Source organism: Podarcis erhardii, assembly GCF_964252035.2.
Source record: "Podarcis erhardii genome assembly, chromosome: 5".
Classification (NCBI taxonomy): domain Eukaryota; kingdom Metazoa; phylum Chordata; class Lepidosauria; order Squamata; family Lacertidae; genus Podarcis; species Podarcis erhardii.
Genome location: NC_138509.1, coordinates 100,991,304 through 101,273,861, shown reverse-complemented (window position 1 = coordinate 101,273,861; position 282,558 = coordinate 100,991,304). Strand labels below are relative to the sequence as shown.

Genomic DNA, 282,558 nt, shown 5'->3' with positions numbered 1-282,558 from the left:
TCCTCCCCTCCAGCTATATAGATCTGCCACTCACAATTAGGGATGTGCATGAAGTTTGCATTTTTGCAAAATCACTCGTGAAATATCAGAGCCCGGCTTCGGCTGGGGAGGGCGGGATATAAATAAAATTTATTATTAAAATTTATTATAATTCGCTCTGCCGCGTCCTCATAGAAGCAAGTGAGATTTTGTGGGTGTTTGAGGAATCACAATGCCCTGGAATGTCCCAAAATTCATGAAAGATGTTTTCAGATTTTTATTTTTATTTTGAAAATCTTTGCCCATGATAATAAATCCTGCCCTGTTTGCTTCCCTTTATGCAACTCATTTCCCTTCCAAAGTTGGTTTACAAATGGACTGAGGCGCTTGCACCCCCTTCCTCATCGGTTCAGTGCTCAAGGTCTCCTTCCCTCTGTCAAATGGGGTGCCCTGGATTTTCTGGAGGGGGGAGCTGGGTGGGGAAACTATGCAAACCCAAACATGGTATTGGTTATGCAGTCAGGATTCCTGCTCCAAAGCACACATTGAAGCTTTTGAAAGCCATTGGGACACCTTCAGCAGGCGAGGGGCAGAGGGAGGAAAGAGCTTCGCACAAAGAAGCCATGAAGGAAGCAAGACGAACGCTCTCAGAAAGCTCTTCCTCTTAGGATATAGTTCTGTTCCACCTTAAAAGGAGCAGCCATGACTGGTGTGTCACATGCCTGTTTACTTCCAGCACTTGCTGGGAACTTCCGTTTGTATGTAGCTTTTGTACTGCTGCTTTTTTTGCTGGACACGAAGGGAAGCAGACATGTTTTTTCCTTTGTTCCTGAACTATGCTGAATAAATGCTGTGAGAAGATATATTTACTCTGCTGACAGAGCGTGCACAAGTCTCTAAACGTATCTGAGGCTCGTTTCGCTGTTTGATGCTGCTCCAAGGGAGACCGGCTGCCGGCCGGTGGCTGGAGCCAGCTGGGGGCCTGCCTGATGCCTGCCTAATGCCCCCGCCTTCCCGGCAGTATCCCAACACTTCCTGATCTTAAGCTAGAACCTCCTTTCTTGTGACTTGTAACTGTGACCGGTATTGACAAGATGGAAGGTGTGCAGAGGAGGGGGGCGCAGATGGTAAAGGGGCTGGAAGCCAAGCCTTATGAGGAACGGTTGAAGAAACTGGGTACGTTTAGCCTGGAAAAGAAGAGACATGAGAGTCATCTTCAGGTATCTGAAGGGCTTATTACATGAAAGATGTTGGGAAACTGTGTACGTGCAGCTACTCACACAGAGTCAATTAAGGTTTGGCAGCCAGCCAGAAGGCAATCTGAAGGAGTAAGTCTGCCTGGTGATAATGAAGGCATGGAGACAGCTCCCTGATTGGTCAAGCTTTCTCAAGGGAGTGATAATTAATGGCCTACTAACTGGAATGTGTTAGTTTGAAGTTCAGTAGTTCAGTGTGGGAGTTGAGAGTTGTGTGAGAGAGAGCTAGCTAAAGATCCGTGTTCTGTTCCTGTAAATAGTCCACTGTAAATAATAAACACCTAACTACAAGTTCCTGGTTCCTGCTTCGTCTATCCTGCCTGCAGCCAAGTTGCCAATTGCTTCCGTGGATTCTGCATGTACTCTGCTAGGTCTGGCTAAGGTCTTGCAACTAGTCAGAAAGTTGTGAAACACCAAATAGGTTTTACCAATAAAAGATAGGATAGTCAACTATCTGAAGGGTAGACCCATGGAAGATGACGCAAGCTTGCTCTCTGCTATTCTGGAGGGTAGGACTCGAACCCATGTCTTCAAGTTACAGGAAATGAGTTTCCGACTAAAAATTAGGAAGAACTTTCTGATGGTAAGAGCTGTTTCATGGTGGAACAGACGCCCTCTGAAGGCTTTCGAATCCTAACAATAGCATATTGGGGGGGGGGTGCAGACCTCCAGTTTGTGCCAAAGAGCCTCTTCTCCAGGCCTGATTTTGGTGCCCCAAAAAGGGTAACTGTGTCTTGGGCAGCTCAGTGATAAGTGAAACCTTTATCACCAGAAGTATTCAATCCACTCTGTGGAGCGGGAAGGGGGTTCACTGGCTTCCAGGAATGAGAGAGGTCCCTTTCCACAGCCTGTTTTGACCTTTCCCATTGTTATGCCCGGACACTGAGGTCCAGCTCAGAAGTGAGGTTACAGGGAACCAGGCAGAGGGCCTTCTTGGTGGCAGCACCCCCCCTGTGGAACACCCTCCCATCAGAGGTCAAGGAGATGAGTAATTATATAACATTTAGGAAACATCTGAAGGCAGCCCTGTATTGGGAGGTTTTTAATGTTTGATGTTTTTATTATGTTTTTAGATGTGCTGTAAGTTGGGGGTGGTTGGGGAAACCCAGCCAGGTGGGCAGGGTATAAATAAATGTATTATTATTATTATTATTATTATTATTATTATTATTATTATCATGGCAGGAGATGCATGCCTGGCCCCCCACAGCCCACTCTGTGGGCTCTCCCCACCTGCCTCCCTGTGGCTGGTTATCATGCAACAGGATTAGCACCCTCTTCCAATATCTGGAGAGGGATGCGGCTGGAGCTGTGGGTTAAACCACAGAGCCTAGGACATGCCGATCAGAAGGTCGGCGGTTCAAATCCCCGCGACGGGGTGAGCTCCCGTTGCTCGGTCCCTGCTCCTGCCAACCTAGCAGTTCGAAAGCATGTCAAAGTGCTTCTCAGATTCATATGCTGCCCAGAGACGTTGTGTGCCAGGAGGACTGAAACTGACCCACCTTCTCACCAAGTCAGTTCTCAAATGCAGAGAGATGCTTTTCAAAGTGACTTCTCTCCCAGCCTCTTTCTCTTGAGCCAGCCTGGGGTTAGCTCTGCCTCGTCCTGCTTCTCTTTGAGGTTTCCTAAGAAATGTTCTAGGGACGCGGGTGGCGCTGTGGTCTAAACCACAGGGCCTAGGGCTTGCCGATCAGAACATCGGCGGTTCGAATCCCTGCGATGGGGTGAGCTCCTGTTGCTCGGTCCCTGCTCCTGCCCACCTAGCAGGTCAAAAGCACACCAACGCAAGTAGATAAATAGGTACCACTTTGGCTGGAAGGTAAATGGCGTTTCCGTGCGCTGCTCTGGTTCGCCAGAAGCGGCTTAGTCCTGCTGGCCACATGACCCGGAAGCTGCACGCCGGCTCCCTTAGGCAATAAAGCGAGATGAGCACTGAAACCCCAGAGTCAGCCATGACTGGACCTATTGGTCAGGGGTCCCTTTACCTTTTGTTGTTGTTCAGTCGTTTAGTCGTGTCCGCCTCTTCGTGACCCCCTGGACCAGAGCACGCCAGGCCCTCCTGTCTTCCACTGCCTCCCACAGTTTGGTCAAACTCATGCTGGTAGCTTCGAGAACACTGTCCCACCATCTCGTCCTCTGTCATCCCCTTCTCCTTGTGCCTCCATCTTTCCCAACATCAGGGTCTTTTCCAGGGAGTCTTCTCTTCTCCTGAGGTGGCCAAAGTCTTGGAGCCTCAGCTTCAGGATCTGTCCTTCCAGGGAGCCCCTTTACCTTTACCTTACCAATATCTGGAAGGAGGAGCGAGCCTTCTTTCTGCTGCTCCAGAGAATAGAAGCTGAACCAAAGGATTTAGGCTGCAAGAAAGGGGGTCCCGGCTCAACCACAGAAAGAACTTTTGGAGGGTGAGAGCTGTTCCACAGTGGAAGGGTCTCCCTCGGAAGGTGGGGGACTCTCCTTCCTTGGAGGGTTTGAAGCAGAGGTTGGGCGGCCGTCTCTCAGGGAAGCTTTAGCCAAGGTTCCTGCATTGCAGGGGGGCTGGACTGGATGACCCTCATGGTCCCTCCCCACTCTATGATTCTAAGCCTTCCTTGGACTCTCAGCACGACCTGTTCTTGGCTAGATGGACCTGTGGCTTGACTCCACACGGCAACAGAATGCAGCTCTTCCTGTCAGGAGTGCGTGCAGAGCCAGGCCCTGTGACCAGTAGAGCTTCGCAGGACTGGGGCCTTCTTAAGTTTGTTCTGGAGTGGTAACTCACAGCACCTGGTGGCTAGAGCTGGAAGGGATATAAGGTCAGCATTTCCCTTCGGCTCTTTGCCACAGCAACACGTTTCCTGCCTTGCTGTGTTTGGCTCCTTGCTTCCTGATCCTCGGACCTCGACTCCTTGCTTCTCTTTTTTTTTATATAATATTTTATTGCATTTTAACAGTAAAAAAGTTATAAGACATAAAAGAAAAAACACAAGAAAGATACAAAAACACAAAAATACAAAAATACAAAAATACAAAAATGCAAACATTTAACAAAGAACAAAAAGAAAAAACAAAAAAACAAAAATCCCTCTTTTTTAATTTCTCGTCTTTGATTAACTTATTTTCCTGACTTCCTCACGCCTCCCTTTTTTGTATTCCATTTAAAGATTGGTTCAGCAAATTCATATCCTGTTAGTTTATCCTTAATTATTTTTCCTCGCATATTATAGCTTCAAATTTTCATCTAATGTCAATCCATTCTTACATATTCTTATACCTTATTACTAGAACCCCTTCATTTCATTTCAATGTCATTAACATTCAAAAACTTTACAGTATTTCTGTAAATAAATTTTAAATTTCTTCCAATCTTCTTCCACCAACTCTTCTCCCTGGTCTCGGATTCTGCCAGTCATTTCCGCCATTTCCATGTAGTCCATTACTTGCATCTGCCATTCTTCCAAGATGGGTAGATCTTGTGTCCTTGACTCCTTGCTTCTCGACCCTCGGACCCTTGACTTTGTGACCCCCTTCTTCCTGACCCTCGGACCCCTGGCTTCTGGACTCTCGTTCTTGCTCCCACCCCACCATCTTGCCCCCTGACTTCCCGACGTCCTCAGCCAGGATTTCGATCTCCCGTAGACCAGACCGTGACACTTCCTGTCCTTGGGGGAAAGAATCCCATCCCCTTGGCTCCCTCCCTGCCGACAACCAAATAAGAGCCCTCCTGAATTTCTCTCATTCTCTCCCTTTAACCCAGATATTTTGTTGGTCTCTTCCACGGCTGTTCCAGGAAAGCTGCTCCAGAGCTTGAAGAATGAAGCTCCCTGACCACAGGAAATGCTGAACCTTCCTTACAGCCTAACCAGAAACCAGCCAGATGTTCCCAGCACTTGTAGGGATGCTGAGAACATCTGGTGGGACAGCTGAGGAAGGACGAACCAAGATCAACTTCTCTCCCTCTGGTTCCGAATCCAGGAAAGTTTATGCCGTCATAAATCTGAGCTTCTGGCCAGGCATTTAGGAGTGCAGAATTGGTGCAAATGTCTGTGTCGGTTCACAAGAAAAATCCAGAAATCCCCATTAGAGCAACACCTTCATTTGGCTTGGCTGAAATGTCACATAGCCTTGTGCAAGCTTTTGAGCTCTCCGGAACATTTCATCAAGCCTTTCACAGAAGCACAGAATTGTGAGGTTGGAAGAAGGGTTCCCATGGGTCATCTAGCCCAACCCCCTTCCCATCACCATAAAACTGTCGGCACAGTTTATGCCTTAAAGCTCCCTCCTCCTCCTCCTCCTCCTCCTCCTCCTCCTCCTCCTCCTTCAAAAGAGGAAGGTTCATGGAGGAGAGGGGTGCCGATGGCTGTGCTCTGCCCTCACAGTCAAAGGCAACGGTGCGTCTGAGTCCCTGTTTCTGGAATCTGCAGAAGGGGGGAGGGCTCTGGGGTTCGGATCCTGCTCCCTAGTCTCCCCCAGGCATCTGCTTGGCCACAGTGAGAATAGGAGGCTGGACCAGATGATGCTCTTCTGATGTTCTTGTGCATGTTATGCTCCAAAGAGAGGAAAGATGGAGTTTGCAGTCTCTTTCAGAGCAGGGGGACCTTCATCTCTTTCCAGCACAGATCCCCCTCCCTCCCGCCTTGGGCTCCCGCTTGCCCCTGATAAAACACAAGGTGCTTAAAGCCCCCCCCCACCTTTCTTTTCCCAGGGCAGGTGCAGGCTGTGTGTGCAAGGAACATAAATCATTCTCATTCAGGACCCTCGCAGACTTTATCTGGTTTTTATTAGCCTCAAAGAAACACCCAGGAGACCAAAAAGAGCAATTTTCTAGTTAAGCAGTAACTTATTCATTTTCTCCCTGGAAATACGGCTCCTCGTTCCCAAGTTTGGCCTACTTGGGAAGAACACTTTGTAAAGGTGTTGGGGGGCGAGGGGTTCCTCATCCGCAGGTTTTGGGGTCCAGAGATGGCCATGCCAGGGTCCCCAGGGCAAGCAGAGCAAAATCCCAGGCCTCACTGCTTTTCCTGGGCCAGTGCCCTACATCCTGGACGTGGCAGGCAAGATAGGGGGCAGGGAGGGGGCAGAGCATCCTCCTGGCCCGGCTCTTTAGAGAAGAAGACATTGCACTCTGCATTGCGGGATCCTTTCCCTCTGCGAATCCAAGAGCGTCTGCCCTGGCAGGACCAATGGCTCTGAGCACCGCCCGACAGGCTGTGGGATTTTTCCAGGGGTCGCTCTGCTGTCTCAAGCAGGGACATAGGTGCACATGGCAAGCTTTGTGGAGCCAGAGCCTGGCCAGTGTGACTAGCAGAGCTGAGTCCTGGTCGAGAGGACATTTTAAAGTATATTTTCTTATTTGTGAATTCAACAAGGGGGGAGGGGAGGAAACAGCTGCAAAGAAAATGCAGTGGGAGCTTGGTTGTCGAATACCTTGGTACTCATACATTTTGGCTCCGAAACACAGGGGACCTGGAAGTACCATATTTTTTGCTCTATAAGACTCCCCTTTTCCCTCCTAAAAAGTAAGGGGATATGTGTGTGCGTCTTATGGAGCGAATGCAGGCTGTGCAGTTATCCCAGAAGCCAGAACAGCAAGAGGGATTGCTGCTTTCACTGCTGTTCTGGCTTCTGAGATTCAGAATATTTTTTTTCTTGTTTTCCTCCTCCCAAAACTAGGTGTGTCTTGTGGTCTGGTGTGTCTTATAGAGCGAAAAATAGGGTAAGTGTGCCGGCTTGTGAATGTTTTTCGGTAGCCGAATGTCCAACAGGAAGCTCCTGCAGCCAATTGGAAGCCGCGCCTTGGTTTTCAAATGGTTCTGGGAGTCGAATGGCCACCCGGAATGGGTTAAATTTGACAACCAAGGTACCACTGGAATGGCGATGAATGAACTCCGATTCCTGCATGGCAGGCAGTTGGACTAGAGGAGCTTTTGGGATTCTGTCCTTGTTCCCAGCCAAGGTCAGCTCCTGCTTCCTGGCCACCCTTAGATGCTCAGCTGGGCCCAAGACCAGGTGGTCTTTGGGAGCTCCTTCCTTGCGGGGGGAATTAAGAATAGCCAACCGAAGCAGAATTGCTCATGTCAGCAGTATGTTCAGTTGGGGGGGGGGGGCTTGCCTATATGACCTCCTGGGTCTCTCTCCCCCCAGAGGATCTGTCTGACAAGGAGCAGGAATTCCTTGATATTGTAGGAAGTCAGAGGAAATGAAAACGGCACTGTTTCTTTTCACCCGCATGGCCCTTGTTTTCACTTCTCTGCCTCTCCAAATGCAGAGACGGGTGGGGTGGGTGGAAATCAAATAATTTTCAAAACCCTGCAGATGTCCGGCCTGTTTGATCTCGGGCCCTGAATAGAAACAAAAGAGTTTGAAGTCCCTGATTATGGAAAGGCTGTTGCAGAAGCAAAAGAGAAAGGAAGAAAGGAAGGGAGGCTGAGAATATTTGGGAAGGGAAGTCGGGAAGGAAGGCTTCCGCCTTTGATCTCCCCATTGAGAGCGCAGAGTGGGGGCTGCTCCCCCTTTATCCCTCCCCAACCCCTGCTCTCGCCCCCTTCGCAAGGTCTTGGGAGCAACAGTCTACATTGTCCGCTCAAAAGGAAGTCACTTGAGATGAGAGCTCCATCCTTTTGACGGAAGAAAATATGATCCCGGCCTGCCTTTGATGGAGGCCCTTGGCAAGTCAAGGAGCCCTCCCCCCACTGCAACCTGTTCCCCCTCTTCTGCCCCTTTGCACCCCTTCTAAATCCTCCTTTGCACACCTCTGGACCGGCCCAGACCAGCTGACAGGTGGCATTTGCCAGAGCAGCCAAGGACCAGGCCACCCTGAAACCTCTCGTCTTCTCATCAGCTTGCCAGCCAAATTCTATCAAATGCTCAGAATGGCATTGCCAAGTCAGGCCAACTCTCCATCTATACCAGTTTGCCATATTCCATTGGTGGACCAGCCAGCCTAATGCCCAGAAGTTCTGGGCGGCAGCAGCCCCAAAGATGACCTTTTCTGTGGCTGCAGTTGTCTCTGGGTGGTGGTCCTCCTTCTCCACCCAGTTGCATCTGGCACCTTAAGAACATACAAAGAGGCTGCCGGATGAGGCCAGGGGCCCATCTGGTCCAGCATCTTGTGCTCACTGTGGCCAACCTGATGCCCCAATGGGAAACTGGCAAGCAGGATCCGAGCCCAAGAGCCCTCTCTCCTCCTGGGGTTTCCAGCCACTGGGACTCAAAAGCATCGCTGCCTCTGACTGTGGAGGCAGAGCAGAGCCAGGCTGGCTGGGAGCCCATCAATAGTCCTCTCCTCCTCTATGGATTTGTCCAATCCTCTTTCAAAGCTACCCAAGTTAGTGGCTGTCAATGGCTCCTGTGGGAGGGAGTTCCATAGTTCAGCTATATGCTGCATGAAGGACGACTTTGTTTATTCACTATTTAGTGACCAGCAAATGCTGAAGATGCACCTCCTTGCCTGGGCCTTGGACACCCGAGGGGTATATTTGAGGACCATCCCTACCATCTGAAGAAGTGTGCATGCACACGAAAGCTCATACCAAGAACTGACTTAGTTGGTCTTTAAGGTGCTACTGGAAGGAATTTGTTTTGTTTTGACTATGGCAGACCAACACGGCTACCTATCTGTAACATCCCTACCATTGTGACTGTAAAGGTAAAGGAACCCCTGACCATGAGGTCCAGTCGTGGCCGACTCTGGGGTTGCGGCGCTCATCTCGCTTTATTGGCCGAGGGAGCCAGCGTACAGTTTCCAGGTCATGTGGCCAGCAGGACTAAGCAGCTTATAACCAGCTGGCTGACCTGCCAAGGAAAGTGAAAAACATATTCATGTACACGACAACGGCGGCAAGAGTCTTAATAGCACAAGGATGGAAGAACGAGGAAATCCCGACCAAAGAACTGTGGCAAGAGAAACTGACGGACTATATGGAATTGTCGAAACTGACACACAAACTACGTGATAAGGACAACTGTGATTTTAAAGAAGAATGGGAACCTTTTACAAATTACTTAAAGAAACAACAAAATGAACTGGACTCCTTGGCAGGTTTTGAATAAACATACATGTCAGGGAACTGCCATCAGTGCCGGAGGGAGAGAGCAAGCTCCAGAGGGATTCCAGAGAGCGTCCCGGGATGGGGAGAGGCAGCCCAGCTGCTGGGGAAGAGAATCAGCGTAGCACCAGTGGAGAAGGGGGGCAGATGAGGGAAGCGGCGAGGCAGTCCCATGACTCCTTGCCGGGGACCAGCGGGGAGAGTAAGGGTCCTCCGCTGCCTACGCCCTCCTTGCGCAGAAGGCTTCCACGCAGGGAGAGTAGGAGGAGACTAGGCGTCAAAGAGCTTCTTTGCTGGAAGAAGTTCAAGAAACGCCCACTGACGGATTCTGCCAGCGACTGAGACAGCCGCGAAGTGAAGGGCTGTCCGGACAGAAAAGCTTCACTCAGGCAACCCAGCCAGGTCTTGCACCGGTTTACGCACGAGCAACCCCTAGAACCATTACAATACACAAACTTTTTATTGGTAATATATAGATAGATAAATTAAGGATCTTTACAATTTTATAATCTGCAGAGAATAACAAGTGCTGAAAAACCAGAGAGAGGAGATGAGGGAAGTCGGGAGGGGGGTTTTCATAGAATCATAGAATCATAGAATCATAGAGTTGGAAGAGACCACAAGGGCCATCGAGTCCAACCCCCTGCCAAGCAGGAAATACCATCAGAGCACTCCTGACATATGGTTGTCAAGCCTCTGCTTAAAGACCTCCAAAGAAGGAGACTCCACCACACTCCTTGGCAGCAAATTCCACTGTCAAACAGCTCTTACTGTCAGGAAGTTCTTCCTAATGTTTAGGTGGAATCTTCTTTCTTGTAGTTTGGAACCATTGCTCTGTGTCCGCTTCTCTGGAGCAGCAGAAAACAACCTTTCTCCCTCCTCTATGTGACATCCTTTTATATATTTGAACATGGCTATCATATCACCCCTTAACCTCCTCTTCTCCAGGCTAAACATGCCCAGCTCCTTTAGCCGTTCCTCATAAGGCATCATTTCCAGGCCTTTGACCATTTTGGTTGCCCTCCTCTGGACCCGTTCCAGTTTGTCCGTGTCCTTCTTGAACTGTGGTGCCCAGAACTGGACACAGCACTCCAGGTGAGGTCTGACCAGAGCAGAATACAGTGGCACTATTACTTCCCTTGATCTAGATGCAATACTCCTATTGATGCAGCCCAGAATTGCATTGGCTTTTTTAGCTGCCGCGTCACACTGTTGGCTCATGTCAAGTTTGTGGTCAACCAAGACTCCTAGATCCTTTTCACATGTACTGCTCTCAAGCCAGGTGTCACCCATCTTGTATTTGTGCCTCTCATTTTTTTTGCCCAAGTGCAATACTTTACATTTCTCCCTGTTGAAATTCATCTTGTTTGTTTTAGCCCAGTTCTCTAATCTGTCAAGGTCGTTTTGAAGTGTGATCCTGTCCTCTGGGGTGTTAGCCACCCCTCCCAGTTTGGTGTCATCTGCAAATTTGATCAGGATGCCCTTGAGTCCATCATCCAAGTCGTTGATAAAGATGTTGAATAAGACCGGGCCCAAGACAGAACCCTGTGGCACCCCACTAGTCACTCTTCTCCAGGATGAAGAGGAACCATTGATGAGCACCCTTTGGGTTCGGTCAGTCAGCCAGTTACAAATCCACTGAGTGGTAGCATAGTCAAGTCCGCATTTTACCAGCTTCTTTACAAGAATATCATGGGGCACCTTGTCAAATGCCTTGCTGAAATCAAGGTAGGCTACATCCACTGCGTTCCCTTCATCTACCAGGCTTGTAATTCTGTCAAAAAACGAGATCAGGTTCGTCTGACATGACTTATTTTTCAGAAATCCATGCTAACTATTGGTGATCACAGCATTCCTTTCTAGGTGCTCACAGACTGTTTGCTTAATGATCTGCTCCAGAATCTTTCCTGGTATTGATGTCAGACTGACTGGGCGGTAATTATTTGGGTCCTCTCTTTTCCCCTTTTTGAAAATAGGGACAACATTTGCCCTCCTCCAGTCTGCTGGGACTTCGCCTGTTCTCCAGGAATTCTCAAAGATGACTGCCAGTGGTTCTGAGATCACATCTTTTAATACTCTTGGATGCAGTTCATCTGGCCCTGGAGACTTGAATACATCTAAACTAGCCAAGTATTCTTGTACTATCTCCTTAGTTATTCTGGGCTGTGTTTCCTCTGCTGAATCATTTGCTCCAAATTCTTCAGGTCGGGCATTGTTTTCTTTATCGGAGAAGACTTTTTTGGAGAGGGGGGAGGGGGAAATGGGGGGGGATGAGGATGATGTATCTTTGATAAATCATTATGTGGAAATCTCTAATAATAATAATAATAATTTTTAAAGACTCCTGCAACCCCCTCCACACCCAAACCAGTGCAAACACACACGGACACTGTTCCGGGGAGGGGGGTTCTCAAGAAATGGGTGGCTAAAGCAAGCCTGGCAGCCAGGAAAGGGTGTTGCCTGGTAAACACTGTGCGCCCCCCCCTGCGCTTAAAGAGAGAGAGAAAAGAGCCTGTGATTAATGGATCTCATTATCTCCCTCCCTCCGCAGACTCCATTCCGGCTGGATATTTAATGGCTTCAAAGGGTCCTTGTGCCAACAGACCAACCCAAACTAGGATACAAGATAATCCCCTCCCCTCCCCTGCAAAATCTCCTCAGTGGGGCCTTCCGGAGAGTCAATATTGACAAGACCTCCCCCCCCCCATGCCCAAATCCAGGGGGCTGCACTGGGCCTCTCCAGTGAATGGGGAAGAGATTCTCCAGGAACTGCTCCAGGTGGGTGGGGGGCGGAGAGCAAACAGGAGGGGTCTCCAGGCATGTTACACTTCAACTAGCAACCCACAAAACACCCCCTTCTCACCCCCCCTTGATGCTTCTCAAAAACTAAACCAGGTTTCCTCTCAAGAGACGGTGGCTTCAGGACAGCCAAAGGGAGGTGAGAGATGGTAGGAAAATAAGAATATTGGGAGAAATGGCAGGATCAGGCCAGTGGCCCCTCTGCTCTCAGAGAGAAACCTGCAAGCAGGATTCAACCACAAGAGCAACTCTCCCCTCCTGTGTTTTGCAGTGAGTCATAGAATCATAGAATCATAGAATCATAGGGTTGGAAGAGACCACAAGGGCCATCGAGTCCAACCCCCTGCCAAGCAGGAAACACCATCAGAGCACTCCTGACATATGGTTGTCAAGCCTCTGCTTAAAGACCTCCAAAGAAGGAGACTCCACCACACTCCTTGGCAGCAAATTCCACTGTCAAACAGCTCTTACTGTCAGGAAGTTCTTCCTAATGTTTAGGTGGAATCTTCTTTCTTGTAGTTTGGAACCATTGCTCCGTGTCCGCTTCTCTGGAGCAGCAGAAAACAACCTTCCTCCCTCCTCTATGTGACATCCTTTTATATATTTGAACATGGCTATCATATCACCCCTTAACCTCCTCTTCTCCAGGCTAAACATGCCCAGCTCCCTTAGCCGTTCCTCATAAGGCATCGTTTCCAGGCCTTTGACCATTTTGGTTGCCCTCCTCTGGACCCGTTCCAGTTTGTCCGTGTCCTTCTTGAACTGTGGTGCCCAGAACTGGACACAGCACTCCAGGTGAGGTCTGACCAGAGCAGAATACAGTGGCACTATTACTTCCCTTGATCTAGATGCAATACTCCTATTGATGCAGCCCAGAATTGCATTGGCTTTTTTAGCTGCCGCGTCACACTGTTGGCTCATGTCAAGTTTGTGGTCAACCAAGACTCCTAGATCCTTTTCACATGTACTGCTCTCAAGCCAGGTGTCACCCATCTTGTATTTGTGCCTCTCATTTTTTTTGCCCAAGTGCAATACTTTACATTTCTCCCTGTTAAAATTCATCTTGTTTAAGTGTTTTGTAAAATGTTCCCATTCTTCTTTAAAGTCACTGTTGTCCTTATCACGTAGTTTGTGTGTCAGTTTTGCCGGTTCTGCGTTGTCCATCCGTTTCTCTTGCCACAGTTCTTTGGTCGGGATTTCCTCGTTCTTCCATCCTTGTGCTAGTAAGACTCTTGCCACCGTTGTCGCATACATGAATATATTCTTCAGTTTCCTTGGCAGGTCTTTTCCTGGAAAAATGGCTCCTGCACTCTTGCTCATGCTGACGGAGCCAGTTTATGCCCATGTTACCGTCTCCAACTGCGGAAGCAGAGCAGAGCTCCAGGTGAGGGTCCAACTCCCTGCAGGAGGGAGTTCCAGAGCTGAACTGCATGCTGCCTAGCACCATAGAAGTGTGGAGTTGGAAGGGTTCCCAAGGGTCATCCAGTCTGACCCTGCGCAATGCAGGAATCTCAGCTCAAGCCATTCAAACTCTGCTTGGGAAAGAGAGTCCGCAACCTCTCGTGGGAGACTGTTCCACTGCCGAATGGCTGTTACTGTCAGAAGGTTTTTGCAAATGTCAGAGTCCCCCCACCTCCCAAGGGAGCCCTTTCTTAAAGAAACAACAAACTCAATTGGACTCCTGGGCAGGTTTTGAATACACAAATTTTTTATTGGTAAAATATAGATAGATAAATTAAGGATCTTTACAATTTTATAACATGCAGAGAATAACAAGTGCTGAAAAACCAGAGAGAGGAGCTGAGGGAAGTTGGGGGGGGGTCTTTTTTGGGGGGAGGGAAAAATGGGGGGGGGGTGAGGATGATGCATTTTTGATAAATTGTTATTTTGAAATTCCTAATAAAAAAAATAATTAAAAATAATTTTATAAAGAGTGCAGGAGCCAGAGGGTTGAGCTCTGGAGAAGGGAGGCTGGAGAGCCATTTTTGTGTTAACTGTGCACCAGAAAACCGGGGGGGGGGGGGGAGGCGTTGCTGCTTCCAGGCCTGACTTTGAACTGCTGGAGCCTCCGGAGCAGAGAAGCCGGCGCATTAACTGCCCACATGAAAAGCAGGGCCCTCTTCCACGGCTCTGCTGGGCGAGCTCACCGCCAGCCAAATATTATTTTTGGATCCTGACGGCTCCTGCCCCTTCCGCTCCCAGAGCAAGGACACGGACAGACTCTGGAGGCTCCATTCTCTCTGCCTTAAGAAGCCAAGAGGAGCCTGGCTGCAGGATCAGGCCCCAGGGGGCCCATCTAGTCCAGCCTCCTGTTCCCACAGGGGTATATCTGATTTCTAGGAAGAGTCCCGGAATTACGAAAGCCACCCTGGCTTCCGATTTGAACCCAGAATGCCCCTGTTTTCCTCACCAGAGCTGCCTGCTAACTCTGGGATTCTAGGACAGGCGTAGGCAAGCTCGGCCCTCCAGCTGTTTTGGGACTACAACTCCCATCATCCCTGGCTAACAGGACCAGTGGTCAGGGATGATGGGAATTGTAGTCTCCCAACATCTGGAGGGCCAAGTTTGCCTGTGCCTGTTCTAGGACTTTAACTTCCCGGCCTCTTTCATGCCCTTTCCCATAAGGGAACATTTCCCACTGTCAGAGAAGTAAGCATCTTGATTTCTCCTTCCTTCCTTCCTTCCTTCCTTCCTTCCTTCCTTCCTTCCTTCCAACTGATCTGTCTTGAGTGGAGACTTGGCTGCCTCCTCTTCAGCAAGACCCAGCTGCTCACAGCACCCCAAAGCCCTGGGCTGGAGCCACGTCCGTTTCCAGATCTGTCACGACCAGATTTGTCTCCTCCTCTTGGTCATGTCGAAAAGAAATGTGTGACTTTGGGCTTCCTTCAAGTCTCCTCCCATTTCATGTCATGTATTTAGGGATTTAGCTGCGATTCCTGCACTGCAGGGGCTTAGCGGAGCCACGTGGATCTAGTCCAGCCTCCTCTTCTCACTGTGGCCAAACAAGTGGCCCCAAGGGAAACCCGCAAGCAGGATTCAAACACAGGACCGACTCTCTCCTTCTGTGGCTCCCAGCAGCTGGGATTCAGAAGCATCGCTGCCTCCAGCTGTGGAGGCAGAAGAGAGCCGTCCTGGCTAGGAGCCACTGATATTCCTCTCTTTCTCCTCCATGAATTTGTCTCTTTCAGAGCCATCCAGGTTGGTGGCCATCACTGCCTCCTGTGGGAGAGAGTTCCACAGATTAACAATGTGCCACGCGAACAAGTCCTTTCTTGTATCTGTCCTGATAGTCTAACATTCTAGCGTCATGAGAAATGGAGGCATTTGGGGAGTTGAATTCTCCTCCTTCTCCACCCCATTGATGCTTCTGGAGGCCATACAGGGAGGGACTGAATGGGCAGATTTCATTCTTGACTGCCTGGTTAATATATATATATATATATATATATATATATATATATATGCAGGTTTTGGTGTCCTCGGGTGTCTTCCCGTGTAAAAGTTGGGGTGTCTAGGCGACGTTTCGACGAGGTCTCACTCGTCATCTTCAGGCTGGTGCTTTCGGCTTCTTGTTACTGGAACAGAGCAGGATCTCAGTGTTTGAGTTCCTATAAATACTGTAGAGGGGGTGTGGTGTATAGCCTCCAATGTTCTGGGCAGAGAGGAAGTTCCCAGGCTAGTGTGCCTTTTCTTCACACACTAGCCTGGGAACTTCCTCTCTGCCCAGAACATTGGAGGCTATACACCACACCCCCTCTACAGTATTTATAGGAACTCAAACACTGAGATCCTGCTCTGTTCCAGTAACAAGAAGCCGAAAGCACCAGCCTGAAGATGACGAGTGAGACCTCGTCGAAACGTCGCCTAGACACCCCAACTTTTACACGGGAAGACACCTGAGGACACCAAAACCTGCATTCCTGTACCCGTGAAAATCTACGAAAGCAAATATATATATATATATATATATATATATATATATATATATACTCTTGAAATCTCATGGCATCCCTAGATGGGGCTGGGCGTGGTGACAGTTGAGGGAAGGGAAGCAAAGTGCAGCAGTCCAATTTATGGGAGGAGAATTCCTTCCCCCGATCCTTCTTCCCTCCCCATCCCATAATTCCAGCAGAGGGAGGGGAGGGAGGGATGGCAGACCCCCTTCCACTGGACTGGAAGAGCAGTAACCATATTGCAGCCCCCTCCCCCCTCCTGCTCCTCCTCAGGTGAATGGCCAGCTGCCCAGTGTGGGAATGTTCAGGGTGGCAGGAGAGGAGATATTCTTTATTAATATCCTTCCTAACTTGCGCTAGAAAGCTCCTTTACTTAGCAGAGTTTACATTCCCCTTCATACACACAGCAGATAGCTGGTTGCAGGCTTGTGTAAGTCTCTTACTATTATACAATTCAGTCCATCTCAGATTGAATTGTACATTCCTGGTAAGTTCCCTTGAATCCCTCTTAAAAGAATAAAGATGCCACAATCTTATTCAAAGATGATGAAAGAAGTTTACTCACATCAGTTCACAGTTGGATTCCTGACGGCAGACTTAGTTACAAATATGTACATGTGGATCTACCCCATATGGGGGAATAATCCCAGTGCTTCTGCCAGCTGAGAGCTAGCATAGCAGTCCTAGCTAGAAGCTGGTCAAACGAAGATGGGAGTCAAAGGGAGAGAGGTGTGCTGCGTGACTCGTCCTTTTGTTACCTGGACAGGTTTGGTCAAGCCCACCTTTAGTCACATGCAAAGCAAGGATGCTCCAGCCAGGAGGAACAGGAAGTTTCAACTGGCTGGACCAAACATTCCCTCGCATGTCTTCTCCAGCATTATAAGGAATGTTGTACTTGACTGCCTCTCACACCAGGGACATTTTAGGAGCAATTCCTGCCTGCCAGGGGGTTGGGCTAGATGTTCTTCAGGGTCCCTTCCACCTCTACAATTCTGGTTCCTCCTCTCCCTGCTCCTACAGGGTGGCTGCATTTCCCCAACCCTTCCCCACCAACCCCCACCCCGGACGGATCCAGTGACAGCCTACAACCTGCTGCAAAGCCAGCGGTAATGGAGACACAAGCTGAGAGGGAGCGAAGAAACCAGAAGCCTCTCCTGGCACCCGGGAAAATAATCCTCTCTTCTCTCCCCCCCCCCCCGGCCTCCTCCAGCACTCGACAGACCAGCAGGTGCAGAGGACATTTGTGCCACTTCATGGACATCTTCGGGGGGGGGGGCGTTGAAAAGGGAGAGGCTTTTGCATCTTGCCTCCTTGGCCAGCACCGAAGAAGTGCTGAATGTTAGAGATTCAGGACAGTTAGAAGAAAGGACTTTCTCAAGGAGCACAGAGTTGAACTGTGGAACTCCTTGCTACAGGATAGTCACCAACTTGCAGGCCTTTAAAAGAAGACAGGGAAAAGTCATGGAGGAGGAGAGGGCTGCCGATGGCCGTGTTTTCTCTCTGCAGTTGAAGGCAGCCGTGCTTCTGAATCCCAGTCGCTGGAAACCACAGAAGGCGAGAGTGGCTCTCACACTCAGATCCTGCTGGTGGGCTTCTTCCCATGGGGCATCTGGTCGGTCCTTTTGAGAACAGGATGCTGGACTAGATGGGCCACGGACCTGATCCTGCAAGCACTTCTGGCGCTCTTCACAGGTCCCTCTGTGGACCACAGGGCAATGGCGAGGGCAAGAACCTTTCCTCTGGAATTATTCCTCTTAGCTTCATTTCGACAGCACTTTAAACTTTGAAGAAAACAGCGACCAGAGATTTACAAAAGATTGGAAGAAGTATATGAATTATTTGAAGAGCAACTGTAATCAGCAAATTACGCTAGTAGGACTACAAGAAGTTTTGTAAGGAGAAATATACAAAGTGTTACAAAGTAGAAAAAGATGGAGATGTTGGTTATGAGTTTAAAATGTAATAGGGAAAATAAGAAATGCTTACTAAGAGATTAGATTGGAAAATTTTCAGACAGGACTGATGGAAGTTAAAAAAATTGAATAAGATGTAAAAGTATGTTTAATTACTGTTGAAAATGATATGTTAAAAAACTAATAAGAAATATATATATATATATATATATGTGCTTTCGTAGATTTTCACGGGTACAGGAATGCAGGTTTTGGTGTCCTCGGGTGTCTTCCCGTGTAAAAGTTGGGGTGTCTAGGCGACGTTTCGACGAGGTCTCAAACAACAAGCCTCAAAGTGGTTTATAATGAAACATTCCAAAATAACACTTAGCGGAAGAAGATCAAATACAAAACAGAGCAACATAGCCAACAGAAAACCGAAATATTGTCTTAAAAGATTTCAGGAGGAGACCTGGAAGGAGCCACAGCACAGCAGGAGGAGCTGCAAAAACTCTCCCTTCCTCCCTGGTTGGATTTGTGTGTCAGGGACCTGCTTCTCCCAGGATCCTGGCCTGCCCAGGTGTGTGTCTTCTGTGCCCTTTGGCTCCTCAGCAGCTGCGAGGGCATCTCTGCTGCCGCCCCCCCCGGAAAGCCCCTTCTTGGCCAGTCCAGGCGTCTGATGGCAGGAGTCAAAGGCCAGTCCGTGCCCAGGTGGACAGAGGATGGTGAGGGGTCAGAGCAGATGGGCAGCCCCCATGTTGAGGGGTGGGCAGAGGGGGCGGCACACAAGACCATCCTACATTTGAGAAGGACTGATCGCCAAATGACCAGCGGGTCCAAGGGGGGGGGGTTCCTTTTATGGTGCAAATAAGGAGAGGGGGCAGCCTCCCCCCCCCCAGTTTGCTCTGGTCTGCTTCCTTCCGCATTCCGAGGCAGCGATGCTTCTGAATCCCAGGGGCTGGGAGGGGAGAGGAATCTTGCGGTCGCATCCTGCTTGAGGTTTTCCTACTGTGAGAACAGAATGCAGGACCAGACGGGCCCCTTGGGCCTCATCCAGCAGGCCCTTCTTATGCCCTCCAGTTAAGCACACCCCCTGTGAAGAACATGGTGCTCAATGGTGCCCCCTCCTGCCTCCTATGGAATTTGCACAGAACCCTTTCACCATTAAAAAAAGAGAGAAATGTTCCAATAGACATGGAGAAATGAGGAATTTCGCAGGCAGGAGACTTGGATGGGGGGGGGGAACTTTCCCCCTTTCCAAAGTAAATACATAGAGGGAAGTGAAAACAGAGAGAACAGGGTCACGTCTATGTGAGAGCTTGACAGGATCCCTCCTCCCTCCAGAGATCCAGAGGAGGAGAGGAAAACTCCGAGCATCATCCACTTCACTCTGGCAGCTCAGCTCAGCTCAGCAGAGGAGATTCAGGTGATTCCTCGGCTGCCCCCAATAAAAGCAAGTCCTCTGCCAGAGGAGGAGGCTGCAGAAGCCCAGGGGCTCTGGGGGGCCTTTGCCCTGGGCAGGTGGGAGACTGAGTATCCGCTTTCGGGAAGCGACTCGGCCCATGAGCTTTGGTGGGCTCCGCTGCCCTCTAGTGGGTCTCTCTGCCCCTGCTGCTGCCTGCCTGGGAAGGGTTGCGGAGAGGCAGGCTGACCTTCCTGGAGAGCAGGGTGGAAGGAAGCAGCAAAGGCACACAGGGGGGGGGGGCAAAGGAGAGCTCCTCAGGCCCCCCTCCCTCCTGCGGCCCATCAGGGAACTGGGGGACCATACGGGAGCAGCTGAGGCAGAGCCAGGGGGCTGCCATCCCGCCTGCTCTGGGGACAGAAATGCTCTAAGAGTCATAGGGCTGAAATGCTTGTTTACAAAGCCATTGTACTGCCAACCTTACCGTATGCTTGTGAAACATGGACCACTTATCCAACCCCTCAAACTCCTCCAAACATGGACCATCTCCAACTCCATGAAAGATTCCATCAATGGGGTCTCCAAAATTTTTTACACATCACTTGGGAAGACAGGCGAACTAATATCAGTGTAGTGGAAGAAGCAAAGATCTTGAAGCAATGATTCTTCAACATCAACTTTGTTGGACTGGTCATGTTGTGCGGATGCCTGATGATCGTCTTCCAAAGCAACTACTCTATTCCCAACTCAAGAATGGAAAGCGTAATGCTGGTGGTCAACAAAAGAGGTTTAAAGACTCTCTCCAGTCAAATCTTTAAAAATGTAGTATAAACACCAACAATTGGGAAACAGTGGCCTGTGAGCGCTCCAGTTGGAGAACAGCCTTGACCAAAGGTGTCCTGGGCTTTGAAGACACTCGAACTCAGGATGCAAGGGGTAAACATGCTAAGAGGAAGGCATGTTTGGCAAATCCACACCATGATCAACTCCCGCCCGGAAACCAATGTCCCCACTGTGGAAGGACGTGTGGATCCAGAATTGGCCTCCGCAGACACTTACAGACTCTTAAAAACTGTGTTCATGGAAGGCAATCTTACTCGGCTACGAGGGATCACCAAAGAAGAAGAAGGGTTGGAAGGAACACCAAGGGTCATCTAGTCCAACCCCCTGCAATGCAGGAGGAGGAGGAGGAGGAGGAGGAGGAGGAGGAGGAGAAGAAGAAGAAGAAGAAGAAGAAGAAGAAGAAGAAGAAGAAGAAGAAGAAGAAGAAAGCCATCATCATCCACATCCCCACCCTGTGGGAGACTTCCAAGGGCGCCCCTGGGAAAGCCCCCTTTGTGCACCTCCTCCATGGCAGGAGCAGCAGCCCCCTCCTTTCCAGCCCCCAAGCTTCTGCCTCTGGTGTGTCCCCCCCCCCCCCACAGCCAGCTGGGCTCAGCCCTGACTCAGCCACAGAATCCCCCAGTCTGCATCCCATGGTTCAAGAGCGCCCTCTGTAGGCTACAAGGAAAACTGCATGCATAAGGGCCTGCAAAGAGGCGGCTGGTTCAGGATGATGGCAGATCTAGTCTCATCCTGCAGGGAACCCGCAAGCAGGATTCCAACACAAGACGAAATCTCCCCTCCTGGGGTCTCCAGCCTCTGGGATTCAGAAGCAGCGCTGCTTCTGGAAGCAGAGCAGAGCCTTCCGGGCTAGTTGGACCAGATGACACTTGGAGTCTCAAGACTGCAATCATGGAATCATAGAATTGTAGAGTTGGAAGGGATCCCCAAGGGTCATCTAGTCCAACCCCCTGCAATGCAGGAATCGCAGCTGAAGAATCCAGGAGAGATGGCCACCCAACCTCGGCTTAGAAGCCTCCAAGGAAGGACAACCCACCGCCTCTCGTGGGAGACTGTTCCACTGCCAAATGGCTCTTACTGTCAGAAGATTTTTCTGAATGTCTAGCTGGAACCTTTCTTGTAACTTCAAGTCCTGCACTCCAGAGCGGGAGAAAACAAGCTTGTTCCCTCTTCCATGTGACAGCCCTTGAGATATTTGAAGATGGTTCTCCTATCTCCTCTCAGTCTCCTCTTTTCCAGGCTTTACATGCCCAGATCCTTCAACCGTTCCTCATATGGCTTGCTTTCCAGAGCCTTGATCATCTTGGTCGCCCTCCTCTGCACACCTTCCAGCTTGTCAACATCCTTTCTACACTGTTTTGCCCAGAATTGGACACAGGACTCCAGGTGTTTACCTGACCAAGGCAGAAGAGAGGAGTACTCTCTTGATCTGGACACTTCTGTGGATGCAGCCTAGAATAGCATCACTTTTTTTTGCTACTGCATCAAACTGTTAACTCATGTGAGGCTTGGGGTCCACCAAGACCCCTAGATCCTTTTCACATGTCCTGCTAGTAAGCCAGGTCTCCCCCATCCTATATTTGTGCGTCTGGTTCTTCCTGCCTAAGTGCAGAACTGCATATTTGTCCCTTTTGAAATTCATTTATCAATCCTACAATTCTGTTATCTTTTCATTGCATATGAATGCTCAAGGGGTCCAACATCACATGTAATTTATTGATTTTGTAAATCAAACCATGAAACAAATATTAAACACAAACAGAAAACAGCAAGAAAGTAGACCAGGGAGAATTTGCTGGTGGTAAAAGTTGTTTGACAGTGGGAAGGTCTCCTTTGGGAGGTGGTGGACCACAAAAATGCAGTTTCTTTTCCAAAGCAGATTTGTTGCCCTTTCATCGGCTTTAATTGCGCAAACCAAAATTTTCAGGATGTCCCTGAATTCCTCCCATGAAACAATGTCAGTCTGGAGGCACCCCATTACGGATCTTTCCCCCACATGTCCTCTCCACAGCAACCTTGCAAGGTAGGTCAGGCTGAGAGGCAACGCCTGGCCCCAAGGCCACGCCCAGTGTGCTTCATAGCTGAGCTGGATCAGGCCGGTGGCCCATCCACTCCAGGATTGTGGCCTCACAGTGGCCTCTTCCTGGAAATACAAAAGCAGGGTTCGTGCACAAGAGCAGCGCTCTCCCTTCCTGCGATTTCTAGCAACTGATATTCAGAAGCAGTGCTGCCCCTCCTAGTGGAAACACAGTCTAGTCATCCTGGCTAGGAGCCCTCAAAAGCCCTCACTGCCTCCTGTGGCAGGGAGTTCCACAGTTTAAATGTGCCGTGCATGAAGAAGGACTTCATTTTCTCTGTCCTGAATCTTCCAACATTTGGTTGGAATAGGATGCTGGGCTGTGAGAACTGTGAGAACAGGATGCTGTTCTTATGTTCTTTGTGCCCTCAAGAGGTTCTTGAATTAGTTTGGGACTATTTTAAAAGAAACCTTTTGGAATTGTCTTCTCCAGCCAGGTCTATGGTGCCCGTCTTGTGGGGCTTCCTTGGGGAAGCTGAGAAGGGTTTTCTCTTCCCTCCCTCTCACAAGTCCCAACTCGGTGTGGCTTTAATTTTTTAAAAAGGAATCATGCCATTCAGAAATACAGTAAAGTGAACTGCTTTGGTGAGGGGCTGGAGGGGCGTCTGCATTTTAATTCCCCTCATTAAGATCAATGGGTGTTTTTATGCATTTCCACCCAGAGCGAGGGGGGAAATATCTTGCCTATCGATTCCCAGCACTGGAGAGATGAATAACGGGGGAATGTGCTGGGCGAGTTCTTTGTGGGTCTTGTGAGAGCCGCCACCAAGGAAATGTAGATGCATACAGAGGTTGTGATTATGCTAACGAGGCACTAAATTAGTGCATTACACGCCCCATTAAGTCCAACTGTGCCAAACCTGAAAGTACTAATAAATTTTGTTTCTAGGGTCGGGAATAATTAAATGATGGATTCTCTGCCATTACTTAGCCTGGAAATTAAAGTTTGACAGCTGCTTGTCTGTTCCAATTTGCTTAAATGGCAGACTTCCATCTCAGGAGGGCCGGGTCGGGGCTGGGAGCTGGAGATGTTTCTCAAGGGGGGCATTTTCTCCAGCAGAGATACCCCCCCCCCAAGACTCAAGGCTCACCCACACTGCCTTTTGTGTATCAGGTCCGGCCTTTCCAAGCGCAGGTCCCAGCAAGTTCCTTTCTTGTCCCGGTTATTCTGCAGATTTTCCTCCACCGGTTCTAAGGAGCAGGTTTTCCTGGGGACAAAAAACCCAGGCTGCTGGGACCTGGACCTGGAAAGTGCAGGTGAGCCCTTCCATGCTGAGATGGTGGATCCATTCGAGGGGCCGCCAGTGTTGTTGCCTCCCAACATTGACCGGCTGCTGGTCCAGCTGCACCCCCATCTGGCTCTGGTAAGCTCTAGGCTGGATTACTGCAAGGCGTTAGACGTAGGGCTGCCCCTGAAGACAGTTCAGCTGGTGCAGAATCCAGTGGCCAGGTTGCTCACAACTGCACTGGCTCCCCATTAGTTTCTGGGCCCAATTCAAAGTGCAATGCCACAACACCCCAAGGACCTATGGCTTCCCTTCTTCTCTTTCCATCCCCGCATATTTTACAAAAGCTATACCATTCAGTATTCCACTATTGCATCCATCAAAACCTATTTACACTGTTGAATTTATCTTGATGCTGCCAGTGTTTTCAGCTGTACACAGTTATTTCCCATATTCGGCTACGAGTGATCGCCAAAGAATAAGAATAAGATACATTTTCCAATCTTCTTTAAACATATGTTCTTCTTGTTCTCCTATTCTATATGTTAAGTCTGCAAGCTGAGCATATTCTGTCAACTTAAGTTGATATTCTTCTTTGGTTGGGACCTCCTCATTTCCATTTTGGGGCTAACAAAACACGGGCCACAGTAGTAACACACATAAATAACCTTTTTTGACAGCTGGGAATGTCAGTCTGAATGATCCCCAACAGAAAGGACTCTGGGGTTTTTTTTTGGGGGGGGAGTACTTTTAAACATTTTTTTCAATTCATTATGGATAATTTTTCAATGCTCTTTTACCCTTTTACAAGTCCACCACATATGAAAGAACGTTCCCTCAACCTCTTTGCATCTCCAGCACTTTCCTGATTCGGTCTTCTACATCTTAGCAAGCCCACTCGGAGTTGAATACCACCTGTGAATAATTTTCAAGGACCACTTTCCTATACCTTCTGGATAGCCCAGCTGGCGCAGATAAAGCCAAGGTTGCAAGAGTTGGGTCCCTGTACGGGACAGCTGCATATTCCTGCATTGCAGCTGGTTGGACCCGATGATCCCAAGGTCCCTGAATCTAAAGCCTCTATATGAACTGCCCCAGATCCTGAGACCATCCTCTGAGACCCTTCTTGGTGTGCTTCCTCCATGAGAGGTCCGAGGGTGGCATCCCAAGAAGGGGCCTTTTTTTGCACGGGACCCCCATGTGTGGAAGTCTCTCCCCAGGGAGGCTTGCCTGGTTCCTGCACTCAGGGCCAGCCAAAGATAGATGAGCATCCAAGGTGTGCATCGCCGCTAGGGAAGAACAAGGGAGTTTGTGGGAAGGTTCAGGGAGGCAGAAGAGGATATATCCCCTTTTAAATGCACAGAGGGTAGCTGGTTGCAGGCTTGTGTAAGCCTGTTACTATTATGTTCCTGGTAAAGGTAAAGGGACCCCTGACCATTAGGTCCAGTCGTGGCTGACTCTGGGGTTGCGGCGCTCATCTCGCTTTACTGGCCGAGGGAACCGGCGTACAGTTTCCGGGTCATGTGGCCAGCATGACTAAGCCACTTCTGGCAAACCAGAGCAGCGCACGGAAACACAGTTTACCTTCCCACTGGAGCGGTACCTATTTATCTACTTGCACTTTGACATGCTTTTGAACTGCTTGGTTGGCAGGAGCAGGGACCGAGCAATGGGAGCTCACCCCGTCATGGGGATTCGAACCACCGACCTTCTGATCGGCAAGCCCAAGAGGCTCAGTGGTTTAACCCACAGCACCACCCGCATCCCAGCATGTTCCTGGTAAGTTCCCTTTATATCCCTCTTAAAAGAATAAACACACCACAATCTTGTTTAAAGTCAATAAAAGAACTTTACTCACATCATCAGTTCACAGTTGGATTCCCGAAGGCAGATTTAGTTACAAAGTATATATATGTGGATCTATCCCATATGGGAATAATCCTAGTGTCCTCTGTTAGCTAGAATTGCTCTGTTGCCTCTCAGCCAAGACAAGCTGCTCCAACGACGGAGGAAGTCAAAAAGAGAGGGTGTGCTGCATGACTCGTCCTTTTGTTACCTGGGCAGGTAAGGTCACGCCCACCTCTAGCTACATGCAAAGGAAGTTTGTCCCAGCCAGGAGGAAACAGGAAGCTTTTGACTGGCTGGACCAAACATTCCCCCGCATGTCCACTCTAGGAAAACAAGGAATGTTGTACTTGACTGCTACTTCTGTAGCACATCCCACAGAATTAAGATCTTGGGACCAGGGGGTGGGGGTGAAGCTCTGCATGCGCCTTGTCAAAAGATTTTCGGAAGTCCAAAGTTCATTTTGGAAGTGCAATAGGTCACTGCCCGCTCAAAAACTTATGCGTGCCAAATGAATTGTAATCAACCGGCATAAAACTAAAACAGATTAGACTATGCATGTAAATATAAGCATCTTAATCTGTAGTATGTTTATATGCATATGCATGTAGGTATATGAAGAATTTGTAAATGAAGTAGTACATCTGACTCTGGTTGTTTCCTAAACTTTTAAAAAGGACGAACTACCACACAATACATTTATGAACTGAATAAATGGGATACAGCCGCCAGAATCCCCGATGGATTATGCTTGAACCCACTGCTTCCTCCATTTATAATAGGCACAGGAAATAATTGTGGGTTTAAATGAAATAAAATGTTGTTGTCAAACCCATAGGTCAGGGCGAAAGACAAGAGGGAGGCACAACAAATATGATCAATTCGGAACAATTGCTAGAAGTTCAGATAAATTGCTGAACAGCACTGGCATCAATTAATAACACAACTTGTCTCAGTTTTAGTCATGCAAAGAATCAATCATTTCGGCATCTAAAAATGTCTGGCAGAGTTCAGCTGCCAAGCTGCAAAAACAGGCAGGTGAAGACTTTCCCTTGCATTCAAGCCAGCAAACAAATCCCACTGCCGAGAACAGGAACAGAATGAACTCAAAATCTCAGCTCAGTATTTCATTTTGACATATTTCATTTGACTGCGATTCTGCATTTCAGGGGGTTGGACTAGAGAACCCCTGGGGGTCCCTGCCAAATTTACAGTCCTGTGGGTCCAAGATTTACCTGTCCGGGACATCGGAGCCAATGACTCAGGGTGGAGACACGCAGGAACTTTGGCTCTGCATAGAAATAACATAACAGCTAAACGGAAGAGAAAATATTTTCAAGCAAAATGCAATAAAGGGAAGGAGCATTGTGGCAACCGGCGCCAACCCCCCCCCCCCCCCCGGGCTCATTAGCAGATTTGCTTATTTATTTATTTATTTATTTATTATTATTATTATTATTATTATTATTATTATTATTAAAGATAATCTTTATTGATTTTATGGTTACATACTATACATATACACTTTACATTTACAGTTACTCCTAAGAGTTGACTTCCCTCCTTCCTTCTTCTGGCTTTTTTATGTCATCTCTAAGTTTTTCACATTGTCTTTATCGATTTTGTATATTGCTGTTCTTCTTTCAACTTTATCCGTACAGTGTCTATATACAAATAAATCTTTCTGTACATACACGTCTTGATGTTTGTCTATATTCATTTACAGATACAATTAGTTACCTTGATTGTATTTTACATTTTAATTCATATTGTCATTAACATCCAATAAAGTTTCTTTTAATTTCCCATTATGAGGTTTATTTCCATTCTACTTTCACTATTTCATCTTATCCTATGTGTAACATACATTTCCCCCATTCTTTTTGAAATGTTTCATCGCCCTGTTGTCGAATTTTCCCCATTAATTTGGCTACTTCTGCATATTCCATGACCTTGTACAGCCCATATTTGCTCATTATTTCATGGAAATGTGGAATCATAGAATGGTAGCGTTGGAAAGGATCCCAAGGGTCATCTAGACCAACCCCTTGCAATGAAGGAATCTCAGCTGAAGCATCCAGGACAGATGTTTCCTTAGCAAACAAGCCGACTGTCACAAGAAAAAAGCCTTTAGCTGCCCCCCACAAATATAATTTTATTGATTTATTTATTAAATGTATACGCCACCTTTCATCTAAGGATCACACTGCAGGCATAGGCCAACTCGGCCCTCCAGATGTTTTTGGGCTACAATTCCCATGATCCCCAGCTAGCAGGACCAGTGGTCAGGGATGATGGGAATTGTAGTCCCAAAACATCTGGAGGGCCGAGTTGGCCTATGCCTGGATCACAGAGTAGTTTAACAATATGAAAACACGTTATTTTAACGTTTGTTTAAAAAAAAGAAGAAGCCTTTTTATTAGGAATTATAGGTACCGAGATTCCAAAATAACAGAAAAAACTTTTCATGTATGCGACAACAGCTGCACAGATGTGATTAGCCCAGAGATGGAAAGAAAAACCAATCCCAACTAGGGGAGAATGGCAAACCAAGTTGATGGACTATGCTGAAATGGCAAAATGAACTGGAAAGCCCGGGAACCAAGAAGACAAGAACTTTAAAAAAGAGTGGGGAAAGTTTATGATTTATTTAGGAGACCTTTGTAAGCAGAAGAAAACATTAGCAGGAGTTTAATCTCACTTGTAAGGTAACAAAGACTATGGACAATTTAGATGGATAAAAAGGTGGCTAACAGACTGATAGGCAGATGTAAATATTGACATACATGGAGGGGGTGGGAGGGAGTCATGAGATTCAGAGTAATCTCATTATATGGATTTTTAATTGAATTTGTTATTAAAATTGAATTGAATTTGTTTTTTAAAAAATTATTTTAAAAAACAATATAAAAACAGAAAAAATAACAGTTAAAAACCATACCCTCCTCCCAGTTTATAAGGCCATAGAGTGTTGAATCAGCCCAAGACCTGGGAGAAGAGGGAAGTTTTTGCCTGGTGCCTAAAGATTTGTAATGAAGGAGCCCAAGGGGAGAGATTTCCACATATAGGGAGCCACCACAGAAAAGGCCCCTTCTCCTGTTGCCACCTGCCGGACCCTTCATGCACGGGGCATGCAACAAAGAGCGGCAGAGGACAAGCGCAGGATCCAGCTCTCTCTGGGAAGGGACGATCCTTGGGAAATAGGGACGTTGGGAGAGTCTGTTCTTCAGAGGAATATAGCAGGCCACCTCCCTGCCGCCTTTTCTGAACACCACCCATCTTGTTCTTCCCCCCACCTGCATCCAGGGGGAGCCGGACCGGAGTCTGCTAGGACAGAAGAGCGAGAGAAACTCCAACGAAAGAAGAACGGCAGAATGGACTATGCAGAACTGGACAAAATGACAGGAAGGATTCGAAACCTGCAGGACCAGAGATTTACAGAAGATTGGAAGAAGTATATGAATTATTTGAAGAGCAACTGTAATCAACAAATTACGCTAGTAGGACTACAAGAAGTTTTGTAGAGAGAAATATACGAAGTGCTACAAAGCAGATAAAGAATAGAGATACTGGTTATGAGTTTTAAATGTAAGAGGGAAAATAAGAAATGCATACTAAGAGATTAGACTACCTGACATTCAGAAGACATCTTAAGGCAGCCCTGTTCAGGGAAGTTTTTAATCTGTGATATTTTAGTGTATTTCTGGTTTTTATGGAAGCCGCCCAGAGTGGCTGGGGAAACCCAGCCAGATGGGTGGGGTACAAATAATAAATTATTATTATTAATTATTATAGACTGGAAAATTTTCAGACTGGACTGATGGAAGTCAAAATATTGAAGAAGGTGTAAAAATATGTTTAATTACTTTTGAAAGTGGAATGTTATATATATAGGACAGAAGAGCAAGAAGGGGGGAGGCTCAAGACGTCCCTGGAGGTTTCCCGTCCTCCGCCTTCCCCTGCAAGAGCCCACGAGGGTCTCCAGCCTCCCCAGCCTGGCCTCGGAGGTGGCTGCAACCGGCCTTTTGTCTCCCCAAACAAAGCCGCTTTCTGCTCTGGCGGCTCCAAACAATGTCTCCATTAACTCTGGCCCTGGCTGCAGCCGCACGTGCGAGAGAGAGGCCTTTAGCAGCTCCTGCAAGATGGAGACAAGCGGCCGAGGGTGGCTCTCGCAGGCCAGACTCATCGGCTGGGTGTCACTGCTGTTAGAAGATTTTTCAGCACATTCTCTGCATATTATAAAATTGTAATGATCCTCTTGAGAGTCCCATGCACCGCAAGAAGATCCAACCTCTCCATTCTGAAGGAAATCAGCCCTGAGTGCTCACTGAAGCTGAGGCTCCAAGACTTTGGCCACCTCATGAGAAGAGAAGACTCCCTGGAAAAGACCCTGATGTTGGGAAAGATGGAGGCACAAGGAGAAGGGGGCGACAGAGGATGAGATGGTGGGACAGTGTTCTCGAAGCTACCAGCATGAGTCTGACCAAACTGGGGGAGGCAGTGGAAGACAGGAGTGCCTGGCATGCTCTGGTCCAGGGGGTCACGAAGAGGCGGACACCACTAAACGACTCAACAGCAAGAACAATGATCCTTAATTTATCTATCTATATGTTACCAATAATAAATTTGTGTACGTTTATTCAAAACCTGCCAAGGAGTCCAATTCAGTTTGTTGTTTCTTTAAGTAATTTGTAAAAGGTTCCCATTCTTCTTTAAAGTCACAGTTGTCCTTATCACGTAGTTTGTGTGTCAGTTTCGCCAATTCCATATAGTCCGTCAGTTTCTCTTGCCACAGTTCTTTGGTCGGGATTTCCTCATTCTTCCATCCTTGTGCTATTAAGACTCTTGCTGCCATTGTGGCATACATGAATATGTTATTCAGTTTCCTTCTCAGGTCTTTTCCTACAATCCCCAACAAAAATGCTTCAGGCTTTTTTACAAATGTTAATTGGAACATTTTCTTCAATTCATTGTATATCATTTCCCAAATTTTTTTTATTTCCCTGCAATCCCACCACAGAATTTAAGGTCTCAAATATATAAATGAAATGTTCATAAATTTACAAGGCAAACACATACATAAGTATGTAAACCACGTGTCTGAAATAGTACAGGAGAGCAATCCTGAAACCATTTTGACTCTCCCAAATGGACCTCAAATGTTTCTCTGCAAGGAGGAAGGAAATGGGAAGGCCTCTCCCGCTTACCTGTCTTAAGGGCATATTTATGTATGAACAGGGTGAGCCTGTGACCTGGATTCAGGAACTCAAGTATTAGCCATCACAAAAGAATGGCCAAGCTGCCCAGGTAAAGCAATCAGTGACCATTAACAGATATCCTGGCAAACAAGATTTCTGCTGTAGACCTTTTATGATGTATGAATGTTGTTTTTGGGGGGTGATCTTGGGCTACAGGGTGGGCAGTTTCAAAAGTCTATATAAGGGCTTGCGCACAGTTGTTCTGGGTGTGGGATGTAAACACAGGAGCAGTCAATGACAACATTCCTAGAGTGTACATGTTAGAACATGGGGAGGGATGTCTGTCCAGCAAGCAGGTAAACTTCCTGGGGACGGACTTCCTCCGCATGTGACCAGAGGTGGGTGTGGCCTCACCTGTGCAGGTAATGATAAAAGCACAGGGCAGGCAGCCACTCTTGCCTCTTGCCTCTTGCCTCTTGCCTCTTGCCTCTTGCCTCTTGCCTCTCTGCCATCTTCATCTTCTGAAGGAGCAACATGCCCTCTTGGCTCCCAGCCAAGAGAGGACAGTACTATCTTGCTACAAGATAGATTCTAACTGCATGTAACCTTTTTAAGCCTGCCTACCTTCTGGGATCATATTGTGAACAGAACGTGAGTAAACTCTTTTATACTTTTATAAAGACTGTGTCGTGTCTTGTATTTTAAGAGGGAACAAAGGGGAAATTACCAGAGTAATTATTATAGAGGTTCTAGCGAACCTGTGCAAGCGTTACCGTTGCGAACTTAAAGGGGAATGTCATAAACTCTGCTGATATTTTGGGAACTTGTTAGCACAAGTTGGATAAGGATATAATTAGTCAATATATCCTCTCCTGCACCCCAGAACATTCCCACAAAGGGTTATTGGCCCCAGTATTGCATATTTCTGCGTATTTTTGAAGGATTGCGTTGGATTGTGATTTTGAGTTGAGTAGTATTTTTCTGAGTTAACTTCCTGGTAAGCACATGGTCCTTTGTTCCATTGTGCAGTGGGGATTAAGCAACCCCCCCTTCCCTCAGAGTTCACAGTGACCCAAGGCAGTGAAGAATTGTTTTGAATTTTGAGATTTTTGAGATTTTGATTTTAAAATTTTGAGAAATTTTGAAATTTTGAAGAATTTTCAAATTTTTGGATTTTAAGATGGCTAGAGCAGCTTTTGATAGTGATGCAAAGCTAGGAATGCCTGTGCTGAATGAACACAATTTCATACACTGGAAGCAGCGCTTGATAGCATGTTTAGATTATAAGCACATTTTGGAAGCTTTAAACCCTCAACCTATGGGATCGTCTGAGGAAGCTTTAGCCAAGATAAGTGCTTGGAAACGCATGAACAGCGAAGCTAGACACATAATTTTGAGTGGACTTCGTGATGAGCAGCTATCATTAATAAATAGTACAGATGATGCATCTCAAATCTTAAGAGATATTGAGCGCGTGTATGGAGAATCTAGCATAAACTGCTTCAGAAACTTGGTGTGTAAATTAACCAGAGTGAGGATGAATTCAAAACAGGAATTCACAGAGCACATCAACAAGTTTACTGAGATTATTCAAAGAATTGATTTGACTCCCAAAGCTTTTGATGAAGATACAAAGATAGCATTTTTGTTATCATCACTTGGACCACGCTTTAGCGCATTTGTAAGTTTGATGGATCATAGACAAGGTCTGACTTTTAAAGACTTGATTGGTTATTTAAAAGAAGAATGCAGAGATAGAGCTGAATCTCCAGTGAGAAATGCTAGAAGCAAGGACAGCAGTTATGCATCTAGGCAATGTACAAAGTCCAAAGAGATGCCTAAGAAAGTGATTTGTTTCAATTGTAACAAAGAAGGACACATTGCAAAGAATTGCAAGGCTCCTAAAGCCAAGAAACCCCACCCCTTTCAGCCAAAAGGGGAAAAGAAGGGGAAATGTGAATGCACATGGCTACTGCAAGAAAGGAATTTAACTGTCCAGAATCGTGAGAATAGACGTAATAAATGGATAATTGATTCAGGTGCCAGCTCACATTTTTCATATAAAAAGGACTATTTTAATGAGATAAATGATGAAGAAGGATCTGAAATTGAAATTGCAGATGGCAACATTGTTAAAGCAAAAGGTGCAGGTTCCATGAGTCTGAAATGCAATATAAACAATGAATGCATTGAGAACACAATCTCTAGAGTTTTGTATGTACCAGAGCTGAGCTGCAATTTAATCAGCGTGTCCACACTGGACAAGAAAGGTTTCCAGATCACATTTGGAAATGGAGTATGCAAGGTGACTAGAAATGGCAAAGTGTTTGCTCAAGCAGAGCTAATCAATGGTGTATATGAGCTTGATTTTTCAGAGAATCAGTCTGCAAAAGTGGCACATTCCAGCCAGAAGGATGAAGCAGATCTGGACCTGTGGCACAGAAGGCTTGGACATAGAGACACCAACGTCATTCTGGATCTACAGAAAAGAGATCTTGTAAGAGGTTTGCAGGTAAAGCAGAGCAACAAAGCTCCAGCAAAGTGCATAAGCTGTATTACTGAGAAGGCTGTAAAACCTTCATTTCCACATTGTGCAGAGCAAAGAAGCAACAAAGTGCTTGACATAGTGCACACTGACATATGTGGACCCATGAATGTTCCCTCACTGGGAAAGAATAGATATATTTTAATATTTCTGGATGACTTTTCAAGATTTTGTGTTGTGTATTTCCTCAAAGAGAAGAGTGAGACAGTGGACAAGCTCCAGGAATACATTGCCATGGTCAAGAATAAATTCCAAAGAGCTCCAGCTGTGCTAATGAGCGACAATGGAGGTGAGTACTGCTCAAATGAAATGCAGGCTCTCCTGGCCAAGGAAGGAATTGCACATGTAACCACAATTCCTTACACACCACAGCAGAATGCCATAGCTGAGAGAAAGTTTAGGTCCATTATGGACATGACAAGGTGCATGCTAAAGGATGCATGTTTGCCACAGAAGCTGTGGGCCGAAGGAGTGTACACATCGGTCTATTTGCAGAATAGACTGCCAACTAAAGGTGCAGAGCGCACACCATTTGAACTTTGGCATGGGAAAGCTCCCAATCTGTCGCACATACGTGTGTTTGGAAGTCCGTGTTACTTCCACGTGCCCAAGGAACACAGACACAAGCTTGACTCCAGGGCAAAAGCAGGTATCCTTGTGGGATACGCCTCTGGAGGCAAAGGATACAGAATTATGGACTTACAAACTGGTAAGACAAATGCATACCATGCGGTTTATTTTGATGAATATGGAAAAGTAGACACTAAGAACACTGTTGTGGATTCTTCAGATGAGTCAGAAAGGACTCAAGAGTTTGTATATTTCCCTTTTGAGACCCCACAAAGTACTAATCTGCCTTCGAGTGTTACAGCGCCCCCTACAGGCGACACAGAGGACCAGAACCCTGGCAGCACCAGAGACGAAGATGAGGACTCAGATGGGGACATGCCTGCGTTGGAGGAGGATGAGGAAGCTGATGCGGTCGCAGAACCAGAGGTCAGGCGCTCGTCCAGAACCAACAAAGGTGTCCCACCATTACGGTTGTCCTACTTTGCAGGGTCGGCGTTTCCACAAGAACCTTCCACTTGGGAAGAGATACAGGAGATGCCAGCTGCAGAAGCCAGTCTCTGGAGGAAGGCCGCGCAGGAGGAGATGGATGCACTGCATCAGAACAAGACCTGGACACTCACTGAGCTGCCTCCCGGTAAGAAGGCCATTGGCAGTAAATGGGTTTTCAAGGTTAAGAAGGGGTCAGAAGGAGAAGTGCAGCGCTACAAAGCTAGACTTGTAGCACAGGGATTTTCACAGCGTTTTGGTGAAGACTATGATGAAGTTTTTGCACCAACCGTGAGGTACAGCAGCGTAAGAATGCTTTTAAGCATTGCAGCCTCCAAGAAAATGAGAGTGAAACACATAGACATTGCTACCGCTTTTCTACATGGGCAGATTTCTGAAGAAATTTACATGAAGCAGCCTAAAGGTTTTGTGAAACCACATGAGGCACATTTAGTGTGCAAACTCAAGAAAGGACTTTATGGACTTAAACAGGCTGCTAGAGCCTGGAACCAGAAGTTGCATAAAATGCTGACGCAACTTGGGTACAAGCAAGGCGACGCTGACAAGTGCTTGTACAGTAAGTCAAATAATGGACAATTCTCATATATCTTAGCTTTTGTTGATGACCTGATTATTGCCACAGCAAGTGAGAAAGACTATACACAGATAGTAAAACACCTTAGCAAAGAGGTGGAGGTCAAGGAGCTAGGAGATGTCCAGTACTACCTCGGGATCCAGGTGGAAAGAGAAGAGGACGGCTCATTTCTTCTCAGCCAAAGACAGAAGATCCACGAGCTGATTGAGCACATGCAGATGCAAGACGCACATCCAGTTGCTACACCGATGGCTACTGACTTCCTGAAGAATCAGCAGGATTCGAAGCAGTTGCCAGACAACAATGACTACAGGTCGGCGATTGGTAAACTTTTGTATTTAGTTACCACATGTAGACCTGACTTAGCAAATGCTGTGGGGATTCTTAGCAGAAAAGTGAATTCTCCCACTGAGCATGATTGGGCAGGTGTAAAGAGGGTGGTGCGATATTTGAAGGGTACCATGAATTGTAAATTAAGGTTACCAGCCGTCAGAGACCCTAAGTTGGTTGGGTATACTGATGCGGATTGGGCTGGGGATAATGCTGATTATAAATCAACAAGTGGTCATGTTTTCATGTTTGGTGATGGACCTGTTTCATGGGGCAGTTATAAACAGAGCTGTGTAGCATTATCTTCCACAGAATCAGAATACGTTGCAGCAACAGAAGCCTGCAGAGAGATCGCCTGGCTTGATCAACTCATAAAGGACTTTGGGTTGGTGAGAAAAGGGCCTGTCAGCTTGCTAGAGGACAATCAAAGTTGCCTGAAGCTGACGCAGAGTGAGAAGTTCCTGGCCAGAACAAAACACATTGGGGTTAAATACCACTACATACGCCAGATGATCCAGGATGGACTTGTGGAACTATCCTACTGCAGCACCCAAGAGATGACTGCTGACATCCTGACGAAACCCCTACCAAGAGAGAGTTTCCAGAATCTACGTGTCAAGCTGGGACTCTGGGTGGTTGAATAAAGTTGTTTATGTTTTGTATAATGTTGTATTGCCTGAGAAGGGGTATGTGGGATGTAAACACAGGAGCAGTCAATGACAACATTCCTAGAGTGTACATGTTAGAACATGGGGAGGGATGTCTGTCCAGCAAGCAGGTAAACTTCCTGGGGACGGACTTCCTCCGCATGTGACCAGAGGTGGGTGTGGCCTCACCTGTGCAGGTAATGATAAAAGCACAGGGCAGGCAGCCACTCTTGCCTCTTGCCTCTTGCCTCTTGCCTCTTGCCTCTTGCCTCTCTGCCATCTTCATCTTCTGAAGGAGCAACATGCCCTCTTGGCTCCCAGCCAAGAGAGGACAGTACTATCTTGCTACAAGATAGATTCTAACTGCATGTAACCTTTTTAAGCCTGCCTACCTTCTGGGATCATATTGTGAACAGAACGTGAGTAAACTCTTTTATACTTTTATAAAGACTGTGTCGTGTCTTGTATTTTAAGAGGGAACAAAGGGGAAATTACCAGAGTAATTATTATAGAGGTTCTAGCGAACCTGTGCAAGCGTTACCGTTGCGAACTTAAAGGGGAATGTCTATAAACTCTGCTGATATTTTGGGAACTTGTTAGCACAAGTTGGATAAGGATATAATTAGTCAATATATCCTCTCCTGCACCCCAGAACATTCCCACACTGGGTTCCTCCTCCCTCCTGTGTGTGGGGAGTGGGGACCCTGTTGCAAGAGTTCAATGAAGATCAGGCTTACTAGCTGCTTTGCTTCTCAATATTCTCTGCTTGGCCTCTTATTTTCTCCTACCAATAGGGAAGCCACTTAAAGGCCTTCTCAGTGGTGGCGCCCACCCTGTGGAATGCCCTCCCACCAGATGTCAAAGAGAAAAACAACTACCAGACTTTTAGAAGACATCTGAAGGCAGCCCTGTTTAGGGAAGCTTTTAATGTTTAACAGACCACTGGATTTTAATACTTTGTTGGAAGCTGCCCAGAGTGGTTGGGGAAACCCAGCCAGATTGGGGGGGGGGGTAATAAATAAATTATTATTATTATTATTATTATTATTATTATTATTATTATTATTATTGACTCTATATGGGTACCCCTTAAGGGAAAGGGAGCAGATTTTGTTTACATTACTGCCTACATTTACCTCCCTGGGAGCCTATTCAGGGCCCTTTGGGCAGCGGGGTGTCAACATGGAGGGCAGAGCAGGCTGCCCGCATTGCCATGGCAGTAACGTAGGAGGGGATGGCGGGAGGAGGAAGGGGTAAGAGGGGAGCCCAGTGGGAGAATCCCCACCCCCCTGAAGGGTCCACCAGGGTGTTAGAATTCCTGCTCCCTGATTGCAGTCATGGGATTGTTGTCTATCACATGACGGTGTATGTTTTGACTCCGCAGAGTGGGAAGTGACGGAGACAGGATGTTTTTGTTCCTGTGTTCCGTAAAGTGGGACTATTGTCCTTTGTTCTTTTTCTCTTTGCTGTCTGATGCTAGAGAGAGAGGGAGCCATGTTGCAATGCTCCGTGTGTGTTTAGATGTAAATAAAGTAATTAGCCAAAATGCTGAGTTGCTGTGGTCTGTTACGCGAACTGCGAAGACTCTGCAGATCCCTAAGTGTGCCAGTGTCTGTTGGCATCGGTTGCTGTGATGGACGCTGCCATGTTGCTTTCAATATGCCAGTAAGATGATAACAATGTGTTGCCATGTCTGAGTGTCACTATTTGCTTATATCGTTTTCTTGCTAATAAAATTCCATAAACTGGAAAAGAAAAGAAAAAAAGAAAGGCTCTTGCCCTGGGCTGCATCTTTGTGCCCAGCAAGAGTTGTTGCCAGCTCCCTCCTCTGCCACCTGGGCATTCACAGCTACTCCCAGGGCCCACCTGAGAGCCCCCAGTGCCAATGTGTGCCGGTGAGAGTCTTACAACTTGCCATTAAAGCCGACATTGTTCTTGCAAAGAGAGGGAGGGAGGGAGGGCGGGGGAAGACACACCAACCCTTTTCTCACATCCAGCAATTTAGGTCAGGGACTCCCCCTTGGGAGCAGGGAAGAGAGCCCTGGCTGGGAAGCTAATGAAGATCTATGTTCCTGGCAAGGCAGCGCTCAGGGCAGGGAGAGGCCTCATCGCAGCCACTCTCCTCAATTAGAACAAATTGCCAAAAGCCTCCCAGGCAAGGATGCTCTTTGCAAAGGCTGGACACCCCAGACCACCCCCTGGAGAAAGATGTCCAGGAGGCTGTCCCCAGAAATCTGAAATCCCCTTTGCAGCCTCCCCACCACACCCTGAAGAGCATCTCTGAATTGCCCCATGTCAGTTTCTGTTCCCACAGGAGGAAAGGGGCGATGTTTTGGTTTCTGGTTTCCTTGCATTCCACCCCCTTTCCCTTTTTCAGATAGCCCTATCTTGCTATGCAAAACGAACTGAAAGAAATTAGAGGAAATCAGACAGTCATGTCACTCTCAAACCTGCTCCCCCCCAAAAAAGGGCAGGAACAGAAACAAATTGGAGCAATTCATAGAGGCTGTTTAAGGACAATTAATAAGCTATTGTTCATCCAGAAGTTTGAAAAATGGGCTGAACTCTACAGGGAGGAAACTTTGGATTAATTAGGAGCAGGGGTGCCACCTCGCCCTCGGGATTGTGGGTGCCCGCCACCGCAACACAGATGTGCGAGTGCGACGTCACACGCACACCTGCATCCAACCTCTGCTCAAAGACCTCCAAGGAAGGAGAGTTCACTCCCTTCCGAAGGAATTTGTTCCACTGTCAAACAGTCTTACTGTCAGAAAGTTCTTCCTGATGTTGAGTCGGAATCTCCTTCCTTGCAACTTGAAGCCACGGGTTCGAGTCCTACACTCTGGAGCAGGCGAAAACAAGCTTGCTCCATCTTCCATATGCAAGACTTAGGTTCCTAAAGAAGCCTGATCAAAATGCGGTGGACAACCTGTGTCACACGGTAAAGTAAAGGTAAAGGGACCCCTGACCATTAGATCCAGTCGTGTCTGACTCTGGGGTTGCGGCGCTCATCTCGCTCTATAGGCCGAGGGAGCTGGCGTACAGCTTCCGGGTCATGTGTCCAGCTTCTGGCGAACCAGAGCAGTGCACGGAAACGCCGTTTACCTTCCCGCCAGAGCGGTACCTATTGATCTACTTGCACTTTGACGTCCTTTCGAACTGCTAGGTGGGCAGGAGCAGGGACTGAGCAACTGGAGCTCACCCCGTCGTGGGGATTCAAACCGCCGACCTTCTGATCGGCAAGTCCTAGACTCTGTGGTTTAACCCACAGCGCCACCCGTCTGCCCCCTCAACACCCCCCCCCCCATTTACAGCACTAGCAACTGCAGCTCCTGGGACTCTTCACCTCGAAGAGAGCCCCCCCCCAGCTTAATATTAATTAGGGGCCCCACTTAAGGGTTTTATTCCAGTGACTTTCAAGAAAGAGCCATGAAAAGGCTTTTCATAAGTAATGGCAGCGGAGAATGGCAGCCGCTGTCACACCGAGATTGCTGCAAATGGGCTATAATTAACACCTCCAGGAAAGGGCGGCTTGGCTTTCAGACACGTGCAAGCACCTTTCTCAAAAAACGTGATTAAGAGCTTGCAGGCAGTGGGTGGGTGTGGGGTGGGGGGTGGGGGGAGAGGAAGAGGCCAGAAGGGACCCCAGTGAATTGCAGGCAGGTTGCGTCAACCTGTTTGGGCTGAGATACAACCTGGGCCAGTGGTGCAAGTCAAGGGGGGGAACTCTTGACCCCGATATATCTTGGTAATGAAGTCCGCAGAGGCGGCTTCCCCAGCCAGGAGCCGGTGACAGGCGATCCCGCAGCAGCAAGCTGGCCAGCGCTAATGGGGGGCTGTGGCTGGGCTTTTCCAGGTCACGGACTCCGAAGGGCAATTAAGTGCAATTGGAGGCCACGGGCTGGGCTGGGCTGGGGGACCCCCTCGGTGGGCCCAGGTACCTGCGTCCTTAAAGGCCTGTAGCTTCAGCATGATGAATGGTTGCGGGCAGCCAAAGACCCAGCCGCCCATTAATCTGGCCTAATCAGCTTGAAAGCTGGCTTGGTTTATTTAGCAATTAACTGTTTGGGTTGGGGGGGAGGGAGGCAGAAAATGATCCACCAGCCCTTGCAGATGTGCAGTGCTGCCCCCCCCCCCGGATAATGACAGGCAGCTGCAGGGTCCCCCTTTTCCGCCGGGGAGAGCAAGCCGTGCCTTTTCAATTACCGTCCTCGGCAAATGCTGGGAAATGGGCCCCCGGGGGTGTGGGGAGAGGCTCCCGGGCCCAGATGGACTCTTGAAGGGTGGTAATTGCCTCCAAAATGCTCCTCCAAGCAGCCGTGGAGAGGCGTGCGGGAAATCAGGGTCTGGAAGCCAAGCCTTCGAAGGAGAGCTGGGGATGTTTAGCCGCGAGAAGAATGGACTGAGAGGAGATGGGATAGATGCCTTCAATTGCCCCATGGAAGATGGGGCAAGGCTGTTTTCTCCTGCTCCAGAGGGGAGGACCAAGACAACGGACACAAATTATAAGAGAGGAGATTCCAACTACGCGCCAGGAAGAACATTCTGTTTTTTTAAAAAATAATATCTATTAAGAATTTAAAGATTACAGAAAGAAAGAAAAAGAATTAAACAAATCAATATAATACAATACAAAAACAAAAACACTACATAGAACATTGAATTAACAAAACAAAACAAAAACAATTAAAAACACTTCCAATATTTTCAATCTTAGCTTTCATTCACTTGTTTCATTGACTTCCTCACGCCTCCCTTTTTGTATTCCACTTCAATTAACTGTTTCAGCAATTCCTTTCCATCTTCCTTTGTTTTCTGTCCTGTAATTAATCTTAACATATTCTAACCTTGTTTTTTCCCTTTAATACATTAACTATCTGTACCTAGTTCCTTTTAACATTTCTGCCAAAGCCATATAACTTCATTCCACCATTTTTCTAAAGCTCATTAATTTTACAATATTTCTGTAAATAATCTTTAAATTTTTTCCAATCTTCTTCCACCGACTCTTCTCCCTGGTCTCGGATTCTGCCAGTCATTTCCGCCAATTCCATATAGTCCATCAACTTCATCTGCCATTCTTCCCGGGTGGGTAAATCTTGTGTCTTCCAATACTTCGCGATGAGTATTCTTGCTGCTGTTGTTGCATACATAAAGAAAGTTCTGTCCTTCTTTGGCACCAATTGGCCGACCATGCCCAGGAGAAAGGCCTCTGGTTTCTTCAGAAAGGTATATTTAAATATATTTAAATACCTTTTTCATTTCATTATAAATCATCTCCCAGAATGTCTTAATCCTTGGGCATGTCCACCAAAGGTGAAAGAATGTACCTTCAGTCTCATTACATTTCCAACATTTATTTTCGGGCAAATGGTAAATTTTTGCAAGCTTGACTGGTGTCATGTACCACCTGTAAATCATTTTCATAATATTCTCTCTTAAGCCATTACATGCCGTAAATTTCATACCTGTGGTCCATAACTGTTCCCAGTCAGCCATCATAATGTTATGTCCAACATCTTGTGCCCATTTAATCATAGCAGATTTCACCGTTTCGTCCTAAGTGTTCCATTTCAACAGCAAGCTATACATTCTTGGCAAATTCTTAATTTTGGAATCTAACAATTCTGTTTCCAATTTTTATTTTTCCACCTGGAAGCCAACCTTTTTATCCAAATTATATGCCTCCATTATTTGGTAATAAATAATGTCAGGAAGAACATTCTGGCTATGAGAGCTGTTTGAGGATGGAAGGGGCTCCCTTGGAAGGTATTTAAGCAGAGGTCGAATGACCATCTTTTTAGATATTACCACCCACACACTTCCGCTGCGCTTTTCTGCTTCTGAAATAAACTCGGAGTCGAGACTGGATTTCATGCTCTTTATTCAGCTCAGAGTGGTGAGGAGAGGAGGAGGAGTAGAAGAGTTTGGATTTGATATCCCGCTTTATCACTCCCCTTCAGGAGTCTCCAAGCGGCTCACATTCTCCTTTCCCTTCCTCCCCACAACAAACTCTCTGTGAGGTGAGTGGGGCTGAGAGACTTCAGAGAAGTGTGACTGGCCCAAGGTCACCCAGCAGCTGCAGGTGGAGGAGCGGGGAAGTGAACCCGGTTCACCAGATTACGAGTCTATCACTCTTAACCACTACACCACCCTGGAGGAGGAATGGAAGTTCCCCCAGAATGTCTGCCTTATATACATTATTTACACAATGGCCCCCATGTGATTGGCTAATTCCAGGTTTCTCCTGTAGGCCAATTAGGTTGCGGATTCCCTTCTACCTGGAGCTGGATTGGGTGGCTCCTGTGGACCAATCAGACTGCTGCATTCTGGATCCTATCGTTCTAGGACCAATCAGACTGCTGCCTTTTGGATCCTATCCAACTCAGTACATAACAGTGTCTGTGGTGACACCTTGGTAAAACCACTTCTTACGGTTTGTAGCAGAGTTTTCCCCGGAGGCAGAGGACAAGAACAGGAGTCATACTCAGATCCACAGTCAAGAGCTTCTTCATTGCTTGGCTGATTGCACAAGCATTTCTGCTACTTTTTATATACAAGCTATTGACATTCCTTATTTATCTCTCTGGCACACTATAATCTCAGTCCAGTAATTAACAATCCTGACACAGCAAAACTCACAGTACCAGCAGCACAAATTGTCTTACTTCCAACCTTGTTGTCAGTGTGCGTGTTCATGGGTGATCGAAGTCCCAGGTGGGTGTTAGTATCCCAACAGTGGGGACGTCGGAACCGGGGGCAAGATGGCAGGGTAGGAGCAGGAACAGGAGTCCAGAAGCCAGGAATCAGAAAGCCAAGAGTCCGAGGGTCAGAGTGCCAGGAGTCACGAAGTCAGGCGTCTGAGGATCAGGCAGCAAGGAGTCAGACGCAGCAAGGCAGGAAGTGTGTTGCTGTGGCAAAGAGCTGAAGGGAAAATGCTGACCTTATATCCCTTCCCGGCTCTTGCCACCAGGTGCTGTGAGTTACCAATCGGCCTCACCTGTGCGGCCGCGCATTGCCTCTTCAGAACAAACTTAGGAAGGCCCCAGTCCTGCGAAGCCATACTGGTCACAGGGCCCGGCTCCTGCACGCACTCCTGACAGCATCCTGCAACTTCCTCCTTTTATTTTCACCTCCAGCTGACACTAATCAAGCCTAGAGTGCCACTCCTACACACTGAAGAAAATTCTGGAACCCTCTTTTAAGTTCCAGGAATGTTTATCTGTTTCTTAAAGAAAGTTTCCCTAACTCATCTGTCTTCTTGGATGCTTTAGCTGCCATTCCTGCATTTCAGGGGATTGGACTAGATGCCTCTCGGGGTCCCTTTCATCTCTACGATTCTGTGATTCTGGAAAAGTGGAAAGTGCTTCCGGTCCCTTTTGCTCTCCTTCCCGCTGTTCCGGCTTTCTGCTGTGGGCTACCTTGGACTGCCTGGGCAGAGATGGAGGAGACCTGAATGCTGGAAGGTTCAAAACAGAGACCAGAGAGGGTTTCTTCATGCAGCGCATAGATAAAACTATGGATCACACTCTTGCAGGAGGAAACAGTGGCCCCCAGCCTGGAGGGCTTTAAAAGAAGCTGAGACAAATTCAAAGAAGAGAAGACGACAATGGACAGCGGTGAGGCAGGGTGACTCTGCTCTGCTTCCACAGCTGAGAGACAGCCATGCTTCTTGAATCCACAGGAGGGCAGGGTGCTCTTGTGATTAAATAATAATAATAATAATAATAATAATAATAATAATAATAATAACAACAACAACAACAACAACAACAACAACAATTATAATAATTATACTCCGCCCATCTGGCTGGGTTTCCCCAGCCACTCTGGGCAGCTGCCAGCAAAATATTAAAAATACAGTAAAACATCAGACATTAAAAACTTCCCTAAACAGGGCTGCCTTCAGATGTCTTCTAAATGTCAGATAGTTGTTTATTTCTTTGACATCTGGTGGGAGGGCGTTCCACAGGGCAGGCGCCACCACCAAGAAGGTTCTCTGCCTGGTTCCCTGTAACCGCACATCTCACAGGGAGGGAACTGCCAGAAGGCCCTCAGAGCTGGACCTCAGTGTCAGGGGTGAACGATGAGGGTGGAGACGCTCCTTCAGGTATACTCGGCCGAGGCCGTTTAGGGCTTTCAAGGTCAGCATCAACACTTTGAAATTTGCTTGGAAACATACTGGGAGCCAATGTAGGTCTTTCAAGACCTGTGTTATGTGGTCTCAGCGGCCGCCCCCAGTCCCCAGTCTAGCTGCCGCATTCTGGATTAGTTGTAGTTTCCAGGTCACCTTCCAAGGTAGCCCCACGTAGATCACATCCTGCTTGCATGTTTCCCAAGAGGTGGGTGCATCTGGTTGGCTGCTGTGTTGCAGCAAGATGGAGGGTCCTTTGGATCTCCTTAGTTGTTGTTGTTTAGTCGTTTAGTCGTGTCCGACTCTTCGTGACCCCCTGGACCAGAGCATGCCAGGCACTCCTGTCTTCCACTGCCTCCCGCAGTTTGGTCAGACTCATGTTTGTAGCTTCGAGAACACTGTCCAACCATCTTGGACAGTGTTCTCGAAGCTACAAACATGAGTCTGACCAAACTGCAGGATCTCCTTAGACCCATAGGCAAAGCCAGAGGGGGCAGCAGTCCCCCCCCATTAAGTAAATAAATAAAAATAATTAACTAACTGACCAGTTGTGTTGCTGATAACTGGGTACTGCCCCCCCAACAAGAAACCTGCCCCCAGCCAGTAAATCCTGGCTGCTCCCATGCTTGGATCCCCACCACCCAGTCAGCTAACATGGGCCAATGGCCAGGGACTTCATAAAATTTACACACCACTAGATTTTGTTTTATTATTTCAAAAACCCTCAAAGGAAGAGGCTTTGCAAGGTCAGGAAACAAATATGGAACCTCTTCTTTGAAAAGCTCCTCAAAGCAGGACCCCTTCTGTGTTGCTTCCCTGGCCTTGGGGAAAGATGCTCTGAGGATGCTGAGAGCCAGAGCAGGATTCTGGGTGGCCAGTGCTACCCCACAGGGCTGCTTCCCACAATGGGGCGCATAACCAGTGGCGTAGCGTGGGGGGTGCAGGGGGGGCCGGCCGCACCGGGCGCAACATCTGGGGGTTAGGGTTAGGGGGCGCAAATCCACGGGTTAGGGGGCGCAAATTACTTGCCTTGCCCCGGGTGCTGACAACCCACGCTACGCCACTGCGCATAACAACAGGGGGAGGGCGAGCTTTTCTGCCCGGAGCCCCACCTGGCGCAAGAGAAACAGGGAGAGACCTCCTTGCCATCGCTAGACTCTGGGGCCAGGATTGGCTGAGTGCTTGGCCAGAGAATAGGAGATTGACAGAAAGGCCTTAAGGACGCATACAATATGTGGGGGGCAGGAAAGTGTGTGTGTGTCTTTGAGATGTTGAGGAGGAAATCCTTTCAAAAACCGCTAGACGTTTTCCGTGGCAGGAGCTGCAGTGGAGCAGCCTCCACAGCCATCCTCCACAGTGGCACTGCTTGTTTCTCTCTGGGTAGCCCACCCTGCTGCCCAAACGCCTTCCCACCTGCCTGTTCTGTGCCACTCAGGACAATGTGCCCCCCCCAATAGCCCTGCTGGTCTTGCAGGGGCCTCTCCCCCCCCTCCCAGCCACTTCCTTTGGCTTTCTCCAGGCCATCATCTTGGACCCCAAAGACGGAGAAAGGATGACAGCATCCGCAGGGTGCTTTGGGGCAGAGAAAGGCTCTTCTGTGCCTGGCCTCCAGCACCCACTCATCCTCTCCTGCTGCCCCCAAATGCCCCCTTTCTATGAAAAAAAGAGGGTGGCTTTGTTGTGGGGAGAAGAGGACCCTTCTCCTCCCCTGGCGGTGCCCTCCTCATAGGGACACAGCCAGCCTTGTTCTCCCCTGAAAGCCAGAGACGCGCTTTGTCCTGGGGGGGGGGGCCAAGGCTCCGCAGCTGCTTTGGTGGTCGGAGGAAACGGGGAGACAATGGAGGCAACTCATCGGAAATATGGTTGCTTGTCTCTAGCTGCCAAAAGGGGGTGCCCACATGATCAATGAGGGCTGGGGGGGGGGGAGCAGTCAGGCCGGAAGAGTGAACGGGGGGGGGGGGCTGCCAGGGGAGGAAGATGGGTGCCTCCACCTCACCCAGGCTCCTGTTTCCCAAGGCCTCCTTGCCGCAAGGCGGAGAAGGTTTGATGCCCAGGAGGAGATGGAGACGGGCCATGGAAGGGGATTGGGACCAAAGAGAAGGGGGGGCAGGGAAGCAGATGCCCCAGGAGGTGTGGGGGGAGGGGGGCAGAGGCCACAGAATGGCCCCAGCCATTTCCCCATGCTTTCCCATGCAAAAATGCCCCCTGTCCCCATCCTGGTTGCTTGGAACTCGAAGTGGTCTGCCTTCCTGCCTGATCCCTTTCAGCAGCACAGACAGGCGGTAAGAGAGAAATCTGAGGGCAGCCAGTCGGCTTGCTCTTTACCTGCCACCAGGTGGAACAAGATGGAAGCCCCGAACAAAAGAGCCCCCAAACTTTTATTAGCTGCTAATCCCCATGTTACACCCTCCAAACTACATCACTCATACATCACGGTTACATCATGAAAGGGGAGGTCTGGTGGCAGGCATCTGGGTGTCCTGGACCCTGCCCCATGGTTCCCCTTGCCCTCCACCAAACACTCATCAAGTGGAACAAAAGAGACATTTACATTTCCCTGTTTCCCAGCCAAGTTCATACCACCCTTTTGTCTTCATCTGGGCTTGTTATTTCTGGAATGGCTACCTGTCTGGCCCTCAGGTATCAGGAGGCCAGGGATTATCACTCAGGCAGAGGGGCTGCTGAGGAGCTGAGCTCACATGTCTATATTAATTTCTGAATTTTCCCAGTACAGAGATATCAGTGAATACTTACATTTGGTATTGTGCAGCAGAGGCCCTTTGAATAGATAGGAAGAAACTGTGACGAAGTGTTTGGTGGGGACAAATCACAAAAGTCACAAAAGTGATTGTGCTGAATTGGTAGCGGGCTGCATGTGCGTGATATCTGCTGGAGGGGCAAACCCCTCAACCTATACGTAAATTCCTGCAACGCAGGGAATGTCCCCTGACCAAGGCAGCAGGCAGAGAGGCGCCCAGCTCCAGTTGCCCACTCCAGGAGGGACCTTGCTCTGCTTACGGGACCCCCCCCCCCCGCCATTGCTAAAGCGCAGGGAACTTCTACTGACATTCCCATGACTTGGGCCTCACTTGCCCAGTTGCACCTCTGAAAATCCTACCGCTGTTGCTATTAATCAATATTTCTCCTCCTCCTTTCGTTGGTTCTCAAACGCACAAAAAAGGCAGACTGCAGGACTCTGCAGTGCATCTTCCCGCCCATTTGCTGCCAGGAGCGGCTTGTTTCAGGGTTGCTGGGACGTAACCATGGCAGGCCGCGGGGCTGCTGGCGTTTGGCTTCGCAGGGGAGGTGGAAATGTTCTAGTGGGAGAGCAAACAGCGGGGGCTCTGCCTGGCCCTGGCGGGGTGTTGACACAGAGAGCATTATTCCAGGATCCATCGCCAAGTTGCACTTCAGGGGGACAAAAGGAGACAACCCTGTAAGCTGGGCTCTTGGGGGGGGGGCAGGACGGGGTTATCAAGCTCAAGATGTTAGTTCAATATTTGCCACTGGACGGAAGGCGTTTGGGGCTTCCAGGAGTGTTGACATCATGCTTGGCCAGCTCAAGATGAACATATTCAGGAGAGCAGAGAAGGGGTGCCTGAGCGACTCACAGCGGCCGCTCCGGGGGCAGAGAAAGGAGGCATGGGTTAATAAAAGCTGTTGCTAGAGCTCGAGGCCGGCTCAGTCTTCCTCCCCTCCCACTTTTATTTTTGCAACAGCCCTGTGAGGTAGGATAGGCGAAGTTAATATGTGCTTATAAGCAGCGATTGTTGTCACTAGATGCAAGAGGAGAGGATGGAGGGGCCCAATCGACCTACAGGGCACCAGTCCCAGGAACCCCTCTTGGCATCTCTACTCAGGGGGATGGAGCGAAAGCGTGCAGAGTTTCAGACTCTTTAGTTTAGAGACAAGGTGAATAAGAGGAGTTGATAAAATTAGGCATGGCAGGGAGAAAGGGGGCAGAGGAAAGTTTTCCTCCCTCTCCCATAACACAAAAAAACTTGTGGAAGCTGGAAGATGCAGGACAGAGGACAGTCCTTCTATGTGCAGCACAGAGTTGAACTATGGAACTCCCTCCCACATGAGGCAGTGATGGCCACCAAGTTTGATCTCAGTAAAAGAGGACTGGGCAAATTCATGGAGGAGGAGAGGGCAAGCGAGGGCTTCCAGGGCTTCCAGCGATGTTCTGCTGCAGAGTCAGAGGGAATAATGGTTCTGAACCCCCGTTTCTGGAAAGCCCGGGAGGGGATGGCATTGCTCCTGTGTTTGACTCCTCTTTGTTGCCCCCCCCCAGGCATCTCTGGTTGGCCACGGTGAGAAGAGGATGCTGGACTCCCTGGGTTGATCCTGCAAGCCCCTCTGGCTGCACAGATGTGCTCAGAGCCTCTTCACATCCCGGTCGAAAGCAGAGCTCTCCTTCAGGCACACAAAAGGCCTCATCCGGCCGCTAAGCCCCCACTTGAGAAAGCCGAGTCAGATCACCAGACCCCCAGTTGGCGCAGGCAAAGCTCTTGGGGGATGAAGAGACACGGGGAGAGTCCATGAAGCTGGCTGGGATGGGGGGGGTGGCTTCCTGCCTTTCTGGGCTGTTTGTCCAAAGGATGAGGACCCCCTCCCCTTTCTCTGTGTGTGACCTACTGATCCTCTAGACCAGAGCCATGAATATTCCCGTAATCTCTTCCAGAGGCTCAACGGCCTCAGGATCTTTTCATGGAGCAAAGCCTCTTGTGGGGCACCAGCAGCATCCCATGTCCCCACAAGTGTGGGGAGGAGAAGAGAGCCACCAATGGCTACAGGGGCAAAAAACGACTTCTTTTCACCCTGGTCAAAGACCCAGGTTGGCACATTTGCATCCACACACACACACACAGGCGGGGAGCCTCAATGGGACCCCTCTGGAGGCTTCACCCAGGGCAGAAGATCTGGCTAGCCCCTGCCCCCCCCATAACTATATGGTATAACTGTTCTGCTCTGTCTCCACAATTGGGGGACACCAATGCTTCCGAATAGCAGTAGCTGGGAACCACAGGAGGGAGAGCTGTTGCTCTGGTGCTTGGATTCTGCTGGCAGGTTCCTTGCTGGGGCATCTGGCCGGCTGCTGTGAGACCAGGCTGCTGGTTGATGTAATAAACAAAAATCTGCCCTTATTGGGACACAAGAGCTCTTTTAGAGTCCTTTGCAGGTTCTCCATCGGTCGGAGAAAAGAACAGAGGCCAAGCAGAGAATACTGAGAAGCAAAGCAGCTCGTAAGCCTGATCTTTATTGAACTGTTGCAACAGGGTGCCCCCTTCACACGCAGAAGAAGTAGGAAGACCCAGAACCCAGGTTAGAGTCCATCTTGGAGTCCAAGACCACCCCCAGACACATCATACCTACATCACAGAAAGGGTTGGTCTACAACAGAAATCTGAGTGCGTTGTTTACCTCCTGCCTGACAAGTTACCTGTTAATGCTTACTGGATCGATACCCTGGGAAGCCTGGCCAGTCTTTTGTAATGATAAATACTTAGTTCCTGAGCCAGGTCACAGGCTCACCCTATTCATACACAGACATATCCTTAAGACAGGATTTGACAATGGGGAGGCTTTTCCATTTGACTTTACAGAGAAAACACCTGGTCAGTTTGGGAGTCAAAATGGCTTCATGGCTGGTCTCCTGTGCAGCTTGAGACATGTGGTTTATATATTTATGTACGTGTTTGCTTGGTACATTTATGAACCTTTATTATATACATAAGACCTTAATTTCTTTATTTCAATGAGATGGGCCCCTTTAGGCCGGATCCAGCTGGGCTCTCCATGCATTCTTAAGTGGGCTCTTCCCCCCAGACACAGGACAGCCCCTGTGGCTCACCCGCACAGCTCCTGCTCCCTGGCAGAAGGCAGGCAACCTCCCAAGGGCAAACAATGGAATCTCTCCACGAAGGAAAAGGTTGCAGGAGGTAAGCCCAACTCTCAGGGTGCATCTCACTCGTCTGCTAGAGGTTTCTAAGGAGAGGTGCGATGGCCATCTGCCGGGGATGATTTTGCAGAGATTCCTGCACGACAAACCACAGCAACTGGGACTCTGCCAGCAGCGTGGGAGGGAAGTTGCAGAGGGCCCACCCAGTAGAAATAAAGAGGAGAGGGCGGGGAGGCCCACTGAAATGGGTGGGGCTTCGACTTCCCTGGAATGCAGCGGGGAGTAGGATCAGGACCACCTGCCAAGGGAGGGTAGAAGAACGGAAGTTCAGTCCCCCAGATGCAGAGTGGCCACTTGGCTGAACAATATAATCAAAGTAGTTGCCCGCACTCACCTAAACCGCCATTGCCGCAGCTGCTAAGAAGCGGTGTGGACAGCAGAATGAGGGCAGGCTGGATTTCTGCACCAGCTCTCAGGGATATTCAGCCCTGGGATAGCCAACCTGGTGCCCTGCAGACGTTGTGTGGATGCCGGTGACCATGGCTCAGTTGTCAGGGATGATGGGTTCAGCAGCAGCATCTAGAGGGGTCCCACACTGGTGACCCCTGGCTCTGGTAATTAGGCTACTCATGCCCAATGGCTCCCTTTTCCACCAGCAAACTGCAAGCCTGTAACTCAGTGGCCTTTGCCAACCTGACGCCCTCCAGGTGTTTCAGGCTGCAATTCCCATCAGGCCCAGTGACTAGTCCAAAACAGCTGGAGGGCACCAGGCTGGCAAAGGCTGGACTATAGGTACTGGAGTGGGAGCTGTTAATGACAGGTCAGCGAGATCTGGAGGGCAGAGAGTTGGGTTATGATTTGGCAGTTGAATCAACCATGATCAACTCTGTAATTACCCCCAAACTCAACTGATGGGGGGGGGGCTGTACCTTGCTCTGTGCAGAGAACAGCGGCTGTGATCTGGAAACCAAGCCTTACGAAGAAGGGTTGAGGGAGTTGGGTATGTTTAGCCTGGAGAGGAGAAAGCCACCTTCAGATATCTGCAGAATTGTGCCCCACAGAAGATGGAGCAGGCTTGATTTGAAGGATCGTAAATGAGATTCCAACTCAGCATTTGGAAGAACAGTGAGAAAAGTTCAAGAGTCGAATGGACTCCCTAGTGGACTCTCCTTCCTTGGGAGGTTTCATAGAAGGGACCCCAGGGGTCATCTAGTCCAACCCCCTGCAATGCAGGAATCTCAGCTAAAGAGTCCCTCACAGGAGGCCGTTCAACCTCTGCTTAACCATCTCCAAGGAAGGAGAGTACCAATTTGGAACAGCTCTTACCACCTGAAAGTTCTTCCTGAGGTTTAATTGGAATATATATTTTTTCTTGCCATTTGAACCCTGTGGTTGGGGTCCTCCCCTCCAGAGCAGCAGAAAGCAAGCTTGCTCCACCTTCAGTCTGGCAGCCATTTAGATAGTTGAGCTACGTTTTTAAGCAGAGGGTGGGTGGCCGTTTTGACGAGATCCCTGCACTGCGGTTGCTTGGACCAGACAGCCCTCGGACACCCCTTCGAATTTCTTTTCCGCCTTCTCCCCAATCCATCTAGCGCTCTCTTCTCACCCACATCATTCCAAAGGATCTGCTGCAAGGGGACAGGTTGTCCCCCAGATGCGAGTCTCCCTCCAGAGGGCTGGAGTGCAGCGGGGGGAGCAGGAGACGCCTGCAGCCCCAGCTTTTAAACAGGCCATCATTCATCGCAGAGGGAGAATGGCAGGCAGCTGCGGAACAGGTGTGCAAGCCCTTGTGCTTTGCTGAAACCTGAGCAGGGGGCTCTGGGGGCTCCTGCCTGTCCCCCACCCCTTTAACCTGACACTTCCATGCAGCCGCTCTCCCCAGCAGCGCCAAGCGCGCCCGCCTTCGACCCAGGCTGTTTTCTGCTTGGCTGGGTGCAGACATGGCTTGCATTAACTCCCCAACCTGCCAGGAAATTATGGGAAACAAAAGGGCCCGAGATGTCCCTCAGCCTCCGACAAGCCCCAAAACAAATGGTACAGGAGCAGGGTCACAAAGGAATCCGACGCCCACCGCCCGCCCTGGAATTAATTTACCTACCTCAGAGCCCATTCAGGGGAGGGGGGGGCGGCTGCGACATGACAAGATCGGACAGGCCTCTGCCCGCCTCTGGGCTCCTTTGTGTCCCCCGCATAATAGACAAGGCGAGTGCATTGCAGGAGGGGTGGGTGGGTGGGCACCATGTCGTCCCCCCAGCGATGGAGCAGGGCCTTTGCAAATGCTAATGGGCTTGGAGCAGGACGGAGGATGTTGGTTTTCACACGAAAACAGAAAAGAGGCATTGTGGGGAGAGGCTGGCAAGAAACGTGTCATATCTGTGCATCAAAGGCTCTTCCAAGCCTCTCTCTCTCTGGGCAAATGATGCTTCTCTCTTAGCGCTGTGCCAAAAATGTCTCCTTGGTGTGCGTTTTCATCTTCTTTTACTATTCTCCATTGTCAAAACAAAATAAAAAAATTCCTTCCAGTAGCACCTTAAAGACCAACTAAGTTAGTTCTTGGTATGAGCTTTCGTGTGCATGCACACTTCTTCAGATACACAGATCTGAATATATTTCAGATATTCTCCATTGGTTTGTGAGAAACAATGTTGCATCTGAGAAATCAGGAAGGAGGTGTGAACATTTTGGGGGGCATTTTCATGGGTGGAGGGGCTGCAGGCAAGGAGGTGGAAGGAAGTTGGTTCCCTTTGGACTTAGGATGATTTGCACTTTCCAAAGTGGTAACATGGCCATCCTTTGGAAGCGGCCCTCCTCCGAGTTTTGCAAGCAACATATAGAAAAATAGATGCGCCAGGATAAACTTTGCACTAAAATGCAGGCGAGTTTTCACGGGGACTTATTTGAAAAATAAGGCATCATAAACTGGATCGAGTTTCTCTCAATGGATGCATTTGCCCATAAGAAGAGCCTGCCGGATCAGGTCTGTGCCCTGCCTTGTTCAGGATCCTGTTCTCCGACTGGCCAGCCAGCAAGCAGGATTTGAGCCCAGGAGCCACCAGGATTCAGATCCGCCTGGAATGAACAGCCCCCACACCCCACTCTTCCGTTAAAAGTGCCCGTCAAGCTGGTTCTGCAAGTTCGTGGGCTGGATTGATGGACAAACTCCCGAGTAATGCACTATAATTTCTGTGTTCAAGCAAATCTTAAGATAATTAGGGTAATTTTGTTTTAATACAGTTTCAAGTAAAATGTAGTCGGCTGCCCTTTTCTTGATATGTTGGCTTGGGATAATTAAAAGGGGGGTGGAATCCATTTTCTTTGCACTCGGTGATCAGCAAGAAATATCCAGCACTTCGCTATTTTACCAAATGCAATCCATCTTGGCTAATTGAGGGGCTGAAAGATGAGTGTTTTAAGAAAAGGCCAAATGCTGTTGCGCGCTTCTGGGATTCACCTGAGAGAGAGAGAGAGAGAGAGGGGGGGGGGGAGGGAGGGAGGCCCCCCTGCCCACCGCTGAGAGGGGTCCTGTAACCACTGAGCCTTCACTTTTCTAGCACACAAACATGGAGCATCTCCCTCTTGAATTAGCGTGACTCTTCCAAGATGCAGCTTCGCTGTCGGGTCCAGGCAGCGTGGGAAGATGGCTGCTGTAGTCCACCAATATCTGAAGGGCACCGTGTTGCCTGGTCAGGGCTGACTGGCAGAAAGGGCTCTTGGGGGTTCCAGGCAGAAAGCCTTTTCCCAGCCCTGCCCGGAGGAGCCACGGGGGAACTGAACTGCCTGCAGCACAGCAGGTGCTCTGCTGCTGAGCTGGGGGTCCTGCCCCATCGCCTGAGCCCTTGGGGCAGATGGGCGGCATGCAAATAAAGAAGAGAGTAAGAAATTTAAGTGCTCAAAACCTCTCTTTATTTTGTTTTCCTTCAATGACATCTGCATTCAATAAATAACTTCCACGGGATACATCATGCTAAACGTCAGGTCGGCAACAGAGGCTTAGAACTGAAAAGTGGACCAGACAGAAGGAAGTACGAGAAGAGGATTGGGGGGGGGGCAGGGGGGAGGCGGTAAGAGATGGGTCAGCACCCCTTTTTAGGAGATCCTGAAGTTGCCTCTAGGAAGGCCTGAGCAGCTAAGAGGCTTTTGCATCATTGAGGGCACAGAATCTCTGGCGTGCGGCCGAAAGCATTTGCTACACATACAAACACACAAAATGCCATCTCATTTTATTTTTTAATAGCAGAGGAATGAGGATTGCTCTCTCCCATCTCCCATCACTCTCATTTTGGTTCTTGGCAACAGCTGCCTCTCCCCGCCCATCTTGTTTCCGGATTTCACAGAACACCATGCGGAGGAAGAAGGGGGCAGCAAAGGCAGTGTCCCCTTTGCCGAAAAACCAAACCAAACCAAACCACACCTCCCAACTGCGAAGTGCAGCAAGGCAGGATTCCCGGAGGACGAGGGGAGAGAAAGTAAAGGCAGCGCTGCATAGCCCATCGAAGGAAGCAGCCTGCCAGCAAGTCACTTGTGCAGAGGTGGAAAGGCAGAGAAATGCAGAAGTGGGGATGGGGAGGGAGAGAGCGGGCACAAGGAGATTTGGAAAGATACCTCAAAAAGCGGGAGAGGAAATGTTACTGGTAGCGTACATTTCTGCATTTAGGGCTGGCGCAAAACGACAGTCATCCCACAATGGATGCTTGGAGCTGCTCAACGGGGGTGACGAGTGTCTGCACAGAGGGGGCAGTTTCTTCCACGATGCAGAGAGGAGACGGCTGGGTTTAAAGGGGCTGTGTGTGGAGGGCCGTGACTAGCACACGGCAGGGTCCCCTCTCCCGCCCAAAAGCCACCGGAGCCCTGCAGCATAAAAAAACCAAACTGGGTGAGTCCCCGAAAGGAGCTTTCCCTCCAGAGTCTGCTCCTGCTACGCAGGCCAAGAGCAAATCTCTTTGGAGATTCTTTCCCCTCTCTAAGGCGCTTATTCCACATGTCTCAAAAGCAGCTGATGTGCAACGATTTATCTGGAGCTGGCCACAGTCCCACCCCAAGACCAAACTGCAGTGAAATGGATAGTGGAGGATGCTGTTCTTGGAGCCAGATGCCCATGAATGGGCCCCCGGGTGCCTGTTTGGGCACAGCCTGGGAGCCCCCGCCAGGCTCACTCCCCCCTGCCCAGCTTCTCTCCAGTGCCTCAGTCAAGATCTGGCTCCCCAGAAGAGCATTGAAAGGCAGCTGCTCTTGCTTGGAGGGTCCCTCAATGCGCTGCGTCACACAAACAAACAAACATTACGTAGGAGGTGTTGTCGACGTATGTACAAAGGCTAAAATTTTATTTCAAGCCCCTCGGGTTCGCCATGCAAAGGAGCCCCCGACCGGCTAAAACCACTAGAGGCGGCGGAAGGGGTCTTGCCACCCCAGAAAGAAAAACCCCCTACTTCTGGCCCCTCCCTGGAAAAAGAGAGAGAGGGAGCACTTGCAGAATCTGGACACCACCCTCAAGGCATCATCATTTCCAGGTAAGAAAGCATAGGTTTCCATTGCCAGGCTTGCTTCCCTCGTCATTATTACTGCCACCGGCCTCCAAAGGGCAGGTGGCAGCCAGGGCCTCTCGTTGCCTCCTGCCAATTGTCTCCTTTCCCTGGGAGATGTTTGGGGACACCCCTAAAAAGTGCAACAGGGAGGAGAGGAGGACCGGGAGGCGCCGCGGGGCCATTTCTAGTGCTTTGTGTGTTCCAGAAGAGGGGCTTTGTCTTCCTGTAGAAGCTCTGCTGAAACACAAACACAAATGGACTGAATTTGCAGAGAGAGACTGGACAGAGGACCCCACCCCATCCCCACCAAGTCATTTTTGCTTGCTGGGAAGAGAAAATCCGCCTCCCATCCTGGGTCGCCATTCACTCGCCAGGTATCTCAATCAAGAGACAGGTCCCTGGCGCCATTCCTCAAGCGAAGGGTAAAAGATATTTTACCCCAGAAGGGTAAAAGATCAGCCCAGATTGAATGTCTTGCCCTCGGCTGGATGTGAGGGACGATTCCAACAGATTCCACATGAAAACGCTTATGGCCCTGTGGAGATGGCAGTCCTGAATTGGTGGCACATGCCCTTCTGGCTTGCACTCTTTATAAAGACTTGAGGAATGAGATTATCACCCCTCTTTTATTGTCCATTCCTGGTCGCCCAGCCACTGCCATCGTGTCCTTTCTCTTGGCAGATCAAGACGAGCAGGCGACAGCAAAGGCTGCAAGGTTTTTAGCTGGGGCAATCAGAATAAGATCCACTATTTGACCATTGACTCAAAACCCCAAAATGTATTTTATATAATTGACTTTTTATTTCTATTCTTTGGATATTGTATTGTTGTTTTATTGCTATGGCCGACGGCTGATGCAAATAAAGATTCATTCGTTCAGATTGGCCCAGAGCATGGGGCATCACAGGGCACAATGCCTGCCCCCCCCCAGTGTGTCATGATGGAACCGGGAGGTCCAGATTCAAATCTCCAATCAGCTAGGAAGGTTGTTACGGTGGCTGAGGGGTCAAGAGGCGATTCCGACTAACATAGGAAGAACATTTGGATGGTGAGGACTGTTCAGGAGTGGAATAGGCTCCTTTGCAAGGTTTTTAAGCAGAGTTGGGTGGCCGTCTGTCAGAGATGACCCTTGGGGAGCATCTTAAAATTCTGGAAGACTTGGATGAAGCAGCAGGAGGATCAACGGAACAACCTTTTAGGGCCCTTCCAGGCCCACAGTCCCTTGGCAAGACGAAGGGGGATTCCTGCTTTCTGGCTGTGTTAACAAGAGCAAGACAGGCCTATTTTGGGCAGCGTCAGAGCGCTGCAGTTGCTCAGTCACCACCCAGAGCTCCTTACCTGTGCGGACCAGCTACTTCTCTTCTTGATGGAGGGCTTCAATGAAGACTTCAAGTTTCTCCTGGATCTCCCGAACCTTTTCTGGAAAAGTTAAGATGCTGCTGTCAGGACGGATGTCTCCAGGCACAGATGCCTCATCTGCCAAGTGGAAACAGGCCTGGCCTCCCAGAGGAAGGCTGCCGGGCTGGGCCCCCATCCCTTCCCTGCCCCACAGGTGCCTCACAGGTGCCTCGGGGGCCTCAACAAGACCTGCCTCGTCCGCAGCCGGGAGCCTCCTCCGAAGCGGAGAGGGTGCCAGCACTCAGACTAAGGCCTGCATTGCTGTATTAATAATACTGTATTAACATAACAAAACAAATTCCTTCCAGTAGCAACTGACTTAAAGACCAACTGACTTAAAGACCAACTAAGTCAGTTCTTGGTATGAGCTTTCATGTGCATGCACACTTCTTCAGATACACACTGTATTAACATGTCACATGTCACAGTTAAACTGCATTAACTAAATTTCCACCTTTTGTTGTAGACTAATCTAGTATAAAGGTGTGCCTCAGAATTAACTGGATGGCCAGCCTTGGCAAAACTTCCTAAAAATTAAAAGATGGCCTGTGTTTTTGCCGAGAAATAATTTCAGGTTTAGAAGTTGTGAAAGCTCTGAGTGCAGCCACTTACATTACCACGAGCTCTTCAGAGGACAGGGTGTAGGGACATATAAATGTAAAAGACTGAAAAACTGCAGAAGCTTCTGAATGGTTTGTTCATTTCAGGGGCTGGTTTAGGAGGCCACAGTGTGTCTCCTCCAAATAAGGCTGCTTCCTAGATCTCACACAGCTCACTCTGCTTCAGCAAAGCAGGATTAAATAGCATTTAGAAAGTTACCCCCTGGCCAGCTCATAAAATATTCCAGAAGACAAAATAAAAATCACAATTCAGAGGTCCAGCCTTTCAAAAGAGGGGGCAGTGTTCAAACTAGCCAAACCAAAACAAAGCAAGACAGGCCAAGAGAAGTGCCCTGAATTTAAAGATGCTTTTGCAAAAGTTGTAATCCAGACTTTGGCCTCTTTCGCTCACCCACCCCCAACCATTTCATTCTTTAAAAGGTCAGAGTTTATCTGGCAGTCTGCCCAGCAGTTGCAGGAGCTGCAGCTATAGCCACTTATCTGTCTATAGGTTTATCTATTTACCTGTCAGCAACAGGCGCAATTGGTGGCAAAGCTGACCCGAAAACACCCTTCCTGCCACTGGCCCAGGCTGAAGAGGCAGAAAACTCAAAGCAAGGAGCTGCCCAAAGCTTGAGGAAGGGCAGAAGGGGCAAAAGGGCAGCCCAATCTCTGCCCAAGCAGACCAGCCCCCGGGTGCCCAGCCTGCACCACCGGCTTGGACTTGGGGGTGTCTCCAGAAAAGAAAAGCCGTCCCAGAGTTACGTGGCAGGTGAGAGAGCAGCCCTCTTCATGGGAGTGTGGTGCATGGAGGGTCCGGGGAAGAGAAGAGCTCACTCTTTCAGAGGTCTGTGTGGCCACTTTATGGGGCAAAAGTGAAAATGAGGCCCAGAAGGCAGAAAGAAGACAGAGCAGACTCTAGAGGATGTTCCTGGCTGGCGTCCTGCAACCGCGGAGTCCAGTTTGCCACCTGGTCTCCAGAAAATCTTCTCCCTTTGAGGCTTTGCCTACTTTCTAGAACATTATGCCGTCCTCTGTTGCTGAACAGCTGTCTCATGGAAGATCACAGAGCCACAGAACTGTAGAGCTGGAAGGGACTCGGAAGGTTCATCTAGCTCAACCCCCTGCAAGGCAGGAATCTCGGCTTGAGCATCCCTGACAGATGGCCACCCAACCTCTGCTTGAAAACCTCCAAGGAAGGAGAGCCAAAATACAAGATGGGTGACACCTGGCTTGAGAGCAGTACATGTGAAAAGGATCTAGGAGTCTTGGTTGACCACAAACTTGACATGAGCCAACAGTGTGACGCGGCAGCTAAAAAAGCCAATGCAATTCTGGGCTGCATCAATAGGAGTATTGCATCTAGATCAAGGGAAGTAATAGTGCCACTGTATTCTGCTCTGGTCAGACCTCACCTGGAGTACTGTGTCCAGTTCTGGGCACCACAGTTCAAGAAGGACACTGACAAACTGGAACGTGTCCAGAGGAGGGCAATCAAAATGGTCAAAGGCCTGGAAACGATGCCTTATGAAGAACGGCTAAGGGAGCTGGGCATGTTTAGCCTGGAGAAGAGGAGTTTAAGGGGTGATATGATAGCCATATTCAAATATATAAAAGGATGGGAGAAAGGTTGATTTCTGCTGCTCCAGAGAAGCGGACACGGAGCAATGGTTCCAAACCACAAGAAAGAAGATTCCACCTAAACATTAGGAAGAACTTCCTGACAGTAAGGGCTGTTCCGACAGTGGAATTTGCTGCCAAGGAGTGTGGTGGAGTCTCCTTCTTCGGAGGTCTTTAAGCAGAGGCTTGACAACCATATGTCAGGAGTGCTCTGATGGTGTTTCCTGCTTGGCAGGGGGTTGGACTCGATGGCCCTTGTGGTCTCTTCCAACTCTATGGTTCTATTCTATGATTCTACCTCCAGAGGGAGACCATTCCTCTGCTGAAGAGCTCTGATTGCCAGAAAGTTCTGGTGCTAGGCACAATCTCCTTTCTTGCAACTTGAAGCCACGGGTTCGAGTCCTTCCATGTAGTGAAGCAAGTTTGGTTTCTGCAGCTCCAGAGAGGAGGACCACCTGAACCTGGGGCTTCAACTGCAGGGGCTGGGCTGGATGACCCTGGGGGTCCCTTCCAACTCTACAGATTCCATGAACTTTCCCACCCCAAACCTTCTCCTGTTTCCTCCCCGAACTCTCAGGGCTCAGCACCCTCTCGCTGCCTTGCTTCCTCCTGACCTCTGTGCCCCAAAGTTGCTCCGATGGCTCCTGCACAAACAACGTCCCCTTTGAGAGCTTTCGGCACAGAGCGAGAGATACGGAGAGCCTGGTTCTCGTGACACCTGTTAAACAGCGCCCCCCCCCGGCCACCCCGCCTGCAGCTTTGCAACAATGACGCAGGCCCCAGTGAATGGCCATTCTCCTCCCCATTTACTTCGTGTTTGCTCAAAAGATGAGCCGTTTCCCTCCACCAATTCATCCCGGGGTCCCTGATCTGGGTCATGAATATTCCCATAATCCCCTCTCCCAATCTCCCATAAACCCCCGGCTGACACAGAATGAAGAAATCCTCTATTCAGAGGCCTCAAGAGAGCCATTCATCCTTGCGGGGCTCTTTATCTGCACATGAAACGACACCCACAGCCCCTCTCATTTTCTTTGCATTAATCCTCTGATACCGGCTCCAAAGGGGCTCAAAAACAGACTAATTGATCTGTAATTACGATCTGAATACACACCGTGAACACAGAAAACAGAGTGGGGAGGGAGGGGGACGGCAAGGCTTGCCGGTAACTGTGGGCATAGGATGGAACAGGATAGAGCGAGGGCTGAAAAAATAAAGAAAAACCCACCTCCCAGCACCACCCGTTCATAGAGCCACTTCAACCCCCAACTTCTGCAGTGCTGCCCTTTGCTTTGCCTGTTTCAGATCCCCCCAGCTGGGGAAGTGGGCAAGGGACTGAGCAGAGGGCTGGCGGACAGTGCCATCCAGGATGGCATCACGCAAGAACGTATCATACAAAGAGGCTGCAGGATGAGGCCAAAGGGGGACCCCAAGCCCAGCATCCTGTTCTCATATTGGCCAACCAGGTGCCCAGCAAGCAAGATTCATGGCCAAGAGCGGATTTCCCCTGCTGTGGATTCCAGAAACTGGCACTCAGAAGCATTGCTCCCTCTGACCGTGGAGGCAGAGCCATCCTGGCGAGGAGCCATCAATAGCCCTCTCCTCCTCCACGAATTTGAAAGCCATCTGGGCAGATCACCATCATCATAAACTTCACTGAACTAGCCAAAGATCATGACATCATCCACAAACGCCATCCCACAAACACCTGCGGGAGGGAGTTCCGTAGTTTAACTCTGCGTTGAGTGAAGGAGGACTGCCCTTATCCGTCTGGAATCTTTCAATGTTCAGCTTACGTCAGGGGACTGCCATCGGAACAGGGTAGGGAAGCAGAGGGGCAGCTGGGTTACAGGGAACCTCTGAAAGTCTTGCGAAGCAGTTCCTCTTCCTGTGGTGGGAAAAGCCCACTTCCAGTGGGAAAGAGGGGAAAGGACCAGAGGATGCTGCTGGGAGCCTCAGCACCGCTCCTGGTCAGGCCAGGAGGGAAGCATGCCCCTTCCGTCACCCACCCTGCGCAGAGGTGTAAAACACAAAGAAGGAAGGAAAAGGCAGGGTGGGTGGGTGACTAAGCTCTTATGTTGGGGGAGGTCCCAGAAACGACCACTCCCGGATTCTGCTAGCGACTGAGGCAGACATGAACTTGTGGCTCTGTATTGTAAATAGTTTTGCACCAAAATAAAACCTGTAAAAGGAGGGTCTGAGTCCCGACTGATTACTCACGAGCAACCACCACTGCCGTCTGACAGCTTAGTTACAGGTGCACAAGTTCTAGTGTGAGGAAAATACTTCTCTCTTCACTTTCTCTATGCCATGTGCAAATTTGCAAACTTCCATCATGTCACCTCCTACCTGTCTTTCTCTCAACTGAAAAGTCCCAAATGCTGCAACCTTTCTTTGCAAGAGAGTCTCTCCACACCCTGGATCCTTTCGGTTGCCCTTTTCCGCACCTTTCCAACCCTACAATATCCCTTTCGGGGTGAGGCGCCCAGAACAGTTCTCGCATGCCTTTGTGCAGCCGCACAGAGAGACTGAAGGCTGCCTGAACCGGGTGATCTGAGCTCGGGTCGTGCCCCACTTCATTTCCCACCCCCTTCCTTTTTTCAAAAACCACTTTACATTAATGCCTCACATTTCTGAACCAGTTTCCTCTTGCTCACATACCGCGCAACCGGCAGGAAAAAGCAGAACTTTAAAGAGAAAGCCACCCAGGCTGCCCTTAAAGAGACAGATCTCCATCGATCACTTGCGGAGACAGATTTATAATAAGAGCCCCCCCCCTCTGTTTCTTTAAGGCTGCAAAACCAGATGGGAAGTGAATGGACAGCCAGCGGGTCAAGAAAACACAGGGGAGGTTCCGCTTGTCTGCCGCATTTGTGTTCCCCGCAGAGAAAGGGGGTCAAGACGGAAGCAGCACGGCCGGCGGATGGAAAGGGCCTCCTTTCTTCGCCCGCCTACAAAGGCCAGCGCTGTTCCCCTCGCCCCGCTGTCAAGCGGGGAGAAAGATTGGCTTGTCAAAAGGTCCCCGGCAGCCCCGGCTTCCCAAAGAGGCAGAGGCAGGCAAATGAATCCCGGGAGATTGTTAAACAATTAGCTCATTAGCGCCACGAAAGCGCCAGACAAAGGGCTGCCGAGCGGAAGGCGCTGGAGCAGGATTTATAGCAGTTCAGGGAGAGTCGCCCCATGAATCATGGCATCAGCGGAGGCTGTTGCGCAGGATTAAAAGGGAAAGCTCGCAGGAGAGGCGAGGGAAGTCCGAGGAAGCGTGCGCGGCTGGCGAGGAGCACGCTCAAAGGGCGCATTGTCAGCAGCGTGCAAGGAGGACAGTTGCTGCCTTCCTGGGAACCCCTGAATTGCAGAAGCAGGGAACAGAGCAAGGCAGCCACCAGCCAAGGCAGCACAAGGGCGGGCCCAGGTGGGCTCTCCAAACCTGCAGCTGAAAAATCAGCCCCCACTCACGGTTTCAATGCAGCTCTCTCTTCCCCCACTTGGCGCCAGCTGGGTGCTTCAGACTACAACTCCCATCCCAAAGTTGCGCAGGCTGGTGCAATTCGGAGAGCACCCAGTGGAAGAAGGCTGATTTAACCTAGGAACCTGCGTGCACTTATGTCAACACCACCCCCCAATATCCCCTTGGCATCCTGGAAGCCTCCCTAGGGACCTTGAGGAAAGACGGAAGCAAGGGAGTCACAAAGGAGAATCACAGAATTGCAGTTGGGAGGGAGCCCAAGGGCTGTGCCAAGCCCCTGCAATGAAGGAAGCGCAAAAGGAACTCTACTTTGTACCATAAATAAATTGGCAGGTTGGGAAAGGAACCTTAGAAACACCTGCACCTCTGAACCTCTCTTTGCTGCCGCCACCTTTCAGGGCAGGAACAAAGGCAGGACTCCCAAGACAGTCCAGAGCACCTGGGATTCCCTTCCGGCCCCTCTCTTCCCAATAATCCTGTGAAGGGGGGGGGTCAGCTTCATCAGTGAGATGGCTCTCTGCCACTCAATACACCAAAGCAGCCAGCCCCCGCCCCCGCTGGTTTCCTAGGAGAGACCCCTTCTTGAAACCTTCGGGAGCCACTGCTGCCATCCTGAGCTAGTCATACTGTTAGAATGTGGCTGGGAACTGAGAGCGGCCGCTGAGACCACATAACACCAGTCCTGAAAGACCTTCATTGGCTCCCAGTACTGTAACTGTGCCCCGAAAGGACCAGGTGCGCACCCTGGGAGTCATTTTGAACTCAGCTGTCCATGGAGGCGCAGGTCAATTCTGTGTCCAGGGCAGCTGTCTACCAGCTCCATCTGGTACGCAGGATGAGACCCTCCCTGCCCACAGACTGTCTCGCCAGAGTGGTGCGTGCTCTGGTTATCTCCCGCTTGGACTACTGCCATGGGCTCTACGTGGGGCTACCTTTGAAGGTGACCCAGAAAACACAACTAATCCAGAATGCGGCAGCTAGACTGGTGATTGGGAGCGGCCACCGAGGCCATATAACACCGGTTCTGAAAGACCTACGTTGGCTCCCAGTACGTTTCTGAGCACAATTCAAAGTGTTGGTGCTGACCTTTAAAGCCCTAAACGGCCTCAAAGGCCCAGTATACCTGAAGGAGAATCTCTACCCCCATCATTCTGCCCAGAAACTGAGGTCCAGCTCCGAGGGCCTTCTGGCGGTTCCCTCCCTGTGAGAAGTGAGGTTACAGGGAACCAGGCAGAGAACCTTCTCGGTGGTGGCGCCCGCCCTGTGGAATGCCCTCCCAGCAGATGTCAAGGAAATAAGCAACTATCTGACTTTTAGAAGACATCTGAAGGCAGCCCTGTTTAGGTAAGTTTTTAATGTTTGATGTTTTATTGTGTTGGGAGCTGCCCAGAGTGGCTGGGAAAACCCAGCCAGATGGGTGAGGTATAAATAATAATAATAAATTATTATTATCATTCTGAGTCTGAGTCAGTATGAGGCAGCTTCCTCTGGGGTGATGTCTGCATGGCAGGAGGCTTCCTGAGTGGCCAGCTAAGAGCAGCCTCCCAGAACCATCTCAAGGGCTGAGTCCGAGCACAAGGGAAGAGCTCCTGCTAGCAGCCCCCGCCTGCCTGCCTGCCTGTGTGTGGCCAGGCCTCTCTCTGTGGGAAGCGGCCTTTGTGCAGAACAAAGTCTCAACTCGCCTGCAACACCTGACCAGGTGCCAGCATTTCATGGACTGACAATGCGGGGGGGGGGGGGCTGGACACCCTCTCGCCGGCATGTCTCAGCTTTCCTGACAAGATTTCCCTCTCCTGCCCTCCCTTCCCATCAAGCACAGGCCGTTCTACGTAGCCAGGATTCAGAAAATCTGAAGCTAGAACAGTCCCTTGACCAAAAACAGATCTTGCATATTTAGGAATACCACTTCCTCTTCACAGATAAACACTCTCCTAAACCATCACCACTTCCAAACTATTATCAGAATCAATACAAAATTTGTGGCTATTGGGAGAAAGCAAAGTAGAGCAGAATGAGAGGAAACCAAAGGAGCTAGACTAATGAGAGACTCTGCTATCAATGCCCTCTTGAAATAGCTCAGCGAGAGGCCAATAGCTCTGATACCTTTAGGATAAAGGTTCCCAATTGGTGGTCTGTGTCCCGCCCCCCCCCCGGGGTCTGCGGCATCCTTCACATAACAAAAACTAACACAGAGACACAATTTTCTTTAGAAGTAGGGGGCCATGGGCTTGGCTTCTGAAAAAGAGGCGTTCTGCAGTACTTAGCTAATTTGGCAACACTGTGTTCGGATATCCTATGTGCTTCGAACCTAAAATATTCCCACTTGATTATCTGAAAGATGTTATTCCAGAAAATGATCAAGAAATACTGTTTAAGCTTAAAACTGCTGCTCAAATTACAACAGCTAAAAAATGGGGGGGGGGGGGGAAGCACACCTCAACCATTTGAAAGGACTGAGGAAAAAACTGGTCCAAGGGAAAGCAGCCCAAACTTTCTCAATAGTCTCCCCCAAAGGCCAGAAGATTTGGCAGCTTGGCAAGGGCTGTGAAGGCAAGGCGCTTGCTGTGTCCTCCCCCTCCGGGAGGAAAGCCTGGGCATGCGATGCAGCTGCGAGGAAGGGCTTCCTCCAGAGACAGCGGTGGCAAGCCCAGGCAGGCCCCAGAGAAAGGAACTTGGAAATGCTCAAGCTGTCTCTGGGGGCTGCGGCTGCCTGGGAGGCAAGTGACAAAGGAGGGTAAACAGAGGCAGGAGGTCAGCATGCCAGCAAACACGCCTCCCTCTTTCATGGGGATCCTCCGAAAGGCAGCCACCTGCTGCCCCCTGAAGCGGGGAAAAGGCACTGCTCCTTCTGAGGCATTTCACGAAGGGTCTCTGCCTCTCCAGGAGCAGGAATGACGACAAGAGTGAAAATGCCTCCAGTTGACTGCAGAGTCGCACCTGACCCAACGTTCTGGGCTCAAGCAAACACAAAAAGGAGCTGAAACGTTTGCCTGGCATCGCGAAATCCCCACTGAAGCTGCGCAAGATTCTGCACATTGAGGCTTTTCAACCGGTTGCCACCAGGGCTCTGAGCCACATCCTGCTCAAGTCCTGAGTGAACAGGCTCTCGGACTCATCTCTCGGGAAGGCCTTGGAGAAATTAGGCTGCTTCCCTCCCCACTGCCACTGGGAGAGAAATATGAGAGTGGCTTAGAAACCCCAGAGAACAGCCTCACTACTTCCGGGCCTTGGGAAATCTGATCCTTTCCCAGAATAATTTCCAAGAGGCAACTAATTCTGGAGGGTGAGCAGACAGACAGAAATATCAAGACTGGGACTGCAACAGGCAGGTTAACCCTCTTCAGGAAATCTTACTTATGTGGCACCACAGACACACAGGGAAGAAATAAATTCCCACCTGGCCTGGCTCTGGAGGGATGCTTCCTTCAGCCTCCCAGGGCAAACGGCAGCTTTGGAGGGCAAATTTAGCCAGCACTATGGAGTAGGGGGCGAGGCTTAACTCTTTAAAAATCAAATGCCGCCAGGTGTTTAGCACATGGTTAGTTTGGTCCTAGGGAACCAATTTCTCTCGGAGACAGCCAGCCCCTGTCTCCATCCTGCAAATATGCGGGACAAAGGCATGGCTAGAGGAGCGCGGAGCAGGACCCAACCCATTAAAAGCGAATTCCTGGACAGATGTTTATGTAACTCATTGGCTGTAAGGAGTACAGACAAGCCAGGATGTTTGGGGGAATATTATGGCATGCAAGCGTCTTTGCCCCCACCTTTCCCAGATGTTCTGTGGCCATAAAACTTCGTACTTGATCCTGACCCAACAATATTAGCACAGAAACTACTGACATTCCAGAAGGCCACGGTATATTTATTAAGTTACTAAAAATCATATTTGAAGTTTTCATCCTCCCATAAAACACCTGGATTAGCTCTGTGGTATGGAAATTATTTTTAATAGTCTGCGCTCCTTTGCTTTTCTGAGGAATTTCTTCACTAGCAAGGATTTAACAGCCATAATCGTAAGGGGGGGGGATTAGCACCCTAAGAAGAGGGGGCTCGTAAGGGGGGAGGGAATTAGCGCCCTAAGAAGAGGGGGCTCAACACGGAAGGCTCCACAGGCCGAAGAAAAGAGCAGAACAAAAGGCTCACATGAAACTGGGCACTGAGTACCTGTCTGCCTCATGGCAGCCTCTCGACAGCAGAAGATGCTGTCCAACAGCATCTCAGCCCCATGCAAACAATGGCAAAGCCCCTCGGACAACACAGTGCCATTCAGTGCTGACGTCTCCCCACAACAGAGCAAGACTTCTGTGTGAGTGCCTGGAGGCAGTTGAAGGATGGATGGCGACTAATGGGTTGAGGTTGAATCCTGACAAGACAGAAGTACAGTTTTGGGGGGACAGGGGGCGGGCTGGTGTGGAGGACTCCCTGGTCCTGAATGGGGTAACTGTGCCCCGAAAGGACCAGGTGCGCAGCCTGGGAGTCATTTTGGACTCACAGCTGTCCATGGAGGCACAGGTCAAATCTGTATCCAGGGCAGCTGTTTACCAGCTCCATCTGGTACGTAGGCTGAGACCCTATCTGCCTGCGGTCTGTCTCGCCAGAGTGGTACATGCTCTGGTTATCTCCCGCTTGGACTACTGCAATGCGCTCTACGTGGGGCTACCTTTGAAGGTGACCCGGAAACTACAACTAATCCAGAATGCAGCAGCTAGACTGGTGACTGGGACTCACAGCTGTCCATGGAGGCACAGGTCAAATCTGTATCCAGGGCAGCTGTTTACCAGCTCCATCTGGTACGCAGGATGAGACCCTTCCTGCCTGCGGGCTGTCTGGCCAGAGTGGTGCATGCTCCTGCTTTGACTACTGCCATGTGCTCTATGTGGGGCTACCTTTGAATGTGACCCGGAAACTACAACTAATCCAGAATGCGGCAGCCAGACTGGTGACTGGGAGTGGCTCCCGAGACCACATAACACCGGTTCTGAAAGGCCTACATTGGCTCCCAGTACGCTTCCGAGCACAATTCAAAGTGTTGGTGCTGACCTGGAAAGCCCTAAACAGCCTCAGCCCAGTAGACCTGAAGAAGAGTCTCCACCCCCATTGTTCAGCCCGGACACTGAGGTACAGCTCTGAGGGCCTTCTGGCAGTTCCCTCATTACGAGAAGCGAAGGCAGAGGTCCTTCTCGGTGGTGGCACCTACCCTATGGAACGCCCTCCCACCAGATGTCAAAGAAATAAACAACTATCTGACATTTACAAGATATCTGAAGGCAGCCCTGTTTAGGGAAGTTTTTAATGTCTGATGTTTTATCACTTTATTATTATTAATAATAATATTCTGTTGGGAGCCACCCAGAGCGGCTGGGGAAACCCACTCAGATGGGCGGGGTATCAATCAATCAATCAATCAGTCAGTCAGTCAATCATCATCTGGTGGCAAGCCCAAACAAGAGAGGCGCTTGCTGGCCGGCAAATGTTTCCAATTACTTCCAACCAGAGATTAAAACCCAAGCGCTGGAGGAGGCAGGTGAGGGAGAACCTCCCCAATTGCTGCCGCGTGTCACACAGGCAACGTTATCACCTGGGCCTTTACCGCCAGAGGTGCCGTGGTGGGCGGAAAAGTATTACGGCCTCCCACCTCCACCCCCTCGCTACTAAGGAAACGTCAAAAAATGCCTTCCAGATGTGATCTGCTCCTGCCGTCATGGAAAGAGGCACAGCGCTTGCTCCTAGAACCAGGGAGGCGAAACCCTGACCGATCCAGAGGGCATCTTTTCTTTGCACAAAATGCCTTTACGTGTTTTTTTTTCCTGGCTGGGCAACCAACTCTAAAGCTTGCTAGCCGAAACTGCCACAGCCGTTGGGGCCGATCAGAGGTGTTATGGGCCAGGAAGCTAGCAGGGGGTGATGGTTCTGGCTTTAAATTACAGCCAATCACTTTCTGGATTTTTAAGCATGCACCTAATAAGAACCAACCAAATCTCTAACCCTAAGCAGAATTTCCAAAACAAAGGACCCAGCTTCTGCAGCAGGAGAGGGCCTTTTCCACGCGCTGCTGCAGCCACTGCAGCTCCTGAGCCAGAGAGACACTCACTGAGGTCCTCGGCCAGCTGGACTCTCTTCCCCGTGAGCAGCTTCATCTTCTTCTCGCAGTCCTCAGCAAAATCCTCCAGCACCTCTTTCACGTTCTTCTCCAGGCGCCTCACTGTCAGGGGGGAAACGGGAATTTTAAATATATTCATTTCTATTTCTACATCTGGGGTTGGGGTGAGGATAATTGTAGAGGGAGTGCTTGTACAAATCTTACATTCACGTGAAATACCTGCTGGAAGGGACAGGCCATGCCTGAACAATGCAAAAACAGCATCACCCCCCCCCATCCCAGTGCCAATCTCTCCAGAAGGATACCCACGCTATTGAGTCCAGGAGTAATCCGAGAGATCGAGGGTTAAGGATCTCCCGGCTCCCTCAAGGCTTGCCATGGGCCATCCCTACTATCTTCCTGGATTTGATCTCGACCAAACCAGCTGAGCCACAGACAGTGGATACTCAAAAAGGAGCACTGGAGACTTCATTTTACACGTCAGTAATGAACAACTGAAACAATCTCTTCCAATGAATTTAGGAAAAATATAGTTTTTGAGTCACATGCCTTGTCAGCTCCTTACTGACTATGCTTTTGTTTTTCAATACAACTTCCAAAAAATTGTGATTCATTTAAGTAATATACACTGGTACCTTGGTTTAAGAACAGCTTAGTTTAGGAACAACTTGGATTAAGAACGCTGCAAACCCGGAAGTAGGTTTTCCAGTTTTGAACTTTGCCTTGGAAGCAGAACATGTTCTGCTTTCTGTTGAGTGTGTTCCATTTGTAAATTGAGTCCCCCGCTGCTATGGGAAAGCACGCTTTGGTTTAAGAACGCTTTGGTTTAAGAACGCCTTGGTTTAAGAATGGACTTCCGGAACAGATTAAGTTCGTAAACCAAGGTTCCACTGTATGGTGGACCTGATATAATTTCCCCCACTGCTTACTTTCCGTCTCCATCGTGATCCCATCCAGTTTGGCCGTATTGACAAACCTTATGCTTGGTATTGTTTTTAATTATGATGATGATGATGATGATAATAGTAATAATAATGACATTTCTTAAATCCCACCCATCTGACTAGGTTGCACCAGCCACTCTGGGCGGCTTCCAACAAAAAGGCACAGGAAAAGAACAACAACAACTACACCATCAAACTTTAAAAACTTCCCAAAACAAGAAACTTTGATGGGGAGGAAAAGGAGGCTTTGGAGAGGGCCAAAACTGCCTGCCCAGCCGGGGTCCCGGAGGCCAGCGGCACCGCCAGCATCCAGCCAGGCTTCCACCAAACGAAGGAAAAGCTTGCAGCATGTGGCTGGCCCAAGCAGGCTGGGGTGAGTGGCCCAGCAGGGCAGCCTCCGCAGGCCTCTCACCTTCCGTGTTGGTCAGCTGCTGCCTCAAGGTGTTGGCCGTGATGCCCAGCATCCGCTGAATCCGCCAGAACAGGACCACATCGTTGCACTCGAGCTGGAACCACACAGTGAGGAACAAGGGAGCATCAGGGAAGCAGCAAAGCACCCACTAGGCCACATGGCGTCTTCTGTGGCTTCATTCATCGTTTCTTCTCAATCCAAGCCAAAAAATGGTTTGATAGGCAAAAACCAGCACCTGCAATTTGGCCCAGAAGCAGCCAGGGTACCTGGCTGGGTACCTTTCTGTGCTTATTACATGCTCAAACCTTTCCGTGCTTATTGCAAGACCACCTAAAGCATCCGAAAACAATTCTTAGGCAGTCATCCCGGAAACAAAACACAGCAACTGATCAGTGATGATGTCAATGTAAGACATCTCACTCTTTTACGGTGCTACACTGGAATGGCTTTTCAAATGCATTTTCAGAATTTGAAACTGTATAGACAGTTTTTTAAGAAGAAAAGTGGCATATAAATGCTTTTTAAAATAAAATATGAACAAGCAAATCCAATAGAAGATAAAGGACACTGAAAGCTTGGTAACAGGGAAACAAGCACTGGTTATTCAAGGAAGAGCAGCTTAGCTGTGAAGCATTTAAAAAAGGTCAAGGACCCCTGACAGTTAAGTCCAGTCGCAGACGACTCTGGGGTTGCAGCGCTCATCTCGCTTTACAGGCCGAGGGAGCTGGCATTTGTCCGCAGACAGTTTTTCTGGGTCATGTGGCCAGCATGACTAAGCCGCTCCTGGCAAATTAGAGCAGCGCCCGGAAACTCCATTTACCTTCCCGCCGGAGTGGTACCTATTTATCTACTTGCACTTTTTTTGGCATGCTTTTGAACTGCTAGGTTGGCAGGAGCAGGGACTGAGCAATGGGAGCTCACCCCGTGGGGATTCGAACCGCCGACCTTCCGATTGGCAAGCCCAAGAGGCTCAGTGGTTTAAACCACAGCGCCACCCGCATCCCTTGAAGCATTAAAAGGGGCACCCAAAAGGCACAGAGGGGCATCATCTCCCTGCATCTCCCTGGGCAGAGGGTGTCTCATGGCCTGGGGGCTGCCCTGCAAAGGGGCTCCTCACCTACCCAAGCAGCTAAGCTTCTGCTGGTGGAGACCTCAAGCCTGGTAACATTTAGCAAGGCCCCTCTGATTTTCAGTAGGAAAAGAGGAAAGAGCTGTGGTGTCTGTAAGCAGCCTCAGCGAGTGCCTTGCTCACAGCCAGCGGAATGCAGGATCCTATCTAACACCACAAACTGGCGTCAAACGCAAAATGTCCTGCATCAGTCGGCTGGTGGCGCAGCGTTTTCTATGTCCATATGACTGAGGGGGAAACTAAGGCTGTGAAGCATCACCCTGCTAGACCATCAAGGGCGGCCATCTGTCAGGGATCCTTTCCCTGCGATTCCTGCATTGCAGGGGGTTGGGGGTCGGACGAGACGACCTTTGGGGGCACCTTCCAACTCTACAGGTTCACAAGGGAGTTGTGGAAACTGTGGGAGGGCACAAACTGAATCAGAACCAGAGATGCCGTGAAGAAGGGCAAGGGCAAGGAAGCAGCAGCAGAAAGGAAAATCCCCAGTGTCTGCAGGAACTCCAGTTCATCGGCCCTGACAAAAGCCACTTCTTCTCTGGCGTGCAAAACACTTTTAGAGTCCAACCCTTGAAGTCTTCCATCTTCTTCTTGGAAGAACTGCGTGGCCCACACAGCAAGGCTTGGCCTCGGGGGCTTCTCGGCCCTTCTACTGCTGCAGAGGACTCACACGGGACACATGTGGGGGGCAAGGGGGGCCCTCCATCCCAGCTAGAGAGCCAGCCCTCTTTGTTGTGAGTCCCAGGAACTCAAGAGGGGCAGCCCCACGGAAGAGCGAGAGGCGCAGGGACCAGATGCTCATCCCAAGACTACCACCTAGTGGCGTGTCCCAAAAATATCATTCAGAGAGAGAAAGACGGGGGGGGGGCGCTGAGTGAGAACCCCCGCCTTTCCTGGCCAGACATCAGGGGAGGGCGGCTGCCGTTCCCTAAGTGCTCGTAACCCGCAAGTTCTTCCACTTACCTCAGAGTCCACAAAATGCCTCTGGTAGTAATAAAAGCCTCTCCGGCAGAGGTTGCAGTGGCCCAGGGCCTTCTTCAAGAAATGCCGCCTGTAAACCTGGTGCCAGGTGTCTTTAATCTGGGACCAAAGGGAGAGAGGAACATCTGGTTATCATTGGCCCAAATCCGGACGGCCCCGGAGCACGTGCCGGCAGGCAGATGTTGCGCGGCGCTCAGAAGAAAGCTCAGCCTTGGAAGCAGCTGAGAGGCTGGGCTGTCAGCAGAAGGGGCCCTGCTGGCTCACATGGACACCACCTCCCAAGAAGGGGAGGAGGAAAAGCACCAGGGTCTGTTTTGGGGTGGTTGTTTTTACTGAAACCTGTCCAGCAGCTGACTATTCCCTAGGGGGGAAAGTGCTCCTGCAAACGGAGAGCACGGAAGAAACGTGCGCTCCTGAATCACGTCTGAAGCAGCATCTAGCACAGGGGTCAGCAACCTGTGGCCCATGGGCCACAAGCAGCCCCCGAACTGCGCCACCCGCTCGGCGAGTCCCTGCGTGCTGCGCTAAACTGGCACAATGCGGAGCAGGGACTCGCTTCCACAGCGCCAGAAATCGCATCTACACAGATGCAGAAAATCACATCTGCGCAGACGCATCCGGCCACAGAGTGATCTCCGCAGGAGTGAACCGGCTCAGGTGAGGTAAACCTTGCCATCCCCTGATCTAGCAGGATTCAGCTTCCCCCCCTCAAACACAGTCTTCTGCTAATTGCATCCTCACCACAAGTCTGGGAATTTAGGAAAGGGTTACAGCTCAGGGATCTAGCAGTTGCTTGGCATGCAGAAGGACTCAGGTCCAGTCCCTGGCAGCCTCTCCAGACAGGGCTAGGACAGACGCCTGTCCAAAATACTGGAGGGTCACTGACAGTCAGCACAGACAACACCGAGCTGGGTGGACCAATTGGCCTGACCTCTCTGTTCCTTGCTCAAGCTACGTACCGAAATGTGGAAGTAAGTGGGAAATCTTGGGTAGAGAATTTGAATCCCCCATGGCCAAAACCAACATGCTATGAACTGCACTCCCTAAGAGTAGCCCAAGAAAACACACAGCCAGCTTTTGACGCCAACGTCTTACTCAGAGAGAGGGAGGGAGGGGGAAAGGGAAGGAAGGAAGACATGGCACTTCTGCTAAGCCTTTCCCCTTATTACGACCACCAAACACCCCCCCATACTCTGACCCCCCCCCAAGAATGTCTGGCAGCTTAACTTCCCGAAAAGCAACCAGCCATTTTGGCAGAACAGCAAACATTCACAACGAGCCTTGCTGGGACTGTTCACAGCCGATGGTTTCCATATTCAGAGCCCAGCCTTTCCCTGTTATTGGAACTGAAAGGAGCTGGCAGAGCTTCTTACCAGGCAGGGGTCCACGGCCACCCCGCGGGCCTCCAGGTTCTTCCGGACAGTTGTGACCTCGTCATTTGCAAGGTAAGCCGGATGCTCTTCGTTGCATTTTATCATCTTCTCAAGTTCGTTTTTCGTTTCATTGCGGATGGTCTTAAAACAAAATAAATGCCATTGCTTTTTAAATTTTATTTTTAAACTCTCACTCTTGCCCTAAGAGGAGTGGGGGGAAATGAAAGCAAGATTCTGGTACACCTTGCATGTTTAAGTCTCCCAAAAGATAACACCTAGCCAAGGCACAAAAGCTGAGCAAAGTTATAGGCACAAAAGCAGGGACAGAATGTTTCCGGCTTCTCTCCTGACTCACCCCCCCCAACCTAATAAGCTGGTCCAAGACGAGGGCCTCCAAAGGCTTCTGGAAACATGGAAGCCTTAACTTTAGTCAGTCTCCGGGGGACGTGGGGGCGTTTCACAACAGCAGAGCTGCCACCAGGAGCCCTTCCCTAGGGAGGGTATAGAAATACTGCAAGTAAATAATAAAATAATTAAATAGGCTGAGACTGTATAATCAAGAGGGGGTATGATCTCAGGGTCTCTTTGTCTAAACACCCTCCCCCATTTTGGTTACTATGATGCTTCAATGGCACCAGGACTCCACATGCAGGGAATATGTATTTCTATCTTGGGGGCTGCCCTTGTGCAACGGCAACGAGAGACAAGGAGGCAGGCTGCCCCGGAGAGGTGTGGCCTTGGGGTCACTCAGGTTCTCCGGGAAAGCGCCTTGATCTGGGCATACCTCTGCAGACCCAGGAATTGCAGAGCAAGGGCTCTCTCCTCCCATGTTTTGATCAGGCTTCTTCATTTCAGCATATATAGAGATATATATTTTGCAGCTGGGCTGAGCCAGAGAATCCCAGGGCAGCACCTGCGCAGCTTTTTACCTGTTCTTTGGTGCGCCCCACCCAGTAGAGCCACCTTTTCTTCCAGTCTGGGCCCACCATGTCTTCAATGACTGATTCAGCTGGACAAGAACACAAAGAGCACAACACTGAGTACACGACACCACACTGTGCTTTTCTCTCCCTCCCTCTCATGGTGAGCAACCACGGATTTAATAAGCAGCATTCTGGACTGCCTGCAAAGGGAGGAGCAGCTGCAGGAGGAGGAGGACAGGTCAGGATGGAAGAGACAACAGCGACCAGACCAAGAGGCGACCAGGAGGATTTAATGGTAGCGTCCGGTGGCAAAAGCTCAGCTCCCGAGAAAGGCAGCCAAGGAGAGCGGGGCACTCACTGTCTTTCAGGCGACTGTGCAGGGTCTCTTCCATGAACTGAATCGCTGCGTCCCACTGCTGCTTGTCCGAGATGGAGCGGTCCTCCAGGGCGTTGTGCTGGATCACTCTCTGCCAAAGCACAGGGCAGCCGTTAGGTTCCCAAACGGGCTCTGCTTTTTCTCCCCCTTAAAGAAACCCAGCTTCCACATGCGCAGCAAAAGCGCCAGGTAATTCAGAAGCTTGTTCCTCAAGAATTCTCAAAGCAAAGCTGCTGGAAGAGCTGACATGCTCCAGGCCAGCTAAAGAGCTCACTGCAAGTGGCAGCAGAGCAGGGAAAAGGGACTGCCTGTGATCTGATTTCAGATCCCTCTCTTTCTGGGAAGGACAAGCTTGGAGTTATGACGGACTGCGAAATGGATTCAGCCTTCTTCAGGTGTTTCATTTGACCCCATAAGGGCAAAACGCATGTAAGAGGGAGAACACCTCTATACTCACAGCTTCTGCATGAAGATCAGGAGTCGAGGGGTGGCCTGCGTGCCCCCAGCCCCCATTACACATTTGTTGCCTTAGTCAGACTGAATACCGCCCAAAAGACATTCGAACATTTGGCTGAGCATCACTGTAGCATTTTGAGTATACAGTGATACCTTGTGTTGCGTTCCGCTCTCGTTACGGACTTTCAGCTTACGAACGCAGAAGTGCTTGATGGCGCCATGCACATGGGCAGAAGAGGCGCTCTAGCTGTGGACTTTTTGGGGTGCAAATGACACCCCAAAATGGATTAAGTCTGAAACTAGAGGTACCACTGTAGAAATGTGAAGGCCAGGAAATAACAACAATAAAGGAAAAAAATTTCCTCCTCTTTCCACTTTTTCTGGGTTTTCATCCAATATTTCTGTCCCCCCCCCCCCAGGCCTTCACATGTCTATCCTGGTAACGATATGGATTCAATTAATCTAGTCAATGAACAAATTTCTGAGCAGTGATGCCAACGCCACCACTGGAAGCCCCACCAACCAAAGAAAGGCTCTGGCAACTCCTTCGTCCGTGCATAAAGAGACAATATTTTAAAACCAGAAAAGCGCACACAAAGCCTTGTCGAAAGAGAGAGGGATTCGTTTCTTCCATGCCATGGAAATATATTAAGGGAAAGGATTAAGGCCCCACCAGGCTGTCTTCTGCTCTCTCGTTCCACTTGTGGCGCTTGATGCTCTCATCCTTCACGGCTTGCTTCAGTTTGTCAAAGATGTCGTCGTGCTCTTTGCCCTTCTCTTCCGTCATGAAGCGAGCAAACTCCTCCTGGAGGGTCTCCCAGGCAACCTGCAGATTGGGAAACAGAGTCCGGCCTTGAGAAGCGGCTCAATGCTGGAGGCACCAGACTGGGCTCAGACAAGCGCTGAGGCCAGCAGAGAGAGGCAGATCTAACACAAGATGCGGAAACCGACTCACATCAAACACATCAACTCACATGCCCTGTGCAATAATGGGGGGGATGGGGGACCGCCTGTGCCCTGACACTGAAGATGCCCAACACGGAATGATAACCGACAGAGCCACTTCCATGAGGGAAGTGAAAGGTTGAACTGGAGAGGGTGGGTGGGGCGCAGAGGAGACATCAGGCAGAATATGAGAAGGGGCTGTTTCCAGGGCTGTGCAGAAAGGGTTGTTATGCAGGAAGAGAGGTGAGGTGGGAAGAGATGCCACAGGCAGGTGGAAAGAAGGGAGGGGGCAGCCTGTGAGGCTGGCTGAGGAGTAGAGTGGGTGGAAGAGGCACTCTGAAGGACCACAACTGGTGATGGCACAGAACTGAGGTGTGGGTGGCAAGGACACCAGAAGACCCCTGCTAAATCAGACCAGCACCCTGCCCCCGCAACGGCCAACCCAATGCCCACACTGGGAATCCTGCAAGCAGGACATGGAGGGTGTCAAGAGGAAACCTTCAGCCATACGGGGCGCATTGAGACTGCAGGGCTCCAGGAAAGCGGCCTGGGTGCCCACACGCTTTCTCTCAAAAAGGGAGAATGGATTTCCCAACGGACTTGAGCTAACCAGCTGCGGAGCTCTGCAAAGAGGCGTGCACCTCGGAATCCGCTCCAAGGACATGGCTAGCCTTCACACACTTGCCACTGTGGCCAATCCTTTGCGTAACCCTAAAATGAACCTATGACAGGCTTCCTCAACCTCGGTCCTCCAGATGTTTTTGGGCTACACCTCCCATGATCCCTAGCTAGCAGGACCAGTGGTCAGGGATGATGGGAGTTGTAGTCGCAAAAGAGCTGGAGGGCCGAGGTTGAGGAAGCCTGATCTATGAGAATCGGGGGGGGGGGGGGGAGAGAGAGAGAGAGAGAAGGAGATTCAGCCGAGGCACCCCTCTGCTTACGCACGTCAACCCCAAACGGTCTCACCTCCACGGCCTTGTTGGGCAGCTGTTTGTCTGTCCACTGCTTCAGCTTGATGTCCACCGTGGTGTTGAAGGTGCCCGAGTTTGTGGTTTGGGCTGCTGGGAGGTAGATGTTTTCTATCACGTGCGTCGAGACCCTGTCCCACAAGGTCTTCTGAAGGATCTCTTCCCTAAGGGGGGGGGGGAGGGACAACCAGAGGTCACTTTGCATCCCCACACGTGGCCCAGAGAGAGACCCAGGGGCAAAAAGAGGTTTGTTCCCCAGGAGAGACTCCCTCCTCCCCCAAGCCCCCACAAAGGAGACCAGCAAGTAGTGGGAGAGGCTGCGACATTTCAGTTTTAAGCAGTTCTGGACTCGCTCAGTGCTGAGGACCGTGCTTTTGCTTTTCTGTGTTCATTTGCTCCTAGAACAGTGGTACCTCTGGTTGCGAACGGGATCTGTTCCAGAGGCCCATTCGCAACATGAAAAGAGCTCAACCCACAGTGGCGCGTCTGCACACATGTGGGTTGCGATTTGCCACTTCTGTGCATGCACATGACGTCATTTTGCGCCTCTGCGCATGCATGAGTGGCGAAACCTGGAAGTAACCCTTTCTGGTACTACCAGGTCGCTGTGGGATGCAACCTGAAAGAACGTAACATGAAGCAAACGTAACATGAGGCATGACTGTATATGTGTGGCTGAGAGTTTTTTCAATTGCTCCGGAAGCAAGAATTCGGTTCCAGGGGGCCTGAGTGTGGGCATTTTTGTCTATACGCACAACCAGTAGACAAAAATGTGCCGGTACATCTAGAAAAAGAGGTGTTTGCACTGCGTAGCAACCAGAAAAAAGGACTGCACACAACCCTTGGAACTGAACCCTCACATGAATTGAAGTGAATTGATTAATTTTGGTCACAGACCAGTTCCAGTTCACATATAATATCAGGGGAGTCATAAAACAGGATACGGATACAACAGGAGCAATACAGATATAACGGCAGTTAAAAATATATGTTAAATCTTAATCACTAAAATATAACCTAAAATTGTCATTTAAGGCCTTAGTCAATATGATAGCACAGCTTGTTCCCTAAGTTTTATGGCAGTCGCACAGAATTTGGCCACCCTTAGCTTGATCTCTGGATCCTTGTTCTCTACCAGAGATTTCAGACACTGAAGTTCGGACCCATTTGGAGATTTTTGTATAGCAGGGATGATAAGTACCGAATGTATATCCCTGTAGAAACGACGGCATAACAAGACATGAGAGACAGTTTCTACCTCTATCAAGCCGCAGGGGCAGACTCGTTCTGCATATGGTTTACCCTCGAATCTGCCCTGCAATAAGGCAGATGGCAGCACGTTGAATCTAGCGAGGGTGAATGACTGTCTGTATTTAGGTATTTGTAATTTTGACAGATATATTGCTGAGGTAAACCCTCTCCCATTATCTTTTACTGCTGGGTGTTTATTCATCTCACGCACGTGGCATTGCAGTTCCACATCCCAAATTCGTTGGCGGATTATTGCTCTAGCTTTCTCATAACCCACAGCACCCTCACATGAGACGCCACCGTACTATACTGCATGGAGCAAATGGATGAGCACATAGCCTGCTGAAAACCAGCTTGACTGCAGCTTGCTGCCCAAGGCAAACAGCAGCAGCAGCAGCAGATCCCTGCACTCCTCTCCTGTGATTGTGAGGATCATCCAGCAGGATCACTGGAAACCCTTTTATGCTCCTTCAGTTGCGTCTTAGTAAGGCCAGCTAAACCCCAGCCTTTGCTTGATTGCTACGGAGAGAGTCTCCCTTTTGTGCTAAGCTCAAAATTGCCAAGTGAGCCCAGATGGGTTCAGACTTGCTCTGCTCTTTAAAAGTAGAGCAGGCAGCCAGGTTTTCAAACCTTGTAAGAGTTATTTATGAGAACTTAAAAGGAACTGAAGAATTTAAAGAAAAAGCAAAACCAAAAAAAACCCCTCTCTGAAAGCATGGATTACTATTGTGTTTGGCCAAATGATGGTTTACGTCAAGTTCTGGCCCAAAGCAAATTAATCCGTTCAGCGAATGCTGTTCCCGGAACGCGACACGTTTCAGTTCCTCCATCAAAGCCTCCTGGCCTGATCTGGCAGGAGGATCTAAAAGGCACTGTGCAAAATGCTCCACAAGGAACTGACCGCCTGGGAGAAAAGAGTCTCCAGCGAGAAAATACTGCGTTGCTAAAACGGGATCCAAGAGGGTCAACTTCCTGGGGGTCCCCAGCCCTGAAGGCTGCAAAGGAGGACTGGGCCAATGCTCCAGCAGCACCTCCTTGCGAAATTGCCGGAGGGGCTGCACATGCACACATAGCCCTGCAGCCATTGGTCTTTGCCCTAAAGGCCGGCGAAGGGAGCCAAACCCCGCAAAAGATGCACACAGACACTGCTTCCCATGCTGAATAGAGGCCTTTCATAAAGTCCAACTTTTCAGGGCGCAGACTCTCCCTCTTTCCTTTTTGCTTTTCATTTCAGTAAAGAGTATTTACGGCCTTCTGCAAAGAGTTGCTTTTGCCTATATTTAGAAAAGACTCTCCCCTCTCTGCTGGCTTCTATAACTCATGGATGAAGAACCGCCAACAACAGATTTCTCTTAAGAGAGCAGCAAACTTGCCAGTCCTCCCCCAGCATGGCCTGGGGTTGCCAAAGTCAGACACGCAGAACCAATAAATGTTTTATAGGGAGAAAGGTGTGGATGGATCCCAGATGGGCTTTTCTGAGATATATGGCATCATCACAGGATCACGGAGAACGCAGGGCAGCCTATTTTAATCTTTGCAGAACCTGCTCTATAAACCAAAAAGCCAGCGCAGAACGAAGAAGCAAAATAAAAATCTCCAACTAATTACTGTACCAGTGCTTTGGTGTCACCTGGCTCAAGCTTATGACTTCATCGAGGATCTCGTTCTTTGCTTTTTCAAACAGTTCATTCTAGACAGAAAGACGAGAAGCATTTGTAGCCATTGAGAGGCTTGAGATACGTCAGACGGATGAACATACACGGAAACACTCTGCGGACTGAGACCCCGGGGATATCAAGCTCAAGGATGGGCAAACGACAGGCTGCTCCTTCAATGAAATTAACTGGGGGCCCCTGAGTGGCCCCTTCAAACACAGAGACCGCTCAGGCAGCAGTTCTGATGTTCACTGCGCTGCTCAAGATGTCCTGATTCCCCTCCCAGGTCCAGTCCTGCCCCCACCAGCCCATGTGCGTCCCAGGACAAAATCACAAAAAGCTACGCAGGAGTACTGATCGACAGGTCTCCCTGAGGAAGTTACTCCATAACTGCAGCAGCAGTGCCAGCAAGACGGGGCTCCCAGCCCAGGTAAAACACAGGCCGACCCTCTCCCATCAAAGCTCTCCCCAAAACAGGACGGAGACCAAGGCCCCCTCTGGCTCTCAACCAGGAAATGGACTTACCCGGTCAAGTTCTCGCAAGCGGGGGTAGTTATTCTTCCACTCAGTCTCCAGATTAAAGCGGGTTGCTATGGGGAGAAATTCAGGGGAAGGGAGGTCAAATCCGTGGCTAGTTTATCTGGAGCCAGAGATTCACCCTCAAAAGTGAGGGGGGAGCAGCCGACTCCTGCCCTTGCTCCTTTCGGCAGCAGCTCCTGCCCCACAAAGGCTCCCATGGGGACTCAACTGAATAAGCTGCGTCAATTGTGGAAATTGGGGGGGGGGAGGCGCCTTTCTATGCCTGGAGCCCACGCATACGGAAGGTGCCCCCATGCCATTTTCACGCCTCCCCCTCAAGGGAGCCCGGGGGGGGGCTGCCAGGGAAAGAAGGGGGCTGGAAAGTCAGTTTCCACCCATCCTCTTCTGCAGGTGAGATCCAACCCAGCTTTTCTTCTTATGTGGGGCTCTAGAACAGGGGTCAGCAAACTTTTCCAGCAGGGGGCAGGTTCACTGTGCCTCAGACCTTGTGGGGGGCTGGACTATATTTTTTTTGGGGGGGGGAATGATGCAAGAGCACCACGAGCCCTGGAGGCTGCTCTTACTTGTGTCTTGCGAGTGGGAGGGGATGGTGGCAGCAGCGGCGGGAATATGAGCGGCGCACGAAAGGGCTCCGGAGAGGGGCTGCTTAAAATGGTGCTCATCCAGCTCAGCCCAGCCCCCTTCCTCCTCTAGGCAGGGCGGGGAGAAGCCAGGAGGGAGGGAGGGAGGAGGCGCAGCCGCTGCTGCCGTGTGAGGGAAAGAACACGCGCGCTGGCGATCCACGGGGCCCGGACTGTCCACAGGCCGGATCCAGAAGGCAATTGGGCCTGATCCGGCCCTTGGGCCTTAGTTTGCCTGCCCGTGCTCTAGACAATGCATTTCCTCCCTGGATGCAGAACACTGCCCACACCTGACGTTTCATCCAACTCTAACAATGCACATGGCATATTAAAGAACCAACCCCCCAGCACACGTTTTGCCTTCGTACAGAGAGGCAAGTGCATTCCGACACGTGGATCCTGCCTGTCAACGGTGTGTCACTCGCAAACTGCTGCACACCTTAAAATGTTTGCAGAGCACAGATTTCTATTGATTGCATACAATTTATACGCAAACTTCAAAGCAGTTTACAAAATCGGTAAAACAATAAAATTGTCAGTAAGGAAAAATAACCACCATTCAAAACTTTCAAAAAGTTAAAATGACAACAGACTAACATTCCAAGTTTTTTGGATGTCCAGAAAGCTGTTTCCAGTAAGAATCCTGAGGGGGCCCCAGCAATACTCCCCAGATCCAGGGGAATCAGACACCAGGACAAGAGACGGACTCCTCAGTCCAAGGCCAGCGCAACCGTTACCTTTGAAAGCGTCCGCCTGCTGCTCCACAGACTCTCGCACCATTTTCCAAAAACAGTCCGACACGGCAAGGCTGAGGTTCCGCGTGGTCACCTGGTGGGCCTTCAGCATGCAGTTCCTGGAAGGGACACGACAGAGACACCAACACTGGGGCGGAGTTGCGAGCCAGAGAACACCTTCCCCAACAAAAAAATTAAAGAAGCAAACGCGGGGGAAAGGGGGGAAACTGGTAGTGGTCCTGGGGTGGGGGGGAATCACATTGTAGTCCACACCTCAAAATACACCAGAGTAGACAGTCCCATTTCACAAATGTTTGAAGTTTTATCGCTTATTATTATTATTCTGTTGGGAGCCGCCCAGAGTGGCTGGGGAAACCCAACCAGATAGACGGGGTATAAATAATAAACATCATTATCATCCTTATCCTTATCATTATTATTATTACTATTCTTAGTAGTAGTTGTTGTGATTCCTGCATTGAAGGGGGTTCAACTAGGTCAGGGGTCAGCAAACTTTTTCAGCAGGGGGCCGGTCCACTGTCCCTCAGACCTTGTGGGGGCCCGGACTATATATTTTTTTTGGGGGGGGGACACTGAACAATCCCTATGCCCCACAAATAACCCAGAGATGCATTTTAAATAAAAGGACACATTCCACTCATGTAAAAACACGCTGATTCCGGGACCGTCCACGGGTCGGATTGAGAAGGCGACTGGGCCAGATCTGGCCCCCGGGCCTTAGGTTGCCTACCCATGGAGTAGGTGATCCTGGGTGCCCAAGTCTGCAATTCTATGGTTTTCCTCTGGAGCCAAGAGACTGTATAATTTCATTTAGGAAGGAGGACCTTGTGAGACATCAGAAACAGGGATCCACACATTGGTGGCTCCCGGGCCCCTGCAGTTCCCCCAAGATGGAGAAGGGGCATATAGCCCCCCAGTTTCACTGTGCAAAGCTGGGGATGATGCCCACCCCATATCCCCCCATTAGCTCCAAACTGGGGCTCATCCTACGGTCCAGAGAAAGGAGGGCTGCTGACCACAGGGCGTGAATTTGAGAAGCCTGCCCAGAACTAACGGAAAGACGGGCAGAGCGTAGAAGCACATTCTGCGCTCCTGTCCTGTGGCAGGATGGAATTTCTCAGCCAGAATGAAGCTCCAGCCCTAAAGCACAAGGACTAAGGACTAAGGGAGCACACACAGAAGGACCTGGCACAGGGCTGGACCTTAAAGGCAAAGTCCATTCACCTGCGGTTGTATCCAGTGGTAGCTTTGCATTAATGGAAGTCATTTGCGCTCATGCAAAGGCCACGTGCCCCGGTTTCTGCTGATCTCTGCTACCTACTGAAGTTCTCTGCACTTTATCCCACACTGCTACCAAGAGTCCCTGAACCTCAGGGGGCAGCTTTCCGGGAAACAAAGTGTTTTCCATTAACACAAAGCCATTGCTTGGATATAACCGTGTTAGGTTTTCCTATGAATTATCTTCAGGTCCAAATCCCTCCGGGAATGTTGCACACAACCACTGCATACCTCCAGATCAGAGGCTGGGAGTTTCTGGATTATTCCCGAGGCATTTCCACTGGGCTCTCGCTCAGGATTAACCCCGCACGTGACATTTCTGAGGGCTGAAAGGCCCCCATTTTGGTGACGAAAGCTTCCACAAGCTCATCAGGGAAGTCACGTGGAGTCGGAAAGTCTTTCAGGATGGCCCGTTCAAAGCAACCCCTCAGGCGATCACACTCTGCTTCTTGACAAACCATTTCAGCCTTTGTTTCACATAACCCACCCCCTAAAGCCTGCACTGGCCACTGGCACTAAAACCAGCAAGAGGCACTTCAAAAAGAAGAACAAATATTGGCATACTTGAGTAGTTTGGAGTTTTGGAAAAATTCCTCTTCGTACTCTTTAATAGATTCAATACTTTCGCAGTTATTTCCTAGAGGGAGCCGGGTTGGGGGGCAGGGGGAGAGGGAGAGAGAGGAAAACACTCAGCATGGTCCAGCGTATGCACTGTGCCTCCACCCGCTGGCCCAATGCAAAGCTAGGATTACCTTTTCCTGTGACGACTGCAAAATACCCAAGAGCCTTCATTGGGAAGAGCTTGCCTTCAATTATCTGCTGGATCTGTGAAAATGGGAAAGCAGCAAAGCTGATCTCGTAGGAGTTCTCAGCTTTCCTTTACTCAAACAGTGAAAGAAGATACAAAATAGGAAAAAGCGGCCAGCTTTTTTTGGGGGGGGGGCGTCCTAGCCTGACAAAAGCCATGAAAGCCAGTCCTGAATCAAGTTCTGGGGCTTTAAAAACCCTCTGCAACAGCCCAGCGCTGATGCATGCTTTAACTATCTGCAGAGTGGTTTAAAAATAAGGAGCATGCTCTTTTGTAAAAGGAGCAATTATAACACTCTTACGCACACAAAAACCTGAGAACATTTAAATATTGGACTATCTCCCAGATAGCAACTTTTCTCGTAAGCTATAACTGTTTTTATCAAAGAAAAAGGAAGAAACCGTTCCACATACACACTCCTGGGGGGGCTGGGGGAGCCCATAAAAGTTTGCTGACTTCAGAAAGCAAGCTTTCCTGGTGCCGCAGTCAGAGAAAAGCCTGGACAAAACCCTCGGCCTTCTCAGTTGTGGCCCCAACCCTCTGGGACTGCCCCCCCCCCAATGCTCAGCCCATTCAGAAGCAAGTGCAGTGGATTTTAAGCACCTCCCAGAGACTCACCTGTCTACAGGGGCCCTTTCTGGCTCGTGCATCACTGCGGTGATGTATTTTATGTCTGATATAGAAGTAACTTTAAATTGTAATTTCATATAATTTTATGTAAACCACGTAGGGATTCTAAGTATTAAGAATTATAACATGACTAGAAAGAGACGCCGACTAATCATTAAGAAGAACTTTCTGATATTAAGAGCTGCTCAACAGTGGAATGGACTCCCTCAGAAGGTTGTGGACTCTTTTCAACAGAGGCTGGGTGGCCATCTCTCACGGGTTGTTTAGTTGTGATTCCTGCTTTGCATAAGTTTTGACTAGATGACCCCTGGAGTCGCTTTCTCTAAATATTTTCGATCAATCAAATCAATCCGGAAGCAAAAATCAGAGTCACGCAGTGTCTGCAGAGCAAACCTGACACCTTTGAGAACAGAAGCCATCTAATGACTCCCAACAGCTCTGGGAATCAAGTTGTGAAAATAAGAAGTCCCTTTGGGATCTTCCAGCAGAAGTCTCTCTTCTTGCCCTCCCGGAGTCCCTGTCAGAATCTGCTGGACACAATCATTCCTCCACACCCTCCTCTTCCTCACCCTGCTTGGACTGGCCACGTTTTTCTCAGCGAGGTCCACTTTTGTCAGAACAAAGATTGTCCTCTTGCCCTGAGGGTCCATTTGGCTGACCAAGTCAGTGACAATGCTGCGCTCGGCGTCCACAGACCCATCTGGAAACGAAGCAGATTGGCCATAACTTCGCAGAACATGCAAAGTGTTTTCAGCAACGAGGCAGGAGCTGAACAACTCATTTGAAGTCGAAATAAATAAAAAAAATGTCCAGTAGCACCTTAGAGACCAACTAAGTTTGTTCTGGGAATAAGTTTTCGTGTGCATGCACACTTCTTCAGATACACGGAAACAGAAGTCACCAGACCCTTATACAGTGGCACCTCTGGACGCAAACCGTTCTGGAGCCCTGTTTACATCCAGAAGTGAACACAACCTGCGTCTCCACATGCTGCGTTTTGCTGCTTCTGTGCATTACGTCATTTTGAGCATCTGCGCATGCGCGAGCGGCGAAACCTGGAAGTAATGCATTCCATTACTTCCGGGTCGCCGTGGATCGCAACCCAAAAACGCTCAACCTGAAGCAACTTTAACCCAAGGTATGACTGTATATGAGGGACGCGGGTGGTGCTGTGGGTTAAAACACTGAGTCTGGCCACCCGGGAAGAATGGCAGATGAAGGTGATGGACTATATGGAAATGGCGGAAATCACTGGCAGAATCCGAGACCAGGGAGAAGAGTTGGTGGAGGAAGATTGGAAGAAATTTAAAGACTATTTACAGAAACATTATAAAATTAATGAATGTTAGAAGGATGTTGGAATGAAGTTATGTGGTTTTAGCAGAAATGTTATAAGGGTTTAGGAAAAAATAAACTGTTAATTGGTGAAAGGAGGGAAAGTAAAGTTACATCATATTGAGATAAATCACAGAACAAAAATAGGAAAACATGGAAAGGATTTGCTGAAATAGTTAACCGAATTAGAATACAAAAAAGGGAGGTGTGAGGAGGTCAAGGAAACAAGCAAATGAAAGATAAGTTATGGGAAGATTAGTTGTGGGTTTTTTTTCTTTTCTTTTTTTTCTTATTGTGATGTGTTGTTTTGTTTTTGTTTAATATGGTGTTATTACTTTTACTTTTGCTTTTTGTAACCCTTAAAATTTTTAATAAATATTATTTTAAAAAATAATAATAAAACACTGAGTCTGGGACTTGCCGATCAGAAGGTCGGCGGTTCGAATCCCCACAATAGTGTGAGCTCCCGTTGCTCGGTCCCTGCTCCTGCCCACCTAGCAGTTTGAAAGCACATCAAAGTGCAAGTAGATAAATAGGTACCGCTCCGGCGGGAAGGTAAACGGCGTTTCCGTGCGCTGCTCTGGTTCACCAGAAGCGGCTTAGTCATGCTGGTCACATGACCCAGAAGCTGTATGCCGGCTCCCTCAGCCAGTAAAGCGAGATGAGCACCGCAACCCCAGAGTCGGTCACAACTGGACCTAATGGTCAGGGGTCCCTTTACCTTTACCTTTCATGACTGTATATAGTGGGAGGGTGGGGTGGGGTTTTTCTCAGAACGGTAGTAGGAGATGGGTGATTGGCTCAATGGGTATGGTAAACCTGTAAACAGTCTTTAACAGTCGTCAACAGGTTTACAAACTTTGTTGGTCTCTAAGATGCTATTGGACAATTTTAATTTTTTAAATTTATTTCGACTGCGTCAGATCAACATGGCTACCACCTGAATCTAAACTCATTTGAAGGTAAGAGCTAAATCCAGAACATGCCCGGTGGCTCAACTTGGGGCCCCAGAAAGCACAACTGATTAACAGAGTCCCAAAGCCAGAAAAAAGAAGAGGCGGCCAGCTAATTCCATTGCTCTGCCCTGCCCTGCCCTCCACAACCCCAACCCCAAAGAAGGCGAGGTCTGTGCTCACAAACAAGTCTCCCAAGAAGCAGAGGGAACGACGGGTGACATTGCAGGGATTCATTAACCAAGACACAAGGACATTCCAGTTGCTCTCCAACCTCCTCCTTTACCTTGAATGCAAAGGATGATGGCGTTGGGATTCTGCATGTAGGCTTTGCTGATGCTGAAGATCGTCTCCTTTGTGTCTGGGGCCATCCCTGACGTCACCGTCTGGGGAAAGAGGTCAGGACGGGCAGGAAAAGAGCAACAGGTGATGTCAAAGAACTGGGAGGAAGCAGATGGATCAGATATCCCTGGCAGGTGCATGCCCAGCTTTTTTAAAAAAGCTATCCTTGGAAGGAGATTCCACAGCATCTCTCGGCAGCTGATTTCAAGCACTATAATCTATAAATTATACTATTATCTATAAATATGAGCCAAGCATTTCCCCAGCTCCATGGTTATTAGGAGAAATTGGGGCCAACCAGGCAGCTGATGATAGTGGATGAACACATCTATAGTTATAGTTTTTCAGTGTCCAGGACAGCTGTCTCCCAGCTCCATCTGGTACGCAGGCTGAGACCCTATCTGCCTGTGGACTGCCTCGCCAGAGTGGTGCATGCTCTAGTTATCTTCTGCTTGGACTTCTGCAACTATAAGGTGATCCAGAAACTGCAACTAATCCAGAATGCAGCAGCTAGACTGGTGACTGGGAATGGCCGTCGGGACCATATAACACCAGTCTTAAAGAATATGCACTGGCTCCCAGTACATTTCCGAGCACAATTCAAAATGTTGGTGCTGACTTTTAAAGCCCTAAACGGCCTTGGTCCTGTATACTTGAAGGAGCATCTCCACCTCCATCGTTCAGCCCGGATACTGAGGTCCAGCTCCGAGGGCCTTCTGGCGGTTCCTTCACCACGAGAAGCGAAGTTACAGGGAACCAGGCAGAGCGCCTTCTCGGTGGTGGTGCCCATCCTGTGGAACACCCTCCCGTCAGATGTCAAGGAAAGAAACAACTATATGACTTTTAAAAGACATCTGAAGGCAGCCCTGTTTAGGGAAGTTTTTAATGTTTGATGCATTACAGTATTTTAATATTTTGTTGGAAGCCGCCCAGAGTGGCTGGGGAAGCTCAGCCAGATGGGCGGGTTATAAATAAAATAATAATAATAATAGTAGTAGTAGTAGTAGTAGTAGTAGTAGTAATAATATTAATAAACTTATTATTATTACAGATAGGTAGCCGTGTTGGTCTGCCATGGTCAAAACAAAATAAAAAAATTCCTTCCAGTAGCACCTTAAAGACCAACTGAGTTAGTTCTAGGTATGAGCTTTCGTGTGCATGCACACTTCTTCAGATACACACTGTGTATCTGAAGAAGTGTGCATGCACACGAAAGCTCATACCTAGAACTAACTCAGTTGGTCTTTAAGGTGCTACTGGAAGGAATTTTCTTCTTATTATTATTATTACTACTACTATTATTAAATCACAATTAGTAATAAGGCTGGGAAAGGAGTGTACAGATGATAAAACAAATCATATCAAAACTAAATGCAAAAAAAAAAGATTGCAAAAAATTCCACCTCCCACCAACCTTCCTGTAAAGACATGTTCACTCTGCACCAAAATTCAGTTAAGCACATTGTCAGGTGGGCGATTCCAAAGTGAAGGCGCCACCACTGAGAAGCCTCTGCCTAGAGTCCCAGGTGGACCCAGGAGCCTGGGAAAAGCCCACCGCAGCCCATCTCAAAGGAACGGGGAGGATCAGAGGAGGAGGAGCATTGTCTACTCACGCTAATGACACCTGGCAAATCCACCAGCACCATCCTTTGCAGGCCAGGACCCTTAACGCTGAGGGAGATGGTCTGCAAAAGGAAACAAGGAAGAGCGATTTCCACGTCAGGGAGCCTCCTTTGTAAAGAAAAGGACTACGTAGAAAACAATGCTCAGGGCGCCCCACAAGCCATTTCTGGGTGGGGAGCCAAGGGAGCTCTGGGACCAGCGGGAAGAAGTCAGCAGCCAGGCCTCACCTCAGTGCTGACGGTGCAGCCGTCACTCACGCTCTTCCTCATCCTGATCTCAATCTCATTCCTCAAGGCTGCCAGCTGTTTAAGCACAATCAGAGGTCACAACCAGAAACCAGGCACAGCGAGGAAATTTAAGGACTATTTGAATAAATATTGTAATATAAAAAATTAGAAAATACTTGAAAGAAACAAATAGGCCTAGGATTAAACTAAGTTATAATTAAATAAATGGGATTCAGAATGTTAAGAAAAGTGAATAAGATGGACTATAACTGGAAACTGTTTTAGTTTAATAATGATATTGGAAAGCTGTTTGTAGGAAAATGGTTTTTCAATCCATCCTGGCGTGAGACTGATTATTTCTGATGACGAGCAGGCCCTCGTCAGCTGTTACTTTTAACTACAAGGAAACTCAGAAGGGAGGGACTTGAGGAAGTCAACCAAGATGTTTAAAAGGCTGGATTTGTGAAGAATTAAGTTTCTTGTTATTGTTGATCTGTTTATTGTTCCTCCCCCCCTTCTTTCTTTCTGTTTTTGTGTGTCATTCTGCTTTGTGGTTTGTGTTATCATTGTGGAAAATCTAATAAAAATCTATAAAAAAAGAAAGAAACCAGGCACAGCACAATTTCAACAGGTGTCCAGTTCTATTTTCTTCATTTTAACAGGGAAAGGAATGTTCAAGACACATGTCTATCTCGCCCCCAACGAAAGTGATCAGGTGTACAATGCAAACCATTTCCACGGCTGCAAAAAGTTATTTCTTCCAACTTACATCCTCCTCCTTGGTTAGATCAAACTCTCGAGAGCTGTCCTTGAACATGGCCACGTGGTGGGGACCTTCGCTGAGGGTGACCTAGTGGACCAAGGGAGAAACAGCAGCAGGTAGCAATTAACACAAAAACCCTTGAAGCAAGTTTCACGAGAGTCACACAAGGAGGGTGACGGATGCCTTTTGTGCCTCCAACACTTGCTAAATTCAGTGTTCTCACCTTAACGGGCGAACGAGTCATCATTTCCCCAGAGCCTCGAGGGAAGATCCGGGCTTGAGCGATCATCTCCAGCACACTGGTTTTGCCAGCGCTCTGATCTCCAACCACTACAACCTTAAAGGGAAACATTTGAATCACCAGCTTTTAACCAAAACTCATGGGCCACCCACCCTCGATCCGTGACAAAGTGCACTTTTTACCAGGCTACTCCAAACTAAATATCAGGAATTGGCTTCCTTAGTTGTTTGTACCTACAGGACCGCCTCTCCTGGCATGCCCTGTGGAGGATCTTAAGGTCCACAAATAACAACACTTTGGAGGTCCAAAGCAGTCTCAGCTAGGGCCAGGGCCTTTTCAGTACTGGCCCCGACTTGGTGGAACGCTCTGTCACAAGAGATTAGGGCCCCGCAGGACTTGACATCTTTCCGCAGGGCCTGCAAGACAGAGCTGTTTTGCCTGGCCTTTGGTTTGGGACTCGGTCTGACCCTTATGTTTCCCTCCCCTTATGGTCTTGTTTTATCAGCTACTTTAAAATGAGGCTGCATTTTAAATTGCATTTTAACCTGTATTTAAAATTAGGGTCCCCCCCTCTCCTTCCCCCTATTATGTTTTTACTGTGATTTTATTGGTGTTAGCCGCCCTGAGCCTGGCTCTGGCCGGGGAGGGCGGGGTATAAATAATTTTTATTATTATTGTTGTTGTTGTTGGGGGGAAGCTTTTCAGAAGATCCCATTGTATTTATAGAAAATGTAGAAACTAGTTACTTTTTACTTAAGATGTCCCCAAATCAAGCAAAACGTTGCCCATCTACTGTTAAAAAACAACAACACATGTGGCTGAACTGGAGGGCATTAAGCTATGCCAGCCTTTATTGCAAATGTGAAATGGTTGAACACTGATCGCTAACTTACCCGAGGTAAATGATCATGGGTATTATAGCTGGCATCGTAATCCGACAGAGTATCCAGGACTTCAGAATACATGTCAATCAAAGATTTCTAAGAACCAAAGAATGAAAGAAAGAAAGCTAATTTGAACGGTGCCCAAAGCATCAGAAAGGCTTCTGGTAGCACCGAAAACCAAGTGTCTGTTTGCTCTCCTATCCCTGCAGCTTAATCTACGAGACCAATAATGGCAGGGCAGGCTGTGTCTTACACTGGAACCAGGATAGGACATCAGGATAGGATCACAGAATCCAAACTGGCATTTCCCTTAAGAAGGAGCACCAATCACTCCAGGGAATGGCTTTATTTATTTTTTATTCACAAAAATTACTGCTGAAAGGGGTAAGCACAGATGAGCAAAGATGAAATAGAAGGCCCGTAACTGGGGAAACTGGGGAGGTTTTGTGCAAGTTTTGCATGCGGGGGGGGGGGGAGGAGGGGATACCTTCAGCTTCCTCTGGTGGATGCCTTTGTCATCTTTCTGCAAGACAATCTTCCTGAGCTCTTTGTTCTCCTTCTCTAAACGCTCAAGCATCCGTTGATATTTCAACTGCAAAACAATAATGAAACTTTGAAAACTGGGGGGTAGGGAGTCAGGGTAAGAGGGGAGCATGAAGGCAAAGGAAAGGAGACTCAGTGCTAACAGGGCCCTGCTCTCTTGAACCAAATCTGCCCTGGCAGCATAGTTACATCACCACCACCATCATCAAATAAACGAACTGCTTAATGAAGAAGAGAAGAAGAAGAGTTTGGATTCGATATCCCGCTTTATCACTACCATGGGGAGTCTCAAAGCGGCTCACATTCTCCTTTCCCTTCCTCCCCCACAACAAACACTCTGTGGGGTGAGTGGGGCTGAGAGACTTCAGAGAAGTGGGACTGGTCCAAGGTCCCCCAGCAGCTGCATGTGGAGGAGCGGAGACGCGAACCCAGTTCCCCAGATTACGAGTCCACCGCTCCGAACCACTACACCACACTGGTTCTCTGACCTAATGAAATGTAATAGAACAAATTTGAATCAACTGATGAAATTCAACAGAAAGCATGGCATCCTTGGCTGAAATCATAAGCGCAGTCACTTAAGGAAGGATTCTGACTGAATTCAGCAGAAACAGACCAGCATTAAAACTGGGCTGATAGAATGGCTGATACAATGGAAAAAATGGGGGTGGGGGGATGAAAAGATTTGGGAAGGTCTTTTCAACTTGAATAATGGAATTTGCACACTCGCACAACATCATTTGGAGTCTGAAACGCCTCTTCTCTCAGGTCACATCCCCATGAATGACGCAAACGGGTGGCACACACACAGAGTTGCGCCATCCACCTTTTGTTTGTTTCACTTTTAAATAGTATACCCCCCCCCAAGTCCTTCAATATGGGGCCTGGTTGACATCAAAGCTCTGGAAATTAATGAATTTGCAGTGAGTCAGACCCAATTCCTTTGCTCCGTGTGAATTATGACTGTAACACCAGCAAGGCCACCCTACCTGAGTGCGCAGGAGTTCTTCTTGCAGCTGATCTACCTTTTCTTTGTCAGAAACCTGCAAGAGGCACAAGCATAAATGTCTTGGGATTATTTTATGTTCAGGAGACAAAAAAAGAACCTCCAATCAAGTTTTCTTTCTCAAAGCAAGAGAAAGAAACTCGGGTAGGGGAGAGAGAAGCATCTCTTTAATTCAAGTAACTTGAGATAATGGCTGGTACACTCACTCACCCCTTTATAAAGAAAAGCCAACACTTCTTCCTATCACCTTACAACCCCATAATGTTACTTGGCAAGGCAGCCTCAGGTGCAGTCTTCGTTAAATCATCATTCTAGACGCCCCAAGCACAGGGTTATTTGCTGAAGCCCCTTGGAACTTGGCGGGTCTCCTATGTGCGCTGATGCCCAGCGGTGGGAGGCATGTGCCAGGATAAGTAAAGACCCAGGAGTTTGGGAACAGCTTTCGGCTGCCAGGCTTTGCTCCATGAACTTCACAGACCACTAACGCCCAGGGTCAACTGGGTCTTGCAGTGAACTGTTCTAGTGTGGCAAAGCCTTCTGTTCAATTCTACATATGCAAAGAGATTTTTAGAGCTGGTTTTTATATATAAAAAAATGGCAGTCAAGGCCATAAACAACTTTGCTGTTGTCAAGATGGAAAAGTGCCTGCTTTGAAACATCCCAACTGCCACCCAGCACATGAGAACAGAGAAGACACTGATGTGAGTGGCTCTGGCTCCCACCAAGAGATGCTAGACATGGCTAGCGACACGCTTCCCTGCAGATGGGCTGGAGGCCCAGCCTCTCATCTCAAAGAAGGCCAGCACTTGCCAGCAGGCCTTAGGGCTGGCTGTTCTCCCAAGGGGCAGCCAGAAGCCCTCCTTGGAAACAGGAAGCAACTTATAACCACGATTTGAGCATGTAAAAGGTCCGGTCTTAATGACCAAGAAGAAACAAAAAACATGAACAGCTTCCACTGGCAACTAATAGGCTTGCCTGAGCGCACTCAAACAAACCCGGAATGGGTGGATTTCCTGCTTCAAGAACTGTGTTTCTTAGGTGCACGAGAAAACAAACTGTGGTGGCTAACACCCCAGAGGACAGGATCACACTTCAAAACGACCTTGACAGATTAGAGAACTGGGCCAAAACAAACAAGATGAATTTTAACAGGGAGAAATGTAAAGTATTGCACTTGGGCAAAAAAAAATGAGATGCACAAATACAAGATGGGAGACACCTGGCTTGAGAGCAGTACATGTGAAAAGGATCTAGGAGTCTTGGTTGACCACAAACTTGACATGAGCCAACAGTGTGACGCGGCAGCTAAAAAAGCCAATGCAATTCTGGGCTGCATCAATAGGAGTATAGCATCTAGATCAAGGGAAGTAATAGTGCCACTGTATTCTGCTCTGGTCAGACCTCACCTGGAGTACTGTGTCCAGTTCTGGGCACCACAGTTCAAGAAGGACACTGACAAACTGGAACGTGTCCAGAGGAGGGCAACCAAAATGGTCAAAGGCCTGGAAACGATGCCTTATGAGGAACGGCTAAGGGAGCTGGGCATGTTTAGCCTGGAGAAGAGGAGGTTAAGGGGTGATATGATAGCCATGTTCAAATATATAAAAGGATGTCACATAGAGGAGGGAGAAAGGTTGTTTTCTGCTGCTCCAGAGAAGCGGACACAGAGCAATGGTTCCAAACTACAAGAAAGAAGATTCCACCTAAACATTAGGAAGAACTTCCTGACAGTAAGAGCTGTTCGACAGTGGAATTTGCTGCCAAGGAGTGTGGTGGAGTCTCCTTCTTTGGAGGTCTTTAAGCAGAGGCTTGACAACCATATGTCAGGAGTGCTCTGATGGTGTTTCCTGCTTGGCAGGGGGTTGGACTCGATGGCCCTTGTGGTCTCTTCCAACTCTAGGATTCTATGATTCTAGTGAAATCTTGCACGTTTAATTTGCTCTCATATAATCTCTCTCACGCACACATGCATGGGCACACCTCTGAGCGTGAATTTTTTTGGGGGGCGGGCGCTCCTTTTCCCTTTGGAATCTGAACACAAAGCAGAGATGGGCTCACACTGCCTTTTATTGAGCTGCCTACTTGTGACCCTGGAGCTTTCACTTGTGTGTGTGTGTTACATGAAGGGACCTGACTTTTGTTTGACAACTTCTGAGAGAAGGAGCTGGAATCCTCCCATTCTAACTTATTTGCCAAACACTGCAGGTGATAAAAGAAGCAGGCACACGGGACCCAGAGAGGCTGGGGATGCACGTTTTTAGATTCTCAGTTGATTGTCCTTTACGAAAACAAGGAAAGAAGCAGCCACTGACACGCCCACCAGACGTGTCATCTATTATCTAAATAGCGAGGGCTGGGGAGGGAAGCGGAGGTGTCTGGGGGTACCAGGAGCAGAGAGCAGGAACGGCACACAGCAGAGGGGCCAACCGCAGGATCCTGCTCGTTCCATCACTGCTTGTGCAGGACACGTGCTTTGTGCCTCGTGGCTGCTATCACATTTTCAGTAGCTCCTGCCAACACCATGGGCAGGCTGGCCACAATCCACGGCTCTGCAGGGCTCTCCGCTACATGCAGACCTCTATGCAACGGAGAACGTTTCTCCGTGCTGAAGCCAGAGCCAGCTTTGTACACACAGCGGGACATGCAAAGCTGTTCCCAACAGCCGAGCGAAAAGGCCAGCACACTCTCCCTGCCCCAAAGCCAAGGAAAAGCCTGAGCAGACGCCACTCTAGGGCAGAGTGGAACAAGCAGGATTCTGAGGCACTGGTCCAAACGCAAGCAAGCCCAGGCGCTCCTGGTTTCTGAAGACATTTCTGCTTCTAGCAGTTCCCCATTTCTACAGCTGCTCCTCGACTTCACAGGATTTGGTCCCCACTTGCCAGTAGTGTGTTGTGTCTATAATGGGCTCTGTTTCACAGGGCCATTGCTCAAATTTGCAGTTGCTCTACCATGAACGGATATCTGTCAACTCGCTCACAAGCAGAGGAGTTATGTCCCACATCGGTCATATAAACCAGCAAGCCCATCGCAGCCCCTACTTAAAAGCTGCCCGAAGCATTTTCCCTACTCAAAATTATGATCAAGAAGAGTGTGAGGAGGAGAGCTGTGCTGGATCGGACCAAAAAGGGTCTCTCTTACTTCCAGCAGGGGCCAACCAGGTGCATCCAGGGAGCTCATAAAAGCATCAGCCTCCCCTTTGTTTCCAGCGCTGGGGATTCAGAGAGAGAGATAGGCAGGGACCGTCTCCCTTGATAGAGCCATTTGACAATGGGCCCTCCCCCCTCCGCCATGGGTGCTGGAGCTGTGATTCCTGCACTGCCTAAGCAGGGTGGATTTGATTTAAATCATGATTTAAATCACTAGTCAGTAAGACTTGATTTATATCATTTTTTTACAGACTCATTCTTGCTGGTATAATCTTAATATTTACAAGCAGATGAAGGTTTGGTTTTTGGAATAATAAATTTTCAGAGTAGTTTTTACAATTATATCAAAAAGTACTGATTTGGTTATACTATTAGAAATAAATAGACAGATAATTATTAAATTACTGTGAGGTTTAATAAGTTAACTGTTTATATTTGGACAACTTTTCTGCTGTACATTACTGGAAGGAGAAAATTAATCATTTCAATAACAATTTAAACAATTTATTTAACTAAAACAATAACAGATAGGTAGCCGTGTTGGTCTGCCATGGTCAAAACAAAATAAAAAAATTCCTTCCAGTAGCACCTTAAAGACCAACTGAGTTAGTTCTAGGTATGAGCTTTCGTGTGCATGCACACTTCTTCAGATACACTGAAACAGAAGTTTCCAGACCCTTCTATACAGTGAGAAGGTGGGGAGGGGTATTACTCAGAAGGGTGGTGGGAATGGGAGATTGGCAGATAGCTGTGATGAGCCTGTTGACGACTCTTAACGACTGCAATAGGTCTTTTCCTGTAAGACCTATTGCAGTCGTTAAGAGTCGTCAACAGGCTCATCACAGCTATCTGCCAATCACCCAATACCCCTCCCCACCTTCTCACTATATAGAAGGGTCCGGTGACTTCTGTTTCAGTGTATCTGAAGAAGTGTGCATGCACACGAAAGCTCATACCTAGAACTAACTCAGTTGGTCTTTAAGGTGCTACTGGAAGGAATTTTTTTATTTTGTTTTAAAACAATAACGTTATAGAATATGTATCCATGTTTGTTAACTGGTGTGGTTAAACAATTAAAAAAATACACAACTTAGACTGAGTTTTAGCACACAATTAAAACTGAAAATAAATCCTTATTTCCTGATGAATAGCCTTTGGACTATAATGTAACTTAGGTAGAAAACTATCTTTAGAAAGATTTTTCCTCCAAAAGCATTTTATTTTAAAAATCTGATTAAATTTTTAAAAATATATCGGATTTTTTTTTTTAAAAAAACAACACATTGATTTTTAGCCACCCTGCGCCCGAGGTTGGGCTAGATGACCCTCAGTGTCCCTTTCAGCTCTATGAGGCTATGAATATTCAGGTAAAAGTTAGTAGAACAAGTTAGTGGGGTTCCAGAAACAAAATTAAGTGCAGATCTTTCCCACGGCGAACATCAGTTTTGATCACAGCATTAAAACCCCAGAAATCAGCATGCTGAAAGACAGTGCTATGAGAAAACTTTCACAGACAAGGAACTGCTGCAAGATCACTGCCAGGGCCCACAACCAGAGTCGAATCAAGGATTCATTGGTTGGTATCTAATCACAGCGTCCGATCGAGATGGATTGGATTAGATTAGAACCGATTTTGGGGAGGGGGAGTGCCTTTCAGTCATCACCTTTCGCTTCTGCTGGGAGGAGCCTGGGCCCAATTGGTCAGTGGCTCTGCGCGCCTCCTCCTCTTCGTGCTGCTGGATTTGCCGCTGCAAGAGAATGAGCTCGCCCAGAAGACCCTGCCGCAAGTTTACAACGAGGAGGAGAAGGGAGAAAAATATGGAGGTGAGGGGAGCGATAATGGTCAACCAAAGGGTGCAACACAAAGGCAGGCGGGGGCACGGAAAAGGGGGGGGGCTCACACAGACACAAAAAGAGAGGAACAGAAATCGAGGCGCCACAGCTGCTGCTTCCTAGGGAGATTTAGGGCCCCCGTCAGACGTCCTTTTTATTGTGCATCCATGGCGATTCATGCTCACGATGCTATCAGGGAGGTTATACTGCTTCAGCTGCAACCGGCGCCTGTCCTGCAGTTTGCTGCGAAAAATGTCCTATTCCTGCATCCACGACGTGCAGCTGCAAACGCCCACAATGAAAGAGCAGCCTGGGGGGGGGGCTCAGAATTAAAGTTACAGATGTTTTAAACAGTGTTGTCAAGACACAGGTGCTTTGAAGGGACAACTGTCACTGGAATGGAGGAAGCTGCTGCCTTGTGCCAACTCTGAGCATTGGTCCATCTAGTTTAGTATTGTCTACACAGACTGGCAGCAGCTCTCCAGGGCTTCAGGCAGAGGAGATACCCAGCCAAAATTGGAGATGCCAGAGATTAAAGCTGGCAGATGCTCACCACTGAGCTCCAGCCTGTCCCCTTGTCCCCAGGGCTGCTTAGGGAAATAGGCAACATCCAAGCCACAAGAAAACGGGGGTTGTCTGAAGAGCTTTTTAAAACCCCAGAAGCCAAGAAGCTGTGGAATAACAAGGAAAGCGAATCTTACTTGGGAAGATCATGCCTTCAGAATGAAACTGAAGTACACACATCAGGATACCAATTCAGCTATGCCACAAATGTGTACAGTTGCAACTGAACAACTGACCCAATATTGCAAAAAAAGTAGTAATAATGTCATTTCTCTGAACTCTCTTAAACAGCCTAGAAAACTACTTTAGGGTGGGGACACAGCACACACATGCACAGACACAAGAAGGTACACATGAAATCAAAATGCACTCTCCTGGGAGATGCATTTTGCAAACACAAACACAACAGGCCTGAAACGAGAAGCCTTAAGAAACAAAGTTCCCAGATCCTTGCTATACTCCCCCAAAAAGGTCAGTCGTGTTAGCAGTCTTCTACAACTAAGTGGCTCTGTATCTTGGCGGCTGCTCTGAACGAGAACCTGCCTTCCGTTAGGACACCCTTGTTGACGAAAAATAAGCCAAATGTCACAGCACCACACTGTTTTGTGCATAGCCCTTTCGTCAAATTCCATCACTGGCAACCTGCATCGGGAGGAGATCCTGGAGCAGCCTCAAGGAAGCGGAGCAAGCAAGAGTGACTTGGGTGGGTGGGCAGAGTCAAGGCTGCGGGTTTGTTCAAAGGACGCAGGTCAGTTAAGCAGCCTTCGTAAGATGCCAAGGGAAGTGCTGGGGATCATGCGGCAGGACAGACCCAGGCAAGCGTTCACTTGAGGTGAATGTGCTATTCTTTTTTAAGCCGTATATCAACTGCCTACAGCCATATGTGGCATCTCAGAGTCCAGCTCAAATTTGTTTTGGAAAGAACGCTTTTAATCTTCATAAGCTTGCAGGAGGTCTTTGCCAGCCTATTGGCCACTCCTGAAAATTCCCACAATGCTTAAGTTTGCTGCAAGCATCACACTAGTGAGAGACTTCTATGGTTCCAGGAGGAATTGATGCTTGCTCAAGGCTTCTTCTAAATTTCTCCCTGACTTTCTCTGCTTCTGTAGTGGAAAGTATCAGGCTCTCCTGAAAACTGGGAAACTACAACAGTTGACCCCTGCAAACAGTTGTAGTGCGTAGACAAAAATGATGCAGTTTCACCTGTGAAAAACTGGTGATGCCACAGGAACAAATAAACAATTTCTAAGAAAAAAAGCAAGGGGGGGGGCTACGAAAAGGTAGAATGAAAACCGGCACAGCTTCTTGGCCACGCGACACCATCTCTCAGGCCTTTCAAAGCACTGGTGGCCTTATTTTAGCTGCAGGGCCAAAGAGAAGGCAAAGAGTGATCATTTTGGAACACAAACCCAAATGCAGTTTCCCACACAGATCAGGAGTACAATCCAGAAGGAGGTAGGTGTGCCCTTGGGACTGCGATTCCTGCATTCCAGGGGGTTTGGTGAGATGATCCTTGATGTGATGCTCTGACCCAGCCATTCCCACCCGGATGAAACACAGTTTAGTTTCCCTAGGAAGCACTCGGCATTTCCCTTCGCCTTGGAAAGAAGAAAACGTCTCCACAATCTCTCTAGCAGCAAATTTAAGGGTCTCTACTCAACTACTGAGGGACGTGGGTGGTGCTGTGGGTTAAACCATGGAGCCTAGGACTTGCCGATCAGAAGGTTGGTAGTTTGAATCCCTGCGACGGGGTGAGCTTCCGTTGCTCGGTCCCTAGCAGTTTGAAAGCACATCAAAGTGCACATCAATAGGTACGGCTCCGGCGGGAAGGTTTCCGTGCGCTGCTCTGGTTCGCCAGAAGTGGCTTAGTCATGCTGGCCACATGACTCGGAAGCTGTACGCTGGCTCCCTCGGCCAACAAAGCAAGATGAGTGCCGCAACCCCAGAGTCGGTCACGACTGGACCTAATGGTCAGGGGTCCCTTTACTTTTACCTTTTACTCAACTACTTGGATAAGGCAAGTAGTTGCGATGACTGTTTACTATCTCTAATACTGGAGGCTGCCCAGCTCTAAATGGCACTTGCTGGGAATCACAAGGGCGTTGCTGCTGCCCTCGGGTCCTGCTTGGGGGATCCTGCCCTGGACACCTGGATGGCACTATGAGAACAGGAGGGTGGACTAGATGGGCCCCCTCTGGCCTAATCCCGCAGCTGCACGGCTCTTCCTGCGCATGGATCTGTGCAGGTAGCCTTGTTTCATAAGAGACTGTAGAAACTCAAGAGGGATTTTTGCTCTCTCCTCTTGCTGGTACTGCCACTTGGACACATCACTTGAATTTATGGAAAATTTGACTCTCTGGTGGACTGCTGTGCCAGAGCAAATTCTTCTAAGCAGCCTTTCCGACTGACTAACGTTGCTTGCGTAACCCATCTCCTTGGCCATTTTAAGATCCCAATGCCAGGAAAATGTATAGATAAATTTTCATTAAAAAGGTCTTCAGAGTAGCTTACGAAAACTAAACAAAATCCAGATAAAAAGACCAATATACATATGCCCATGAATGAATAGAGAGCAACTAAAAATCCAACATCACAGCAACCAAGTCTCATCAGCAAAAGCAGGCCTGCTCTTCCTCACAGGCACACAGAATATCAGCAGAGGCAGCCTGCAAAAAGGCGTGTGCGGGTTTCGTGTGTGCTTGCTTGCCTGCCTGCCTGCAGATGGGCTGGCTTCTTTTGCCTTCCAAAAGTATTGCATAACGGCACACACACTAGAGTCACATCGCTCCTGCTTTTCCTACAGAGTACCTCTTGCCCCGACAGCTCAGTGCTAAGACACTGTGGGGAAACGGTAACCAAGGCAACCCCCAACCCCAGAACTAAGTAAAAGGTATTTGGGCTATTTGCTAATTTGACGAGAGAGGATGATGCGGAAACAAACAGGCTACTCCACATTAACAGGCCTTGATGAAGAGTGGAAACAGCCACGCTCACCCTCCCAGGGTCTAGGCCACGGGGTGCAGTGGTTAGAGTGCTGGACCAGGACATGGGAGAGCAGGGTGGTTCAAATCCCTCCTCAGCCGTGAGGTTCACTGGGTGACCTTGGGCCAGTCCCAGCCCCCCAGCCTATCCTAAACCACACAGTTACTGCCTGGGAGCCTCAATTACGAGAGGGCTACTGCACTAATGTTTTGCTTGCAGGCTTCCCATAAGCATCTGCTTGGCTGCTGCAAGAAAAGAAATCTGGACTGGATGAGCCTTTGGTCTGATCTAGCAGGCCTCACCGTATGATTGTATCAGGGCTCAAGTTGCTGCTGGAACCTGTTCATGCTGAAACTGCTTGAGTCTTGCCTCTCTCACTCCATGCCACTGGGATAATGAAGACTGGCAAGCAAGGCCATCCCTGTGACTCCACCTAGGCGGCAAGGCCAAACAGCAAAGATCGCTCCCTTTGGAAGCTTGCCTGAGCTTGAGCATTTTCTAGGAGTGCTGAAAGATCCGCACTGCATTGGCCAGCATTTAATAACACGGGTAAAGCAGGTGGGGATTAATTTTGGTGCATCCACAATGCTTAGTATTTTAGTTGGGCATTTCACCTTGCCAGTTTTATTGTTGTGTTTCTAAAAGATGGCTATCAACCTGAGAATGGAGCACGTTAGAAAATGAGACACACAAGTCAATGCACTTCTGGTTGGGCTGCACATGACTAGCTAGAAATTTAAAGCAGTAGTTCTCTTAACTCCGGGAGACTCCTTTTGACAACGTGGGAAGTCTTGGTTTAAACACTGAAGGTTGGAAATTGCTCCATACACCAAGTCTGCCCAGGCCCGAGTTTTCAAAGCAGACGCGTCCCACTGATTTCTGACTTGACTAATGCGTTGGCCTGCAGAAGCTGCTGGACTTTGACTTCCGTCAGGGTCAGCGGCCACACGGCCAATGGTGTCGGGGTGGAGATAGGAGCTGCAGTCCAGCTACATATTTCCTACCCCTGGCCTGCAATTTCCTTACGCTTGTTTGCCACAGAGGTGAGCAGTTCTCCTTCCAAGCTTACCTTCTTGTATTGTTTCTCAGCTTCACATCCCTGTTCCGTAGCTCGGAAAGCCGTGTCCCCGGGAGAACCTGAGAAGAAAGAGGAAGGACTCACATCACGTGGCACATGTCACAAGAAGAACAAAGGCTCTTAATGCAAGTCTGTTCTTTCTCTCCCTGGTACACAAGAATCTGCCCCCCCCCCCATACACACATGGAGAGATCTAAAGCAGGGGTCAGCAAACCTTTTCAGCCGTGGGTCGGTCCACTGTCCCTCAGACCTTGTGGGGGGCTGGACTATATTGGGGGGGGGGGATGAACGAATTCCTATGCCCCACAAATAACCCAGAGGTGCATTTTAAATGAAAGGACACATTCTACTCATGTAAAAACACCAGGCAGGCCCCACAAATAACCCAGAGATGCATTTTAAATTAAAGGACACATTCTACTCATGTAGAAACATGCTGATTCCCGGACCATCCGTGGGCCGGATTTAGAAGGCGACTGGGCCGGATCCGGCCCCCGGGCCTTAGTTTGCCTACACATGATCTAAAGCAAGGCTTGCTTGTTTGCTGGGGGAAGTGAAAATGCAGTACAACAGAGAGAACACAGAGGTCACTGCAGTCACCCTCAGCTATATTCACAGGAAGTATCTCTGCTGATGGAGCAGGAATTCACTGCCAGGCTAGTGTGACGTGCTCAACATTCAGGAAGGCAGGCGGGTGGGGGGGTGTCAGACATGCTCCTCACTGTGGCAGGGGAAGGGACTGCCAGTCTGTCAATGGATGCAGCAAAAGGTTTTCCTTTATGCAAACAACTGAAAGTTTTAAAAGGAAGGGTGCACATGAAGCACTGATCTTCCGCTCTCCCTCAGGAACTGTTTGCACAAGTTGAAAAACAGAACTATTATGAAAAGCAGCCATATTACCTAGCAGACCAGCTTCACGGCATTCTCAAATCATAAAACTTAAAAGTATCCCATTGTAACTGACGAAACGCCCTTCTACACTTGCCAGGTTTTCCCCCCTTTGCATTGCATTTAGCTTTTTTTTAGATGGGGAGGAATGTTAAGGGGCAGGTAAAAAAAGTGCTTTTTACACACCTAATAACAGAAGTAGATCAGAAGCTCCTATGACTTCACTAATCAAATTGTAACCTGTGGAAAACCAGCAAAAAAAGGGGAAATAAAAATTATAAATACAAACAAATGGCAAAGCAAATGTGAGACGTTTCCGTCTCAGACACTGCGAGGGCCAGACAGACAGAATGGCAAACTTACCAAACGTGGCAGGCCAACGGATACTAAATAATGATCTCAGGGCCAGTTGTAAGAAATAGCAAGCAGTGAGTAGTAAGGAATGAGATAGGTTTTAGGTTATGCTATGCTTCTAATAGGTTGTGTTATATTCTGGATTATGTATGTTTTAATAGATTATGTCTGAATAGGATGAGAGTGTTGGAGATACGTGCAAATGTGTATGTGAATCCGGTCTTGGGTGTTTGATTTTCGTTGTTGTGTATACTGTGTATATATGGACAATGGCAATAAATTTATCTACAGGCAGGTGGGTTGAGAATGATTCACAATGAAGTGAAAATTACAATAGACTTTTTTCTAAAAAAAATCTAAAAGCACATAGGAGGATCTCATCTACTTGTCATTAGTTTCCAAGTACGTCCCTGACATTCATCCCACTCTCTGGGCAAAGAGCAATCTGCTCAGGGAGGGCAAATACTGATGAAAGGAGGCAGAGAGAGGCCGCTGCCCGCTTCCTGGCAAGTTGTAGCCCCACAACGGCAGAAGCCTCCAAGTCCCTAAACCAAGAAGGTGCTGGTGACAGAGGCAGGGCCCTCTTAAGCATTAGCAAAGGCTCAGTACCATGGAAACGGCTGCTGCAGATGTGATAATCTCGGAGGAAGGAGGGAGGACTGCAGGGCCCTGAAAATGTCCAGCAGCCACCACTAAACCAGAGGAGCCCTTTGCCCATGCATGGCAATATGTTCAGATGCTCACGTTTGCATAAATGCCCAAACCGCCCGGGGGGAGGAACTGGGCACTGCAAAGCAAGCATTCAGGCCAACACTGCTTAAGTCACCAGAAAGGGCAGGCTTGTATAACTCAACCAGATGAAAAATTCCCTTACCAGGTGTGAGGAAACCCGACAGTGATCTGAGGCTCTCTCCAATCTTGTCGAAATCAGGCAGCAGCTTAGCGAGGTCTTCTGAATCAGGAAGAGCTTTTGTAAGTTTTTCTAGGAAAAGCAAAGGGAAAGTTAGCCCCCCTTGGGGTTGTTTTAGGTAAAAAGAACAGCCTGCCATTTCCCTAGCTGGGGAGTGGCTAGGGAAACCCGGCCAGATGGGCAGGGTATAAATATAAATTATTATTATTAAATTATTACTAGCTTTAACCTGGACAGTTATGTTCAGAATTTCTTAATGGCTATTTATATACTTTGGCAAGCTCTACAGCAGAAGATTTCTAAACGTGTTTCATAAATGAAACACCATACCTTCCCGAGATACAGGAAGTCCTCTGAACACATACAGAAGTCAGAATCCTATCAACCTTTAATGGGGCCCAGTCAGCTTTGAGATATAACAATTCAGACGGAAGCACCTCACTATTTTTAACGTATCCTGTGCAACTCGTTTTATGAATGAGAAACTGTAGCTGAGAGATGGTGTTGGCTTCAGAGGGGCTACACTGTTGAACCCAGACCTCCTGGGACCCAAATATAAGAACCGTGCCAACAGAGCTGGAAGAATTATCTTGTTCCTGAAGGAGTTACAGACTTAGCCTGGCCCCTGCACCAGCAAGGATGGCCTTGTTTCTAAGCAGATGGCAGTGAATCAGAAATTTCTGCTCCTTATACTTCTTGTGCAAAACAGAAAACATGCTTATCAGTGACACAGTAGGCTGAAACCCCAGAACCCTGGGAGCAAGGTGTTAACTTCTGGGGAAACTCTGGTTTCCTGGCAAACTGCTTCAGAGCAGGAGGGCGGCAAGAACCTGGGGAGACCAGCAGGAAGCTGGCTGCAAGCAACGAGCCATCAGGAAGAGGAGGAGGAAGTCTCTCAGGCTGGTAAGTATAAATTCTCCTGGGCCAGCACTGCAAACATTTTAAGGGAACCAGTTCTGTGCTACAGTTAAGGCAGGTCCAGCTCTGCTGCAAAGGCTGACTCCATGACTCTGATACCAGAGCCTAGGAAGCGTTTATAGCAATGTTGTCGTCTTCTTCTTCTTCTTCTTCTTCTTCTTCTTCTTCAATCCCTCGTAGCCGAGTCAGATTGTCTCCCATAAACATGGTTTTAACAGTGAGTCCGTAAGTGACTGTGGAGGCCAATTCTGGATCCACACATCCTTCCACAGGGGGGGACATTGGTTTCCGGGCAGGAGTTGATCACGGTGAGGGTTTGCCAAGTGTACCTTCCTCTTAGCACGTTTCTTCCTTATGTACTGAGTTTGAGTGTCTTCAAAGCCCATGACACCTTTGGTCAAGGCTGTTCTCCAACTGGAGCGCTTGCAGGCCAGTGTTTCCCAATTGTCAGTGTTTCTACTACATTTTTAAAGATTTGCCTTAATACAATGGTGCTACTCCCAGTCCAGCAAGAAGGAGCCCACCTCCCATGCCAGGCCAAGGCTCCAAACCAAACGGTCATCTGTTATCTCAATCTGCTTTTGTTATGGCCTCCCCCCACCCTCAGCTGCACTCTTGAAAAGCCATCCATGCTTTTGTACTATTTAACAATACACCACTTGATTGTTAAAAACCCCCGCAAAGTGGTACACAAAAACAATATTTTTTTTAATTGGATGGGATTTCATTGTTTTACTGCTGGAGTATATCCTTTAGTATGAGCCACACAGAGATTTGGAGAGAGTAAAATAAATAATATCAGGGAATATCATGCAATAAAAACGTTTTGATTTCTGAAATGTATTTTTTTTAAATCCCCAGAAGAAAGGAATAATGCCTGTCCCTCTGTATAAACGATTATCAAAGCTCCGCAACAACTTGGCATTAGAGGAAAAATGAAAAGCCGGCACCAACCGAAGTCAACGTATTCATCAAGTTCCCATATGAAGTCAGGAATAATCCACTTGTACTCGGTGAGATCAGGCACCATCTCCTTCCATTGGTCATATGTCTAAATGAGAAGTGAGAAAAACATCAATAAACTTTTGCATTAGCTACTACGATGACTAGAACAAAACTGCAAGTCTGCAGGGTACAAGACTATTCCTTCCTCCAGCCTTCTGACTGAATAACAGAATTGGAATGGGACCCTGGCGGTCATCTAGTCCCACCCCCTGCAATGCAGGAATCTCAACTGAAGCATCCCTGACAGATGGCCACCCAAGCTCTGCTTGAAAACCTCCAAGGAAGGTGAACCCACCACCTTCCAAGAGAGTCCATCCCAAACAGAATGTTCTCCCTAATGTTTAGTCAGAATACCCTGCCTTGTCATATGTATCCAAATCAATGGGTTGCATTTATGTTTTTAAAAAGTAATTTGTCAGCACCAGGTCCTTTTTCAAGTTGCCCTTTGAGTCTGGGAACTTCACATGCAAATTGGACAGGAGATGCCTTTGATCAGGACAAGGGCCAACGAAGAGCCCCAGGCGGGCGCTGATCTCACAGGCTCCACCTCTGTTTCGCTGACTAGCTTATCACTGAGCTCCATATGATCAGTGCTTCTCCTCCTCCTCACCTAAGGCTGAGTAAGACCACCTGGCTGGCCCTGCCTTTCTCGCGGTTGAAACTATAGCAGCAGCAGCAGCAGCTGCCTAGAGGTTGCCAGCCTTTGGGTAGACATCCATCTGCTCCTTGTGAGAAGAAAACCAGTCAAACCAAGCTGTGCCTTTTTGCCCCTGGTGAGGAATCTCCTTCCCAGAGGGGTTCTCTCTGCTCAGCAGCTCTCCCCAATAATCTACTTTGCAAATTACTGTGTGTTTGAACTGCTAATAATTGTAGATTGGAGTGTGTTTGCTTTACTGATAAGTTAATGTGCATAATACAACCATATTGTTTTGCTAACAGAAATGCTAGATTTCCAGTGCTTTGGTACTGCTGTGAGTAACTATGAGCTGTGTTGCAGAAGAAACATAATACAGGCAGCTAGAATTCATAGGTGAAAGAGCCCTGACGGCACAGTGAGGCAGACGCACAAGTAGAATAGGACAGCTCATAGCCCTCGAAAGATCTTTGCCCTCCTGTAATTTGCAAATCATCTCATCAGCCACAATAACCACCTGGGGATAAGAACCATAATCGGCTTATCCAGCTGCTTTAATCCTGAGCTTTGTCTGTTTCAGGGAGTATAATTGGGAGAGAGAATAAAAAACTTCCTCCTTTCCAACTTCAACCTCTGCACATCTTTCATGATTCCACCACCATCAAAACCAAGTTGCTCCTTGCAGCTCATCTCAAACTAGGAGATGCCACTACAGCTTGGAGCAGGAGGCAAGGGGGCTTCTCCTTCCAGAAAGTAGCAGCAACACTCCAGAGGATTTCTCCACTTCTACCGATGCTTCACATGCAGGAAAGGGAAGAAAGGGTAAACTTAGGTCTCCAGCTGTTTCTGAACTACAATTCCCAACATCCCTGACCACTGCTCCTGCTAGCTAGAGATGATGGGAGTTGTAGTCCAAAAAACAGCTGGCAACCCAAGTTTGGGAAACACTGATCTAGAGGCCTGGAGCAAGGAGAGCCCCCAGGAAAAGAAAGGGGCTGGCATAAATTTGATGAGGGTTGGAGTAAAGGCTGGGGCTTTCCCACACTGAAAAGCAACCCTATTCCACTCACGGATCTGAAGGAATATCAGCTAGGAATTTGGTAACTCTTTCATTGTCCTTTTGCACCATTTGCATAAGACTTTGTTAGCAAGATGACAACCCACTTCCTAGATCAGGGCCAATCTTGGGGTTCCAACCTGGCCAAGGGTTCCACTGTTACTCAACCACAGGCAACTTCCCTTGACAGTCCAAGGGTTCTTGCACGGCTGTCAGCAACTGAGCCGAACTGCTCAACTGCACCTGTGACAAAGGCACTCCCTGAAGGCACTTTAAAAAATCCTGCCAGAGTCTGTCACTAAGGTGGCTGATCTTACTTTCCATGAAGCAACCTCCGTGCCTTAGATCAACAACTGTGTACTGTCCATCCCCAAACCTTTAGTTCTTCAGACAATGAGTCTAGAGTCACTGTGCCAACACACCGTACGGATGGCACAGACCAGTCACTACTCCAGAGCTAAGTACCTTTTTGGCTGTGTAGCCACCGCCCACAGCAGATCCTAAGACGAGATAGCGAAGCTTTAGAAGCCTGGAAGCCACTCTGGCTAGCCAAAAGGTCCTGTGGGGTTGGGATCCATGCTTTACAAGGAGGAGTTTGCTGCTGCGCAAGGGAAGGTGATTAAGAGCAGAGAACGGCTGCACTGAGATCCGTAACGGCAGCCTTTGAAATCTGGAAAGAGGGTGGCGGGAATGATGAATACTCCGGGAAACGAGATGCAGTTTCTGCAGCGGCGACTTCCCTCTGACTCCATAGGTCCCATTTGCTAGGTGTTGACAGACAACGCTGAAGGAGAAGACAAAGAACTTATTTGCACGTGCAACGCTGTTCCAGCCTTAATCAAGATTCTAATCTCCCACCCGCAGAACTACTCAAAACAGACTCTGCACATCAGCATCCCATTCTTCTGAGCACCCCCCCCCAGCTGTCCCTGAACCACCAGCTGCTGACTCCCAAAAAGTAGCACAAGATTTTCAGTAGCAGGTTGCAAGGCGGGGGGGGGGGGGGAGGGAGTATTGGGAACGGAGCAAAGGGCAAGGCTTGCTGCACCAACACATAACTACGTGGGATTGTGGAAATTGCTCTCTCTGCTGAGGGTCTCCTCAGCATCCTTCACATGAGCACAGATCACAGGTTTCAGAGTCCTCACCCAAGTCTCTGTGAAATCCTGCGATCAGCAACTTATGTGTATGGAGAAGCACGCAAGTGATCATCCTATGTTATCGTCTACGTACATCGTGGTTAAGGTACAGTACCTAACCAATACTGAAACCTACATCATAACACAGCAGTTCAATTGTTAGGTCCTAAGCAGAAAGGAATGAGGTAAGCTACTACGTGGCCCTCATGTAGCTGGCGGACATGAGGAAAACACAGCCAAGTGCTTTTGCTGCTACAGGAACATGACAGCGAGATTAAAGTCTTTATAAAACTCCCGATTCAATGGCCACTGAAACACAGAAAGTTCCTTTCAATCGTGCATTGGCTAAATAAAGAAGATGTCACTGCAACTTGGGACCAGCTGCTTCCTTGCTGCAGAGGTGTGAGGAAAGCAGGCACGCCGATGCTGGGAATAATAAATTATTATTATTACTTATTATTATTATTATTATTATTATTATTATTATTATTATTATATAGACGGAAGGCATCCGCTGTTGTGGCTGGGAGCACCCCCAGGGGCCCCTTCCAACTCCTCAGTTCTATGGCTCTATCATGGTCATTCGTTAAATTTATATGCCGCCCTTCGTCCAAAGACCACAGGGAGGTTTCCACCGTAAAAGCACAAAATGCATAACGTAAGAACAGCAGCAAAAAACACCCTGCCTTCATATAGGACAGGCATAGGCAAACTCCAGACTACAATTCCCATCATCCCTAGCTTACAGGTCCAGTGGTCAGGGATGATGGAAACTGTAGTCCCAAACATAGCTGTCAGCCATCCCTTATTTGGCAGGAAACTCCCTTATCCCAGTGCCGTGTCCCACTGCTGTCCCTTATTGATGATGTCCTTTAAATTTCCCGGATTTCATGCTTGCCCGGCTTGGGGTCCTCCGCCATGAGAGAGAGTGTGCGCAGCAGCAGGTGGGCAGGCAGCCCCTCTCTTGCGAGACTTCTGCCGCGCTGCCAGGGGAAGCCGGAGGTGGCAGCAGCAGCAGCTAAGGAGGTGGCCTGAGGGAGGAGGGGATGGGGAGGGATGCAGAAGGGTGTTGCTTCAGCGGCCGCGGTGGCACCGCAACTGCCTCATGCCGGGCTTGTGGGTGGCGTGGGCAAGAGTCTCTCTCCCTCCCCCCCCTCTCGGGAGGGGAAGGGCTGATGGAACTCCTTGCGCCAGGATGACGGCAGCCCCGACGTGCTGCTTAGCATCCCCTCCAACCAGTGCAGCATCTTAATGTAGTGATTTCCCCCTCTGCACCCCTTTCCTAACTCTATTTTTATAAATCATTTGTCCATCCATAGTTCAAATTTTTACTACAAGTTTTCTGTCAATCCTACCAACGTATGTAACTCTTTACAATAGCTTTTCAACTAAATTATAAACTTTCCCCATTCTTTATTAAAGAGGTCCTCTTCCAGGTTTCTAATTCTGCCTGGAAGCTTTGCCATCTCGACGTCGTTCATCAGTTTTGTCGCCATTCTTCTTTGGTCGGAGTGGTAGACCCTTAGGACCATCTAGTCCAACCCCCTGCGAAACACAGTCAGTGGCAGCAAAAGCAGCCTGGCTCCACCAGTGCCGGATTTCTGTATAAGCTAAGCCCAAATCCCTTATTTTGGCTGCTGATCCCTTATTTTCAAACCTGTAAGTTGACAGCTATGATGCCAAAGATCTGGAGGGCCGGAGTTTGCCTATGCCTGATCTAGGAAGTGCACGCGGCCCGAGGTAGAAATGATAAAGTCCTTATTCTTGTCCATGATTCTGCATCATCATCATCCTAAAGAGTAATTTATTATTTCTACCCCGCCCACTCTGGGCGCGGCTTGCATAAAAATATTGTATTTTAATATGAATATTCCTCCAATATGGGATGCTTCCCTCCTCCAGAGGCTGCGGGAGGCCCGGAGGGGGGGGCGCATTCAGGCCCCTCAGGGGGAGGGAAGGGGGGGCGCATTCAGGCCCCTCAGGGGGAGGGAAGGGGGGGCGCATTCAGGCCCCTCAGGGGGAGGGAAGGGGGGGCGCATTCAGGCCCCTCAGGGGGAGGGAAGGGGGGGCGCATTCAGGCCCCTCAGGGGGAGGGAAGGGGGGGCGCACTCAGGCCCCTCAGGGGGAGGGAAGGGGGGGCGCACTCAGGCCCCTCAGGGGGAGGGAAGGGGGGGCGCATTCAGGCCCCTCAGGGGGAGGGAAGGGGGGGCGCACTCAGGCCCCTCAGGGGGAGGGAAGGGGGGGCGCACTCAGGCCCCTCAGGGGGAGGGAAGGGGGGGCGCACTCAGGCCCCTCAGGGGGAGGGAAGGGGGGGCGCACTCAGGCCCCTCAGGGGGAGGGAAGGGGGGGCGCATTCAGGCCCCTCAGGGGGAGGGAAGGGGGGGCGCACTCAGGCCCCTCAAGGGGAGGGAAGGGGGGGCGCACTCAGGCCCCTCAGGGGGAGGGAAGGGGGGGCGCACTCAGGCCCCTCAGGGGGAGGGAAGGGGGGGCGCACTCAGGCCCCTCAGGGGGAGGGAAGGGGGGGCGCACTCAGGCCCCTCAGGGGGAGGGAAGGGGGGGCGCACTCAGGCCCCTCAGGGGGAGGGAAGGGGGGGCGCACTCAGGCCCCTCAGGGGGAGGGAAGGGGGGGCGCACTCAGGCCCCTCAGGGGGAGGGAAGGGGGGGCGCATTCAGGCCCCTCAGGGGGAGGGAAGGGGGGGGCGCACTCAGGCCCCTCAGGGGGAGGGAAGGGGGGGCGCACTCAGGCCCCTCAGGGGGAGGGAAGGGGGGGCGCACTCAGGCCCCTCAGGGGGAGGGAAGGGGGGGCGCACTCAGGCCCCTCAGGGGGAGGGAAGGGGGGGCGCACTCAGGCCCCTCAGGGGGAGGGAAGGGGGGGCGCACTCAGGCCCCTCAGGGGGAGGGAAGGGGGGGCGCACTCAGGCCCCTCAGGGGGAGGGAAGGGGGGGCGCACTCAGGCCCCTCAGGGGGAGGGAAGGGGGGGCGCACTCAGGCCCCTCAGGGGGAGGGAAGGGGGGGCGCACTCAGGCCCCTCAGGGGGAGGGAAGGGGGGGCGCACTCAGGCCCCTCAGGGGGAGGGAAGGGGGGGCGCACTCAGGCCCCTCAGGGGGAGGGAAGGGGGGGCGCATTCAGGCCCCTCAGGGGGAGGGAAGGGGGGGGCGCACTCAGGCCCCTCAGGGGGAGGGAAGGGGGGCGCACTCAGGCCCCTCAGGGGGAGGGAAGGGGGGGCGCACTCAGGCCCCTCAGGGGGAGGGAAGGGGGGGCGCACTCAGGCCCCTCAGGGGGAGGGAAGGGGGGGCGCACTCAGGCCCCTCGGGGGAGGGAAGGGGGGCGCACTCAGGCCCCTCAGGGGGAGGGAAGGGGGGGCGCACTCAGGCCCCTCAGGGGGAGGGAAGGGGGGGCGCACTCAGGCCCCTCAGGGGGAGGGAAGGGGGGGCGCATTCAGGCCCCTCAGGGGGAGGGAAGGGGGGGCGCACTCAGGCCCCTCAGGGGGAGGGAAGGGGGGGCGCACTCAGGCCCCTCAGGGGGAGGGAAGGGGGGGCGCACTCAGGCCCCTCAGGGGGAGGGAAGGGGGGGCGCATTCAGGCCCCTCAGGGGGAGGGAAGGGGGGGGCGCACTCAGGCCCCTCAGGGGGAGGGAAGGGGGGGCGCACTCAGGCCCCTCAGGGGGAGGGAAGGGGGGGCGCACTCAGGCCCCTCAGGGGGAGGGAAGGGGGGGCGCACTCAGGCCCCTCAGGGGGAGGGAAGGGGGGGCGCACTCAGGCCCCTCAGGGGGAGGGAAGGGGGGGCGCACTCAGGCCCCTCAGGGGGAGGGAAGGGGGGGCGCACTCAGGCCCCTCGGGGGAGGGAAGGGGGGCGCACTCAGGCCCCTCAGGGGGAGGGAAGGGGGGGCGCACTCAGGCCCCTCAGGGGGAGGGAAGGGGGGGCGCATTCAGGCCCCTCAGGGGGAGGGAAGGGGGGGCGCACTCAGGCCCCTCAGGGGGAGGGAAGGGGGGGCGCACTCAGGCCCCTCAGGGGGAGGGAAGGGGGGGCGCACTCAGGCCCCTCAGGGGGAGGGAAGGGGGGGCGCACTCAGGCCCCTCAGGGGGAGGGAAGGGGGGGCGCACTCAGGCCCCTCAGGGGGAGGGAAGGGGGGGCGCACTCAGGCCCCTCAGGGGGAGGGAAGGGGGGGCGCACTCAGGCCCCTCAGGGGGAGGGAAGGGGGGGCGCGGGGAGCCAGGCCCCTCCCCAGGTCTCCGCCCGGAGGGGCGCTGCGTGAGGGCCCCGAGGCCTCCGGCTCCCTCTCCCCGCCCGCCCGCCTCCCTCCCTCCCCGCGTCTCACCAGGCGGCGCGGGCGCTGCTCCGCCACATCCCGGCCGCTCTCTCGGCCCGCCAAGGGGCTCCCTCGCCCAGTGCGACGCCCAAAAGACGCCGACGCCGCCGACTTCCGCGCCGGAAGCGGAAGCGGAAGGGGCGGGCGGAGCGCTTGGAGGGAGACACCGCGCCGCCAAGGAGACTCCGCCCCCTCACGCCCAGGGACAGAGACGCGCGAACGGGCAGAGGGCGGGGTAAGGGGAGGGGCTGGGAGGATCACGTGGTGCTGGCTGCTCCTCCTCCTCCTCCTCCTTGCAAGCCGCGAGTTCGAGTCCTGCCCTCCGGAGCGAGGAGGAAACGGGCAGAAGAGAGGGGGAAATAGTAATAGTAGTAGTAGTAGTAATAATAATAAATTAATAAATAATAGTAATAATATAATAGTAAGTTATTTAATAACAATATAATATAATAATATATATTATTAATATATTCACTGGTCCCATCACCTCCTGGCAAATAGAAGGGGAAGAAATGGAGGCAGTGAGAGATTTTACTTTCTTGGGCTCCATGATCACTGCAGATGGGGACAGCAGCCACGAAATTTAGAGACGCCTGCTTCTTGGGAGAAAAGCAATGACAAACCTGGACAGCATCTTAAAAAGCAGAGACATCACTTTGCCAACAAAGGTCCGTATTGTTAAAGCCATGGTTTTCCCGGTAGTGATGTATGGAAGTGAGAGCTGGACCATAAAGAAGGCTGGTCGCCGAAGAATGGATGCTTTTGAATTCTCGTGCTGGAGGAGACTTTTGAGAGTCCCATGGACTGCAAGAAGATCAAACCTCTCCATTCTGAAGGAAATCAGCCCTGAGTGCTCACTGGAAGGACAGATCCTGAAGCTGAGGCTCCAAGACTTTGGCCACCTCATGAGAAGAGAAGACTCCCTGGAAAAGACCCTGATGCTGGGAAAGATGGAGGCACAAGGAGAAGGGGACGACGGAGGACGAGATGGTGGGACAGTGTTCTCAAAGCTACCAGCATGAGTTTGACCAAACTGCGGGAGGCAGTGGAAGACAGGAGGGCCTGGCGTGCTCTGGTCCAGGGGGTCACGAAGAGTCGGACACAACTAAATGACTAAACAACAACAACAAATAATAAATTATTATTATTATTATTATTATTATTGCTGTTGTTGTCAATAAGATTGTTTTTGTTTAAATTATTATTATTATGGTGGGACACTATGACTTCTGTTGATCCGGACACTAGACTTTTGGGTTTAAAAAAAAAAATATTATTGAACAATTTTAGCAAACATATTATCAATCAATTACACACCCCCACCCCCACCAAGAACTTCCCTCAGCTCCCCTCCCTGGTTTCTTTGCACATATTATCCTCTGCATATTAGAAAATTGTACATATCGTTGCCTTAGCTATCATATATTCAACTGATAACTTTGTGGATGTTTATTCAAAACCTGCCAAGGAGTCCAAGTCATTTTGTTGTCTTTTTGGATAATTTGTAAAAAGGTCCCATTCTTCCTTGATGTCACGGTTGTCCTTATGACTCAGTTTGTATGTCAACTTAGCCAATTCCGCATAGCTCATCAGTTTTTCTTGCCACTGTTCTTTTGTTGGGATTTCCTCATTCTTCCATCCTTGTGCTAACAAGACTCTTGCCACTCTTGTTGCATACATAAATAGATTCTCTGTTTTTTTGGCACATCTTGTCCTACAATCCCTAACAAAAATGCTTCAGGTTTCTTTACAAATGTCATTTAATTTTTTTTAATCAATTCATTATATATCAATTCCCAATTTTTAAAAACTTCTCTACATTCCCACCACATATGATTAAAAAGTACCTTCTTTTTCTTTACATTTCCAGCATACGTTTGACCCTGTTTTATACATTTTTGCCAAACACTAGACTTCGGTTGATGCAGCCTAGAAGAGCATTAGCTTTCTTTGGTGCTGCATCACGCTGCTGACTCATGTGAAGCTTGGGGTCCCCCAAGACCCCTAGATCTTTTTCACATGTACTGCTAGTAAGCCAAGTGTCCCCCATCTTATACCTCGGGTTGAATGTGCTTCAGGTTGAGCGCTTTCGGGTTGTGCTCTGCAGCAACCCGGAAGTAACGCAGTGTGTTATTTCCGGGTTTCGTCGCTCGTGCATGTGCAGACGGTCAAAATGACGTCACGCGCATGCGCAGAAGCAGCGAAATGCAACACGTGCACGTGCAGACGTGCTGTCGTGTCTTACGTTCCATTCAGGATGCGAACGGGGCTCCAGAACGGATCCCATTCGCATCCCGAGGTACCACTGTATTTGTGCTTCTGGTTCTTCCCGCCTAAGTGCAGAACCTGAAATTTGTCCCTATTGATTTGTATGAATTATGAAGCACAGCACATAGAAGGGAAGTGCCTTCAGCATATAGTATGGTCTGGCTTGTATAAATCCATCATTCACACACACACATGTATACATATTTATATGATCGCCGAAGAATGGATGCTTTTGAATTCTGGTGCTGGAGGAGACTCTTGAGAGTCCCATGGACTGCAAGAAAATCCAATCTCTCCATTCTGAAGGAAATCAGCCCTGAGTGCTCACTGGAAGGACAGATCCTGAAGCTGAGGCTCCAATACTTTGGCCACCTCATGAGAAGAGAAGACTCCCTGGGAAAGACCCCTGATGTTGGGAAAGATGGAGGGCACAAGGAGAAGGGGACGACAGAGGACGAGATGGCTGGACAGTGTTCTCGAATCTACAAACTTGAGTCTGACCAAACTGCGGGAGGCAATAGAAGACAGAAGTGCCTGGCATGCTGTGGTCCAGGGGGTCACGAAGAGGCAGACACGTCTAAACGACTAAACAACAACAACAAATAATCACTATGGGGACGTGGGTGGTGCTGTAGGTTAAACCACAGAGCCTAGGACTTGCCGATCAGAAGGTCAGTGGTTCGAATCCCTGCGACAGGGTGAGCTCCCATTGCTCAGTCCCTGCTCCTGCCCACCTAGCAGTTCGAAAGCACATCAAAGTGCAAGTAGATAAATAGGTACCACTCTGGCGGGAAGGTGAACGGCATTTCCATGCGCTGCTCTGGTTTCGCCAGAAGCCTCTTAGTCATGCTGGCCACATGACCCAGAAGCTGTACGCCGGCTCCCTCGGCCAGTAAAGCGAGATGAGCACCACAACCCCAGAGTCGGTCACAACTGGACCTAATGGTCAGGGGTCACTTTACCTTTACCTTTATAATCACCATCTGATTCTTGTAATAAAGATAGTAAAGAAACCTTGACCAAAGAGCTGCAGTCGTAGGAAACCAGCGTATTATTGTGCTCAAATCCTGCTTGTGAGTTTCCCACAACTGGCATCTGGTTGGCCAGTCTGAGAACTGGATGCTAGATGGAACGCAGCTCCTTTGGCCTGATCCTGCAGGCTCTTCTTATGTTCTCAAGCAGGCTCTCCTCTCCTGTGGATTCCAGGTAATGGGATTCAGAAGCATCGCTGTCCCGACTGGAGGCAGAGCAGAGCCATCAGGGTCCAGAGCCGCAGACGTCTCTCTCCTCCATGAATTTGTCTCGTCCTCTTTTAAAGCCATCCAAGTTGGTGACCAGCCCTGCCTCCTGTGGCAAGGAGTTCCACCGTTTAACTCTGCATGTGCGAAGGAGTGAATCTTCCACTGTTCGACTTCATGGGATGCCCATGAGCTCGACCGTTAGGCGAGATGGAGAAAAACATTTCTCTGTCGCCTTTCTCCGTGCCAGGCACCATCGCATGAACTTCTCTTCCTCTCCTGCTCCCTTTTCCGTCTCCTTTCGCCCCGCTGAGGAGGTGGGTCTCTCTCTCGGTCGCTGAGCCCTGCCAAAGTTTGGCTGCATGTGGCAAAGTTCATTTGTACAGAGAGAGAGACGGCGATCAATCAAGACCTGCTTTTCTGCTTCTGACAAACACGCTGCCCGGCTCAGAGAAATCCCATAATCTTTCCTGGCGAAGCACTCCCCTTTTTTGGCCTGTCCCCAGCAGAAGAATGCAGCCGGTCTCCATCTCCCCACCTCCAGCGCTCTCTCTGAACGGGCCAAGGATCTTCCGGCAGTGGATGCCAGAGCAGGACGGGCGAGGAGGGCCAGGTGGATCCTACCTGGAGCCATGGGGCGGAGCTGTCTGTCTGGAGGAAGGTGTGTCCCTAGCAAGCTTCCTTGGCATATAAGGGGTGACCCATCCCTGGTGTCCTGGCACGGCTTGCAGCAGCGACAGTGACCCTGGAGGAAGTCCGGGGAATACTTGGAGGCAGCTTGCCATGGGGAGGAAACATGGAGGGAACCACCAGGCTTTGCTCAACGAGGGAGAAGAGGCTGAAATGGTGAGTCCCAGACCCTAAAAGTGCAGGCGGGTTGGGTGTGTTGCAGCGGGTTGGGCTAGATGACCCTCAGGGTTCCCACCCAACTCTGCCATTCTATGAGTCCCCCTGTAACAGAAGCGAGCAGGGAGCCAACGGGAGCTTGGAAACAGAAAGGGGAAAGCTGCCTTTCGCCAGCTGTTTTTGTTGATAAGTGTTTCCTTCTGCTCTGGTGGGTAGAACTTGAACCCAGGACTTCAAGTTACAGGAAAGGAGATTTCTGACAGTAAGAGCCATTTGACAGGGGAGGAAGGCGATGGACTCTCAGAGGAAGTTGCTGAATTAGTCAGGCCAATTTCTTTGTAAGGCAGTGGCCTTAGCTGACCTCCTGGATGTCCCCATCAGCATATCCAAGGAATGAGCCAGCTTGCAAGATCTAGGACTGAAGGAGGGGGCCTCCAGGCCAAGGGATGGGCCTCCACCCCCCTCACCTGTCTGCTGGGTAGGAGAATAAGATCCAGAGAGTTGTGAGTGAGCAGAGCTGGGAGCAGGAGACAGAGACTCGCTTGCTCTGCGCTGGACCCAAAGCTGGGACTACATCCTTAGCTCAGGTTGTATCTGCGTGCGGATAAAACCAGATATCCTACAGACACCGCAGGGTCTTTCGTTCCAAGGAAACTAAACCCAGGTAAAGTGCCTTGAACCCCGGATTCTCTCACGGCTCAGAAATTGGGGTGGCGCAGAACATTATGTTAAATATGTGGAACACATTCGGCTTAAACCTTTCCCCATGGAGACTCCTGAACCAAATGGAAACCCTTCTGGGAATATTAAGTTTCTAACTTAGCAGCAGTCCTGCGTTAGCTCTGCTCTGCTTCCCGTGGGCAGCTCCCAAGACAGCGCCTGCTGCCCATTCCTGGCTGTATCCTGACTTGTACAGCAGCAGCAGCAGCAGTCCCTTTGAAGGGTTAATTTCTTCAGATCTCTTTCAACACAATAATTATTGCCCAGAGGGATTATGGCTGCGGTCCTGGACAAATTTGCCTGTGGGCAGGAATCCACGCTGAAATCAGACGGGTGGCTGTCTGTCATGGATTCTCCAGTTGGATGTTTCCTGCATTGCTGGGGGTTGGACTAGATGGCCCCTGAGGGTCCCTCCCAACTCTACAATTCTCCTGTACAAACCTCTGGGTTGCATCCTCTCCTAGGAGGCTGGTCACATGAGCCTTGTGTTTCCGTGGACTATGCTAGACCTGACGCTAAGAGCGTCCTTAGAAACAAAGTCTGTTTTGAAAAATGGAAGGAGCAGGAGCAGAGGTCCCGATTCTCCTCAGGGCTGCTGTGCTTGCAAAGAGGTGCTCTAACCCTTTCGTCCCCAACTGACTCTGGAGTGAGTCACTGCAAGAGACTAAACCAGCAGGACTCACCCCGACGGCTGTTCCTCCAAAGCGGTAACATCAAGTAATGTTGTGAGTCGTACATCCTCATCTCTGGCAGCCGCAGGGACGCCCGCTGCTGCTGCTGCTCCTGTTGAGCTGGTTCCACCGATTTGGGGGGGGGGGGAGTTGCGTTTCCAACAACAGTGAAAAACAGACCGTAAAAGGAAGCGGAAAGAAGATGAACAGCAACGGAGAACGTCGGAGTCAAAGATCAAAGGCTAGACTGCAAAAGTTGAAAAGGCTTGGGAGAGCAAGAAGGTCTGCTCCTGGCCCCCCCAAAATGGAAAAGTAGGCGATTGGTGGTGGTGGGAGCTCTGTTCAAGAGACCCTCCCTGGTTTCCACCTGCCTCTGCTTTCCATCTGTCCCTGCGGGGGCTTCATGACTACAGAGAGAGGGAAGAGAGTGGGAGCCGCTAGGCTTTGCTTGCAAAATGCTGATGGACAAACGCTGCTGCTTTAAACACCAGCCCTGCAGTGAGTGTCCCTTTGGGGCAGGGAGAGGGAGCAGGGCTCGGCCGCTGACTTGGCACAGGCAGTAGAAAATGGCAGAGACCCCGTTTCCTGCCTAGTGCTGGGTTCCTGCTTTGTGCAGCGCCCCAGAAGCTCCCCAAGACCAGCTAGTTGCCCAGGGATCAGGGCCGTCTTACCCATAGGTGCTAGGGGTGTGGGGCACCCGGGTGATGGGCTCTCAGGGGACCAGGCCAAGAGTCCGGGGCCTGAGAGTTGAGTCCGGGGAAGAGCCTGTCTGTCGGTCGGAGCGATGCGGTGGGCTCTTCTGCTGCGGGCGGCTCTGCGCTGCGAGTTGGGGGGCGACCGACCCAGCAAGACGCTGAGGCGACCGGCCGGCTATGCCCTCCTGCGCGCCTGGGACAGGGCAACTTGGGAGGGGGCACCAGGCGGATCTTCTTCAGACATATGCTTCAGACAGCCCTGCCAGTGCTCTAGAAGCCGTGCCAAGCCCTGCCCTTACCTGCATGGCACCGTGTGGGGCAGGTGGGCATGGCTTGCCCCCAAACAGTCTCACAGGCCCATTGAGTAAGAGGCTGGCAGGCCAACATGGGTGAGAGGTTACACCATCATTTGCAAATGCCCTGAAAATGCCAGGACTGTCACGAAAACCCTCAAGCCACGACAGCTCCTCACTGTGCCACGCAGAGATCTCCCATGTGTTTAGGATCTCCCATGTGTTTATCTATGTGCTGTGTGGAGAAGTACTCCCAGCGCCTGTTTTCCTCTTCCCTCCTGATTCCTTTTTCCTCTTGTGTGATGTCTGTTAGATTGTGAGCAGGGACTGACATATTTTAGGGTGTGCCAAGAGCTTAGATAAACTCCAGGTGCTTTGTAATTAATGACGGTGGTAGCATAAACTGAATTTAATAATGAAAAGAGAGATTTTAAAGTGGTGCAGAAGAGCCGACGGGAAAGCCTTTTGGAAGTCTCTTGTGAGAACTGCAGCTCTTGCCATGCTGGCCCCCCAAGGATTGACCAGATGTCAATACGGCCCTCGGCCTTTAAAACCTTGGCCACCCCCCCAGTGTCTGCTGCAGTTTCAGACGTGGCTCATTTCATGGGCTGAACTCCCACTTGGTTTTCCTCGAAGACATGCCATCAGGATCTCTGCAACTACAGCAGGCAGCCATTCTGTCAACCCATCAACCGCACAGTTTCATGCAAAAACTGGATTTAAAATGTGTATGGTTTTTGGGTAGTTGTTTCTTTCTGGGTTTGGTATTACTCAGCAATGTGTGGCATGTGCTTAGCCCACAAGCTGTGAGCCAAAGGAATGACGCAGATTACGCAACTGTTTCCTTTTGGTCGTTTTAATCATCTTTGCGGCCGGACGGAGAGCAGGCCAAGTTAAGGACAGGGTGTTGCTCTGCTGCGGCTGGAGGGCGGGAGGAATTGTGGCAGTTTCTTGCTTGGCAGGGGCTTGGACTCGATGGCCCTTGCGGTCTCTTCCAACTCTATGATTCTGTGATTCTAGGTGGGGAAGGAGGGGCAGAAAGAGTATCTGCCATGCAGAGTATCGCCTTCACGCTGGCATTTTCCTCTGCCTCTCAAAAACTCCGTCACTTGCCAAGTCAAAAGCAGATACTGAGCCTGGATTTGCAGTTTTTCTGTGGTTCCTGTCTCAACTTTTTGTGGTGGTGGTGGGGGAGACAGATACAGTGCCCCTTTGTGCCACACATAGTGAAACTCCCGTCCAGAAACCTATGTCCCCATTGTAGAAGGACGTGTGGATCCAGAATTGGTTTCCACAGTCACTTACGGACTCATTGTTAAGAATGTTGTCAGAGCTGCCCGAGGTCCCAGCTCACGAAGGACCAACGCCAGTTCATTGTTATATACAAAAGTCTTTATTGAAGTTCAGTTTCGATTTCAAAGCCGCGGCGCGCAGCTCTGCGTCTCAAACTCTAGACCGCTGAAGCTCCGTCTGAATCTCCTCCCCCCAGACACCAGTTCAAGACTCTAGCCTTGCTCCACCTCTTCCTCTGCTCTTTCCTCCTCTGGGTCCGCTTGTCCGCTGGGGTCTTGCCCTTTCTGGACTCTTCTGACGCTGAGTCCCCTGATTCTTCCCCCTGCCTCTGGCGGGCTTTAGGACCTGGTTCCCAATCCGGGTTTTCTGCTGTCCCGCGCGCCTGTACATTCGAACTTGGCGCGCGTGCCCAGCTGGCAACCTTTCTCCTGACCGTTACACTGCTCCTGTCACTGCTTCCCCCTTCGGGAGTGCTAGCTGGACTTGACTTCCGCTCCGTTCCCTCACTCTGCAATAGAGGCGTGGCCAGCCCTGCCTCATCTTCTCTCCCTACTGGAGGAGACGCTGGCCCTGATACATGGGACTCTTCCCCCCCACTCCGCTCTGGTGGGGGAACTGGTCCTGATCTCCCGCTGCTGCTTTGGGAGTCCCCGCTGGCCCCTTGCTTCTGGTGTGTCCCCCCTGGGACCCCCCTTGCCCTGGCCATCGACGCCCCCCTCTGGGAATCTTCTGAATCGCTGGAGAAGCTCATGGAATCTCTCGGGCCACTGTCATACTCCCCTACGCTGCCCTCAGATTCCTCCCCTTCGCTCTCCGTTTCCTCTCTCCCCTGTGTCTCTGCTCCTGAGCCCCTGACAAACGTGTTTCTGGAAGACAATCTGACTCGGCTACGAAGGATCGCCAAAGAGAAGAGAGAAGAGGATTAGGCAAATTCGTGGCTGTTGAAGGCTACTAGTCACGAGGGCTTTGCTGGGCCTCCACAGAGAGAGGCCACCAGCTGGGATAACTTTAAAAGAGGATCAGACCAAATCGTGGAGGAGGAGGAGGAAAGGGCTAGGGATGCTTCTGAATGCCAGTGGCTGGAAACTGCTCAAAGAGAGGGCTGCTCTTGTGCCCGGATCCTGCTTGGTTGCTTCTTCCATTGGGCCACCAGGTCGGCCACTGTGAGAACAGGATGCTGGCCAGGATGGGCCGCTGGCCTGATCCTGCCGGCTTCTCTTATGCTCTTCTGTTCCATGTCCCAAGCTGCTTCTGGGGCAGGGTGGTCTCTCAACCTCCTCCATGTCAAGAGGTCTGAAAGACACCTGCTCAAAGAAGCAGATTCATGCAGATTCCGTGCATTTTTCATTTGACCCGGGGAACGCAGAAAGGGTGCCTTCCTCCGATTGTGATTGACATATGCAAATGGTTACAACGCAGTTAGGAAAATAGGGGTGCAGCTCTACGTGGAGAAGCCATCAGGAACTGAACCTGGATCCTTCTGCATGCCAGACAGACACCCTTCCTCTTATCTGCCTGCTCTTTCCCGTTAATTTCCAAAACTCCCTTCTTAGTATTGTCAGGTGTCAGGTGCTGGTAGTGCTTGCTCGTGAGTAACCAGGCAGGACTCCAACCTGTCTTTTACAAGTTTTATTGTGCAAACTATTTACAGTGCAGATCCACAAAGCTCATGTCCATCTCAGTCACTTGCAGAATCCGGGAGTGGCCCCTTCTGGTTTCTCCCCCCCAACATAAGAACTTCATCACCCCAAGCCTCCTCCTCCCCTCCTTGCGTTTCACCCCTCTGTGCAAGCTGGGCGACGGAAGGGGCGTGCATCCCTCCTGGCCAGCCCGGCGAGGTGAGGGGCTGGGACTCTCGGCAGCATCCTTGAGCCGTTTTGTGATGGCCTGGGATTCAGACTTGGAGGCTGAATCTGAGGGATCCCAGCCTGCACAGGATTCCCTGCCTCCAGAACCAGCTGAGCAGGGGCTGGGGCATGAGCCTGAAGGGTCCTCACCTGTGCTGAGTCCTCAGGTGCAGGCATCAGCTGAGCCTGCTCTGGCTCCTGAGGGGGTGGAGGACCCATTGCCTGCAGGTGCTCCACTCTCAGCCCCGTCAGGGGAAGCTGAGGTTGCCTCTGGGTCCGGTAACCCTCCAGCCTCTCCTGAGCTGCAGAGGCTCAGGGCAGAGAGGCAGAGGGAACTAAGTTCCCGCGGGAGGAGTGCTCACCTCCAGGCCAGGAGAGGCGAGTCACCTGAGGATTGGGTCCACCCTATGCCTCGGGCAGATAAAAGCCAGCCAGCTCCAGTCCCAAGTTGCGGGAGCAACGTTGTTGGTAGCCAGTTCCTGCCTGCACCCTTGTGCTGGTCCGGGGGGGGGGGAGGTTACCGTGGGGCGAGGTCCAGGACCTGAGTTGAGGGTCGGCAGACAGTCCTCCTCGGGCGAAGCGGGGTCCACAGCGAGAAGCCGGGCAAGGACAGGAACTCTGGGGGAAACAGGACTGGATGCTGGCCGAAACAGCTCATCAACGACGTTGCTCCCGCAACCTGGGACCGGGCTGACTGGCCTTTATCTTCTCTGAGGCCAGGGGCAGTCCCGGCCCCCAGGAGGTGGAGCCAGAGTGGATTCACCTGCACAGGTGCAGGCGCTTCAGAATCCAGGCCCTGCCCCAGTTCAGCCGGCCCTGGAGGCGGGGACTCCTGTGCAGGCTGGGATTCCCAGGCCATCACAACCCTGTCCTGCCGGATCTCCTGACCTCACCCGCCTTGGACCTAGCTTCAGCCTTGACGGACGGTCTCAATACTGCACCCTCGACCTCGGACTGGACTCGGACCTCGCCACACGGAAACCCAGGGGACCAGCACACCTTCCCTCGCTTGGCTTGCCCCTTCCCTCTCTTCTCCACGGGAGGTGTGGCTTTCCCCACCGCTGGAAGAAGAACTGCTCCTCAGGAGTTTCAGAGGCTCTCTGTATCCCAACGGCCCCCTGCCTCCCTCCCCTGTTCCGATGGCAGTCCCCTGACATAAGGGCTACCCAGGAAAACATGGTGGGGTTGTGTATAAAATCACTCACATGCACACATGGTCAATGAACAGAAATCAGAGAGGAGCTTGTGTGATTTTTCTGGAGGTGTAGCCTACAGAATCCCTATGGCTTGGGGTTGGTTACAATGTCAAATTGCATATGAACCTGGGAGGGGAGGGGAAGCAGCTACCCAGGGCCAAAATGTCGAGGTTGGTAGATCAAATGTGAAATCATGGAATCATGGGATGGCAGAGTTGGAAAGGGGCCCAAGGGGGACATCTAGTTCAGCCCCCAGGAATCACAAACGCTGAGGCTCCCTGCAATCTCTCCTTAGGCCAGAGGTCAGCAAACTTTTTCAGCAGGGGGCCGGTCCGCTGTTCCTCGGACCTTGTGGGGGGCCGGACTATATTTTGTAAGAAAACAACAACAAACAAATTCCTGTGCCCCACAAATAACCCAGAGATGCATTTTAAATAGAAGGGCACATTCTACTCATGTAAAAACACGCTGATTCCCGGACTGTCTGTGGGCCAGATTGAGAAGGCAATTGGGCCGGATCCAGCCCTCAGGCCTTAGTTTGCCTGCGCATGCCATAGGCTTTTCACTCAAGGAGCTTGGAGGTGGAGGTGTGGGGCGGAGGTGCTTTGAACGCCCAAAACAAAGATAGCAGCCGCTATTAGAATCCCAAATCGGACTGGGAATTCCATCCCCAAAGCTCCTCATCTTTCCGCAGAACGTCCCAGCCTCTGGCATCTACGCACACCTTGTGCCTTTAATCCCTTTGGCCCGTACATCTCAATATTCTTGAAGATGGCCTCTCCAGACCTGGGGAATGCAAGCTCCAGCCTCGGAGGGTGTGGGCTGTTCTTAGATTAGCATCTCGGAGGCAGAGAGCGCAGTGCAGCCAGGTGAGTTTTGGGTGGGCAGAGATTCAGGAAAGGGGCTGATTCACGAAAGTTGGTGAAATAGACTCGGAGTCGAGATTGGATTTCATGCTGTTTATTCAGCTCATAGTAGTGAGGAATGGAAGTTCCCCCACAATATCTGTTTTATATACATTATTTACACAATGGGCCCCATGTGATTGGCTAATTCCGGGATTCCCCTGTAGGCCAATCAGGTTGCGCATTCCCTTCCACCTGGAGCTGGATTGGGTGGCTCCTGTGGACCAATCAGACTGCTGCATTCTGGATCCTATTGTTCTAGGACCAATCAGATTGCTGCATTCTGGATCCTATTGTAGGATCAATCAGACTGTTGCATTCTGGATCCCATTGTTCTAGGACCAATCAGACTGCTGCATTCTGGATCTTATTGTTCTAGGACCAATCAGACTGCTGCATTCTGAATCCTATTGTTCTAGGACCAATCAGACTGCTGCATTCTGGATCCTATTGTTCTAGGACTAATCAGACTGCTGCCTTTTGGATCCTATTGTTCTAGGACTAATCAGACTGCTGCATTCTGGATCCCATTGTTCTAGGACCAATCAGACTGCTGCATTCTGGATCCTATTGTTCTAGGACTAATCAGACTGCTGCCTTTTGGATCCTATTCAGCTCAGTACATAGCAGAGGGTGTGGGCTGTTCTTAGATTAGCATCTCAGAGGCAGAGAGCGCAATGCAGCCAGGTGAGTTTTGGGTGGGCAGAGATTCAGGAAAGGGGCTGATTCACGAAAGGTGGGGAGAGGATGTTTCTTGACCTACGATGCTTCTCATGCCCTTTCATCTGCAGGAGATGTTTGGCTACAAGACCGAAGTCTGCCGGAGGGCCCTGTGCCTCGCTGGGTACGTCCTGTCCTGCGGGGGCCTCCTCCTCCTCTTCTACTGGAAGCCCGAGTGGGACGTGTGGGCCAACTGCGTGCCCTGCGACTTGGAAGAGGCCGACGTTGTCCTGCTCTGCACCACAGTAGGAGGAGATTTTGTTCTGGAAATGTTGGTAGTGGGAAGTTGGGAATGCCAAGGATCTTGGCCAGGGGTTCTTAAACTATTTGAATCCAAACCTCATTTTTAATGGCTAAATCAGACCTCAGAGGCTGCATAGGCACCATAAATTCCAAGCACACGGGTCCCCTCAAATAATCCTGGGAACTGCAGTTTCCCTCTAGTGGAGCTACAGTTCCCAGCACCCTTAGAATCATAGAATTGTAGAGCTGGATGGCACCACAAGGGCCACCTAGTCCGGTCTTTCTCCACCTGTGGGTCCCCAGATGTTGTTGGACTACAACTCCCATCACCCCTAGCTAGCAAGGCCAGAGCTCAGGGATGATGGGAGTTGTAGTCCAACAACATCTGGGGACCCACAGGTTGAGAACCGCTGATAGTCCAACCCATGGCAATGCAAGGATGTCAGCTATAGCATCCCTGACCGATGGCCACCCAACCTCCAAGGAAGCAGAGTCCACCGCCTTCCAAGGAAGACTGTTCCACAGCCAAGCAGCTCTTACTGTCAGAAAGGTTTTTCTGAATGTTGAGTTGGCATCTCCTATCTCGTAACTCGAAGCCATGGGTTTGAGTCCTACCCTCAAGAGCAGGAGAACACAAACTTGTTCCCTCCTCCATGGGACAGCCCTTGAGGTGTCTGATGATGGCTCTTGTACGTCCTCTCAGTCTCCTCTTCTCCAGCTCCTTCAACCGTTCCTCATCAGGCTCAGCTTCCAGACCCTTGATGGTCCTGGTCCTCCTTCTCTGCAGACCTTCCAGCTTGTCCATATCTTTCTTAAATTGTGGTGTCCAGAACCGGACACAGGACTCCAGGTGGGGTCTGGCCAAGGGAGGAGAGGGTTCTTAAATGCAGGATTCTTTACCTGTCTTGTGCGTAAGAGGCCCTGTAAGCATCTAGGCCCAGGGAGTTTGCTCAAAAGGGGTAGAGAGTAAAGTAAGGCAGAAATCTGACTTGCCTGACCAGTGGAATAACCTCACGGGGATTTGCCACAAGAAGCGCCAGTCTCACCCCAGTAAGTGGTTAGATGCGAGCCTGTGGCAAGGCAGGGCAGCATCCTGCCTCTTTGATCCACCCAGGTCCTCCTCATTACCTGTGCTGTGGTTCCAGGACTCATCATCATTTGGGCTTCTGCTCACGTTTCTCCAGGACGAATTTCACGTCTACACCCGGAAGAAGGTGGTTTGGCTCTCTGTGTCCGCCCTCGGCCGCCTTGACCCCACGCACTCCCTCCTTGCTGATGAAGGCTCTCTCCTGAACAAAGTCATCGCGAGGCCGGAGTTGAAAGTAAGGGGGAACCCGGAACTAAGGAGCGGGATGGTGGCGTCACATGGGGCCCCAATGATGACTCCTTGATTTCATTTATGAATCGCCTCCTGGGAAGCATTTCAAAGCAATTTCACAATACAATAAAAGAGCAGATACAACAATAACACCCCCCCTCAGTGGTTTAGTTTAATTACCCGTATTTTTCACTCTATAAGACGTACCAGACCACAAGACGCACCTAGTTTTTGGAGGAGGAAAACAAGAAAAAAATATTCTGAATCTCAGAAGCCAGAACAGCAAGAGGGATTGCAATCCCTCTTGCTGTTCTGGCTTCTGGGATAGCTGCGCAGCCTGCATTCGCTCCATAAGATGCACACACATTTCCCCTTACTTTTTAGGATGGAAAAGGTGAGTCTTATAGAGCAAAAAATACGGTAATTCAACAAGCTGATGAGCTTGATCTGGCGATAGCTGCTTCTCAAAGTCTGAGGGTCATTTACACCACCGGTGCCCCCTTGCCTCTAACCAGGTCTTTGGTTGACCTGATGGACATCCTAGACCCTTTTAAAATGTGGCTCTTTTGGGGGATGTGTGTTATTGGGTTAGTGTTCTTATTTTGATTTTATATATTGTGATCTTTTCTGTGAACTGTCCTGAGACCTCCTGGTATGGGTCAGTATATTAATAATAATAATAATAATAATAAATAATAATAATAATAAATGGGCCCCCTAGGGAATCCTGCTGCCTCTGGGGGGTGCTCTACCAAGTGGTACAGCCCTAGGTTTGCTATATTTCAAAAAGTGAAAATCCGGACACAAAAGTTGTTGAGCTTTTCCCCGGACATTCCAGCAATTTCTGCCCGGACGCTGTTTCCCACGGCCGAATCCCGACTCTGCCATGTGGCAACCCTCTACAGTCCCGCTCCTGCAACCTGCTTGGCCCCTCCCCTCCCCCCAGCCCCGCCCACCAGAGGCTCCTCCCACTCTCTCTGCTCTAGCCCCACCCCTAGAAGCCTCCTCCCGTCATCCTGGGTAGCCAGGTGAGCATTATCCCAGGAGATGCCATGCGCTTCCCAGAGGGGCCTGGCTGTGGCTGAGAACGCAACTCCCGCATGAGAGCTGTGCTTGGTGTTTCTGCAGCCCTGCCAGGGTCATTTATTTATTGATTTTCAATTTTTTTTATTGATTTTCCAAAATTTTAGACAGACAAACAAACATAAATCTTAACTGTACCTGATCTAATCTTAGTGACATTGTTAAGTGACTTCCTCAAATCCCCCTGGCTGAATTTCAGTGTATATCATTGTAACAGTTTTCCAAAGCCAATTTTTCTCATAAAATTAACTTAATCACTTAACATCTTTCTTTCTTTTAGTTTTAACTTTAAACACATTATTTTCTAACATCACATAATTAAATCCTAAGCCTATCTGATATTTGCAAGTTTTTCCAATTAAATTATCTTAGCGTATTTAAGTAAATAGTCTTTGAATTTCATCCATTCCTCCTGGTACTCCTCCTTGCCAGGGTGATTTATTGTTCTGTTTTACTGCATTAATGCTCCACCAGCTCCCACCCTCTTATGCAGGGGTCAGCAAACTTTTTCAGGAGGGGGCCGGTCCACTGTCCCTCAGACCTTGTGGGGGGCCAGACCTCTGGTTGCGAACGGGATCTGTTCTGGAGGCCTGTTCGCAACATGAGCAGAATGCAACACACAGTGGCGCGTGCGCGCGCACACAGGTTGCGATTCACCACTTCTGCTCATGCGCGGGATGTCATTTTGCACACCTGCCCATGCGCGAGCAGCAAAGAGTGGTGAAACCCTGAATTAACCCTTTCTGGGACGTCCGGGTCGCCGCGGGATGTAACCTGAAAAAACGTATCATGAAGCAAACGTAACATGAGGTATGACTGTATTTTTTTTGGGGGGGGGGACCCAAAACAAATTCCTATGCCCCACAGAGACGCATTTTAAATAAAAGCACACGTTCTACTCATGTAAAAACACGCTGATTCCCGGACAGTCCGCGGGCTGGATTGAGAAAGCGATTAGGCCGGATCCGGCCCCCGGGCCTTAGGTTGCCGAGCCCTGCTCTTATCCCTCACCCTCCAGTGCTGGCTGGCAAGATTTGGAGGGTGGCATCCTTCAAGGGATGTGTTTCAGAAGGGGTGCGGGGAGTCGGTGGAATCCCAACACCCCCAAATAATAGATCCTTTCAGCAAAATGAAAGCCTCAGTCGTGGCTTCTGCGCGGAAAGGGAAAAGGGGCTGGACTCTGCCGGGAACAATGTCTCAGCAGAGGAGTTTGGTCCTGCGAGGAAGGCTGGCTGGGGCCGAGGGTCGTGCGGTGGCTCAGAGCCTCACCTGCAGCCCCAGAAGCTCCTCGTTCGAATTCTACCTCAGCCACCTGCAGCTCTGGAGCTTCTCTCGGCTGGGAGAGCAGCCAAGAGCGAGGGCAGCTTTCCTCCCTCGTCACTCGCGCCCATTGTTTGGTTTTCCAGGCGAGGTGCCTCCAAGTGCAGAAGATCCGATATGCCTGGGACGTTTCTGCCAAGCGCTTCGTGAAGGTCGGGTGAGTCACCTTGCGCCCGGCAAAGCCCTGGGCAGGAACAAAGACTCTCTTGTGGTGCTACGGCAGGTCTCCTTCTCTTGCAGGGTCCTCGAGGAGACACACACCTGCGCAGAGATCCATGCAAAGTTTGGGTCTGGGCTGACCAGCGCAGAGCAGGGCATCAGGTACTTGCTTCGCAGAATCCTAGAGTCGGATGGGACCCCCAGCGCTCATCTAGTCCAGCCCCCTGCAAAGCAGGAATCAGAACATGCATGCATCCAAAATGGAAGAAGTTGTGGTTGGCCTAAAATCAGCCGCTCAAAGCATCATCATCATCACCTTTAGTTTGTATACCGTCTTTCTCTCTTACAATACTCAAGGCGGTTTACAAGCTGATGTACAACTTACAGCAATCTAATGCAATACAAAAATGTGATAATAAAAGAGCTTTAAAATAAGCAATCTACATCAAATAATGTAACATCCAACAATCATAGAATGATATCGGCATATAAAAATTAAACAGAAACCCACTCTTAACAATTACAATAAATAATTTCGAAACTACAATCAATAAAACAACGGCAAGCCGCAGTGCATAAAATAATACAATACAAATTGAGAAGCAGGGACTGGAGGGTGGGGCAAGGCAGGTGGAAGGAGGCCTTGCCTGGTGGAGGGTCTCCCCTCATCTTGGCAGGAGTGGCGGGGGTCTCCGAAAGGGCAGGCAGGAGCCCCACACAGGGCTAGCTCAGTCGGTAGAGAACGAGACTCCGAATCTCAGACTTGTGGGTTTGAGTCCCGTGCTGGACAAGAAGGTTCCTGCATTCCAGGGGGTGGGGCTAGATGGTGACCCCAACTCTTATGGCCCTCACATGCCATCCCTCTGAGGTGGAAGCCCCAGAGAGTCTGGGGGGGGGGACAGAATCCCCATGGAGGTCCCTTCTCCAAGGTGGCAGCAACAAGATTGCAAGCAGGCATCCTTCAAAGGGCACAGCCGGGTCATGTCTCTGATGAACCAGCACCTTATGGGGTGTGGAACATCCTCCTGACGTCTGCCCCCTTTCTGTCCCTTAAAAGCTCCTGCTGTTTGCCTCCCCCTTGCCCCCTCTGGAGTGGGAAGGGGTAGCAGGTGCCTCAGGAGCCCCTTGTATTTCAATTAATTGCTTGTGATTTTATGTAAACTGTGTTACTTTTGCTGTTTTGGCCGCTCTGAGCCCGGCTTCAGCTGGGGAGGGTGGGATATAAATAAATTATTATTATTATTATTATTATTGGTGGACCAGCCATCCCATGAACTCCCTTTTCTCCCTCTTGCTCATCCACAGGAGCATCATCTGTGGGCCCAACGCCATCGATGTCGAGATCGCACCAATCTGGAAGCTGCTCTTCAAAGAGGTGCTTCTTCCTGCCCGGAGGCAGCTATCTCGGTTTATCTATATTTATCTTGCTGCAAATACTCTTATCTTTTTTTTGTACAGTGGTACCTTGGTTCCCAAACTTAATCCGTTCCCGAAGTCCGTTCCAAAACCGAAGCGTTCCAAAACCAAGGCACGCTTTCCCATAGAAAGTAATGCAAAATGGATTAATCCATTCCAGACTTTTAAAAACAACACCTAAAACAGCAGTTACAGATAGGTAGCCGTGTTGGTCTGCCATAGTCAAAACAAAACAAATTCCTTCCAGTAGCACCTTAAAGACCAACTAAGTCAGTTCTTGGTATGAGCTTTCGTGTGCATGCACACTTCTTCAGATTCTGGTATCTGAAGAAGTGTGCATGCACACGAAAGCTCATACCAAGAACTGACTTAGTTGGTCTTTAAGGTGCTACTGGAAGGAATTTGTTTTGTTTTGACCTAAAACAGCAATTTAACATGAGTTTTACTCTCTCGCAAGACCATTGATCCATAAAATGAAAGCAATAATCAATGTACTGTGCTATAAAATAAATAAGACAGTATTGCAGATGATAAAAATTAAAATTATTTTTTTTTCTTACCTGCACTGATGATAGTCATTGTTTGGATGGAGGGCTTTTATACATTTCCGCATTAACCAACCAATCAATCTACTGAACTGGGTTCCACACAGACACAAAAACTGAAAAAGCCTCAAAAAGAAAAACACAAAATAAATAGCAAAGCCAAAAGGGTCAGATACAATGGTACCTTGGTTCTCGAACTTAATCCGTTCCGGAAGTCTGTTTGACTTCTGAAATGTTTGAAAACCAAGGTGTGGCTTTTGATTGGTGCAGGTGCCCCGGGAAACAAGAGCCAACAGCTGCATTGGTAGTTTGGCTTCTGAAAAACATTTGAAAACCGGAACACTTAATTCCGGGTTTTCAGAACCAAGGCTTTTGAGAACCAAGGTACCACTGTAAAACGCTTTGAGAGGGTTTTTGCTTTTTTTTTTTTACAATGAAGTGGTGTATAAATCTTTGCAAAATGTTATGTTCTTTATTTATTCTTTATTAAATTTATGTAAATTTATGGTGTTGGAGGAGACTCTTGAGAGTCCCATGAACTGCAAGAAGATCAAACCTCTCCATTCTGAAGGAAATCAGCCCTGAGTGCTCACTGGAAGGACGGATCCTGAAGCTGAGGCTCCAAGACTTTGGCCACCTCATGAGAAGAGAAGAAGACCCTGATGTTGGGGAAGATGGAGGGCACAAGGAGAAGGGGACAACAGAGGACGAGATGGTGGGACAGTGTTCTCGAAGGGACCAGCATGAGTTTGACCAAACTGCGGGAGGCAGTAGAAGACAGGAGTGCCTGGCGTCCTCTGGTCCAGGGAGTCACGAAGACTAAACGACTAAACAACAACAAAAATTATGTACTGTACCTCCCCATCACAGGGTGGTTTATGGTATCAAGGCCCATGAATGCAGAACATAATAGGCAGCTGAAGCATTGTCCTCTCCTGCCTCTTTCCTTGAGGTCCTCCTTGTCTCCCGGGGTTGGGGCCCCATTAGCTTCTCCCATCTCCAGGGTGACGCTGCCCTGCCGGGAAGCCCTTGGCAGGCAGATTAGCCCTTTAATCAACAAGAGATTTAGCCTGCTCCCGCCAGAACATCCTGCTCTCGCTCCAGCGGCCAGTCCTGCCACCATCATCATTCGGAATTTGGAGATTTGGGGAACTGACCGAGAGCCAAGTCGGTCTCATGAAAGCCTGGCTTGCAAAGAGGCCTCTGGGGAGGAATTAGGCCCCCCATGCTGGGCCAAATGGGAGGTGGGAGGAGCGGCCTTTTCTGAGTCATGGTTGGACCAAAGGGGTGGGGGGAGGAAGTTTCCAGGGGGCAGGGATGCTGAGCCTCAGTGGTGCACCCCAGACGTTGCCCATCTCCCATCAGCCCCAGGAAGATGCCAGCATGGCCAGGGGTCAGAGAGGGGGAGAAGGAGGGGAGTTGGAGCCCCCCACCCACCCAATGATCTTGACTTTTCTGCAGGGCAGAAGGATTAAGAGACTCCCCATTTCCTTCCTCTCCAAACCACCAGCCCAGCCCTCTGAAAAGCACCCTAGTTTCTGGTTCCCCCACGTCTATTTCTTTATTTTATTTAGTTCCTAAAATTTATATACCACTTGATTGCAAAACAACAACAACAACCCTTAAAGCAGTTTGCAATCAAAATCCAGAGAAAATGCTTGCATGCCAGAGGGAAGGTTTTGCTTGGGCTAGTTTGGTCTCGCTAAGAGAGAGCGCTGCCAATGCCTCCAAGATGGGGAGAGGCTCCTGCTCTTGGCAGTGTGGCCAAGGGGTGGGTCGTGGCAGAAAGCCGCCTGCGAGTGCCCCTCACCCAGCCCCCCCTCTCTTTTCTGGGCAGGTGCTGAACCCCTTCTACGTCTTCCAGCTGTTCAGCGTCTGCCTGTGGTTTGCGGAGGAATACATTGAGTACTCCGTGGCCATCATCCTCATGTCTCTGCTCTCCATCTCTCTCACCATGTACGACCTCAGGAAGGTGAGCAGGAGGGAGGGGCCTCGCCCAGGTAGGTGGGGGAGGGGGCGCCTCATCGACCTCAGGCAGTGCCGGAATTACATATACGTAAGCTAAAGAAGCTCTAGCTCAGGGTCCCACTCTCTTGGGCCCCCCAAAAAAAAAATTAAAGGAAAAAAACCTGGATGTACATTTCCAAAATGTAAAATAATAATAATAATTTTTATTTATACTCTGCCCTCCCCAACCAAGACACCTAATATAAAAACAATTGATTGAAATACAGCTTAAAAAACAAGATTAAAATACAACATTAAAACATTAAAATACAGCCTCATTTCAGTGGAAATTCAATCAAAAACTTTTTTGGGGGATAAAAACATCAAGTCTTCACCAAGGCTAACTATCCAAACTGGTCCTACATGGGCCAGAAAAAAGCCAGGGAAGTCCCCAAATACGAGTTCCAAGATAAAAAAACAAATAAAATAAAACCTGCCTACAGCAGTTTTGTGTTGTGTCAGCTCCTATGATGTAAGTCATGGGCTCTGTCTGCTAGCCTGGTCCCTGCAGGATTTGATCACAAGAGCAGGACTCTTCCCTCCTGTGGTATCCAGCAACTGGGATTCAGAAGCACGGCTGCCTCCAACTGGGAAGTGTGTGTGGCCAGCAGCCATCCATAGCCCTCTCCCCCTTCATGAATTTGCCCAGTCCTCTTTGACAGCCATCCAAGTTGCTGGCTGTCTCTGGCTCCAGTGGGAGGGAGTTCCGCAGTTTAACTCTGTGCTGCGTAAAGAAGACTTTGCAGCTGGAATCCTGCGAGGTCGGAAGGGCCCCCTTCAAACCAGGGAGCTGACCTCCCCACTGCTGCTGCTGCCTGGGCTGTAAACTGGTTGGCTGGGATCCCAATCCTGTTCCCTTTCCTGGCGCTGGAAGCGCAGCAGGGAAAGGAAGGCCGTTGGCCGTTGGGCGGCTCCCGGCTGCTTCCCAGAGAGATGCACCTCTTTTCTTTCCATGTCCACAGCAATCCGTGAAGCTGCACCGGCTGGTGGAATCCCACAATGGCGTCCTGGTCAAGGTCCTCCGGAAGGAAACAGGTGAGCCCAGGACCAAGGCAGATCCCTCTCCTTGCTGCACCAGTCTCCTCTCCCCTCCCTTCTCTGCCTCCCCTCCACCTCCACTGCAGCCCAGGAGTTAGAAGGGATCCCCAAGGGTCCTCTAGTCCAGCCCTTGGCAAGGCAGGAATCGTGGCTTAGCTTGAGGTGCAGAAGGGAACTGTCTTATGTGGGAATGTTGTAGATACTAGCAGAGGATACAGCGGTACCTCGGGTTACAGACGCTTCAGGTTACAGACTCTGCTAACCCAGAAATAGTACAGTCATACCTTGGGTTAAATGTGCTTCAGGTTGAGCGATTTCAGGCTACGCTCCATGGTGACCCGGAAGTAACGGAGCGCGTTACTTCTGGGTTTCGCTGCTCGCGCATGCGCAGACATTCAAAATGATGTCACACTCATGAGCGGAAGCGGCGAATTGCAGACATGGGTTGCATTCACTTCAGGATGCGAACGGGGCTCTGGAACGGATCCTGTTCGCATCCAGAGGTACCACTGTACCTTTGGTTAAGAACTTTGCTTCAGGGTGAGAACAGAAATTGTGCTCCGGCAGCGAGGCCCCATTAGCTAAAGTGGTGCTTCAGGTTAAGAACGGACCTCCGGAATGAATTAAGTACTTAATCTGAGGTACCACTGTATATTGATTTAATTGTATATTGATTTAATAGTATCCTTCCTCTCTCATGCTTGTGAGTCAACGGCAGAGTGCGTTCCCCAATACACACAGCAGCGGAGGAAGCTGCAAGGGCGCCTGGGGCGGTGCACCCATGGGGCGGGGTGCACTGCGGGGCCTCTGGAGTCTGCCTGCCTCCTCCCACTCAGCTGCCCTATAGTTGGGGGGGAGGCAGTAGGTGGCCCGTTTGGGCAGGAGAGACACATGGCTCAGGTTCGCTACAGGCTCCTTGGTGAGTGCCACCCGGCATTTTGTCACCCTTCTCAGTGGTGACACCCGGGGCGAACCGCCCCCCCCCCACACCTCCCTTCCTCCGCCCCTGAATATATAGCAGGAAGCTAGTTAGTAGATTCATTTGAATCTCTTTACTTTAGCAATTCAATCTGGCTTCGTTCAGACTGGAGTATATTCCTGGTAAGACCCCTTTTATCCCTCCTAAAAAGAAGAAAGATACAAGAAGCTTCTTTTTAAAGTAACAAGAAGTTTACTCACATTCAGTTCACAGTTGGATCCCTGAAGGCAGGCTTCAGCTTGCAGTTACAGATACAGTGTAAGGATGGGCCCATGTGCTGCTGGCAGAGAGCCAGCAGTGCAGTCCAAGAGAAAAGAAGGCACCAAAAGAGGAAGGGTGACTGGAGCTTTTGTGGGGTCTGCAAGGGTCACGCCCATCTACCTGGTCACTAACAGTAGCAGCAGAGAAAACATGTTCCCCTCTTTATTTTCAGCTTTCTTGGGCACATGAAACTAATCACAATTACCTTGAATTTCTGCTTAACTTAACCCTCAAAGAAGAAGGGCATTTTTGCTGGCCAGGCTTAATTCAAATCCATCAGACCTCCTTTGGGGAAGGTTCTCAGGCAGGGTGGAAGGAGAAAGAACTTGCCCAGGTGAAGACCACCTGGTGGAATCCCTCACACATCTGGTTCTCAACTGAAAACTATATGCTGATCTCCGCCAGCAATTTTTAGAGCAACTCTGGATCCCCAAATGGAAACCAGAGTCAGAGGTCTTACATTTTCTATTACTGGGGAATGATCAGGAGCTCACCAAGTTAGTGGCTGAATATCTCTGTTTGGTGTTTTTTTTTTGTCGAAATACACTGCCGATGTCTGATCTCCCGGGAGACCAAGAGATGTGACGATAGACTGCTCTGCCTCCTTTCTTTTAGCAAATGTTTTGTGCCACTGGGGAAGTGGTAATTCTGTATTGATCTGTTTTGGATGTTTGAATGTTATGCCAATAAAAGGTTTGATGATGATCTACCTGGTCGCATGCAAAGGAAGGAAGCTCCAGACCAGCTGGAACAGGAAGTTCAACTGGCTGGACAAACATCCCCCTGTCTGTGTCCACTCTACGCAAACAAGGAATGTTGTATTTGGCTGCTCCAATGGATTACCTCCCACCTTTTAATGCACCTTCCCTCCCCACCTGGCCCTTGATACGGGTGTTTCTGTTTGCCCATCTGCTCAGCTCCAAGGAAAGGAACGCTTTGTCTTTGCTTAGGTAGGACAATGGAGTAAAGTCAGTAAAGGACTGGGACATTTGCAGGGAAACCAAAATGCTTGTTTACAAAGCTATTGTACCTCCCACCTTACTATATGCTTGTGAAACATGGACCACTTCTAAACAACATCTCCAACTCCTTGAAAGATTCCATCAACGGGGTCTCCAAAATTTTTTACACATCGCTTGGGAAGACAGGTGAACTAATGCCAGTGTAGTGGAAGAAGCAAAGATCACCGGTGTTGAAGCAAGGATTCTTCAACATCAACTTCATTGGACTGGTCATGTTGTACGGATGCCTGATTATCATCATCCAAAGCAACTACTCTATTCCAAACTTTAAAATGGAAAGCGTAATGCTGGTGGTCAACAAAAGAGATTTAAAGACAGTCTGAAGGCAAATCTAAAAAAATGTAGTATAAACACCAACAATTGGCAAACACTGGCCTGCAAACGCTCCAATTGGAGAACAGCCTTGACCAAAGGCGTAATGGGCTTTGAAGACACTCGAACTCAGGACGCAAGGGAGAAACGTGCTAAGAGGAAGGCGCACTTGGCAAACCCTCACCGCAATCAACTCCCGCCCGGAAACCCATGTCCCCACTGCGGAAGGACGTGCGGATCCAGAATTGGCCTCCACAGTCACTTACGGACTCACTGTTAAAGCCGTGTTTATGGAAGACCATCTGACTCGGCTACTACGAGGGATGGCCAAAGAGAGAAGGACAAAGCAGAATGGAGCCTCCACTGTTCAGTTAGGGCAGGTGCTGCTACACTAAAAGATCAATTTCCTCCAAATGATTAACCATGGAACCGGAGACCTGATCTGAAGCCCAGGGAGAAGCCCAGTTGCTGCTGCCTGATTTTAAGCAGGAAAACCTGAGGTTCCGAATGCTAGAGGAAATGTACTGATGTGCTAAATACTTCGGTGGTTCTTTGTTTAAATTCACTGGTCCTTCCTGTGCGAGGAGCTCATGTTGGCAGGGGATCCAGGTTCTAGCCCTTGCAGCTGACTCAGGGCTGTTAGCAGAGGCTGCTAGTTGGCTAAGGGTGCTGGGAATTATGGCTTGGGGGGGGGGGTAAACTACAGTTCCCTGAATTCCCAGGGTGGTGGGGGTGGAGAATATGCTTTAGACGTGTGGGGTGTGTGCAGCCAGAATCCAGAAAGTTTGGGGCACAGCAGACTTTCCTGAGTCACCAAGAGGGTTGAGAGTGAAACTGGCACAGCAAGGCTGCGGTAAATAACAGTTCTTCATGTGGAAGCAGGGAGGGGCATTTTCGGTTTCTATCAGTTTCTCCATTTCCCACATTTCTGCACCAGTCTGCAAATTTTGTTTGTTAAGGTCCTGATAAAAATTCATCAGTGAATAGCACATCAGTATGCAATTTTGCCCAACGCACATTTCTGCACAGCAATTTCTGTATGTTGCTTTGACTAATATATGCACTTATGAGCACACATTACCCAAGCCTGAGCCATTTAAGGCTTTAAACACGAACGGGAGCACCTTGGATTGGGTGCCAAAATGAACTGGCAACTGTTTTGAAGGGGGGGGGTTATACGACATCTAAATTAACTTCAAGTGGAATAAAGCTCTTGTCCCTCTAGTGCAAGAAATCTTCCTTTCGCAACTAGGAAAGTGATGGGGAAATGCATGGAAAAGTCTGTGATGCACAAACAACAGAAGTCGTCCAGTCGCCCCACAAGAGAATTAGGGTGAATGCGGGGGGGGGGAGAGGGGCTCCTGCCCCACAGCTTCTACTCTGCTCCTCTTTTTTTCTTCTTCCTCCAAATAATCTTTATTAGTTTTCCAGTTGCATACTCCACATACACATAATGTGTTGCATTTTACATTTATACAGTACTTGCTCCTAAGTGCTGACTTCCCTCCTTCCTTCTTCTGGTTTTTTATATCACATTATTTTCATCCACTTTGTATATTGTTATTAATTTTCCATATTTGTCCATAGTAGATCCATAAATAAATAAATCCTGTTTATACAATTCTTATTGTCTGTCTGTATTCATTTACAACTACTGTTAGTTATATTAATCTCCTTATACATTTTGCTTCTTATTATTTTCATTTATCCATCACTTTTCATAATCTTTCCCTTTATGAGGTTTATTTCCAATTCTACTGGTTTCACTATTTCACCTTATCTTTCCTATATATGACATAATTTTTTCCCATTCTTTTTGAAAGGTTTCCTCGCCTGCTGTCTAATTTTCCATGTTAATTTGGCTATTTCTGCATATTCCATTACCTTCTGTCACCATTCTTCTGCTGTTGGTATTTGCTGTTGTTTCCAGACCTGGGCTGGCAGTAACCTCGCCGCTGTTGCTGCATATAAAAACAATTTCTGGTCGTTCTTGACTATATCTTCTCCTACGATTCCTAACAAGAATGCCTCTGGCTTTTTCAAAAACGTATATCTGAAGATCTTCTTTAGTTCGTTGTATAGTTCCTCTTGACGTTCCAGAGAAACCTTTGCCTCTCTCCACTCTGACCAGGTGTCCAAGAGGTGGAGTCTCGCCATCTGGTGCCCGGAGACACCCTGGTTTGGGGAGGGGGCAGAAGCATGTTGCCCTGCGACGCCGTCCTGATCCACGGCCAGTGCATTGTGAATGAAGCCATGCTGACAGGTGAGGAGGGTGGTGTCGCCTTGTGCGGCTGAGGGATGATCCCAGGGGGCACGGGTGCCCTGCCTGGGTGAAGGTGCCCAGGGAAAGTGGCAGCCCCAGAGCCAAGCGCCAGGAGCCAGGCTCAGCACTGCCAGGAAGAGGCAGAAGTTGCCACAGAATCGGGGCCGGATTGAGGTTGGATGCTGTCCTTTGTCCACAACAAATTGTCGCTGTTTTTTCCGTGTTGAATCTATGCTATATGGTAATTGATGGCCCTCATAGGTATCTCAAGCCATTTGCACATCACAAAATATGTAGTTTATCAAAGCAATTGTTGAACTGAAATGCAATTAAGAAGATTAATGGTGAAAAAATTATTAAGCTCTAACTTAAAATGATTTTTTATTCATAACAAACTTAACAATGCAAACACATTGGCATTTGCCAATAACAAAAGTTCATTTAGGAACACAATTTACTAATCTCTAGAAACTTGCTATAACATGAAATAATAATAGGTGTAAATATATGATGCAAACTACTAATAATTATAAATAGCAGAATGTAGGCACCCTATATATAGAAAGGAGCAAAGCAGTGATATTTGAGGGAGCAGGTAAGCAGGCAGGGCCCATGACTTAGATCATAGGAACCTACACAACACAAAACACTGTTGCTACATGTAGGTTTTATTTTATTAGTTTTTTATTTTATATCTTGGAAATGTACATCCAGGTTTTTTTCCTTTAATTTTTTTGGGGGCCCCCAAGAGAGTCGGGCTCTAAGCTAGAGCTTTTTTAGTTTATACATAAATCCGGCACTGCACAGAATCCTAGAACTGGGAAGGGATTCCCAGAGGTCCTCTAGTCCACCCCATTGCTCCTTTAATGCAAGTCTGCTCTCCTCCAGGAGAGAGCATCCCAGTCACAAAGACCTGCTTGCCCGGGGACAATCAGCACAGCGGCCGGCCTTGGCGAGAGAACTGTGCGGAGGATTTCCGGAGACACCTTCTCTTCTGTGGGACGGAGGTCATCCAGGCCAAGGGTCCAGTGAGAGCCGTCGTTCTGCGGACCGGTGGGTGACAGCATTGGCTGGGAGCAGGGCAGCGGGGGGAGGCGGGGGGAGGGGGCTTCTGCCCGATTTGCTGAGCGTCACCCTGCCACCTCCTGAATTGTAGAACTGTAGAGTTGAGAGGGGCCCCCAGAGGCCATCCATCCCAACCCCTGGCAATGCAGGGATCGTAGCTCAGGAATCCCTGATGGGGGACCACCCAGCCATCTCGTTCCCTCTCTCCTCCGTCCCTAAGGTCAGTGCAGAGAGACCTCTGGGTTGGCCCAGTCCAGGCACCAGATCTGAACTGGGAGGGCAGGGGGGCCCTTCTCCCAGATGAGCCAGGGGGGCTCTGGAGTGGCTTCAGGACTTTGCAGAATCCGACCCCCCGTGGACATGCTCTCTTCACCTGTGCATCATTTTTACCCCATGTTCCCCTCCCCTTCGCCTGAGCACATGGTGGAGTCCTGGGTTGCGGTCTACAAAGAGGGAAGGGGCTGGGATTCTGCCCTCCATCAAGCTTCCTAGCCAAATCCATACAGGAGGAGCCAAAAGGAAGACAACTGGCCAAGGTTTATTTACGTCATTCATCTACAAAAATATTTATATGACGCTAGTTCACGGTGGGGACGGGACGTGGGTGGCGCTGTGGTCTAAGCCACTGAGCCTCTTGGGCTTGCCGATCAGAAGGTCGGCGGTTCGAATCCCCGCGACGGGGTGAGCTCCCGTTGCTCGGTCCCTGCTCCTGCCAACCTAGCAGTTCGAAAGCATGTCCAAGTGCAAGTAGATAAATAGGTACCACTCCGGTGGGAAGGTAAACTGCATTTCCGTGCGCTGCTCTGGTTCGCCAGAAGCGGCTTAGTCATGCTGGCCACATGACCCAGAAAAACTGTCTGTGGACAAACATCGGCTCCCTTGGCCAGTAAAGCGAGATAAGCACCGAAACCCCAGAGTCGTTCACCACTGGACTTAACTGTCAGGGGTCCTTTACCTTTTACCTTAGTTCACAGAGGAGAAAAAGCAAAGCGGTTCACAGTACAGTGGTACCTCGGGTTACATACGCTTCAGGTTACACACTCCGCTAACCCAGAAATAGTGCTTCAGGGTAAGAACTTTGCTTCAGGATAAGAATAGAAATCGGGCTCTGGCGGCGCGGCGGCAGCGGGAGGCCCCATTAGCTAAAGTGGTGCTTCAGGTTACGAACAGTTTCAGGTTAAGAATGGACCTCCGGAACGAATTAAGTACTTAACCCGAGGTACCACTGTACAATTCAATCTGAGACAGACTGAATTGTATAATAGTGAGAGGCTCACATGAGCCTGCACGGTCCTGGTATGTTCCCTTGAATCCCTCTTAAAATAATAAGGATGTGACAATCTTATTCAAAATCAATAAAAGAAGTTTACTCACATCAGTTCACAGTTGGATTCCTGAAGGAAGACTTAGTTACGAATATGTACATGTGGCTCTACCCCATATGGGGGAATAATCCCAGTGCTTCTGTTAGCTGAGAGCTAGCAGAGCAGTCCTAAGCTAGAAGCTGGTCAAACGAAGATGGGAGTCAAAGAGAGAGAGAGTGCTGCGTGACTCGTCCTTTTGTTACCTGGACAGGTAAGGTCACGCTCACCTTCTATCACATGCAAAAGGAAGGATGCTCCAGCCAGGAGGAACAGGAAGTTTCAACCGGCTGGACCAAACATCCTCTTGCATGTCCATTCTAGGAATACAAGGAATGTTGTACTTGACTGCCTCTCATGGATCACATCCCCCAAATCCCAGTTGCTGGAAAACAATGGTGGGGAGAGTTGTCCTTGTGCTCAGATCCTGCCTTCAGCTTTTCCCCACTGAGGCATCTGGTTGGTCACGGTGAGAGCAGGGTGCTGGGCCACTGGCCTCATCCAGCCCAGGCTCTTCTCAACTTCTCCTGCTCTGCCTTCCCAGGTTTCAACACAGCGAAAGGTGACCTGGTGAGGTCCATTCTGTACCCGAAGCCCCTGAATTTCCGTCTCTACAGGGACGGCATCCGCTTCCTCCTCTGCCTCATTGGGATCGCGGCCATCGGGATGGTCTATGCCGTCTGCGTCTTTGTCCTCAACGGGGTGAGCGCTTGGCGCCCAAAGAGCGGATCTCCCATGGGATCCTCCAGGGGGAGGGGGGAACCCTGCTCAGGAACCCCTCCCTTCAGAAACCAGGGAGACACTCTTTGCGCAGATGCCACACACACACACACACACACACACACACACACACACACAATTTTTATTTATTTTCCATTTAATATTATACCTTTTCCTCCCTGGCTCTTTAGAGCCTATCAACCTGCTTCCCTCCGGCCTCAGGGCTTTCAAAATTAACCCTTATATCATTGCATTTTATACGTTTTCCAGTTCTAATTACTCTCATTAAAAAATGGCTCAAAATTTAAATAAAGGTAGAGAGATAGAAAATTTCTCATTGCAAGTCTTCAGACACCCCTGCTGGTGATGTTGATTGCTTACAATAATCCTTCAGATATCATATAAATTTACTGCAATCCTTTTGGAATACTCAATCATGCTGGTTTGGGATTTTTCCCATCAGCTTCACCAGTTCTGGAAAGTCCATCGTCTTCATCTAGATGTGATGGCTGAGCGTTTTGCAGCGTGGCCGTTTTGACATTTTGGTTTTAATACTTTTCCGGCAGCACCATATTGCTGGTTTCTCTGAGACGCCTGAAAGTTCATCAGAATCTCATATTAAAATGAAGGCAGGAGACTTTTATTTTTCCAAACACATTCCAACTTTTGCCCATGTGGCCATTTCCCTTTTTCCTCTGTCCCTTGTATTTGTTGACAGGAAAACACGTGGTCTTTGTTCCCCTAAACAGTCTCGCCACCATATGTGGTGGACTTGTAAAAGAATATTGGGAAATGATCCATAATGAATTGAAAAAAATGTTTAAAAGTACTTTGCCCCAAAAACCCCAGAGTCCTTTCTGTTGGGGATAATTCAGACTAAAATTCCCAGGTGTCAAAAAAGGTTATTTATGTGTGCTACCACTGCGGCCTGTGTTTTGTTAGCCCCCAAAATGGAAATTGAGCCAGGTCCCAACCAAAGAAGTGTGGCAATTTAAACCGAAAGAATATGCACAACTCGCAGACTTAACATATAGAATAAGGGAACCAGAAGAACATATGTTTAGAGAAGATTGGAAAACGTTTATTGAATATATGGGAAATAAGTGTGTATAGCTGAAAATGTTGGCAGCATTAAGATAAATTCAACAGTGTAAATTTTTTTTGATGGATGCAATAATGGAATGCTGAATGGTATAGTTTCTGTAAAATATGCTGGGATTTATGATATGTAAAATGAACCATGGAAAGAGAAGAAGGGAAGTCATTGATATCTTAAGGATGTAAAATGAGTATTTTAAGTTGTAAAACAGAAATATATATCTATATTTCTATATAGATATCTATATAGATATCTATATAGATATAGATAGCAGTGTCACTGCCAGTGTCTACTGGGGGCCCCTGAATTTTGAACCCTCTACTTGGGGGCTGCCTTCTTGGTTGGTATCATTAGGAATGTTGGTTTTGTTGTTGTTGTTGGTTAGTTTTTGTTACTATTATTATTATTATTATTATTATTATTATTATTATTATTATTATTCTTGCTGTGGAGGCAGAGCATAGCCATTGTGGCTGGCAAGAGCCATGGGTTTCATGTGGCCTTTCCAAGCTGCCCCGCTGCTCTGGGTGCTAATTCTGTTCCCTTCCCTGAGCCAGGAGGAGGCTGGCGAGGTGGTGAAGAAGGCGCTGGACGTGATCACCATTGCGGTCCCTCCCGCCCTGCCAGCTGCGCTGACCACGGGGATCATTTACACCCAGAGGCGGCTGAAGAAAAAAGGGATCTTCTGTATCAGCCCCCAGAGAATCAATGTGTGCGGCCAGCTGAACCTCATCTGCTTCGACAAGGTGCGCTGGGAGGGGGAGCGCGGGAGCCTGGCTGGGGAGTCAGCAGGGAGAGGAAGCCCCCTTGGCCTGGAGGATTTGGGGGGTCTTCAAGGCTCTTGGCTTGGCTGATGGGAAGCCGCAGAATGTTCACAAGCCGTCCAAGTATGGACACCCTAGCCTAGTGCAACACCCTCCTTCCGTCCAGCGTCCAGTCAGATGCTTTTGGGAGGCAAATCTGAATTCTGACTGGTCTTCAGAGCTGCACTGCTCCTGCTGCTGGAGGAGAATATTTCTTCCCAGTTTGAGACTACTACTAGTAGTAGTACAGTCACACCTCATGTTACATCCGCTTCATGTTACATTCTTTCAGGTTACGTCCCGTGGCGACCCGGAAGTACCAGAAAGGGTTACTTCCGGGTTTCACCGCTCGCGCATGCGCAGAAGCGCAAAATGACATCATGCGCATGCGCAGAAGCGGCAACTCGCAACCCACGTGTCCGCAGACGTGCCGCTGCGGGTTGCACTCTTTCCATGTTGCGAACAGGCCTCCAGAAAGGATCCCGTTCGCAACCAGAGGTACCACTGCAGTAGCCGAATTTCATTTCTATACCGTTTTATATTTTAAAGAAAAATCTCAGAGTGGTTTACAGCATATTAAAACATCCATAAAACATTCTGAAGAAAGTCAAATATAGAGCATACAGTCAAAGCAACATGATTCAGAGAAAATTAAATATTAAAGATTTCAAAATAAAACATTACAAGGGAGGTCAACATGTTTAGCACAAAGTTAACCAAAATAAACTTAAACATTTCAAAAAACACACGCCACATTTCTAAGTGAAGTCAAATATAAAATGCACATTGCAAACAGTGTGACTATGAAGCTAAACCACGCTTGCTCTCAGCCTCCTTCCTGCGTCCGAAGGAGCGCAGCACCCGAGGGAGAAGGGGCCTTTGAGCGCCAAGTGGGAAGCCCTCTAGGAGCCCGGGGGTGGGGTGAGGTTACCTCCATGCTGAGCTCTGTGGATGAGGCCCCTGACCCCGCAAGGAAGGTCCCCAGGCCAGCTGCCTTTCCCCCCATGGCTCCTCTTCCTCCTCCTCCAGCTTCAGGTCTTGCAATGCCTTGTTTTGTCCTTGCCCGCCATCCTGGCACCTCTGACCATTTCCCCTGCCCCTCCCCAGACTGGCACCTTAACCGAAGACGGACTGGATCTCTGGGGGCTGGTCCTGGCCAAAGGAAAGAGGTACCTGCCTGTCTTGTATTTCCACCAAAGAAAATCCTCTCTCTTGCAAAACAGAACACTCTAAACAAGAATAGGCAGCAAGTCGGCTAATAATATATTGACAGTATTTTTTATAACACTACAGTGCACCCTCTAGTTACGTACCACTCTGCATACTTAACTTTCGGGTTATGAATGAGGCAAATCCAGAAGGGTATAATTCCGGGTTTTGCCGCATGTGCATGTGCAGAAGTGCTCTGTGCACTGCATGCGTGCGCAGAAGCTCTCAATCGTGCCGCACATGTGCGCAGAAGCGGTGCCTCTGCCTACGGACTTTTCAGCTTGTGGACGGACCCCTGGAACGAATTAAATTCGTATCCAGAGGGTCCATTGTTTCAAAATTCATAAACAGAAGATGTATAACATGTGCATGGAGTCACAAACTAATAAGGATCAAATCAATATTTCATGAACAGGAATGGCAGGAGTGGGAAATCACTGTCAAAGATCACTGCAATGGAGGCAGAAGGCCTTTCCACAATCAATATTCCACAAACATGAGATGATGGGTGTCAGGGGTTCAGGAGCAGAGACACAGGAGAAGGAGCAAATGGAGAGTGAGGAGGAGGAATCCGAGGGGGGTGTAGGCAGTGACAGTGGTCAGAGAGATTCCACGAGTCTCTCCAGCGAATCGGAAGATTCACAGAGAGGAGCGCCGATGGCCAGGGCAAGGGGGGTGCCAAGGGGGAAACCCCAGAAGGAAGGGGCCAGCGGGGACTCCCTGAGCAGCAGTTGGAAATCAGGACCAGCTTCCCCACCAGAGCGTAGTGGGGGGGAGGAGTCCCAGGCATCGGGACCAGTCTTCCCACCAACAGAGGGAGGAGATGAGTCAGGATTGGCCACGCCTCCATCGCAGAGCGGGGAAACGGTCAAGAGGAAAGTCACCGGCTGGGCGTGCGCGCCAAGTTCAAATGTACAGGCGAGCGGCACAGCAGGTAGCCCGGATAGGGAGCCAGGTCCTAAAGTCCGCCGGAAGGAAGGGGAAGACTCAGGGGGGTCAGCGTCAGAAGAGTCCAGGAGGGAGGAAACCCCAGGGGGCAGAAGGACCCAGAGGAGGAAGGAACAGCGCAGGAGGTGGAGCCAGGCTAGGATCTTAAACTGGTGCGGAAGGGGGAGTGACTCAGAGGGGACTTCGCCGATCTAGAGTCTAGACGTAGGGTTGCACGCTCTGGCTTTAAAATGGAAACTAAACTTCAATAAAGACTTTTGTACATAATATCAGCCTGGCGTTGGTCCTCTGTGAGCTGGGACCTAGAGGGAGCCCTGACAATGGGTGTTCCGAACATCGCAATAGGGTGCTCTGAGCACAGCAGCAGACAGGACAGTTCTTCCAGGATAACGAACTGTTTCAATGATAATTCTCCATCCGCTAGCAATAATATAAAATGAAATCCATTATGTTCAAATACAGTACAGTCATACCTTGGGTTACAGCTTGTGTTTTTTCGGGTTGCGGACCGCTGAAACCCGGAAGTACCGGAATGGGTTACTTCCAGGTCTTGGCAGTCGTGCATGTGCAGAGGTGCTGAATCGCAACCCGCGTGTGCGCAGACTCGCCGCTGCAGGTTGCGAATGTGCATCCCCCACGGATCATGTTTGCAACCCGAGCGTCCACTGTACTGAGATTGAAATGTCAATATTATTAGCCGACGTGTTGCTTGTTGTCGTCTCATATTTCCACGTAGCTCTTCAGCCCAAAGTTTCCAGGGTGGTTTAGAATGACTAATAATAGGCTGCGCTGTGCTACAGTTCCTGCATTGCAGGGGGGTGGACTGGATGATCCCTGGGGGCCCCTCCCAGCTGGACGGTTCTGTGATTCTTGACTGGGAGACTTTTTGCAGGCTCCGAAGCACATCTGTTGGGCCGGTCCCTCTGGGCGCCCTGCTTGCCTCATGCCGCCTGCTCTCCTCTCTCCCTGCAGCTTCCAGGCTGCCCACTGCCTCTCCTCCGGCCCCCCGCTGCCCTGGGGCCTGGCGTGCGGAGCCATGGCCAGCTGCCACTCCTTGCTGCTCCTGGACGGGAAGATCCAGGGAGATCCGCTGGACCTGAAGATGTTCGAGGCGACCGGCTGGGTGAAGCTCTCTCTTTGCTGTGCAGAAGCTCAGGGCTCGGGGGGGGGGGAGTGTGCCAGCTCTGGGGGGGGGGGAGAGTGGGGGGGGAGTGCCCCTTGGCAGGCCAGGCTGGTGGGAAAGCCCTTTGCACCGGGTGGCTCCTTCAGGAGAACATCCCTCTGGCCTGCTCTCCCCTCCAAGGGCACAGGGATCTCTTTTGGTAGAGACTGCTTTTCAAATAGCTCAGTCGGAAGAGCACGAGACTCTTATTATTATTTTTATATAATTTTTATTAATTTTCAGCATATCATTTTCAACAGTAATTAAACATATTTTAACATCTTATACAACTTTTTTGACTTCCATCAATCTCATCTGAAAATTTTCCAATCTGATCACTAAATATGCATTTCCCACTTCCTCAATTACATTTAACTCATAACTGATATCACTATTCTTTCTCTAATTTGCAATGCTTCATACATTTCTCCTTACATAGCTTCTTGTAGTCCTACTAGCATAATTTGTTGATTACAGTTGCTCTTCAAATAGTTCATATATTTCTTCCAATCTTCAGTAAATCTCTGGTCCCGCAGGTTTCAAATCCTTCCTGTCATTTTATCTAATTCTGCATAGTCCGTTAATTTTGTCTGCCATTCTTCTTTCGTCGGAATCTCTTCTTGCTTCCATTTCTGGGCTAACAATACAATTATGAGACTCTTAATCTCAGGGTTGTGGGGTTTGAGTCCCACATTGGACAAAAGATTCCCTTTTTTACATATAAATAATTTTTATTAATTTTTGACTAACAACAATCCAATGCCGGGCACATTAATACAATACCAAATCATGCTACAATCAAAAGAGCCAATTATTCAGTTCCAAATTAAATATTTTTGGATGACTTCCTGTGTTCTGTCTATCAGGAGATGATTTTATTCCTTGGTCCTGCTCCAATTCTGGATAAAAGATTCCTGTATTGCAGAGGGTCAGACTGGATGACCCTCGGGGTCCCTTCCAACTCCACTGGATTCTTGCTCCCCCCCCCCCCCGTACCTTTTTTTGGCACCTGCTAAAAAAGTTTTTGTTCAGGCCAGGCCACCAGACAAAGGGAATGTGAATGTATGTTTTGACCTGTTTTTTATTGTCTATTGCAGATTTTATCTTTGGAATGTTGTTTTTACTTTTCATTGTTTCATTCTCTTTGTAAAGTGCTTTGATGTGTTTTGATCTTTTTACAACTGAGCAGCGTACAAATTTGGTGAAATTCATATGAATAGATAAATGTGAGGGATGAAGGCACCCCCTCCCCCCCCCAAAGTTCCCAGACTGATCTTTTAAATCATTCTTTTAAATCTGCTAGTTAACTTGTCGTTTAAATGAGTGCAAGCTACTTTAATCCTAACTGGGATCTGCTGTTGTATTTAACTTGAATAAACAGGAAATTGAGGATTCCAGCAGAGAAGATGGAGAATGGGCAGGTGCCATGATAGTCAGGCCAGGAGTCAAGGCCCAACAGGTGAGCCCAGGTGTCTGTCACTCACCTTGGACAGGTAGAGTCGGGGGGGGGGGGAGCAGGCAGATCAGGCAACTTGCTGACCCAGAAGTCCGTCTCCCTCCACTTCTGCATTCCTCTGGGATTAATGAATCTCTTCCTGCTCAAGGAGAGGTAGCGACTAGCCCAAGGTCGCCCAGGGAGTTTCATGGCTGAGCAGGGATTCGAACCCAAGCCCAGCACTTTCACCACTGCCCTTGCTCTCCAGGTTCTAGATTTAAATGCCCCCCCCCCGTCACTGTCAGGGGGGCTTCGGAGTGTGTAATTATAATCGGGAAAACGCTCCATGTGGGTGGGGGGTTGAATAAATCCCTCCTCCCGCGGTGCCACGGCCCTGATCCAGGTTGTGCCCCCTGGGGTTGCTCCAGGGCGTAGCTGTCAACTTTTCCCTTTTCTTGCAAGGAATCCTATTCGGAATAAGGGAATTTCCCTTAAAAAAAGGGAAAGTGAAATACACTCAGAGTCGAGAGTGGATTTCGTGCTCTTTATTCAGCTCAGAGTAGTGAGGAATGAAATTTTCCCCAAAATATCTGCTTTATATACATTTTTTACACAATGGGCTGCACGTGATTGGCTAATTCTGGAATTCTCCTGTAGGCCAATCAGGTTGTGGATTCACTTCCATCTGGAGCTGGATTGGGTGGCTCCTGTGGACCAATCATACTGCTGCATTGTTCTAGGACCAATCAGACTGCTGCATTTTGGATCCTATTGTTCTAGGAACAATCAGACTGCTGCATTTTGGATCCTATTGTTCTAGGAACAATCAGACTGCTGCATTCTGGATCCTATTGTTCTAGGACCAATCAGACTGCTGCATTCTGGATCCTATTCAACTCAGTACATAGGAGAAACGTTGACAGCTATGCTCCAGGGCCCCTGCCATCCGCCCCCTGGGCCCCCTGGCCAGGAGCCCCTCTCCCTCCTCACTGCCCCCGGTGCCCTGTTCCTCTTGCCTGTCTCCCCAGGGTGCTGCTGCCGTGGGCGGCATGGCCATCTTACGCCAGTTCCCGTTCTCTTCAGCCCTGCAGAGGATGTCTGTCGTCGCCCAGGAGTTTGGGGGGGAGCGCCACGTCTACATGAAGGGGGCGCCCGAGAGAGTGGTCAGCTTCTGCTGGCCAGAGACAGGTGACCGACAGCTTTGCAGGCATTGCCCCCTTCACCCCCACCCCACCCCATGCCAGTTTTGGGGGGTGGTCTTTGCGGAGAACCTGCTCAAGGCCTCTCAGGACTGGGACTTGCCCCCACCCCTCCTTGGTTAGCCGAGTTTGGGGACCTGCCCTGAGCCAGGATCCTGCCCTGCCATGGAGGGATGCTCTCCTTCTAGGCAGGCGGAAACGGAGGAATGGAGAGGCTCTGGCCTCAAGCACTCTGCACATGGGCAGAAGGGTCTCTCAGGAAAGGCAGAGATGCTTCTGAATCTCAGTTGCTGGAAAGAGCAGGAGGGGAGATGTGCTCTTGTGCTCTGATCCTGCTCATAGGTTTCCCTCCGGGGCTGCTGTGAGCAGGGCCGGATTGAGGTTTGATGAGACCCTAAGCTACTGAAGGTAATGGAACCCTTTCTATGTCCAGCTGTCCTTTGTCCACAACAAATTCTCACTGGTTTTTTGTTGTTGAATATATGCTATATGGTAATTTATGGACCTCATAGGTATCTAAGCGATGACAAACCTAGACAGCATCTTAAAAAGCAGAGACATCACCTTGCCAACAAAGGTCCGTATAGTTAAAGCTCTGGTTTTCCCAGTAGTGATGTATGGAAGTGAGAGCTGGACCATGGACTGCAAGAAGAGAGCTGTCCCATGGACTGCAAGAAGATCAAACGTATTCATTCTTAAGGAAATCAGCCCTGAGTGCTCACTGGAAGGACAGATCATGAAGCTGAGGCTCCAAAACTTTGGCCACCTCATGAGAAGAGAAGACTCCCTGGAAAAGACCCTGATGTTGGGAAAGATGGAGGGCACAAGGAGAAGGGGACGATGGAGGACGAGATGGTGGGACAGTGTTCTCGAAGCTACCAGCATGAGTTTGACCAAACTGCGGGAGGCAGTGGAAGACAGGAGGGCCTGGCGTGCTCTGGTCCAGGGGGTCACAAAGAGGTGGACACGACTAAACAACAACAATAGGTTATCTCAAGCCATTTGCGCATGTTGCCATGCCACCAGTCCATGTAGAATGTAGCACCCTAGATATAGAAAGGAGCAAACCAGGGATATTTTAGGGAGCAGGCGAGCAGGCAGGGCCCATGATTTACATCGTAGGAGCCTACACAACACAAAACACTGTTGCTGGGTGTAGGTTTTATTGTATTTTTTTTATTTTAATTTTTTGAAATGTACATCCAGGTTTTTTCCTTTAATTTTTTGGGGGGCTCCAAGAGTGGGGCCCTAAGCTAGAGCTGGCCCTGCCTGTGAGAGCAAGGCGTGGGGCTGGAGGGGTCACTTCTAGCAGACCCTCTTTCTGTCCTTGCGTTCCCAGTGCCCGACACCTTCCCCAGCAAACTCCAGCATTACACCTCTCGGGGCTTCAGAGTCATTGGGCTGGCGCAAAAATGTCTGCCGGCGGGAATGGAAGTGGCTTCCCTGACAAGGTAAAAGAGAAAGCCTGTGTGTGTGTGTGTGTGTGTGTGAGAGAGAGAGAGAGAGAGGGGGGGGGGAGAGAGAGAGAGAGAGAGAGAGAGAGAGGTTATTCTAAAACAGGGGTCAGCAAACTTACTGCGCCCCGGACCGGTGTCTCCAGCACCGATCGCACGGCGGGCTGGAGGGCGGGGGAGCGTGTGCCCATATGTGTGCACACACGCTATTTCAGGTGCACTTCTGGGTTGGAGGAGCACCGGAAATAGCTTGTGCGCATGTGCACGGGCCTCCTCTGACCCAGATGTGCACCGGAAATAATGCCTGCGCATGCGCACAAGCTATTTCAGGTGCTCCTCTGACCTGGAAGTGGGCAGCCGTGCAGCACAGAGCCAGTAAGAGTGGGCGGCGGGGGTCACCACGGGCTGGATAAACGAGTCCCTAGGGCCTTATCTGGCCCGCGGACCTTAGTTTGGGGACCCCTGTTCTAAAAACTAGCTAAACCCACAGGAAGTTGGGAAAAAGTCACGGGTCCAGCAGAGCCAGAAAGCAAAGCCCAGACTCCGTAGCAGCGCCTGATGAATTAGAACTCGCCTCTGAGGCTGCAGGTGCTGCCTGTTTTTTTAAGACAGCAAAATCCATGTGGTTGGTTGCTTCCCACTCCCTCGCCATTTCCATATTTGGAGACATTTGGATTATGCGGCCTTGAAAACTCATGGAGTCATAAGCCTGCGGGGATGGGTCACCTAGTTCCAAATGCTAGAATTTCAACTCAAGAAACCCTGGCAGGCAGCCCTGGCAGGAAGGAGAGTCCTCCGCCATCTCAGGGAGGTCCGTTCCCCTCTCTGTTCCCATCCAACCGTCATTCCTGATGTTTCATCAGAAGCTCCTTCCTTGGTCATCTTGGTGGCCCACTTCTGCACACAAGCCGAGGCTGGATGGCTGCTGCCATGAGGTCCGTGGAGGCAACTGGTTGCCCGCGGTGGGAGGCAGAATGCTGGACTGGGCAGCCCTCCCTGGCCTGATCCAGGAGGGCTCCCAAGAAGAGCTCTGCAGCAGGACCAGACCAAGGGCTTCCCAGGTCCAGCAGTGGACTTTTGCAATCTTCTCTCCTAGTTCAAGGGCAAAGGCCTGACTTACTCTGCTCCCTGCCAGCTTGGCCGCTTCAGGATGCGGCCAGCTGGATCTCCGTAGCCCTGACCCGCCTGCTTCTTCCACCCAAGGGAGCAGCTGGAGTCTGGCCTGACCTTCCTGGGGCTCCTGATCCTGGAGAACCGGCTGAAAAGCGAGACGAGGCCCGTCCTGGAGGAGCTCAGCGCTGCTCGCATCCGGAGCGTGATGGTTACAGGTGGGATATCCGGTTGGGGTGCTGGAAGCCAGAGAAAGAGGGGTCCCTTCGGTGCTGAGCTCCCTGCCCCAGTTTCAAAGGTCCTGGGCTGTCAGAGCTCTCAGAGGTGGCTGGGAATCCTTTCCCCCAACACCAATCAGCGTGCAAAGTGCTTTACATCCCTCGTTTCATTTATTCACCCCAAGGCTGTCCCTCAAGCTTCCCAGCTGTGCAGGGCCTTGAACCCATAACGTGGGCCAATAAACCTGGAACACTTCAGCTTGGGACGGGCTCTCAGAAGAACATGTAGCCTGCCTCTCTCCATCCTGTGGGAAAGTTCAGGGATGCAGGAGAGGATATATTGTCTGATTACAGCCTTTCCAACTTGTGTTAACAAGTTCCACAATTTAGCAGAGTAACATCCCCCTTTTAAAACTCACAGCGGATGTGTTTGCTCAGGCTCACTAAAGCCTCTATAATATCTGTTCTGGTATTTCCCCCTTATTCCCTCATAAAAGATAAGACACAACACAGTCTTCTATAAAAGTACAAAAAGAGTTTACTCACTCACATTCTGTTCACAATTGGATCCCAGAAGGCAGACTTAGCTTAGAAAAGTAATATATACCTGGAAACTATCTCATAAGGAGACAGTCCCTCTGGAGGCCAAGAGAGCATCTTTGGCTAAGCAGATGTTGCTTCTTTGATGCATGTAGTCAAAGAGAGAGAGATGGCTGCCCTGCCCTGTGCTTTTGTTGTTACCTGCACAGGTGAGGCCACGCCCACCTCTAGTCACATGCAGAGGAAGTCTGTCCCAGCCCAGAAGGAAACAGGAAGTTGACCTGCTGGCTGGACAAACAATCCTCCCCATGTGTAACATGTTCACTCTAGGAATGTTGTACTTGACTGCTCTTGTGTTTCACATCCCACACAATCCATCCCTTGTCATTGTCTTCTCTCTCTCGGGCTGCCCACCATCATAGAATGGTAGATTTGGGAGGGGTCCTCTTGTCCAGCCCCCTGACATGTGGCCATCCACCCTCTGTCTAAAAGCCTCCATGAAGGAGAGTCTGCCCCCTTCTGAGGGTGACCATTCCATTGTCAAACAGCTCTGATAATAAATAAAATAATAATAATAATAATAATAATAATAATAATAATAATAATAATAATAATAATAATAATTTTTATTATTTGTACCTCACCCATCTGACTGGGTTGCCCCAGCTACTCTGGGCAGCTTCCAACATACCGTATTTTTCGCTCTATACGAGGCACCAGACCATAAGGCGCACCTAGTTTTTGGAGGAGGAAAACAAGGGAAAAAATATTCTGAATCTCAGAAGCCAGAACAGCAAGAGAGAGTGAAAGCAGTGAAAGCAGCAATCCCTCTTGCTGTTCTGGCTTCTGGGATAGCTGTGCAGCCTGCATTTACTCCATAAGACGCACACACATTTCCCCTTACATTTTAAGAGGGAAAACGTGCGTCTTATAGAGCGAAAAATACAGTATATAAAAACATAATAAACACTAGAAAATTCTTCCTCTGGACGTCAAGATCCCAACGTGCAGGGCATGACGCCCCTGTCTTGACTTTCCAGGTGACAACATTCAGACGGCAATCACCGTCGCCCGAAATGCCAGCCTGATTCCTCCGGGCAGCCGAGTGATCCTTGTGGAGGCGAGCGGCCAGCCTGGGCTCCCCTCGCCCTCCGTCACCTGGGAGCTCCTGGAGGAGAGCAAAGACGACCAGGGTGACAGCAGCGAGTCCAAGGTGAGGGTCCCCGGGGCCCCCCGGGAGGGGGTTCCTTCTCCCCGCTTCTGGATCTTGGGTGGGGCTGGCAGAGCAGAGCAAAGCATGCCAGGCAAAAGAGGGCATGACCCAGGGATGTCCTAGCCGCCCTCAGCACCTTCTGACGCAGCACAGAGCCCCCGAGTCTGGCCTGGGCATCCGTCCCAGGGCACCTCTGTTTTTTTGGTCTTTGTTTTAATTAATCTTTATTGGTTTAAAATCAACACATACACACAAAGAAAATTCAGAAAAAAAAGAGCAAAGAAAAAAAGAAAACAAAGACATGACAAAATTATACAAAAGGGAAAAAATATAGAATACATCATTTACAAACAAACAAACAAGAATATGTAACACTGCTTCACAAATGCACAAAAATATTTCCATCATCAACTTCCGACTTTCTTTCTTTTTTTTATAAGATATTTATTGAAATTTTCCAGAATAATACATTGTAAAACAAAAAGAAAAGAAACAACAAAAATACAGAAATACAAAAACAGAAAAATAAAAACAACTGAAAACACATAGAATTTCCCTTTACTTGTTTTCTTTTAACTTATTTTCTGGACCTGCTCATACCTCCCTTTCTTATATTCCAATTCAAATTATTAATTCAGCAAATCCTCACCCTTAGTCAACTTCCGACTTTCTTGATGTGGGTTCTTTTTTTCCTCGATTCCTTGCCTCTGATTTCCCCTAAATCTTGTTTGTATTCTTTTTACCTTATTTCAATTCGAGAGTTATTCAAAGCATTCTCAAGTTTCTATACGGGGACCCTGTTCTTTTAGATATTGTTTATACATCTCCCATTCCTTTTTAAACTTTTGGGTCAATTAATCTCTATTTCCCCCCCATCATATATGCTAATTCCGTGTATTCTGGGTGACCTGCCTCTGGCGGGGGGGGGGGGGAGGGGGATCCTGGTCTGAGGCCAGAAGAAGCAGGTGCCTCATCCCTTCCTCCTCTTTTGCAGGAGAGATACCTGGAAGTGGGAGGAGGAGGAGGAAGAGGGCCTGATCCCGGAAGGGACAGGTACCACTTCTGCCTGGATGGGAGAACCTACGAGGTCCTCAGTCAGCACTTCAGGCACTTGCTCCCAAAGGTGAGTTGGGACCCCTGGGGGCGTCTCTCTGGGGGGGGCACACAGCACATTCAGACAGAGCCCCTTGTTTGGGGGAGGGCAACAGAGCGTCTGTTTGGCATGCAGAAGGCCCCTGCTTCTGCCCTCTCCGGCAGCATCTCCAGGTAGGGCTGGGAGAGCTGCTGCTGCCAGTTGAGCGGGCAATACAGACCAATGGTCTAACTTGGAACAAGCTGTGCTTCCAAGGAGGCTGGTCGGATTCAGCCAGGCCTGGCTTGCTCCCTGCCTGAGCCCCCCAGGCTGCCTCTGCCCGTCCGTCTGGGCGCTGGCCCAAGCCGCTGCGCCCCACTCCTTCCCCAGCCTGCCCCTGAGGCTGGGCCTAGGCTCTGTGCCCTCTTTCTCCCCGCAGCTTCTCCTGGACGGGACGGTGTTCGCTCGGATGTCTCCGCCTCAGAAGGCCAGCCTGGTGCAGGAGCTCCAGAAGATGGAGTGAGTGAGCCCAAGCTCAGGAAACACACAGTGGGGGTGGGGTGGGGAGGCAGTGTGGTGCAATGGTTAGAGCGCTGGGAAACGCCAGGGTCCAAATCCCCATTCAGCCCTGAAGACCACCGGGTGGGAGGTGGCCTGGTCGCCCGCTCTTGGCCTGGTCTACCTCACAGGGATGTTGGGAGAGTAAAAGTTGGAGAACCACCTTAAGGTGCCCTTCAAAACCTCCAGAATTTAAGCCACGATCTGCCATCTCTAGAAATCTTAAAACGTTTCTTGAGCTATTATTGCCACCTGGCTGCAGCAGAGGGAATGCAGTGAGCCTGCTCTAGATCATTATATATTATATTATATTAGATATTAGATATTTTCTCCAGGCAGCTTACAGATAAAAATAAGAGCAGCTAAAAACATGGGGTGGGAGGGAATCATTAAAAGACAATTAAACATTGGTAGAATTAAATCTATCTCTATACCATCTGGTTGGCTTTCCTGATTTTTGTACAAGCTCCCAGGAACATTGGCAGCAGAGGACTGTTAAAGGGCTTCTGTGCCAAAATTCCTGCTAAAGTTTCCCACTCTCTGCTCAGAAGGCAGAAGCTGTGCTGCCATTTGCCAACGCCTTGCCTGACCTGCATGATTTTGGGCTCACCCAGACTTCCTTTTGCGTTGCGCTTTCCAGCAACAGGCTTCAAAGCCCTGGGTTTTGTTTGGTTTGGTTTTTGCCCTCCGCATAAACCCACGTTTTACCACTGAAGCAGAGCAAATGTCAATCTGCCAAAAAGACCGTTGCCATTTGCTCTGGTGGCGGGTTTCCCTGCGGAAAGTGCCAGGGCAAATAATAATAATAATAATAATAATGATTTATTATTTATACCCCGCCCATCTGACTGGGTCTCCCCAGCCACTCTGGGCGGCTTCCAACCAAATATCAAAAACAATACAGTGTCATACATTAAAAACTTCCCTAAACAGGGCTGCCTTCAGATGTCTTCTGAGAGTCATATAGTTGTTTCTTTCCTTGACATCTGATGGGAGGGCGTTCCACAGGGTGGGCGCCACCACTGAGAAGGCCCTCTGCCTGGTTCCCTGTAACTTGGCTTCTCGCAGGGAGGGAACCACCAGAAGGCCCTCGGCGCTGGACCTCAGTGTCCGGGCTGAACGGTGGGGGTGGAGACGCTCCTTCAGGTCTACTGGGCTGAGGCCATTTAGGGCTTTAAAGTCAGGACCAATACTTTGAATCGTGCTTGGAAATGTACTGGGAGCCAATGCAGATCTCTCAGGACCAGTGTTATGTGGTCTCGTTGGCCGCTCCCAGTCACCAGTCTAGCTGCCGCATTCTGGATTAGTTGTAGTTTCCGAGTCACCTTCAAAGGGAGCCCCACGTAGAGCGCATTGCAGTAGTCCAAGCGGGAGATAACCAGAGCATGCACCACTCTGGCGAGACAGTCCACAGGCAGGGAGGGTCTCATCCTGCATACCAGTTGGAGCTGGTAGACAGCTGCCCTGGACAGAATTAACCTGCGCCTGAAAAGATTAAACAACCCTGAACACCCTGCTCGGACACGGAGCTTTAAAGCACAAATGCTGTGCCGAGAAAGACATTGCAAAAGGGAGTCTGGGTGAGCCCTTTCGGTGTGTTTGAGTGACTTTCCCCCCCTGCACCAGAAACTCCAGCGGGTGCAGAAGGCTGCTGTGAGGCTTCTTACGGGGTCCTTGCCGTGGGATCACATTCACCCGGTTCTATACCAGCTGCAGTGGCTCCCGGTGGAGTATAGGATCAGGTTTAAGGTCCTGGTTTTAACCTTTAAAGCCCTATCCGGCCTAGGGCCCTCGTACCTATGGGACCGCCTCTCCTGGTATGTCCCACGGAGGAACTTACAGTCTTCAAACAAAAACATCTTGGAGGTCCTGGGCCACAGAGAGGTTAGGCTGGCCTCAACTAGAGCCAGGGCTTTTTCGGCTGTGACTCCAATCTGGTGGAACGCTCTGTCCCAAGAGACTCGGGCCCTGCGGGACTTGACATCTTTCCGCAGGGCCTGCAAGACGGAGCTGTTCCACCAGGCCTTTGGCCAGGGCACAGACTGACCCCCTCCTTTGGCAATCCTCACAGAACTCTAGCCCAATGGTTGCCATTAATTTGATTTTGAATTGATTTTAAAATGGATTGATTTTAGAATGCTGTGTTACTTTTATTGTTGTTAGCCGCCCTGAGCCCGGCTTCAGCTGGGGAGGGCAGGATATAAATAAAAAATTATTATTATTATTATTTCCTTTCCCAGCTACTTTGTGGGCATGTGTGGAGACGGTGCCAACGACTGCGGGGTCAGTATACTGAACTATATTTCAAAACCTTCCAAAGGGGTCCATCATCTCCGGGGAGGGGCAGCCTCTTCCAGGCCAGGTGCAGGACGGAGCATATCCACGGGCAAATGTCACCTGCAATTGGTCCTGAGCAAGGCTGAGAGCGGTGGCTCCTCCGAGTCCATGGGCTGCTCCTTAGCGGAACCTGCAGCCGGAGCTCCCAGTTCCTTTCTCCCTCCTGGGCTGCAGGGGCCTCTTTTGCCCAGCGATGCCCATTGACCTGCTGCTCTGCCCTCCTCTTTTGGGGCAGCCTGCGCTTTGGAACTCCCTGCCGATGGATAGCCGCCAGGCGCTTTTGCAATTCACTTTTTGGTGCCCACTTAAAGCCCTCTTGCTTAGACAAGCCTGTTCAGGTGCTTGGAAAATCAATGCCAGCTTCAATCTGTTGTAGGCTGCTGCTGCTATTTTAACTTTTCAAAAGTCTTTTATATATATAAATTTTTTTTATTAAGTTTCTGAAAAATTTTATACATATAAAACAAAACCATTTCAAACATTAAAATACCCTTAGACTGCTTTCCCTCCCTTCACGGGTTCCATCTTTAAGATTAAATTTACTGCATCTTTTACCCTTACCTATCTATTATATAACCATAATTACCATTAAAAAAATCACATTACAAGTGTCTTTACATCCCTGCCAAAGATTTTTAACTGTTTACAGTGGGCTTTAAAATAAATTACAAATTTACTCCAGTCTTTAGAAAATACTTGATCTTCCTGGTTTCGGATCTTCCCCCTCAGTTTTTTAAAAAGGAGTGCTGCTGTCAATTTATCTTCTTGATAATTTTACTTGCTTTGTCTTTTTTTTTGCTTTGTTGCTGTTTTTATTTTTACAATCATAGAATCGTGGAGTTGGAAGGGGCCCCGAGGGCATCCAGTCCAGCCCCCTGCAAGGCAGGAATCTTTTTAGCCCACGTGGGTCTTGAACCCACAGCCCTGAGATTAAGAGTCTGGTGCTTTACCAACTGAGCTAACTAAAATAAACTCCCAGGCCAGCAGCACAGTTCCTTCCCCCTCGGTCGCCCCAGAGTATTGCCAGCTGCTTCGAGGGGTTGCTGGCCTGCCGGTTCTGCAGAGCGCAAGGTGGCGTGTGTCTGGAGTGCTGGCGGTGGCATCTCAGGGTGTGCCTGTCGCCCAGGGGTCCCTGCACCGCAAGCACATCCCTTCCTTGCCCCAAGTCCTGAGACTGGGCTGCTGTTGCCTTTCAGGCCCTGAAAGTGGCCCATGTCGGCATCTCTCTCTCCGAGCAGGAGGCCTCGGTGGCTTCCCCCTTCACCTCCAAGACCCCCAACATCGAGTGCGTCCCAGAGCTGATCAGGTGAGCCCCAGAATTCTGTGGGGAAGGTGGGGCCCTCTATCCCCCTGGTGAGCAGAGTCAAGCCGAGGTGGGGACGCAGTGTTGAGATTTCCATTCCCCCTTAAGGAACACATGTGTGGGATTGTTACGTGTCACATGTCTGTTTACATTCCAGAACAGCTTGCTGGGAACTTCCGTTGTGTATAGCTTTTGCTTTTCCCATTCCCTCTGAGACGAAACGAGAGAGAGAGATGACATGTTTCTTTGTCCTGATTTATGATTAATAAATCCGTAGTTGTAGCATGCTTCCACAAGCCTCAGGCCTGTTCTGTGTGCGCAGTTCTCTCTGCTGATAGCGTGCCCTGGCTTTGAAGCCCAGGGCGCTGATTTACGTCGGAGCACGGGCCGATGGAAGGAGACGGCACAGCTGGGGCTTGCCATCTGGCCTCCCAGCCCCCTGCATGTCGACACGCAGAGTGTGGGGGGGGGGGGGGCTGAGCTGGCACAGGTTGGCAGGAGGCCGTGCAGAGGGCTGGAAACCCCCCAAGAGGCCCCACTTTCCTCCTTTGCCTGGTTCCCAGTTCTCTAAGTTGGAGGGGATCCCAAGGGTCCTGTAGTCCACCCCTGCTGCAACGCAGGCCTCCCCAGGCCCTCCTTGCCAACCCTTCTCCCTCTCCTCCTTCTCCCCACAGGCAAGGCCGTTGTGCCCTCGTCACCTCCTTCTGCATGTTCAAATACATGGCTCTCTACAGCACCATCCAATACCTGGGAGTCCTGCTCCTCTACTGGGTACAGGACCAGGGGAAGGGGGTGGGCACGGGGGGGGGTGTCTCTTCAATGGCCGGGTGTCCTCCATGCCTCATCCGGAGGGCAAGGGAGCTGCTGCACTCCAAACCAAGGGATTCTACCCCCTTCCGAAGCTTTTACCCTCCAGAAGTTCTACCTGATGTTGAGCCGAAATTGTCCTTCCTCGCAACTTGAATCCGTTGGTTTGGGTGCTGCCCTCTGGAGCAGCGGGAATCCGGCTGGCTCCGGGCCCCCTGTCCAGCCAGCACAGAAGGGGCCACGTGGCTCCGTTTGGTGTGTGGTCGTGAGAAGCAGCGGTGGGTGGGGCGTTGGGGGTGCCTGGGCCCTGGACCCTCAACCTGGCTCCCTCCTGCTCTTCTTCTCTTCCAGCAACTGAACTCCTTTGGGAATTACCAGTTTCTGTTCCAAGACCTGGCCATCAGCACTCTCGTTGGCATGACAAGTAAGCTCTTCCTAGCGGCTCCGGGTTAGGGTGCCGGCCCCTCTGGGCTCCGAGGGGCCTTCTGGCTGCCCCAGGGACGTCCCCACCACCCACCTCTCTCTTTGCAGTGAGCCTGAATCATGCCCACCCCAAGCTGGTTCCTCACAGGCCCCCCGACCGGCTTACCTCTCCGCCTCTGCTGCTCTCCCTGGTGCTGAACCTCCTCCTCAGCCTGGCCACGCAGGTCTGTGGCTTCGTCTTGGTGCAGAAGCAGCCCTGGTACTCCACCAGAGACCTCCTCAGGTAGGGAGGCCTGGCTGCTGCCTGGTGATGGGCTGGGGGACCCTCCTGGGGGGAAGGTGGGGGAGAGAAGGCTGGCTCCTGGCATCCCTGACTCCATCCCGGGGTCCTTTTCAGTGCTTGCTCTCCTGGGAACAAAAGCGACGCCGCATTCCCTGCCTCGCCCAGCAACCGGACGGAGACCGACGTGGACAACGGGTACAAGAGTTACGAAAACACCACCGTGTGGCTTCTCTCCACCTTCAACTGCCTCCTAGTGGCTCTGGTCTTCTCCAAGGGGAAGCCCTTCAGGCAACCCGTGTACAGAAATCGTAAGAGCAACGAGAACGGCTGGTGGGGTTGTGGGTGGAGAGAATGCTTAGTCCGTTTTTATTTTGACGTGCTTGGTTATTACTCTAGGACCCTCATACCTATGGGACCGCCTCTCCCGATATGCCCCACGGAGGACCTTAAGGGTCCATAAATAGCAACACCCTAGAGGTCCCAGGCCCTAAGGAAGTCAGATTAGCCTCAACCAGAGCCAGGGCCTTTTCAACACTGGCTCCGGCTTGGTGGAACGCTCTGTCTCATGAGATCAGGGCCCTGTGGGATCTGATTTCTTTCCGCAAGACCTGTAAAACAGAGTTGTTCCGTCTGGCCTTTGTCTTGGAGCCAATTTGATTCCCTCCCCCTCTTTCCTTTTTCCTTCTGTGATGGAACCCCTATTTGGGGACTTCCCTGGCTTTTTCTGGCCCACGTAGGACCAGTCTGGATAGTTGGCCTTGGTGAAGATTTGATGTTTTCATCCCCGAAAAGTTTCTGATTTGAGTTTCTATTGAAATGAGGCTGCATTTTAATGTTGTATTTTAATCTTGTTTTTAAGTTGTATCTTAATTAATTGTTTTATATCTGGTGTTAGCCGCCCTGAGCCTGGTCTTGGCTGGGGAGGGTGGGGTATAAATAGAATTATTATTACTATTATTATTATTATTATTATTATTATTATTATTATACCATGAATCATGGAATTGTAGAGTTGAAAGGGACTCTGTAGGGATGCAGTGCAGGACAGAGGGCCATCCAGCCTCTGCTTTAAAAGACCCAGTGAATAACAGAACCATAAAATTGCAGTGTTGAAAGGGACCCCAGGGGGTCATCCAGTCCAACCCTCTGCAACGTAGGAATCTCAGCTGAAGCATCCATGACCGAGGGCCACCCAGCCTCTGCCTAAAAACCTCCACGGAGGAAGCGCCCACCACCTCCTGAGGAGACCCTTCCCCTGTCAATGGCTCTTCCTTTTGGAAAGTTCTCATCTTTATTTGGAATCTCCTTCCTTGTCTTCGAATCCCTCAGTTCAGATCCCAGCCAGAAAACAAGCCTGCTCCCTGCAAGCTCTGCAGGCTGCTGAAGCCCCCAGGCCCTCTCTCAACTTGCAGGGGCTTGGACTAGATGACCTTTGGGGACCTCCCGACTCTCCAGTTCCATGGCTCTGTGCCCCCCCTCTCCTCAACGGCCTTCCTCCCCCAGCTCACCCCCAACCGCCTTTTCCTTCCAGATGTCTTCCTCCTGGTCCTGGGGGCGCAGCTGGGCATCTGCCTCTTCTTCCTCTTTGCCCACATTGAGGGTCTCTATGCCACGATGGATGTGAGTAGAAATGGGGCCCCCTTGCCCCAAGTGCTGCAGCCCATCCCTAGTCCCCCCCTCCCGCTGCCCCTCTGGGGGGGGTCTCTTGGTAGGCCTGGCGTGAGACCCCTCCCTCAAGCCCTGCAGGGCCACTGTGGGCAGAGCCCTCTTGGAGGCGGCTTATAAGGTTCCTTTGTGGGAGGGGCCCCGCCTAACACCCCCTCTTAAAATATTCCTCCTGCCCAAATGCTTAGGAAGTTATTTAGAATTTTAAACCTGGTTTAGCATTTTAACTTTTCACACGTTTTAAAGCATTGTGAATTTTTCGGGATCATTTTTTCTTTTTTAAATAAACCACTTTGAGCCCCCCCCCTTTTGCATATAAAACTTACGAAAGAAAGAAATACTTTTTTTAAAAAAGGATCTGATCCCCTGTGCATCTCCTTCCCTTGCTGTCATCCCAGGCGTATGTTTAATTGGGGTTTTCAAACAGCACAATTAATCACTAGCTCCTCCCCTGAGAGGATTGAGGGCCAGATTCAGGGCAGGTGGTGGCCCTCAAGCCATCTCAACAACCTGCAGTGTGCAAAGGCAGCCGCTAGGTGGCCTCATAACAGAAGCTTCCCCTCTGCTCCTTGCAGAGGTCTCTCTGCCTTAGATTTTAAAGCAAGCGAAATTATGCACCGTTGGGGTTTTGCACCGTTTTTTAAAAACACCCATTTTTAACTGTTTTTACGGTGCATTTGTAAATTGCCTCGAGACCCGTGGAGAAGGCGATTCAGGAATATTAGTTAATAACAAGCATAAAAATGAAGAATCATATCTTTGTAACACTGATGCTCAGGAGAGCTGGTGTGGATTAGTCCACACATCAAGCCCTCCCTGGGTGGCGACCGTGGGCCAGTCCCTGCCTCTCAGCCTGACCCTACCTCACAGGGATGTTGGGCATGGAAAGGGGGTCTTTGGACTGGGCATGCCTGGAAGGGGACATGGCTGGTAGTGCCCCCGCTGCCCTGGAAGTGCCTTCTCCTCCTGCACCCTCCCATGTCTCTGACCTGCTTCTGCCTCCATCCCCCCCCCCAGCTTGTCTGCACTCCCCTCTTTTGGAGATTCTCCCTGCTGGGCCTGCTGCTGATCACCTTCGCCCTCTCCCTGGTCGTCGAGGTGAGTTGGATCCATCGGCTTCCCCCGCCTGGGCTGCTCAAGGCCCCCCGAAGGGCTGCAGGGGGTGTGAGAGCCCAGGCCTTTTCTCCTCCTCTTCTTGGGATACGCGTGGGAATGTTCAGGGAGACAGGAGAGGATATATTGTGGAATAATATCCTTCCTAACATTCCCCTTTTAAAATGTGCAGCGGTTAGCTTGCAGCAGGCTAGTTTTAGCCTTTCAGTATAAGATTCCTGGTAACCCCCTTTAAGGTAAAGGTAAAAGAACCCCTGACCGCTAGGTCCAGTTGTGGCCGACTCTGGGGTTGCGGCGCTCATCTCGCTTTACTGGCCGAGGGAGCCGGCGTACAGCTTCCGGGTCATGACTAAGCCGCTTCTGGCGAACCAGAGCAGTGCACGGAAACGCTGTTTACCGTCCCGCCGGAGCGGTACCAATTTGTCTACTTGCACTTTGACGTGCTTTCGAACTGCTAGGTTGGCAGGAGCAGGGACAGAGCAACGGGAGCTCACCCAGTTGTGGGTATTGAAACCGCCGACCTTCTGATCCTCTTTAAAAGGAATAGACACGACACAGTCTTGTGTAAAAAGTATAAAAAAAGTTTACTCACATTCAGTCAGTTCACAGATGAATCCCTGAAGGCAGACTTAGGTTACGTGGAATCTATCCCATAAAGAGATAGTTTGTGCTCTGTTGGCTGGAAGCTTAAGAGATGTTGCTTCTTCTACGAATGGATCAGAGACAGAGAGAGAGGGCTTTGTGCCTTGCCCTTTTGTGTTACCTGGACAGGTAAGGTCACGCCCATCTCTAGGCACATGTAGAGGAAGTTTGCCCCAGCGCAGGAGGAAACAGGAAGTTGACCTGCTGGCTGGTACAAAGCATCCCTTTGCACGTCCACTCTAGGAATGCTGTACTCGACTGCTCTGTGTTTCTCATCCCACAATACAGGGCTTGTCCCGGCTGCACCCCAAGAATGGCAAGGAAGCTTCTTCCCATCTGCAGTTATCGTGGCTGCCTGTGTTTTGAATGGATCTCTTTGAAATCCATACAGTGGTACCTTGGTTCTAGAACTTAATCCGTTCTGGGAGTCCGTTCAACTCACGAAACCATTCAGAAACCAAGGCACGGCTTCTGATTGGCTGCAGGAGCTTCCTGTACTCAGTCAGAAATCACGGAAGCCGCGTTGGACATTTGGCTTCTGAAAAACGTTTGCAAACCGGAACACTTCCGGGTTTGCAGCGCTCAGGAGCCAAATTGTTTGGGAGCCAAGTCGTTCGAGTACCAAGGCACTGTGGAGAGAATCAGAACTTATAGGGTTAAGAAGTTCTGAGTGACGTCTTACATTCCTGAGGCGTGACTGAGGGAGTGGCCTGATTCCACTGCCTGTTTGTCTCTGTTTCCGAAGGGAAAGCAGCCATGAATGCTAGCAGTCCAGGGAGAGTCTGAAGAGTGCTGTTTTATTGTTTTACTGCTTGAATAAATACTGTCAAATAAACACAGGCGAACGAGGGATCGGAGCAGCAGGAGGCTCAGCTAGAGGGAAACGTGCCGGGCTGGAGATCGCTTAAAGCTACGGCTAATTGGGGTCGTAAACCAATTAGCTACGCCACTACTAATAGGCACCACTGTATTTTAATTCTGCTCGTGTTCAGTTACATTTTCATGATCATCTCAGTTTTTGGCACTTTCTGTTTTATCTGCAGAAGCTGCCTTGATTCCTGGGCTGGGGAAAAAGCAGGCTATGGATAAATTTTATCTATCTATCTATCAGCTTTGTGCCAACAGCCATTCGTCCGAAGGACACAGGGCAGTTTACAGCACAAAAATCAAGATGAAAACACAAAACACATGACTCAATAACAAAAACAAAAGCAATCACTCCATTCCCTCCCACAAATTTATTATTATTTTTATTATTAAATGAATATGGAGCCTGCTGAGCCTTCAGTTCTGCTTGCTCTGTCTTTTCCCCACGCAAGGGCATGATCCCCCCTTCTCTCTTGCAGGAGGCCGTCATTGAGAACAGAGCCCTGTGGGCGCTTCTGAAGAGGGCCTCTGGGTACCAGTCCAGGAGCCGATACCAGAAGCTGCGGAGGGCCCTGGAGAGGGACCCCTCTTGGCCGCCCCTCAACCGAACGGACTCCGCAAGCCCTGACACGGTTCACGTGGCTGGCTTTGGGGCGGCTTACGGCAACCCGGCGTTTGTGAGCCATGAAGAGCCCGTCTGCGGGACGAGTGTCTGAAGCGAGGTTGCCACGTTTGTGCCTCAAGGGCCGCCTCCTTGCTCCCTGGTCAAAAGCGGGTGCCATTAGCAGCGGCAAGGGGCAGCCCTGAGGACAGGATTCCTCGGCCGACGGAGAGGCGCAGGCCTTGGCTGCTGCTGTTTGGACAAAGCTTGGGAGGCCAGAGCTGGCTCTGCCACTAGATGCCATTAGAAGCCCTCGAGATGGCAGCCCTGTGCGTGGCCGGCTGGCCAGCCTGCCACCTCCACCACCAGCACAGAAGCAGTGCCAGAATCGGGTCTGAAACGGCACGAGATCCTGTGGAGCCTGTGGAGCCTGTGGGTTGTCTCACAATCTTGCCCCAAATGGGCACTGATGCCAGCGCTGCTTCTCTGCCCGTGGTGGAGGTGGCAAAGCAGGCAGAGAAGCAGGTTCTGCATGCGAGGAGTTTATCCTACGTCGCTTCACGCTGTTACCCTTGCCCTGCTCCAGGGCAATCTCCTGTCGCCCCTAACAAACCTTGATTTTTCTAAAAAATAAAAAAACCGAGTTTGTTGCAGAAGCACACCAGATGCAGTTTAATGGCACAGCCTGAAGTTCTTCATTTGCAGCTCAATCTCACTCTCAATATGACTGTCTGGAAGCAGCCTTGGAATCAGACCATTGTGGCAGTGGGGGGGGGAGGGGCAAGGAGAGCGGGGGGGGGGGAGGGACGCATGAACGAGTCTCTGAATAAAGCTACTTCCTGGGACTCTCAGGTGGGGAGATGTGCTGGTGATGTCCCTTTAGGGCACCTGGTTGTCTACTGGGAAAAGAGGTTGCTGGACCACCTGAGCCATGGACCTGATCCAGTGGAACTCTGTGTACAGAGATAGACTGAGACAGCAGAACCTCTGTGGCAGGAGCTGAATCCCTGTTGCTGCGAGGACAGGATCCTGGACCGGATGGGATCCCCGCTTGGGCCAGGCCCAGCTGCTGCAAAGCTCTCTGAAATAGAGTCGAGTGTGGATTTCATGTTCTTTCTTCAGCTCATAGTGGTGAGGAGGAATGGAAGTTCCCCCAGAATGTCTGCTTTATATACGTTATTTACACAATGGGCCCCATGTGATTGGCTAATTCCGGGATACTCCTGTAGGCCAATCAGGTTGCGGATTCCCTTCCAGCTGGAGCTGGATTGGGTGGCTCCTGTGGACCAATCAGACTGCTGCATTCTGGACCCTATTGTTCTAGGACCAATCAGACTGCTGCCTTTTGGGTCCTATTCAACTCAGTACATAACACTCTCCTTTTGGCCTCAGGAGGTGATGGGGGGGGGGCTAGTAAGGGGGTGCAGATCCCACAAGAGTCGGGGAAGCCTCTTGCAGCAATGCAGGGAAGCCACTCAGCCTGAGCAAGAACCGCCTTCCTTTTATTATATATAATAAACAAAAAATTATATTATATATAATATAACAAAAATAATAGAAAGAAAAGACAAGCAACAACAAATGTAACAGCTACAGCAACGGTAAGAAAACTGTAAATAAAAACAATATCAAATCCATAAAATGGGATTCTCTAAATCCCCTGACTTCCTCTCCACCCCGGTTCCTCCCCCCCCCCCCCCGCATATCATTTCCAAGAACCGCCTTCCTGAGCCAGGAACACCTGACTGCTCTGTGCTGTGTCTACTCGAGAGCAACCAGGAGGGCTGTTGGAGGCCAAACAGGTGGAATTTTCCTAGCTCTGTGCTGCTATATAGCCCAGGCCTGAAGAGGGCGCTGTTCCCCCATGTCCTTGGGCAGTGGCTGCCCTGGAGGGCCTGGCCCAATTTGAGCCCTATGCAGTGGACCCCAGAGACCCCCCAGCACTGATCAAGGCTTGGGCCATGCAACTGATCCTCTGCCGGCCTCACGGTCTTCTATAGAATCTCCTCCCCAGCACCCACCTTGAGCTTATGAGGCTTTCCCTCTGTCCTGCTGCAGCCGCAGAAGTCTAAGGCTTTATTCCTTTTAGGGAAGAACATTGAGAGACATGAGAGCTCAAATTAGGAAAGCAGCATGTTCCTGTCTGTGTGCAACAAAGGTCCCAATTTTTCCCGAGCAGCACGCAGGTGGCCCTGATGTTTGGCTCAGAAATACATGCCAGTCCCAATCTGGACGGCGTACAATGTGGACCCCAGATGCAAACCCAGCAGTCTTTTGCACAGAATTGGGGCCACAAGCAGGTTGCATGCTGCTTGTGTCCCACCCCCTCTGCCAGCCCCCCAGGGTCAAGATACTGCCCTCCCCACCTGCAGCCTCCCAGCCAGCCTGTCCACTCTCAGTTCCTGCCAGGTCTTCTTTAGCTGTAACCCCTTCATTGCAGGGGGGCTGGACTAGATGATCATAGAATCCTAGAATCATAGAGTTGGAAGAGACCACAAGGGCCATCGAGTCCAACCCCCTGCCAAGCAGGAAACACCATCAGAGCACTCCTGACATATGGTTGTCAAGCCTCTGCTTAAAGACCTCCAAAGAAGGAGACTCCACCACACTCCTTGGCAGCAAATTCCACTGTCAAACAGCTCTTACTGACAGGAAGTTCTTCCTAAAGTTTAGGTGGAATCTTCTTTCCTCAGGGGTCTCTCCTCAGGGGTCTCTTCCCACTCTATCCTCAGGGGTCTCTTCCCACTCTATGACTCCATGCTTTGGAAGCAAACGTCTCCTACCTGGGCAGTTATCTTTCCACGAGGGCCAACATTGATGCCAAAATCCAGCATCGCCTGAGCTCTGCGAGTGCAGCTTTCCCCCGATTAAGTACAGAGTGTTTGATGACCGGGACATTGGCAGAGAAACCAAAATGCTTGTTTACAAAGCTATTGTACTTCCAACCTTACTATATGCTTGTGAAACATGGACCACTTGCAAACACTATCCCCAGCTCCTCGAAAGATTCCATCAACGGTTTCTCTGAAAATTTTTACACATCACTTGGGAAGACAGGCGAACTAATACCAGAGTACTGGAAGAAGCAAAGATCACCAGTGTCAAAGCAAAGATTCTTCAACATCAACTTCGTTGGACTGGTCATGTTGTGCGGATGCCTGACTATCGTCTTCCAAAGCAACAACTCTATTCCGAACTTAAAAATGGAAAGTGTAATGTTGCTGGTCAACAAAAGAGATTTAAAGATCTCAAGGCAAATCTTTTAAAATGTAGTATAAACACCGACAACTGGGAAACACTGGCCTGCGAGCACTCCAGTTGGAGAACAGCCTTGACCAAAGGTGTAATGAGCTTTGAAGACACTCGAACTCAGGACGCAATGGAGAAATGTGCTAAGAGGAAGGCAGGCTTGGCAAACCCACACCGTGATCAACTCCAGCCCGGAAACCAATGTCCCCACTGTGGAAGGAAGTGGGGATCCAGAATTGGCCTCCACAGTCACTTACGGACTCACTGTTAAAGCCGTGTTTATGGAAGATAATCTGACTCGGCTACGAGGAATCGCAGAAGAAGAAGAAGAAGAAGAAGAAGAAGAAGAAGAAGAAGAAGAAGAAGAAGAAGAAGAAGAAGAAGACTCCCTGTTTTTAGAAGCACAAGGGGCTGCAGCAGAGGTAGGGGCAGAGGGGGTGGGCGGGGTGAGAGAACCTAGAGGAGAAATGCGCAGGTGTCTCACTGCTGCTCAGTTGCCCAAGAAGAAGAGGAAGAAGGAGGAGCTCCTCTCTGCTGGCTTTGAGGTTGAGATCCAAAGCTATGGGAAAGTGCAGCTGGAAAACACAACCCTGGTAATTAGGCCAGTTAATCGGCTTGTGCATTTCACATCCTGATTGGCAGGCAAGCGTGGAGGAAGAGAGAGGATTTGCATAGAGGAAATCAACTGGGCATGGGACGCCCTTTTCTTCCCTTGAAGAGCCGGGGAAACACTGATCATTGCCAGAGAACTGTTTAGAATAAATGTGTGCAGAGAGGAAGGTTCTTTTGCTATTAATCCACTGGTGCCACGCGCAAAATAATAACAGAACTCTTTCCCTGATGAGCACACAAGGTGTGGCAACACAGAAACCAGCATTTGGTCCCCAGGAAACACTCGGAAAGTTGCAGGGATGCTGTTTGTGCTGTATTTCCCAATTCTCTGCATCTGACGAGAATCCAGGGGAGCCTCAGGAAGGCAGGTTCCGTTTCCTTTGGCATGAGGTCATGGGAGGGTTACTGGTGCCTTGGGACACGCGGTTTATGTGCAGAGAGAGGCAGCTGCACTTCCCAAGAGAATTGGACAAGTTCATGGAGGAGGAGAGGGCTCTGCTCTGTCCCGCAGTTGCAGGCAGTGATGCTTCTGAATCCTAGTTGCTGGAGAATGTTGGTCTTTGGCTCAAATCTGGCTTGCATGGTCCTACTGGGGGACAGGAGGCGGGCAGGTGTGGAGGACTCCCTGGTCCTGAATAGGGCAACTGTGCCCCTGAAGGACCAGGTGCGCAGCCTGGGAGTCATTTTGGACTCACAGCTGTCCATGGAGGCACAGGTTAGTTCTGTTTCCAGGGCAGCTGTCTACCAGCTCCATCTGGTACGCAGGATGAGACCCTGCCTGCCTGCGGACTGTCTCACCAGAGTGGGGCATGCTCTGGTTATCTCCTGCTTTGGACTACTCTCATGCGCTCCATGTGGGGCTACCTTTGAAGGTGACCCGGAAACTACAACTAATCCAGAATGCGGCAGCTAGACTGGTGCCTGGAAGCAGCCGCTGAGACCATATAACACCGGTCCTGAAAGATCTGCATTGGCTCCCAGTACGTTTCCAAGCAGAATTCAAAGTGTTGGTGCTGACCTTGAAAGCCCTAGATGGCCTCGGTCCTGTATACCTGAAGGAGCGTCTCCACCCCCATCGTTCAGCCTGGACACTGAGGTCCAGCGCCGAGGGCCTTCTGGTGGTTCCCTCCCTGCAAGAAGCCAAGTTACAGGGAACCAGGCAGAAGGCCTTCTCGGTGGTGGCGCCCGCCTTGTGGAACGCCCTCCCATCAGATGTCAAGGAAATAAACAACTCTCTGACTTTTAGAAGATACCTGAAGGCAGCACTGTTTAGTGAAGTTTTTAAGGTTTGATTCTATTTTGAATATTCTGTTGGGAACCGCCCAAAGTGGCTGGGGAAACCCAGCCAGATGGGCGGGCTATAAATAAATCATCATCATCATCATCATCATCATCAGGGGGGAAACTAGGCTTTATTTCACCTGGGCCAAAGACCCAGTTTGGCACTCCCTGCAAGGATTTGCACACATGCACAAACATGCTGGGAGCCTCAATGGCACCCCTCTGGAGGCTTCATCCAGGTCAAAATGTTTTGCTAGCCCCCCTGTTGCTGCTGATCCAGCATGGGGTCTTCTTACTTTCTGAAGCTGCCTCTTCACCTTTGCTGGGCTAACTCCACCAGAAGCCTCATATTCCTGCTCTTCCTCGGGCTTCCAAGGGAACTCCCAGCCCGGTAAGACGCTTGCAGAGAGCCCCTGCACCCGCCATCTCTCAGCCTGACCCTGTGCCCGTCTCAGCTGGGCCTGCGGGTTTTGCATTTTGCACAGACAGAGGCTGAGCATATTCTGCAGCTGGAGGAGGGAGGAAGCATCTCGGTCCCCTTCTCTCCTCCAAAGCCCCTCTCCTTCCAGGAGAGCCCAGGCAGAGAACGCAAAGGGCTCTTGCCAGGCTGCAGGTCCTTCAAGGTAATCTCCACCAGCCCAACCAGTCTGACCAGTCTGGCATGGTCCCTCCTACACTCAAGCGCCTCAGGGCAGGGAGGGAGTTAGGAGGTCATCCTCTCAAGCCCCTAAACCTATTAGGGGCAGCAAGCGGAATATTCCTACCAGGGATGAAATGTTTGTGGTCCCTGGACTCCAACTTCCCCTCTGCCGGCTGGCAGCAAAGAGGCGCACGGCTACCCAGAGGGCAAACAGGGTTGCCAGTCCCTGATTCACACCCCTGTGCAAAGCAGGCAGTTGCATGCCAGCCTGGGAGTCACCTGGGCTTTCGGTGTAGGGGCAGGTGTGACCTCGCGCGATGACAAAGGGCCGGATCAGGAAAGAGGAGACAGGGACAGGGGCTGCCCCAGCTTCTCCTTTGGGTCCCATCTTGCCACACAGGAGCTTGTAGGGCTCAGAGGATCCGAATTTATAAGAACCTGCTTCCTTCCATGACGGAATGCAGCACAAGTCATGAGTTCACAGCAGGAGGAAGAAGGATTGCCATGCAAACTCTTCCCCATAGCCACCCCCTTTCTTGCGCTGGAGGGCAGGTCTCGAACCCGTGACTTCAAGGTACAAGAAAGGAGATTCCAACTGAACATCGGGAAGAACCTTCTGACAGTAAGAGCTGTTTGACAGTGGAACAGACACCCACAAGAAGTGGTGGACTCCCCTTCCTTTGAGATTTTAAGCAGATTTTAAGCGGGCCTCCTGCCAGGGATTCTGTAGCTACCATATTTCCTTGAGTGTAATATACACCTTTTTTGGCCAAATTATGTCGCAAACATTAGGGTGCAGGTTAGATTTGATGGTGCATATACATTCCTCAGCAGATTCTTCCTTGGTTTCAAGGTTTAGAAAATAGAGGTGCACATTCGATTCAGGGGTGCATTCAATTAGTGTAAATGCGGTATGTTTCTTGCAGAGCAGGGGGTGGACTAGATGACCCTGGGGTCCCTTCCAACACTCACAGGGGAGTCACTCCGCCCCCAGAGCCAGCTTCCTCAGATACAACTGGGCCACACCTCAGGGAATGTCTTCTTCAGCAAAACTGCGTTCAGCAGGCACAGGGAAATCCCCATTTACGCAGGAGTTCTCTTTCTGGCCGCCGCCCACGTCCCCGGAAGCATGTGAGCGGGGATTCCCAAGCTCTGCGCCCCACCTGCCCTGCCGCCACCTGCTTCCAGCGCTGAAAACATGCACAAACTCCACGCGAACGTGACACTTCATGCAGCAGAAGGCAATGGAGGCTCTCATCCTCAGAGACTCTGGTGCAAATCGGTTGTCTTTTAAGGTGCACTACAAAAGTCTGGGGTCATCCACACTTCTGCTTGCACCGTGCCTAGAAAGCACGGCTCTGAGCAGTAGTAATTTGCTTCCCCTGGTAATCACTATATTTCTTCCAATCTTTTTGAAATTTTTGTTTGCTGTAACCTCTGATCACATCTGTCGATCTTGCCAATTTCAACATAACTAAATAATCTAGCTTGCCATCCTTTTTTTGTTGGAATTGTTTCTCCCCCCCCACCCCCATTTTTCGCTTTGTCATTTCAGGCAAATGTCCAATGGCCCCCTGAGGAATACCACCTGGGAGAACTTAGGGGGCCAAAATGATTCCCCACGTGAGTGTTGCTCACTGACCCTTCTTTTAAATCATGCAATCATGCTTTTTGCTTTACAAAAGCAATGTATGCAAGTTAATACAATAGCAGGGTTTTTTTTGGGGGGGGGGGACCAAAACCAAAAACATTGTCTATGTCTAAATTTGGAGATAATTAGAGATAGAGATTCCATAGACATGTATGAATGAAGATAATACAATGGAACCAAGGGAAGGAATAGAGGGAAGGTGGGGGGTTCAAGTAACTCCACAATGTTAATGTTGATTGAGTATACAGTTAATAATAATAATAATAATAAATTTTATTTATATCCCGCCCTCCCCAGCCGAAGCCGGGCTCAGGGCGGCTAACAACACTAAAACAGTACAACATTATAAAACATTATAAAAATGGATTAAAATGAATTAAAATCAAAATTGATGGCAACCATAAACTAAAGTTTTGTAAAGATTGCCAGAGGAGGGAGTCAGGCTGCGCCCTGACCAAAGGCCAGGTGGAACAGCTCTGTCTTGCAGGCCCTGCGGAAAGATGTCAAGTCCTGCAGGGCCCTTGTCTCTTGTGAGAGAGCGTTCCACCAGGTTGGAGCCGCAGCCGAAAAAGCCCTGGCTCTAGTTGAGGCCAGCCTAACCTCTCTGTGGCTTGGGACCTTCAAGATGTTTTTATTTGAAGATCGTAAGTTCCTCTGTGGGGCATACCAGGAGAGGCGGTCCCGTAGGTACGAGGGCCCTAGGCCGTATAGGGCTTTGAAGGTTAAAACCAGCACCTTAAACCTGATCCTGTACTCCACCGGGAGCCAGTGCAGCTGGTATAGCACCGGATGAATGTGATCTCTAAGCGAAGACCCCGTAAGGAGTCTCGCTGCAGCATTTTGCACCCGCTGGAGTTTCTGGGTCAGTCTCAAGGGCAGCCCCACGTAGAGCGAGTTACAATAATCCAGTCTGGAGGTGACCGCCGCGTGGATCACAGTGGCTAGGTCAGGGCGTGAGAGGTAAGGAGCCAACTGCTTAGCTTGGCGGAGATGAAAGAATGCCGCCTTTGTTATAGCTGCAATCTGCGCCTCCATGGAGAGGGAGGTATCGAAGATTACACCCAAACTCTTAACGGACGGTGCTGGCACTAATTGCACCCCCGCAAGAGATGGGAGTTGCCCCCTCAGCCCCTTGTCGTCCCGTCCCAGCCAGAGGACCTCTGTCTTCGAAGGATTTAACTTCAGCCGGCTCCCACGTAACCATCCAGCCACAGCCTCCAAGCATCTGATCAGTGTGTCTGGGGCAGAGTCCGGGTGGCCGTCCATCAACAGATAGAGTTGGGTGTCATCAGCATACTGATGGCAGCCCAGCCCAAAACTCTGGACAAGCTGGGCGAGGGGGCGCATAAAGATGTTAAAAAGCATTGGGGAGAGTATTGCACCCTGGGGCACACCACACACCAAGGAGTGGCGGGATGACAATTCCCCCCCAAGCGCCACCCTCTGTCCCCGACCGGAGAGAAACGAGCGCAGCCATTGAAGGACTGTGCCCTGGATCCCCACGTCGGCAAGGCGGTGGTCCAGGAGTTCGTGATCGACCATGTCGAAGGCTGCTGACAGGTCTAGAAGAATCAGCAGCCCCGACCCGCCTCGATCCAGCTGCCTGCGGAGATCATCTGTTAGGGCGACCAGAGCCGTCTCAGTCCCATGACCAGCGCGGAAGCCGGACTGGAATGGATCCAGTTGTTATAAATGTTTTATTTTGTGTTTTTATTTTTCCTTTAATGTAAGGATTTTGTGTGTGTGTGTGGAAGCTAATAAAATATTTTAAAATAAAAAATAAATAAACATGGAACCATGGAATTGGTGTTGGGAAAGACCCCAGGGGCCATGAGGTCCACTCCCTCCTGCCGTGCAAGATTCTCGGCTAGTGGATCCCTAACTGGGCCAGCCAGGAGTGGCTCTCAGCCTCAAGGACACAGCCAGTCACACATTTCCCAAGCGCCTTGACTCGCTTGGCTCCTCGAAGCTCAGGGGAACTTCCTTTTCGACAGGAATACTCACCTAACCTGTCCGGAAACAAAACTATACACAGCAGCTCCTGCGGGGAGCATGGCAGACAGACGTTGGACTCTGGTGGCACAAGTTTAAGAGAGATGTAATTATTGTTTAGTAGTGTATGCTTGTGTAATTTTTTTTCTTTTTAAATAATCTGTGTTAATTTAAATTACACACATATACAAAGAATTTGCAATCTCATACTACAAAAAGAAAATTAAAGAAAAAACAACTAATAAAAAAGAAAAAAAAGAAAAAAAAGAAAAAAAGAAAGAAGAAAAAGCAGATTTACGTACATAAAAAAACTTAATATTCCTAATTAATACTTAAATAAACAAATAAAAAAGACTTCTGACAAAATTCTGGGCTGCATCAATAGGAGTATAGCATCTAGATCAAGGGAAGTAATAGTGCCACTGTATTCTGCTCTGGTCAGACCTCACCTGGAGTACTGTGTCCAGTTCTGGGCACCACAGTTGAAGAAGGACACGGACAAACTGGAACGTGTCCAGAGGAGGGCAACCAAAATGGTCAAAGGCCTGGAAACGATGCCTTATGAAGAACGGCTAAGGGAGCTGGGCATGTTTAGCCTGGAGAAGAGGAGGTTAAGGGGTGATATGATAGCCATGTTCAAATATATAAAAGGATGTCACATAGAGGAGGGAGAAAGGTTGTTTTCTGCTGCTCCAGAGAAGCGGACACGGAGCAATGGTTCCAAACTACAAGAAAGAAGATTCCACCTAAACATTAGGAAGAACTTCTTGACAGTAAGAGCTGTTTGACAGTGGAATTTGCTGCCAAGGAGTGTGGTGGAGTCTCCTTCTTTGGAGGTCTTTAAGCAGAGGCTTGACAACCATATGTCAGGAGTGCTCTGATGGTATTTCCTGCTTGGCAGGGGGTTGGACTCGATGGCCCTTGTGGTCTCTTCCAACTCTATGATTCTATGATTCTACCCCATAAGGGAGATTTACCTAGTGACTGCAGGGTAGCAGTTTGGGAATTTCGCAGGACGAAAGAAAGATGGAAAAGAGAGAGAGAGGCAGCATGCCTTGTCCTTTGACCAGGTCCGGAAAGGTCACGCCCATCCACTAGTCACAGGCCAGGAGGAACAGGAAGTTTTCGACTGGCTGGACCGAACATTCCCTTGCATGTCCACTCTAGCAAAACAAGGAATGTTGTATTTGACTGCTCCCAGTGGGTTACATCCCACAGCTGCCCCGCTCCCAAGGGATCCCTCTACTGTTCACAAGCCCCCTTAGAGAAGCTTCAGCTCTGCTTCTCAGCATCTCACCAGAATTCAAAAGCATCAATTCTCCAGCAATCAGCCTTCTTTATGGTCCAGCTCTCACTTCCATTCTTCATTACTGGGAAAACCATAGCTTGAACTATACGGGCTTTTGTTGACAAGGTGGTGTCTCTGCTTTTTAAGATGCTGTCTAGGTATTATTGCTTTTCTCCCAAGAAGCAGGCGTCTTTTAATTTCATGGCTGCTGTCACCATCTGCTATGATCATGGAGCCGAAGAAAGTAAAATCTCTCACTGCCTCAATTTCTTCCCCTTCTATTTGCCAGGAGGTGATGGGACTAGTGGCCATTATCTTCGTGTTTTGATGTTGAGCTTCAGACCATATTTTGCGCTCTCACCCTCATTAAAAGGTTCACTTTCTGCCATCAAGGTTGTGTCATCTGCATGTCTGAGGTTGTTGATATTTCTTCCGGCAATCTCAATTCCGGCTTGGGATTCATCCAGCCCAGCCTTTCGCGTGATGAATTCTGCATGTAAGTTAAATAAACAGGGAGACAATATACAGCCTTGTCGTACTTCATAGCATTACAGGATGGCAAAATCCCAAGGAAGGCCTGTTCACAACTAGAGGATTTCTGTGATTGTAAGTTGTTTCAACCTTCTTGTTGTTGTTGTGTTTTATTGTTACGACCTGAGTGATTTAGGGTGAATGGTGGGCAATTCATGCTGGCACCAGACCTGTTTTCTCTACCCGCTCAGGTGAGGCCCAGGTGAGTCACAGGGGATGAGTGCCAATTGCCCAATCTGCACTTCGCTCCTAATTCCTCACCCTCAACATTCCCAGGTGTTGACATCTCTCTCCCACAGCCCAGCCCTGCTTGGCAGTCCTGCCTTGCCACCCTTAATGATTCCTGGCCCACGACCTTTGCTGGCCCTCGCTGAAAGTAAACCGATCCTCGCGGGAGAGATCAGATCCTCACAGGGAGATCAAATCTCAGGGGCTCAAAGGGATTAGCAGCGGGGAGGGCAGCTCCTCCCTTCAGGCTGGCACCACCTCGGCCTCCGTTTTCTTGAGCACCCAGATCATAAAAGGAGACAAGGAGACAGAGTGAGGTGGGCGGGCGGGATGGGCACCCTGGCAGGGAAGGGCAAGGGAGTCGTGCAGAACTGGGTGCTGGCTCATTTGGCAGAAAGCAGGAAAAGTGTTTGTGTCCAATCCTGGCCACCTCACCTCAAAAAGGAAATTGGGGAGATGGAAGAAGCTTCCTAAAAAGGGCAACAGAAATGCTAAAAGGAAGGGCTTTTCCATGCAGCACATACCGTATTTTTCGCTCCATAAGACGCACCTGACCATAAGACGCACCTAGTTTTTAGAGGAGGAAAACAAGAAAAAAAAATATTCTGAACGAAACAGTGGATGTATCATTTTTGTGGTTCATGCTGTGGCCACAGACATGTGATTTGACGGTGAGTTTGGGGTAGCCCTAATGAAAAAATCCTGAGGATCCGTGTGGATCCGTGCTTTGTAACCATGTTTTTGCACCATTGTGGCCCCAGGAAACAGTGGGTGCGTGATTTTTTTGGTGCAGGCTGTAGCCATGGACATGCTATGTGATCTGATGGTGAATTTGGGGTGGCCCGGTACAAAAATCCTGAGAATCCATGGGCTTTTACCTCCGCCCTCCCAGGCAGCCTCCGCTAGCGTCCCTTATTTTGCTGCCCCCCTTATCTCCCTCCCCGATCGCATGCCGATCAGCTACTTCCTTTCAACACCCCCTTCCCTCTTGTTTGCCTTAGTGTCTTTTCCTTAGCTGGAGCAGTTTTTTGTTCCTCCTTTTCTTCTAATTTCTCTCCTCATTGCTTTAGTCTTCCTGTCTCCTCTCCTTGCAAGTTCGCTTCTCTTTACCTCTCCCCTCCCAGGCAGCCTCCTTTATTGCTAGCGTCCCTTATCTCCCTCCCCGATCGCTTGCCGATTAGTGGCTTTGTTTCAACGCCCCTCTTTCAAAAAAAAAAGAAAAGAAAAGAAAAGAAAAGAAAAGAAAAGAAAAAGAAAAAAGCACGATCTGCTTTTTGCCCCAGGGACCACGCATTCACTCCATAAGACACACAGACAATTCCCCTTACTTTTTAGAAAGGAAAAAAGTGTGTCTTATGGAACGAAAAATACGGTAGTTAAACTATGGAACTCCCTGCTGCAGGAGGAAGTGACAGCCACCGACTTGGATGGCTTGGAAAGAAGATGAGACAAATTCATGATGGCTCTGCTCTGAATCCCAGTTGCTAGAGACCACGGGAGTGGGGAGTTGGTCCCGGGCCCGAATCCTGCTTGCAGGCTTCCCTTTTTGGAGCATCTGGTTGACCCCTGTGAGAGCAGCAGGCTGGACTAGGTGGTCCCCTGGCCTGATCCTGCAGGGCTCTCCTGACGTTCTCTCCTGTCCCTCCTATGGAGTCCCGGAAGAGCCCCCACTCCAAGGGAGGTCCTTGAGGAAGGCTGCCTCCAGGTCACCTGAGCCAAAGGCTGAGGGCAGGGAATCTCGGCCTGGAATTTCTCCCAACCTCTCACCACTTCCGTGACTATTAGACAAGCTGGATGAGAGCTTTGCAAAGGCAGGAGGTGGCAGGAAGGAGCAGGGCCAGAGAGTTTAGCATCTTTTCCAGCCCTTTTATCAAAGAAAATGGGGGTCTGTTATCAGCCAAGCCTTTTCTGCGATGTCTTGTCTCTGTAGTTCAGTCTCTCACAACACATCCTGCTTTCCAGGCAGGAACGACTTGTGAACCACGGAGAGTTCTTGGGGAACATATTATGGTCTGTCAGGGTCCTTAACAACCTCCCCTTCTTTTGCAAACTCATGCAAGCAGCAGAACACTTTAACCCGGAAACATGGAACTGGACACATGACGCTTCCGTCGATTGCACACCATACACTCAGAGCACATTTTCTCCCTCATTTATTCAATTTATATCTCTCCCAGGGGTTGTGCTTATTGTTATACTGGAAAAAATTAATAAAAACATTTACAATATTATTATTATTATTATTATTATTATTATTATTAAAATTTGTATACCGTTCTTTACTCATAGATCTCAGGGAGGTTCACAACATAAAAATACCAGCTAAAAACACAAAATACATAATAAAAACAAGAAAAGAACAAACCAATAACCCCCCACAACACATTTAAAAGGGTGTCAAATGTCGATCAAAAGCAATATTTAAAATATTATATCCTTCCCTCTCAAATGATCCCTTTACCCCCAAGAATCCTGTGAACTGTAGTTTGTTAAGGGTCAAAACAAAACAAATTCCTTCCAGTAGCACCTTAAAGACCAACTAAGTCAGTTCTTGGTATGAGCTTTCGTGTGCATGCACACTTCTTCAGATACACTGAAACAGAAGTTTCCAGACCCTTCTATATAGTGAGAAGGTGGGGAGGGGTATTACTCAGAAGGGTGGTGGGAATGGGTGATTGGCAGATAGCTGTGATGAGCCTGTTGACGACTCTTAAGGACTGCAATAGGTCTTACAGGAAAAAGCAAGGGGTGAAAAGGTGAAAAATGGCTTTGTCATGTATAATGAGATAAGAATCCAAGGTCTTTGTTCAGACCAGGTTTCTCCATGGTTTTAAGTTTGGTGATAAGTTGTAATTCAGCAGCTTCTCTTTCCAGTCTATTTCTGAAATTCCTTTGTAGTAAAACAGCTACTTTGAGATCTTGTATAGAATGTCCTGGGAGATTGAAGTGTTCTCCTACTGGTTTCTCTGTCTTGTGGTTCCTGATGTCGGATTTATGTCCGTTTATTCTTTGGCGTAATTTGTTAAGGGTGTTGGGAGTTGTATTTCTGGTAAACCACCGTTCCCTGAATTTTCTTTGGGGGGTGTGTGTGCTTCAAATGCACAATGCCTACACATCTCTCCACTCTTCTCCTTCCAAGATGTGGCTCTGAGGGTGAGGCAGGGGCTGGCAAAGAGCTGAGCGACAGGAGTCCAGCGAACAGGTGGGCCCTTCTGCATGCCAGGCAACTCCAGGCTGGAATTTCTGTCTGGGGCAGAGCCGGTGGAGGGTCAAAGGGCACCTGGGCACCTGGACAGGGCATCCCTCCTCAGGTGTCTCCTGCAGGGTCTTGCATAACACCGGAGGGAGAGGGAGAAAGGCTGAAAGGCTCCAGAAGCTGGAACAGGTTTTTCCCCGCTGCAGGTTTGGCTAAAAGAAGGCGTGTGCTCTTAAAGGCAGGCGGCAACACCATGGAGACAGTGACTGCTCTGACCCGAGTTCAGATCAGCCGGAGCTCCGGTTGCTGCTGCCATCCTTGGGGGAGAGGACGCCCTGGACTGCTTGACAGCCGCCAAGTTTGATGGGGGGAGACCTTCTGAAGGACCACCACCACCTCCTCAACCAGGGAAAGGAGGATGAGCTGGTAAGAGGCAGCAGAGAACTGAGCTTTCTGGCTCCCCAAATCGGCCGCGTTTCCAGGAATCTCAGAAATTCCTTCCTGCTCTTGGCTCCAGAAGAAGGCTTGCGCCTCCTGGCCCAAGGCTCGATTGCTGGGAAAGCGCCCCTGAGCGCACAACCGAGGGGCTGGGGCTGGGAGGGGACGGGACGACATTGGACGGCTTGCTTTTTTCTCCCTGTGCATTTCAAGGCTTTGGCAGGAATCCACAGGTGGATGCGTCCTCTTTAAAAAGGATGGATTCAGGCCAGACGAGTCGGCTGGTGCCTGCGAGAATGAAAAGGGGGGCTGCAGCAAAAGGTTGCAGCATGCAGTGCTTCTGCTTAGGAGACTATCCAGGTGGGCTGAGCAGGAAGAGGGACCTCGGCTCCAGGGGGTTCTGGATGAAATGCAGAACTGTAAGGTCCATTTTGATCTGGGTTGTGCCTGGGCCACCCTCTTGGGATCTATACCAGGAGGCGTGTGTTGGTTTTCCTAGACTTCTCAGTAGCTTTCAGTACCATTCAGCACAGTGTCCTTCTGGGTTTGGGGTTTGGGGAGACTCAGCATTGCAGCAGTCCCACTCCTACCTTGCAGGGAGGGCATAGAAGGAGGTTCTGGGCAACGCCTCCTCTGCCCTGTGGGTCTTGCCTTGACTTCCTCACTCCGTTCTTTAAAAGCTACCACAGAGACTGTGCTGGGTGTGGGCGACAGGGCACGCTCTGTATGAGACATCCAGCTCAGGTTGGACAGACGCCTTTCAGGGATGCTTCAGCCGAGATTCCTGCATTGCAGGGGGTTGGGCTCAATGGCCTTTGGGGGTCTCTTTCAGCGCTACAGTTCTGCGATTCTTCCTGCCTCGGTAGGTAGGAGACCATCTTGGGCAACTTCTTAAGCTCGGTGCTGGACTGGATGAGGGAGAATGAATTTAATCTTGATCCAGGGAAGATGCAGGCGCCTTAGGCGGATTGTTCGGCCGACTCTAATTTTGGACAAATGTTTCCTGGGGGTTTAGGGTAAATGGCTTTGATGGGGTCCAACCTGTGGTTGGATGTGCATTCAGCTTCAGGCTACATGGTTACCTTACCTGGGAGTAAGGGCCGCTGAACACGACGGGGCTTCCCTCGGTGCAGAACCGTGCAAGATTGCATGTTGAGGACACCATCTGCACCCAAGGCTTTTGCCATGGTTGCGCATGCTGTGGCTGCTTCTTGACTAGACTACTGTAATGCACATTGTGTGGGGCTGCCCTTGGATGCACTCTGGAAACTTCAGCTGGTCCAGAAGGTGCCAGCACTATTTTTGTCTGGTGCCAGGAGCTGGGAGCAGGCGGGTCTCATCCTTCATGGACTCCACGGATTGGCACTTTCTGGGCTAACTTCCCGACGCGGCTGCTGATCAAAGCCAGCTATTACTGCCTGAGCCCGGGATCCTCTAGGGAGCTCCAGGTCCACTAGGTGACCACCACCAGGTCCACCACTGTGAGCTGAGGGCACCAGAGAAGGTCTTCCTCAGGCACCTCCAGCCTCTGAGGTGAGACTCTCGCCACCAGAGTGAGGCCTTTTGGGGTGCAGAAGACCAGTGAATGCGGTGCATCTTACAGAATGAGATATAAACACCATAACATCCAAGACGAATCATCTGCATATTATACAGGAGTGAGTCTTGGGGAAGGGAAAAGCAAGGAACAGGATATGCAAATAGCAGACGATGATCCATCATAACTCTTAGAGGAACTTTATGCAACTTAACTTAGAACTGTACCCCCACAGCCAAAGGCCTTGCCCGCATTTCTGCTTCTTACGGTCTGGATGGAAAAACACGCCTGCCCTCCAGAGATTCAGAGCTGCTCCTGTCACGAGCCAGACTGTCCTGGCCAACGTTTTCTTCAGTTCCACAGCTTCTGGGGTGATCAGCTGCACCGTTTTGGCAGTTCCCCCCAGTCCCCCAAACTGAGCTCAGTAACACCCTGTTGAGATGGGAAACGCTCTGTAAGTTTAACTACAGTACTGAAATCGTAGAATTGGAAGGGGTCCCAAGGGCCATCTAGACCAACCCCCTGCAATGCATGAACCATACCTTTAAAAAGACCCTGGCAGATGCCCACCCAACCTCTGCCTCAAAACCTCCAAGGGAGGAGAGTGGACCACTTTCGGAGGGAGTCGGATCCGCCGTCTGATAGCTCTTACCGCCAGTGCTGAAGCGGAATCTCATTTCTTGCAGTTTGAACCCACTGGGTCAGGTGGATTCTGAACCAGCAGAAAACAATCTTGCTCCATCTTCCCTGTGAGGGACAGAGATAACAACTATGGGGTTTACTGGCCAAGGGAGCCGGCGTACAGCTTCCGGGTCATGTGGCCAGCATGACTGAGCCGCTTCTGGCAAACTAGAGCAGCGCGCGGAAACGTCATTTACCTTCCCGCCGGAGCAGTACCTATTTATCTACTTGCACTTTGACGTGCTGTTGCAGGGATTCGAACCGCTGACCTTCTGATCGGCTAGTCCTAGGCTCTGTGGTTTAACCCACAGCGCCACCCATGTCCCAATCTGCATACTATCCCTTGATTTTTCCTGTAGTACTAATTGCAGTCCTCTACAGGTTTACCCTACCCATTGAGTTAATCACCCATCTCCTACTACCCTCCTGAGAAAAACCCCGCCCTCCCACTATATACAGTCATACTTCAGTTACAGACGCTTCAGGTTTCGTTTTTTCGGGGTACGCACCAGCCGAAACCCGAATGAGCTACTTGCACAGAAGCGCTAAATTGCACTTTGCGCATGCGCATGAGCGCTAAATTGCACTTTGCGCATGCGCAGAAGCGTCGGATCACAACCCGCACGTGCGCAGACGTGCCGCTGCGGGTTGCGGACGCTGCAAGTTGCGAACGTGCATCCCACACAGATGACGTTCGCAACCCAAGTGTCCACTGTATATAGGTCTGGTGACTTCTGTTTCAGTGTATCTGAAGACGTGTGCATGTACACAAAAGCTTAGACCCAGAAGAGACTTAGTTGGCCTCTAAGTTGCTACTGGACAATTTTTAAAATTTATTTCATCTGCAAACAAAGCCATTCTGCAAATGCAAACCTCCACACAAGGTTTTGTGCACATTAAGCATAGCTTTTGCAGAGAGGCCTTATCCCTTGAACCACGTGTCTTTGCTGGAATAAAATAGCCATTTCGTTTTTTGAAGTGGAGAGGGCTGAACCCGCAGGTGCTCCACCGCCAGGGCAGGCTATTGCAAGAGATAAGGATCCTGCCACAGAGCCAGGCAAAAGCTGTCAGCAAAATGCAACCATACCAGCCTAGCTTGCTCCTGGCCTTTAACGGGAGCTTGGAATGCAGGAACCAGGAAGGGATGAATTTATTTTAGCAGCTTGAGGTAAGCATTTAATCACCTGCTGATATCTGAAGGCAGAGGAATGTAAACAGAATCTGCTCCTTTTCCCTTATGGGGTATCCAAGAGCCCGCACAGAGTCCTGGAGTGGGTGCCCTATCGGTAGGGAACCTTTGTTCTGGGTTCCTCCTCCCTCCTGCATGTGGGGAGTGGGGACCCTGTTGCAACAGATCAATAAAGATCAGGCTTACTAGCTGCTTTGCTTCTCAATATTCTCTGCTTGGCCTCTGTTATTTTCTCCTACCCATAGGGAACCCACTTAAGGACTCTATATGGGCTCTTGGATACCCCATAAGGCAGGGGTAGGCAGCTCGGGGTCTGTATCCGGCCCAATTGCCTTCTGAAACCGCCCCGCAGATGGTCCGGGAATCAGCGTGTTTTTACATGAGTAGAATGTGTCCTTTTATTTAAAATGCATCTCTGGGTTATTTCTGCTTTTTTTTAAAAAAAAAAATATTAAAGTTTTAAAGGTTACAAAAGAGAAAAAAAAGAAAAAAAGAAAAAGAAAAAAGAAAAGTACAATCAATTAAAAAACCATACATAAAAAATACAAACAATTTAAAAAAAACAAATCAAACCTTCCCATAACTTAACTTTCATTTGCTTGTTTCCTTGACCTCCTCACACCTCCCTTTTTTGTATTCTAGTTCAGTTATATATTTCAGCAAATTCTTTCCATCTTTGTTTTAATCCTAATAATTTATCTTAATATACTATAATTTTACAATCTCTTCTTCCACTAATTACCAATCCATTTTTACTTAAACCTTTATATCATTTCTGCTAAAACCACATAACTTCATTCCAACATCCTTCTAACATTCCTTAATTTCATCTCTGGGTTATTTCTGGGCCATAGGAATTCGTTCATATTTTTTCCCCAAAATATAGTCCAGGCCCCCACAAGGTCTGAGGGAAGGTGGACCGGCCCCCAGCTGAAAAAGGTTACTGACCCCTGCCATAGGGAACCCACTTCAGGACTCTATATGGCTCTTGGATACCCCATAAGGCAGGGGTAGGCAACCTTAGGCTCGTGGGCCAGATCCGGCCCAATCGCCTTCTCAATCCAACCTGCGGACGGTCCAGGAATCAGCGTGTTTTTGCATGAGTAGAATGTGTCCTTTTATTTATTTATTTGTGGGGCCGGCCTTAAGGGATAAAGGAGCAGTTATTTTCTTATAACCCTGGGGGGGGGGGCTCGCTGGGCTCCTTCCCTGCATCTCTGGAGGCCTGGGCCTGATCCAGCCCCCAGCGACCTTCCCAATGTGTGGGCCAGGTGTGTTTCGGGCCCCCCTTTCTGCGCTGTCATGCTGTGGATGGGGGGGGCGGGGGCAGAGCGCCGATATAAGAAGCCCAAGTCGTCATGGCGATGGGGATGCGGGCGATGGAGACGGATGGGCCGGTCCTCGCTCTGAGCATCCTTCCCTGGGCCCCTGGGCCTCCCTGCCTGGCGCGGATTCTGCCCCGGCGGCTCCTCCTGGCTGTGGGGTGGCGTCAGGGGCTCCCTCCCCAGCTGGCCGTGGGGCCCGGCCACTGGCACCGTGGAGCCCAGTCCGAGGGGGCTCCGCTGGCTGCCGCCCTGGCCCTGGGGGGCCAAACGGTCGTCATCGGTGGCCAGCGCCAGCTCCAGGGGCCGTCTCCTCAGCATCAGCTTCATCAACAGCGGAGCGGCCCCCTCCACCCCCGAGAGGCTGCCCAGATGCCCCCAAGTGCGTGCCAGCGGGGGGTGGGCAGGGGGGGACCCCCCAGGGGACAGGGAGACACGGGGGGGGGGGCAGAGGCTGGGATTGGGGAGCCAACAGGCCTGGGAAGCAGGAGGGGGCCTTGCGGGGGGCTTTGGCAGTGGCAGCATGGGGCGGGCAGGAAACAACAACAACAACAACAACAACAACAACAATAATAATAATATCATTTACATGCCGCCCATCCGACTGGGTTGCCGCGGCCGGCAAGCACATGGCCTTGCGCCTCCAGTTATTTTTAAATCAGTTTTTAAAATTGGATTCACCCAGAGCCCTAAACCCAGAGGTCCCAGGTCGCAGAATAAAATCGAAATAGAAAACCACAAAATACATCATCAAAATAGAAAACGACCTCCCAATAATACACCCCCCCCCAAAAAAACCCCCACACATTTTTAAAGGGCTCTCCCTGATTTCTTTTTCTTCCTTCCCTGTTTTTAATGTTTGAAGTTTTCTTCTGTTTAATATTCTGTTGGGAGCTGCCCAGAGTGGCTGGGGAAACCCAGCCTGATGGGTGGGCTATAAACATATTATTATTATTATTATTATTATTATTATTATTATTATTATTATTACTACAGTATTATTATTATTATTATTATTATTATTATTATTATTATTACAGTATCATCATCATCATCATAATCATTATTATTCCCCCCCTTTTTTGCAGAAGGGGGATTTTTGGTGCCACTGTAAACGCAAAGACAGCATGAAATATAGAAAGCATAACTGGAAACAAATTCAAAATCAGCCAAACGCCGGCTAGTCAGACGCCATGAAGGAATTCCTTGCCTATGCGTGGAACCCTCTTCAGATCTGAATAGGGCAGATTATCCTACACTGGTTTTCCTATGACTGCAGCTAATTGTTGTGCCAGTTATTGTCCTTAAGTTCGAATTTCCACTCCTGGTGGATTGTCGACTTGTTTTATTTGTCCCTGTTTTGAGTTTGGGGGGCACCAGGAATACAAACGCAGGCGTCTCTCAACGGTTTCTCTGTTTTAACAGTCCCCCCCCCCCCATTTTTACACCCCTTTGAGACTTCTGTCAGTGTAAGCGGGAGAGAAATATTAGCAAATAAATAAATGCTGCGTTGGGGAGACTCAGAAGCGGGCAAAGGCATCCCTTCTGACATTTGCAAGACATCTGTATTGGGAGGTTTTTAATGACTGATGTTTTAATTTTTTAAAAATCTTTTGTTGGAAGCCTCCCAGAGAGGGGTAGAAATACATGGGCGGGATAGAAACAACAACAACAACAACAACAACAGGAACAAGTGTATTGTTTTGATGGATGTAATTTTCAAGGAAGCCTCTTAAGACTGATGCCTTATTTTAAATTTTCCCGGTTTGGGATTCAGTTACAATTTGTGTGTGAATAATGCCTTTCCTTTGTGTTGCCTAAAGGGCCCAGAAATTCAGAAGGGAGAAGGAAGGAAGGGGATTGTAAAGGAGTGTCTTTCTCCACATAAACTGTTGTAGAAACAGGGTGTGTGTGTGTGTGAATAAATAAATATATAAAAATATATTTATATATAAATATATATTGTGTGTAAGGGAATTGGTTTCAGTAGGAGTGACACATCAACTCCCTCCCCACAAAAAAAACACCATTCTCCGAAAGAGGACCTTTATTATTATTATTATTTATTAAATTTGTATGTCACCCTTCATCTGTAGATCTCAGGGCAGTCCACAGCATAAAAATACAGGATGAAAACACAAAATGTGGAATAAAAACCAATTTGCCTAACAGCTTCATGTGCTCCTTGGCATGCCCCGATAGATGCACATTTAGAAATCGTTTCTGCAATTGGAACAGAATAGAGGCTTCCTCTTGCCACTGCCACAAAAGCAGAGGCCAGGTGACTGGTGTGCCTGCTCTCAAGGTGCAAAGGGTGGATCAGGGCCCTTCCGGCTGTGGCCCCGAGACAGAGAGAACAAGTGGTTGGGGCTTCTCCTCACTCCTGCTTGCTTTGCGCCAAAGCGCATGGCTCTGAGCACTTTCCTGCTTGTCCTGTGCTTTCAAGACATGTGTCTGAGCGGGTTCTCTCACCCCCCCAAAAATATAATTTTTGTGAAGTTTCCAAAACTTCTCAAATTAACTTCAAATTAGATAGCAACTTTGTTTCCCAGACTGACTTCCCACAGAGTTTTTATTCAAACCCTTACCTATTACGAAAACTGTCTAATACCATTATTTCATCATCATTTCTTCTTCCGGTGAGCGGTTTTGACTTTGGCCCACCGCTTTGCCCCAGAAAGCTCACTCTTTAGCAATAAATCGGAAGGGGCTCGACTAGTATTATGCGCAGGGCTGGATTGAGATTTGATGGGGCCCTCAGCTCCCAGTGGCGTAGCGTGGGGGGTGCAGGGGGGGCCCGGCTGCACCGGGCACAACATCTGGGGGTTAGGGTTAGGGTGCGCGAATCCATGGGTTAGGGGGCGCAAATTACTTGCCTTGCCCCGGGTGCTGACAACCCACGCTACGCCACTGTCAGCTCCTGAAGCTAATTGGGCCCTTTCTATGTCCAGCTGTCCTTTGCCCACAACAAATGGTCGCTGTTTTTTGTGTTGAATATATGCTATATGGTAATTGATGGACCTCATAGGTATCTCAAGCCATTTGAGCATGTTTCCATGCAACCAGTCCATGCAGAATGTAGGCGCCCTATATATAGAAAGGAGCAAACCAGGGATATTTGAGGGTGCAGGCTAACAGGTGGGGGCCATTACTCACATCAGGGGTGGCCAACTCCCAAGAGACTGCAATCTACTCACAGAGTTAAAAACTGGCAGTGATCTACCCCCTTTGGGGGGGTTCAGGTCAAACTAGTTGAGTTTTTTCAGGGAGGAGGTAAAATGTTGAGCTTTTTTTAGTGGAGCCACAGTTGTTCAGCTTCTTTGGGGGGAGCCAATGATCTACCAGTGATCTACCGCAGACGTCCAGTGATCTACCGGTAGATCACGATCTCCCTGTTGGACATGCCTGACTTACATCATAGGCACCTACACAACACAAAACATGGTTGCTGCGTGTAGGTTTTATTTTATTTGTTTTTTATCTTCTATTTTGGAAATGTACATCCAGTTTTTGGGGCCCCCAAAGAGAGTGGGGCCCTGAGCTATGCCTTGTTTAGCTTATATGTAAATCTGGCACTGATTACGCGAAAGGGAGGAACACTTCTCTCTGTCCATTTCCTCCACCTGCAGCTCTGATGATGCAGGGACATTGATACTGATATACACTGATCTTCCCCCCAGGATATATTTGGCTACAAGACTAAAGGGTGCCGGAGGGCCCTGTGCCTCGCTGGCTACGTCCTGTCCTGCGGAGTCCTCCTCCTCCTCTTCTACTGGAAGCCCGAGTGGGACGTGTGGGCCAACTGCGTGCCCTGCGACTTGGAAGAGGCCGACGTCGTGCTCTTGCGGACAACGGTGGGTGCCCTTTGCATCTCCCAGGCAGCTTCCCCAAGTTCTCATCCCCAGAGGTTACAGCCAGGCAGGGAATCACAGAGCTTCCTGTAGACCGAGTCTCCCACATCTCACTGGGCAGTAACCCAGGAATTGGTTAACCTGCGGAACTCACTCCCACAGGAGGCCACCAATTCAGAGGGCTTTAAAAGAGGATGGGATAAACTTAGGGAGGTTTCTTTCTTTCTTTGGTGATCCCTCGTAGCTGAGTAAGATGGTCTTCCATAAACATGGTGTTAACAGTGAGTCTGTAAGTGACTGTGGAGGCCAATTCTGGATCCACACATCCTTCCACAGTGGGGACATTGGTTCCCGGGCGGGAGTTGATCACAGTGAGGGTTTTCCAAGCATGCCTTCCTCTTAGCACGTTTTTCCCTTGCGTCCTGAGTTCGAGTGTCTTCAAAGCCCATGACTCCTTTGGTAAAGGCTGTTCTCCAACTGGAGCGCATGTTCAAGAATCATTGCTTCAACATTGGTGATCTTTGCTTCTTTCAGTACGCTGATATTAGTTCCCCTGTCTTCCCAAGTGATGAGTAATCCGAGAATTTGCTTGGGCTCAGACCACCACACCACAGAGGTGCTAGATGTGTTATCAATAGTGTTATAAGAAAAACCTGCTCCTTTTCCCTTATGGGGTATCCAAGAGTCTGTCAAGAGTCCTTAAGTGGTTTCCCTATTGGTAGGAGAAAATAACAGAGGCCAAGCAGAGAATATTGAGAAGCAAAGCAGCTTGTAAGCCTGATCTTTATTAAACTGTTGCAACAGGGTGCTCCCCCCACACGCAGGAGAGAGGAGGAACCCAGAACAAAGGTGTTTCTCCCTTGTGTCCTGAGTTTGAGTGTCTTCAAAGCCCATGGCGCCTTTGGTCAAGGCTGTTCTCCAATTGGATAGATCGCAGGCCAGTGTTTCCCAATTGTTGGTGTTTATACTACGTTTTTAAGCTTTGCCTTGAGAATGCTAAAGTGTGGCCCTCGGCCTGGAAAGAGCAGGGCAGAAGTTGAGTGTGGAAGAGCCCTCAGGCTTGTATGAATAGCTGCATTTTTTGTCCTGCTTTAACTGGATTGTGAATTACCAATGTGATTCACGCTGTGCTTTCCCTCCCCTAGGATGAATTTCAGAAATATACCAGGAAGAAGGTGATCCACCTGGATTTGCAGAGCGTCTTGGACAGTGAAAAGCTGGACCACGTCCTTTTCGGCGCTGACCAGGATTCCGTCATCAGCAGGGCCATCATGAAGCCTGGAATGACGGTGAGTTTTCCTTGGCACAAGCCGGCAAATGAGTGGTGGGCACCAAAAAGAGGCTTCTTTCTATCCCCACCTTCCCTGCCCCTTCCTTTCTAGATCAGAGGAAATTGTCTTCTTCTTCTTATTCGATCCCTCGTAGCCCAATAAGATTGTCTTCCATAAACACGGTTTTAACAATGAATCCGTAAGTGACTGTGGAGGCCAGTTCTGGATCCGCACGTTCTTCCACAGTGGGGACATTGGTTTCCGGACAGGAGTTGATCACAGTGAGGGTTTGCCAAGCCTGCCTTCCTCTTAGCATGTTTCTTCCTTGCGTCCTGAGTTCGAGTGTCTTCAAAGCCCATGACTCCTTTGGTCAAGGCTGTGCTACTGACTTCCTTTCGTCTGCCCTGAATCTTCCAGCAAAAACCTTCCCTTTGCATCCCAGGGTAGCAGATGCGCAAATGAAGCTACAAGGCTCCTTTGCCCCAGAAGCTCTTTCACTGAGCGGGTGCTGTGATGGCAGCCGCCCCCTGCCTTGCTTGCTCCCCCAGGATGCTCCGCCAGGGCGGGGGCTGCTCAGGGGCAGGTGCGGCACTTACCTGGGCGGCGTTGCTGTCTGGCTTGACAATGGTGCGGCTCACTTGCACGCTGCCTTTGCTCCCGTCCGAGCTGGACTCCTCCATTTTCTGTAAGAAGGAAGGAGGAGAACACATATTGCGACCGGGAGTCTCAAGGACCAGATTAGAGGGCAAAAATTCAAGCATTGAAGCTACAGCTTTTTAATTTTTAATTTTGGATTCAGTAAAGTAAACCAAAGAAATATTCATAAAGACAGCAAAGGGCGGAACATTATCATGAAACTTATCATTCCGAAACATGATGAAAAATACCCAAAATTTCCTAAGAAATCTGATGATTTATATGATATGTATTGGCACATATTAATTTATAGGTATTTATAGGTATCATTTCACAATAAGTTAATTTAATCATTGTTCCCATCCCCCCATCCACTCATTTTATAGATGCTTCTAGATAAATAACCGTAACCATGCATTGTTCTAACAGGTGAGATACATCCATGTACAAAAAATCCGTTATGTCTGGGACCTCACGGAAAAGCAGTTCCTGAGAGTCGGGTGAGTTTTTAACTTGATGGCTGGAGACTCTGAGGGGTTGGAGGGGCCCTGGCTGAAATTCCCTGTCACCTTTCTGCCTTGTCTCCTTCTAGGTCGCTGGAGGACTCCAACACTTGCTACAAAATCCATCACAAGTTTGGAGACGGGCTGACGAGGAAGGAGAAGGCGCTCAGGTGTGGTCCACGGGGCAGAGCTGCTCCTCATCTAGTCCTGCAAAGCAGGAATCAATTTAATCCCTCTTTCTTTTTGTAATATATTTTTATTCCATTTTACAATTTAATATTCAACACATTTTTCATATGAAAGAAAACAGAACAAAACAAAACTCTCCCCACTCTGCGACTTCCCTCAACTTCCCCTTCTGGTTCTTTAACTTCTGCTTAAATTTTTCCTTATTTTCCCTCTTTTAGTCGAATGCTCTTACATTCTTATTATTTTCATACCAAATTTTCTTCCAGTTACTTCTTACATTTAATTAATTTCCATATTGTTGTTTCTTGACCTTTACTCTTGCTTTCTTAATTGTCAGTGTTTTACTCAAACCCTGCTAGTGAGTCCATTTCTTTACAATATTTCTGTAAATACAGCATGAACGATTCCCAGTCTTTTTAAAAATGTCTTTGTCTCTGACTCTTCCTGTGAGTTTCGCCATTTCTGCATATTCCATAATTTTAACTTGCCACTCTTCTTTCATTGGTATCTTGTCTTATCTTGTCTTTCCTTTCCTTTTTCCTTTCTTTTTTCCTTCCCCTTCCCCTTTTTCCTTTTTCTTTCCTTTCCTTTCCTTTCCTTTCCTTTCCTTTCCTTTCCTTTCCTTTCCTTTCCTTTCCTTTCCCTTTCCCTTTCCCTTTTTCCTTTTCCTTTCCTTTCCTTTCCTTTCCTTTCCTTTCCTTTCCTTTCCTTTCCTTTCCTTTCCTTTCCTTTCCCTTTCCCCTCTCCCTTTCCCTTTCTCCTTTCCTTTTCACCGTTCCCTTTCCCTTTCCCCTTTCCCCTTTTTCCTTTCCTTTCCTTTCCCTTTCCCCTTTTCCTTTCCTTTCCTTTCCCTTTCCCCTTTCCGCTTTCCCCTTTCCGCTTTCCGCTTTCCGCTTTCCCTTTCCTTTCTATCGCTTCTTAAATACCATATTTTTCGCCCTATAGGACGCACTTTTTCCCCTCCGAAAATGAAGGGGAAATGTGTGTGCGTCCCATGGGGCCAATGCAGGCTTTGCGCAGCTCTTCGCAAGCTGTGGGAGCCTGTGCTGGGCTCCCGCGCCTTGCGGAGAGTTGCCTGATCTGGGGGCTGGGGGCGGGGGAAGCTCGGGCTTCCCCCGCCCCAGCCCTGCACCTGGGGGGGGGGGAAATAATTCCCCCCTTTATTTCCCCCCAAAAAAACTAGGTGCGCCTTATGGGATGGTGCGTCCTATAGGGCAAAAATTCGGTATGTCTCCACGCCTCTGGCACTACCCAGCGGGGAAGGAGCTTAGGAGATAATTTTCTGTGGGGGACCAACAACTTGGATGGCTGTAAAAGAGGATTAGACATATTCACGAAGAGAGGACTATGGATGGGCTCCCAGCCAGGACTGCTCTGCTCTGCCTCCACAGATAGAGGCAGCAATGTTCCTGAATCCCAGTTGCTGGAAACCTCAGGAGGGGAGAGAGTTGCTCTTGTGCTCGAATCCTGCTTTGGTTGGTTTCCCTTTGGTGCATCTGGTCAGCGCCTGTGAGAACTAGATGGGCCCCTGGCTTGATCCAGCAGAGTTCTTCTTATGTTCTTGAGATTGGACAGAAGGGGCAACACACATGCCCTGCCAAATCCCTGCCTTGCCCTGGAGGTCTGGGCTGCTTGTCCCTCAGGTCTTAAGGGGGGTCTCCTCATCTCTCCTGTCTTTCTCAGGAAGTTGGTTTGCGGCCCCAACGCCATTGAAATCGAAGTCCGCCCCATCTGGAAATTGCTCTTTAAAGAGGTAACAGGGGTCCCTTTATTTTGGTTATTTGTTAAAGTTACCTTATTTTTCGCTCCACAGGGCGCACCAGCCCCAAAGAGCAGCATACAGGCTGTGCACAACCTCTCCCTTCCGGAGGGGTTGCGCACGGCTAGGGCACAAGCCAAGAAAGCCAGCGGGATGGATCCCACTCGCTGTTTGGGCTTCCTCTTTATGCCCACACAACTTCTCCTTGCCGGAGGGGCTGTGCGCGGCTATCCCTGAAGCCTGGAGAGCGAGAGGGGTCGGTGCGCACCGACGCCTCTCGCTCTTCAAGCTCCAGCGAAAGCAACACAAAGCCTTTGGAGCACGGAGGGAGCACTCCCTCTGCCCTTCGGAGGCTTCGCGTTGCTATCGCTGAAGCCAAGGAGCCTGCAATTGCTCCATAGGACGCACACACATTTCCCATCAATTTTTGGAGGGGGGAAAGTGTGTCCTATAGAGCAAAAAATATATACCACTCTTCCTCCGAAGATTGCAGGGAAGGAGGCAGCAGCCATGGGTGGGAAGGTTGTGCTAAGGCTCCAGGAAAGACCTATTTATTTGTTGCACCTTTTCCTCTGAGGAGCTCATGGCGGTGCGCATGGCTCTTGGGCCCCCACAACAACCCCGTGAGGTGGGCTAGGCTTAGAGAAGGCAGCGACTGGTCCCCAAGGTCACACCCAGTGAGGAGCATCATCATTTATTATTTCTACCCTGCCCATTTGGCTGGGTTTCCCCAGCCACTCTGGGCGGCTTCCAACAAAAGATTAAGATTACGTTAAAACATCAGGCATTAAAAACCTCCCTAAACAGGACTGCCTTCAGATGTCTTCTGAAAGTCAGAGAGTTGTTTATTTCCTTGACATCTGGTGGAAGGGCGTTCCACAGGGAGGGTGCCACCACCGGGAAGGCCCTCTGCCTGGTTCCCTGTAACTTGGCTTTTCGCAGTGAGGGAACTGCCAGAAGGCCCTCGGAGCTGGACCTCAGTGTCCGGGCAGAACGATGGGGGTGGAGATGCTCCTTCAGGTATACTGGGCCGAGGCCGTTTAGCGGGGATTCGAACCCTGGTCTCTCCTAGGTCCTAGTCCAGCAGTCTAACCCCTGCGCCACACTGCCTCTCTAGTTGGCAAGAGGCCCAGCATGGAGTCCTGGGATGCTCGTCGGTCAGAGACAGGCAGACAGGCAGACTGATGTTCTCTGCCCCATGTTCTCTGCAGATCCTGAACCCTTTTTACATCTTCCAAACCTTCACGCTGACCCTCTGGCTGGTCCAGGGATACATCGAGTACTCCACTGCCATCATCATCCTGTCCGTCATCTCTATTGCCCTCACGGTGTACGACCTCCGACAGGTGAGTCTGCCACTCCTTTTGCCCTGGTCAGGGCTTCTCCTCCACTCTTTCCTGGCACGGTTAAAGCTCCATGTCCAAATGCTCTTTTTGTGCTTGGTTTTTTTTTTTGCTCTGGAGATTTCCCAGCAAAAAGCTGCTCTTTAAAGCCAAATTGGAGCAAACAGCAGTCTGCGGAAAACCCCAATGGCCATTTGTTGAGCTTCAGTTTTAAAGAGTGAGTTTTCGCAGGGAAAGCTCTGGGGCAAAAAAAAGGGGGGGGGGCACTCAGACACAGAACTTGAAAGCCTGGAACTCAGGACAAGAGGTCACTGCTGCCTTTAATCCGTCAGATTTGTATAGAGCTTTAATTCTAAGCAAAGGATGGGAGTGCCTTAAGCCTCCTAAAAGACCTTGCCCTCTCTCATGCCGCAGGGCACCACCCTCTCAGAGGCACCTCTTCCACTCAGCCTTTGGTTTATTTGACCAGCTTCTCTGCCTGGCTTTTCCCATCCTGCTGACCCCCTTAGCCATATTGTGCCAGGGCTGATGGAAGTTGCATGAGAGAAAGTGGAAAGAGAAAAGTTTTCCTCCCTCTCTCCTAACACTAGAATGCATGGGAATGTTGGAAGATTCAGGACATGTTTCTAATTTTTTTTTTTTTAAAATCCTGCTTCACACAGCATATGGTTAAACTGTGGAACTCCCTGCCACAAGGTTTCCCACAGTCACCTGGTTGGCCCCTGTGAGAACAAGATGCTGGACTAGATGGGCCCCCTTTAGCCTGATCCAGCAGGCTCTCCTTTTGCATGTGATTGAATTTTACTCACTAGAGAGGAGCCGACTGGAAGGCCCCCCCCCCCCCGACCAGCCTTCCCTGCTCAGACATGCTCAGCGCCTAAGTCTCTTTTCTTTCCGCAGCAATCAATCAAGTTGCACAACCTGGTGAAGGAGCACAACAAGGTGGAAGTCCTGGCCTGGACCAAGAATGAAGGTGTGTGTGTGGGTGTGTGTGGGTTTGTATTGGGGTCCTGAGACAGCTGCCTTCTTCTCCTGCCCCACGGCCTCCCCTTCCTCTCCCAGCACTATCCTGCTTCCCCATCTCCCCACACGGGGCAGCCTCAGGGCCTTTAAAGGAAGGGCTCCCAAACTCTTCTGGGCCACCCGGGGCCGGATTTACGTATAAACTAAACAAGCTGTAGCTTAGGGCCCCACTCTCTTGGCCCCCCCCCCAAAAAAAAATTAAAGGGGATGTACAGTTCCAAAATAAAAGATAAAAAGCAAATACAGTGGTACCTGTATTGTTCCGGAGGCCCCTTCGCAACATGAAAAGAGCGCAACCTGAAGTGCCGTATCTGCGCAGGTGCACGGTGCAACTTAGCGCTTGTGTGCATGTGCGAGTGGCGAAACCTGGAAGTAACCCTTTCCAGTACTTCCGGGTCGCCGTGGGATGTAACCTGTAAGAACATAATATGAAGCAAACGTAACATTGAGGTATGACTGTACGGTGGTCCCTTGGTATATGAACTTAACCTGTTCCGGAAGTCTGTTCTTAAATCGAAACCGTTCTTAAACCGAGGCACTCTTTCCCGAATGAGGCCTCCCGCCGCCAGTGCCCTTCTACCATTCAGATTCCGTTCTTAAACCAAGGTAAAGTTTGCAAACCAGGACACTACTTCCAGTTTTGCTGAGTTTGTAAACCGAATCGTTCGTAAACAGGACTTTTCTTAAACCGAAGTACCACAGTAAAATAAAACCTACATACAACAACAGTGTTTTGTGTTGTGTAGGCTTTAGATACCTATTAGGTCCATAAATTTATATATAGCACATATTCAACATAAAAAGCAGCGGCAATTTGTTGTTGACAAAGGACAGCTGGACATATAAATGGCCCCATTACCTTCAGTAGCTCAGGACCTCATTAAACCTAAATCCGGCCCTGGGGCCACCCCCCACCTTGGTTCCATTAAATCCAAAAACAGATTGGAAAACTGGGCCCAAACCAGGAAATAATAATAATAATAATAATAATAATAATAATAATAATAATGACACCCTGTCTTTTCCCCTGAAATGAATTTCAATAGGGACAAGCATAAGGTTCTATCCAGACTTTTAGGCCCAGCTCAGCACTTGAAAGCTCTGCGCCTGAGCAGTTGCTGTTGTTGTTTGTTCCGGCACTTTTCCTGGGAAACCTGCGCTTTAACAGAGCTCCTTTTCCTGCAGGGAGCTGCAAGGTGGAATCCTGCCAGCTGGTCCCAGGAGATGTCCTTCTCTTGGAAAGCCAGAAGTTTTCTCTGCCCTGCGATGCCATCCTGATAGAAGGGAGCTGCGTGGTCAACGAGGGGATGCTCACAGGTACACAGAACTGTCCTGGCCTCCCTTTGCCCTTCTCCCACGCCCTCCTTCTGCCCACTCTGCTTTCTTTCTCACGCAGATGAAGGGATTTGGAGGGAGGCAGCCTGAAAGGTGAATTTAAAAGGGGGCAGGTAAATTAACCTGTGGCACTCACTCCAGCAGGAGACAGTGATTTGGCCGCCAAATAGAATGGCTTTAGAAGAGGATGGCGCAAACTCATGGCGGGGGAGAGGGCTGTCAGTGGTTCTACTCTGCCCCCACAGTCAGAGGCAGCGATGCTTCTGGATTTCAGTTGCCAGAGGAAAGAGGGTGATTGTGCTCAGATCCTGCTTGCCCGTTTCCCATTGGGGCATTTGAGACCTTCGGGTGTAGGGCAGTGTAGAAATAAAAAATAAAAATAAACATTTGGATGGCCCCTGTGGAAACAGGATGCTGAACTGGATGGGGATATTTTCACTCCCTCCCATTGCAAGAATCTCCTGATGTTTTCAGGAAGGAGGGGGCGGAAACTGCTCTTCGCTTCTTCCACTCCTGCCTGACTCTGTGGGAGTCTCTGTGTTATCTATGTAGAGATGAGACAGTTGTGGGTCCAGTGCACTTAGACCTGCTTTCCAGGAGTGGAAGGTCTCTGGAAGTGCTCCAGTTCGCCTAGTCCAGTTGGGGCAGATCCAGATATGGAGCCAAGTCATTGGCATCGGCTCAAAGGCGTACTGACACTTCTTACCTTCTTATGTACTGTATTTTTCGCTCTGTAGGACACACCCGACCATAGGACGCACCTTGTTTGAGAGGGGGAGAACAAGAAAAAAAATTCTCCCGCTCTCTGCACAGCGCCCCTTCAGCGAAGCGGCAGGAGAAATAGAGCCCCTTCCATTTCTCCTCCCGCTTAGCTGAATGGGCGCTGCGCAGCTCTTCCTCTCCCACATTGCCTTCTCCTTCAGCAAAGGCAACCCAAAGCCTCCAGAGCGCAGCGGGAGTTCCTTTGGGTTCCTTTCACTATCTTTGAAGCCTGGACCCCTCTCGCTCTCCAGGCTTCAGCAAAAGCAACGTGAAGCCTCCGGAGCACGGCGGGAGCGCTCCCTCTGCGCTTCGGAGGCTTTGCGTTGCTATCGCTGAAGCCAAGGAGCCTGCATTTGCTCCATAAGACGCACACACATTCCCCCTTAATTTTTGGAGGGGAAAATGTGCGTCTTATAGAGCGAAAAATACGGTACAGCCTTTTCGGCCGAGGGGAACACAACATTGATGGGCACCATCCCCTTGGCAGCTCCTTCCGCTCTCTGCAGTGCCACCTCAGTGTGTGCCGTTGCAATGAAGACAACGCTCTTCCCTTGCCTGGCCCCACCTTGGTTTTCTTCCCCTTGTATCTCATTGCCGTTTGTAAGCTCCTTGGGGCAGGGCCTCCTTTGAAGCGCTGTGCATGTTGATGGTTCTGTGCAAAGTTCAAATGTTCAAAAGTTCGAAGGTTCATGTTCAAATATATAAAAGGATGTCACATAGAGGAGGGAGAAAGGTTGTTTTCTGCTGCTCCAGAGAAGCGGACACGGAGCAATGGTTCCAAACTACAAGAAAGAAGATTCCACCTAAACATTAGGAAGAACTTCCTGACAGTAAGAGCTGTTCGACAGTGGAATTTGCTGCCCAGGAGTGTGGTGGAGTCTCCTTCTTTGGAGGTCTTTAAGCAGAGGCTTGACAACCATATGTCAGGAGTACTCTGATGGTGTTTCCTGCTTGGCAGGGGGTTGGACTCGATGGCCCTTGTGGTCTCTTCCAACTGTTGGTTTCTGTTTCCTTCACTGTGCAGTGAAATGCTTGTCACGGGACATTGTTTTGCATTCCACAGTCAGAGTACTGTTGGGTTCCCACGGGAATGGGAAACTGGATGTGACGTTCACTGGTTTCCTGTTTTTCACTGTTTTCTCTCGGTGTTCTTTGTTTCCGAGGGGAGTTGCTTCTCTGCTCTCGCAGAGGCAAGATGCATGTTTGTATTCTCTCAGCATAGAAGTGTAAATAAAGTTAAGAATGTGGCACATACTGCTTATCCTCCGCTGTGTGTGACGACGCTCTGTTTAGGCTCAAGATAAGACGAGCCTGTATCAGCTTCAGCGTCAGAATGGGCTGAAGCTGGTCAAAACCTCACACCAACTCCATGATTCTATGATTCTAAAGTAATCACCATCATTAGTAATAATCCATGCATACTGATTGAAGCTGCAAGAAAGGCAGTTTTGCGTAGACATTAGGAAGAACCTATTCTGGTTCTTCAAGATCCTGTTTGATGGCGGAATGGTCTCCTTCGGGAGGTGGTGGACTCTCCTTCCTTGGAGGTTTCTAAGCAGAGGTTGGGTGGCCACCTGTCAGGGATGCTCTAGCCGAGATTTCAGCCTTGCCGGGGGTTGGACTGGATGACTCTGGGGGTCCCTTCCAACTCCACGATGCCGTGATTCTGTGGTGATGTCCACTGAGTGGGTGGGATTTGGGCTGCGTTTGCAGGGGAAAGCATTCCCGTGATGAAGACCCCCTTGCCCCAGACGGACAACACCAAGCCCTGGAAAGTTCACAGCGTGGAAGACTACCGCCGACATGTTCTCTTCTGCGGCACAGAGGTCATCCAGACCAAGCGAGCCGGAAAAGGCCCCGTCAGGGCTGTTGTGCTGCAGACAGGTGAGTCAAGCAGCTGTTGTGTGAAAAAAACTGCCCCCTTTCCCTTATGGGGTATGCAGGAGCCTCATAGAGTCCTTTGTAGGTTCTCCATTGGTTGGAGAAAATAACAGAGGTCAGGCAGAGAATATTGAGAAGCAAAGCAGCTAGTAAGCCTGATCTTTATTGAACTGTTGCAACAGTTTCCCCACTCACCCCACACAGGAAGGAGGAGGAACCCTGAACAATGGTGCACAGGCCCTTATATAGACTTTTGAAATTCCCCACCCTGGAGCCCAAGACCACCCCCCAAAACATCATACATGCCTCACAGAAAGAGGTGGTCCCCAGCAGAAACTGGAGTGTGTTGCTTCTCTCCTGTCTGCCAGGATACCTGATCCTGCCTTATCTGATTGCCTTTTCTGGGTAGCCTGGCCATTCCTTGGAGATGGCAAATCCTTAGTTTCTGAATCTCTTACACATATTGAGAGTGTGCTCAGCTTCACAGATACTTGCCAGACTGTATTTACAGGGAGGTGTAAGCAGCCCCTACAATTGGAAAGCTTTCCCCATTTCCTTCCTCCTTGCAAACTTATGCATGTGTTCCAGTTACAGATAGGTAGCCGTGTTGGTCTGCCATGGTCAAAACAAAATAAAAAAATTCCTTCCAGTAGCACCTTAAAGACCAACTGAGTTAGTTCTAGGTATGAGCTTTCGTGTGCATGCACACTTCTTCAGATACACATCTGAAGAAGTGTGCATGCACACGAAAGCTCATACCTAGAACTAACTCAGTTGGTCTTTAAGGTGCTACTGGAAGGAATTTTTTTATTTTGTTTATGCATGTGTGTTTGCCTTGTACATTTATGTATTTTTATATATACTGTATTTTTTGCTCTATATTTTATATATACTGTATTTTTTGCTCTATAAGACGCACCCGACCACAAGACGCACCTAGTTTTTAGAGGAGGAAAACAAGAAAGAAAATATTCTGAATCAAATGTTGTTGAAGAGGCTTTGTGCGGCTATCCCTGAAGCCAGAACAGCAAGAGGGATTGCTGCACAGCAATCGCTCTTGCTGTTCTGGCTTCAGCGATAGCTGCACAGCCTGCATTTGCTCCATAAGACGCACATGCATTTCCACTTACTTTTTAGGAGGGAAAAAGTGAGTCTTATAGAGCGAAAAATACGGTGTGTGTGTGTGTGTGTGTGTGTGTATGTGTGTATGACTTTAGAATTCCTATAACACAGCTTTGTGATTTACACCTCTTTAAGGTAGGGAGATGGGTGACCCTGAGTGCGGGGGAGGGGGGGAGAGGAGAGAAAAATCGAAGCTATTTTTGCAATTAGGACTCTTGCCTGTTGGTCCCTGGGAAGGTCATGGCCTCCCTTTTCCCTTCTTTCATGCCCTCCTTCTCGCTCCCCCCCCCCGGGTTTCTTTCTCATGCAGATGAAGGGATTTGGAGGGAGGCAGTTTTGCAGGTGACAGGGGTGTGGTGGGGGCGGTGTGTGGAAAGTTAAACTATGGAACTCTTCCTGAAGTGAAGCGTGACTCTCCTTTCTTGAAAGTTGATGGCGCATGTGATGAATGCATGCAAAATCCTAAATTGAGCTTGACTCACCTGGTGCCAAGAGGAAGCGCTTTGCTTTTGAATACTAACAATAGCATCCAGGGAGGCGGGAGAATGTAGACCTGCAGGTTGTGTCAAAGAGCCTCTTCTCCAGGCCTGATTTTGGTGCCCCAAAAAGGGTAACTGTGTCTTGGGCAGCTCAGTGATAAGCGAAACCTTTATCATCAGGAGTATTCAATCCGCTCTGTGGAGCGGGAAGGGGGAATGAGAGATGGGGAATGAGAAAGGAATGCAAGGGCCTTCTGGCGGTTCCTTCAGTGTGAGAAGTGAGCTTACAGGGAACCAGGCAGAGGGCCTTCTCAGTGGTGGCACCCACTCTGTTTTAACCCTCCCATCAGATGTCAAGGAAATAAACAACTATCTAACTTTTAGAAGCCATCTGAAGGCAGCCCTGTTCAGGGAAGTTTTTAATGTTTGTTGTTGTTGTTATTATGTTTTTAGATATGCTGTTTGTTGCCCAGGGTGGTTGGGGAAACCCAGCCAGATGGGCGGGGGATAAATAAATTATTATTATTATTATTATTATTATTATTATTATTATTATTATTATTATTATTATTATCATGGCAGGAGATGCATGCCTGGCCCCCCACAGCCCACTCTGTGGGCTCTCCCCACCTGCCTCCCTGTGGCTGGTTATCATGCAACAGGATTAGCACCCTCTTCCAATATCTGGAGAGGGATGCAGCTGGAGCTGTGGGTTAAACCACAGAGCCTAGGACATGCCGATCAGAAGGTCGGCGGTTCAAATCCCCGCGACGGGGTGAGCTCCTGTTGCTCGGTCCCTGCTCCTCCCAACCTAGCAGTTCAAAAGCACGTCAAAGTGCTTCTCAGATTCATATGCTGCCCAGAGACGTTGTGTGCCAGGAGGACTGAAACTGACCCACCTTCTCACCAAGTCAGTTCTCAAATGCAGAGAGATGCTTTTCAAAGTGACTTCTCTCCCAGCCTCCTTCTCTTGAGCCAGCCTGGGGTTAGCTCTGCCTCGTCCTGCTTCTCTTTGAGGTTTCCTAAGAAATGTTCTAGGGACGCGGGTGGCGCTGTGGTCTAAACCACAGGGCCTAGGGCTTGCCGATCAGAACATCGGCGGTTCGAATCCCTGTGATGGGGTGAGCTCCTGTTGCTCGGTCCCTGCTCCTGCCCACCTAGCAGGTCAAAAGCACACCAACGCAAGTAGATAAATAGGTACCACTTTGGCGGGAAGGTAAACGGCGTTTCCGTGCGCTGCTCTGGTTCGCCAGAAGCGGCTTAGTCCTGCTGGCCACATGACCCGGAAGCTGCACGCCGGCTCCCTTGGCCAGTAAAGCGAGATGAGCACTGAAACCCCAGAGTCAGCCATGACTGGACCTATTGGTCAGGGGTCCCTTTACCTTTTGTTGTTGTTTAGTCGTTTAGTCGTGTCCGCCTCTTCGTGACCCCCTGGACCTGAGCACGCCAGGCACTCCTGTCTTCCACTGCCTCCCGCAGTTTGGTCAAACTCATGCTGGTCGCTTCGAGAACACTGTCCCACCATCTCGTCCTCCGTCGTCCCCTTCTCCTTGTGCCCTCCATCTTTCCCAACCTCGGGGTCTTTTCCAGGGAGTCTTCTCTTCTGATGAGGGGGCCAAAGTCTTGGAGCCTCAGCTTCAGGATCTGTCCTTCCAGGGAGCCCCTTGACCTTGACCTTACCAATATCTGGAAGGAGGAGCGAGCCTTCTTTCTGCTGCTCCAGAGAATAGAAGCTGAACCAAAGGATTTAGGCTGCAAGAAAGGGGGTCCCGGCTCAAGCACAGAAAGAACTTTTGGAGGGTGAGAGCTGTTCCACAGTGGAAGGGTCTCCCTCGGAAGGTGGGGGACTCTCCTTCCATGGAGGGTTTGAAGCAGAGCTTGGGCGGCCGTCTCTCAGGGATTCTTTAGCCAAGGTTCCTGCATTTCAGGGGGGCTGGACTGGATGACCCTCGGGGTCCCTCCCCACTCTATGATTCTATTGCTGGGAAAGTGTGCCTGCCCTCTGGGTTCCTTCCAAGTCATTGTTCTTAGAGCTAGTTTCATATGAGGCGCATGCCATCTTACGCACTCCAAAGCCATAAGAAATCCAGTCATAGACACCTTTATTAGAATCACTGAACTGCAGAGGGTCATCTGGTCCTAGCCCCTGACAGACGGCCAGCTGCATTTGGGCTCCATGGAGCTTCCTCCCAAGTAAGCACGCAGAGGATCGCAGCCTAAATCTGAGCGCAAGAAGGATGGAATGTGGGGCTCTTACCTTGGATGCCAAGTTCTCTGTGAAGCCAAAGGACAAGGCATGGGGGAAACCCCTTGGGCCGAGTCTGTGTCCTGCGTTCGAGTGTCGCCCATGTCATGTTTTGCTGCAGGTTTCAGCACCGCCAAGGGAGACCTGGTGAGGTCCATCCTTTACCCGAAGCCCCTGAACTTCCGCCTCTACCGAGAAGCCTTCCGCTTCATCGTGGGCCTGGCTCTGATCGGCATCCTGGGGCTGGTCTACACCATCGGGGTGTACGTGAGCCGCAAGGTGAGTCTTGGAGAGACAGCACAGTCTAGTGGTTAGAGTACTGGGCTAGGACCTAAATCCCCATTGGGCCGTGACACCCACTGGTTGGGACCTTTTCTCTGCCCCTCCTACCTCACAGGGCTGTTGTGGGGATGGAAAGGGGAGGAGGAGGACTAGGAGGGCCTCCTTGAGTAGCCTGGAGAAAAGGTGGGTTTGAATGCAATAAATTAATAGATGGGGCTGGACAGGGGGCTTGGATCGAGCCCCTTAAGGCAGAAGTGCATGGCCGACCCGCTGACCACATCTGTCCGGTGTGTGTTTGTGCCCTCCCAGCAACCCGCCTCGGACACGGTGACCATGGCGCTCCTTCTCATGACGGTCGCGGTCCCTCCGGCCATTCCGGCCGCCTTGACCACCGGCATCGTCTACGCCCAGAGGAGGCTGAAGAAGAAGAAGATCTTCTGCATCAGCCCTCAGAGGATCAACATCTGTGGGCAGATCAACCTGGTCTGCTTTGACAAGGTGCCGTCTCTGGGGAATTCCCTTGGGCTTTCAAAGTCCAAATCGGCCAGATTTGGACTTTGAAAGCCCAAAGGGAAGAGTTGGAAGGGATCCTAAGGGCCATCTGCCGCAATCCCTGGCGGAGGGACACCCCAAGTCTGCTTGAAAGCCCCCAAGGGAGGAGAGACTTGGAATCTCTTTCCCTGTAGTTTGAATCCTTTGGTTTTGGTAATGTGGTAATTTGGGTTTCAGGCACTGAACTTTCGCCAATGAATTGCAGGGTAGAGCCCAGAGAGTACACTTTGCCCTAGGACACAAACTTTATAGGAAAAATATACATCATTTTGGCTCTTCCCAACCGCTGTCTGCCACCCCATCATCTCTCATCTGACCAGTTCTTGGAAACACTTTCTCAACCCCTTTTTTAAAAAATGTACATGCAGAGCCCTCCTTGTTCCTTATCAGGAGTTGTTTCTCATTCCTAACTTTCAAGCTTTAACAGTTTGGGGGTCTGGCCGCACTCTTGGGTTCGTGACTCTGGCCTTGCTGGTAATGGGTTTTACAGAATTTCTACCTCAGGCCCCAGGAGGGACCATGGCTTAGTACAGCGGTCAGCAACCTTTTTCAGCCGTGGGCTGGTCCACCATCCCTCAGACCTTGTGGTGGGCCGGACTATATATTGGGGGGGGGGGGGAATTGAACAAATTCTTCCCCAGCCACTCTGGGCGGCTTCCACAAAGACCCAAAATACACTAAGATGTCACACATTAAAAACTTCCCTGAACAGGGCTGCCTTAAGATGTCTTCTGAATGTCAGGTAGTTGTTTATCTCTTTGACATCTGATGGGAGGGCATTCCACAGGGCAGGCGCCACCACCGAGAAGGCCCTCTGCCTGGTTCCCTGTAGCTTTGCTTCTCGCAATGAGGGAACCGCCAGAAGGCCCTCGGCGCTGGATCTCAGTGTCTGGGCAGAACGATGGGGGTGGAGACGCTCCTTCAGGTATACTCGGTCGAGGCCGTTTAGGGCTTTAAAGGTCAGCACCAGCACTTTGAATTGTGCTTGGAAACGTACTGGGAGCCAATGTAGGTCTTTCAGTAATTGCAGTTTCCAGGTCACCTTCAAAGGTAGCCCCACGTAGAGCGCATTGCAGTAGTCCAAGTGGGAGATAACCAGAGCATGCACCACTCTGGCAAGACAGTCTGCGGGCAGCGAGGGTCTCATCCTGCGTACCAGATGGAGCTGGTAGACAGCTGCCCTGGACACAGAATTAACCTGCGCCTCCATGGACAGCTGTGAGTCCAAAATGACTCCCAGGCTGCGCACCTGGTCCTTCCGGGGCACAGTTGCCCCATTCAGGGGTAACTGCCTTGAAGCCTTTGGAAACCTCCAGAGGCACCCTGTGGGTGCCAAGGATGCTTCACGCCTCCAGCGCTTTCATTCCTGGGAGGTTTCTAGTCCTCAGGAGTTCTTTCCTCAAGGCTCAGCGGCACCCAGGGGCTGGGCTTCCACTGGGCAAAGGAGAAGGAAGCTTGCGCCCCACGGAGAGCTTCCCGGTTCCCCCAGGGGCCTTCCCGTCTCTCTCTGCCCCCCTCCCCGCTTTGTGGGTCCATCCCTCGCCTTCACCCACCCACAAGGAGATCTGTGCCTGAGCTGCCCTGCGGCACTTGAGCTGAGCATTGGGGCCTCCGCCTTCTGACCAGGGATGCCCTGTGTCTGTTTCCCCCCACCTAGACTGGCACGCTGACAGAGGATGGCCTGGATCTGTGGGGCGCCGTTCCCTGCGAAAAGAGGAGGTAAGCCCCCTAGAATGGTAGCGTTGCAAAGGGAAGTTGTGGTTGTGGTTGTTGTATCCCAGTGATCATCTGGTCCAACTCCCCAGGGTGGCCAGAAAATTCCTTTTAAGTAAACCTGAATACGGAGAGATTAATGAAGAAGCGCTGTCCAGCCAAGGGGCCTGCAAAGCCTCAGGCACAAGGTGCGGCCTCTGCTTGGCTCCAGCCCCAGAAGGAGAGGGAGGGAGGGGGGGTTTGCTGCTATCCAGCTTCCTGCTGCCAAGGAGAGGCTTCGAGGAAATCTAGCAAGCCAGCCCGGCTCCTTTGCAGATTCCGGCAGCAGAGAACAGTGGAAGGTTTAGTCCTCTTGGCAGCGCCTGCTTTGGGGGCGGCAGCAGATTCATTTCAGAAGTCTTTCACTTCTTAAATACAAAAGGTTAAGGTGCCAACGGCCCATCTAGTCCAGCAGCACAATAATCTTCCTTCCTTCCTTCCTTCCTTCCTTCCTTCCTTCCTTCCTTCCTTCCTTCCTTCCTTCCTTTCTTCCTTCCTTCCTCCCTCCCTCCCTCCCTCCCTCCCTCCCTCCCTCCCTTCCTCCCTTCCTCCCTTCCTCCTCCTCCTCCTCCTCCTCCTCCTCCTCCTCCCCCCCTTTGGCTCAGTGCCCTGTTCAAGTGAAGCCCTAAATCTTGTTCTGAAGGAGCCACTGTGTGTTTGGCCTCTGGAACGAAAGGATTAAGGAGGTTATGTTGACAGTTTCCAACAAGGGCCGATTGTTTGTGGAGTAAAGACGGGTGTGGAGGGGGTGAGCAGTGACTGGAAGGCGGATTTAGGTGCTCCAAGAGCTCCTGACTTACCTCCCCCTAACTTGGACCTCCTTCCTGGGAGACCAGTGAGAAAGAGAGAGATGGAAAGGTTTCTGGTCGGGTAGCACAGCTGGAGGCAGGAGCGCTTGCTGGAAACTGCAGGAGGGGAAAGGACTCTTGGGTTGGACTAGATGATCCATGAAAACAAGAAAATCAAGAAAAAATTACAATACTTCAAAACATTACAAAACGTTAAAATGCTGAAAGAACAAGCAACAAGCACATCAGCATTTCTGAGCCTCTGATTCAGGGAAATCTCTCCACTGGGGAAAGCAGGCATTTTGCATCCTTCCTTGGCCTGTGGGTGACTAAACTTCATTTTTACTGCTCCCTTTTCCTCGCCCCTGACCTCCAGTCTTATCTTTTCATAGACCACTCTGAGGGTTTGCTGTTCTTGGTTTTTTTGCAATAAAACAATGTACAAATTTTATGAAACAAATCAATTAACAAATGGATTTGATTATACCCAGATTGGGCAACCTGCATTTTCAAGGGGGAGACCAGTGGAAGGGTAGACAAGGCCAATGAAATAGGCTTCCAAAGATCTGCAGCTGCGCAGTCAACTCTGCTGTGGGGCAGCCCTTCGCCTTAGACCCAAAGACGGGCTTCTTCTTTCATCCCTGGCAGCCTTGCTGCTCCAGACAACCCTTTGAGACTCCTCTTGTCCACTTGGGCTGCAGATCCCGGAGCCCAAGCAACGCCTGCCGTGTTTTGGGAAAGAGTTTATTATTATTATTATTATTGATACATCGAGAAGAAAGAAAAGAAGAAAAACAGAAATGGAAATGAAAATGAACACAATATTATTTACAAAGCAATGAAGCAAAAATTGGTCTTTGAACTATAGACCCGACCTCCCATCTGTTCCTTACTTCAATTATATATTGCTGGTTGCCAACACACACTTTTATCCAAATTTGACTAATCCTTAATTTATTTTAAATCTGATGTCTTTCTTAAAGCTACTACTGAAATTGCTCGAATGCTGCGACAGAATTTAAACTACAGTAATTATTTTTCAAATGTACTTTAAAGACCTCCTGTTTTGGTTTATTCTTTATTTTTCTGATAAACTATCTAACTCTGCATATTCTGTCAGTTTTTTGAATCCATTCATGAATAGAGCGGATTTTATCACTTCCGTTTTGCAGCAATAAGAACTGTTGCTGCAACTGTAGCATATAAAAAGATACCCTTCGGTTTTTTGCGGGATATCCAAATCTATAATTCCCAGCAGATAAGCTTCTGGTTTTCTGTTAAAAGAGATCTTTAACCTTTTCTGTAATTCTGAATGGATGCTCTCCCCAAATACCTGGGTTTTCTTACATAGCCACCACATGTGATAGAGAGTACCTGATTTGCCTGGGAGAGAGTTTTGAAGGTGCCCTTGGCTAGTGTGGCTAATCGGCACCCCGGACTCTTTCTCCCTCCGGCAAGAGGGACCCTGGGGCTCATGCTCTGCTTTCCCTCCCAGCTTCCAGGCTGTGCACAGCTTCTCCAGCGGCTGCCCGCTGCCGTGGGGGCCCATCTGCAGAGCCATGGCCACCTGCCACTCCCTGCTGGTCTTGGACGGGAAGATCCAAGGGGATCCCCTGGACGTCAAGATGTTTGAGGGCACCAACTGGGTGAGTTGACTTTCGCACTCAGGGCTGCCGAGGAGGAAAGAGCTGGGAAGGCAGGGCATAATAATAATAATAATAATAATAATAATAATAATAATAATAATTTTTGTTTAGTCATGTTGGACTCTTCGTGACCCCATGGACCAGAGCACACCAGGCACTCCTGTCTTCCACTGCCTCCCGCAGTTTGGTCACACTCATGTTCGTAGCTTCGAGAACACTGTCCAGCCATTTCGTCCTCTGCCGTCCCCTTCTCCTTGTGCCCTCCATCTTTCCCAACATCAGGGTCTTTTCCAGGGCGTCTTCTCTTCTTGTGGAGTCTTGGAGCCTCAGCTTCACGATCTGTCCTTCCAGTGAGCACTCAAGGGAGAGATGTGCTAAGAGGAAGGCATGCTTGGCAAATCCTCACCGTGATCAACTCCCGCACGGAAACCAATGTCCCCCCTGTGGAAGGACGTGTGGATCCAGAATTGGCCTCCACAGTCACTTACGGACTCATTGTTAAAACAGTGTTTATGGAAGACAATCTGACTCGGCTACTACGAGGGATGGCCAAAGAAGAGGAAGCTTGCAGAGGCATCTGAATGGCCACTGGGATACAGGATGATGGCTCAGGGGGGCCTTTGGCTCTTATCCTCACCCGGGAGGGACAGCTTCCAGGAGGAAGAGTTGACTGCAGTGACCGGAAACATCCAAGAATCTGCAGCCCTTGTTCATCCTGGGTCTCCTGTTTGCCAGCCTAGCAAAGTGTGGGGAAAGTCGCCCTGTGTTTGGCTGCCCCTCCTGGCCCACTTCCTGCTTCCGTGCCTCCCGAAATTCAAGGCCACCCTCACCGGGGGCCTGCCAGGACCCTGGGACGGTGTGACTGAGCGATGGAGGGAGGCCCTGGAGACACAAGTGGTTTGCAAGACACTCCACTGAGCAGAGCGCTTGTGGTTTCATCAGAAAGGGCTTCCTCAGAAAGGAGTCTGGGATGTGCCCAAGCTCCTCTGCCATTGCCTGAATGCACAGGGACACAGCGGCTGCTCCATTGTCGGAGGAAATCTGGCATAAACATTGTGTCACCCTGCGCTTTGATTTTGGAGGCTGCCCTTCCCGGCTCTTGACACTTGCGGTCACACGGCTGGCCTTGTCCTCATGCCACCTCCAGCAGGGAGGAGCGTGGGAACGTTGCCCCAGAGGTCCCCTCCCCTCGGCTCCATCCCTCTGCTAACAGGCAGAGCAAAACTCGGGCCTCTGGCTTCGCTCCAGGACGTGGTTTCTCCTGTCTGTTGGCAACACAATCTGTCAGTCTGCTCCAGTATCAGCTGAACCTGCTTTTGCATCTCGAGCCATTGGTGTGTCCGTCCTTCCGCTGCTGCTTGGCAAACGCCCCTGGAGGGAGCGCCCAGCGGGGCAACACGGAAAGAGTTGCAGCCCAAGATTGTGGGCAGAGGACAGTTGCCTTCCCCTGTTCCCCACAAGGGCCGGCAGGATTTGGGGAGGAGAGGCAGCGATGCTTCTGGAAGCCACAAGAGGGGAGAACATGGATCTCGTGTTCGAATCCTGATTGCAGATTTCCTCCAGGCATCTGGTTGGCCACGGTGAGAACTGGATACTGCCCTTGATAGGCCCCCATTGGCCTCATCCAGCAGGACTCGTCATCCTTCTTCTTCTTCTTCTTTGGCGATCACTCATAGCCGAGTAAGATTGTCTTCCATAAACACGGACCTCTTCTCAAAAACTCAGAGAATTGTAGAGTTGGAAGGGACCCCCAAAGGTCCTCTAGTCTAACCCCGTGCAAGGCAGGAATCTCAGCCAAAGCGTGTCAAGACAGATGGCCAAGCTAAACATCTCCAGCCCCCTCAAGGATTCCTCCTAAGACTTGGCTTCCAGACCTTTCACCATCTTTGCCACCCGCTAATCTGGTCCTTGAGACTCCCGGTCGCAATATGTGTTCTCCTCCTTCCTTCTTACAGAAAATGGAGGAGTCCAGCTCAGACGGGAGCAAAGGCAGCGTGCAAGTGAGCCGCACCATTGTCAAGCCAGACAGCAACGCCGCCCAGGTAAGTGCCGCACCTGCCCCTGAGCGGCCCCCGCCCTGGGGGAGCATCCTGGGGGAGCAAGCAAGGCAGGGGGCGGCTGCCATCACAGCACCCGCTCAGTGAAAGAGCTTCTGGGGCAAAGGAGCCTTGTAGCTTCATTTGCGCATCTGCTCCCCTGGGATGCAAAGGGAAGGTTTTTGCTGGAAGATTCAGGGCAGACGAAAGGAAGTCGGTAGCACATAGTTAAACGATGGCTCTCCCTCCCACAGGAGGCAGTGATGGCTGCCAGAGGATAGGACCGATTTATGGAGGAGGAGGAGAGGGCTAGCGATTCTGCTGTGCCTCCACAATTGGAATCAGTGATGCTTCTGAATCCCCATTGCTGGGAACCACAGAAGGGGAGATTTGCTTTTGTATTCGAATCCTGATTTCTGGTTTCCCATTGGGGCATCTGGTCGACCACTGTGAGAACAGGATTCTGGGCTCAATGGGCCATTGGCTCTTCCTATGCTCTTAAGAAATACACAAAAGCCAGCAGGGATCTTCTGTTGCCATTCTGACCTGGGAGGCATGGAAGGAGGCAGTTTAGAGACAGGACCAAGCTTGAAAGAACTTTCTGTGGATAGTTTTGAACAAGGAAAAGTCACATGCACGACTGCAGGGGGAACAGTGGACCGGCAGCAGCTGCTGGCGGTTGTTCTCTTTTAGGGCAGACTGAGAGCCACACACCTTCGCATCCTGGCACCGCAGTGCTCAGTCAGTTGTCCCAAAGCCTGCAAGGCAGACATGAGACCATCTCTCTCTCCCAAGACTGTGTTCCCAGCCATTGGTGTTCAGAGGCAGGTGATGGTGAGGGCAGGTCCCAGGAGTGGACTGCAACCTTTTAAAATTCAGCATGAAAACAAATTACAGGCAGAGGAAGAGGGTGGGTCCTGGCAAAAAACAGAGAAGGTGTCAGGTGCACCTCTGGGGGGGGGGGAAGTTCCACATTTGGGGGGCTGCTGCAGAGAAGGCCCCCTTCCAGGTTTTCTGCACCCCAAACTTCGGTGGTGGCAGGACTAACCAAGAGGCTCCCCTCTGCCAGTCTTCACACCCAAGGGGGTCTCTAGGGAAGGAGGTGGTCTCTCGTGTTACTTCTGGGTTTCGCGGCTCACGCATGCGCAGATGGTCAAAAATGACATCACACGTATGCGCAGAAGCGTCAAATTGTGACCCGCGCACACACAGATGCGCGGAGGCAGGTTGCGTTCACTTCTGGATGCGAACGGGGCTCCAGAACGGATCCCGTTCACATCCAGAGGTACCGCTGTACCTCCGTGAATGTGTGCCTTGTCTAGCGTCCATTCCGGCGAATGTCCGTGGCAAACCCAGAAGTACCAAAACTGGTTACTTCTGGGTTTGCCACTCGCACATGCGCATACGCGCAGAAGTGCTTTGCCCTGCGTCCGTTTTGGCTATCATCTGGGGCTCTGGAACAGATCCTGGTCACAAAACAAGGTACGACTGTATGCGGCTGTTTTAAAACGGGGCTTGTGTGTGAGTTCTAAAGGCAAATCTGAGCCCTGCATTTTGAGTCAGTTGATGTTTCCAAGCCATCTTCAAAGGCAGCCCTAGTTAGGGCACATTGCCCTAATCTAATCTGCTCCTTCCTGGACTGGAGAACTCGGGACACACAAGACTTCTGTCTTTTCAGGATTCACTTTCAGTTTGTTGGCCCAAACCCAGCCCATCGCTGCCTCCAAACACCTCTCTGGCATCTCAGCTCCTTCTCCCAATTCAGATAGGTCAGAGAGACAGGGCGGGGTGTCCTCTGCGTATCGACAACTCCTTCTTCCCAACCTCGTTCAAGAGTGGGGACCGAGAACGGGGGGGGGGGGGGCAAGATGGATCCTTACAGGGCACCACAGGACAACTCCCATGGGACCAGCCATGGACAGGGCTCTAGAGGCAGAAGCAAAACTGCTGATGTACAGTCTGCCCAGCCCTCCTGAGATGCTCTAGAAGGATGCGGTGGCCCATGGGGCTGAATGTCAGGAGCTCGGCCTACACTTGAGTAGGACCCTGGCAGAGACACATGCCCGACTGTCATGTTCCCTCCCTCCTGGTCGATCATTCAAAAGCTTTCTTCTGCCCGAACATCACAGCGACTGATGCCAACAGACACCGGCACACTTAGGGATCTGCAGAGTTTGCGCATTTTGCGTGACAGACCTCAGCAACTCTACTTTATTTACATCTAAACACACATGGAGCACTGCAACATGGCTCCCTCTCTCTCTCTAGCATCAGACAGCAAAGAGAAGAAGAACAAAGGACAATAGTCCCACTTCACGGAACACAGTAACCCAAACATCCTGTCTCTGTCACTTCCAACTCTGTGGAGTCAAAACATACACCGTCATGTGATAGACAACAATCCCATGACTGCAGTCACGGAGCAGGAATTCTAACACTGAAAGCCACTGCAAGATCAATAAAAATGCACCCACCCATCTCTCTCCCGACAAATGCCCTCAGCCAGGGCGACCAAGGCAGCCTCAAGACCAAGGCAGCCTCTAGACTGAACTGGTTCCAAATCTTCAGTCTCCCCCAAGCGCATCTGAAACTCGCCCCCAAAGGGAGATAGTAGCCAATGGGTGAGAATTATCTAATACTTCCGTGTCCAGGGAGAGCTTCTGAAGGAAGGGGCACATCACCATCTCCTTCAAGGCGGGCAAGACTTCTCCTTCCTCCTTGGACCCACCCAGCCATGAGGGGCAAGGGGGGCTGGCACTCGGGCACCCTTCTTGAAGCAGCTTCTCCACATCTTTGGGATGCAGCAATATTTATTGATTTATTGTTTCATTAGTAAAAATTACAGTGTGGAAAAACCTCAAAGCGGTTAATAAAAAAGATAAAGAAATTATCGTCAAAAAAACTGTACAGGAGTACGGTAATTTGAAGTTAACGCCACAGGAAAGCAGATTAAAACTCATGCCAACTTTCTAAGCGTCTGGGTGCAAATCTGAGCAGTTTTGTCCCTAAAGTGCCTGGCAGAGTTTCTACAGCCACCAGGGACTCTGGCAGGGTCAGAGCAATGCTCTCTTGGCCAGACGACCCAAACCCGTTGACCGGTCGGAAAAGCTCTGCCGGACGGCCGCTCGGGGAGGCGGAGAAGTCCGCTCTTTGCCGCTGCTGCTGCCGCATGTCAGGGTGTGACAATGCAGCCTCCCACATGTTGCAGCCATCGACCCTCCTCTTTCGTTGCACGCAGGTCATTAGAGAGCCAAGGCAGCAGCCCACGTTCTTCACAGTGACGGCGGGACCGTTCAAGCGCAGGCCATCCAGGCTACCTCTGATCCTGGAGGTAGTATAGAATCATAGAGCTGTAGGATAGTAGAGTCGGAAGGGGCCTCGGGGGGTCATCTAGTCCAACCCCCTGCAATGCAGGAATCTCAACTCAAGCAGATTCAAAACCTCCAATGAAGGAGAGCCCACTACCTTCCGAGGGAGTCCGTTCCGCTGTCAAACGGAGTTTACGGTCAGAACGTTCTTCTGGTGTTTAATCCGATTCTCCTTCCTTGCAATGTGATTATGTGAATCCATTGGTTCGGGTCCCACAGTTTGGACCAGCAGAGAACAAGCTGCCTCCCTCTTCCATGGGGCTGCCCTTAAGATACTGGAAGATGACTCTCTTGTCACCTGGCAGTCTCCTGTTTTCGAGGCAAAACATACCCAGCTCCTTCAAGTCTTCCTCCTAAGCCTTGGTTTCCACACCCTTGATCATCCTGGGCGCCCGCCTCTGCACACCACCCAGCTTGTCAAGTTTCTAGCCCTCATCGCACCTATTAGTTCAGCCCCTACGCAGACGCCTTGGGTGTCGTGGTGCTGAATAGAAGCCACCCGCTTGCGGGGAGACCTCCCACTAAGAGCCTCCTGTTCCCGCCACTCCCAGGTCCCCTTGGAAGGCATCGCGATCCTGCACCAGTTTCCGTTCTCCTCCTCTCTGCTGAGGATGTCTGTCATCACGCAAGAGATTGGGAAGGACGGCTACGACCTCTACATGAAGGGAGCCCCGGAGACGGTGGCCGGCTTTTGCAAAACCAACACCGGTAAGGCCCCAAGACCCGTGCCCCTGTAAGGTAAACAAGGTAAAGGACCCCTGGACGGTTAAGTCCAGTCAAAGGCAACTGTGGGGTTGCGGTGCTCATCTCGCTTTCAGGCCAAGGGAGCCGGAATTTGTCCACAATAAGTATCCAAACAAACAGCTGGGTCAGACTTCAGGGGGAGCCGTTTTAAATGTCCATCTCCGAGGGCCTTCTGGCAGCTCACTCCCTGTGAGAAGTGAGGTTGCAGGGAACCAGGCAAAGGGCCTTCTCGGTGGTGGCGACCGCCCTGTGGAACGCCCTCCAATCAGATGCCAAGGAAATAAACAACTAGCTGACTTTTAGAAGACATCTGAAGGCAGCCCTGTTCAGGGAAGTTTTTAAGGTTTGATGTTTTATTGTGCTTTTAACATTTTGTCGGAGCCGCCCAGAGTGGCTGGGGAAACCCAGCCAGATGGGTGGAGTATAAATAATTATTATTAAATCATTATTATTTTAAACAAGCACATCCTTGGTTAGCTGCCTCTGCTGCTCTTTGACTGGCGCCTCTCTTCTCTCCCCCTCCTCCCCGGCAGTCCCAAAGAACTTCCACAGGGAGCTGAAGTGCTTCACGTCTCGAGGCTTCCGCGTCATTGCGCTGGCTCACAAGGAGCTCCGTCTGAACAGGGGCGTCAACCTGGACAACTTGGAAAGGTAAGGCTGGCTGAGGTTGGGTCCCCGGAGCTGATGCTAGCCTGACTCCACCAGGCATGGGCTCAATTTATATCGTTCATTATCAAGAGCGGAGTCACCTCCCTTCCGTGTCAGGGGTCATCCACACTTAACCTTTCTGCCGTGATTTCCAGGCAGGGTCTGCAATTTAAGGCTCAGGGTCTTCACGCCCCCCCACCCACCTTGCTTCCTGCTCTGGAGCTTTCCTCACAAAAGCCTGCATTTTGAAGGTCAGTTGGCGCAAACGGCAATCTGCAGAAAACACAAATTGACATTTGCACCGACTGGGCTTTATAGAGCCAATTTTTGCAGGGAAAACTCCAGGGTGTGGGTGGGTGGGGGACCCCATCAGCACTCACACAGAGAACTTTTAAGCATGGAAAGAGCAGGGCCAAAAGGTAAGTGTTACAGGATTTCTAAGGTCTCATATATATAAATCATATGTTCCTAAATTTACAAGGCAAACACATACAGAAGTATGTTAACTACGTGTCTGAAATAGTACAGGAGAGAAATCCTGAAGCCATTTTGACTCTTCCAAATGGACCTCAAATGTTTCTCTGCAAGGAGGAAGGAAATGGGAAAGCCTCCCCGCTGCCTCTTTGCTCACAAATCCTGTCTTAAGGGCATATCTGTGTATGAATAGGGTGAGCCTGTGACCTGGAGTCAGGAACTGAGCAGGGCCGTCTTACCCATAGGCGCTAGGGGTGCGGGGCACCCAGGTGCTGCGATCTCAGGGGCACCAGGCTGAGAGTCCGGGGCCCGAGAGTTGGGTCTGGGGAAGAGCCCGTCCGTCGGTTGGAGCTCTGCGGTGGGCTCTTCTGCTGCGGGCAACTCCGTGCTGCAAGTTTGGGAGCGAGTGAGCCAGCGAGACACTGAGGCGGTTGGCACTATTTTTCTAATAACGTGGATGAGCCTCACTGGCAGCCAGAGGCATAGTGGGGGGCAGAATCATAAAGGACTCTCTGTGGGGCCGGCCACCTCAAGGCCGTGCTCCAGAGCAGCCCCCCAGGCCTCTCTGGGTCCAGCAGCTCCTCTGGGCCCCTTCAGAAGCCCCTCACTCTCCCCTCTTGCCTCCCAGAGACAAGCTGGAGTCTGGCCTGACCTTCTTGGGTCTCCTGGTCATGGAGAATCGGCTGAAGATGGAGACCCAGGCTGTCCTGGAAGAACTCAGCTCTGCTCGCATCCGCAGCGTCATGGTCACAGGTAGGTAGGTTGTGGTTGTGTGTTTGTGTGTTTGTGAAGGGTTTGCAAGGGGTTCTCCCTCGCTGGGGTTTCCCAAAGGCTTTAACTGGGGAGGGAAAGATCAGGCCTTTATTGATGCAAACATACGTGGGGCTCAGTCTCTCTAAAAAACATAGGAGGGGGTGGAGGCAGGCTGGAACTGCATTGTAGTTGACAGATTTCACAAGAAACGAAGCTTTTCTTTTGTGATCGTATACTGGCATTTGCAAACCTTTGGCTAAATGCACACAGCGTTTGAGCTTTCGACTCCAATTCTCCCAACCAATTAAGCCGTCTGGATGGTGTTGAATAGAAACAAGATGGTGGTCCAAAAGGGGGGGGGTTGGTTCTGTTAGGATATTTCTGTTCCACCTTAAAAGGGAGCAGGCTTTGTGAGTCACAGAGTCTGCGTATTTCCTGTTCACAGGATGTTTCTGTTGTGTCTATGCTTTCGTTTTCTCTCTGTGCCTGAGACATTGAAGCAGGCAGTCATGTTTTCTTTGTTCTGACCAATGCTGAATAAAGTTGTAAATAATGCTCTCCTGCGTGCATCTTTCACTGTGCGAATTCTGCTGATAAGAGCGTGCACCAGCTCTGGAATGTGGCAAGCTATTTCTGGAGCTCGTGTCGCTAATTAAATGATACTGCGTGTCTACGGGAGATCGATGGATCGTCCGGAATTGATGTGGGGCCTTGATGGCTGATGTCTCCCTGGCAGTATCCCAACAACAGGTTATGGCCCAGATTCACGGCACTTACAGGAGAGTAAGACTGCGAGAGAGGTATGTGGGCAGAAGCAAGGTTTTTCTGATGCCGTGGCAGAGTGCCTTTGATGTCCGGTTGGCTTAATTGGCCTGGGAGTCGAGCCAAGCAGGCCTCAAGATTTATGAGCTGCCAAGATAAGGAGTCTCTGAAGTGAAAAAGACTCGAGGCTCAAGTAAAGAGCTGGAATGGAGTTTTTCCAAGCCTCAGATAATGGCACTGAGTGCCCAAAGTTAAATCGGCACAATTATGAGACTTGGGCAAGTTGCTGTGAGAGTCTACTTCGTCAGTTTGGATTGTGGCATACTGTGTGTGAAGCCCCTCCAGTTCCTCTGACAGATAGATGGAGGGCCCAAGATTCAAGGGCCATAGACGTAATTGTCTTGTCCATCTCTCTGGAGGAAATTGCTACGCTAGCTGGCAACATGACTGCACGTCAGATGTGGAATGCTTTGAAAGTAGCTGTGATGGCCTGGGATTCCAATTCAGAGGCTGAACCAGAGGAATCCCAGCCTGCACAGGAGTCCCCACCTCCAGGGCCGGCTGAATTGGGGCAGGGCCTGGATTCTGAAGCGCCTGCACCTGTGTTAGATCCTCAGGAGCAGGCACCAGGTGATCCCACTCTGGCTCCAGAGGTGGTTGAGGACTCAGTGCCTGCAGGTGAGTCTCCCCCTGCGCCCAGTAACCCTTTAGCCTCTCCTGAACTGCAGAGACTCAGGGCAGAGAGGCGAAGGGAACTGGTTGCTCCCAGGAGGAGTGCTCGCCTTAAGGCCAAGAGAGGCGGGTCTCCTGGGGGCCGGGACCGCCCCTAGCCTCAGAACAGATAAAGGCCAGTCGGCCCGGTCCCAGGTTGTGGGAGCAACGTCGTTGTTGAGTTCCTGTTCCTGCCCGGATCCAGACCTGACTCTTCAGTGCTCCTGTCCCCGCCCAGCTTCCTTTTTCGGACCTCGCCCCGCTCCTTGTGGACTGATTCCAGGCTAGTGACCCAGGACCGGACTTTGACTACGCCTACGGTAACCTTCCCCCCGGGATCAGCACAGTAGCTCATCTGCCAGTCATCCCAGCTCAGAGTTTGACTGCATCGGAGGTCCTGGATGTTTCCCAGAATGAGAGTGTATGCAGGGATGCTGAGGGCACCAGTTGCAAGCTGCAGGGGGAGCTGACTGTGATGTCATCCCAGGCAGCATTCCAGCCTCCAGGGGGAGCCAAGGAGTCGGCACCTGAGAGCTCTCTTTCCCATGAGAGCCAAGGTCATCTTTGCAGAGGCCGGAAGGCCAGAAGTAAACAGAGACAGATGCCTGCAGATGGCCCGAAGCAGAAGGGGGGTGTAAAGCCCACGCCAGTGGAAAACAAGGCTTTGTTTGCTGGCACTGCTTCTCCAAAAGCCGAAGGCAAGGTTGATGGCCAGGAGCAAGGGGGCAAGCAGCAAAAGCCCACTCCGGTGGAAAACAAGGTTTTGCTTGCTGGAAAAGCTGCTCCAAAGGCCAAGGCCAGATTTATTGTAGATTCTGGATGCACCCACCATCTGGCAAAAGATAAGCATCTGTTTATCTCCTTCACACCTCAAGACGGAGAGATCCACCAGGCAGATGGAAAGACATTGTGAATTGCAGGAGAAGGGACTGTGAGACTGGCAAGTCTGCACACAACCATCAAAGATGTACTTTATGTTCCAGGTGCTGCAGACAATTTGCTCAGTGTCCCACAGCTGACTGGGTGTGGCTTTGAGATTTCCTTCAAGAGGAGCGTCTGTGTCATCAGGAAAAGCAAAGAGGACATTTTGCATGCAAAGTTTATAGATGGTTTGTTCTGTATAACTTATGATGACAATGGTGCTGTTGTGTCTAATGTTGATTCTTGTTGTGTTGCACAATCTAACAAAGTTCTTCATGCAGGATGCATTCACGAGGCACATCGAAGATTTTGTCACATGTCTTGGCAGGCGCTGGCCAAGATGCCTGATTTGGTTCAGGGTTTGAACATCAAACCCTGTAAGTTTCACATGAAATGTGTATCTTGTGCAGAGAACAAGGTGAAGGTTGCTCCAAAAGGCTAGAGTCTAGCAGGCAGGCTTCCAAACCCTACCAGCTAGTCCACGCAGTCCTGGTTGGTCCACTTGCGCCCTCTCTGGGTGGAGCAAGGTACTTCATGGTTCTAATTGATTCTTTTTCCAGGTACATTCATGTGTTTATGCTCCAGCAGAAATCGCAAGCGTTTCCTAGGTTCAAGGCATTCTGTGCTTGGTTGGAGAATGTTCACAGTAAGCGTATTGGCTGTCTCTTTACTGATCGGGGCGGGGAGTTCACTTCTCAGCAGTTTGAAGCTTTCCTGACTGAGAAGGGAATCCAGCATGACTTGTTAACGCCTAGATCGCCATGGATGAATGGACTTGTGGAGCGAGCAAATCAGACTTTGCTTCAAGGCCTAAAAACCTTGTTGCATGATGCCAATCTCCCTGAGAAGTATTGGGGGAGGCTCTGTCCACGTTTGTTTACACTTATAATCGCAGATTGTCATCACCTATTGGTTGTACTCCCTATGAGAAGATGCTTGGTAAGAAACCTTACGTCAAGCACATGAGAATCTTTGGTTCTGACATGTGGGTACACACCCCACAGAGCAACAAGCTTGGGAAGCGTGGGGCACATGGTTTGTTCATGGGGTACGAAAGAGGTTCATACAGGGTATGGATGACTGACTCTAAGTCCATTAAGTTCACAAAGAGTGTTGAGTACAATCCTAAGTGGGGGGAAAATGTGGGAATTTTCCAGAGTTACCAAGAGGAAGCTGAGGATGATGATGATGATGATGATAAGTTTGGATTCCAGCTCAGTGGGTGGCGCTGCTGCTAGTGTCAGCGACAGTGATGACACAACAGACTACAAGAGCACAAAGGCCTCAGTCAGACCATCTGATGCGTCTGACAATGAACTGGAAGAACCACTGTTCACCATTGGTCACTTTTCTCCTAAGAAGGAGGAGATGAGTCCAGAAGACTTGCGTCTAGTTCGCAGGTCTGAAAGGGCGACCAAAGGCAGACCTCCAAAGAGATTTGCTGATGAGTTTGCTAAGATGGCAACTGCTGTTCTTAGTAGCTCAGAGAAGGTGTGGGAACCTTCAAGCTTCAAAGAGGTTCAGAAGTTAACCTCTAAAGATGCTGAGCCTTGGCTGAATGCCATGAAGGCTGAAGTTGATTCCTTGAACAGGAACCAAACTTGGGAGCTGGTACCGGTAGTCCCAGGAATGAGACTGGTTGGAAGCAAATGGGTCTTCAAGGCCAAGACAGACCAGAATGGCAAGGTTGTCAGACACAAAGCCAGATTGGTTGCCAGAGGTTTTTCACAGGTACCAGGACAGGATTACCACGAGACCTACTCACCCACCGTCAAGTATGAGAGCATTCGGCTGATGCTCAAGATAGCTGCAGAGGAGAAACTGCATGTTTCCCATCATGACATTAATACAGCTTTTTTGTACGGGGTTTTGGGGGAGGAGCTGTTTATGCTTCCACCTGACGGAATGCAGATACAGAAGAGAATGGTCTGTAAACTGCGGAAATCCTTATATGGTCTCAAGCAGAGTGTCAGGTGTTGGAACACAAAACTCACTGAGACGTTGCTTTCTCTAGGTTTTCACCAGGGCAAGGCTGATTCGTGTGTGTTTGTCAAGGAGGAGGGGCAAAACAAACTGTATTTATGTTTTGTTGATGATCTTCTGATGTTTTGGAAGAATCAGGCTTTGTACCAAAGCACCCTAGCTCAGCTGAAGGAGCACTTTGACATGAAGGATCTTGGTGAGGTATCCAACTATCTTTCTCTGCAGGTGGAGAGGGACCAAGCAGGTAATTTTCTGGTATACCAAACACAGAAAATTGCTGATGTATTAACCAGGTTGTATTTGGTTGATGCAAACCCAGCAGACACACCGATGGTGACAGGTTACCAGGTAGATAGTACTGCTGAAGCGTTTTCTGACACTACGCTGTACAGATGCATTCTAGGCAAGTTGAATTTCATTGCTAGATGCTCAAGACCTGACATAGCTGTAAGCACTAACCTGCTTAGCAGACATGCCAACAATCCTACTGTTCAGGATTGGAAGGCTCTGAAGCGCATAGCCCGCTATTTGAAAGGGACTTTGCACTACAGGCTGAGGTTCACCAGTCAGAAGACTGGAGGTCTTGAAATCTTTGCAGGTACTAGTTTTGGAAGTGACACCACAGATGGTACAAGCACTTCTGGAGTATGCTACATGTACAACCACTGTCTGTTTGACTGGCTGTGCAAGAAGCATATGACAGTGAGCCTAAGTTCCTGTGAAGCAGAACTCAATGCTCTGTCATTTTCACTCATGGATTGTGAATGGTTGATGCAACTGTTTCAGGACATCAAAGTTTCTGTGAAATGTCCTATACAAGTGTATCAAGACAATAGATCCTGTTTGGCTTTGCTGAACTCAGAGAGTTGCAAGCAAAGAACCAAGTACTTGCAGATTAAGCTACATTGTGCAAGAGAGTGTATTCAGAAAGGACTCATTCAGGTGTCCTACATGCCAGGAAATGAAATTCCTGCTGATCTGTTGTCTAAGGTTGTTAACAGAGAACAACTTAAGGTTTACGTACAGAGGTTGCAATTGGGTTGAACCACAGGTACTACAGGTTACACGGAAAGGGGGAGGATGTTAGGATATTTCCGTTCCATCTTAAAAGGGAGCAGGCTTTGTGAGTCACAGAGTCTACGTATTTCCTGTTCACAGGATGTTTCTGTTGTGTCTATGCTTTCGTTTTCTCTCTGTGCCTGAGACATTGAAGCAGGCAGTCATGTTTTCTTTGTTCTGACCAACGCTGAATAAAGTTGTAAATAATACTCTCCTGCATGCATCTTTTGCTGTGCATTATCTGCTGATAGAGCGTGCACCAGCTCTGGAATGTGGCAAGCTATTTCTGGAGCTTGTGTCGCTAATTGAATGATACAGCGTGTCTACGGGAGATCGATGGATCGTCTGGAATTGACGTGGGGCCTTGATGGCTGATGTCTCCCTGGCAGTATCCCAACAGGTTCAAGTGTTTTTGGCCCCCTGCAGACTGCCAGTATTTTGTGGGATGCTGGTGTGCACATTTAAGTGGAGGAAAGGTCTCTCTTGGCCCAGAGCCACAAAGAAAGACACTTTTCTTCCCGTTTGGAAAGTGACCGTGAAACCCATTGAAAAATGTGGGGTGAATGGATGATGAATGGTGAGACCTGTCGACACCCTATCAGAGAATCAGGATGAGAGAAGTCCCAGCGGCCTTTGGGCCTTCAATAGGAGACCTTCAGTTAGTTACTGGCAATGGGAGGGAGAGTGTGCTGGTCCCGAGGGTTAACCATGTGGCGAGGTCCGAGTCCAGTCCAAGGTCGAGGGTGCAGTATGGAGGCTGTCCGTCAAAGCTGAAGCTGGGTCCAAGGCAAGGAGTTGGGTGAGGTCAGGAACTCTGGCAGAAGAGCAGGACAGGGTGCCGGCAGGAACAGGCTACCAACAATGTTGCTCCTGCAACCTGGGACTGGGGCTGGCCGGCTTTTATCTGCCCCGAGGCATAGGGCGGCCCCGGTCCACAGGTGACTTGCCTCTCCTGGCTTGGAGGTGAGCCCTCCTCCTGTGGGAACTTAGTTCCCTCTGCCTCTCTGCCCCGAGCCTCTGCAGCTCAGGAGAGGCAGGAGAGTTACCGGACCCAGAGGCAACCTCAGCTTCCCCTGACGGGGCTGAGAGTGGAGCACCTGCAGGCAATGGGTCCTCCGTCACCTCAGGAGCCAGAGCAGACTCACCTGAGGACCCAGCACAGGTGAGGACCCTTCAGGCTCAAGCCCCAGCCCCAGCTCAGCTGGTTCTGGAGGCGGGGGATCCTGTGCAGGCTGGGATCCCTCAGGTTCAGCCTCCGAGTCCAAATCCCAGGCCATCACACCCACAGACTTTCTCCCTTCCCCTCGCTTCCAGGTGACAATCTTCAGACAGCCATCACAGTCGCGAGGAACTGTGGGATGTTCTCCTTTGGCACCAGAGTGATCCTGGTAGAAGCCAGGGAGGCAGAGGGCTCCAGCCGGGCATCCGTTACCTGGCAGCTGATAGAGGAGGTGTTCAATTCAGACGAAACCATGGTAAGGCAGGAGCTCCAGAGCTCTTTGCATAGCTTCAATCTGGGTGGAATGGGTGTGCCCCCAAGCTTCTGACGCTGTTTGGCTGAGATGCTTCCAATTGTGCAAATTCTGAAATAAGTCACCGGGGTGTAATTCCTGACTTCCAGCCTCCCGACATCTCCATTGACGTCTCTGACGCTGGTGGGAAAGAGAGCGACTTCCACTTCGCCTTGAACGGGGACACCTATCACGTCCTCATGAAGCACTTCGGCAGTCTACTGCCAAAGGTACGCTGAGGGGAAGGCGGTGGGTGGTCCCTAGGGCTGGTGGCAGGGAAGGAATGAGGAATGGGCCCCCCATTGAGACCAGGACACATCCTTAAGGGCACTTTATTGGAACCACCTGCAATGCGGGACTTTCTTTGGGCGGAAGGGGCCTCCAGGTGTGTGTCTTGTGAAGCAATAAACGTCCTGCGCTTTCAGGGTGGGCTTGTACTGGACCGTCTTGATCTTCTGTCCACGGCGCAAATGTTCTTTGGTGCTCCCAGATTTCTCCCGCGTCATTGACTCCTCTGCACGGCCTCCCTGGACTCCTCCAGGACACTGTTTCATAGAATCGTAGCATTCCGAACAGGAGGGATCCCCTCAGCGCCATCTAGTCCAGCCCTCTGCAGTGCTAAAGAATCCCAGATGGATGGCCATCCTGTGGGAATGTTCAGGGATGCAGGAGAGGATATACTGTTTGATTATAGCCTTTCCAACTTGTGTTAACAAGTTCACAATTTAGCAGAGTAACATTCCCCTTTGTAAACTCACAGCGGATGCATTTGCTCAGCTAAAGCCTCTATAATAACTGCTCTGGTATTTTCCTCTTATTCCCTCATAAAAGATAAGACAAGACACGACACAGTCTTCTATAAAAGTATAAAAAAGAGTTTACTCACATTCTGTTCACAATCGGATCCCAGAAGGCAGACTTAGCTTAGAAAAGTAACAGACACCTGGAAACTATCTCATAAGGAGACAGTCCCTTTGTTGTCTCTTGGCTGGAGGCCAAGAGAGCATCTTTGGCTAAGCGGACGTTGTTTCTTTGATGCATGTAGTCAAAGAGAGAGAGATGGCTGCCTTGTCCTGTGCTTTTGTCGTTACCTGCACAGGTGAGGCCACGCCCACCTCTAGTCACATGCAGAGGAAGTCTGTCCCAGCCCAAAAGGAAACAGGAAGTTGACCTGCTGGCTGGACAAACATCCCTCCCCATGTGTAAACATGTTCACTCTAGGAACGTTTTACTTGACTGCTCTTGTGTTTCACATCCCACAGATCCAACCTCTGTTTAAAAACATTCAATGAAGGAGACGCCACTAGATGAGGCTTAGGGTCCCTTCAAACTCTACAATTCTACAATTCTGTATTTATTTGGTGGGGGTTTTTTTTTTCTATCCACAGATTCTTCTGAATGCAACAGTGTTTGCCAGGATGTCTCCAGCGCAGAAGTCCAGCCTTGTGGAAGAATTTCAGAAGCTAGAGTAGGTTCCTTGCTTGCCATCGTGATTCTGGGAGAAGAGCTCAGGGGACAGGGAGAAGGACCTTTTTGCCGTCACAGTAATGTTTAAGATATTCCTTGAATATAATCCATTCTTGATTTACCTTTTGCATCGAATACCCTCATACCCTCCCTGTCATTTTTGCCATTCGCAGATATTCTCATAGTTTAACTTGCCATTCAGATTTGGTAGGTATAGTTTCATTTTTCCAATGCGTTGCAATAAAAATTCTGGCTGCGGATGTTGCATACATAAAGAGAGATCTTACTTCTTTTTTTATTTCAGTTGACATTATCCCTAATAAGAAGGCTTCTGGTCATTTTGTGAATGGGATTTTTAACATCTTTTTTAAAACAAAACAAAACAAAAACCTGAACTTTCAAATGATGTTCCCTCCTTTTCTCCTAGCTACTACGTGGGAATGTGTGGCGACGGAGCCAACGACTGTGGGGTAGGTAATTAGATTTGTTTAATAATAATAATAATAATAATAAAGCTTGTGACCCACCCGGATCCCTTTCCCCACGGATGTGGAGGGTCCTAAGTGGAAACCAAAAGGCGATTCCTGTTCCTACAATTCTCTTGATTCCATCTGAGACTGAATGGGGGCGATGGCTGATGCTGATGCTCTTTCAGGCCTTGAAGATGGCTCACGCCGGGATCTCCCTCTCGGAGCAAGAGGCTTCCGTCGCGTCTCCCTTCACCTCCCAAATCCCGAACATCGAGTGTGTGCCGGAACTGATCAGGTGGGTTTTGCCTCCTTGGTTTCCATGGCTTTGTTCCCGCCATGCCAAACCTCTCCGGAGGTGCCTTGTGGGACCCAGTGTGGCTTTCCTCCGTTGCCTCCTTCCTCCTGTTGTAATAATAATAATAATAATAATAATAATAATAATAATAATAATAAAACGGTCCCCACTCACCCCACGCAGGAGGAACCCAGAACAACTGTGCGCAAGCCCTTATATAGACTTTTGAAATTGCCCACCCTGTAGCCCAAGACCCTCCCAAAAAACATCATCCATACATCACAGAAGGAAACGGTCTACCACAGAACTCCTGATAATGGTCACTGATTGCTTTACCTGGGCACCCTGGCCATTCTGTTGTGATGGTCAATATTTTAGTTTCCTGAATCCTGGTCACAGGCTCACCCTATTCATACACAAATACGCCCTTAAGACAGGATTTGTAAGCGAAAAGGCAATGGGATGGCTTTCCCCATTTGCCTCCTTTACTGCAGAGGAATACCGTATTTTTCGCTCTATAAGACACACTTTTCCCCTCCTAAAAAGTAAGGGGAAGTGTGTGTGCTTCTTATGGAGCGAATGCAGGCTGCGCAGCTATCCCAGAAGCCAGAACAGCAAGAGGGATCGGTGCACACCTATCCCTCTTGCTCTTCTGGCTTCAGCGAAAGCAACGCAAGGCCTCTTGAGCGCAGTGGGAGCGCTCCTGCTTCTTTGCTCTAGAGGCTTTGCGTTGCTTTCATGTTTCTTGTTTTCCTTCTCTGAAAACTAGGTGCGTCTTATGGTCGGGTGTATCTTATAGAGCTAAAATACGGTATTTGAGGTCATTGGAAGAATCCAAAGGCTTAAGGATTGCTCTCCCATACTATTTCAGACACATGGTTCATACATTTAGATATGTGTGCATTTATGAATTTTTATTTTGTATTTGAGACCTTAAAATTCTTATAACGCTTCCTTCTGTCCTGCTGCCGCTGGCACCACTGCCCTGGCCTCCATGTTGCAGCAGGTACCCACTGGGACTGGCAGACTCCTGGCACTTGCCCTGGCAAGCCTAGTCGCTTGTCGAGTCTTTCAGGCCCCGAGTTGTCCTTCTGCACTTGAGCTGCCTCTTTCTCTTCCCCAGGGAAGGTCGTGCGGCCCTTGTGGCCTCCTTCTCGGTGATTAAATACCTGACCCTGTACGGGATGGGCCAGTTCATTGGCACTGCTCTGCTGTATTGGGTACGTACATATGTAAACATTGATGGGTGTAGATGTCAGGAGCTCGTCCTACACTTGAGTAGGACCCGGCAAAGACACATGCCTGACTGGCATGTTCCCTCCCTCCTGGTCAATCGTTCAAAAGCTTTCTTCAGCCCGAACATCACAGTGACTGATGCCAACAGACACCGGCACACTTAGGGATCCGCAGAGTCTTCGCAGCCTGCTTAACAGACCTCAGCAACTCAGCATTTTGGCTAATCTACTTTATTTACATCTAAACACATATGGAGCATTGCAACATGGCTCCCTCTCTCTCTAGCATCAGACAGCAAAGAGAAAAAGAACAAAGGACAATAGCCCCCCTTCATGGAACACAGGAACACAAACATCCTGTCTCCGTCACTTCCCACTCTGTGGAGTCAAAAAAAACACCGTCATGGGAAAGACAAAAATCCCTTGACTGCAATCACGGAGCAGGAATTCTAACAGTAGCTTCATCCAAAGGCCAAATGGTGGGTGACTGACAGCATATGCCCCTAAACTGTAGTTCTAACTTGGAGGTAGACAATGGCTTCAGTTGAAGAGAGTCCTTTCTTTCTTTATTTTTATTACTGTAATTAATTAATATACTAATACTATTAATTACATTCCCTCCAAGGAGCTCAAGGTGGTTTCTATCTTCTCCTCCTCACCCACAGCGAGCTGCATTTCTGAGTGAGGGATTTGAACCCTGGTCTCTCCCCAGGTCACAACCAGATCCTTGATCCACAGTGGTTCCCATCTTTATAAAAAGCCTCCACCTAAAGGAGCAATGGGTTTGTTGCCTGGGATCCTGTAAGGCAGGGAAGTGATTTTGCCGCAATGGAGCGTGGACCCGTGTGTGAATCCAGTTCCAGCAAAACATCTTTGGGTGCCGTTGCAAGGCCCCCTGGACTCTCCCACTCGGTCTGAGTTAATTCCATGACAATCTGAAGTAACAATCTGGGTAACAATCTGTCCACAAGCGGCAGGACTGAGAGCCCTCTGTGAACTCATTCTCTCTCTCTCTCTCTGCCCCACTTTTAGCAAATACAGATCTTTGGGAATATCCAGTACCTCCTTCAAGATGTCGGCATCACCCTAGTCGTGTGCCTAACAAGTAAGCAGATCACTGTGTTATGGGGTCGTGTATTTAGCAGGCGAGTTCCCTTGGGGGTTTGGGGCCGCTGCTACAGGTGTACAGTCAGATGTGAAACACGCCAATTCCCTCTTGAGCTGAAGGGAGCCTGAATTTCACTTACCCCAACCTGAATGAGCAAGGGACACGGGTGGCGCTGTGGGTTAAACCACTGAGCCTAGGACTTGCCCATCAGAAGGTCGGCGGTTCGAATCCCCGCAATGGGGTGAGCTCCCGTTGCTCGGTCCCTGCTCCTGCCCACCTAGCAGTTTGAAAGCACGTCAAAGTGCAAGTAGATAAATCGGCACCGCTCCGGCGGGAAGGTAAACGGCGTTTCCGTGTGCTGCTCTGGTTTGCCAGAAGCGGCTTAGTCATGCTGGCCACATGACCCGGAAGCTGTGCGCCAGCTCCCTCGGCCAATAAGGGGAAGGGCAACCTTTTTTAACTCTTCACTTTCTCCATGCCATCTCTTTCTCCCCACAGTGAGCCTGACCCACGCCTACCCCAAGCTGGCCCCCTACCGACCCCCCGGGCGGCTCCTCTCCCCGCCGCTCCTGCTCTCCATCATCCTCAACGTCCTCTTCACGCTCACCGTCCAGGTCTTCGCCTTCCTGTATGTGAAGCAGCAGCCCTGGTACTCTGTCCTGCGCAGCCACAGGTGAGGCCCCCATCCAAAGAGCGCACCTCCCAGGGAGAGGCTTAGAGGTGGGCTGGGCTGGGAGGCCAGGGGCTGCCATTTGCCTCTTGCTGGTTTCTTAGGGTAGAGGCTCCCCTTATTCCCAGAGGCAGCAGTGGGAGGGTGGGGCTGGAATCTCCCTTGGAGCCCACCCAGGCCACATCTCATGGAGAATACCCCCAATGTGCTCACGGCGAAGTCATCCGAGATCCTCTCTCGGTGGAGCCTTCCTTCTGATCTGTTTGTGGGGAGCTTAGATGCCTCATCCTTTTGAGCTGCAAAGTATCTCCTTAAAAGAAAGAATTGGGAGGTGGTACGGGTGCTGAAGGGGCGACAGGGTTTAGTGAGCAGGAAGAACCTGTGACAGGGGACAGTTCAGACCCTGAGGCTGGAGCAGAGGAGTGGGTTCAAGAGGCTGCTGCAGAATCCAGAGAGGCTGCGATATGTGAGATGTGATCCATGAGAGGCAGTCAAGTACAACATTCATTCTAATGCTAGAGAAGACATGCGAGGGAATGTTTGGTCCAGCCAGTTGAAACTTCCTGTTCCTCCTGGCTGGAGCATCCTTGCTTTGCATGTGACTAAAGGTGAGCTTGACCAAACCTGTCCAGGTAACAAAAGGACGAGTCACGCAGCACACCTCTCTCCCTTTGACTCCCATCTTCGTTTGACCAGCTTCTAGCTAGGACTGCTCTGCTAGCTCTCAGCTGGCAGAAGCACTGGGATTATTCCCCCATATGGGGTAGATCCACATGTTCATATTTGTCACTAAGTGTGCCTTCAGGAATCCAACTGTGAACTAATGTGACTAAACTTCTTTCATCATCTTTGAATAAGATTGTGGCCTCTTTATTCTTTTAAGAGGGATTCAAGGGAACTTACCAGGAACGTACAATTCAATCTGAGACAGACTGAATTGTATAATAGTGAGAGGCTCCCACGAGCCTGCAACCAGCTATCCGCTGTGCGTGTAAGAAGGGGAATGTAAACTCTACTAAGGATCTTGCTAGGGTAAGTTAGGAAGGATATTAATTAACAATATATCCTCTCTTGCCACCCTGAACATTCCCACAAGCTCCCCTTCCCCTGTTCTCCCAGAATAAGGAGGAAAGCAGAGCAGAGACCAGAGGTGCTCAGGCGCAGTTTGAGACAGCTTGGGAAACATCTGGGAGAGGAGGAGCCTTAGGTGGAAGGCAGGGACCTTCAGCCTGGCAACTGCTCCATGGGGCCAAGTCCTGCTGGGAAGGGTTGCTGAGACCACTAGGCCGAGTTGCCTGCCATTTCCTTGAATGAAGAGTTAACTTGGCCAGCATCTGCCTCTGCGTCTTCATTCTGACCTGCATCTGACCAGGACAATGAGGCAGAGGAAGTAATGCTGGGTGGTGTGTGTGTGTGTGTCTTCCAGGGGGTGCCCTACTGCAGACCACCCTGTGTCCCTGGGCAACGGGACGGCCAGCAACGCCACAGCCCCGGAGCACTCTGTCCTGAGCTATGAGGACACTACCCTCTGGCCACTGGTCACCGTCAACTGCATCATCGCAGCCTTTGTCTTCTCCAAGGGGAAACCCTTCCGGAAGCCCATCTACACCAACTGTGAGTTAACGGGGAGGGGGCAGCAGACCCTCACGCCTTTTTCTGCCTTTTCGGTTCATGATGACGTCTGCCCCACCCAGCCCAGCAGAGACCCCAGAACCAGCCTCGCCAGGGGTCTGGTTGTGGGCACAGCCCAGGTAGCGTTTTCCTGCAGTGCTCAGAGAGCTTTCCATGTATTGTCTCTTTGCTCCTTATCACACTCTGAGGAAGGAAGGAAGGAAGGAAGGAAGGAAGGAAGGAAGGAAGGAAGGAAGGAAGGAAGGGCTTCTCAACATTGTCACTTGACCCATATTTTGACTGCATTTTGTACCAATTATTTCCTTGTTTTTCCATGGCTGGACCTTGTGAAAATCAGATCTTACCTGTTGAATTGAAGCTCAGGGGAGCAAGATTTCTGCTCCCATTTTCCGTGTACCTGACTAGGTCCAGTGATTCAACGGGTTCAGTTCTTGGACTCAGGGGAATTAATCAGTGCAAGATGTGATCAAAATATGGGCCAGGCAAACAAGGAAGGAAGGAAGGAAGGAAGGAAGGAAGGAAGGAAGGAAGGAAGGAAGGAAGGAAGGAAGGAAGGAACCCATTGTGGTGGAGGCAGGAGCAGCCCCAGTGACCAGTCGCCCTTCCTGAGGTCCAGGGGCACATGGGAACCTGCTTGGTTATAACAACAACAACAACAACAACAACAACAACAACAATTTATTATTTATACCCCGCCCATTTGGCTGGGCTTCCCCAGCCACTCTGGGCGGCTTCCAACCAAATATTAAAATACAGTAATACATCAAACATTAAAAGCGTCCCTATACAGGGGTGCAGATGTCTTCTAAAAGTCAGAGAGTTGTTTCTTTCCTTGACATCTGGTGGGAGGGCGTTCCACAGGGTGGGCGCCACCACCGAGAAGGCCCTCTGCCTGGTTCCCTGTAGCTTTGCTTCTCGCAGGGAGGGAACTGCCTGAAGGCCCTCAGCACTGGACCTCAGTGTCCGGGCTGAAAGATGGAGGTGGAGACGCTCCTTCAGGTACTGTTGTTGCCTCCCATCTCTCATTGCTCTTCCTGACCCTAGAGGCCCCCCGATTCCTGGGCTTCACTGGGGGCTCTTCCTCTTCTTGATTCCCCAGATATCTTCTCTGGCCTGCTGTGCATTCAGCTCGGAGTCTCCCTTTTCCTTTTCTTCGCTGACCTGGACCCCGTCTACAGAGGAATGGAGGTGAGTCGGAAGTGCCTAGCGGGAGACTCCAAGGGAGGGTGGATGGTGAACCTGGAGCTCCCCTCAGCCGGCACCAGATTGGAGTGCCATGCTCTCCGCTTGGGGCAAAACGCAGAGCCCTGGGCTGGGCTGCAGGGGTGTGGGGTGCGGAAGGAGGGGGCACGTGCCAGGCAGGCTGACCTGAAGGTGCTGCAGAAGCCTAACCAGCTTGCAACCTCTTTCCTCACAGTTTCTCTGCACCCCAACCATCTGGAGGGTGTATGTGCTGCTGATGCTGCTGGTGGCCTTCTCCGTCTCATTCTTCGTGGAGGTGAGCAGGCGAGCATGATTTCAGGAGTCTGGCTGCTGGCCCATCTAGTCCAGTGTTTCCCAACCTTTTTTGGGCAAAGGCACACTTGTTTCATGAAAAAAATCTCGAGGCACACCACCATTAGAAAATGTTTAAAAAATTAACTCTGTGCCTATATTGACTATATATACAGTGGTGCCCCGCAAGACGAATGCCTCGCAAGACTGAAAACCCGCAAGACGAAAGGGTTTTCCGTTTTTTGAGGCACTTCGCAAGATGAATTTCCCTATGGGCTTGCTTCGCAAGAAGAAAGCCTATAGGGAAATCTCCAGGGACCTCTTTTAAATGCTGGCGGTGGGGAGCAAAGCCTTCCCCCCCCTCCGGCCTTCAGAAGAGGTCCAGGAAGGCCGGCGGGGGCCGAAAGGCTTTGCTCCCCACCGCCAGCATTTTAAAAGCAGTCCGGGATAGCAGGGAAGCGCTTCCCGCTATCCTGGACGGCTTTTGAAGGCAGGCGGGGGGAGCAAAAACTTTTGTTCCCCCACCCGCCTTCAGAAGAGGTCCAGGACCTCTTCTGAAGGCTGGCGGGGGGTGAAAGTCTTTGCTCCCCCCCGCCTGCCTTCCCGGGAGAGCGGAGAAACACAGAGTGTTTCTCCGCTGTCCTGGACGGCTTTTGAAGGCAGGCGGGGGGAGCAAAGACTTTCGCCCCCCACCTGCCTTCAGAAGAGGTCCAGGACCTCTTCTGAAGGCGGGCGGGGGGCAAAAGTCTTTGCTCCCCCCTGCCTGCCTTCCCAGGAGAGCGTAGAAACGCAGCACGTTTCTCCTCTGTCCCGGACGGCTTTTGAAGGGGGGGGAGCAAAGACTTTCCGCTCTCCCGGGAAGGCAGGCACGGGGGAGCAAAGACCTTTGCCCCCCGCCAGCCTTCAGAAAAGGCCCTGGACCTCTTCTGAAGGCGGGCGGAGGGCGAAAGTCTTTGCTCCCCTCTGCCTGCCTTCAAAAGCTGTCCGGGACAGCGGAGAAACACGCTGCGTTTCTCCGCTCTCCCGGGAAGGCAGGCAGGGGGGAGCAAAGAGGTCCTGGACCTCTTCTGAAGGCGGGCGGGGGGCAAAAGTCTAATTCTAATTTCAATGAGTGTGCCCTCCCACGGCACACCAGGCAACGTCTCGCGGCACACTAGTGTGCCGCGGAACACCGGTTGGGAAACACTGATCTAGTCCAACGCTGTCTACACGGACTGGCAGCAGCTGTCCATGGTTTCAGGCAGGGGTCTCTCGGTCCCAGCGGGGATTGAACCTGAGAGCTTCTGCTTGCAAGGCCAACGCTCAGCCTCTGAGCTACAGCTTTTCATTTCCCCAGGAACTGGCTCAGAGTTTTCCCTTCCAGCAGAGCGCTCCCTACTCCCAGGGGTTGTGGGAACCTGCTGGTGGTGGTTCAGGGGATGTGGAGGGGATTTGGGGGGTTAAAGAGGGTCGGGAAAGCGATCCCTCGGGCTCAGCATCCTCCTCCTGCTCACCGACAGATGATGATGATTAATTAAATTGATATACTGCCCTTCATCTGAAAATCATAGGGCGGTTTACAACATAACAAATACAAAGTGAAGACACAAAATCCTAATCTTAATAATAACCCCAATAAGCCCCCTACCCCAAACACATTTTAAAGGGCATAGCATGTTGTTCATCCCAACGCCTGGTTGAAGAGGACCCTTTTCGCCTGGTGCCTAAACATGTGTAATGGAGGTGCCAGGTGAACTTCCCTGGGGAGAGCATTCCACAAGCGGGGGGAGCCACCACAGAAAAGGCCCTGTTCTCATGGGGCCACCCCTCTTGCGGAGCAGGCACACGACAATGGGCCTCAGAAGATGATCTTAGGATCCGGGTCGCTTCACGTGGGGAATATTGTGGTCCTGAGCCATTTCAGGCTTTAGAGGTCAAAAGCGGCGCTTTGAATGAGGCCCGGAAACTAAGTGGCAGCCGGTGCAGCCGGGCCAGGATCGGTGCAATAGGCTCAAACCGTCTTGCCCCCGGTGATTAAACTAGCCACTGAATTCCCAATGAGGCAACTTTCCCCTCATTAAACAAGGACCACAAATAGAGCAATATTGGACCTCTGAGAAGTAAAAGCACGCATATGTACTCAGAATTTGGTTTGGGCCCCTTTTGCATCAATTACTGCCTCAATGTGGCGTGGCCAATCAAGCACAGTAATCCCATGGGCGTTGAACAAGATTTTGGTACTTTTGGCAGTGTGGGCAGGTGCCAAAGTCCTGCTTTGAAAATGAAGTCAGCATTAGAATTAATATTCTAATTTTCTGAGATTGTTAATTTGGGGTTTTCATCAGCTGTAAGCCATGATCATCACAATTAGAACAAATAAAGGCTTGACATATCTCGCTTTGCATGTCATGAGTCTATCTCATATATGAGTTTCACCTTTTAAGCTGAATTACTGAAATAAAAGTTCATTTCCGAGTTTCACCTGTATAATACCAGGTAAAAATGCTTCTGGCGTTTTTAAGAATGGATGGGCCCCTTTCTCATGCTCCCATGTTCTTTGCAGGACGGCATCCTACAGAACCACCGCCTCTGGCTTCTGATCAAGGCCCTCTTCCGCTTCCGCTCCTCCAGCCAGTACCGGAAGCTGCAGCGGCAGCTGGAGAAGGACGCAAAGTGGCCGCCCACCAGCCAGAAGGACTTTGCAGAAGAGCCCAAGAGTGGCACTTACGTCAACCCCGTCTATGATGAGGCGGGAGAGAACTAGCTGGGGAGGCCGCAGGCTGGCCCAGGAGGACTTGTCAAAAAGGACTTTTTGTGTGCGGAGAGACTGATGGAAACCCACGGGAGATCGTGCTCCTAGGAAGCCCCTCTGACGGTGCGCACAGAGCCTGCCTTTGCTCATCCAGCTCAAGGAGGTTTGCCAGGGGGGCATTTTGCTGTTGGCTCTGCCTGAGTGTGGAAATCTAGGGCTTGATCCCTGTGCCCATGCAAGAGATCTCAGCCTCTTCCATGGGGATCCAGGCTGCTCCAGCGGAAGGGACACACGAGGGAACACCATCCGCCGTGTGGAAATCAAAGACAACTCTGTATTTTTGCTTTCCAAAAGAGAATAAAGTGGGGGTTTTTTTCTTTTATGATCGTGGTCAGCCATTTATTTGGAGTTCTGCTGCTTGCAAAAATGTGCCGCAGAGTTGGTGCATCTGTGTGTATATGGAGGGCAGGACAAGATTTGGGGGGTTTGGGGAGGAGAGGGAAGACTTCACGGGCATTAAGATGAACGTCATTGAGTTGTCGGGTTGGAAGGGACCCCAAGGGTCATCTAGCCCAACCCCCTGCAAGGCAGGAATCTCAGCGACAGAAACCCTGAGAGGTGGCCGTCCAACCTCTGCTTAAAAGCTTCCAAGGAAGGAGAGTCCTCCATCTCCCAAGGTCATTCACTCCGCTGTCAAACAGCAATCACTGTCAGAAGCCTAATCCTGATGTTGAGTCGGAATCACCCTTTTGGTAACTTGAAGCCCTGGGTGTCTTCTGGGGCAGCAGAAAACCTTCCATGGGGCAGTCCTTGAGGTGTTTGAAGATGCCTCTCATGCGGCCTCTCAGTCTCCTTTTCTCCAGGCTTATCCCGACCCGACTCCCTCGACCATTCCTCATAAGGCTTCGGTCCTAAATTCAGTCATTCTCTCTCACACAGTCAGAAAGTTGGTGTTTAACGTGCTCCTTCTCTGTGTTGTTATAGGAATCCAAAGGTCTCAAATATAGAATAGGTAAAGGGACCCCTGACCATTAGGTCCAGTCATGGACAACTCTTGGGTTGCGGCGCTCATCTTGCTTTATTGGCCGAGGGAGCCGGCGTACAGCTTCCGGGTCATGTGGCCAGCATGACTAAGCCGCTTTTGGCAAACCAGAGCAGCGCATGGAAACGCCGTTTACCTTCCCGCTGGAGCAGTACCTATTTATCTACTTGCACTTTGACGTGCTTTCAAACTGCTAGGTGGGCAGGAGCTAGGACCAAGCAACGGGAGCTCACCCCATCACGGGGATTCGAACCGCCGACCTTCTGATTGGCATGCCCTAGGCTCAGTGGTTTACACCACAGTGCCACCTGCATTAATAATTGCACAAGGCAAACACACATACATAAGTATATAAACCACATGTCTAGAACAGTGCAGGAGAGCAATCCAAAAGCCATCTTGGCTCTCCGAAAGACCCCACAGAAGCAGAAAGTCATCTGGGGAAGTTCCTGAAGGGATTCCTCTCCTAGATCAAGGGACCGCCTTGGCCTTAATGGTCGTGGTTTGCCCAATGCAAATGTTTTGTGTAAACTGTGGCTGGAACTAGGCGAAACTTGCTTAATCCTCAGGAATATCACCCCTTGGCCTGCCTGAGCCACAGGAACCTGGTGTGTGATGTGATTTCTGACTCTCCAGGCCAAAATACCAAAGCCAACTGTTATAAGAAAAAAACTGCTCCTTTTCCCCTGACGGGGTACCCAAGACCCTATATAGAGTCCTTATGTAGGTTCTGTATCGGTAAGAGAAAATAACAAATCCATATTCTCTCTTTGGCCTCTGTTAAACACAATTGAAAGTTGGTACCAGTGACTGGGGTGATAAGACAATGGGTTAAGGTCAGAAATATGAAATTGGGGAAAAACAAGAGAGGAAAAAGTAGGAACAAGTAAAAAAATATTTCTCGCGACCAGCCAGAACATGGGAAGTCCCCTCAAAAATTTTAATTTGGAATGTATAATTGTCTTTATTATTTGTATTATGCTGTGGCAAGATTTGATAGAGTTGACCTGAATTGCCTTCCTTGGCTTCTTCCACTTGGCTGCGTCTCCAGCGGCAGATGTCGATCCATTTTGTTGCACAAAAGCCGATCCATTTTGCAACGCCAGACTGTCCAAGCCAGTGCCGGATTTATGTAAGCTAAACAAGCTCTAGCTTAGGGCCCCACTTTCTTGGGGGCCCCCAAAAAATTTAAAGGGGGAAAAAACTGGATGTACATTTCCAAAATAGAAGATAAAAAAGAAAATAAAACCTACATACAGCAACAGTGCTTTGTGTTGTGTAGGCTCCTATTTTGTTATGTGCAAATGGCTTGAAATGCCTATTATGTCCCTCAATTACCATATAGCATATTTTCAAAAAACAAAACAAAAAAACAGCGACAATTTGTAGTTGACAAAGAACAGCTGGACATATAAAGGGCCCCATTGTTAAATATGTAAAGAGTTTTGAAATATGTCAGAAGGAATATAAGAAAAGTTCATCATGCCAGATTTAAAGTGTTCATAAGTGAAGTAGCCAAGGAAATAATTTTAAAAAGAAAAAAATCAAATAAACAATACAATTGTTAACAATACAATTAGAAAGGTTTGCTCTCTATCTGTGAATTTGGCCCCACAATCTTCTTTTGGATCTTGAAGAGTAAATCAGTTATCAAATTAGTGGTTTCCATACTTCGTTGAAGGTTCCTTGCCAATAGTCATCAGTGGAAAAGCATGAATTCATCAGAAATACATTAATTCTGGTCATTTGAAAATCAGCCGATGTTCACTGGCTACAAGATTCATTAGATAGGAAGAGAGGGGAACCAGCGCTAGCACAGTGGTTTAATCGTTGGTGGTGGTGCTCTTGTGTGCAGATGCTGCTGCAATTCCTCCTATTGTGAGAAATAGCAATGGTTCGTTAATTCAAGGCTACATGCCCTGCTATCTGCAGGCTCAGGGAAGAAAGGAGAAGGACTCAGAGGAGCAACAGAGACATAAGCAGAGCCTTTCAATATGCAAGCCCCAGTTGAACACACAAACACGGCCAGGCGAAAGGGGCAGCAGACCACCAGGAGAAGGCAATTCCCAAAATTCTTTGTGCACCCTTCATGCTCATCCAGGGCTGTCTTACCCATGGGTGCTAGGGGTGCAGGGCACCTGGGCGCCGGGCTCTCAGGGGCACCAGGCCGAGAGTCCGGGGCCCGAGAGTTAAGTCCGGGGAAGAGCTCGCCCGTCGGTCGGAGCGCTACAGGGCAGCTCTGCGCCACGAGTTCGGGGGCGACCGAGCCAGCGAGACGCTGAGGCAGCCGGCCGGCTCTGCCCTTCTGCGTGCCTGGGACTGGGCAACCGGGCAGAGGGGGGCAACTGGCAGATCTTTGTACTGCAGCGCCGCATATGCTCAGTCTCACACAGGGCTGGTCATCTTGCATGACCTCAAGGACGTGCTTTACAACCGAGGGTGAGTGCTGAAGCACTGATATGAAACGGCAGGGGTTTTCTTCGTTCCTTTAGCCACCCCAAATGCCAGTCAACCATGCCATTCTAGTATAGCTAAGCCCAGGCCCACCCTGAGGAACCTTACTTGGTGTGTGGTGTGGGTGGCTTACCTGGGCAAAATCCCTCTTCTAAGGAAAGGTCGTCCACAGCTATGTCACTGTGGACGTCTTCGCCCCGCATACCTTCGAGGATTATCTAGGGAGAAGCAGCATCTTCAGTCAGGATCCTAGCCAGGTGAGGCTCCCGTGCTGCTGGTTACACCTGCAGATGCATCACCTGACCGTGTCCCCCTTACCTGCACGTTTTCTCCATGAGCCACACTGACTTCACCTCTGTGCCACTGGTCCCCTTTGTTCCCGGTTTGACTCCAGAGCATCACAGGCGCAGCGCCACCAGAGATGACTAAAATGCGCAGTGCCATTGTTTGAGCTGCCCCATACATGTGGTACCAGAAGCGGAGGCAGTGGGGCCTGGAGGAGTGACAGATGGGGCTGACCAGGTGTGTGGTGTCCCCTGTGTTGGTAGCACTGCTGTCCAGGTAGATAAAATGGCCCTCTGAAAAAGAAATCCACATGTGAAAGAGACAGACCCCTACATGGTCTGATGGCTGGGGGGTCGGCAGCTGCTATGCCACCCGTGGGTCTTACACAGAGCAGCAGAAAACAGGCCACACAGTGACCTCATCTAAAGGTAAAGGTAAAGGGACCCCTGACCATTAGGTCCAGTCGTGGCCGACTTTGGGGTTGCGGCGCTCATCTCGCTTTACTGGCCGAGGGAGCCGGCGTACAGCTTCCGGGTCATGTGGCCAGCATGACTAAGCCACTTCTGGCAAACCAGAGCAGCAAACGGAAACGCCATTTACCTTCCCGCCGGAGCAGTACCTATTTATCTACTTGCACTTTGACGTGCTTTTGAACTGCTAGGTTGACAGGAGCAGGGACTGAGCAACAGGAGCTCACCCCATCACAGGGATTCGAACCATCGACCTTCTGATCGGCAAGCCCTAGGCTCTGTGGTTTAACCCACAGCACCACCAGCAGCCCTCATCTGGTAGGTTGCTATTATTACAAGGAGAGCACGATTCCAGCTTCCCCTTTTGCGTCTGCAATCCCTGGCGGAAGCCTCTGGAATGTCTAAGACTGGTGGGCTCATGAGGGCACAAGGGTTTCTTATCTGTCCTGCTCCCACAGTGGGGATGCCCTCATTCCTCCTCACCTCCTGAAGTGTGGTCTTGGGTTGGTCCAGTGTTTAACGAGGGCGTTGGGCCTTTGTGCCGCGTCCAGTTAAAGGCGTTGGAGGCCAGCTGTTTCCAGGAGCAGAAGTCCACATCAAAAGAGCAAGAGAAGTTGCATCGAATGGAGGAAGCTGACAGAGCAAGAAGGAGAAAGGTGGATGAGTACATCTTTAGCCTGATGTAGAAGACACTCCCCTAAACCTCTTTACGTTCCCCGTTCATGCTCAGGCTGGTGTGCAGCTGGTCTTGCATCATCTCAGGCTTACGCTTCACAAGCCAGCGTGAGATTTACAATACTAATAAAGTGCTGACGTAAAAAGCCAGGGATGTTTCTCTCCCCTTCCTCCTGCCATCCATGGCCACAAAAATAGCCCACACTAGTCTAATAATAATAAAGTCCATGAATAATCACAGTTTAGAGGTCCCGGGCCCTAAGGAAGTCAGATTATCCTCCGCCAGGGCCTTCTCAGTGGTGGCTCCGACCTGGTAGAATGCTCTGTCCCATGAGACCAGGGCCCTGCAGGATTTAACCTCCTTCCGCAGGGCCTGTAAGACAGAGCTATTCTGCCTGGCTTTCAATCTGAACTTAGCCTGATCTTTTATTCCTCTTCCCTCCTCCTCTCCTTTTTATGAAGATTCCCCGCTCTGAGACCCCACAGCTAATTCTCCCCTGGTCTCCGCACTGGCCCAAATAGGACTAATTTAGCCAACTAGCCCTGGTGATCATGTAGTGTTTATTGGATGGATTTCCCCCCTAAATTGATTTTAGAATTCTGAATTTATTGTTATTCACGTTTTATACTGTATTCTAAGCTGCTTTTTGTTGCATCAATTAAGTGTTTCAGATTTGTTTTTCTGAACCGGGAAGGGTGGGGTAGAAATAAAAATTTATTTATTTAATTTATTTACATTATTTAATAAGGTACAGCCAAAGTGGAACAGACTGGGGAGTCTCACCTGGGCAATCTTCCGCTTCTATCGAGAGGTCATCCACAGCCACGACACTCTGGGAGTTTTCCCCCCACACCCCTTCCAGGAGTATCTAGGAAGAAGAAGCATCTCTAGTCAGTTTCAGGGGTGGACCAAGACTCAGCTGCTGGTGGTCACACCTGTGGTTGCATTACCTGCAAACCTCTTCCCTGAGGTACACTGGCTTCACCTCTGTGCCACTGGTCGCCTTTGTTCCCAGTCTGAGACCAGATCAACTTAGGTGTTCCAATATCAGAGACCACATAAACACGCAGCGCCATTTTTGGGGATGTGCCATACATGTGATACCAAAAGAAGAGGCATTGTGGTTTGGTGGGGCTGCACTTTGAGCTGACCAGGTGTGCCACCTCTTGCGAGTTGGTTTGGTTACCTTCCAGGTAGATGTAGTAGCCCTCTGAGAAAGAGAAGCACATAGGAATGTGAGGAATCCTTACATTACCTGATCCCTGGTGAGCGGGGAGCTGCAGTGCCTTAGGACTTCTGAAATGGTGGCACTTGATCACCACAGAAAACAGGTAATAGTAAAGGTAAAGGACCCCTGGATGGTTGTCCAGTCAAAGGAGACTATGGGGTTGTGGCGCTCATCTCGCTTTCAGGCAGAGGCAGATGGTGTTTGTCCGCAGACAGCTTTCTGGGTCATGTGGCCAGCAGGACTAAACCACTTCTGGCATAATGGGACACTGTGACGGAAACCAGAGCGCATGGAAATGCTGTTTACCTTTCTGCCACAGCAGTACCTATTTATCTACTTGCACTGGTGTGCTTTCGAAGTGCTAGGTTGGCAGGAGCTGGGACAGAGCAACAGGAGCTCACTCCATTGTGTGGATTTGAACTGCCAACCTTCTGATCAGCAAGCCCAAGAGGCTCACTGGTTTGGACCACAGCGCCACCTGTGTCCCAGGCAATTGTGCCTCAACTGGCAGGTTACCACCAGCGATTGGAGGAGAAGGTTTGAGCTTCCACTGCTGCATCTGCAATCCTTGGTGGAAGGCGCTGGGGTGCCTGAGGCTGGGTGGCCCCTGGATTTCATGGGGAGTGTGAGTGTCTCCTATCTGCCCGTCTTCCCTGCCCTGGAGATATTGATCTCTCCCTTACCTCCAGAGGTGTGGTCAGAAGATGGGCCTGTGCCAGGTGAGGCTGTTGGGCCTTTGTGCCGCACCCAGTCAAAGGTGTCAAAAATTGATTGTGTCCAGGAGCAGAGGCCCCCATCAAAAGAGCAGGAGAACTTGCACTGAACAGGAAACTCTGGAAAAAAACAAGAGGAGAAAGGTTGATGGGCCTCCCTGGAAATGTCAGTCCAGCAGGACCGAGTGTGCGTGCATCCAGCTTCTGTATGCAGATGCCCATACTAGAAGTCACCCTTCTTGGAACTGAATGGGCACTACCAATCCCTTGGTTTGTTGTGGGCCACAGCAGCCAAAGTACACATAAGAGGAGCAAGAGAAATCAGAGTGAGAATGGGAAAGGTAGACATGCAGAAGGCCCATTCCAGAGGCCCACAAGGGACAAGAGCCGCACGCAGTGGGCCCCATGCAGTCTCTGTCTTGCTCTTCCTGCAACTGGGTGGCCACTGCAGATCCATTGTCACAAGAGGGTCACGGAAAGCCCAGAATGCGAGGAGGGAAGGGCAGTCTGGTCCCTGCATCATCAACAATGCGTTTGGAGAAGAACGTCCAAGGATGAGTGAGAGCTTTTGCTTTTCATGTGATGGGCTTATCTTAACAGATGTTTCACCATCTCACCAATCTTCAGTGAAGAGAAATACTGAAAAGGATGTGTTAAGATGGACCAACCATGTTCCAGTGGTACCTCGGGTTACATACACTTCAGGTTACATATGCTTCAGGTTACAGACTCCACTAACCCAGAAATAGTACCTTGGCTTAAGAACTTTGCTTCAGGATGAGAACAGAAATTGCATGATGGTGGCGCAGTGGCAGCAGGAGGCCCCATTAGCTAAAGTGGTGCTTCAGGTTAAGAACAGTTTCAGGTTAAGAATGGACCTCCAGAACAAATTAAGTTCATAACCGGAGGTACTACTGTATAAGCAAAAGCTCTCGTTGATTATTGCAATGTTCTCTAGACCCACAGTTAAGGAAATAACATATCTAATACTTTGGGAACTGGGCGAATCCAAGGTCAGAGGAGGAAAGATTCATAACCTGAAATGTAGGCTTTCGTACCTTCTCCCATTGTCCTAGAGGCCCCCCGCTTCCCCCAATGCAGCAGATTACCACTGTTGACGCTGCGCTCCTTCTGTGGACTTCCAGGGCAATGTCTTCGAAAATGCAGAATGCAGCAGGAGAAGATTTCAGTGTGGAAGACCATCTCCAAAACCACTCCTGATGCTCCCCAGTGCTCTGCACTCCCCTTAACAAGCAACACTAGAATCCAGGTGTGTATCCAGAGGAAACATTGGAAAATGAAGCAGAGAACGGAAGGGCCAGCAAAAGCCACACAGGAAAATCAAGGGGATCTTTATGCCAGGGAAGCTCACCTGTGGCTGGAGGAGCTGTGCTGGTGGTGCTGGTGGTGGTGGTGGGGAGAGGTGTGAGAGCTGCTGGTGTCAGTCCTATGTGGAGAATTGGGAATGGAAAATGTGTCAAACCAAAATGGTTAGTTTCCAAAGGGATTGATGCTAGTTATGCAGGAGACTCCAGGAGAAGCCGGTGCCTGAAGCCTCCTTCTGGGTTCCAGACATGCATCCTTCTGCCTGGCTGATCTTCCGAGATCAGGGACCCCTTGCTGGGACTGAAGAGGAGGCATGTTTGGCGGATTGAGCCTGTGACACAACCCAAGGTGGGCTCTGAAGTCAACATGCGACAACATGTGACAATTAACATCACCAGCAGGATTTGTTAATGTATCTATTGTTGATCGTCAAAGTAACCTACTGTGGAAAACCGATTAGACAAATATTAGCATATAAACATGAAACATGTATTGTAACAGCTTGGATGTTTCTCTCTCATGCACACAGAGCACAGCACTGCCAAAAAAACAAGCTATACCGGGAATATTCAGAGCTCTGCTGATGCTCTGCTCTTCCATCTAGACACAGCATGGATCTTACCTGGGCAATCTCCCTCTTCCAGGGAGAAGTCATCCACAGCCACGCCACTGTGGACGTCTTCCCCCGGCTCGCCTTCCACGATTATCTAGGGAGAAAAGGCATCTCCCATCAGCTTCATGGCCAGACAAGGCCACACCTGCAAGGGCCATCCCCTGCTAGGGTCTCCGTTACCTGTGCTCTCTTCCCCTGAGGCATGTTGACTTCACCTCTGTGCCACTGGTCCCCTTTGTTCCCAGGCTGTGACCAGATCAGCTCACGGGATCCACCCTCAAAGGCCAAATAGACTCGCAGGGCATTTCTTTGGGCCGCACCGCGCATGAGGTACCAGAAAGAGAAGCAGTGGGACCTGGTGAAGGTGTAGAAAGGACTGGCCAGGCGTGTTGCATCCCCTTCTTTGGCAGGATGGCCTTGCAGGTAGATGAAATAGCCCTCTGGGGGGGGGGAAGAACCACACATGTAAGGGAGCAGCACCTTCTATTGGCAGTTTGCCACCAGGGCATGTAGAAGGAGGTGCCAAGTGCAGGACCCCTTGATATAAGGCCTTTGGAGGAATGGCTGGCTGCCCCATTTCATTGAGAGCTCCAGGTGCCAGTCCAGGCCAAAGTGGTCTCCTGGAAGGCTTCTGGACATGGCGATAGTGTGATCTTCCTCACCTCCTGTGGTGTGGTTGGAGGACGGTCCAGTATCTGCTGTGTGTGTCGGACCTTTGTGCCACGTCCAGTTAAAACCGTTGGAGGCCATTTGTCTCCAGGAGCAGAAGTCCATGTCAAAGGAACAAGACAAATCAGGGTGAAGGGAAGGCTCTGGCAAAGCAAGGAGAAAGGCTGGTGTGGATGTTTGGAGGGGCGGGTCGTCCACTATGGCAATTTGGGACAGGAGGACTCCATGGTCAGTGGGGCTGCAGTTCATTACCAGAAATACACAATTGGTTTCCTTCTCCCCCTGTCCCCATCCCCCAGACCACAGCTGAGGAACACGATCCAACTGTATGCCAGTGCTAATGCTGTCCTGGGCTTCCAGAGTAGAATCATAGAATCATAGAATCATAGAATCATAGAATCATAGAATCATAGAATCATAGAATCATAGAATCATAGAATCATAGAAGAGTTGGAAGAGACCACAAGGGCCATCGAGTCCAACCCCCTGCCAAGCAGGAAACACTGCCTGCCAGCAACACTCGCGGAGCAAATTCATGGGCATCTCGACTCATGAAAACTCACGTGTGGTAGGAGGGGCTGGTCTGATTGTGGTGCTGGCGGAGGAGCTGCGATGTGAGGTTGCTGCCGATGTTTCTGCAATAACGAGAGCAGGAACTAATCGTTTCATCTTAGCTTGCGTCCCATGCTGTCTGGGGCAGGAGGTGTGTGGACCGAAAGCAGCCAGACATAAAGAATGCTTTTGTACACACAAAGTAGCTCAAGGTACTGAGACTGGAATTCAGTGTTTTGGGTCCACTTTTGTTGCTCACCCGTCCCCTGTGATTGTTTTCCCAATCTAATATCCAGATGGAAACTCAGAAAAGGAAGCAGAAAACGGAAATGTCAGCAACATTCTTGACCCTGGAGAAGTCCCCTGTGGTTGGAGGCACTGAGCTGATCATGGTGGCAGTTTCTCTCCATCACCCATCAGTTCTCTCCATCACCCATCAATCACCCATCTCATACCAATCACCCATCTCCATAACCCTCTTTATTCTCACCTGGGATCAGTGTGGCTGGTCTGCTGGTGGTGGCCGGGGTGGATGTTGCTGGTGTCAGTCCTATGTGGAGAATTGGGAATTGAAAATGTGTCAAACCAAAATGGTTAGTTTCCAAAGGGATTGATGCTAGTTATGCAGGAGACTCCAGGAGAAGCCGGTGCCTGAAGCCTCCTTCTGGGTTCCAAACATGCATCCTTCTGCCTGGCTGATCTGTTATTCTAAAGCAGCAATGCTGCAGCAAGCAAAGGCTCTAACAGCTCAGACAGCTGCTTGTGGCTGGAAAGCCAAACAGGATGTGTGTGACTGCTGCCATGGAAACAAAGGGGCAGTCCATCCTTATTGAGCACAGGATATGAGCTCAGTGTGTGTCATATGACCTGTACACGATGTACATAGGTGGAGTTTGGAGTCTCTCTCTGTTTGTTGAAGAGAGCAGACATCTTTTACTATATGACTGCTATAGACAGGAATAAAAAGCATGTAGTTACATTTCTGTCTGTGTCTGATTCCCCTCCCTGGGGATATGCAGGGAGGAGAAGGAGGAGAAGCAGTTGGTGTGTTTTTCTCACAGCCTGAGGAAAATCGCCGGAACGGACCTCGCCGGAGGGAGGTCAAAGGAATTCAGCCGGTGCCTGGATAGATAGGCACATACCTCTGACCGAGCCTGAATTCTAACAGTGGTAGCAAGAGCCAGATGGTTTCTTCGATCCATGGGAGTCTGCATGAAAGAGTGGCAGAGCTGCTGTTTCCATTGCTCCATGGAAGCCTGAAGTGAGAGGCTATTTCTCTGCAGCCAGAAGCTCACCAGAGGAAGCTGAAAGCCAAGCTACGGAGCCCAGGTATGAGATTTTCGGGCTTAAAAGTGTGAATGCAGATTGATTCATTCTCTGCTTCGAGGGAGCCGCGTTTGGGAAAAACAGCTCCGAGAGAGAAGGACTCTGCATTCCAAACATTCCTGTGGTTTTCCTGTCCAAGGAAAAGGAATGCAGTTGCTTAGCAACACAGGCCAGTTTCAAGATAAGGGCTGGAGGTGTTTTGACTTAGGCCCTTAGAAACGAACTGTTGGAAAGGGAATTTCCAAGCGGCCAGTGTTATAGCTGCCAGGTGCACAGAGTGTAAACAAGCCAGCTATTGGATTTTAGAGGCTTGTGTTTGAGAGTCAGTGCAAGGACTCAAAATGGGTGCTAAGAAGGGGGGAGCCCTGCCTTCTCCGCCCCTTTTGACCAGTGACAATTATGCATCTTGGTCTATTAAGATGAAGGCCCTGCTGCAGAATCAGAGACTGTTTGGGGTGATTGAGAACCCCATCCCTCCAGCACCAACGCGTGCTTGGGAGTCACAGGATGCGAAGGCCAGAACTGCTATAATTCTGTGCGTGTCAGACTCTGAGCTTATTCAAATACAAGATTTACAGCATGCGAGAGATGTTTGGGACACGCTGAGATGGACACATCAGAGAGATGCAGGTTCTTCAGCGTTGCTGTATTTTGAGAAGCTGACCAACCTGAGGCTTGCGCCTGATGGAGATGTTCAAGCGCACCTGACGGAAATGAAATTTCTGCGTCAACAGATGGTGGAACGCAATTTCCGTCTGCAGGAGGAAGTGTTTTGCTTCATGGTGATCAACAGCCTGAATCGGACTTACAAAACAGTTGCCAGTCAGCTGGGGTCTCTCCCAGCAGCTGATCTAACTTCGGAGAGGGTCTTTGCCGTGGTTCTTTGTGAACATGACAGACTCGCCGCCCTGGAAGTCAAGGACAGGGGGAGACAAGAACGGAGTTCTGGCACCCCCACTGCTACAGCTACTGGAGAAAATGCCGTAGCTTTGAACGTTGTCCGATGCTACAGTTGTGGACAGACTGGGCATCTTCAGCGGTACTGCAAGAAGCCACGTCAGAACAAGGGAGCCAAGGGAAGCTCCACGAAGTCTGAGGCGTCAGGCAGAAGTCATGCCAAGTCACAGACGAAGCCTGCAAAGGCTTTGATGTCAAAAGGAACCAAGCCGGATGTGGAGAACGTTTTTATCATAGACACTGGGTGTACATTTCACATGACCCATCGCAGGGATTTGTTTTCGTCGTTTAAGAAGCAAAGCTTCGTTGTACAACAAGCCAACGGTCAAGAGCTGGAAGCGACCGGAATTGGGACTGTGTATCTTAAAAGTCAGAACTTGACTATAAACAATGTTTATTTGGTTCCAGAGTTGAAGTACAATCTGCTCAGCGTATCGCAGATTGCCAAGAAGGGACTAAAACTGTCCTATGATGATCAACACTGCGAGATCTACAAAGATGGAGAGTTATATCTTTCTGCCGAAGAGAAAGATGGACTATATTTGTTGACTTTTGATCAAAGTGATTACATGGAATGTAATTCTTGTGATTCTAACATGATTTCTTTTGCAGGTGTATCCAAGAAGAACACCAACCAGGTCACCTCGAGGGTCGACAAGGCATTTCAGCGGGTGTATGCTGATGTGATTGGTCCTTTAGCACCGTCTAGAGGCAATGCAAAGTATTACCTAATATGTGTTGATTCTTTCACAGGTTTAGTCTGGATTTATCTTTTGGAGAGACCGAAAGAAGCCTTAGAAAGGTTTAAAGAGTTTTGTGACAAGGTTAAAAACATGCATGATGCTGACATAGATTGTCTTTGCACAAATGAGAAGCCAATTTTTCTTTTACAGGATTTCCAGAGGTTCCTGAAGAAGAAAGGTATAAGACACAAAATTGCAGCTTCCGAAGAAGCTTGGAACAGATGTGTCTGTGTTAGGGTGAACAAAGAATTGCAAAAGGGAATGGAAGCGCAATTGCTTAGTTCACATCTGCCACATGAGTACTGGGCTGAATCGCTAACGTCGTTCCGAGATCAGGGACCCCTTGCTGGGACTGAAGAGGAGGCATGTTTGGCGGATTGAGCCTGTGACACAACCCAAGGTGGGCTCTGAAGTCAACATGCGACAACATGTGACAATTAACATCACCAGCAGGATTTGTTAATGTATCTATTGTTGATCGTCAAAGTAACCTACTGTGGAAAACCGATTAGACAAATATTAGCATATAAACATGAAACATGTATTGTAACAGCTTGGATGTTTCTCTCTCATGCACACAGAGCACAGCACTGCCAAAAAAACAAGCTATACCGGGAATATTCAGAGCTCTGCTGATGCTCTGCTCTTCCATCTAGACACAGCATGGATCTTACCTGGGCAATCTCCCTCTTCCAGGGAGAAGTCATCCACAGCCACGCCACTGTGGACGTCTTCCCCCGGCTCGCCTTCCACGATTATCTAGGGAGAAAAGGCATCTCCCATCAGCTTCATGGCCAGACAAGGCCACACCTGCAAGGGCCATCCCCTGCTAGGGTCTCCGTTACCTGTGCTCTCTTCCCTTGAGGCATGTTGACTTCACCTCTGTGCCACTGGTCCCCTTTGTTCCCAGGCTGTGACCAGATCAGCTCACGGGATCCACCCTCAAAGGCCAAATAGACTCGCAGGGCATTTCTTTGGGCCGCACCGCGCATGAGGTACCAGAAAGAGAAGCAGTGGGACCTGGTGAAGGTGTAGAAAGGACTGGCCAGGCGTGTTGCATCCCCTTCTTTGGCAGGATGACCTTGCAGGTAGATGAAATAGCCCTCTGGGGGGGGGGGGAAGAACCACACATGTAAGGGAGCAGCACCTTCTATTGGCAGTTTGCCACCAGGGCCTGTAGAAGGAGGTGCCAAGTGCAGGACCCCTTGATATAAGGCCTTTGGAGGAATGGCTGGCTGCCCCATTTCATTGAGAGCTCCAGGTGCCAGTCCAGGCCAAAGTGGTCTCCTGGAAGGCTTCTGGACATGGCGATAGTTTGATCTTCCTCACCTCCTGTGGTGTGGTTGGAGGACGGTCCAGTATCTGCTGTGTGTGTCGGACCTTTGTGCCACGTCCAGTTAAAACCGTTGGAGGCCATTTGTCTCCAGGAGCAGAAGTCCATGTCAAAGGAACAAGACAAATCAGGGTGAAGGGAAGGCTCTGGCAAAGCAAGGAGAAAGGCTGGTGTGGATGTTTGGAGGGGCGGGTCGTCCACTATGGCAATTTGGGACAGGAGGACTCCATGGTCAGTGGGGCTGCAGTTCATTACCAGAAATACACAATTGGTTTCCTTCTCCCCCTGTCCCCATCCCCCAGACCACAGCTGAGGAACACGATCCAACTGTATGCCAGTGCTAATGATGTCCTGGGCTTCCAGAGTAGAATCATAGAATCATAGAATCATAGAATCATAGAATCATAGAATCACAGAATCATAGAATCATAGAATCATAGAATCATAGAATCATAGAATCATAGAAGAGTTGGAAGAGACCACAAGGGCCATCGAGTCCAACCCCCTGCCAAGCAGGAAACACTGCCTGCCAGCAACACTCGCGGAGCAAATTCATGGGCATCTTGACTCATGAAAACTCACGTGTGGTAGGAGGGGCTGGTCTGATTGTGGTGCTGGCGGAGGAGCTGCGATGTGAGGTTGCTGCCGATGTTTCTGCAATAACGAGAGCAGGAACTAATCGTTTCCTCTTAGCTTGCGTCCCATGCTGTCTGGGGCAGGAGGTGTGTGGACCGAAAGCAGCCAGACATAAAGAATGCTTTTGTACACACAAAGTAGCTCAAGGTACTGAGACTGGAATTCAGTGTTTTGGGTCCACTTTTGTTGCTCACCCGTCCCCTGTGATTGTTTTCCCAATCTAATATCCAGATGGAAACTCAGAAAAGGAAGCAGAAAACGGAAATGTCAGCAACATTCTTGACCCTGGAGAAGTCCCCTGTGGTTGGAGGCACTGAGCTGATCATGGTGGCAGTTTCTCTCCATCACCCATCAGTTCTCTCCATCACCCATCAATCACCCATCTCATACCAATCACCCATCTCCATAACCCTCTTTATTCTCACCTGGGATCAGTGTGGCTGGTCTGCTGGTGGTGGCCGGGGTGGAGGTTGCTGGTGTCAGTCCTATGTGGAGAATTGGGAATTGAAAATGTGTCAAACCAAAATGGTTAGTTTCCAAAGGGATTGATGCCAGTTATGCAGGAGACTCCAGGAGAAGCCGGTGCCTGAAGCCTCCTTCTGGGTTCCAAACATGCATCCTTCTGCCTGGCTGATCTTCTGAGATCAGGGACCCCTTGCTGGGACTGAAGAGGAGGCATGTTTGGCGGATTGAGCCTGTGACACAACCCAAGGTGGGCTCTGAAGAACTGACAATTAACATCACTAGCAGGATTTGTTAATGTACCTATTGTTGATCGTCAAAGTAACCTACTGTGGAAAACCGATTAGACAAATATTAGCATATAAACATGAAACATGTATTGTAACAGCTTGGATGTTTCTCTCTCATGCACACAGAGCACAGCACTGCCAAAAAAACAAGCTATACCGGGAATATTCAGAGCTCTGCTGATGCTCTGCTCTGCCATCTAGACACAGCATGGATCTTACCTGGGCAATCTCCCACTTCCAGGGAGAAGTCATCCACAGCCACGCCACTGTGGACGTCTTCCCCCGGCTCGCCTTCCACGATTATCTAGGGAGAAAAGGCATCTCCCATCAGCTTCATGGCCAGACAAGGCCACACCTGCAAGGGCCATCCCCTGCTAGGGTCTCCGTTACCTGTGCTCTCTTCCCTTGAGGCATGTTGACTTCACCTCTGTGCCACTGGTCCCCTTTGTTCCCAGGCTGTGACCAGATCAGCTCACGGGATCCACCCTCAAAGGCCAAATAGACTCGCAGGGCATTTCTTTGGGCCGCACCGCGCATGAGGTACCAGAAAGAGAAGCAGTGGGACCTGGTGAAGGTGTAGAAAGGACTGGCCAGGCGTGTTGCATCCCCTTCTTTGGCAGGATGGCCTTGCAGGTAGATGAAATAGCCCTCTGGGGGGGGGGGGAAGAACCACACATGTAAGAGAGCAGCACCTTCTATTGGCAGTTTGCCACCAGGGCCTGTAGAAGGAGGTGCCAAGTGCAGGACCCCTTGATATAAGGCCTTTGGAGGAATGGCTGGCTGCCCCATTTCATTGAGAGCTCCAGGTGCCAGTCCAGGCCAAAGTGGTCTCCTGGAAGGCTTCTGGACATGGCGATAGTTTGATCTTCCTCACCTCCTGTGGTGTGGTTGGAGGACGGTCCAGTATCTGCTGTGTGTGTCGGACCTTTGTGCCACGTCCAGTTAAAACCGTTGGAGGCCATTTGTCTCCAGGAGCAGAAGTCCATGTCAAAGGAACAAGACAAATCAGGGTGAAGGGAAGGCTCTGGCAAAGCAAGGAGAAAGGCTGGTGTGGATGTTTGGAGGGGCGGGTCGTCCACTATGGCAATTTGGGACAGGAGGACTCCATGGTCAGTGGGGCTGCAGTTCATTACCAGAAATACACAATTGGTTTCCTTCTCCCCCTGTCCCCATCCCCCAGACCACAGCTGAGGAACACGATCCAACTGTATGCCAGTGCTAATGCTGTCCTGGGCTTCCAGAGTAGAATCATAGAATCATAGAATCATAGAATCATAGAATCATAGAATCATAGAATCATAGAATCATAGAATCATGGAATCATGGAATCCATAGAATCATAGAATCATAGAATCATAGAATCATAGAAGAGTTGGAAGAGACCACAAGGGCCATCGAGTCCAACCCCCTGCCAAGCAGGAAACACTGCCTGCCAGCAACACTCGTGGAGCAAATTCATGGGCATCTTGACTCATGAAAACTCACGTGTGGTAGGAGGGGCTGGTCTGATTGTGGTGCTGGCGGAGGAGCTGCGATGTGAGGTTGCTGCCGATGTTTCTGCAATAACGAGAGCAGGAACTAATCGTTTCCTCTTAGCTTGCGTCCCATGCTGTCTGGGGCAGGAGGTGTGTGGACCGAAAGCAGCCAGACATAAAGAATGCTTTTGTACACACAAAGTAGCTCAAGGTACTGAGACTGGAATTCAGTGTTTTGGGTCCACTTTTGTTGCTCACCCGTCCCCTGTGATTGTTTTCCCAATCTAATATCCAGATGGAAACTCAGAAAAGGAAGCAGAAAACTGAAATGTCAGCAACATTCTTGACCCTGGAGAACTCACCTGTGGTTGGAGGCACTGAGCTGATCATGGTGGCAGTTTCTCTCCATCACCCATCAATCACCCATCTCCTATCAATCACCCATCTCCATAACCCTCTTTATTCTCACCTGGGATCAGTGTGGCTGGTCTGCTGGTGGTGGCCGGGGTGGAGGTTGCTGGTGTCAGTCCTATGTGGAGAATTGGGAATTGAAAATGTGTCAAACCAAAATGGTTAGTTTCCAAAGGGATTGATGCTAGTTATGCAGGAGACTCCAGGAGAAGCCGGTGCCTGAAGCCTCCTTCTGGGTTCCAGACATGCAGCCTTCTGCCTGGCTGATCTTCCGAGACCAGGGACCCCTTGCTGGGACTGAAGAGGAGGCATGTTTGGCGGATTGAGCCTGTGACACAACCCAAGGTGGGCTCTGAAGAACTGACAATTAACATCACCAGCAGGATTTGTTAATGTATCTATTGTTGATCATCAAAGTAACCTACTGTGGAAAACCGATTAGACAAATATTAGCATATAAACATGAAACATGTATTGTAACAGCTTGGATGTTTCTCTCTCATGCACACAGAGCACAGCATTGCCAAAAAAACAAGCTATACCGGGAATATTCAGAGCTCTGCTGATGCTCTGCTCTTCCATCTAGACACAGCATGGATCTTACCTGGGCAATCTCCCACTTCCAGGGAGAAGTCATCCACAGCCACGCCACTGTGGACGTCTTCCCCCGGCTCGCCTTCCACGATTATCTAGGGAGAAAAGGCATCTCCCATCAGCTTCATGGCCAGACAAGGCCACACCTGCAAGGGCCATCCCCTGCTAGGGTCTCCGTTACCTGTGCTCTCTTCCCTTGAGGCATGTTGACTTCACCTCTGTGCCACTGGTCCCCTTTGTTCCCAGGCTGTGACCAGATCAGCTCACGGGATCCACCCTCAAAGGCCAAATAGACTCGCAGGGCATTTCTTTGGGCCGCACCGCGCATGAGGTACCAGAAAGAGAAGCAGTGGGACCTGGTGAAGGTGTAGAAAGGACTGGCCAGGCGTGTTGCATCCCCTTCTTTGGCAGGATGGCCTTGCAGGTAGATGAAATAGCCCTCTGGGGGGAGGGGGGGAAGAACCACACATGTAAGAGAGCAGCACCTTCTATTGGCAGTTTGCCACCAGGGCATGTAGAAGGAGGTGCCAAGTGCAGGACCCCTTGATATAAGGCCTTTGGAGGAATGGCTGGCTGCCCCATTTCATTGAGAGCTCCAGGTGCCAGTCCAGGCCAAAGTGGTCTCCTGGAAGGCTTCTGGACATGGCGATAGTGTGATCTTCCTCACCTCCTGTGGTGTGGTTGGAGGACGGTCCAGTATCTGCTGTGTGTGTCGGACCTTTGTGCCACTTCCAGTTAAAACCGTTGGAGGCCATTTGTCTCCAGGAGCAGAAGTCCATGTCAAAGGAACAAGACAAATCAGGGTGAAGGGAAGGCTCTGGCAAAGCAAGGAGAAAGGCTGGTGTGGATGTTTGGAGGGGCGGGTTGTCCAGTATGGCAATTTGGGACAGGAGGACTCCATGGTCAGTGGGGCTGCAGTTCATTACCAGAAATACACAATTGGTTTCCTTCTCCCCCTGTCCCCATCCCCCAGACCACAGCTGAGGAACACGATCCAACTGTATGCCAGTGCTAATGCTGTCCTGGGCTTCCAGAGTAGAATCATAGAATCATAGAATCATAGAATCATAGAATCATAGAATCATAGAATCATAGAATCATAGAATCATAGAATCATGGAATCATGGAATCCATAGAATCATAGAATCATAGAATCATAGAATCATAGAATCATAGAATCATAGAATCATAGAAGAGTTGGAAGAGACCACAAGGGCCGTCGAGTCCAACCCCCTGCCAAGCAGGAAACACTGCCTGCCAGCAACACTCATGGAGCAAATTCATGGGCATCTTGACTCATGAAAACTCACGTGTGGTAGGAGGGGCTGGTCTGATTGTGGTGCTGGCGGAGGAGCTGCGATGTGAGGTTGCTGCCGATGTTTCTGCAATAACGAGAGCAGGAACTAATCGTTTCCTCTTAGCTTGCGTCCCATGCTGTCTGGGGCAGGAGGTGTGTGGACCGAAAGCAGCCAGACATAAAGAATGCTTTTGTACACACAAAGTAGCTCAAGGTACTGAGACTGGAATTCAGTGTTTTGGGTCCACTTTTGTTGCTCACCAGTCCCCTGTGATTGCTTTCCCAATCTAATATCCAGATGGAAACTCAGAAAAGGAAGCAGAAAACTGAAATGTCAGCAACATTCTTGACCCTGGAGAAGTCACCTGTGGTTGGAGGCACTGAGCTGATCATGGTGGCAGTTTCTCTCCATCACCCATCAATCACCCATCTCCTATCAATCACCCATCTCCATAACCCTCTTTATTCTCACCTGGGATCAGTGTGGCTGGTCTGCTGGTGGTGGCCGGGGTGGAGGTTGCTGGTGTCAGTCCTATGTGGAGAATTGGGAATGGAAAATGTGTCAAACCAAAATGGTTAGTTTCCAAAGGGATTGATGCCAGTTATGCAGAAGACTCCAGGAGAAGCCGGTGCCTGAAGCCTCCTTCTGGGTTCCAGACATGCATCCTTCTGCCTGGCTGATCTTCTGAGATCAGGGACCCCTTGCTGGGACTGAAGAGGAGGCATGTTTGGCGGATTGAGCCTGTGACACAACCCAAGGTGGGCTCTGAAGTCAACATGCGACAACATGTGACAATTAACATCACCAGCAGGATTTGTTAATGTATCTATTGTTGATCGTCAAAGTAACCTACTGTGGAAAACCGATTAAACAAATATTAGCATATAAACATGAAACATGTATTGTAACAGCTTGGATGTTTCTCTCTCATGCACACAGAGCACAGCATTGCCAAAAAAACAAGCTATACCGGGAATATTCAGAGCTCTGCTGATGCTCTGCTCTTCCATCTAGACACAGCATGGATCTTACCTGGGCAATCTCCCTCTTCCAGGGAGAAGTCATCCACAGCCACGCCACTGTGGACGTCTTCCCCCGGCTCGCCTTCCACGATTATCTAGGGAGAAAAGGCATCTCCCATCAGCTTCATGGCCAGACAAGGCCACACCTGCAAGGGCCATCCCCTGCTAGGGTCTCCGTTACCTGTGCTCTCTTCCCTTGAGGCATGTTGACTTCACCTCTGTGCCACTGGTCCCCTTTGTTCCCAGGCTGTGACCAGATCAGCTCACGGGATCCACCCTCAAAGGCCAAATAGACTCGCAGGGCATTTCTTTGGGCCGCACCGCGCATGAGGTACCAGAAAGAGAAGCAGTGGGACCTGGTGAAGGTGTAGAAAGGACTGGCCAGGCGTGTTGCATCCCCTTCTTTGGCAGGATGGCCTTGCAGGTAGATGAAATAGCCCTCTGGGGGGGGGGGAAGAACCACACATGTAAGGGAGCAGCACCTTCTATTGGCAGTTTGCCACCAGGGCCTGTAGAAGGAGGTGCCAAGTGCAGGACCCCTTGATATAAGGCCTTTGGAGGAATGGCTGGCTGCCCCATTTCATTGAGAGCTCCAGGTGCCAGTCCAGGCCAAAGTGGTCTCCTGGAAGGCTTCTGGACATGGCGATAGTGTGATCTTCCTCACCTCCTGTGGTGTGGTTGGAGGACGGTCCAGTATCTGCTGTGTGTGTCGGACCTTTGTGCCACTTCCAGTTAAAACCGTTGGAGGCCATTTGTCTCCAGGAGCAGAAGTCCATGTCAAAGGAACAAGACAAATCAGGGTGAAGGGAAGGCTCTGGCAAAGCAAGGAGAAAGGCTGGTGTGGATGTTTGGAGGGGCGGGTTGTCCAGTATGGCAATTTGGGACAGGAGGACTCCATGGTCAGTGGGGCTGCAGTTCATTACCAGAAATACACAATTGGTTTCCTTCTCCCCCTGTCCCCATCCCCCAGACCACAGCTGAGGAACACGATCCAACTGTATGCCAGTGCTAATGCTGTCCTGGGCTTCCAGAGTAGAATCATAGAATCATAGAATCATAGAATCATAGAATCATAGAATCATAGAATCATAGAATCATAGAATCATAGAATCATAGAATCATAGAATCATAGAATCATGGAATCATGGAATCCATAGAATCATAGAATCATAGAATCATAGAATCATAGAATCATAGAAGAGTTGGAAGAGACCACAAGGGCCGTCGAGTCCAACCCCCTGCCAAGCAGGAAACACTGCCTGCCAGCAACACTCGTGGAGCAAATTCATGGGCATCTTGACTCATGAAAACTCACGTGTGGTAGGAGGGGCTGGTCTGATTGTGGTGCTGGCGGAGGAGCTGCGATGTGAGGTTGCTGCCGATGTTTCTGCAATAACGAGAGCAGGAACTAATCGTTTCCTCTTAGCTTGCGTCCCATGCTGTCTGGGGCAGGAGGTGTGTGGACCGAAAGCAGCCAGACATAAAGAATGCTTTTGTACACACAAAGTAGCTCAAGGTACTGAGACTGGAATTCAGTGTTTTGGGTCCACTTTTGTTGCTCACCAGTCCCCTGTGATTGCTTTCCCAATCTAATATCCAGATGGAAACTCAGAAAAGGAAGCAGAAAACTGAAATGTCAGCAACATTCTTGACCCTGGAGAAGTCACCTGTGGTTGGAGGCACTGAGCTGATCATGGTGGCAGTTTCTCTCCATCACCCATCAATCACCCATCTCCTATCAATCACCCATCTCCATAACCCTCTTTATTCTCACCTGGGATCAGTGTGGCTGGTCTGCTGGTGGTGGCCGGGGTGGAGGTTGCTGGTGTCAGTCCTATGTGGAGAATTGGGAATGGAAAATGTGTCAAACCAAAATGGTTAGTTTCCAAAGGGATTGATGCCAGTTATGCAGAAGACTCCAGGAGAAGCCGGTGCCTGAAGCCTCCTTCTGGGTTCCAGACATGCATCCTTCTGCCTGGCTGATCTTCTGAGATCAGGGACCCCTTGCTGGGACTGAAGAGGAGGCATGTTTGGCGGATTGAGCCTGTGACACAACCCAAGGTGGGCTCTGAAGTCAACATGCGACAACATGTGACAATTAACATCACCAGCAGGATTTGTTAATGTATCTATTGTTGATCGTCAAAGTAACCTACTGTGGAAAACCGATTAGACAAATATTAGCATATAAACATGAAACATGTATTGTAACAGCTTGGATGTTTCTCTCTCATGCACACAGAGCACAGCATTGCCAAAAAAACAAGCTATACCGGGAATATTCAGAGCTCTGCTGATGCTCTGCTCTTCCATCTAGACACAGCATGGATCTTACCTGGGCAATCTCCCACTTCCAGGGAGAAGTCATCCACAGCCACGCCACTGTGGACGTCTTCCCCCGGTTCGCCTTCCACGATTATCTAGGGAGAAAAGGCATCTCCCATCAGCTTCATGGCCAGACAAGGCCACACCTGCAAGGGCCATCCCCTGCTAGGGTCTCCGTTACCTGTGCTCTCTTCCCTTGAGGCATGTTGACTTCACCTCTGTGCCACTGGTCCCCTTTGTTCCCAGGCTGTGACCAGATCAGCTCACGGGATCCACCCTCAAAGGCCAAATAGACTCGCAGGGCATTTCTTTGGGCCGCACCGCGCATGAGGTACCAGAAAGAGAAGCAGTGGGACCTGGTGAAGGTGTAGAAAGGACTGGCCAGGCGTGTTGCATCCCCTTCTTTGGCAGGATGGCCTTGCAGGTAGATGAAATAGCCCTCTGGGGGGGGGGGGGAAGAACCACACATGTAAGGGAGCAGCACCTTCTATTGGCAGTTTGCCACCAGGGCCTGTAGAAGGAGGTGCCAAGTGCAGGACCCCTTGATATAAGGCCTTTGGAGGAATGGCTGGCTGCCCCATTTCATTGAGAGCTCCAGGTGCCAGTCCAGGCCAAAGTGGTCTCCTGGAAGGCTTCTGGACATGGCGATAGTTTGATCTTCCTCACCTCCTGTGGTGTGGTTGGAGGACGGTCCAGTATCTGCTGTGTGTGTCGGACCTTTGTGCCACGTCCAGTTAAAACCGTTGGAGGCCATTTGTCTCCAGGAGCAGAAGTCCATGTCAAAGGAACAAGACAAATCAGGGTGAAGGGAAGGCTCTGGCAAAGCAAGGAGAAAGGCTGGTGTGGATGTTTGGAGGGGCGGGTTGTCCAGTATGGCAATTTGGGACAGGAGGACTCCATGGTCAGTGGGGCTGCAGTTCATTACCAGAAATACACAATTGGTTTCCTTCTCCCCCTGTCCCCATCCCCCAGACCACAGCTGAGGAACACGATCCAACTGTATGCCAGTGCTAATGCTGTCCTGGGCTTCCAGAGTAGAATCATAGAATCATAGAATCATAGAATCATAGAATCATAGAATCATAGAATCATAGAATCATAGAATCATAGAATCATAGAATCATAGAATCATAGAATTTCAGTTCTCTGATACATTTTCTGAGATTTCCTCTGGATACTAGATTGGATTCAAGTACGGCTTGCTAAGGGGAGCATTAGGAGTGGACTCGGAGCTAGACTTCAGCATTGAATTCTTGGCCTTCTGAACTCTGCATTTTGGCAGGTGTTAACATTAGGAAGAACTTCCTGACAGTGAGAGCTGTTCGACAGTGGAATTTGCTGCCAAGGAGTGTGGTGGAGTCTCCTTCTTTGAAGGTCTTTAAGCAGAGGCTTGACAACCATATGTCAGGAGTGTTCTGATGGTGTTTCCTGCTTGGCAGGGGGTTGGACTCGATGGCCCTTGTGGTCTCTTCCAACTCTTCTATGATTCTATGATTCTATGATTCTATGATTCTATGATTCTATGATTCTATGATTCTATGATTCTAGAAAACTCACCTGTGGTAGGAGGGGCTGTTCTGATCGTGGTGTTAGAGGTGCGAAATGAGGTGGTTGACAATGTTTCTGCAATGATGAGAAACAGAATAGATTCTTTAATGCAACCATATCTCCCATGCTATCTGGAGCAGAAAGGAGAAGCCCTAAAAGCAGCCACAGAGTCGCTTCCAGAATGGTTTCCATAGAAAGTCTCAATGTTAAGATACTTAGTTTAGGGTGGAATTCAACGCTGTGATGCGATGCAAGTTCCACCTGGGAAAGCGCTGCAATTTGCTGGATGAAAGAATCTCCCCTTTCCTTTTCCCATGTTGTCCTCTAGGTGTTCTGCTGACCACCACAACCCCTGCCAACATCAGGGGGGCACACAGGGACGTTCCCATTGCACAAACTTAAGTATTCCCTCATGGATTCTGCTGACTGGTCTCCTGACGTGAACATCAGTGGTAGATTGCAAACCACAGAGATTGTTCCCACTTTGGTGAGGAAGCCATTGAGCCAAGAGGGTGAAAGAAAAAGCCAATTAAGTGATACATCTTTGTGTTGGTTAATTGCCTGCCTTTCCAACAATTAATCAGTACAGTTTGCACTTTACCAAAACCTCAGATGAGACGGAAGGAGTTCTTAAGGTGGCCCACCATGTTATAAATAAAAGCTCTTGCTGATTCCTGCATTGTTAAGGAAAAGCCAATCTCTTAATGTTTCCTTCCAGGGGGATTTGGGAATCGGAAGGTCAGTGAAACTGCAATTTAAGACCAGGAATGCACAATATGGTTCCCAATCTAATATTCAGAGGAATCCTTAGAAAATGAAGCAGAGAACCAAAATGCCAGCAACATTCGCGGAGCAAATTCATGGGCATCTCGACTCATGAAAACTCACGTGTGGTAGGAGGGGCTGGTCTGATTGTGGTGCTGGCGGAGGAGCTGCGATGTGAGGTTACTGCCGATGTTTCTGCAATAACGAGAGCAGGAACTAATCGTTTCATCTTAGCTTGCGTCCCATGTTGTCTGGGGCAGGAGGTGTGTGGACCGAAAGCAGCCAGACATAAAGAATGCTTTTGTACACACAAAGTAGCTCAAGGTACTGAGACTGGAATTCAGTGTTTTGGGTCCACTTTTGTTGCTCACCAGTCCCCTGTGATTGCTTTCCCAATCTAATATCCAGATGGAAACTCAGAAAAGGAAGCAGAAAACTGAAATGTCAGCAACATTCTTGACCCTGGAGAACTCACCTGTGGTTGGAGGCACTGAGCTGATCATGGTGGCAGTTTCTCTCCATCACCCATCAATCACCCATCTCCTATCAATCACCCATCTCCATAACCCTCTTTATTCTCACCTGAGATCAGTGTGGCTGGTCTGCTGGTGGTGGCCGGGGTGGAGGTTGCTGGTGTATGTCCTACGATGAGAAATTGCATTTGTTCCTTAAGAATAAATTTCAGGTTAGTCTGGGGTTCAGGGGAGAATGTCCTCCTATAGTGCCCAACATTGCAAATAGGCAGACACAAAACACTTAGCTTCCAAATGTGTAGGGGCTCAGGATGTAGGACCCTCTGGGAGCAGCCAGTGACCAAAGCCTGGCGGGTCTTTCATCATCTGGGGACCTTGAAGGGACCAAGGAGGAGATGGGGAGGGCAGCAACTTTGGGAGATAGACCAAGGTGGGCTCTGGTGAAATGACATCATCAGCAGCATTTATTATGATCTGTATTTTTTATTGCCAATATAGCCTCCCAAGAAGTTGACAAATATCAAAAATCTGTTCTATAAACATTAAAAAGGCAAAGGTAAAAACCCTTGACAGTTAAGTCCAGTTGCAAACGACTCTGGGATGGCGGCACTCATCTTGCTTTACTGGCCAGGGGAGCCGATGTTTGTCCACAGACAGTTTTTCCGGGTTGTGTGGCCAGCATGACTAAGCCGCTTCTGGTGAAACCAGAGCAGCGCACGGAAACGCCATTTACCTTCCCGCTGGAGCAGTACCTATTTATCTACTTGCACTTGGACGTGCTTTCGAACTGCTAGGTTGGCAGGAGCAGGGACCGAGCAACGGGAGCTCACCCCGTCGCGGGGATTCAAACCGCCAACCTTCTGATCGGCAAGCCCAAGAGGCTCAGTGGTTTAGACCACAGCGCCACCCATGTTCCCTCTATAAACATTGTTGGTGTTGAGTTGTTTAGTGGTGTCCGACTCTTTGTGACCCCCTGGACCAGAGCATGCCAGGCACTCCTGTCTTCCACTGCCTCCCGCAGTTTGGTCAAACTCATGCTGGTAGCTTCGAGAACACTGTCCCACCATCTCGTCCTCTGTTGTCCCCTTCTCCTTGTGCCCTCCATCTTTCCCAACATCAGGGTCTTTTCCAGGGAGTCTTCTCTTCTCCTGAGGTGGCCAAAGTCTTGGAGCCTCAGCTTCAGGATCTGTCCTTCCAGTGAGCACTCAGGGCTGATTTCCTTCAGAATGGAGAGGTTGGATCTTCTTGCAGTCCATGGGACTCTCAAGAGTCTCCTCCAGCACCAGAATTCAAAAGCACCAATTCTTCAGCAATCAGCCTTCTTTATGGTCCAGCTCTCACTTCTTTATAAACATTAAACACCCAAAATTTAAAAGCCAAGTTTGTTTCTCTCTCTCTCACACACACAAATACTGCAGGGTCATTAAAAACAAAAAACCCCACTTCAGCAAAACTGAATGTTCCATTCAGTAGCACCTTAAAGACCAACTAAGTTAGTTCTTGGTATGAGCTTTCGTGTGCATGCACACTTCTTCAGATACACTGAAACAGAAGTCACCAGACCCTTCTATATAGTGAGAAGGTGGGGAGGGGTATTGGGTGATTGGCAGATAGCTGTGATGAGCCTGTTGACGACTCTTAACGACTGCAATAGGTCTTACAGGAAAAGACCTATTGCAGTCGTTAAGAGTCGTCAACAGGCTCATCACAGCTATCTGCCAATCACCCATTCCCACCACCCTTCTGAGTAATACCCCTCCCCACCTTCTCACTATATAGAAGGGTCTGGTGACTTCTGTTTCAGTGTATCTGAAGAAGTGTGCATGCACACGAAAGCTCATACCAAGAACTAACTTAGTTGGTCTTTAAGGTGCTACTGGAAGGAATTTTTTTATTTTGTTTTGACTATGGCAGACCAACACGGCTACCTACCTGTAAATGAATGTTCCATTGACGCTCTCCCCACTCCCATCCAGAAACAGCCCCACTGAGAAGCTTTGGTTGTGGGGTGGGGTGGGATCTTACCTGGACAATACCCCTCTTCCATGGAGATGTCATCCACAGCCACATCACTGCGGAAGTCTTCCCCTCGCCTGCCTTCCAGGACTATCTAGGGAGAAAAGGAATCTCTGGTCAGTTCATGGCCAGCCAAGGCTCAGGTGCTGCTGGCCACACCTGCCGATGCCTCACCTGCGAGGGTTTCGGTTACCTGTATTTCTTCCCTGGGAGACACGCTGACTTCCCCTCTGTGCCAATGGTTGCCTTTGTTCCCAGTTCGGGTCCAGATCAGCCGAGGTGACGCACCTTTAAACACCACATAAACTCGCAGAGCCATTGCTTGTGCTGCGCCATACATGTGGTACCAGAAGGAGAGACAGCGAGGGCTGCGGGAAGTGCAGGTGGGGCTGGCCAGGTGGGTTGCATCTCCTGGGCTGACAGCATTTCCTTGCAGGTAAATGAAATAGCCCCCTGAAAAAGAGAGCCCCGCGTGAAATAGACAGGTCCCGAATTGTCTGGCGACCTCAATGCCACCTTTGGGCAAATTTTGGTCAAGAATTGCTGGCTCATTAGGTGAGGTCCAGATTTTGCCATTCCAATTTCAAACGGGAAAATTCCTGTGCATGGTGAAGGCGACTGCCTCAGAGAACTATGGAGTGGAACGGAAGCAAATTTTGGTCAAGAATTGCTGGCTCGTGGTTTTAAAAGACCTTTGGGCCACTGGCAGGAATGATGCTCTAGTCCAGGGGTTGCCAACTCCCACGAGACTGCGATCTACTTACGGAATTAAAAACTGGCAGTGATGGGTTCAGGGCAAAGTTGTTGAGCTTATTTCATGGAGGAGGAGTAAAGCCCCATTTTTTAGGGGTGCCAGGCAAAGTTTTTGTTATGTACTAAGCAGGTAGGATCCTAGAATACAAGTACTGATTGACCTGCCCAATCAGGTTCCAGGAGGGAAGCAGAATCAGCCAATCAGATGGGACTCATTATGTAAATAATGCATATAATAATAATAATAATAATAATAATAATAATAATTTATTATTTATACCCCGCCCATCTGGCTGGGCTTCCCCAGCCATTCCAAAAGAATATTAAAATACATCAAACATTAAGAGCTTCCCTAAAGAGGGCTGCCTTCAGATGTCTTCTAAAAGCCTGGTAGTTGCTGTTCTCTTTGACATCTGGTGGGAGGGCGTTCCACAGGGCGGGCGCCACCACCGAGAAGGCCCTCTGCCTGGTTCCCTATAACCTCACTTCTCGCAGGGAGGGAACTGCCAGAAGGCCCTTGGTGCTGGACCTCAGTGTCCAGGCTGAACGATGGGGGTGGAGATGCTCCTTCAGGTCTACTGGAGCCTGAGGTTTTGGGGGAAATTCAATTACTGTTTTACAAGCTGCAATAGAGAGCATGAAATCACTGCAGGACTCCGAGTATATTTCAGATGTTGAGCTACTTTTTGGGAAGAGGAAAGCCGCATTTGGGGGGGGGATTTTGGGGGAGGAAGAGGAACAGCCACTCACCAACAGGTTGCTGGGGAAACAAGCAGCCTCACTGAGTGAACTCCATCTTCTGTTCTGCAGATCGTGAAACAATGGCGGGCAGGGCGACGGGGCAGGGCCAGATTCTATTTTGCAAACGCTAAGGAAAGGGACCCAGGGATCGACCGTGATCGACCAAAACCTCCCAGGGATCTACCAGTAGATCGTGATCAACCTGTTGGACATTCCTGTTCTAGTGCAGCAGGGAATTTCACCCTTGTCTGGAAGTTTGCCAGCACTGTATGTTGAATAAGGTGCCCAGATTCCAGGGCTGCCGCTGCTGCAATCTAAGAAGTCTAAGCAATAATAATAATAATAATAATAATAATAATAATAATAATAATGATACTCTGCCCATCTGCCTCTGTTGTCCCAGCCTCTCTGGGTGGCTTCCAACATAATAATAACACAGGAAACTTCAAGCATCGAAAACACTCTGCCTCCAGCTGTCTTTGAGGGCCTCTCACATTTCTTTGAGAGTGTCAGGAGACAGTGGCCCTCTGGAAGGCTTCCTGCAGTGGCGATGGTCTGCCCCTCACCTCCTGAAGTGTGGTCATAGGGCGGCCCAGTGTCTGCTGAGGATGTGGGGCCTTTGTGCCGCTTCCAGTCAAATGCGTCTGAGGGCAGCTGTCTCCAGGAGCAGAAGTCCACGTCAAAGGAGCAAGAGAAATCGCAGTGAACCCAGGGGTCTGAAGAAGAAGAAGAAGAAGAAGAAGAAGAAGAAGAAGAGGAGGAGGAGGAGGAGGAGGAGGAGGAGGAGGAGGAGGAAGAGGAGGAGGAGGAGCTTGGATTTGATATCCCGCTTTATCACGACCCGAAGGAGTCTCAAAGCGGCTAACATTCTCCTTTCCCTTCCTCCCCACAACAAACACTGTGGGGTGAGTGGGGCTGAGAGACTTCAGAGAAGTGGGACTGGCCCAAGGTCACCCAGCAGCTGCAGGTGGAGGAGCAGGGAAGCGAACCCGGTTCCCCAGATTACGAGTCCACTGCTCTTAACCACTACACCACACTGGTGAAGCAAGAAAGAGAAGGGTTCATGTGCATCCATGGAAGGCCCAGTGGAATTGCTGGTGGGTTCCCTGATGGAAACTCTGGAGGGAAGCCACTTCATTCTGTGCATCTGCCCCCTTCTCTCTCCCCTCCAGCCGATGGTCCCTTGTCCCCCTCCCTGTGACCCCAGGCTGCATGGACCCAGCTGGGAGGAGGTAGCCGCTCCCTGTTAGAGCCAGCCAGGCAGGGAAGATTGCCATCTTCTAAGGGACCAGGTGGTCCATCCCTGAGCAAGACAAGTAGGGGAGATGTGGGGTTTCCCTGCTTCCCTCTTAATGCTCCCCGCCACGGGCTCAGTCTCTAGGTTCCCATCGTGTCCGCATACCTGGTGCAGGAGTTGGCATGGTTGTCCACAGTGGGGTGGTGAAGAGAGGCACTGAAGAATGAAGGACAGGGTCAACTTAGGGATGTGTCTTTGGGCTCACCAGTCACCCACCTTTCTACTGATTAACTGATCGCTTCAATTGGTGCATTTCCAAAACCTCAACTGATGTGTGATACTGAATGGCCGTCGCTCCGTGGCAGAGCGCTGAGTGCAGTAGATCTCAGCATCTATCCCCAGCATCTCCAAGTAGGGTTGGATGAGTCCCCTGCCTGAAATCCTGGAGAGCTGCTGTCAGTCAGTGCAGACAATACTGGGGTAGATGGACTCTGTTCCCAAGATGGGTTCAGATAGGCTCACTCCAAAGCACCACAGGGGAAAAACCGGGACGCCATCTTCCAAGTCACATGACCCACATGAGATCACAGTCCCGGAAAGTGCTTTTTTAAAGGCATGGTGCCCCAAAACTGCTGCACAAGACCACAGCTCCAGAAAAGTCCTTTGGGGGGGGGCAAGAATGCAGCCCCAAGAGCACAGCACCCCAAATGGCCGCCGTGCTCTGCCATGAAAACATGGGATGTCCCCAACTGGGACAGATGAGGGGTATGTGGTCAGAAGGTGATAAGTCCGCACTCGCTACCTGCTGTAGTTCTCTTAACTTACTGTTAATGGAAAGGCCACAGCAACGGAACAGGAGGAATCACACTGAACAGAAGGATCTGACAAACTGGGAAGCAAGCAAAAGGCCCCTCGCTGTTGCATTGTTCTCTTAACTCATGGGTAGGCAAACTAAGGCCTGGGGGCCAGATCCGGCCCAATCGCCTTCTCAATCCAACCCGCGGACGGTCCGGGAATCAGCGTGTTTTTACATGAGTAGAATGTGCGCTTTGATTTAAAATGCATCTCTGGGATATTTGTGGGGCATAGGAATTCGTTCATCCCCCCCCCATATAGTCCAGCCCCCCACAAGGTCTGAGGGACAGTGGACCAGCCCCCTGCTGAAAAAGTTTGCTGACCCCTGTCTTAACTCATCCCCTGTTGTACTAACATCCAGTTCCTCGGTCTCTGGCACTCCAGATCTTTGTTTCATCTCCGTTGTTTTGTCCAGGTTTCTTCAACCCTCCCTTCATTCCATCCTCAAGCAGGCCTTTGAGGCTGGTTAGGTTCAAAGTGGAGCATGGTGGTCACAAGACCATCGAATCGGCTTCATAGCTGAGTAGATATTCCAACCCAGGTCTTTCCAGACTCACACTGACACTAGGCTTGGCCATTAACTAGTTAATCTAATCATAGCCTGTTCCCTCTGACCGTCTTTGAATTGTGTACATTTCCCCCCAAATTTCTGGCTCACTTGTTTCTGGGATTGTTGTAGGAAGAGTTGTAGAACTGGAGACATCTGGAGGAATAAAGAAAATTATTATGTACTGAGAGTTGAAGAAACTGACCAGGTCAAGATGATTTGCCAGTTATTACGTCCATCATCTTATTTCATAGAGTCCCAGGCTATGACTCAGCAGTTACAAACTGATTTATTGAATGGTTTTAGGTTACAAAAAACAATACAGCCATACTACCACTAAATATAATTAATAAATAAAAAATACATACATTGATATTTAGTTTGTTATTTGTTATTTACCATCTTATTTCCTCCCAAACATTCCATACAACACACATATGTGCAGACACCCACACACCGACACAAAATGATAATAATGAAAGTAAATATTTTCCCCCTTTTATCTTCCAAAATCTTTTCTTCAACTTTGACTTCTTGTCAAGTCCCTTTGCATATATTTTATGTTACATTTGAATGTACACAAAACAATAAACCTTTCTATATAATTTTTCTAATACATTCTGAAAACATAATAAATCCTTAAATGTGGTCCACCTCCTTTTAGTTCCTTTATCACTTGAATACTAGCATGGAGTCAAAACTATTATTATTATTATGGCAAACCAGAGCAGTGCATGGAAACGCCGTTTACCTTCTTGCCGGAGTGGTACCTATTTATCTACTTGCACTTTGATGTGCTTTCAATCTGCTAGGTTGGCAGGAGCTGGGACCGAGCAACGGGAGCTCAACCCGTCATTGCGGGGATTCGAACCACTGACCTTCTGATCGGCAAGCCCTAGGCTCTGTGGCTTAACCTACAGTGTCACCCGCGTCCCTAAATCAGCCTGTACCAGAGGCTAATTTGTAAAAGGCCAAGGGACATCTTGTTGCATTAAGGTGTGGCTGTGGCTGTCCCAGGAACTGGCAGGATGCTCTGCTGTAACCAATAAGTGGATTCAGTTTCCTCAAACACCTTTACAAATGTATTTGGAATACAGCGGTACCTTGGTTCTCAAACGCCGAAAACCCGGAAGCAAGTGTTCCGGTTTTCCAACGTCTTTCGGAAGCCAAACGTCTGATGTGGCTGCTGGCTATTGTTTCTGGGGCGCCTGCACTAATCAGAAGCTGCGCCTTGGTTTTCAAACATTTCGGAAGTCAAACGGACGTCCGGAATGGATTAAGTTTGGCTCTCTTGTTTTTGCTACTTACGTTGCGTTTTTGTTTTTGAGGCTTTTTCGGTTAATTTGTTTTCGTGACTGTGTGGAACCCAGTGTGGAACCCAGTTCAGCTACTGATTGAGTGTGTGACTGCTGAAATGGATAACAACCCCCCCATTCAAACAATGCAGTGCAGGTAAGAAAAAAAAATTAATTTTTATTTTTATTATCTGCAATACTGTCTTATTTATTTTATAGTACAGTACATTGATTTTATTTTAGGGATCAATGCTCTCATTAGATAGTAAAATTCATGTTAAATTGCTGTTTTAGGGGCTGTTTTTAAAAGTTTCATCCGTTTTGCATGACTTTCTATGGGAAAGCGCGCCTTGGTTTTGGAATGCTTTGGTTTTGGGACAGACTTCGGGAACGGATTAAGTTTGAGAATGAAGGTATCACTGTACGGAGCTTTTACTTCCACTAAATTTGAGTGCCGGTGGTGTCACAGGACTGGCTACTCACTTCCTCCAAATCACCCTTTATCCTGCTATAGTTGATCCACAAAGGTGTAGACACAGGAACCCTGCGTTCTCCTGAAAGGGATTTATTTTTCACGAGGATAACTTGCAGGAATGTCCTGATATAATCAGGGCCCTTTGATCTCCTGCTGCTGTTTTGCAAAAACAGGGCCCTGGCCTTTCTGTGGGTATCACAAGCCCACCGCTGAGCACCAACTCTTTGCCGTGAGGCAAACACCATGCAGTTATTCCTGTTCCAGCTAGGATTGAAACCCAGAGGAAAAGCTTGCTTACCGCAAGGCCCACTCCTGACAGCCACGTTGTCCAGCGCTGTGTCGCCGTCTTCCGTCAACCCTCGGATCGCCACAAAGGCCACCTTGTGAAGGAGAATTAAAGCAACACAGCCCAGTCCCCAGTCAGACAAGAGTCTGAAGAAATGAACTTATGCTGCCAATTCTCGTAGTAGACCAGTATAAATTAAGCAGCACATAAGCGGCACACAGAACGCTATCAAACCATTCTACGTTCTAAATCTTATATTCGTAACCCCAAAACTGAGATAGGTTCATGGGCAAAACAGGTGACGAACGCCGGCACCCTGTCTAACTCTTGTGCGTAACATCACTGACACTTCGTTTGATCAAACTTATCCTCGTTGATATCTAACCCTTGAGCGCAACATCGCTGAGACTTTGTTTGATCAAACTCACCTTTGCTGATATCTACAGGAGCCTGGCTAAAGGAACTTTAAAGACTGAATCTTCCTTTTGGACACAATTTGAATGAGTTTTCTGTTTGTGGCTTCTGTAGTAGATCTTGTACATAGCTCTCTCAATTTTTGGATTATTAATATATAAGATTTAGAACGTAGAATGGTTTGATAGCGTTCCGTGTGCTGCTTATGTGCTGCTTACTTTATATTGGTCCTGCCCAGAGAGTCAGCTGTGACTGAGTAGGACTCAAACCCAAGGCTTCAGGTTACAAGAGAGGAGATTCCGACTAAACATCTGGAAGAACTTTCTGACAGGAAGAGCTGCTCAGCAGTGGAAGAAATTCCATCGGAAAGTGGTGGACTCTCCTTGCTTGGAGGTTTCTAAGCAGAGGTTGGGTGGTCACCTGGCAGGGATGCTTGAGCTGAGATTCCTGCATTGCTGGGGGCTAGACTAGACTAGAGGACCTCCGGGAACCGTCCAACTACAATTCAACCATTCTATTATTTTCTTTGTCTAATTGTCAGTCATGCTATTTAAAAATGTGGAATTCTTTTTAGCTGATTTTCAACTGCAATATTTTATTTCCTGATTTTTATTTTGTTTGGGGGGATTACTGTTCTTGCAACTTTGTATCTGATTTTTCTAGCAGTGTGTAAATTGATGCTTTGCAGAATGTGGAAACTCTCTGGGAGGTTTTTTATTTGCTGTTTATCTGGGATACATTGAAAACTTACACTTTGTTTAAATATAAGTGGTATATATAAATTGTCCAAATAAATAATTTCTGCCATGTAATTTAAGGAAAGATGGTTATTTTGTTGTTGCTGTTGTTCTGGCAATACGGAGACAGAGGATCTTGCCAATCTACCTCAATCCCACACAAATATCTACGAGTTGCTCCTGATCTAGCTTGGGAACGCAAGAAGGGTCTTCCTGGATCAGGCCCAGAAGGTGCTCATCTAGTGTAGCATTCTCTTCTGCCTAGGAGAACCCCACATTGCTCAACCCTGTTCTATATCACTACAGAAAAAGGCAATTAATGTATGGTTACCAGATTTTTTTCAATGAATCCGGGGACACTTTTTTTTTTTTTTTTGAAGCTGAGTAGCAACAGGGAGTCAGTAGTGGGGATGCTGAGGCAAAAGTGGCCTCCCAATTTTTCTCTCAGGCCCATATAAGTTCAGCACAAACAGTTGGGCCTGGTGAGTATTTAAGGTCCCCAACCCTAATCTGCGGGTTGCCATCCGACTGGATTTTTTTCTGATCCTGATCTGATTTGAGGATGTATTTTTATTGATTGTCAGATTTTATGTTAATGTGTTATACATTTGATGTTAGCCGCTCTGAGCCCGGCTTCGGCTGGGGAGGGCGGGATATAAATAAAATTTATTATTATTATTATTGTTAAAAGACCCTGGGCCCAAGCACACATGCATATTGTATAAAGGTGCAGTGGCGTAGCGTGGGTTGTCAGCACCCGGGGCAAGGCAAGTAATTTGCGCCCCCTAACTCGTGAATTTGCGCCCCCTAACCCTAACCCCCAGATGTTGTGCCCGGTGCGGCCGGCCCCCCCTGCACCCCCACGCTACACCACTGTAAAGGTGCAAAGCACCACTTTTGCACCTTGTGAAAGATAAATACGCAGAGTTTTTTAAAAACTGGGCAACGGCGCACCGCCCACCCATCACTCCCGAGCCTCCCCCTATCTCCTTCCCCCTTCCCCCTTTGTTTTGACACATCAGGGAGGCTCAAGAGTTGTGGGCGGGCGGCCATTGCCCAGGAGGGGCGCAAGGCACATGGTTTCTCTGCCAGGCAAGGTGCAAAGCCCTTCTTTCCCACCCTGTGAAACATAAATGCGCAGAGTTTTAAAAAAACTGGGCAATGCCCGCCCGCCCGCAACTCCCGAGCCTCCCCCGATCAGTCAAAACAAAGGGGGAAGGGGGCAGGAGATCTGTACCGCCCGACGTCCCCGGTTCCCCTTTGGCAGTGGCGATGGCAGAGGCAGTCAGCAGCCTGGAGGCAGTCTGGTAGCACAGTTGGCTCTGGCTGGCTTCAGGAGCTGCTTGCTGCCGTGGTACCCGGGGACTTCCAGCGAGGCAAAATGGCGGGCACCACAGCAGTGGGCAGCTCCTGAAGCCAGCCAGAGCCAACTGCACTACCAGGCTGGCTCCGGGCTGCTGAGGCTACCGCTGCCACATTTCCCGGGAACAGATTTGCAAATCTGGGGACATTCCGGGGACGGTAATTGTCCGGGGACAGATTTGCAAATCTGGGGACTGTCCTCAGAAACCGGGGACGTCTGGTAATGCTAAATTAATGTAGTTGATGAACATGCAAGCATCATTTTGCTTTCTTTCTTCTCTTCACGCTCCCCAGTCATGTATACAGCACAGAGTGCTTTCATATGTCTTACCTTGATGTCCCTCTCTCTCAAGAAATGCACGGATATGGACCCATGCAACCAGTCCAAGCTCTGAGCCCCCTTTTGATGCCACAACATGAATTCGTCCTCATCGGTCAAGATGACAACTTTCAGCTCGTTTGAATCCTCTGAGCCGGACATGTGATACCAGAAATCGATGCATATTTCCCCGGAGACCACAAGCTCCTGACTCTCAAGGGTGGTGGTGTCAAATGGAAGGAGGTTGCTGGCTTCTTGGTAGATGAAATAGCCCTCTGGGAGGAGAAATGAAACACACAGAAAAGTTGTAAACTCTCCTTTGGGGGCCTCTGCTTGGAAGCAGAGAGCAAGCGCTTTGGGATGCAACGCAAGAGCTACAGGCAGAGGGGTCCTGACAACAGGAATAAATAATAATAATAATGATAAATAATTTATTATTAATACCCCACCCATCTGGCTGGGCTTCCCCAGCCACTCTAGGTGGCTTCCAACAAAATATTAAAATGCAGTAATGCATCAAACATTAAAAGCTTCCCTAAACAGGGCTGCCTTCAGGTGTCTTCTGAAAGTCCGGTAGTTGTTTATCTCTTTGACATCAGGTGGGAGGGCGTTTGACGGGCGGGTGCCACTACCGAGAAGGCCCTCTGCCTGGTTCCCTGTAGCTTTGCTTCTTGCAGTGAGGGAACTGCCAGAAGGCCCTCGGAGCTGGACTTCAGTATTTGGGTAGAACAATGGGGGTGGAGACGCTCCTTCAGGTATACTGGGCCTTTGAGGCTGTTTAGGGCTTTCAAGGTCAGCACCAACACTTTGAATTGTGCTCAGAAACATACTGGGAGCCAATGTAGGTCTTTCAGGACTGGTGTTATGTGGTCTCGGCGGCTGCTCCCAGTCACCAGTCTAGCTGCCGCATTCTGGATTAGTTGTAGTTTCTGGGTCACCTTCAAAGGTAGCCCCATGTAGAGCGCATGGCAGTAGTCCAAGCGGGAGATAACCAGAGCATGCACCACTCTGGCCAGACAGTCTGCAGGCAGGGAGGGTCTCATCCTGCGTACCAGATGGAACTGGAAGACAGCTGCCTTGGACACAGAAGCCTTGCCAGCAAAAGTTACCCTTTTCCAAACTCCATTCAGGAGACTCTGGGAGGGGCTGCTGCCAGCTGAGCTGTGCGTATGAGCAGAAGTTTTGGGGGACTGGGCTCTAGGTCACATGACTGTGCTGAACAGGGTTTGGAATGGATGGACTGGGTTTCGGACTGTGCAGGAAGTGGTGCAAAGTCAGCTCTTTGTAGCAAACGAGCTCAAATATGATAGCATGGTAGGAGAAATGGGAAGTTATGCTGAACCACAGAGGTGGAAGGAATCACAAGGAAAGAATCCCTGACAGGTGGCTATCCAGCCTCTGCCTAAAAACCTCCAGCGAAGGAGAGAACGCTGAGAAATGCTGTAAGATAACAGCAAAATCAGGACTAATTCTTACAAAGTCCTAATCCTAATATATTATATAATATATATAATATATACTAAACCTAGTATATTACACTGGTACCTTGGTTTAAGAACAGCTTAGTTTATGAACAACTTGGATTAAGAACGCTTTGGTTTAAGAACTGACTTCCGGAACGGATTACGTTCATAAACCAAGGTACTACTGTATATAAATCCTGGTCTGAAACAAACAAAATGCTTTCCCCAAAGCTTATTGAGTCCACTGGTGGTGAATATTTGGGTCTTTGATGGCAAGGAGGGTTGGGGGGGGGGCTTGCTCTATAATGTTACACTACAGCTCCCCAAATCCCTGACCATTAGCCTGTGATGTAAGTCATGGGCCCCGCCTGCTCCTTCAAATATCACTGGTTTGTTCTTTTCTATGTATAGGGTGTCCGCGACTGGACCTAACGGTCAGGGGCCCGTTCACCTTTACCTTTTTACATTCTGCATGGACTGGTGGCATGGCAACATGTGCAAATGGCTTTCTGCTGAGTCTGTCAGCTGTTGAGTCCTGAGCACTCACACAACAGAGAGGTGATATTTGGAGCTTTTGTTTTTGCTATTTTTTATTTTAAAAAATTGCATTTTTTTGTGTGTGTGGCTTTTTCATTTTTTTTGACTGTGACTTGTTCTTTGTTTTATGGGACTGGCTTGTGACTGTGGCTTGTGATTTCGTTTTTGTGACTTGTTTTTGTGACTGTGTGGAACCCTGTTCAGCTACTGGTTGATTGTGTGACTGCAGAAATAGATAAAAGCTCCCCCATCCAAACAATGACTATCATCAGCGCACATAAGAAAAGAAAAAAAAAATTATCATCTACAATCAATGGATCCATAAAATGGAGAGTAAATAGAGAGTAAAATTCATGTTAAATTGTTGTTTTAGGGGTTGTTTTTAAGAGTCTGGAACGGATTAATCCATTTTGCATTACTTTCTATGGGAAAGCACACCTTGGTTTAAGGACACTTTGGTTTAAGAATGGACTTCTGGAACGGATTAAGTTCGTAAACCAAGGTCCCACTGTATAGGAAGGAGAGGCCTCACAACTTATTGTTCAAACTTATTTTCACCTGTACGACTGGCAGGTGCCCCCCCCCCATCTTACATTTGTGCAACTGCTTCTTCCTGCCTAAGTGCAGAACCTCACATGTGCCTCTCCTGAAATTCATTGCGTTAGCTTGCGCCCAGTTCTCCAATCTGTTTGGGTCATCTTGAATCCCAGTTCTGCCTTCTGTGGCATTAGCTACCCCTGCCAGTTTGGTGTCATCAGCAGATTGGATGAGACCCCCTTCCTTCCTTCCTTCCTTCCTTCCTTCCTTCCTTCCTTCCTTCCTTCCTTCCCTCCCTCCCTCCCTCCCTCCCTCCCGGTCATCTGCCCATATATTCTCCCTCACCCACCCCACCCCACCCCCCTTTGGTGAATCTTTGGCTGCGTTGCCACAAAACCAACACCTACTTCCATCAGGATAATCCCCCTCTGGGCCTGTTCCGAGGGTCGGCGTTCCACCTCTACTCCGGATCCAGCTTCCAAAGCTACTGCTACAGGACTGTTCCCAATTGCAAAAGGGATTGAGGTTGTCATTGAAGTCACAGCTGGCTAGGATGCCTGGAACACAGAAGCAGGGCCGTCATTACCCGGGGGTGCATGGGGTGCAGGGCACCCGGGTGCTGAATACTGGGGGGCACTAGGTGCCCACAGCTGAAGCCACCTAAGCTCTTAACCATCTACCTGTTATGAAATAATAAATAATTTTGATCAAGCTAGAAAAACAAAACATGTATATACCTAGGTATTACCGAAATGTATACCTACTGTTTCACTAAAGGACTTTCGACTTTGTGCGCACATTTCCCAAAGGCGCGCCACGCCAGCGGCGGCGCTTGTCATTCTCAACAGCGCCGTGCATGGGAAACTAACTCTTACATCAAAATATTATGTTACGTACTGTATTGAGCTGCTATGTGGCAGCACGGTGAGTCAGCGTGGGCACCTTTGACACAACTGATGTTTCTCCTAAGTAGGTGCCTAAGCAATACTTATAAGTTTAAGCGTGGTGGTGTTGCATACTTAAGTATAAGTGTATTGTAAAGAAATGAGCAAACAAAAAAGTTCGTTTCTTTTCCCTCCCTTCTTTCATAAACAAGGCATAAGCGTGGTGTCTGACATAAGCGTAATAAAAGTTAATTTGGGTGCTAAACTAAATTTGGGGGTGCTGGCCGGATCTTTGCACCCACCCAGCGGTGCATCTGCTAAAGACAGCCGTGCCCAGAAGCATCGTGAGATGGAGGCATGGGGCTCCATGGGCCGCTGGGCAGGAGCGACAGGAGCCGTTCCACAAAGGAGAGTTGCCAAGAGAGGTGCCTACCTGTGTCATAAGCCCAGGCATCCCTAGTAAGGGTTGGAACTATTTCTTCTGCCCTGCTAGGAGAGATGTAAGCAGATTAGGTCAGGTGTAGGCAGTCTTGCAGGAATCGCTTTGCTTTTTTAATCAGAACCCAGAGATCTAACAACCAAGTCACGTATAAAAGACACATGAAGAGAATGAAGAGGCTAGGAATGTGGGCTTGTTTTGACTACCAGGACAGAAGGCAACTCACAGCATCTCCACTCAAAACCCCAGCAGTTCTTCATTTCAGCTGCATACCGTGTTTTTCGCTCTATAAGACGCACCTAGTTTTTGGAGGAGGAAAACAAGAAAAAAAAAATTCTGAATCTCAGAAGCCAGAACATCAAGAGGGATCTGGCTTCTGGGATAGCCGTGCGAAGCCTCCACACGGCAGTGGGATGAAGGCTCCCCCTGCCCGGAAGAGGCTGCACGTGGCTAAGCTGCCCTCTGTCCCTTCGCCCACCTCCCACAAAAGCCAGCCAAGAGCCGCACACTCTTTAAAGGGAGCACGGCTCTTGTGGGCTTTTCTACAAGGTGGGAGAAGGACAGCCCGTCAGTGATGAAGGCTCCCCGCTGCCCTGCGGAGGCTTCACGCGGCTAAGCTAGAAGCTAGAACAGCAAGAGGGAGCGCTGCGTAGCCTGGGATAGCCGCGCAGCCTGCATTCGCTCCATAACACGCACACACATTTCCCCTTACTTTTTAGGAGGGAAAAGGTGCGTCTTATAGAGCAAAAAATATGGTAATTTAGGGCAGGAGGAATCTTGGATTAAAGCAGGGGAATGTAAACGTGGCACTTTGATACCAGGGGCATTGAATGGATGTATGGACAGCATGTATGGAATGGCTGCCTGGGCGCTCCCTCTGTCTTTGCTACATTTCTCCGATCTGAAAACAGCTGCAGCAAATCTCTCTCTTCTCCATCATCAGGTCTAGCCAACTGCCACTGGCGGCATTGGAGCAAAACCATGTGCAGCTGGCCCTGGACTGAAGCTGTTAATGGTGACAGTGCTTAAAAACAATAGGGGAGGGAAGGTGGGTGGGTGGAGGGAAGCAGCTCCCCCCCCCAACCTCCTGCCTTAGCAGAGAAAAATTGTTTGGGGAGGGGGCAACTTGTGGCAAAGAAACTGTAAGCATGGGAAGGGTAAATCACTGCACCTCTCCCCTTCCTCTACTTTAAAGCCCCTCCCCTGCAAAAGAGCTTTTTTTTTACTGCTGTTTTACAAAAAGGTGTAAACAACTATTTATATTTATACCCCACCTTGTGTGACTGTGCAGTTTGCCTCCAAGGATTTAACAAGGGGTTGTTCATACCACTCCGTCACACCTTATGACATCAGACATTTGTCTTCAAGACGCCACAAGACACTATGCTAAATGTGAGGAGAGCTGAATCTTTTTCACGGTGGGGACCGTTAGCCATGAATATTTGCTCTCTGAAACTGTATGCAGACTGCTAACTAGCGGAATGCAAAGTGTACATTGCCAGCTATCTGTATAAAAGCATCTGTGGTTATTTATTTATTAACAATATTGACATAGCCATCCAACTTGATTGATTCCAAGGAAGGATACAATGCACAACACAAGCAGAACATGCAATGCCATAAAAAAAGAGAGAAAGAAACACAACTCTTTTGTGCCCAGGAGTCTAAAGCTGCCTATTCAAGCAAGAAGAGGCAGCAGGATTTGACATAATGGGCAACTTGGCTGTTGACTCGGCAGAAGGGATGGAAATGTCCTCTTTCCAAAGCACATCCAGGGTCCGCCTTGGACTTAAGTTGTCAGCCAGGCCAAAAGCCAGCACTGGCTTCTCTTCTTCCCCCAGAGAAGTGGGGAGAAGAAGATTTGCACACCAGCCCTCGCTGGAACAGGATGATTCCCACTCCTTGACATGGACAGTGGATAAATGCATTTTATGTTTGGCAGGAGGATAGTGAACTCAGGATGTGGGAGACAGAATAACTTACCCTTTGATATCCATCACCGAGAGGCAGAGGAGAAACACGATAATCTGGAGAGACTGCAGGGTTCCCATGCTGCATTGGATGAACAAAAAACTCTTTCTGGTGCCCTCAACATAATCTTAATCCATCGCCTTTGCAAGCCAGGAGCAGAGTGAGAACGTCACCTGTCACAGCCACAGTCTCAGAGTCACCTGTCCGTAAGAGGAGCTGGGCTGAGCGGAGGTGGCCATAAAAACCCGTCTGGGCAGGTGTGAGCAAGCGGAAAAGGGAAAGGTGGCTGTCAGCTTTCACTCAGGAAGACCCCTTCTTTCTACCTACCCTCTCAGGACCAGGGTCCCAATGCAGTGTGAAGTTTTAAGTTGGGCTTGGTGGCCAAATCTAGAAGGATGACTAAGAACCCAAAACCCCACTCCACCTGTGCAAATCTCCCAGGAAGCTACTGTTCCCACTGGATTTGCACCTGTTCAACCGAGTCTCATGAAAGTTCAAGTACATACAGATCCTTCAAGTCGTGGGTGTCGGAGAAGCACAACGTGGTAAATTACAGTGTGTGTGTGTAAGAGGGCTGAATTCAATAGATTTTTTTGACACACAGCCAAATCACACATACACACAAGCTCATTTACATAGGTTCCAACAGAGAGAACGGTCATGTGGTCTGACCCTGCCATCAATGGCGTTGAAAGGCTTACTGTTTCCCCTGAACAGCAGCATCCCTCCAGACAGGATCTCAAAAGGGGGAGATGGTCTCTCTCAGGCCACCGTTGCCCAACTGGGGGCCCTCCAGTTGTATTGGACTACAACTTTGTTCAGCCCTGGACAGCCAAAATATCTGGAGGGCACCAGGTTGGGGAGAGGTGCCTCAGGCCAACGGCTAGCTGGGTCACAAGTTTTCAGAACATGCAAGTTGCCTTCAGGCAGAAATAAGCAGGAATCTCTTTGATCCAGAGCTGCTTTGCTAGCCCTAGGGATGTGGGACACTGGGCCCCTCCTGTTTATCAATCATTCATCCTGAATTGCTTCCAGAGGTATATTTGCATGTCTTCCCATCAGTCGTTTATTCACCTCATGAAATAAAAATAATGCCCGACTAGTAAGCTGGGTAAGCATCTTAAAAAGTAGAGACATCCCCTTGCCAACAAAGGTCCGTATAGTAAAAGCTCTGGTTTTCCCAGTAGTGATGTATGGAAGTGAGAGCTGGACCATCAAGAAGGCTGATCGCTCAAGAATTGATGCTTTTGAATTATGGTGCTGGAGGAGACTCTTGAGAGTCCCATGGACTGCAAGAAGATCCAACCTCTCCATTCTGAAGGAAATCAGCCCTGAGTGCTCACTGGAAGGACAGATCCTGAAGCTGAGGCTCCAAGACTTTGGCCGCCTCATGAAAGAGAAGACTCCCTGGAAAAGACCCTGATGCTGGGGAAGATGGAGGGCACAAGGAGAAGGGGACGACAGAGGATGAGATGGTGGGACAGTGTTCTCGAAGTTACGAACATGAGTTTGACCAAACTGTGGGAGGCAGTGGAAGACAGGAGTGCCTGGCATGCTCTGGTCCAGGGGGTCACTAAGAGGCGGACATGACTAAACGACTAAACAACAACAACGTAAGCTGGGTGTCTGCTGTTCCTCTTGGTTATGTAAGATGGAGAGAAGCATCTTCTTCTCCTCGATTCTGTTGGAGACGTCTTCAACAGAATCTACTTTTTAAGGTGCTACAGGAAGGAATTTTGTTACCTACCTGTGACTAGAACCTTCAAACAGTTTGACCTCAGCCCCAAAAGTGCACTCCTCTGTTGTCTCCCAAGACAGACAGATGCCAACAATCTCAAATTAATTGAGAGACTTGTGAAAGAGACAAATGTGACCTCTCTTTTTTATGCATTCAATAAAACCCCACCAAACTGAGACAAAAGATTTTACCTTTGCTTTTCCTTTTGAAAACCGGGTGTACCAGGTCAGTTTTTCATGTCGTGCAATTTCCCATCTATTGCTCCACCACAATCTCTGCTGCTGAAAGCGCTCTTGAGACTGACAAGGTAGCGTCCAAAAAGGAATGGAAAGCAAAAGGCCAGTTCTGTGCTGCCACCTGCTGGCTCGAAAACAGCAGAACCTCCTCATTTGAACAACAACAACAAAAAAGACTCCTAAAGGTCCATATAGTTAAAGCTATGGTTTTCCCAGGAGTGATGTATGGAAGTGAGAGCTGGACCATCAAGAAGGCCAATCGGCAAAGAATGGATGCTTTTGAATTCTGGTGCTGGAGGAGACTCTTGAGAGTCCCATGGACTGCAAGAAGATCCAACCTCTCCATTCTGAAGGAAATCAGCCCTGAGTGCTCACTGGAAGGACGGATCCTGAAGCTGAGGCTCCAAGACTTTGGCCACCTCATGAGAAGAGAAGACTCCCTGGGAAAGACCCTGATGTTGGGAAAGACGGAGGGCACAAGGAGAAGGGGACGACAGAGGACGAGATGGTGGGACAGTGTTCTCAAGGCGACTAACATGAGTTTGACCAAACTGCGGGAGGCAGTGGAAGACAGGAGTGCCTGGCATGCTCTGGTCCAGGGGGTCACGAAGAGGCGGACACGACTAAACGACTAAACAACAACAAAACATTGAGACAACCCAAGAAATGCGATGAGGACACTTGCACATTGGCAAGTGGAGCTGGAGAAGTTGCTTCCTCTTGGGTTTCAGTCACAAGATCATGTCACGCTGAAGACACCCCAGGGTTCCCAGGCTTCACATATCAATGGAAAGGGTTTGCCAACCCCTGGAACACAATGTGGGTCCATCGCCTTAGGAAGCCAGCAGCAGAATGAGAGCAGCACAGGGGACACACCGGGACGGTAAGAGTAACACAGAAGAGCAGAGGCAGGCATGAACCTCTCCCTCTGGCCACTGGTAAATAAACAGGACATTTTCAACCTGGAGACAGTTTTCTTATCTGCTTCCCTTGCAGGAGACATGCAGCAAAGGTCCAGGTCTAGAACCATAATAGTGGTTTTTTAAAACAACAACAAAACAAGCCAGAAACAACTATTTTTTTGTAATTGCTAATGAGATACATCACCATCAAATCTGTGATGGCCTGGGACTCGGGCTCAGACTCAGAACCAGAGGAGACTCAGTCCGCACCAGATCCTTTGCCTCAGGCATCACCTGAACCAAGTCTGGGGCCTGATCCAGAAGAGCCCCAGTCTGCACAGATTCCCCTGCAACAAACACCAGCTGGACCGAGTCTGGGGCCTGAGCCTGCCCTGGCTCCAGATGCAGGGATGACCTCGTTGCCTCCAGCTGGGCCATCACTTCCAGCTGCTCCACTACCGGTTGGGTCAGGGGAGGCTGAGGCGGCCCCTGAGTCTAGTCACCCACCGACGTCTCCCAAGCTGCAGAGACTCAGGTCTGAGAGAAGGAGAGACCTGAGTACTCGCAGGAGGAGTGCTCACCTTTGGGTGAAACAGGGAGGTGAGTCACCCGGGGATCAGGACTGGCCGCTACCCTGACAGAGATAAAAGGCTGTTGGACCCCGCCCCAGGTTGCAGGAGCACCATTCCTGTAAACCAGATTCTGTACCTGTCCTTGCCTGGTTTCCTGCCTCGTGTCCTGCCTCGGCCCTGTCG

At 49.7% G+C, this 282,558-nt stretch overlaps 6 protein-coding genes across 16 annotated transcripts; 2 read left to right on the top strand and 4 right to left on the bottom strand.

The window, feature by feature from the left end:
- Positions 1–54,992: 54,992 nt before the first annotated feature.
- On the bottom strand, positions 54,993–113,295 carry OPA1 (OPA1 mitochondrial dynamin like GTPase). Of its 5 annotated transcripts, none has more exons than XM_081862207.1 (31): positions 113,192–113,295; positions 108,201–108,519; positions 105,994–106,090; positions 104,086–104,193; positions 103,044–103,097; positions 101,961–102,028; positions 97,177–97,290; positions 92,350–92,403; positions 91,305–91,409; positions 90,827–90,913; positions 89,916–90,029; positions 89,699–89,779; positions 88,930–89,004; positions 88,693–88,764; positions 87,024–87,123; positions 85,019–85,149; positions 83,764–83,836; positions 83,576–83,648; positions 81,716–81,831; positions 80,344–80,408; positions 79,777–79,853; positions 76,911–77,076; positions 75,673–75,825; positions 74,526–74,634; positions 74,174–74,253; positions 73,245–73,385; positions 71,854–71,970; positions 69,765–69,858; positions 68,400–68,510; positions 56,564–56,644; positions 54,993–55,462 (listed from the first exon to the last, which is right to left on the bottom strand). In XM_081862207.1, the coding sequence occupies exons 1-30, from the start codon at positions 113,218–113,220 to the stop codon at positions 56,577–56,579; spliced, it is 3,051 nt and encodes a 1,016-aa protein (XP_081718333.1). In that variant the 5' UTR covers positions 113,221–113,295; the 3' UTR covers positions 54,993–55,462; positions 56,564–56,576. The 5 variants fall into 5 exon arrangements, with proteins under 5 accessions (XP_081718333.1, XP_081718332.1, XP_081718335.1 ...); XM_081862206.1 differs by having other exon boundaries at positions 54,993–55,459; XM_081862209.1 differs by lacking the exon at positions 97,177–97,290 and having other exon boundaries at positions 54,993–55,459.
- Positions 113,296–117,462: 4,167 nt separating this feature from the next.
- LOC309342080 (putative cation-transporting ATPase 13A4) lies at positions 117,463–167,711 on the top strand. Of its 5 annotated transcripts, none has more exons than XR_014156697.1 (30): positions 117,463–117,534; positions 125,946–126,119; positions 127,302–127,439; positions 129,925–129,995; positions 130,079–130,159; positions 131,303–131,372; positions 133,796–133,930; positions 134,928–135,000; positions 139,709–139,840; positions 140,729–140,893; positions 142,811–142,968; positions 144,643–144,831; positions 145,996–146,057; positions 148,018–148,168; positions 149,589–149,666; positions 150,671–150,830; positions 152,181–152,292; positions 153,499–153,623; positions 155,204–155,376; positions 156,371–156,499; positions 156,888–156,967; positions 159,247–159,289; positions 160,540–160,649; positions 161,321–161,417; positions 161,805–161,877; positions 161,985–162,100; positions 162,274–162,467; positions 163,691–163,779; positions 164,842–164,922; positions 166,926–166,980. XR_014156697.1 is itself a non-coding variant. In XM_081862164.1 (30 exons), exons 1-30 carry the CDS (start codon positions 117,472–117,474, stop codon positions 167,160–167,162), a joined length of 3,618 nt encoding a protein of 1,205 aa, XP_081718290.1. In that variant the 5' UTR covers positions 117,463–117,471; the 3' UTR covers positions 167,163–167,711. The 5 variants fall into 5 exon arrangements, 4 of the variants coding, with proteins under 4 accessions (XP_081718290.1, XP_081718292.1, XP_081718293.1 ...); XM_081862164.1 differs by having other exon boundaries at positions 161,985–162,159; positions 166,926–167,711; XM_081862165.1 differs by lacking the exon at positions 117,463–117,534 and adding an exon at positions 118,175–118,198 and having other exon boundaries at positions 161,985–162,159; positions 166,926–167,711.
- A 14,097-nt stretch (positions 167,712–181,808) lies between these two features.
- On the top strand, positions 181,809–236,755 carry LOC309342077 (putative cation-transporting ATPase 13A5). 3 transcript variants are annotated; one of them, XM_081862158.1, is made up of 31 exons: positions 181,817–182,141; positions 190,563–190,736; positions 191,879–192,022; positions 193,070–193,140; positions 193,233–193,313; positions 195,016–195,085; positions 196,303–196,437; positions 197,335–197,407; positions 198,643–198,774; positions 201,268–201,438; positions 205,403–205,560; positions 205,873–206,061; positions 207,773–207,834; positions 210,151–210,301; positions 212,257–212,343; positions 215,576–215,668; positions 216,257–216,413; positions 216,983–217,100; positions 218,200–218,324; positions 225,075–225,235; positions 225,382–225,501; positions 226,660–226,739; positions 227,166–227,208; positions 227,394–227,503; positions 228,627–228,723; positions 229,771–229,843; positions 230,345–230,519; positions 231,943–232,130; positions 233,248–233,336; positions 233,566–233,646; positions 236,185–236,755. In XM_081862158.1, exons 1-31 carry the CDS (start codon positions 182,079–182,081, stop codon positions 236,383–236,385), a joined length of 3,672 nt encoding a protein of 1,223 aa, XP_081718284.1. In that variant the 5' UTR covers positions 181,817–182,078; the 3' UTR covers positions 236,386–236,755. The 3 variants fall into 3 exon arrangements, with proteins under 3 accessions (XP_081718286.1, XP_081718284.1, XP_081718285.1); XM_081862160.1 differs by lacking the exon at positions 233,248–233,336 and having other exon boundaries at positions 181,809–182,141; positions 231,943–232,060; XM_081862159.1 differs by lacking the exon at positions 215,576–215,668 and having other exon boundaries at positions 181,818–182,141.
- Positions 236,756–238,972: 2,217 nt separating this feature from the next.
- LOC309342005 (MAM and LDL-receptor class A domain-containing protein 1-like) lies at positions 238,973–245,983 on the bottom strand. The gene is made up of 11 exons (XM_081862025.1): positions 245,843–245,983; positions 245,361–245,620; positions 245,190–245,274; positions 244,614–244,688; positions 243,212–243,361; positions 242,251–242,510; positions 242,084–242,168; positions 241,108–241,257; positions 240,188–240,447; positions 240,003–240,087; positions 238,973–239,288 (listed from the first exon to the last, which is right to left on the bottom strand). Exons 1-11 carry the CDS (start codon positions 245,952–245,954, stop codon positions 239,239–239,241), a joined length of 1,572 nt encoding a protein of 523 aa, XP_081718151.1. The 5' UTR covers positions 245,955–245,983; the 3' UTR covers positions 238,973–239,238.
- A 425-nt stretch (positions 245,984–246,408) lies between these two features.
- On the bottom strand, positions 246,409–252,562 carry LOC309342787 (MAM domain-containing protein 2-like; the record flags this gene model as incomplete). The annotated part of the gene is made up of 9 exons (XM_081863611.1): positions 246,409–246,484; positions 246,864–246,951; positions 250,102–250,186; positions 250,273–250,532; positions 250,757–250,906; positions 251,343–251,414; positions 251,822–251,881; positions 252,368–252,452; positions 252,539–252,562. The coding sequence occupies 9 exons, from the start codon at positions 252,560–252,562 to the stop codon at positions 246,409–246,411; spliced, it is 900 nt and encodes a 299-aa protein (XP_081719737.1).
- A 1,067-nt stretch (positions 252,563–253,629) lies between these two features.
- LOC309342786 (MAM and LDL-receptor class A domain-containing protein 1-like) lies at positions 253,630–279,488 on the bottom strand (the record flags this gene model as incomplete). Its single annotated transcript, XM_081863610.1, has 26 exons — positions 278,940–279,488; positions 276,951–277,003; positions 276,041–276,190; positions 273,109–273,371; positions 270,277–270,358; positions 268,320–268,364; positions 266,972–267,022; positions 266,136–266,285; positions 264,269–264,528; positions 264,085–264,169; positions 262,169–262,228; positions 261,710–261,781; positions 260,831–260,896; positions 259,940–260,089; positions 259,455–259,714; positions 259,284–259,368; positions 258,723–258,782; positions 258,264–258,335; positions 257,130–257,389; positions 256,959–257,043; positions 256,398–256,457; positions 255,939–256,010; positions 254,810–255,069; positions 254,639–254,723; positions 254,065–254,152; positions 253,630–253,705 (listed from the first exon to the last, which is right to left on the bottom strand). The coding sequence occupies exons 1-26, from the start codon at positions 279,005–279,007 to the stop codon at positions 253,630–253,632; spliced, it is 3,018 nt and encodes a 1,005-aa protein (XP_081719736.1). The 5' UTR covers positions 279,008–279,488.
- Positions 279,489–282,558: the final 3,070 nt, after the last annotated feature.

Bases quoted from the DNA above. Each gene is read 5' to 3' on its own strand.
- OPA1 (XM_081862207.1), bottom strand. From the start codon at position 113,220: ATGTGGCGGAGCAGCGCCCGCGCCGCCTG. The intron at 102,029-103,043 runs GTGTGTAAAAAG...CTTTCTTCTCAG, and splicing joins TGATCTACTTCTGTTATTAG to GTTCTCCCGGGGACACGGCT. The intron at 90,030-90,826 runs GTAAGTTAGCGA...TTTCCCTTTAAG, and splicing joins CCCATGATCATTTACCTCGG to GTTGTAGTGGTTGGAGATCA.
- LOC309342080 (XM_081862164.1), top strand. From the start codon at position 117,472: ATGGGGAGGAAACATGGAGGGAACCACCAGGCTTTGCTCAACGAGGGA. The intron at 155,377-156,370 runs GTGAGGGTCCCC...CCTCTTTTGCAG, and splicing joins GTGACAGCAGCGAGTCCAAG to GAGAGATACCTGGAAGTGGG. The intron at 161,418-161,804 runs GTACAGGACCAG...CTTCTCTTCCAG, and splicing joins GAGTCCTGCTCCTCTACTGG to CAACTGAACTCCTTTGGGAA.
- LOC309342077 (XM_081862158.1), top strand. From the start codon at position 182,079: ATGGGGGGAGACCTTCTGAAGGACCACCACCACCTCCTCAACCAGGGA. The intron at 226,740-227,165 runs GTAGGTTCCTTG...CTTTTCTCCTAG, and splicing joins GAAGAATTTCAGAAGCTAGA to CTACTACGTGGGAATGTGTG. The intron at 230,520-231,942 runs GTGAGGCCCCCA...TGTGTCTTCCAG, and splicing joins TCTGTCCTGCGCAGCCACAG to GGGGTGCCCTACTGCAGACC.
- LOC309342005 (XM_081862025.1), bottom strand. From the start codon at position 245,954: ATGGACTTCTGCTCCTGGAGACAAATGGCCTCCAACGGTTTTAACTGG. The intron at 245,621-245,842 runs GTGAGGAAGATC...CCCCCCCCCCAG, and splicing joins CTCCAACCACACCACAGGAG to AGGGCTATTTCATCTACCTG. The intron at 243,362-244,613 runs GTGAGCTTCCCT...GTTTTTTTCCAG, and splicing joins CACAGCTCCTCCAGCCACAG to AGTTTCCTGTTCAGTGCAAG.